At 43.0% G+C, this 234123-nt stretch overlaps 1 protein-coding gene across 2 annotated transcripts; it reads left to right on the top strand.

The window, feature by feature from the left end:
• The first annotated feature begins 33713 nt into the window (after positions 1-33713).
• SYT9 (synaptotagmin 9) lies at positions 33714-221506 on the top strand. Of its 2 annotated transcripts, XM_082844199.1 has the most exons (7): positions 33714-34061; positions 92798-93152; positions 100662-101208; positions 169746-169866; positions 171333-171504; positions 173628-173757; positions 218194-221506. In XM_082844199.1, the coding sequence occupies exons 1-7, from the start codon at positions 33917-33919 to the stop codon at positions 218200-218202; spliced, it is 1479 nt and encodes a 492-aa protein (XP_082700325.1). In that variant the 5' UTR covers positions 33714-33916; the 3' UTR covers positions 218203-221506. The 2 variants fall into 2 exon arrangements, with proteins under 2 accessions (XP_082700325.1, XP_082700326.1); XM_082844200.1 differs by lacking the exon at positions 218194-221506 and having other exon boundaries at positions 173633-173748.
• Positions 221507-234123: the final 12617 nt, after the last annotated feature.

The raw sequence follows: 234123 nt of genomic DNA on the forward strand, positions 1-234123 counted from the left end.
CACCCATTTTCCCCACCGAGTGTTTTCCTGACCCATTTCTAAATGGCCTGGTCACCCTGGCTCTCAACTGCTGGGGGTCGTCGTGAGACTGGCAGTTTCAGCCTCTTTGGGAGATCTGTTGATGACTCACTGTACTTCTTGCTTACAGCTTTCCTGATGGTCTGGGTAGTTTTGCAGTGGCCATCCTTCTCCTTGAATCAAAATCCAAAAGTTAATAAGTCCCTTCATATCTAACAGCTGATATAAGCTATAATTATGATGAAACAGACCTGGAAGTGCAGGTAAATGTTCTTACCACGGAAGGAAGCTTATGTTTACGAGTGGGCGTGTGATAAGGCTTCATTGAAATTAGAAATCACTCCTGGATGTTGACATCTCTCTCTGAGTTTCAGCAGGAGAATAAATTGGATGAGAGTAAAGGGACAGGACATGTAAGAGGAGGAAAAAAAAATTTTAAGATGTCTGACAAGTCACAGGTTGCAGGTTGAATTTTTTTAAACTGCTTTGGGGGCCTGAAGGCAAATTTCCCTGGTAAGAAATGATTGCTGTACAGGATCGGCTGGGGGGCTCTTAGCCAGATACGATCTGAGTGCAACACTCCCCACGGGTCATAAATATGACTATACGCAGGAACTGATCATTAGAAAAATGATTAAGGCTGTTATTAACCCATTACTCAATTACTTTAAAATGTGGCTAGAAATGAGGCAATTATGAGTTCACAGTTTTAATTGGCATTTGAAATCACAGAGGGTGAATTGATGAGCAGCAGCTGCTGTGACATTTTGCCTGGCGATGAGCTACTAAGGAAGCTGCTGTAGAGCAATACTCTATAATCTCTCTTTTCACAGCATGGCCGCACTCAGGGAGGGCGGATGCTTCCCCTGGGAGAATAAAGGAACACTCACACTTCCATTTGACTAGAGAGCCATGAAGTCAGGATCAGGCCAAAGCATGCAGCCCTGGTAGAAAGTAGGAGGAAAGCTGTGTGTTGGTCTTTCCCATAGTGGATACTGGATGTCAAGCTGCCTCCAGGGAACGTGGGATGATAGTGGGTATGACTGAGTTCAAAATGAAACTTCTGGGACAAGTGGGTTCTTAGCCAGGAGGGCACAGGATAAATGCCAGCGATACAGCCTTCAGAGTCCTCTTGCTTGCTTGGAGTGGGTGGGCTCACCACTCAAGACACCCTCTGTTCCTCATTCATGTGTTCAGAGGCATCTTGGTGTCTTTTGATCATGTGTCCGTTAGCCCTGTGATAGGAAGTTAAAGTGCTCAAGGAAGTGGCTCCCGCCAGTGAATTTTGCAGAGTTTTCTTTCTACAAAGAGATGTCTTTTTGATATTAAATATATTCTGATATTGTTATGCATATCTTTCTGTTCTCCTCATGGATGTCTTTCATCGTATTATTTGAAACAGGAGGAACAATTTTCATCATGTCACAGCTATAGAGAGTTAGTTTCCTCACGTTCAGTAACTGAGGCAAAATGATGAGAGTTTTTCCCAAAAAGACTACAGTTATACTTTTCTTTTAGCCAAAAAAGACTGGTTTTTATGGGAACGTATAGAACATGGAAAGAAGCATGGCAGAAAAGAGAAGAGGGCATGGGAGGTAGAGAAGAATGACAGAAGGAATAGAGAAAAGGGTCAAACAAAGAAACAGAGGAGAATAAGAGAAAGATAGTAGAAAGCTTATGAGGTGTACTACCTGAAAATCTCAAGGATTTAGAAGCAGGGACATCTGTCTCCCTGTCCCCATGTGTGGTGGTTAATTTTATGTATCAATTTGACTGAGCCATAGGGTGCCCAGACCTTTGGTCAAACATTATTCTGGGTGCATCTGTGAGGGTGTTTCTGGGTGAGGTTAACATTTGAATTGTCAGACTGAGTAAAGCAAATTACTCTCCTCAACGTGGGTGGGCCTCATCTAATCAGTTGAAAGCCTGAATAGTACAAAATGACTGAGTAAGAAGTAATGCCCCTTGCTTGACTACTTGATCTGGTCTTTAACAGCCTTAGAACCCAGACTGAAACATTAGCTCTTCTTGGGTCTTGAGCCTGCTGGCTTTTGGACTGGAACTTACACCATTGGCTCTCTTGGTTCTCAGACACTCAGACTCAGGGTTAGCTATGGAAACACAACCAATAGGAGACATACATAAAGATATATATATAGAGAGAGAGACATGCTTCTTTCCAATAGGATATATAGAGAATAGAATAGAATATATAATTATGATAATTTTAATAACTAATTATATTATAATATTTAATATAAGAAATTAGAGCACATGATTATGGAGGCTAAGAAGTCCCAACATTGGCAGTCAGCAAGCTGGAGACCCAGGAGAGATGTGCAATTCCAGTCTGACTCTAACTGCATAGAAACAGTCAATGTATAGTAGGAGAAAATGAGCCCCAAACAGAGTAGCAGAACTAAAAAGTGAGAAGGTGGTATAGGAGGAGGAGGAGAAATCTAGTTAAATTATTTAAGATGCTGGGTTCAGCCATGCCTGAAGGAGCCATTAACCCCTGGATTTTCCAGGTATATGAGCCAATGTGCTTCATTTTGGTTTAAGGTAGTTTGACTTGAGGTTCTGTTATTTGTAATGTAAATCATTCTGATTAATACAAAAACTGGTACAGAGGTTGGAGTGTTATGATTGACAGACTTGTAATTGTAGAACTAGCAAAGAGCTTGGGCATTGGATAGTAAGGCCCCTTGCTGAGAAGTTGATGATCTTAGTTGAGTGGTTGTCAAATAGTTAAATTGCTGTCTACTGGGTCTTTAACTCCGATTCTGTGTCTACCATGGAGGGGAAGAGAGGTGTGACATAATCATAAATCTTTTGAAAATGCAAAATCTTAATTACCTGCCTCTGCAATGTCAGGGAAGTGGCAAAAAGTGGGAAATACAAATGGGATCTGAGACATTTAGGTTATCTTGTGGAATTTATGCTTCCTTTCTTAAGATGGGAAGAAAGGTTGCCTTTTCCTAAGGATGGGAAATATCCTTAGGATCTCTTTCCTAAAAGACTGTGCTTTTTCCTAAGAAATTTTATTTAAAGATATGGAAAAACACAAGGGAATAATATGACAAATACCAGTTCTCCACAACCCAGAATTAATGGTGGCTAATTGCTTACAGACACAGGTAATCTATATATAGTTTAAAAATTTTATTTATTGTAGAGTATTTCATAACGATTATAAACATAAGTTTTATTTGTCTGTTTCCTTTATAATAGGCATTTATGTTAGCTTTATAGTGTCATAAACAATGGACTAATCACTTTCATTATATATGTTTTGTGGTACATATATGTGAGAATACTTTCTAGTTTGTACATCTTGAAGTGGACTGCTGGATCAGAAAATTTGCATAGTTTTAATGTTGCTAGCTGCTACCAACTGTTTTCCAAAATTGTTATGCCAATTTACATTCTCACCAGTGAAGTATGAGAATTCCATTGTCCCCCAATTTTTGCAAATAATTGATATTGTCGGACTTTTTAGTGTTCGCATATTTGATGAGAGAAAACGGCATTATGTTGTTCTTTTATTTTGCATTTTTCAGAGTCCAAATAAGGTTGAACATCCTTTTCCTGTTTATTGCCCATCCAGATCTCTTCTATGGTTATGAGCCGTGACGATTTTTCTGTGTTTCTCTTCTTGTGTGCAGTTCTCTATATATTCTGCATAGGAATCCTTTGTTTGGATGGTGGTTGTAGGAAATATAGGCTTTGACCCAATCTGCCTCTGTTTGAATTCTGATTTGTCACTAACCCAGTAAATTACTTATTTACTCTATGCTTCAGTTTTATCATCTGTAAACTAGAGATAATGATAGTTTCTTATTCACTGTGTTATCATGAAGATTTATTGAATTAATAGCTATAAAAGGGATTTAGAATATTGCTTGATAACTTGTCAGAATGCAGAGGAGTAAAAACAAAGAGAAAAATACAAAGAACTCACATTCTTTCCAGTTTTTTTACAGCAGCAGAAACAAGACAACCACTAGTAGGTCAATAAATTATCCTAGTACACACTTTATGGTATTCTTGCTGGGTTCCTTAACTTGTCAGGTACCCCTTCTTTGCCTGTGCCTGTTTTGTGTACCATTCAGGCTTCTATACATCTTCACAAATTTAGCATAAATAGTGTGTATTTAAGAGAATTTATGAGATGATCTCTCCTGTGGTTCCCAATGCTTCTTGAACAAACCTTGAACATAACCCTTAGCTCACAGCATTGTAATATTCTCTACACTCTGTTCAACCTTGTTAGGGACAGAAGGGTAAAGATTGCCTCATTCATCTCAATATCCCTGGTGGCTGGTATCGTTACTGCCACTTAAAAGGGATTCAATAAATGTTGACTGACTGCCTGACAAAAGCTGTTTCCAACTGGAGGAAAAGTATGCTTTAAAATCTTGCCCAGCTAATCAGTAATTAAAAGGGCAGTAGCACTAATGAAGGTTAATTTTGGAATAATTTATTAAATATATTTTCCTAAATTTTAAAGTTTCATTTGGAAATCTAGTACACATAGATTATGTGTATTGAGCGCTGATGCACTAGTGCATCGTTTATACACACACACACACACACACACACACACACACACACACACTATATTGTAGAAATAACTGCAAAATCTTGGGGGAAAATGTAGTTTACTGCAGCTCTTCCTAGAACTCATCTTAGAGCTTATTTAAAAGAAACAATTCATTCCTTTAGGGACCTCAGCACAGAACTCTGCTAAACTGAGTTCCTGGGCTGATAACACAGCAGAGAGAAAGGAAGGTGTCATTTGGCAATTTAGCTGCTGCTGATGACACAGTCATCTTTCAGAAAAAAAAGTTAGCTCCAGGGAAGGGCTGCCTATGAGAGCAAAAGGATAGGAAGTTAAGAGAATTGGTTGCTAAGTTTTCTTTGCAGGAAAGCAAGCCAATTTTTTTTGTTTTTTGGCTGAGTATAAGAAAAATGCCCCCTATTTATTCTGACTGAGATAATACTAGAAAAGGAAAGCCTGAAAGCCAGAAATTCAAATCTTGAGAGGCACAAGGACTGCAGGTCATTGGGGGAAGGAAGCATGCCTACTTTATTCATCCTTTGTATACTGAGGACTTGACACAGTGTCTGCCAGTAGTAGACATTTGGTAAATATTTGTTCAGTGAATATATGAATGAGTGTCTCCTGGATTTTAGGAGTATTGCCTTATCCTTCATCCCAAAATTAAATTGTAAAAATATAATATTGGATGAAGGTAGCCAAAAGGTACAAACTTCCAGTGGTAAGTTAAAGGAATACTAGGGATGCAATGTACAACATGGTAAATGTAGTTGACACTGCTGTGTGTTATATGTGAATGTTGTCAAGGGAGTAAACCCTAAGAGTTCTCTTCACAAGGAAAACATGTTTTTTTCATTTTATTTTGTACCTATATGAGATGATGGATATTCACTAAACTTGTAGTAACCATTTTATTATGATGTATGTAAGTCAAATCATTATGCTGTACACCCTAAACTTATACAGTGCTGTATGTCAATTATATCTAGTAAAACTGGAAGAAAAAATATATAATATTCTCATAAAAATGTAGTATTTTCAAAATTGCAAAAAAAAATAAAGAGAATAAGAGAAATACAGTCATAATCCACCATAAAGAAATAATTGTTTTGAATATTTTCCCATAGTCATTTTTATGTATGCACGTTAGTATTTGCATGTGTGTGTGTGCATGGATATACACAAATTTATGATTATGCTTTGTAAGCAATTTTTCATTCTAATTTGCATTGTAAATATTTTTCAATGTTATTAATTTCTTTGAGAATATGATTTATAATTGCTAAAAATATATTATTATTACCTATCAATATGTAATGACTCTTCCCTATTGTTAGATAAACTGTTTTTATTTCTTTTTATTAATTTTTATTAACTTTGTTTTTATTTATTTTTTATTAATTTTTTATTGGAGTATAGTTGCTTTACAATGTTGTGTTAATTTCTGCTGTACAGCAAAGTGCGTCAGGTATACAGATACAGGTATCCACTCGTTTTTTAGATTTCCTTCCCATTAAGGTCACCACAGAGCAATGAGTAGAGTTCCCTGTGCTATACAGCAGGTTCCCGTTAGTTATCTATTTTATATATGTATATATTTATATATGTCAATCCCAATCTCCCAATTCATCCCACCCCCTTTACCCCCCTAAACTAATTTTAAATAGCTTCTATTTTAAAAACATAAATTCCAATTAATAAGGTTACTTTTTAGTCAAAGGACATTAATATTTAACTATTTTGGTATACTTTTCCAAAATTATTTTCCAAACAGGATCCTTTCCTCCCCCATCTCTCCTCCCCCTTGGCAACCACAAGTCTGTTCTCTCTATGTCTGTGAGTCTGTTTTTGTTTTGTAGATATGTTCATTTGTGTCATATTTTAGATTCCACGTATAAGTGATATCACATGGTATTACTCTTTCTCTTTCTGACTTACTTCGCTTAGTATGATAATCTCTGGGTCCATCCATGTTGCTGCAAATGACATTATTTCATTCTTTTTTAATGGCTGAGTAACATTCCATTGTGTATATATACCACATCTTTATCCATTCATCTGTCAAGAAGACTAAGTCTGTCTGCGAATAATTTCCCAGGCTGTCAAATTTATTTTAATTCTATTTTATGGTAACTTACAAGAAACAAATTTTAGATTTTTAAAGTAATTAAATCAACTGTTTTTTGTTTGCTTTTTGCTTTGTGATTTCTTCTATGTCTTTCATTCTTAGAAAAAGTTTCCTCTTCCTAGCGTTTACAAAATGCTCATTTACAGTTTATTCTAGCTTAGTTTAGTTCACTTTGGTTTAGTTTTATTTTGTCTTAATTTTAAGCACATCACTAAGTCATTTCAATCTAGCTTTATTTTTCCCCAAATACCTCACCAATTGTTCCAGCATCATTTATTGAATACTCTTCCTTTTACGTACTGATATATGATGGAAATTTAACTATATATTAAATTCTTACAAAAGAATGTAATTCTTACATTCTTCATTAATCAAACTGTCAATTCTTGCCATAGATACACAGCATCTTGATCACTGAAGGCTTATTGTAGGCTTTATTATCTTGTAAGACAAGTCTCTCGTCATTGCTCTTTCCATCTCATTTTATTTTATCTTTCTGGAACTTTTGTACTATTCAAAGCTATATACTTTAAAAAATGAACTATATTATCACTTTGTCAAGTAAAACTTAGAAGAACTGGAGAAAAATTGTATTGGAATCACATTAAACCTTTAAATTATTTGAAAAGAATTAAATAATTACCTTTATAATATTTAGTATTCTCATTCAGGAACATGGTATATCTCTCCATTTATTCTCCTATTATATCTCTCCATATATTTTCTAATTCTCTTCCTATAGATAACACGCAGTTCTCTAAATTGTTTTTCACTGATTTCTTATTAGAGTTATTTATAAATTTTCCTTATTATTTTTGATACAGAATAAAATAATTTCACCATTATAATTTGTCTAGATTACTGCTGGTGAAAAGAAGCAACTAGTCATATTTTATGTTTATCTTTGCATCTGGACATTTTCCTAACTTTTCTAATTAGTTTGAATGATTTTTGTTAAAATTTCTTGGGACTTCTAGATCAACAAACCAATAATTTGTAAGATATTTTTCTCCTTACTTTAATAATTGTAGCTTATTTCCATTAGCTTTATTATTGTTTTGCAAATTTACTAAGTAGTGTTAAATAATAATGAAGACATTAGGGTTTCTCTGGTGGCGCAGTGGTTGAGAGTCCGCCTGCCGATGCAGGGGACACGGGTTCATGCCCCGGTCAGGGAAGATCCCACATTCCGCGGAGCGGCTAGGCCCGTGAGTCATGGCCGCTGGGCCTGCGTGTCAGGAGCCTGTGCTCCTCAGCGGGAGAGGCCACAACAGTGAGAGGCCTGCGTACCGCAAAAAAAAAAAAAAAAAAAAAAAAGAAGACATTAAAGGTAATTTTTTTGTTCCTGAATGTAAATATATATATATATATATTTTTTTTTTTTTCTGATTTTGCAGCCTTCAGAATGTTGCCTCTAGTTTTTGTTATTCATTCAAATGTTAAGGAAATTTCCTCCCTTGCTTATTTTCTAAGACTTTTCTGAGGAATAGATATTAAATTTTGTGGGATAATTTTATAGCACCTGCAGGAACAATTATGTTGCTTTTCCCCTCTGACCTATTACTAATGGACAATATTAATAAATTTACTATTAATAAGTGAATCTTACATTCTAAGATTAAAAACTGCACACTATTCTGGGAATATTATTTTTCTAGTATACTACTATATTATTTTCATTGGTTTATTTAAGATTTTTACATTTATCTCTGAAGTGTCATTGTGGAAATGGTAACCGGGACCCACCTTCCCCATACTCTAGGTGCCTCTTATGTAACTAAAATGAAAGTTCTATAGGAGCAGAGGTCCTTGTTTTGTTTTGTTGTGGTTTGGGTTTTTTTTTGTTTTTTCTAATTGAAGTATATTAGATCTACATTGATCTACAATGTTGTGTTAATTTCTGCTGTACAGGAAAGTGATTCAGTTACATATATATATATTTATTCAGTTATATATATAGTATATATATATATATATATACACACATACACAATCTTTTTTAGTTTCTTTTCCATTATGATCTATCACAGGATACTAGATATAGTTCCCTGTGCTACACAGTAAGACCTTTCTGTTTATCCATTCTATATATAACAGTTTGCATCTGCTAACCGCAAACTCCCACTCCATCCGTCTCCCATCCACCCTCCCCCCTCCCCCTTGTCAACTGCAAGTCTGTTCTCTATGTCTTTGAGTCTGTTTCTGTTTTGTAGATAAGTTCATTTGTGTCATATTTTAGATTCCACATACAAGTGATATCACATGGTATTACTCTTTCTCTTTCTGACTTAACTTCACTTAGTATGATAATCTCTAGGTCCATCCATGTTGCTGCAAATGGCATTATTTCATTTTTTTATGGCTGAGTTATATTCCATTGTATATATGTTCAAATCTTCTTGATCCATTCATCTGTTGATGGACAGTTAGGTTGTTTCCATGTCTTGGCTATTGTGAATAGTGCTGTAATGAACATTGGGGTGCATATATTTTTTCAAATTAGAATTTTCTCTGGATACATCCCCAGGAGTGGGATTTCAGGATCATATGGTAGCTCTGTTTTTAATTTTTTGAGGAACCTCCATACTGTTTTCTGTAGTGGCTGCACCAACTTACATTCCCACCTTCTTTCCACACCCTCTCCAGCATTTGTTATTTGTAGACTTTTTAATGATGGCCATTCTGACCAGTGTGAGGTGATTCCTCATTGTAGCTATGTTGAGCATCTTTTCATGTGCCTGTTGGCCATCTGTATGTCTTCTTTGGAGAAATGTCTTCTGCCCATTTTTTGATTGGGTTTAGTTTTTTTGTTACTGAGTTGTATGAGCTATTTATATATTTTGGAAAGTAAGCCCTTGTTGGTCTCATCGTTTGCAAATATTTTCTCCTAGTCCATAGGTTGTCTTTTCATTTTGTTTATAATTTAATTTGCCATACAAAAGCTTATAAGTTTGATTAGGTCCCATTTGTTTATTTTTGCTTTTATTTCTATTGCCTTGGGAGGCTGACCTAAGAAAACATTGATAGTATTTATGTCAGAGAATGCTTTGCCTGTGTTCTCTCCTTGTAGTTTGATGGTGTCATGTCTTATATTTAAGTCTTTAAGCCATTTTGACTTTATTTTTGTGTATGGTGTGTGAGTGTATTCTGATTTCATTGATTTACATGCAGCTGTCCAACTTTCCCAACACCACTTGCTGAAGAGACTGTCTTTTCTCCATTGTATATTCTTGCCTCCTTTGTCAAGGATTAATTGACCGTCGGTGTGTGGGTTTATTTCTGGGTTCTCTATTCTGTTCCATTGATCCATATGTCTGTTTTTGTGCCAATACCAGGATGTTTTGCTTGCTGTAGCTTTGTAGTATTGTCTGAAGTCTGGAAGAGTTATGCCTCCTGCTTTGTTCTTTTTCCTCAGGATTGCTTTGGCAATTCTCGGTCTTTTATTTTAACAGAGGTCTTTGTTTTATTTGCCGATGATGCATTTAAGATCTTAGAAGCGTGCCTAATACGCAATTGGTATTCAATAAATATTTGTTGACTGGATTAATGAATTCTCTGTTTTACTGATATTTACATTCTTCTTCAATCATTTTATACTTGAATTACACTTCTTTGATTCTTTACATTCAGTCTTTACCTGAACAGCTGGAATAAAACATAGAAGTACATACATCACACATAACACATTTTTTTCCATATGAGTATGAGCATGGTATACTTGCTGAGCTTTTGAATATTGGAGGATATCTTTCTGTTACCATCAGGAATAGAAAAATAGCTGAAGACAAAATTTTTCTCTTGTACTTTTTTTTCCATCAAAATTATAATATACATTCCATTATTTTCTGGTACTTAGCATTGCTGTTATTATAAAGCTGACATTTGTTTCTTTGTCTACAACTTTTTTTTTCTTTAATGCCAAGATGCTTTATTCTTAAATTTTAAATACAATGACAAAAATAATACATTTGAATTTTTAAAAACATACATACATATGTACTATATAAAGTAAAAATCCCTCTTACTACTTAGTCCTTCTATTCCCCCTCCCACAGAACTCCTTCAAACTAACATCACTCCTCAGATGTAACTACACTAACAGTTGCTTGTATTTTTCTTCTAGATTTGTTTTATATATTTATATAGATACAGATTTTCTTCTTTCTGAATTGAGTTTGCATTCTTGTAACAGATGCCTGAAAGAGAACTTTACAAATATTTTGGAATAGAAGCTGGCATTTGCTTCTTTGTCTAGTGGGACACAGAAATTCACATTGAAACAAATTTTCTTGACTTACTGCTTGAATAACCCTTCCTGATTGTATAAATTTTAGAGGAGTAGGCACCTGTCATCCTGAGGAAAAGGGACAATAGGTGTTTTTGTGTCTTTGCCAAAGCTGCCTTTTCTCAATGTCCCTAGGTATGTAGACATATCTGGTCTTTGAGTAGAAAGTGGAAAATTTTACATAGGGGCCCATGAAGCCACCATAGAAGATGGATGGAAGCTTCAACCCCTTCTCATTCGAGAGTCAACATTACAAAAATCTCAGAGGTGGATTAAGATGGTCCCACCAAGCACAAGCATCCCAAAGTAAACAAACAAAGAAGAAATTTTGAGTTTCCAGAAGATTAGGAAGAAATAGGGAGATATATGACAAAGCTGGAGAGGGAAATGTACACCAGTAACATGTCAGGAGGTTAAGGTAGTACAGAAATTCCCGGCCAATGAGGAATTCCTAAAGAGGGATAATGACCAATATATTTCTAGGAACAGTGATGTCTTCTGTTAAATTTGAGGGTGTTTTCTTTTTTTTTCTTTAACATCTTTATTGAAGTATAATTGCTTTACAATGCTGTGTTATTTTCTGCTGTATAACAAAGTGAATCAGCTATATGTAGACAGCATATATATGGGTCTTGTTTTTGTATTCATTCAGCCAGTCTATGTCTTTTGGTTGGAGCATTTAATCCATTTACATTTAAGGTAATTATCAATATGTATGTTCCTGTTACCATTTTGTTAATTGTTTGGGGTTTGTTTTTGTAGGTCTTTTCCTCCTCTTGTATTTCCTGCAGACAGAAGTTCCTTTAGCATTTGTTTTAGAGCTGGTTTGGTGGTGCTGAATTCTCTTAGCTTTTGCTTATCTGTAAGGGTTTTAATCTCTCTGTCAAATCTGAACGAGGTCCTTGCTGGGTAGAGTAATCTTGGTTGTATGTTCTTCCCTTTCATCACTTTAAATATGTCCTGCCACTCTCTTCTGGCTTGCAGAGTTTCTGCTGAATGATCAGCTGTTAACCTTATGGAGATTCCCTTGTATGTTATTTGTTGCTTTTCCCTTGTTGCTTTTAATATTTTGTCTTTGTATTTAATTTTTGACAGTTTGATTAATATGTGTCTTGGCATATTTCTCCTTGGATTTATCCTGTATGGAACTCTCTGTGCTTCCTGGACTTGATTGACTATTTCTTTTCCAATGTTAGGAAAGTTTTCAACTATAATCTCTTCAAATATTTTCTCAGACCCTTTCTTTTTCTCTTCTTCTTCTGGGACCCCTATAATTAGAAGGTTTTGCATTTAGTGTTGTCCCAGAGGTCTCTGAGACCATCCTCAGTTCTTTTCATTCTTTTTTCTTTATTCTGTTCTGCAGTAGTTATTTCCACTATTTTATCTTCCAGGCCACTTATCCATTCTTCTGCCTCAGTTATTGTGCTATTGACTCCTTCTTAAGAATTTTTAATTTCATTTATTGTGTTGTTCATCATTGTTTGTTTGCTCTTTAGTTCTTCTGTGTCCTTGTTAAATGTTTCTTGTATTTTCTCTATTCTGTTCCCAAGATTTTGGATCATCTTTACTATCATTACTCTGAATTCTTTTTCTGGTAGACTGCCTATTTCCTCTTCATTTGTTTGGTCTGGTGGGGTTTTACCTTGCTCCTTCATCTGCTGCGTATTTCTCTGTCTTCTCATTTTGTTTAACTTACTTTGTTTGGGGTCTCCTTTTCGCAGGCTGTACGTTTGTAGTTCTCATTGTTTTTGGTGTCTGCCCCTAGTAGGTGAGGTTGGTTCAGTGGGTTGTGGAGGCTTCCTGGTGAAGGGAACTGGTGCCTGTGTTCTGGTGGATGAGGCTGGATCGTGTCTTTCTGGTGGGCAGCACTGCATCTGCTGGTGTGTTTTGGGGAGTCTGTGAACTTAATATGATCTTAGGCAGCCTCTCTTCTAATGGGTGGGGTTGTGTTCCTGTCTTGCTAGTTTTGTGTGGTTTTTTTTACATTTTATTTTATTTTTTTAACATCTTTATTGGAGTATAATTGCTTTACAATTGTGTGTTAGTTTCTGCTTTATAACAAAGTGAATCAGCTATACATATACATATATCCCCATATCTCCTCCCTCTTGCGTCTCCCTCCCACCCTCCCTATCCCACCCCTCTAGGTGGTCACAAAGCACCAAGCTGATCTCCCTGTGCTATGTGGCTGCTTCCCACTAGCTATCGGTTTTACATTTGGTAGTGTATATATGTACATGCCACTCTCTCACTTTGTCCCAGCTTACCCTTCCCCCTCCCCATATCCTCAAATCCATTCTCTAGTAGGTCTGCATCTTTATTCCCATCCTGCCCCTAGGTTCTTCATGACCATTTTTTTAGATTCCATATATATGTGTTAGCATACAGTATTTGTTTTTCTCTTTCTGGCTCACTTGACTCTGTATGACAGACCCTAGGTCCATCCACCTCACTACAAATAACTCAATTTCGTTTCTTTTTATGGCTGAGTAATATTTCATTGTATATATGTACCACATCCTCTTTATCCTGTCTTGCTAGTTGATTGGCATGGGGCATCTAGCACTGGAGCTTGCTGGCCGTTGGATGGAGCAGGGTCTTAGTGTTGAGATGGAGATCTCTGGGAGAGCTCTTGCTGATTGATAATACATGAGGCCGGGAGGTCTCTCGTGGTCCAATGTCCTGAACTCAGCTCTCCCACCTCAGAGGCTCAGGCCTGACACCAGGCCAGAGCACCAAGACCCTTTCAGCCACACGGCTCAGAAGAAAAGGGAGAAAAAAAGAAAGAAAAAAATAATAATTTTTAAAAATTATTAAAATAAAGAAATTTTTAAAATAATAATAATAAAAATTAAAAGAGCAACCATACCAATAAACAAGTCCACCAATTATAACAAGCACTAAAAACTATACTAAGATAAACATAAAAATCAGAAACAAATCAGTCACATACAGCAAACCCCAAGTCTACAGTTGTTCCCAAAGTCCACCACCTCAATTTTGGGATGATTCATTTTCTATTCAGGTATTTCACAGATTCAGGGTACATCAAGTTGATTGTGGGGATTTAATTCACTGCTCCTGAGGCTGCATAGAGAAATTTCCCTTTCTCTTGTTTGTTCACACAGCTCCCAGGGTTCATCTTTGGTTTTGGCCCCACCTCTTGTGTGTAGCTTGTCCTCAGGCATCTGTTCCCACCCAGACAGGACAGAGTTAAAGCAGCGGCTGCTTAGGGGGCTCTGGCTCACTCATGCCAGGGGGAGGGAGAGGTACGGCAGTCATAACTGGAATGCAGGGCGAGCCTGCAGCGGCAGAGGCCAGCATGACATGGCAACAGCCTGAGGCGTACGGTGTGTTCTCCTGGGGAACTTGTCCCTGCATCACGGGACCCTGGCAGTGGTGGGCTGCACAGGCTCTCGGGGTGGGTGTGGATAGTGACCTGTGCTTGCACACAGGATTCTTGGTAGCTGCAGCAGCAGTGTTAGCGTTTCATGCCCATTTCTGGACCCATCTCTAGAAGCTCGTTTAGGTGGTGCTCTGCGTTCTGTGGGCAGACAGGGAAGGAATTCCCTCTCCTCACGCACTCTGAAACAATGGTCTCTTGCCTCTTAGGCAGTTCCAGACTTTTTCCCGGACTCCCTCCTGGCTAACTGTGGCGCACTAGCCCTCTTCAGGCTGTGTTCACACAGCCCACCCCAGTCCTCTCCCTGGGATCTGACCTCCAAAGCCCGAGCCTCAGCTCCCAGCCCTGCCCGCCCTGGCGGGTGAGCAGACGAGCCTCTTGGGCTGGTGAGTGCTGGTCGGCACCGATCCTCTGTGCGGCAGTCTCTCCGCTGTGCCTTCTGCACCCCTGTTGCTGCGCTCTCCTCTGTGGCTCCAAAGCTTCCACCCCCACCCACCCCCGTCTCCACAAATGAAGGGTCTTCCTAGTGTGTGGAAACTTTTCCTCCTTCACAGCTCCCTCCCAGAGGTTCAGGTCCCATCCCTATTCTTTTGTCTCTGTTTTTTCTTTTTTCTTTTGCCCTACCCACGTATGTGGGGATTTTCTTGCCTTTTGGGAAGTCTGAGGTCTTTGGCCAGGATTCAGTAGGTGTTCTGTAGGAGTTGTTCCACATGTAGATGTATTTCTGATGTATTTGTGGGGAGGAAGGTGATCTCCCCATCTTACTTCTCTGCCATCTTGAAGGTCCGGAGGGTGTTTTCTTTTTTGACTATAATTGCCTTCTATTAGCTCTAAAACTTAAGTAGAAATCTGTTATATAACATAACCTAGTGTTCATGGTACTTTGTGGGTTGAGTCCATCGCAGACCCCAAAGTGAAGAAAACCTATCAGGAGCAGGCTATGATGAGGAAGTAGGAGTCAAGATGGACTCATCCAAACATAAGCCCTCCATGGAAATCTAATGGGTTATACCAGTGGCAGAGGTAGACATACAATATTGGGATGGCTGCTTGAACCATCTTATTTTGATACTATGAAAAGGGTAGGACTCAAAAGATGGAGAATTTGGGGAGCACTAGCTTACAAGTGCTTGACTATAAATAATTCTCATGGTTGGAATGACCCTGTCCTAATATGTGTGGTGAACAGACTCTAGGAGGGCCCCAGTGACCCCCCCCTCCTGATAGTCATGCCTTTGTGTAAATCCCTCCCCTTGATGGTAGGCTAGATTTAGTGATTCACTTCTAGCAAGTTAAATGCAGCAGAGGTGATGGAATGTCACATCCAAGATTAGGTTACAAAAGAACTGTGGATTTCATTTTAGCCATTCTGTCTTACTCACCCTGAGGAAAGCAAGCTGTCATGTTGTGAGTTGCCCAATGGAGAGACCCACATGGCAAGGAATTGAGGGTGGTCTCCAGCTAATAGCCAACAAGAAACTAGGGCTCTCAGTTCAACAGCCTTCAAGGAACTGAAGTATGCAAACAACCACATGAGTGAGCTTGGAAGGGAATTCTCCCCCAGTCAAACCTTCAGATGAGAACAAAGCCCTGATTTATGCCTTGACTACAACCAAGAGAAATCTTGAGCCAGAACCCAGCTAAATAACACCTGGATTCCTGACCCACAGAGACTGTGAGAGAGTAAATGTATGTTGTTTTAAGTTGCTGAGTTTTGGAGTAATTTGTTATGCAAAAACAGATAATTAATTCAGTTGGAAAAATAATCAAGTGTGTGTCACAGATAGTTGATAAATTTGGGCAAAGACTGATTTGGGATTCTGCATGGAATCAAATGTTTAATCAAGTCAGAGTATAGGAAATACAATGATATGTTCAAGGATGAACCATCATATCGAGCAACATGCCACAGGATAGTATACCAAACCATCCATTTCCATGATTCCACTGGATTCTTAAGATATAAATGTAAATCTGTTTTAGAAGAGACAAAGGCTTAGGTGGAGCCTAGTGAGACAACCCTGACTTGTCTTTCCTCCTCTTCCAATGACACCTCATGAAAAAGTAAGGTTACATAGGAATATTGGTCAAAAATCCAGTAGATCCCAAGTAAAGCCACTAACCAGAGTATAGAGCAGGACTTAAGTAAGGAGAATGCCTAGTGTGTCCAGGGCTTTCACCTACCAATGGCTGCAGAAGAGCCACTGTCCTTGTACCTCTCCCCACTCCAACCCCACACAACAGTCTCCTCATTAGTAAGTCTTTTTCTGCGTGCTTTTAGGGAATTCAGTTCCCAGGATTCAACATAACTGAGGGCCTATGTAGACAGATGGTGGAACAATGTATCCAGAGATACCAAGTTGATAGTGTAAGGTAGAGACAGAAAGCACTGAAGCCTCCTTTCTCTGATCAGTACATTTTTTATTATAGCCATAGGCTGTTACAAGGTACTCTCAAGGTTTTCCATTCTTATATTTGTCATGTTATAATCCTAAAAATTAATCAATCTTCAAATACATAATTGCAATATTCAATTCTATTTTTAAACTGTGATTTTATATAATATTCACATTACAAGTCTATTTCTAGAACCTGCCTGCAACAGGGGCCTGGTCAGTCAGATGATGTGGTTTTGCAGTTTGTAAAGCAAGCTCTAGGTTCTAGACTGCCTGGGTTCGAATGTCAGCTCTCCTACTTACTGGCTGTGTCAACTTGGGCAAGTGACTTAAATTCTCCAGGCTTCAGCCTCCTTACTTTTAAGATGGAGATAATAATAGTACTTACCTGATAGCATTATTTTGAGGATTCAATGAGCTATTCCTTATAAAGTGCTTAGAATAGCAACAGCTCCACGAATGGGTTTGCTCTATGTTAACCATTAGTTTTGTCATAGAATAGCAAATGCTGGGAAAGAGTAGGGGTATTGGTGGACAAGAAAAGAAACCTTAAACTTCCCCAGTACAGAGAAGTTCCTTTGCCTCAGGAGTCAGCCTGACCCAGAAACAGTGTTAGTGGTGTGACATAAAGCTGTTTTACATTCCCTGAAAATCCCAGATTAATATGAATACTCATGAGGTGGTGGTCTCTGGAGGCCTGGACTTGGACCTGCTTCCACCTTAGTCCTGTTGGGCCTTAATTCACACATATTCACTCAGACAAGTATGGCTTAGGCTGGGGGGAAAAATCAGCTTATTGGTCCTTTGTTTTCTATTTTATGGTTCTGTCTTTTCTTTTGGAAAACAAATGATTTATTCTCTTGCCCCTCTGGGAGCAGAGCAGGTCATAAACTGAAAATAACTGTCTGTGGAAAAAAACTTTCCAGACAACAGTTCTTCTAACAGAACATCATCTATTCGACAGAGAAAACCAAGCTTGCTTGCTTGCTATTTTTTTAATACTCTAAAAACAAACAAACAAACAAACAGACAAAACCCTGAGACTGGTAGCTTTTCCATGATCATCTTTATTCCAAGCTTCACAGTGAATGGAATCCTCCCCCCAAGAATAGGGATGGAGGCCCAAGTCCTGATAAGCAAGAGGCATGAGACCTTCCCCAGCCCCACCCTGGGCTTGTTCTCTGGGATAAACTGCTAACTTGGAGGAAGACCTCTGGTTCGAGGTTGGGCTGGGAATTCTGCAGGACATAAAGACCTCCCTTCCCTTCACTGGACTAATCAACACACATAAGCCCACACTTGTGTGCACATGCTACTACATTTCACATTTACTCTCTTACATTGTGTATTTGTGTGTGCACACACACTCCGCTCTCCTATAAATACTCACATCTTCAAGATATGTTCACACATACATGCACATGGTGGTCATGGTCCAAGGTGATGAGTCAGAGAGAACCATGGAGGGGTGAGGGGCTTCTATCAGTTCAGAAAAGGGAGATTTTTGATAGATTACTGTCAAAGTAAAACTGAGACACAGCCCTTCTCAATCCCTTTGGCAGGATTTGTGAGGGTACAGTGCTAGGCCAGGAATAGTTCCCGGCAGGTATTTAATATTTATCTGTAAATTCAGTTGTTTGAAGTCTTGTCAATTTGAGGCAAGGAATTCTACCTGATTCTGAGATATAAGAATAGGAGAGAAAGATGAATTTCAGTCATCAACCAGTCAACATGCATTTAACTGATGCCTACGGTGGCCTAGGCAATGCCCTGGGCACTGGGAGAGAGAGCTGATTGAGACACAAGTCCTACCCCATCATAGTCTAGTAGGGAAGATGAGACGAACACACAGGAAGCAGACTAATCCAAAATCAATGTTATACTGTCAGTGCCCAAAAGGACCTTGTCTTGTCAGACATGTTTATTTTGGCAGTGGGTCGCTGATATTCACAGGGTCACTTTCTTGTGGCCACATAACCAGATAATAGACAAATGCTTCTTGATAGAATTCTCTCTCCATCCTTTTGCACTGTTTTGTAATTCTATGAAAAACTTTAACATGGCCCTGTGTTTTAACCAGGTACCACCTGTCTGTCCCTAATCCAGGACTGTGAGATCCCACAAGGTAGGAACCTGATCTTATACATTTCCAGAGCTCACAGCGACTGCCACCGTCATCATTATCCAGGAGGTGTGCAATTCATCGGCCTAAAGTGATCTGAAATAGTCTGGGTGAGTTTGCGCTTGGCCCAGGGCTCCATTCATCACACAAGGAAGCAGCACAGGTAGTAAAGAACTAAATGCTGGATACAAACTCAAGGTAAAATATTTCAACCTTGTCATAAAAATTACAGACATGTTTCCAAGCCCTTCTGTTTTCTTATCTATTTTAACCTCAGCTCTTGTATAATTTTACAGACAAAGGTAATGCACTTTCATTTCAGCCAGCAGGAAAAGGTCAGGTTCCTCAGGTGCTTTTGACTCTTCATATTCAGAGACAGAATCATCGCAAGGTTTTGATATGTTTCTCCTAAGGGTTTTTTGAACTTATACCAAGTCACCCAATCATTGAACATTGATTTCAATAAGAATATTGAAAAATAAACCACTCTGTACCAAATGCTGGGCAAATAGCTGGCTACAAACTTGCTGGGCTGAATTGTTGAACACTTAGTTCATGCTCAGAAAAAAAAATAACAGCGGTTGTACTATTTTCCTTGGGCTGCTATGACAAATTGCCACAACCTTGGCAGCTTAAAACAACAGAAATTTATTCTCTCACAATTCTGGAGGCTGGAAGTCCAAAATCAAGTTGTCAGCAGGGTCACACTCTTTCTGGAAGTGCTAGGGAAGGATCCTTCCTGCCTTTTCCTAGCTCTGGTAGCTCCTGGCAATTCCCTGGTATTCCCTGGCTTATAGGTGCAACCCTCGTCTCTGCCTCTGTCTTCTCTATATCTGTCTCTGTGTTCTCTCCTCTTCTTAGAAGGCGCCCACCCTAAATCTGGTATGGCTTCCTTTCTAGCTCTCAACTAATTACATCTGCAAAGACCTTGTTTCCAAATAAGGTCACATTTTTGAGGCTCCAGGTAGACATGAATTGTGGGGGGACACTATTCAACAGCTGTCATTGCACTTTGCTGGTTGGGGTCTGCACTGATAAGACTGACAGTACATGAGATGACGACAGAGGGAAGCTTACCTTTGTTTCCATGAATGAGTTCCTCCGATCTTGCTCCTGGTTTTCACAGTCTTACTCCCTGTCCTGTGTGTATCCAGATCCAGACTGCTCACTTGCATTCTGAGCTCCTGATTCACATGATTCATATGACACTTGTTCTTATGTGTTTGCCAAGCTGCTGACCTATGCTCTCATGAGTAACCTGGCCCATCCGGACCTGAGCGTTGCTCTTTGTTATCTACCTTTTTTCATTCAACAAATATTCACTGGACACTTCCAAGTGTCATGCACTGTCTTGGATGCTGGATTCTCAGCAATGACAGACAAGGTTACTACCCCCATGGGGAATGGGGGATGTGAATAAGCAAAAAACAAGCAAACAGATACTGGGTGCCCAAAACAGTATCTGGCACATACTACATGTTCAATATGTATTTGTGGTTTGAAAGAATGAATGTTTCTGATAGTGATAGGGATATGAAGGAAATAGATTAATGTGAAATAGAACATTTAAATAGGGTCAATATGGAAGGCTTCTCTAAGAAGATGTTGATTAGACTAAAATGTGAAGAAAAGGAAGGGGCCAGCTGAGGAGGTATGTCTAAGGTAGAGGAAAGAGCAAGTGAAACATCACTGAGTTGAGAACAAACTGATTGTTTTGGGGGACAGAAAGAGAACAATGTGACAGAGGCAAACTGAGCAAGGGGGAGACTAATTCGAGATGGTGTCAGAAAGGTAGAGGGAAGCTCAGTTACACACTATAGATCACACAGAGGAGCTGGGTTTAATTTCCAGGGCAACTGGAAGCCATTTGAGGTTTAAACAGTGAATCAATTCGATTTAACTCATGAATTAAAAGATCACTGTAACTAGTCTCAGGAGAAAGGATTGTAGGAGGCAAGATCTGAAGAAGGAAGACCGCTTAGGAAGTGTATCAGTTAGGACGTTTTTGCACATACACAGGTCATAGGTGTAAAAGATATTGATCCCTTCAGTCCTCATTATAACCAGGAGAGGACAGGGCTGGCCAAAGCCACAGGGTTGTTCTGCCTACAAATAGACCCATCCATTAACCTGAATAAACAGCATCATTTTCCATGCGGCACGATGTGAACAAGATTGGAAAGCACTGCTCTAAAAAATATTTCTCATGTTTTCTGTCCGTCCAGATTCTTTTATACAATCTTTGTTTTGAGAGTTTCCCACTGTGGTAACCAGCCTCTGAGATGTCCTCCAATGATCCCCAAATCCTGGTTTTCACACACTTGTGTCATCCCCTCCCACATTGTACCAAGGTTTAGTTTGTGTAAGTAACAGAACATGACAGAAGTCACTTCTAAGATGAGGTTGTCAAAGAATGTGGCTTATGTCTTGGCCTCTGACTCTCTTGGATCATTCACTCTGGGGTAGCCAGCTGCCATGTCTTGAGAATACCCAGGTATCCCTGTGGAGAGGCCCACATGGCAAGGAACTGAGGCTTCCAGCCAATAGCCAACCAGTAAACCTTCTTGAAAGCAGCCCCAGTCAAGCCTTCAAATGATGCAGCCCTGGCCAACAATTGACTGCAATCTCATGAAAGACCTTAAACTACAACCACCCAGCTAAGTTGCCCTCAGGGTCCTGAGCTCAGAAACTGAAATAACAAATGCCTGTTGTTTTAAGTTGCTAAGTTTCGGGCTAATCTGTTGGGCTACTGTTACATTGCAGTAGATAACTAATGCGTCCCCCTTTTGAGCCCTCCACCCCAAGGTGGAAGCCAGAAACTCTCTTTATTTGTTTCCCTTACACTTAGGGTGAATGCAAGTGGCCTGAGATTTGCCAATCTGACCCATCTGACTGAGACTTCAGTTCAGTAACTGATGACATGAAGAAGAACTGATTATGGGAAAGGTGGTGGAGGGAGATTCAGCTCCCAGAGGAGGCAGAAGTAAGTTGCTCGTGGTAAATCTCACGCCCAGCCTCTATCACTGTGGACTGCTCTGCCGGCCCCCAGTGGTGGCGGGAGTGGTAAGGTGTCCATTGGAGCTGTCTGGTGATGTAACCTGGATAGTGTTCCCAGATTCCAAACCTGCTTCACTCCAGGACATTCTTTCACACATTTTGTTTAAACCCTCTAGTGAGCTGTGTTTTTGGCAACTAGGAACTCAGACTGACACAGAAGCCTTTGAAATTAAGAAAACATTGCCTCAGAGTGGCTTAAATAATGTGGAAATGAACTCCCTCCTGTAACAAGAAGGCTGCAGAGGTATGCCATCAAGACTCTGGATCCACTTTACTAGATCTCTAGAGGCTATGCCCTTCTGTCGGTGTGTGTGTTCCATCCTCTCTGGCTGGTTGCAATTTGGCTGTGACAGTTCCAGGCATCAGATGAGACACGACAATGTCCAGAGGTAGAAGGAGGCTCTATTTTCCTTGTATCCTTTTGCAAGAGTGAGGAACCTTACTCAGGAACCCTCCATAAACTTTCCTTCATATCTCATTGGCCATAATTTGATCAGGTGCTCCTTCCTAAAGCAGTCACTGGTAAGGAGAATGGTATTACCACTATTGCCGGGGATTAATTAGGCCCTACCTCTGGGATCTGGGGATGGAGCCAGACTCCCTTGAATCTCCTGGCCAGGAGGAAGAAGGTGGCTACATAAAAAACATTAGGGCTCTCCTAGAGATTCAGAGATTCTGGGTAAACAAGCAACAGTCTGCTATAGGAGGTTATTACAGTGTCCAGGCAGGAGATAACAATGGTTTATATTAGGGTAATGGAGTGGGAACAGAGAGGAGAAAGCAGATTGGGATATATTACATGTCTAAAAGCAAAAAGATTTGCTGGTGGATTGAATTAGGAAGGAGAGCTTTGGGAAGAGATAAAGGGAACGATGCATTAGTTTATACCTGAGCATTTAAATGCATAATTTACCTAAATGAGGAAGGTTGGGAAGAAACAGGTGAGGATGGAGTTACACATTTAAATGGTTACCAAGTAGACAGTTTCACATATGAGTTTGGAGCTAAGAGGGAAATCAGGGGTGGAGATCTGAGCTTGAGAGTCACCAATGTACAGGAAGAATTTAAAACCCTGCAACGAAATGAAATGCCTTTGGGGAAAGTACAGCAAGAAAGTAGAGGCCCAAGAACCAAGCTCAGGCCAGGTAGAACAGCTAGAGGGCAGGTAGAAGAGGAGATGCCAGTAAAGAAGAATGAAACTGAGCAGCCTGGGGGAAAGAAAACCAAGATGGAACTCAGAGTTCAGGAGATGATTCAAGTTGTCCTCCAGCCTCTCCTGTTCTGATTCCTCTCCCCCTCTCCCACTCCATCCCCAGATGTCTGTATTTGAAGGTAACAGCCATCTTCTGCATTTTAACGTGCATGTGTGTTTGAAGTTTCATATAACAAATTTAAGTGAGTTTCACTCCTAATTGAGCCTAAAAATCACTAGAGATTGAAGGAAAATAGGAATATAATTAGGAGGAAAAAATATTTCAGAAAACTTGTCTCCTTTTTCTTTCCTGAATAATATATGCAAGACATTTCCCTCATAAATGGCATGGTAAAGGGCTAAAAAAAATAAACCCACAAAACAAGCATTGAATGTATCTGTTAATACCCCGAACATTTTAAAATTTTAAAAAATGAACAAGACCACCTCTTACTATTTTAATGAGGCAGTATCCTTAAAGCAGTTATTATTTTGCAGTTATTGAATGGGAGGAAAACTTATGTCCAGTAGTGGAAACTCTTTCTGCAGAATCTCAACTCTGGTGAGTTGCAGACAGAGAAGTTGAGGTCTCTGTGTTGGAGGAAGGCAATTCTAATTCCTACACGAATGGCCAAAGTGCAGAAGAGAAGTAGGAAAAGCAAGCAGACCAGATCAGTGGAGAGGGTCCAGACTACAGTGGGAGCTCTGATTTCTTACTCAGGTGGGACTGGGTTAGCAGAATAATAGGAGCACAGAGTGTTTTGCTTGTAGTTTATGATGTAATCACCTGGGCTTTAATCAATTCTTTTTTTAAAATTAAATTTAATTTTTTTATACAGCACATTCTTGTTAGTCATCAATTTTATACACATCAGTGTATACATGTCAATCCCAACTGCCCAGTTCATCACACCACCATCCCCACCCCCCCTGCAGCTATCCCTCCTTGGTGTCCATACGTTTGTTCTCTACATCTGTGTCTCAACTTCTGCCCTGCAAACCAGTTCATCTGTACCATTTTTCTAGGTTCAACATATATGCGTTAATATACGATATTTGTTTTTCTCCTTCTGACTTCACTCTGTATGACAGTTTCTAGATCCATCCACATCTCTACAAATGACCCAATTTTGTTCCTTTTATGGCTGACTAATATTCCATGGTATATATGTACCACATCTTCTTTATCCATTCATCTGTTGATGTGCATTTAGGATGCTCCCATGTCCTGGCTATTGTAAATAGAGCTGCAATGAACATTGGGATGCATGCGTCTCTGAATTATGCTTTTCTCTGGGTATATGCCCAGTAGTGGGATTGCTGGATCATATGGTAATTCTACTTTTAGTTTTTTAAGGAACCTCCATACTGTTCTCCATAGTGGCTGTATCAATTTACATTCCCACCAGCAGTGCAAGAGGGTTCCCTTTTCTCCACACCCTCTCCAGCATTTGTTGTTTGTAGATTTTCTGATGATGCCCATTCTAATTGGTGTGAGGTGACACCTCATTGTAGTTTTGATTTGCATTTCTCTAATAATTAGTGATGTTGAGCAGCTTTTCATGTGCTTCTTGGCCATCTGTATGGCTTCTTTGGAGAAATGTCTATTTAGGTCTTCTGCCCATCTTTGGATTGGGTTGTTTGTTTCTTTAATATTGAGCTGCATGAGCTGTTTATATATTTTGGAGATTAATCCGTTGTCCGTTGATTCGTTTGCAAATATCTTCTCCCATTCTGAGGGTTGTCTTTTCGTCTTGTTTATGGTTTCCTTTGCTGTGCAAAAGCTTTTAAGTTTCATTAGGTTCCATTTGTTTATTTTTGTTTTTATTTCCATTACTCTAGGAAGTGGATCAAAAAAGATCTTGCTGTGATTTATGTCAAAGAGTGTTTTTCCTATGTTTTCCTCTAAGAGTTTTATACTGTCCAGTCTTACATTTACGTCTCGAACCCATTTTGAGTTTATTTTTGTGTGTGGTGTTAGGGAGTGTTCTAATTTCATTCTTTTAAATGTAGCTGTCCAGTTTTCCCAGCACCACTTATTGAAGAGACTGTCTTTTCTCCATTGTATATCCTTGCCTCTTTTGTCATAGATTAGTTGACCATAGGTGCATGGGTTTATCTCTGGGCTTTCTATCTTGTTCCATTGATATGTGTTTCTGTTTTTGTGCCAGTACCATACTGTCTGGATTAATGTAGCTTTGTAGTAGTCTGAAGTCAGGGAGTCTGATTCCTCCAGCTCTGTTTTTTTCCCTCAAGACTGCTTTGGCTATTCGGGGTCTTTTACGTCTCCATACAAATTTTAAGATTTTTTGTTCTAGTTCTGTGAAAAATGCCATTGGTAGTTTGTTAGGGATTGCATTGAATCTGTAGATTGCTTTGGGTAGTATACTCATTTTCACAGTATTGATTCTTCCAATCCAAGAACATAGTATATCTCTCCATCTGTATCATCTTTAATTTCTTTCATCAGTGTCTTATAGTTATCTGCATACAGGTCTTTTGTCTCCCTAGGTAGGTTTATTCCTAGGTATTTTATTCCTTTTGTTGCAGTGGTAAATGGGAGTGTTTCCTTAATTTCTCTTTCAGATTTTTCTTAATTAGTGTATAGGAATGCAAGAGATTTCTGTGCATTAACTTTGTATCCTGCAACTTTACCAAATTCATTGATTAGCTCCAGTAGTTTTCTGGTGGCATCTTTAGGATTCTCTGTGTATAATATCATGTCATCTGCAGACAGTGACAGTTTTACTTCTTCTTTTCCAGTTTGTATTCCTTTTATTTCTTTTTCTTCTCTGATTGCTGTGGCTAGGACTTCCAAAACTATGTTGAATAATAGTGGTGAGAGTGGACACCCTTGTCTTGTTTCTGATCTTAGAGGAAATGCTTTCAGTTTTTCACCATTGAGAATGATGTTTGCTGTGGGTTTGTCGTATATGGCCCTTATTATGTTGAGGTAGGTTCCCTCTATGCCCACTTTCTGGAGAGTTTTTATCATAAATGGGTGTTGAATTTTGTCAGAAGCTTTTTCTGCATCTATTGAGATGATCATATGGTTTTTATTCTTCAATTTGTTAATATGGTGTATCACATTGATTGATTTACTTATATTGAAGAATCCTTGCATCCCTGGGATAAATCCCACTTGATCATGGTGTATGATCCTTTTAATGTGTTGTTGGATTCTGTTTGCTAGTATTTTGTCGAGGATTTTTGCATCTATATTGATCAGTGATATTGGTCTATAATTTTCCTTTTTTTTTAGTATCTTTGTCTGGTTTTGGTATCAGGGTGATGGTGGCCTCATAGAATGAGTTTGGGAGTGTTCCTTCCTCTGCAATTTCTTGGAAGGGTTTGAGAAGGATGGGTGTTAGCTCTTCTCTAAATGTTTGATAGAATTCACCTGTAAAGCCATCTGGTCCTGGACTTTTGTTTGTTGGAAGATTTTTAATCACAGTTTTAATTTCATTACTTCTGATTGGTCTGTTCATATTTTCTATTTCTTCCTGGGTCAGTCTGGAAAGTTATCCCTTTCTATGAATTTGTCCATTTCTTCCAGGTTGTCCATTTTATTGGCATAGAGTTGCTTGTAGTAGTCTCTTAGGATGCTTTGTGTTTCTGCGGTGTCTGTTGTAACTTCTCCTTTTTCACTTCTAATTTTATTGATTTGAGTCCTCTCCCTCTTTTTCTTGATGAGTCTGGCTAATGGTTTATCAATTTTGTTTATCTTCTCAAAGAACCAGCTTTTAGTTTTATTGATCTTTGCTATTGTTTTCTTTGTTTCTATTTCATTTATTTCTGCTCTGATCTTTATGATTTCTTTCCTTCTGCTAACTTTGGGTTTTGTTTGTTCTTCTTTCTCTAGTTCCTTTAGGTGTAAGGTTAGATTCTTTATTTGAGATTTTTCTTGTTTCTTGAGGTAGGTTAGTATAGCTATAAACTTCCCTCTTAGAACTGCTTTTGGGGCGTCCCATAGGTTTTGGGTCATCATGTTTTCATTGTCATTTGTCTCTTGGTATTTTTTGATTTCCTCTTTGATTTCTTCAGTGATCTCTTGGTTATTTAGTAATGTATTGTTTAGCCTCCATGTGTTTTTGTTTTTTAGTTTTTTTTCCCTGTAATTCATTTCTAATCTCCTAGCATTGTGGTCAGAAAAGATGCTGGATATGATTTCAATTTTCTTAAATTTACTGAGGCTTGATTTGTGACCCAAGATGTGATATATCATGGAGAATGTTCTGTTGCAGTTGAGAAGAAATTGTAATCTACTTTTTTTGGATGGAATGTCCTATAAGTATCAATTAAATCTATCTGGTCTATTGTGTCATTTAAAGCTTCTGTTTCCTTATTTATTTTCATTTTGGATGATCTGTCCCTTTTTATAAGTGAGGTGTTAAAGTCCCCCACTATTATTGTGTTACTGTTGATTTCCTCTTTTACAGCTGTTAGCAGTTGCCTTATGTATTGAGGTGCTCCTATGTTGGGTGCATATATATTTATAATTGTTATATCTTCTTCTTGGATTGATCCCTTGATCATTATGTAGTGTCCTTCTTTGTCTCTTGTAACATTCTTTATTTTAAAGTCTATTTTATCTGATATGAGTATTGCTACTCCAGCTTTCTTTTGATTTCCATTTGCATGGAATATCTTTTTCCATCCCCTCACTTGTGGACAGCATATATATGGGTCTTGTTTTTGTATCCATTCAGCAAGCCTGTGTTTTTTGGTTGGAGCATTTAATCCATTCACGTTTAAGGTAATTATCGATGTGTATGTTCCTATGACCATTTTCTTAATTGTTTTGGGTTTGTTTTTGTAGGTCCTTTTCTTCTCTTGTGTTTCCCACTTAGAGAAGTTCCTTTAGCATTTGTTGTAGAGCTGGTTTGGTGGTGCTGAATTCTCTTAGCTTTTGCTTGTCTGTAAAGCTTTTGATTTCTCCATCGAATCTGAATGAGATCCTTGCCGGGTAGAGTAATCTTGGTTGTAGATTCTTCCCTTTCATCACTTTAAGTATATCATGCCACTCCCTTCTGGCCTGTAGAGTTTCTGCTGAGAAATCAGCTGTTAACCTTATGGGAGTTCCCTTGTATGTTATTTGTCGTTTTTCCCTTGCTGCTTTCAATACTTTTTCTTTGTCTTTAATTTTTGCCAGTTTGATTACTATGTGTCTTGGCGTGTTTCTCCTTGGGTTTATCCTGTATGGGACTCTCTGTGCCTCCTGGACTTGGGTGGCTATTTCCTTTCCCATGTTAGGGAAGTTTTCGACTATAATCTCTTCAAATTTAGTAAACTTATATAATTCATTTTAGAGTGTGGATTTGGTTTTCCTGCAGCCATCCAGGGGGATCATAAGCGGCTCTAAGAATGTATGTAAAACTTGAAAAATCCTGCCATGCAATTCTGATATGAAATTCATGGGGAGGCATATTGTGTGATAGTGAAATTTCAGTTTCTGGAGTCTCCATAATGTGGATCTGAATCTTGATTCCATCATTTGCTAGCTCTGTGACCTTGGTCAGGTGACTTAGGCCTCAGAGTTTGTGTTCCCATCTAAAAGTCAGGATGATAATAACAATATCTATTTCAAATGGTTGATTCAGTTAAAAGCAACATATAAAGCACAGCAGACACTATGTAGTGCAGAGCACGTACTCAAGAAATGTTGGCTATAAATGGCCAGTCTGGAAAGACCACATGGAATGTAATATAGATTGATCAGACCTACCCATCCTCATATGCAGGAAACAAAATCAAGGTGTAGATCTGATTGCAGCCACCAGAGTTGGTGAAAGCACAGTGCCAGTGCTGGTCTTTCAGCGACTTGGGCCATTCAGCTTCTGCACATGGACTCTGTGCTCTCACCTGGACCCACTGAAACCACCTGCAGAGGAGGGCAATGTTGTGGGCAGGGCTCAGGAGTGACATGGCCCATCACTACCACTGATTACCTGTGTGACCTTAGGAAGACCACTTTATTTTTGTGCTTATGCTACCTCAGTTGAAAAGCGGCGGTAGTTAATAACAGTACTCTCCTCATAGGGTTGTTATGTAGATTATATGAGCTAATCTGTTTAGAGCATTTTTGTTTTGTTTTGTTTGGTTTTTTTTTTACATCTTTATTGGAGTATAATTGCTTTACAATGGCATGTTAGTTTCTGCTTTATAACAAAGTGAATCAGTTATACATATGTTCCCATATCTCTTCCCTCTTTCGTCTCCCTCCCTCCCACCCTCCCTATCCCACCCCTCCACGCGGTCACAAAGCACCGAGCAGATCTCGCTGTGCTATGCGGCTGCTTCCCACTAGCTATCTACCTTATGTTTGGTAGTGTATATATGTCCATGCCTCTCTCTCACTTTGTCACAGCTTACCCTTCCCCCTCCCCATATCCTCAAGTCCATTCTCTGTTTAGAGCATTTTTAAGAGTGTTTGACACATAGCATGAACTCAAAAAACTATAGTAAAAATAATAGGAATATGATAATTATCATGATAACTTTCAAACAGACCTGTAGAATTCCAAAGTCTACTTTTCCTGATAAAAGCTTTGCAGAGTGGATTTATGGAAAGAAAATGAGAAGAAGAAAATTAGGAGCAGATAGGTTAGAGGTGGGAGAGAAAAGTCAAGAAAATTTGCAATGGGGATAACTCAAAGTATAAGCAGTACTAAAAGGGTGAAGTTTTGAATAACGAATGCAAGATAGAAGAAGAAAGCTTCAATATGGAAATATAATATTCAACCCAGAAGTTGTATCAAAAAAACTCTTGCATTAAGTGATCCCTCAATAGACATTTGAAAAAAAAAAAGGACATTTGATGAATTGACTGGTTAATTAAATGTGATTTAGTACTAAACACTTTAGCCAATAACCTGAAGCCTGGCTCTTTGGACAGAGTGAGGGCTGAGAATAACATGCGGTCTTCTTATGATCTTCTGAATAAGGCTAGAGGCAATACAATGGATGCTTCTCTGTCTCTGTGTTTCTGTGTGTGTGTATACACAGAGATTATTGTCAAAGCTATTTGTTGCTAAGCAAAGATAATGAAAGGGATTGTTGAAACTCTAAGTGCTTAATAGCTTAATATGGTTACCCATAAACATTCACGTCCACCTCTTCTCTTAATAAACAGGCACCTGAGTGCAGGTCAACCTGCTCTTCATCCATTTTCAGCACTGAGGAGGGAGGGAAGCTTGCTGTGGAAGATAAGGAAAGATGTGGGTTATTTGGAATCTTTTCTTCTGGCACTTCTTTAGCTAGTTGGACATTCCATGACCCCTGTGACACAGTCTAGCCAATTTTGGACTCCATCATCTTCTCTCTTTCCAGCATCCAGAGAGACTCCAGCTGTTTCCCAGACCTGTCCAGGGTGAACAACATCATCCACTTTGAAAGGCAGCTCCAGGGATGCAAAATGTATTTTTTAAAAAGTTATTTGGTGAGGGAAGGTCCTGAGGTCCAAGTTTCTCTCAGTCAGCGCAAATCTGACCTCTGCTCTGTCCTCTGGCCTCGTTCTGAAAAGATGAACAAATGGAGAACCGTGAGTATCTACTAAGAAGCAGAGGAGTGCCAGGTCCTCTGACCCGGATCATCACCTTCTGTTCCATTCAGTATATCCTTTTATGGTGTATCTGTTAAACAGTAAAGCTAATAAATCTCTACTTTCTTTAAAGTCAAAGAAATTGGAATTAGAACTTTGTAATTGGGAACCATAAAACTGGGAAGGAACCCACACAGCCTCAGAAGGGAGAATAAAGAGAAAGCAGAACCACCCGCTTCTTGGTGCAATGATAGCAGACACGTGGACAACGTGGAGTTACACAATCCAAATTTGCTTTCATTTCATCTCTCAGGAAAAGCTTACTACAAACAGGGAAGGACCAAGCTCACAGGAGACAGATGCCCAAGATGAGAGAGCGGTTGTTATGGAACATGAACCCAGTTTGTCTCTTGGTCCAAGTGAATTATACTTCAGGCTCTGGAGCAAGTGTGAGGATGAATCCCTGTCTGGGATAATTAAGCAGGAGGTTTGTGAGTATTTCACGGGAGTAATTGCTGGGAGAGAGCATGGGCTTACTAAGAATAAGTCATGCCAGTTGAATCTTATTTTCTTTTGCTAAAGGCGACTACCTGGCAAGGAACTGAATCAAACAAAGTGCCATTCTACTCTGTTTCTATGAAGATCGTAGAAACATAGAAAATCAAGAAGGATTTTCTTCTTTTTAAGGTTGAATAATATGCCATTGTGTATGAGTGTGTGTGTCTGTGTGTGTGTGTGTGTGTATATATATATATATATATATATATATATAAATAAATATTTTCTCTATCCATTCATCCATTCATGGACACCTAGTTTGTTTCCATGTCTTGGCTATTTTGAATATGCTGCAATGGACATGGGGGTGAAGATATTTCTTCAAGTTAGTGATTTCATTTCCTTCAGATAAATACCCAGAAGTGGGATAGCTGGATCATACGGCACTTCTATTTCTAATTTTTTGAGGAACAGCCATAGTTCCATAGTTGCTGCCTCAATTTACATTCCTACCAACAGTGCGCCAGGATTCCTTTTCCTACGTCCCTGCCAATCACCATTCTGATACTGGAATATCACTTCCACACATTTTGTTGGTTAAAATAAAACTCTCCTAAATAAAATAAAACTGTCCTAAAACTCTGGGCTTGCAATTCTAAGTGTCATCAGGGGCTCACCACGTATAACCCAGGTCAGTTTTTGGAACTTCTATGGCTTTCATTCTTTCTCATTCCATTAGCTGCAGTCTTGTCAATTCACACCTGAAATGGTTTTCAAATTTGCTCCTCCTCACCATTATTCCACCAGCCCTATAGCATCCACACTCTCTCCCCCACTTCTCTAAGAGTTCCCTCCTTTCAAAGACCAGCTTCTCAGCTGCATGGCACAGAGCAGCTCAGCTCGGTGCTTTGTGACCACCTAGAGCAGTGGGATAGGGAGGGTGGGAGGGAGACTCAAGAGGGAGGGGAGACATGGGGATATATGTATACACAGAGCTGATTCACTTTGTTATACGGCAGAAACTAACACAACATTGTAAAGCAATTATACTCCAATAAAGATGTTTTAAAAAAAAAAACCGGCTTCTGCTCTACCTCCTCTGAAGGCTCTCTCTCTCTCTCAGTGAATTTATTTTCCCTCCTAGTTTACCTAGGGCAGAGAGCCTACTTGCCTTTTCACAACTCTCTGAAGTTAGCTTTACCTTTACAATTCTGCATTTTCTCTGCTATTCTAATGTAAGGTCCTTGAGGCCCCAGCGCCGTGTACAGCAGTATTCTAAAGCTTGTCTGTTGGGTGAACACTCTTTGGCATTCTGAACTACCTTTCTGTACAATATGATTTGCTATGAGATATCCCTAGCAACAGCACAGCCTTACGGCTAAAAGTGTCAGTTGTACAGATTCTACTCTGTTTTAGAGCAGGACAATAGTGTTAAGTAAAGGCAAAAAAAAAAAAAAAAGTCAAGGTTCCCTGCCTCCCCACCTATGAACTTGGACAGGTGCTACTTTCCTGAGTCTCAGGTTTGTCATTGGTAAAATAAGCATAATAGTTATACAGACCTTGCTGGGCTATCGAGGGAATTAAATGAGATTATATAGCTAAAAGATCTGTGGCACAGTGCGCGCGCGCGCACACACACACACACACACACACACACACACACACACACACACACACGAGTTCAGTATTTCCTGGTTATCTCTACGCTTATTGCCTGAAAGGCTGAAGAGGTGGTTGTATGAGAGGTGCCCTATGTTCCCTTCCAAACATTCCAGATTCTGTGCTACTCTTCCTTGGTGGATGCTGGAGAATCAACTGGCCATCCTCAGGTTTCCAATCAGTTGCTTAGAAGACCAGCCAGGGTCTACGAAGCTCCAGGTAAGTCCCAGCGTCTTTCTCAGGAGCCATTTATTTGACCTTAGTTCTGATCTGAGAGTCTCCACCTTTTCCAAATCACCAAGGTGGTCGAAAAGGCCCTGCGGTTGAGAAATTTTTCCTTTGTTGGAGAATCTCGGCCCCAGACCCCGCATTTGGGCGTGTAGCATCTTTAGGCCCATGGCTTATGCCCCGACTGCGCTTTTCAAGTTCAAAGCCGGGACTCGGTTCTCCAGATCTGGCGGGTGTGGTTCAGACTGCACGTTTCGCTCAACGCACCCAAGAACATGTTTTGGACTTCCGCGGCGAGGGGCGGTGGGAGAGGGTATGGGTTTGCATGGGGACAGGGCGCGCACCCGCACACACTCTCCAAACCTGGGCGTGGTCGCCCTGAGCACGAGGTCCCGAGCCGAGTCCCGCGCTCCTCTAGGAGCCCGCGAGCGCCCCCCTTCCCCCGCCGGCGCTCAGGCAGGGGCCGCCGGGATCCTACCCCTTGGCGCGCACCCCTGACCCGCCCCGCCCCGCGGCGGCCACGAGGGGCGGGCGGAGCGCTAGGAGAGAGGCGCGTTGGGCTGTGCGGCGCCGCCTCTCCTCCTTGCCGGGGGAGGGACGGAGGGGCAGGGCGGGAGAGAAAGAAAGCCCGACTGACCGGCTGGCCAAGAGCTGCATGCAACCGGTGGGAGGCCGGGCCGGCTGGGGCTGGGGCTTGGGCTCGGACCGTTTCTCGGCGGGTCCCTGGCGGCGAGCGCGGACGGCCCGGAGGCGGCGGCTCTGAGCTGGCAGGCGGAGGGTTGTCTCCCGCGCCCGCCTGCCGGGCTCGGTCCGAGGATGCGGGGGGGCGATGCCCGGGGCCAGGGACGCGCTCTGTCACCAGGCGCTGCAGCTGCTGGCCGAGCTCTGTGCCCGCGGGGCCCTGGAGCACGACAGCTGCCAGGATTTCATCTACCACCTGCGGGACCGCGCCAGACCCCGGCTCCGAGACCCAGGTGAGTATCGCCGCCGCTGCCGGGCGCGACCGGAGGGCCCCGGGCTGGGAGTTGGGGCCGCACCGGGCCCTGAGGCAGGAGAACGACACGGACTGGAGGGAGGAGGGCGGGTGACCACCGAGCTAGGGGAGGGCACCAGGAACTAGCGCACGGTGGCCTGATGCTGAACCCGGGCAGGGACCCCGGCGGAGGCTGCTGCATGGAGGCCGGGACCGGGTGGGCTGGCGCGGGGTTGGAGGCACCACGCCCGTCACCTGCGCTTCTGTCACCGGGGCTCCTGGGGGCGGCTCCCGAGCTCCGAGCTCCGCTTCCCGGGCTCTGCGCTCCTGGCTAGGAGAGGCCGCGGCGCTCTCGCGAGCCATGGGAAGGGGGACGAGGCCAGAGGAAACTCTGGGAAGTTGGGAGTTGGGGACGGCCCCGGGCTGCGGTTGAATCCCACCGGGCGCTCCCCATCCTCTTCCCGGATTGCCCATTTCCTGTCCTTGGTCTGGGGTGAGAAGGGCGGGGCGGGAGCCGACGTTGGGCCGGGGACTGAGAGCTCCGGGTCCTGGACAGCCGGGCCTGAACCCGTTCCCTCCGGGTCTCTCGGCGTGGAGGCGGCCTGGGCCTGGGCTCCCGGCTCAACCAGATTCCGCCACCGGGCACACGAAGGTCAATGGGCTCACGGGTCATGGCTTGTGCACCTACAGTTATTCCTAGTGAAAGTTTCGAAGCTCCTAACTTTGGAAAGTTCATTTATTTTGGCCTTTGACCAGTTAAGGTAGGAAGAGGGAGTTTTAGTGGAGCCGTTTGCCTTCCCCAAGGGTCCTGGGTCTCCCACATCTTCTCATCCACTGCTGGTTACTGAAAGACACATTCCTTCCAAATGTTTACTTGAGATTCTTCTCACCATGAGGAATCATTTTCTCGAATAGTCTCTCAACCTGAGTACTAAAAAAAAAGCATATTGTGGTTGGATTGTTAAAGATGGGGTAAGAAAAGGGCCTTTCCCCTGATATTCCTGTGTATAAATATTGGAAATGAGCTGTTGGTGTGCAAAGTATCCAGTATGAATTTACCTCATTTTAAGCCAATCCATTATATAAAAATTCATTTACCCAAGGATAAATTAGAGAATTATTTGATTCATAAAGAGGTATACACTGAGCCTGACTTCAATAGCATTTCCTTGATAGTATATCCAAAATGGGTGTGTGGGGTGAAGAGAGGTCATCTAATAAAAGTTTATATCAGATTTTCCCTACTCAAAGGCGTTTTTTTGTAAAAGAAAGATTATTGCTCCGCATTGCCTGTGGTTACATTAATTAAGTTTATGGGATGATCACTAATGTGTTACTTCAAAGTGGAGAATTAAGTCAAGAAATATTGTTGATTTCAAATGATTTCCCCGGAGGTTTAATGCCCAGCCTTTGTGCGCCTCCTTGCTGGACTGATGTGCTGCACAGACTGCAGACAGGAATAAGAGCACTTCATTCATGAACTGGGGGCCCAGGATGGTGTCCTCACTGGGGAAAGTTCTGTCCTTAAGCAGCAGGAACAAGAAATAATCTAGCTTGCTTCACCCAAAGGAAGTGTTAGTGTTGAAACGTGCCGCTTCTTTGCCTGTTGACTGTGCCGGGAGTTGCCACTGTTACCGCACACGAGCGGTCCTCTTTGACTTTACAAGAGAAGATGGATGAGGCCTCTCGCCGAGTTGCATGTTTAACACTCCACATCTTTTTGGCTGATTTTGTGCCTCTGCTCCTCTTAATCTTCGAGCTAGATCCCATGTTCTAAAGTTTTCCTCAGCCCCTGCACTGGGAAGCCCCTGAGGAAGAATCACAGAGAAGACTCCGTACAAAAGACACATCTGATTCCTTGGCTGAGAAATAGCCCCAGATAAAGAGTATGCCGTGCTGCTCTCTGAGTTCCTGAAAGCACTGCTCTGCTTTCTTAAACTAGGGCACAGTGGCTTTGAGGTAGCCCCATGACCCTCGTGATCTTTGATTTGGGTCAGGAAGTAGCCTGTTCATGAGGCAGGCGTGGGGAGGGGGACCGTGAGTGCAAGGTCAGAGGAACTGGGGCTGAAGCCCACATCCAAAGTGTACCCTCTCTTCCAGGGCAGTGCAACTCAGGCCAGCATCTCTCTTCATCTCCCTCCTTCCTCTCCTTGCCCACATTAACTCTTACATCAGATGCATTTGTCTGCATCCCTGTAAAGCTGTTTGGTTGCCCAAGCCAACAGTGCTTTTAACTTGCGAGCCCTAAAAGCTGAGTGGTTGGAGTAGCTGCACCGCCCAAAGCTGTGAATGACGCTGTTGCTGCAGTGTAGTGGGACCCGGCACAACCATGCCTAGCAGCAGCCCTAGCATGTGGGTCCCTAGAGAGAGTCGTCTCTGTAAACGCGTGACTTCCTTTTCTGTAAAGGAACCCACATGAATGCCATGTTTCAGCTTTTTCTGCCCATTGTTCATCCCTGGCTACCCAGTGGTAGCTAGGTTTTCTCAAGCTCAACTGAGGAACTTTGGTTTTGAAAGGAGAAACCAGATATAATTCCCTGTGGACAGCAGAGTGATACCACATCTAGGATGTTTGTTCATTTTTTCAGTGGTGGGATAAGCCTGGGTCACAAATCAGTGGGCCATCAGAAAGGTTATTCTTTGCCCAGGTAGTTGCAGTGCTCTGATGTAGGAGTACAGTCCTTCGTCTTCCCTAACTTGGTATTGAGAGAGAATTTGATGAGGCTAAGTCATAAATTGGAACTGGAATACCTCACCCAGTCCTTCATCTGTACCAACTATGGAAAGTAAAATGTGGATCTTTAAGCTGAGGGTGAGCACTTTTCCATAGAGAGCAATTAGAATCCTTCTGTTAGGTGTCATTATGTTGGTTGGTATATTGGCAATGTCCGGCATAAACTCGTGAATCTCAGCAAATAGCCTTCACAGCAGAGGGAAGAGCAAGTGCAAAGGTCAGGAGATAGGAGCGTCCTTGATGTGATGCAAGGAATAGTTGAGTTCCAGGGTGACTGGTGCAGGGTGAATAAGAGAGAGAATGACAAGAAATACGGTTAACGGTTGGAGGGGGAAGATCATGTATGGCCTTCTAAACCATTATAAGGACTTTGGTTTTTACTCTGAACGAGAAGGGTTTTAACAGAGAAGCGGCAACTCTCTGGCTGCTGTGTTGAGAAAATGCTGTTGAAGTTCAAGAGTAAAGACAGGGAATCTTGTTAGCAGGTTTACTCTAGTAACCCAGACAAAGGGGATAGTGGACATCAGTTTGAAGATACAGCACTAGGATTTGTTGATGGAATGGAGGTGAGTGGTGAGAGAAGAGGAGTTAAGGGTGACCCCAAGGCTTTTTTTTTTTTTTTTTTTTTTATCGTACGCGGGCCTCTCACTGTTGTGGGCTCAGCGGCCACGGCTCACGGGCCCAGCCGCTCCGCGGCATGTGGGATCTTCCCGGACCAGGGCACGAACCCATGTCCCCTGCATAGGCAGGCGGACTCTCAACCACTGCGCCACCAGGGAAGCCCCCCAAGGCTTTTTGACCTAAGCAACTCCATTTACTGCATAGGGTAAGACTTGAGGAGCAGAGTTGGAGTGGGGAGGAAAATAAGGAAGTTTTTGTTTTATTAAAAATTTTTTTGTTTTATTAAAGATTTTGTTTTGTGTGTACATATTAGATGTGCGATGTCTCTAAGTTCAACAGGGACCTGAAGTATGGGAGTCTTCTTTAATGTTATCAGCTGGTCAATGCTCATACTTCGTAACTGGGGACTTCACTCTCTCTCCTCAAGAGGGCCAGTTGATTGTAGGACAGCAGTTATTAAAAGGTCTTTCCATGCGTGGAATGAAAAGCTCAATTTAACTTCTACTTGTTGATCTCGATTATACTTATTGCAGTCAAAAAAGAATTCGTCTCTTCTCCATTTGGCTATTAGGGGGTAGCGATTGTAACTTTTCTCATCCTTTTGTTTCCGCATCTGGAAAAGAAAAGAAGATTGGATCGAATGATTTCTAGGTTTTAACCATGTTTTATTATTTTCCTTGTAAGTCTTTTCTTCTGAAGGGTGCCAACTACATCTGTGCCAAGCACTTTATGTAGGTTGTTTCCTTTAATCCTCTTAACATCTTCTAAGACCTTGCTGCTCAAAGTGTTCGACTGTGTGCCAGACCTACCAATGTGAATCTGTGTCTTAACAGGATCCTCAGGTGATTCATAGGCATATTAACATTTGAGAAGCATTGCCAAAAGAGATTGGTATATCTGAATAAACTGAAGTGCAGAGAGCTAAACTAGCCCAAGGCCATGGGTTCCATTTAAGAGAAAGAGTTGAGCCTAAGTCAAAGTAGCTTCTAGGTAAACATATCACATATACTAAGAATCTAGGAGTTGTTGTCAATGAAAATTTCCTAGATTTTTTTTTCATTTAGATGTCCTTTCTCTGTTGTGTTTTTGTATAATGGATTTAATCTCTAAGTGTAGGTTAACTTCTATGCAGTTATACAGATTTTGCTCAATATTTTTATTTTTACTTTTTAAAATTAAAGTATCGTTGATTTACAATGTTGTGTTAGTTTTAGGTGTACAGCAAAGTGATTTAGTTTTATACACACACACACACACCAATATAGTCTTTTTCAAATTATTTTCCATTCTAGGTTATTACAAGATACTGAATATAGTTCCCTGTGCTATACAGTAGGTCCCTGTGTTTGTCTATCTTTATATATAATAGTGTATATCTGTTAATCCCAAACTCCTAATTTATTCCTCCCTCTTTGGTTACCATAAGTTTGTTTTCTGTGTCTGTGTCTGTGAGTCTATTTCTGTTTCATAAATAAATTCATTTGTATCTTTTTAAAAAATCCCACATAGAAGTGATATTATATGATACTTGTCTTTCTCTTTCTGACTTACTTCAGTTAGTATAATATTCTCTAGGTCCATCCATGTTGCTGCAAAAGGCATTATTTCATTCTTTTTTATGAATGAGTGATATTCCACTATATATATATATATATATATATATATATATATATATATAAAATATATCACTTCTTTATCCTTTCATCTGTCGATGGACATTGCTCAGTATCTTGGTCAAGAATTCTTTTATTCAGGATACTGGTTTTCCATTGACATTCCAGCTTTGTATTTCTAGGGATTTTTTTCTTCATTTTCTGGTGAACTAGAGGATGTTCACTTGGTCAGGGTGTCAAATAGAGCTTTACGACACATCACTGATGACCCCTCTTTACGACACATCACTGATGACCCCTCCTTACGACACATCACTGATGATGACCCCTCTTTCTAAGTAGATGTTAACCCTAGTCAGGAGAAGCTTTCTCTAGACTGGTTTTCAACCTTGGTTGCATATTAGAAACATTTAGGGAGCTCTGAAAAACAAACAAACAAAAATAAAACAAACAGGAAACTACCAATGGCTGAGCTCTATCCTGACCAATTAAATTGGAATCGCTGGGGGTGGGGCCTGCTATCGGTATATTTTTATATAAGTTCCTCTCTTGGTTGTAATGTGCACCAGGTGGAAGACAACTGTTGAGGCCAATAAGTGAAGGATGAACCCACCTAACTCTTCTCAGCTCAGCTCACATTTCTTTTTTGCAAAATTAGGAAAGATGGTATCAAGTCGGGGGCCTTGACTGTTACCTTGTATGGTCATCACCCAAATCAACTAAGTGATTCTTAGCTTTCTTTTGACAATATTACCCCCACTTTTTATTTGAAGGACTCTATAAAAATATCATGAGAATCTATTATATCCACTCAATTTGGCGAAAAAAAAGAACAAATTGAGAAAATCATGTCCAAAGTATTTCATTGAAAGGCCAGAATGTGGAACCGTCACTAGTGTCACCTTATATTGATTTAGAATGAAATAACTTATAAAAAGGTGTACATGTAAAATAATAATTAAATGCAGTTCCTAAGGAAAAATCTCCAAAATAATCATTGAGATTAAACTTTAACCTTAATTCAGATTTTCAAAGATAGTCAAGTGAAAAATCATCCTTAAAACACTGGATTTTTATGAATAGACATTGGTGTGATTATGCACAATGGGATTAATTTTTAAAAATTAATGTTAATTGCAATCAGGAACTAGAGAGTCTTCTAAGGAATGAGTGGCATATTGGATGCACAATATGTGAAGATTTAATTTGCATTACTTCAGTGACATTTTAGGGCTTCTTCATAAATATTTTATTTAAACAAGTGTGTTTTCATCTCCACGGGATTCCTCTACATGGACCAGTGAGTGGTTTAGTCATGAGGTAATTATCAAGAGGGAAAAACAAAAGCAAATTGTGGTAAAGGCATCACAGGCAGCCCTGTGGCCAGCTGCCTCTTTCAGAATAAACAATCAAAAGCAAACTTCTTGATGTGGGCTAAACTCTCAAGGAAAACTTAAGCTGACACTTAAGGGAAATCATCCTAAAATTCCCTGTTATGTATAGAGCACAGGCATTGCTTTCATTGTAAGAGCATACTGGCACTTTTGTGTTTGTGTGTGCTCCTGGGCTTTCTCATGTGGTTGGCTTAAAAAAAAAAATCATAATCCCTTCCTGAGTGACTTACTTGAGGGAACTAACAAGTTCATGTGCTCAGGTGTGTAGAGAAAGGGAGGAGCTTAGTGGGGGACATCAGTGGGAGAGCAGTCTCCCTTTCCAAAAGATAAGTATGGAGTATGTATTATTACTTTCTAAACGAAATCACAATTTGAGCCATAAATGTTCACCACGACTTTTTCTTTTCAAGTTTTGCACTGGGTTGGCTTGAAGTATGGCTTTAAACCAAGGCAAACCCCAGCAACTTGGCTTTGCAGATCTCCTTGAAATATTCATGTGTCCTCGTGCATGTATTTTATCACACCAAAACTTTTATACCAACACTGATAGAACTGCATTCGAAAGAAAAAAAAAAAATCTCACCCAGGAAATCAAGATGACAAAGTGGAATAAGCAAGAGCTTTGGAGTCAGAATCTGATCCTGCCCTTACTAGCTTTATTGACCTTGAGCAAAATATTTAACTCTTCACTTTATGCATCTGTAAAATGGGACGGGGGGAGGCTGTTGCAGCACAGTGTGCAGAGTAAGTGCTCCAGTAACTGCTCAGTAAATGGATTTGGTGGTAGTAGTGTCACCTGTCCACGCTTCCCCTCATCTGTGATCCATGGGCACGTGCATGTTTCACCTATTTATGCAGGCATACCTTGGAGACGTTGCAGGTTTGATTCCAGACCGCCACAGTAAAGTGAGACACATGAAGTTTTTGCTTTCCCAGTGTATATAAAAGTTATGTTTACACCAGACTGTGGTCTCTTCAGTGTACAACAGCATTATGTCTTAAAAAAAAGTATGTAATTTAAAAATACTTTATTGCTAAAAAACACTAACCATCATCTGAGACTTCAGTGAGTCATAATTTATTTGCAGTAGTAACCTCAAAGATTACTGATCACCATAACAAATATAATAATCATGAAAAAGTTTGAAATATTGGGAGAATTCCCAAAATATGACAGAGACATGAAGTGAGCAACTGCTGTTGGAAAAATGGCCTGATAGACTTGCTCGATGCAGGGTTGCCACAGACCTTCAATTTGTAAAAAAAAAAATGCCATATCTGTGAAGCACAATAAAGCAAGGTATGCCTGAAGTTATTCATAAACAAAATTTACTATTCTACTTTTTTGTAAACTTAGATTTTTATCACCACTTATTAGCTGTATGACCCTGGAAAGTTATTCAATCCCTGTGTCTTAGTTTTCTCATGAATAAAATGGAGTGCTATTACCCAAATAAAATACAGGATGCCCAGTTCAATTTGAATTTCAGATAAACAACAGATATCTATTGTTTATCTGAAATTCAAATTGAATTGGGCATCTTATATTTTTATTTGTTAAATCTAGCAACCCTACATTAGTACTGATCTCATAACACATGTGAAATACTTACCGTAGTACTGCGCACGTAGAAAATGCTCAATAAATACTAGCCATTATTACTATTATTATTAAAATTTTCCATGATGAACAGTCATTATTGTGCAATTGTTGTGATGACTATATATTCCAGAAGGTAGATAAATCTTTTTTTACTTAACCTTTCTTTGGGGTAGTTCTAGCATCTGATTTTTTATTACTACAAATAATATTTTACATCTATAGTACCCTACTCCCTTTTGGGAAAATTTCTTAATAGTTAATTATCACCAGTGGGTTCCAGTTGCTTTCCAGTATATCTATGCCAGTTAGCCCTGCTACGTATCAACAGTCAATCTACTACCATCAGGTGGTATAATGTGAACAAAAGGTTGCTAATGTAACAGGGTTTAAGTAGCTACCTGGTTGTTGTTTCAACTTGCATTTTTTGTTTGTAGTGTTGAATGTTTTTAATATTTTAAAGCAACTTATATTTCCTGTTATGTGAATTTTGTGTGTTTATTCTCTAACACGTACAAATTTATTTTTTGAGAATCTTAATGTATTTCTTACCAGTTTGCATTAGTTGGACCATAAATATTCTGTCAGGTTAACTTAGCGAAGGAGCATTGTATAGTCAATGGACTCGGGTTGTCTGCCTATAATCAATCCATTACACTAGACTGCCTTTTATAATGTTAGGAGTGCGTCAAGAAATTGGGATTCATTGTAACATTCTTTCCAAGGCAAAATGCTGCCTTTATGTATGTGAAATATGAAAAAAAAATTGCTGTTATATAACTTGAATCTTTTTCCTTTTTTTCCCCCTCTTTCCAACTCCCCTCCCTTCCTAGCACTTTACTACTATAGCCACACTGATGTGATCACTCTTCTAATTATAATTAAGTTGAATTCAAAAAACATCCATTGAGTGCCTCTTAAGTGCCAGGTACTAGGTTAGGCATCACTGATTCAAAGATACATTAGAGGGCTTCCCTGGTGGCGCAGTGGTTGGGAGTCCGCCTGCCGATGCAGGGGACACGGGTTCATGCCCCGGTCCGGGAAAATCCCACATGCCGCGGAGCGGCTGGGCCCGTGAGCCATGGCCACTGGGCCTGCGCGTCCGGAGCCTGTGCTCCGCAACGGGAGAGGCCACAACAGTGAGAGGCCCGCATACCGCAAAAAAAAAAAACACACACACACACAAAAAAAAGATACATTAGACATGGTTACTGCCCCTGTGGAACTGAGATAAAACAATAATTGCAATTAATAAAATAAAGATTGGAAGGGAGATATTACTGAATACAGTTCAGAAAAAGAGGAGAGAAGTAATTAGCTGACTTGAGTGGATCTGTAGAGAATTCCTGAAGAAGGTGATTCTTGGGCAGAGCACTTTGCCTGGAATGTGTGGGTGGGAAGGACATTCTCGGAATTTACAAACGTTCTAGGACAGGAGAGAATGGATCTTTGGCAGTAGTAAGTGGAGGAGGGTGTGTTGGTAATGTTGAGAGATGAGTCTGCTCTTGTGAACCCTGGTCATCAGATCATGGAAGTCCTTGTTTGCCATTGTCAAAGTCCCACGGAGGACTTGGGTTAGAGTACTCTGATGCAGAAACCTTGAAGGAAGTACAGTTTACTGCGATGAGCCCAAAGGATCGATCCATTCTCAGCAAAGTAGACCAGGAGATTCCAGGATGGGGGAAGTCCTGTGAGTTCGCTTCTCAAGTCTTCCTGGTTCTCATGGGAAAAAAGCTGAAGTTGGTGATAATGTTCTTCCTGACTGAGTGAAGGGCCTGACAGATTGGAATCACCGCATAGGAGATTACCTATTCAGATCCCCAGCCATGTCACCTTGAAACGCAAGTGTCGTTACCTCATAGAGTTGTAAAAACTGCCTTTAGCAAGTGTAGTCGTCTGGTTCAAACATCTGGGTTCCAGATATAATTTCAGACCATGCCAACAGTGACATCTTGCTTCCTTGCCTGTTTATTTGATAATGAAAAAGCAGTGTGTTCAGTTGCATGGCAGTCCCTCAGTTTGAGGATATGCACAGTCTGTTTTCTCTGATGTTATAGGGCCCAGGAGGGCGTAAGCATGGCAAGCCTGCGTAGTGCCTACCAAGCCACACTGTGGAGATGGTGGTTTATGCTACTGGGTTGGCCAAAAGGTTCATTTGGGTTTTTCCGTAACATCGTACCAAAAACCCGAACGAACTTTTTGGCCAACCCAATATATACAGGGGCTGCTAAGAGGCTGGTACAGTTCTTTAAAATAATTGAATTGAATGCCCTTAGGCAGGTCTTACATTTTCCACTTTTCATATCCGCCCCACCTGCCCGCCCCACACACGTAAACTTTTCTTATGACATTTAGGGGATTTGCCTGGCTGCCGAAGACATTTCAGTTTGCATCAGCTATAGCACTGCAGACCCACTGAAGGGTTTTAAGCTGAAAACTGAGGTGAGCAGGTTTGTCTTCTAATTAGATGACTCTGGAGGCAGAGGTTATGATTAGAAATGCCATTCACTAACTCATCAAACATTATTGAACCTCTCCCATGTACAAGGCTCTGTTCTAGGTATTGTACACACCTAGGGACCCTGATACAGTATTGTATCTACACTAGGGAACCAAACAGAACATAAAAAGCTTGCCCTTATAGAACTTACATGTTGGCGTGAGGAAAATAATACATAAATAAATTAATTAATTACATCATATGTTAGACAGTGATAAGCACTAAGGAGAAAAATAAAGCATGGAAAGAGAAGAGGTGTGGAAATTAAAATGGCATCACTGAGAAATGGATGTATGAGTAAAAGTCAGAGATGTGGGAGCAAGATGTGCACATATCAGGAGGAGGAGCATTCCAGGCAGTGGGACAGCAGGTGTAAAGGTCCTGAGGCAGGCACATGCTTGGTATATCTAGGTATTAGCCAGGGGCAGTGGCACTGTGGTGGGGTTGGCAAGGAGGAGGGAAGTAGTAGGTGAGGTCAGAGAGGTGATGGCAGGCTGATTGTAAGGCCCTAGAAGCCGTTGTCAGTTTTACTCAGAGAAAGATGGGAAGCCTTAAGAAAGATTTAAGCAGAGAAGTAATATGTCTAACTTAGGAATAGAGAGGATCCCTCTGACCGGCATATAGAAAACAGACGGTAGAAGGGAAGGGTAGAATCGGGGAGAGTAGTGAGGTGGCTGCTGTGAGAGATGATGGTGGCTTGGACCAGCGTGATGGCAGTGGAGGTGGTGAGACGTGGTCAGATTCTGGGTAGCTGGAAGGTAGAGCTGATGGGACTTGCTGATGGATGGATGTAGGGTGTGAAAGACAGAGGAATCAAGAATGACTCCAAGATTTTGGCCTGAGCAAGAGAATAGAGGAGAAGTTTGAGGGGAATAATTAGGAGCTAAGTTTTGGATGTATTAAGTTGGAAATGCTTATTAGTGAGTCATGTGGGGAACAGACGAGGAAGCTGGACGTATGAGCCTGGCGTTTGGGAAAGATGGCTGGACTGGAGATACAGATGTGAGAGTTGTAGGCTTAGAGGGGATATTTAAAAGGAATCATCTAGGAAGGTGGTGTTGACTAGAGGAGATAAGAGTACCAGGACTGAGTTCTGGAACTCTCCATCACTAAGAGGATGGAGAGAAAATGAGAAATCAGCAAAAGAAGTCTAATAAAGAGAGCAGAAGATCCAAGCAAGAGTATTGACCTGAAAACCAAGAAGAAGAAGGTGTGTGAAAGAGGGGAAATAAACAGCTGTGTAAAATGCTACCATTGGGTCAAGTAGAATGAGCACTGATGACTGACCACAGCAGTTACATGACGCAGGGGTCATTGGACGTGATGTTGACAAGCCGTTTGGTAGAGAGATGAGAACAGGAGCCTGACTGGAGGGGCCTTAAGAGAAATTGATGGGAGAGGAATCAGGGGCAGTGAGTATAGACTACTCTTTCAAGTTGTTCTGTAGACAAGAGCAGAGAGAAATGAGTTAGTAGTCACTGGTGAGGGAAGTGAGATCAAGGGTTTTTGTTTTTATTTAAAGTTATAAGAGGACTTCCCTGGCCCTGGTGGCGCCGTGGTTCAGAATCCGCCTGCCAGTGCAGCGGACACGGGTTCGATCCCTGGTCGGAGAAGATCCCACGTGCCTCCGAGCAACTAAGTCCGTGCGCCACAACTACTGAGCCTGCGCTCTAGAGCCCGCGAGCCACAACTACTGAAGCCCAGGTGCTCTAGGGTCCGTGTGCCGCAATTACTGAGCCCATGTGCTCTAGGGCTGCATGCCACAACTACTGAGCCCGCGTGCTGCAGCTACCGAAGCCCACGCACCTAGAGCCCGTGCTCTGCAACAAGAGAAGCCACCGCAATGAGAAGCCTGTGCACTGCAACAAAGAGTAGCCCCCGTTCACCGCAACTAGAGAAAGCCTGCGCACAGCAATGAAGACCCAACGCAGCCCCCCAAAAAAAGAAAACTCACATTAAAATAAATAAAGTTTATAAAAAATAATAAGTTATAAGAAATTAAGAGATAACAGTGCTTAGGTGATGGGAATGATCTGGTAGAGAACAATAATTAATGATGTAGGATAATGAGGGGAGGCTTGCTGGAGGGATATCCTTGAGTGGGCATTTGGATATGCTCCTAGAGTTCAAGGACCAAGTCTAGTCTCCACATATGCATTTAGGAGCCATCAGCATAAAGATGATATTTATAAGCCAAGAAACTAGATGAGCCTACCAAGCAGTGACTTAAGATAAAAGAAGTCAAACAACTAGTTAGAGGTGAGGGAGATGAGAAGGAACGAACAAAGGAGACTGAAAAGGATTAGTTAAGTAGAGTGGGAGGAAAATCAGCAGTGTGATGTCCTGGAAGTGCAGAAAGTATTCCTGGGAGGAAACCGTGAGCCCTTGTGTGAAATGCAGCTGATGGGTCAAGTACGATGAGAACCAAGGACTGCCCATTGCATTTAGCAACGTGGTAGTTCATTGGTGACCTTGAACTGAGTGGTTTTGGAGTGGGGGTGGGTGAATGGAGTAGGTGAAAGTCTGATTACAGTCTCTTCAAGAGACAAAGAGAGAAGAGATGTTGAAAAAAGAGAATATACACTACTTTTTTGTTTTGTTGTGAAGGAAAAGGGAGGAGAAATTGATTCAAAAGATGGTTTCTAAAGAAAGGAGAAAATAACTGCACGTTTGTATGCTGGAGAGTTATAAACGGTTATAAACGGTGAGAGTTATAAACGGTGCAGAGTATTGAACTGCCTGAGTGATGTGCTTGAGTCGGTGGGTTTTTCAACAGTTCAATTGTTGTCAAGGAACCAGCGCAGAGTATATGGGCCCAGGTGAGTAGATATGGTTTGGGGATCTTATAGAATTGTCCTCTGATTACTCTTCCATTATCAGTGAAAAGGGAAGCAGCAAGGTTACCAGCTGAGAGTGAGGATGGGGTAGAAGATGCTGAAGGTTTGAAAACAGGAAAGATAGAAAGTGATAGTCCAGGAGGTAGGAGATTGAATGGATTAGGGAAGTGGAGTGTGCCTGCCAGACAACATTAAGGGCCTGCTTGAAGTTGGTGCTTGTGAATTTAAAGTGATATCCACAGCATAGGTGTGAGGTTTTTTCTCCCATCACATGCAGCTGTGTTTGTGCAGGCATGGAGAGACAGGAGTTTGTGTTTGAGCAGGGGCGTGCTTATGTATGACAATCAAAGAGTGGCAAAAGAGTTGAGGGTGTACAGACAACCTACTGAACGGGAGAAAATATTTGCAAATGATGTGACCAATAAGGGGTTAATATCCAAAATATATAAACAGCTCATACAACTCAACATCAAAAAAACAACCTGGTTAAAAAATGGGCAGAAGACCTGAATAGACATTTTTCCAAAGAGGACATGCACATGGCCAACAGGCACATGAAAAGGTGCTCAACATCACTAATCATCAGAGAATTGCAAATCAAAACCACAGTGAGGTATCACCTCACACCTGTCAGAATGGATATCATCAAAAAGGACACACATGACAAATGCTGGCGAGGATGTGGAGAAAAGGGAACCCTCGTACACTGCTGGTGGGAATGTAAATTGGTGCAGCTGCTGTGGAAAACAGTATGGAGGTTTCTCAAAAAACTAAATAAAGAACTACCATATGACCCAGCAATTCCACTCCTGGGTATATATCTGAAAAAAACAAAAACACTAATGCGAAAAAAGATGCACCATAATGTTTACAGCAGCGTTATTTACAGTAGCCAAGATATGGAAGCAACCAAAGTGTCCATCGACAGATGAATGAATAAAGAATATGGGGTGTGTGTGTGTGTGTGTGTGTGTGTGTGTGTGTGTGTACACACACACACACACACAATAGGATACTAAGCCATAAAAAAGAATGAAATTTTGTCATTTGCCACAATATGGATGGACCTAGAGTGTGTTATGCTTCGTGAAATTAGTCAAACAGATAAAGACAAATAGTTATCGCTTATATGTGGAATCTAAAAAAAACAACCAACTAGTGAAGATGACAAAAAAGAAGCAGACTCACAGATATAGAGAACAGACTAGTGGTTACCAGGGGGAGAGGGTGGGTGGAGGGGCAATAGAGTGGTAAGGGATTTAGAGATACAAACTATTAAGTGTAAAATAAGCCATAAGGGTATATTGTACGACACAGGGAACATAGTCAATATTTTATTACTATAAATGGAGTATAACCTTTAAAACTTGTGAATCACTGTATTGTACATCTGTAATTTATGTAATATTGTACATCAACGGTACTTCAATTAAAAAAACACATAAAGAGTTGATGGTGTATAAAGTGGAGCGATGAGAATGATTGAGTCTGAAATTTCATCTGAGTAAGGAGAGTAAAGTGGACTCATGGGGTGTTAAGGATAGTGAAGAGGTGGTGGGGTTAGTGGACTGTAGGTGCTCTGGGGTAGGATGATAGCTGGGAAAGCAGTGAGGAGGAGGGGGCCAAACAGAGATAATGAGGGGCTACAGTTGCTGGATGACTGTGTCGAGAGTGTGATCATGGGAGTGAGGCCCTAAGGTAGAGTGTGGGACAAGTGACTGAAGGAGACAAGGAAAAGAACAGATAGACCAGAGCTGGGGAAGTATTGAACTCACCAAAAATTAAGACAGAAGTAGTGTTGACAGCAGGCCAGGAATGGAGGGAAGTGACCTGCATGAGGAATGTGTGTGATGAAGATGGGTAGTGATGGTGTAGTGGTGCAGTCGGGCACCTGCAGAGTCAAAGCTGGGGGATTTTAAAGAAAATACCAGAAGTAGTAGACCCTTAGTATTTATCTAGGCAGAAGTGTTGAAGGGATGTTTTGCAGCAATGGAATTGGAGAACTGATGATAAATATAGAAAATATTAAAGGTAAAAGAGTTGGTACGCTGATGTGAAGTAGAGAGATCCTAATTTCCAAATTTCTGGTATAGGTGCCTGGGAGGATGGTCATGTGATTTATTAGGTTTACTGTAGGATGTCCAGCATGTTTAATTTTAAATTCATTAAGTTCAAGAATATATGTGAGATCTGATGCACATGTCCAGGGCAGTTGACTGGTAGGTCATTGGGAAGAAGTTACTGGAAATCAAAGAAGGTGAGAAAAAGTTCTAAGGCCCCCTAAAAACTTGAAGGGTTTTGGAAGGGTTTTGGAAAGGGACTCTCAATTCCAGCTATGCATCAGAATCAATCGGGCAACCTTTGAAGACACAACTGCCCTGTCCCCAAACTGACTAAGTCAGAATCTTCTGTGGTGCCATCTAAAATATCTCTACACATTAGTCTGGTGTGCAGCCAAGGTTGCAAATGACGTTCATTTATAGCCTTTATGGACTGAAATTACTTTTTACAGCCCCATTGTCAAAATGGTGCTCCGACCATCTGTATAAAACCATTATAAAATATTAGGGAAGGAAATCTAAGCATGAAAATGCATTTACTATTATCATTGATTCTTTTTTTTTCTTACCGCAGTGGGACTTATCACCAGTTATTAGTAAGTACAGCTGCTGTTGGTGCAACTAATAATAAATTCTGTAGGAAATGTAACTGTAGGATGTAACTGTAGCATCCTGGTGCTAACTGAAAGCATGGTCTTCTTTATTGCTAGGCATGTAATATGATTATCGCTTATTTTTAATTTAGGATAAGCATACTGTAAATAAAGTCTGTAAAAACTCTAACGAGGTGCTCAGCTTAGAGAACGTGTTTGCTTGATTCTTGTTGGCTGTCAGTCCTTCTTGCCAGTCTGTTCACTTCCCATCAGAAAAACCTGGGAAACAAAGAAATAGGCATGAATGAGGGGACACGTTAGAACTACTTGTAACACTTTACTCAGAAAGTCTCAGGTTAAACATATTTTCAGTTCTGATGTTTTCGAATAATATGGATGTCAAATGACGGCATAGCTGAGCTAGCTCTAAAGACTTCGCAAATTGTTTCAGAGGGAATGAGAAAACTGTTGTTTGCTCTTCTCTAATCTGTTCCACTGTGACTGATACTTTAGATTTAATGTCACCATAATATCCCAAATTTATAGGTCATCCTTCTTCTGGGACTTTGGAAGTGCTTTGTGTGGATTACTTTAATTTTGATGGAGCTAAGGTTCAGCATGTTATGGAATCTATTTCGGAGAGAGTCTGCAAAGAGAACTAGAAAATCCCCCAAAGTGTTTCGTTTTTACTTCCAAACGAAGCATCCATTGATCCTAGTCCACGCTGCTTTAGGGGCCATTTATGTGTGGATTACTGAGGGCTTCTCTGGGGGGAAACTAATCCCCATAGGTTCAGTTTGAGAGGATCCACTCTGCACCCGATAAAGATTAAAACTGCAGCTCTTTTCCATTACATTGTTTTTTTGATCTTTTAATTTTCTATTGTCTTATGCTTCGGTGACTCAATCCTAGCTGTCTTCCCAGTGCCTCAGTACGTGGGAACTGGGAAGTTAGATTGAACAGATTCACCAAACAAAAGCCCTGTAGCACGTGCTTTTACAGTAAAACGTGATGTTTCAGGGCTATGGACAGTCATCAGTTTTGATCCAGGGAAGCACATGGAGAGGAGTGGGTTTTACATAGTGCCCTTAATAGTGCAGCTGAGAACATGGGGAAATGTCAGAGGAGGATCAGAATTGGCTGTTATACTACTAGATTCTTTTCTTTAAAATTTTTTTATTTTTATTTTTTTATTAATGTATACTGTAGTTGATTAACAATGGTGTCTTAGTTTCTGGTGTACAGCACAGGGATTCAGTTATATATATTCTTTTTCATATTCTTTTCCATTATGGTTTATTACGGGATATTGAATATAGTTCCCTGTGCTATACAGTAGGACCTTGTTGTTTATTATATTATATATAGGAGTTTGTATCCGCTAATCCCAAACTCCTAATTTATCCCTCCCCCATCCCCTCTCCTTTGTTTTCTATGTCTGTGAGGCTGTTTCTGTTTTGTAAATAAGTTCATTTGTATCATATTTTAGATTCCACACGTAAGTTAAATTATATGATATTTGTCTTTCTCTTTCTGACTTACTTCACTTAGTGTGATAATCGCTAGGTCCATCCACGTTGCTGCAAATGGCATTATTCCATTCTTTTTTATGGCTGAGTCCCTAGCATTCCATTGTATATATGTAGCACATCTTCTTTATCAATTCGTCTGTCGGTGGACATTTAGGTTGTTTCCATGTCTTGGCTATTGTAAATAGCCAATTCTATGTTAAATAATAGTAAAATAAATACAACTTTGTATTAAAAGAATGATATACTGCAACCCAGCAGGGTTTATTTCAAGAATACAAGAATGGTAAAGCTATTATTGCACTAGTAGATTTGTTATTTTTGTTGTTGTTTATACTTTTTTTAAGTTTCGGCCACGTTTACACAAAATAAGTCACACAAGCTTCACAACTTTTCCTCAATTTATCTCCAGTCATTCCCTCATTTAAAAAAACAAAAAAACTTGATTGAGGTATATTTTACATGCCCTATAATTCACCCACTTTAAGTGGTTATTATTTAGTAAATTTATGAAGCTGTGTAAGCATCACTATAAATCAGTTTAAGAACAGTCCCATCACCCCAGTAAGGTCCCTCAGGTCCATTCATGTTAATCCCAGTTCCAGGAGGCTACTAATCTACTTTGTCTCTATAAAGTTTCCTTTCCTGGACATTTCATATAAATGGAATCATATACTAAGCCATCTCTTTTGTAACTGGATCCTTTCACTTAGCACACTGTTTTTGAGGTCCAGCCATATTGTAGCGTGTGTTATTAGTTCTTTCCTTTTTATTACTGATCAGTATTCCATTATATGGATATACCACATTTTATCTATCTGTTCATCAGTTTATGGACATTTAGACTGTTTTCAGTTTGGAGCTACTATGAATAATGCTGCTAAGAACATTTGGGTGCAAGTTTTTACACAGGTGTATGTTTTCGTTTCTCTTGGTTGTATACCTACAAGTGGAATTGCTGGGTCATATGGTAACTAACATTTTGAAGAACCACCAGACTGTTTTCCAAGATGGCTTCACTATTTTACATTCCTATCAGTAGTGTATGAGGGTTCCCATTTCTTCCTCACCAACATTCGTCATTATCTGTCATTGTTATTATAGCCTTTCTAGTGGGTGGGAAATTGTGTCTCATTCACAATACGTTTTTGGAGGAACAAACAAACATAATCCTTCAAGTGATGCCAAAAAAGCATTGGATAGAATTCAACATTATTCTTGATAATACCTTAGGAAACTAAAAACAGCCACTATCTTAATATGTTAAGAATGATGATGACAGTGACAGGAACAGTTACATTATAACTAGTATTATTATTAATAAATAATGATAATACATAATAGAATTTAATGCCAAATGTTGTTCTAAGCTTTTTGTATAATAACTCACTTAACACAGCAACCTTGAGGTAGGTTCTAGTGTCATCTCCATTTTACAGAGGAGGATTCCAAAGCATAGACAGATTAAGTGATTGAATGACTGCACACAGCTGGTAAGTCATGGTGCTGGAATTTGAACCAGGCATTCTGGTTGCAAAGTCCACCCTGTTAATCCTTATGCTGTAATCTGGAGTGTCTAATCTCAGCTGGGCCCTCAGTGCCGGTTCTTCGCTGGCATTTGACCTCTTCTTTGTCCTTCTTCCATTCATGTAAAGCTCTACTTCTACTCTCAGCTTTCTACAGTTAACTGTACTTCTCAGAGGAAATAAAGGCTATACAAAAAAATTAACAAAATGGAACTAAACGAAGTAGCATGGCTGTGTAGTATCTAATAAAGGTGGCATTTCAAATGAGCAGGCGAGAAAATGGATTATTCAGTAAATGGTGTTGGAATAATTGGTTAACTCTTAGGGAAAAACACTATATTCCTGCTCCACTTCCAAACATTTTCCTGAGGTTTAATTTTTACAAAAAATAAAACCATTAAAATTCTAGGGGAAAGTATAGGATAGGCATTTTGTTTTTGTTTTTGTTTTTTTTGCAGTACGCGGGCCTCTCACTGTTGTGGCCTCTCCTGTTGCGGAGCACAGGCTCCGGACGCGCAGGCTCAGCGGCCATGGCTCACGGGCCCAGCTGCTCCGCAGCATGTGGGATCTTCCTGGACCGGGGCACGAACCCGTGTCCCCTGCATCGGCAGGCGGACTCTCAACCACTGTGCCACCAGGGAAGCCCAGGATAGGCATTTTTAATCAGGATACTCTACATATGACAGAAAATAATAACAGGGGCTTAAACATAGATGGCAAATTTTAAAATTCTCTTTTGCAAAGAGATCTAGAGACAGGCTGTCCAGGTCTGGGAGGCTCCAGGTCGTCATAAGACCCAGGTTCCTTCTGTCTTTCTATTTTGCCTTCTTTAGTGCATGGCTTCTAACTCAAAGTCACTTCATGGGCTAATAGGGCTGCTGGAATTCCAGCACTCACATTTGTGTTCCTGGGAATGACAAAAGACCCTACCTCCAACCCGAGTCTGCCCTTTTTAAGTAACCTTTCTGGAAGTGCCACTCGACACTTTTGCTCTCATATCATTGACCAGAATTTAGTCAACATGGCCTAGCTACGAAGTAAGTTGGGAAATGTCTCTTGACTTGATGTATTGTAACTTCAATACAATAGGAGTTCTGTTGTTTGTTTTTTTTTTGGAAGAAGGAAAAAATAGATACTGGATGGCAACTACCAGCTTCTGTCATATTTTAGTAGATGAAGCCTTCCTTAGCATGACCCCAAGGTCAACAACTGTAAAAGACAAGGTTGACGGATGTTGACAAACACAACAGCAACAGTTCTGTTTTTCCTCTTGCAAAAGGTATTATAAACAAAGTGAAAACAAATCACAAAGTAGGACAAAATAGTTGCAAAGGATGACATATAATTAATATTCTTAAAGTGTAAAGAAATATGCTATTGGTAAGTAACTTGATTGCCTGTGCCTTTTGGAGAGAAGTTATCAATTCTTTGGGTTTTTTTTATATGTAGAGTAATGCATTATAGATAGTGTTTAATCTTATGTATACTTCGAAAAAAATCCACATTGACCTTTTAGCAAGAGGGAGCATTTTTGTTTTGTTTTGTGTGTCTTCATTTTAATTCTTTGCTCCTCAAAGGCACATTCTAGGCTCAGCTGTTAGCTGCTACCTTGTATTAATACATTTACAGTGATGGGATATTTGATTTAGGACAGTTTCAGCTAGATTACCTGAATGCTCAAGTAACTGCCATGGTGAAAATCATCTGCTTTCAGATTGATAAGATCAAATGAGTAGCCATTCTCAGTTTAGTGCTTCATCAGGAAATGAATTAAAGTGAAACCATTAGTGGTCGTTTTTCCAAATACTAATCACAGAATTTCAAATTCTAGGGACAGCTTTGCATGTTTTTATAGACTGGAATGTTTTTATCTGAGTTCAGGACTTGGGGACGTTGGGAGGGGGCATTGTTTCTGGACAGATTACTTAGACAACCATAATTCTTCACAGCTTTCTGTTAATATCTCTTGATTAACAAGCACGTTGGAGCCAAGTGATTTTGGCTATCTGGTATCCTTGGTAACCACTGTTAGATGATGAGTCGAATCAGTTAAAATTAATTTCTTGTAAAAATCTGCTTCCATGAGAAAGTATTGACTTTGATGTTTAGATGCACAAGAAATATATTTATATTAGTTGTCATCAGATGTGGAGAATATTTGTAGATAAAAATCTACAAAGCCTAGTAACTTATTCAAAAAGTAGGGAAGATAAGGGAAGGCTGCAAGGGCTCTGCCCTTAAGGACTCTGCTTCTACCTGGAAAGGGAAAACTTACATAAAAATGAAGGAACCTGAGGCAAAATAGCCATTGTGTGAGCTTTTGTTCAGTAGAAGAATAGCCTTCTTTCCCTTGCATCTGGGAATGCTGTCATGACAAAGCTATTTTATTGTTACAGAAGTTTAGAAAAAGACAGAGAACACTTTTTTCCTAATATAAAATAACACAATATATATTTTAGCTCCAAGCCCATTTTTTAGTGTCAATTTAGGAAACATCTCCCTTTGGTCCTGGTGGGTGCCTTATCTGAGGTTTCTATCTGCTACAAACCACTCATTTCCAGAAGTTAACATTTTAGGGGTATTACTAGAGCGTGGAAAAGCCAGTGCTGGACTGTGTAGCGTGGGCCGGGACTGCTGGTTGGTGGGGTAACAGCATTCCCATCCCCACATCTGGAGCCTGTAGCAAAGGGTGGGCTAGAACAACCATTGTACAGAATGTGCCCTGGGTCCCTGCAGGCCACACATTTCCCTAGGGGGGCCTGGGGAGGAATGGATAGTCCCGAGATTTCAGTTCCACATCGGATTTTGGCTGCTACTAACTTCAGGTATTCTGCTTGCTCTCAGAGGAGCTATAAGATAGAAATTTAAAGGAAAAAAAGCAGGTGCTGAGCTATAACAAGGTAAATCACAGCTTCATTTATAAGATTAGGTGCTTAGAGCCTTCTTTACCATCAAATCTACCTGTTCTACAGTTAAATGATTCCTACATGAACGTTTCCAGGTAAAAGCATATATCCTGGGCAGTCCATGTAAGCTGAGTTCAATGTCTGCTTCCCCACTTACCAGCTGTATCATGTAGGGATGGACACCTAACTTCTTGGTGTCTCAGTTTTCTTATCTGCAAAATGAGGTATTGATGTTTATAGGGGAACTTTAAGGTGTAAATGATATGATGGATTTGTGACAGGGCCTGGCACTTGGAGCTCAGTCAATGCCGGTTCTCTTATTACTTCTCTGGGGAAAGACTTCTCTGAGTTTCAAAAACTCTGCTCATCCTTTATTTTTGCTTTCTTTTACTTCTTCCGTTAATCTCTCTTCTTGTATTCCACCCATCTTCTGGTGCCCTACTCCATTACTGTTTTCTCTCCTCTTTCTTCATCTTATCCCCTTTTGATGCGTTTTATCCTCGAAACTTGTTATTGGCTCTTTTCTGCTGCTGTTTATAAGTGAGAACATAAGGTAATCTAGCTATTACATGATGAGACAGTCATGTGCCGAATGCCATGCTTGGTGCTGAAGTTATAATGAAGGAGAAGGACGTGGTCCTTGTGCTCGAGGAGATTACCTTCTAGTAGAGGATATGGACAAGTACAGTGGGCCCTCAGTATCTGCGGGTTCTGCATCTGCAGATTCAACCAACTGAGGATGGAAAATATATATTTTTTAATTCCAGAAATTTCCAAAAAGCAAAACTTGAATTTGCTATGCTCCAGTAGCTATTTACATAGCATTTACATTGTGTTAGGTATTATAAATAATCTAGAGATGATTTAAAGTATATGGGAGAATGTGCATAGTTTATATGCAAATACTACACCATTTTATACAAGGGACTTGGGCATCCGTGGATTTTGGTGTCCATAGCGGGGTCATAGAACCAATCCCTCTTGGATACCCAGGGACGACTGTGAACATATAATTACAATTCAGGGGGGCTTCCCTGGTGACGCAGTGGTTGAGAGTCCGCCTGCCGATGCAGGGGAGACGGGTTCGTGCCCCGGTCCAGGAAGATCCCGCATGCCGCGGAGCGGCTGGGCCCGTGAGCCACGGCCGCTGAGCCTACGCGTCTGGAGCCTGTGCTCCGCAACTGGAGAGGCCACAACGGTGAGAGGCTCGCGTACTGCAAAGAAAAAAAAAACAACGATTCAGGGAACGTGTGATGAGTTACGGAAGCACACAACAAGGGGTACCTCACTCAAACTTGGTAGGAATGGTGTCTAAAACTGCTTCCCCAGAGAAGAAATAAACAAGCTCTGACAGGTTATGGAAGTGAGAGTTTAAGCACAGCATTCAGAGGAAGAGATTTTAATAAAGTATATGCAGAGACTCGAATCCTTGAAGTGGCGCATGACCTTAGGGAGCCTGAATGAGTTTAGGGTTGGTGGTGTTGAATTTGGGAGTTACAGTGGGGGATGTTTATGCGATGAGAGAGAAAGTTAGAAAGGTAAGTAGGGGGTCTCGTTAAGATTCTGAATTTTATACTAATGGTAATAATGATCTATTTTATGATGGAATCCATAGGGCATGGAGAACAATAGGGGGGAGGTATAAAGGAAGTCTGAGGTTTCTGATTTAGGCAGCTAGGTCTTACAGAATGCAGAAGGAGCAGTTTGAGGGAATGAGAGAGACCAAGCTGGGTTTTAGAAATGCATGTTTGAGGTATGTAGTAGTTGTAAATATGGGTCTGAAACAAACAAGCAATTTCAAATCTTACTTTGAAATTATGATAGTGATTGCTTTTGTTATCCCCAACTGTTTTCTTTTGTTTTCTGGCATGATTCTGATGCTTCTGCCTGTCCTTACATTTTGGTGTGCAGAGTTGGGTAATCATAGCTCAATTATGTGTATCTAAGAGGGATCAAAGCATAAGAAGAACATAGTTGAGGTGGAGGAGAGAACCCAGTATGCATTTCCTGTGAAGGCAATTAGAATAAAATAGTGAGTGTTCATCCTCTGGTATCATAGGAATTGTTTACAGGAACTTGGAGGTTGGCTGCTTTCCAAGAAGCAGAAGTGCCGTTCTAAGAGAGCTCCGTGGCCAGAAACATGGGCTGATTGACGGTGATCCCAAGGGGAGCGTATGAATGAGGGTTTAGAGGTGAATGCTGAAGTAAGGTCTTGTCCTGCCTAAACGTAATCTCCAAGATGAGATATGTCTCTAAATCAACTAATTTCATGTACGAGACAGTTGTGGTTTTGTTACTGCTGAATTTATCTAAAAATGTTTGGAGTCTATTTTTATTTCTGTCTTGTACGCCCTTTGAGATAAAGTCCTATGATAAGTTTATTCCCTGCTGGGCTACGTAGAGCTGCCTTTCATTAGTCAAAGCTTGGTTTCTCTTTTGCCTCCAGTGGAGCCCTCTCATTCTGATATTTCAGGATTTGTTGACCAAATCTGTGTTCCTGTAGTTTACACCAGTCATGGTTGTATAATCTTTGCTCATATCTCTCCTAAATTCATATTTTCATGATGCTTGTTTGTCTGGTTAGTTTCTTCCCACACAGCTGGGCTCTCGTCTTCATCACTTACTTGTGTTTTCCCTTTCTTCACCTTTCACGTCCCACCTGATGCACAGAACCGGACCTGACTTTGAATTTCTGGGGCCGATGTCCTGTGGTATAAATGGAAGAATGAGGAGTTTTCTCTGACAGGATGCAGCAGTCACACATAAGGCCACCTTCTCAGGTAACCTAGAAGAGGCTTCCTGACCCCTTCTTTATGGCCAGGCCCCTCAACTGATGAACATTGTTTGTTTGTTTTGCTTACAGCGTCTCATGTTACACCTGGTCCCTCACAGAGATTTGGGAGAGCCTCCTGAAGGTTCTTGCAGCCCACTGGAGCGAGGAATTCCTGGTAATCTAACAGCTCCATCCTGGCCTTGTAAAGTCCAGGTAACAGGCTGGAATTAGTTCCAGGCAGGGTCGCACAAAGCCACCTGGCAGAGGGTGCTATTCCTCTGCTCCAGTTCAGTGCACGCCCCTTGCCTGCCAGCTCTGCTCCAGCTGACGTCCCCTGACGTGCTAGCTTCTGGACTTTGCCAGTGTAGATGTTCTCTCTGCTGCCCATCACCTCTCCTAACGACCTCTCTCTCTTCACAGCCACACTTCTCCTAAGAGGTCTTATACTTGCTGGGTTTCCTTCCCACCTTCTTCAAACCACTCCCCTCCAGTTCCCGCACATACCATTCCTCTGAGGCTGCTCTAACTACAGTCATCAGTGACCTGCTAATTGCTGATACCAGCAGGCCACATTTCAGCTGTTGGAATGCTGCCGTTTTTGAAAATGGTGATCACTGCTTCTTCCTCTCTTGAATTCTGCAACACTGAATCTCATTCTTCTTTCTCCCCTTCGTGGGTTTCTATTCTTCTTCTTGCCCCTTAAATGTCGGTGTGTTTTTATTAGTTAGCTTGACCACTGCTTTTCTAACTTTTTGCACTTCTACCCAGTTGTCCCTTCCACTCTCAAGATTCGCCAGCCTCCAATATGCTGATGGTTCCAAACCCACATTCTAGCTCAGCTTCTGCTGAGCTTCAGACCTGTATATTTAACCGCCTCCTGAATATCTCCATCTGGATAGACAAAAGTCATCTCAAATTCAACACGTCCAAAACTGGAGTCGTCCTTCTGGCCTTTACTCTTGATGTTTTTTGCCTGAAATATTCTTCACAAGGTCCCACAAGGCTTGCCACTCTCTTTGTCGATGAGTCTCTCTGCTCGATCAGCACCTTTTTTCAGAAAGCTCCCATAAGTACCAAGTTTTCCCCTGGCTTTATTTTTCTTTGGAGGACACGTACCTGGATTTATATGACAGGTTTTTTGCTTGTTTAATGTTCGCCTCCCTCCTTAAGAATGTAAGCTCTATTTACCTGTCTGGGTCACTATTATGTTTATAGCACCTGGACCAATTTCTGGAACATCGTAGGTGCCCAAATATTAAGTGAATGAATAAATATCCCCCAACCCCTGACCGATTTCTGTACTTTTTTATCTTGATGGGTGACACCACCCCCATCTCCAGTCACTCACATCAGAAACTTGGGTGTTATTCCAGAAACGTCTGCCACTGTCACCACATCCCTGCCTCCCTTTGTCCAACAGTCACCAGTTCCAGCCAGTGTTCTCTCATAACTGTTTCTCAGATCTGTCTCTCCACTCCATTTCTGTGCTTCCCACCTTATTTCAGGCCCTCAAACCTCTGTCTGGGAAAAGGAAATCACTGCGCACTGTCGGTGGGAATGTTAATTGGTGTAGCCACTGTGGAAAACAGTATGGAGGTTCCTCAAAGAACCAAAAATAGAACTACCATATGATTCAGCCATTCCACTCCTGGGCATATATCTGAAGAAAACGAAAACACTAATTCGAAAAGTTACATGCACCCCATGTTCATAGCAGCATTATTTACAAAAGCCAAGATGTGGAAGCAACCCAAATGTCCATCAACAGATGAATGGACAAAGAAGATACGGTATACAATGGAATATTACTCGGCCATAGAAAAGAATGAAATTTTGCCATTTGCAGCAACATGGATAGACCTAGAGGGTATTATGCTTAGTGAAATTAGTCAGACAAAGACAAATGCTCTATGTTATCACTTATATGTGGAATCTAAAAAGCAAACAAATGAATGTATATAAAAAAACAGACTCACAGATATAGAGAACAAACTATCAATGGGGAGAGGGAAGTGGGGAGGGGCAAAGCAGGGGTAAGGAATTAAAAGGTACAAACTACTATGTATAAAATAGATAAGCAACAAGGGTACATAGCACAGCACAGGGAATTATAGCCATTATTTTGTAATAACTTTAAATGGAGTATAATCTATAAAAATATTGAATCGTTATATTGTATACCCGAAACTAATATAATATTGTATATTAACTAAACTTCAATTTAAAAAAAAAAGCTCTCTGTGATATCATTGGAGTGTCTAATGTGCTTCCTGTGTCTGTTCTTTTTCTTTTTTAAAGAAGATACCTGTTTTTTATTTTATATACACACACACACACACACACACACACACACACACACACACACACACATATCACCTGTCTGTCTATCTGTCTTTCTCTGTATCCCTCCATCCATCCATCTAAATTTTCTGTCAGGATATTATTTGTATTACTGACCCCCCATTAGAGTTTCATTTGGGGAACCCTAATTTGGATCTGACAGAGGTACTCCTAGAGTCACAAAATTCTCTCTGCCAGTTACTAGTTACTGCCTCTGTTCTTAACCACCCAAACTGAGCCTCCACAGAAGCCAAAGTGGTCTTTCTAGAAAGCAGACCTGACCCTGCTGCCTTCCTTTGTAAAGTTCTTCAGCATCCCAGACAGCCAGAGGATCGTATCCAAGCTCCTTAGTGACCTATGAAAGGTGAATCCAGCCCCACACTGAGCCATCCCTTGCTTTACACGAACAGTAGGCTGTGCCGTGCAGTTGCTTGCCTCCATACTTAAACTGTCCTCCAGCCTACCGTGACTCTTCTCCTGACCCCTCTCTTCCTGGGGATTCTAACTCATCATTCTTTTAACACTTTCCTCGGGGTCTCTTTCACCTGGTTTCTCCGTGCTCTTCTCTCTGTCACTGTTCCAGCACTTAAAACATTTTCTGTCCCTGCATCTGCCTCCTTCATTTGATGGTGAATGCTTTGTTGGAAGGGCTGTGTTCTATTCGTCTTTCTATTCCCCTCATCTAACCAGTGACTGAAGCATAAAAAGTACTTGATAAATGTTTGAGTAGATGAAAGAATGAATGAATGTCTAGTTACATGTCTAGTTACATGTTTCTGGCTGAATTCTGGTCACTGTCATCAAGTTATGGCACAGAATTGCATTTCCAAAACCTAGAAGATATTAGTGTAGTCTTCAGAATGGGAGTTCCTTGCGTGCTCTGTGCGACAGGACATCCTCCTTACACTTGTCAGAAAGTGCCCATGTCTAGCCTTCCCTGTTGTCCTTTTAAAACCAAAAATCAGCTTAATAATAACTGAAAATAAAAAATGACCATTGGAAGATGACATCCATTTGTTTCCGGGTCTCATGAATCTGAAGGGTTTTCTCAAGAATGGAAGGACATTTTTTTGCAATAGTGAAGTCATTTTATTGGTATTGTAATCTGTATTGCGTCAATCACATGGGCAGTATGGCTTAGTGGATAATACCTTAAGGATTTAGAGTATGCTTGTTGAAAGTTACTGTTCCTTCCCCCAGAGTACATACTGGATTAGGGTTTTCAATGTGAAAACAAATATTTCTGTTGCAGAACTTCATCATCAACTTGTTGGAATTCATGCCCAGAATATTTTGAGTTGAAGAGTTCTGATTCAGTGGCATGGAAAGATTCACTAAGAAGGACACTGTGCCAGTGATGCTATAAACTTGTTAAAAGCTAGGAATGCTGTACTTTATTTTAATGGCAGAGAAAAGCCAGTCCCAAACCGAGCTAAGTTCTCGAATCCGCACAGTGGTTTAACTCTGTTTTACTGAGTTCTGAGAATCCGCAGCAGCTTCCTGGCTACACGTGGACCTAAGGGTTGAAACTGAAGCTGCGCCTTACTCCACGTGGAACCAGAGCAACAATACTGGTATCATGTCAGAGGGTGGTTCTTTATCTTATAATTTCACTTGATATTATATTTGACTTGAACTGTAGTCAGATTCCAGATAGCTCAAGAGGAATGAAAAACATAAAGGATCTTTTAGATTCTCACATTCTGACTCTTAAAAGTGGAGAAGAGGAGGAAGACCCCACCAGCATGGAAATTAGTGCCAATGAGCACAAATTTAAAGGGTTATGGGCACACAAATGAGGGGACCGGGCAAATACACATCTAGGAACTTTCAAGGGGCATATGCCATGAAGTTATTTTCAGGAATGCTGATGAGAATTAGTTCTTCGGAAACATGCAAAGAATGATCAGAAATGTATTAATTTATGTTCAAACCAAGAAGGAAGACATCTCCATGCCTGGGGAGAGGGAGTGATAACAGATGCCAGGAGACATCCAATGGAGGCAGGAACAATGCCAAAAGATAGAGTTGGGCAGGTGGCCCAGTTCTCACAGTGGAGGATATGTGGAATCTAGAAATTCAAGGCTTGCGAGCTTGGTGTCCATCCCTGGCAAAGTCCTAAGCCAATTCAGCAGATGGTTTGTGAGCACCTAGAAAAGAAAAGGTGCCCCAGAGTTGGCTTATTAAAACCAAGTCATGGTAAACTTCCTAGCCTTCCATTATTGGTAGTCACCCTGGACTTCAACAAGATTTTTCATGAGGCTGCTTTTGATAACCAACGGAAGTCCTTTTTTTTCACCGGGAACAAAGAAACCAAGTTGGTGAAAGGGTTGGGGTGAGGTTCATGTCAGTTGAAGAGAAAAGCCAGGGAGGAAGGAAGATACCTCCTGGTGGCCAGCATGGTGGGGCAGTTTAGAGTCTGCTTAAGAAAGGAGTGGGGAACTTAGATAAGCTACTGTGTTCGTGTTTGAAGTGTCTCATAATACTGCATTTCTCGAATTGAATCCCGAGCCACTTGCCTTCAGAGACGCCTGGGGGTGTTTATTTAAAATGTAAATTCCTGAGCCTCACCCAGAATCAGGATCTCCGGAGGCACAGCCTAGGAATCTATACTTTTAACAAGCTTCCCTGGCAATTATCAAGCGCACAGAAATTTCAGAACTATTGCTTTAAAGATAAGATCATCTGCTGTGAAGAGCGTTACCCTGTTAGAGGAGTATAGGAATTATTTAGTTTTATATGCAGTTTAATTTTTTATATGATTGTGGCCCAGAAGTTTCTGATCTTCCTCTATATCTCATTGCTCAGGGTCAAGCCCAACTCTGTTGCCATCTGGTGACAGCCACTCATGCTGTAAAAGCAGGACTCATGAGGCAACTCTTTTGTGCACAAAATGGTAACTTTGCATCAGGTCCAGATCTTATATAAAGAGCAGTGAGACATATTGGAAGAAACTTAATTCAGTACAGTTTCTTGAGAAAGTTAGTCTCCGTGCCCTTGAATTGAGGGCAGCAGTGTACTGCTACCTGTATGACAACCAGTTCTCCAGAGTTAAAAATGTATGCATAAATATACACACACAAGTTTATTATAAATTTCACTGATATAAAGGATGTGTACCATACACTTCATAATTAAATGTACACTGCAGTTTACTGATTACATTACAATTGATTCTTATAGAATGTTTGTCTTGATTTCCGTCAGACTTCTGTATCCGTAGCAAACTTTGGCTGCAATTGACAAATTAGCATAGCTCCAGCATACATGGTGGTTGATAGTTTCATTTATGTGAACAAGTAAGGTAAAAGTAAAGCAACAGCAACACCTCATAACGGCACCCGTTCATCAGTAATGTGAGCAGCTTCTTTGTTGAGTTATCGTTTTTAGAATACTGGAAGAATTTATCTTCTATCTTTTGTGCTATTCACAATGTAATGGCTACAGACATGACACACTTTTAATCTGTGTTATTGACAGTTTCTCCACCACTTTCTTAAGACGAGTTCAACAAAATAATAAGGCCTGATTTGTGGTGTTTGAAATATCTGTGATGTAAATTTTCCCACCATAGCCCCTTTCAGTCTACCAACGTGATGTCACTGAATGCAGAGCTGGGAAGAGATGTGCAGAACCACATCACTATATAATAGTTATTTGCACCATACAGATACAATATACATAAATCACCTTGAGAGCACAGATAATTGTAAAATGTAGCCAAATGAGTAGGAAATGGTGACTTTTGAATGTTTATTACCTTTGTTTTCAATATCATTTATATAATTGTAAGTTTATATAATTTAATTTTTAAGTAATGGCTATGTTTAATACCAAGCTCTCAGAATTCCTGAAGATTTAACAATTGGCTCTTCCGAGCTGCTGTGAGCTGGCTCTAGCCCTCTACTGAATAGGGGCAAGTTTTCTGAGCTTGTAGACATGTGACTGGATGCATCCCTGCTTTTACACAGGAGCACAGATAGAATATTCAGGCACATTTTCATATTAGCATAAAATGCAGCTCTTCTAAACTAGAGCATAGCGGGAACATGCCTGACAAATGTGTCCTGCCCCTGGGCATCAGAGTGAAGAGGAATTCCTAAACAGATAAGGTCAGATCCAACAGAACAGGTTTCCCCTGTCATGTCTGGGAAACTATTTATGACTCATGTTCTTTGCCAGCTCTGTGTTTTGCATCAGTAGACATTCTGACATGTAAAGTTACCTCTCTTGTGTTGCATCCTACTGATTTCAGCAAAACTGTTTTTGATACTTTGACACTCTCCATTCAAGAAGTCCTTTCAAATACAATTATGATATTATTGTTTCTTACTTTTCCATTTTTGTCTACACCAGCTTGTAATTAAAATCTGATAGCAGCCTGGCTGTGGCCACTAGACTAGATTTTTTTATTCATTTGCCTAAAGCCAGATATAGAATTTATTTGCAGTTTGTAAGTTCTTGGAACTGGAAGTTTGAGGCTATCTGCCACATTTGAAGATACTAGGATTTGAGCCACACTTCTGTAAATTCTTATTAAAGCCGACAGTGCTGTGGAAAGTTGTATTTTTGACAGAATTTTTGGATAGTCAGGTTGTAAATAATATGCCTCCAATGCACAATCGTATTCTCTCTTCCTATTTTCTGGCTGTTATGCTTACAAGCAAATTGTGCATTTCATTCTGTGCTCCAAGAGCATTTCCTGAGGTGTGTTTGAATTTCCCACTGTAGGGACCTGGGCTCTATCAATATTTTCTGTACTGACCCTTGTAATTATAGCACAGGGACCTTCTTAAACAGAACTTTGCTTACCTAACGAATATAAACACAAAATTGCTTTAGGCTGTTAATTGTTCTTTCCTGCTGTGGATATTGGTTGTGTAATCCAGCAACTCAACTGCTGTTTCGGCCATGAGAGATCTTCTACAGTCTCGCAAATACCTCCTCAAGTTAAAATTTTTATGGTGTCCACTGACTCTTACTTTGAGCAAGAAAGTGTCTTTCCTAATACTGTAGTAAAAATACACATTTATAAAGTGAAAAAGCAACTTTTTGCATAATATAAAAAGAGTAAAGTGAAACCAAGCAATCTCTTGGCTGGAGGGAGACCCCAAACCTGTTTCACAGCATTGATGCCATCTTTCTATTTTTTCTTTTCAAGCCGAGCCGCCATATAGAGAAGCTCTCTTAGTGTATGTGCAGCTGATTCCATGGTTCAGGTTCAGAGCAAAAAAAATGGAGCCATGATGGAGGGCTTGTATAAAATACCCTTTGGCCAGGTGGGTATTGGAGTGTGAGTTCACAGAGGGAGGCAGGTAGGCAGATGGCAGGCTAGGCACCCTGAGCGAGCTTCACGTGCCGGTTGACAGGCAGTGCCTAATTAACACTTGCTACCGTGCGCACCTCCCGGGGCACTGTGCACAGGCACAGACCCGGGGGCTCCTGGGCAACCATCTGGGTCCTCCACCCCAGGGTAGCTCATAGGCAGTGCTGTGGGAAGTTTTGGAATGCAGAAGCCCTCCCAGTGCTTTTGGTGTTTTCTGGCGTCTGTTTCAGTTGAGACAGAGCCCCTTCTGGGCCCTAATGATCCTCATTAGTCAGAGTTGGGGATGTTTCAGCTTCCTAATTTAAAGTATGTTTTCTTTGTTTATATTTCATTTAACATCTCCACATTTTATTTTTAATTTTAAGTATCCAAGTAATATATACACAATGTTTAAAAAAATCACACAATACTGAAAAAAAAGAGAAAGAAAAGTTTTCTTACCTGTGGGTCCACTCTCAGAGGCAACCATTTTCACTTAATCTTTTTCAGTTTTAGGTTTCTGGTAATTATCTCCATACTATAATAACACTTGTACTTCAGGTTTTTTTACTTACGAACTTCAGAATATTTGTAAATAAGATGAGGAATTTTCTTATCTCCAATCTTTATTCATTATGTTATTTTAAGTTCTTTTGTTGGTTACATTTTAGACTCTAAAAATATTTTTTAAATTTCTATTGCCTTTTGTATCAGCCTTGGACGTTATCTCTGGATCTTCTACTTTGTAAAATGAGGATACTGGCTGGCTTTTATGCTGTTATAACATTCTGTATTATACCTATAAAGTCATCCATGTTTTGTCTATATATTAATTCCAAACGTTACATGTCCACAAATGGTGTTTTATGGTACAGTTGAAACTTTCTTAACCAACTTCCAGTTATCTAACTAGCTGTAATTATCAGAGCTCTCAGTTTCTTCTAGAAAACATTGCAGTAAATATTGTTACAGGCTGAGTGCTCACAGATAGCCGGCTATTCACTGCTATTCCCTTTTATTCCTGCTCCCATAAATTAAGCTGAATGCTTACAAAGAAGCAGTTATTTTTGTTCCACAACTTGTTTATTCTGGTTGTACTTATTATTGCGATTATATAATTTAATTAAATATTATGTAAACTGATGAAATATAAATACTAAAAGAGACTTGTTTCTGTGAAAACAGAATCGAATGCTTCTAAGACTCAGTAAAGGCCTTCTTCTTTTAAATGGTGCTGAATGAGGAGTGGAGGAGCATTTATGAAAGGTTGAAAACAATGATAAAAATCTGGGGCTTCCTTGGTGGCGCAGTGGTTAAGAGTCCGCCTGCCGATGCAGGGGACACGGGTTCGTGCCCCGGTCTGGGAAGATCCCGCATCCCGCGGAGCCGCTGGGCCCGTGAGCCATGGCCACTGAGCCTGTGCGTCCGGAGCCTGTGCTCCGCAACGGGAGAGGCCACAACGGTGAGAGGCCCACGTACTGGAAAAAAAAAAAAAAAAAATCTAAAAGGATTCTCAGATTGCTTCACAGATATCTTTAACTTTTTATTCTACTTTAAACAAACTCAAGTTGAGCACAAACTGCATTATGGGTGTTTTTTTTTTGTTTTTTTTTTTGTTTGTTTTTTTTTTGTGGTACGCGGGCCTCTCACTGCTGTGGCCTCTCCCGTTGCGGAGCACAGACTCCGGACGCGCAGGCTCAGCGGCCATGGCTCACGGGCCCAGCCGCTCCGCGGCACGTGGGATCTTCCCGGACCGGGGCACAAACCCGTGTCCCCTGCATTGGCAGGCGGACTCCCAACCACTGCGCCACCAGGGAAGCCCTATGGGTGTTTTTGATGTAAGAAAGACAACACAAAACTATAATCAAAGAACTCACATGCAAAGAAAAGAACTTCACCCTATACCAAAGGATTGGTAACTTAATATTTTAGGTTAGAATAAAATGTTTACGTTAAAATAAGATATTTCAGGTATAAGGGGGGGTGGTTTTTTCTGTTAAGTGACTTTTTCAATTAACTGGTACCAGCATATTAGCTAAGAGTATTATTAGCTTCTACTGTTAGAGTACGGTGATTAAGAATAGCCTTCAGCAACTTGCTTTACCTTTGTGTTCCTAGGTTTCCTCATCTGTTAAATTGTGATAATCATAGGGTTTTATGAATTAGCACATAAGTGATGCTTATCACAGCATTGGTACTTGTTAGGCACTCAAAGGTGGAGCTATTGTTATTGCTATTACAATATTGTGATTTTGTAAAAGTTAGAAACTACTGAGCCATGAAGTGTGATTGGACCCTCGGAAAAGGAGGCACAGTTTTATATTGTTAATCTTGTGCCTCCTGAAGCATTCAGTTTCTGTATCCAGAGTCTTCAGCTGTAGGCTGTCAGTTGTTCAAAATCTGGTCATATTTTAATTGGTTTGATATTTGACTGTTACTTTCTTTTCTGGCATTTTGTGTTCCTTAGACTATTTTATAATATTTTCTATTATAAAATACTTAGGATATTTTATAAACAAAGAGAAGCATATTTCTAAATTATTAAATATACCCAGTCTCTCAATCATACCTTTGATATTGGGAACCCACTTTCTTCTTGATGGCATTCTTCCTAGGAGTTCTGCTTCCATCTAAAAATATTCTCTAACCGACACAGAGCTGATGTCCTGGGACCCCATACTACTGGCACTTAAAAGTTAGGTACACTTTTATTCATTTCCCTACTTTCTCTTTCTTCAATTCCGTTTTTTTTTTTTCATTTAGCTGGAGTACATCGTCAAGTAAACTTTTCAGAAGACGGGCATGGGATATAAATAACCAGTCCTTGCGTTTCTAAAAACGCTCTTATTTTGCCCTCATTTTTATGGATGATTTGGCTGAGCATACATTCTATAATGAAAATCATTTTCTGTTGGAATTTTCAAGGTACTGTTTTATGGTCCTCTTGCATTATAGAATTGCTTAAAAGAAGTCCGAAGGCAGCCTGCATCTAGATGTCTCTATGGTGCTCTCTCCAGCCTTCGGACTTTGAAATTTCACCGCACTGTGTCTGGGTGTATGCCCTTTTTCATTCACCTTGCCCAGCATTTCCTGAGACATTTACTGTAATCAAAAACCTTATGTCCTTTCACTTTGGGAAATGTTATTTTATCTTTATGAGAATTTCCTACCCTCTGTTTTATCAGTTTTATATTTTGGGTGGCCTTCTAGATTAATCCTCTGTGTTTCCTAGCTTCTCTACTGCTTTTTGTCTCTGCTCTACATTCAACTTTGTCTTAGAAGGCAGACATCTACCGTAGAATACTTTAGTATGGGTAAATCTTTTGTCCTGTCCTCCCACTTCTCATACTTTTTTCCCTTTGCCATCATTTCCACACCCTCCCCCTCATCTGACTGTGGAGTTTGAACATTAAGAAACAAGAAGACACCACAGTATGAGTTTACTCAAGCCGTTGGATTATGTTACTACCTCCTCAAGGGACCTAGTTGTCTTAGTCCGTTTGGGCTGCTGTAAACAAATTACCATAGATTGGGTGGCTCGCAAACAACAGAAATTTATTCCTCACAGTTCTGGAGGCTTGGAGTTCAAGATCAAGGTGCAGGCAGATTCGGTGTGTGGGGATGGCCCACTTCCTCATAGAAGGTGCCTTCTCTCTGTGTTCTCACGTGAGTGAAGGGATGAGGGAATTCTCCTGGGTCTCTTTAATAAGGGAACTAACCCCTTTTGTGAGGACTCCACCTCCTAATACCATCACATTGGGTGTTGTTAGGATTTAACATACGAATTTTGGTGGGGACGCAGACACTCAAGTCTATAAGCACAAGCTATCCCTAGACCCTATTTTAGGGGAATTTTGAGGCAAAAGATCAGGTGGGTTTCTCTCTCCTTTCAATGCCCAGATTAATTTAATGTTTCTTTTTATATGTTCATAAGTGGAAGCTTCAGAACTCTGTGACGAACACTAGTCAGAAGAGGTTTTCAGCAGAGTTCACTTACTTCTCAAGATAACATTCAGTAGTAACTGGATGTAATTATCCACATTGACTCCTCAGTTCACTGATGTTGTGAATCCTTGGGATGTGAATCCTTAAGGATGTCTCAATCCTTAACTGTTCAAAGATGTGAGAAGTAATTGAGTGACTCCCTGTCTTAGAAATGGGTCAGACTCCTCACTCATAACATTCTTCACCTTGAGATAATCTGCACCCTTATTTTATACCTAACTTGATTAATAGCGATGACACCTAATTGTAACTTCTTCTTTCTCATTTTGGGGCAGTGAGAAAGGGGCTCCCTTCTAGTTTCTAACAAATTATAAAGCAGAAAACATGCAGAAGTTCCCAAGGTAGTATGTAAGTTATGAAGATGATCAAACACCTTATGCTTTCATCCCATTTCCTTGTACATTTTTTATAAGTTATTTATGAAAGTGGAGTTGTTTAAGCTCTGATGTGCCGTGCCTTCCAAGTGACATGTACCAGTCCCTATGTTAACAGTAGAAGAAAACCTCATGATAGCATGGCAAACGGCAGAGATGCTCCCTAGACTGAATTCTGCAGGGTTGTCCAAGGGTCTTTTGACACAGACTCCCAGAGTCACAACAGTGGGAATCAGTATGTGACTGTTAGGGCCCTGGGAAAACCCAGGAGGAACCCCAGGCTCTGTGGGGTACTTCATCCGAAGCACTTTGGCAGAAGGGTGGAGAGGGACTATGTACCTGTCTAGTATTGGTATTTAGTGAAGCTATGGAGGTATGTGCATTTGTTAAAAACCTAACTCCATCAGTCTTCCCCTTGCTCAGTAATTCTCTTCAAATTTTATAATAGTAATGTCTCATCTTCTCCGATAGTTTCAAGGCTTCTTATTTCTGTTTCATTTATTATTAACCCAAATATCTCCTTGAATATCACCAACCTGTGGGCCTAGGTGGATGTACTTTAGCATATTTTATATGTAGGCTTGCTGTATCAGCAGCCTTTACCTGCCAAGGGATAGGAAGGGCCCCTGTCATTCTACTTCTTGTATTTTCCGGTGAGTCTCCCGTGAAGGATATGGAGGAGAATAATACCCCACATAAAATGAGACACTTCCTTCGGCTTTGCTGTCTTTCAGCTGAGCCTGCTGCTTTTGTCATCCCTCTAGTCCATACTTGCTGCTTTTGCCGTTTCTCTCCTCGGACGCTGTCCCTGTTCTCCTTGCCTTGGCTTCCTGCTAAGCTCTGCTCTGTCTCTAGGCTCCTGCCTGATCTACCACTAGTGATCCAGCCTCAATTTCTTCTACCCCTTTCAGTGTGAGAACCTTGCCTTCTCTACTGTTGCTCTTTGGACTCTTCTCTACTCCTGTATCCAGTGCTCACATTTTTGGTCTTTAGGGAAAAACTTTTCCTATCTCAAGCCCAGGTTGTACAGGGGGCGTCCCAGGGCAATGCCACCTGGACCCCTGGTGGTACACGATGCTGATGAGTCCCACAAAGGTGGGAATAGTTCTGTGCATCCTCAGGAGACTACATTTGCATCCAGGATCAGGGGACCAGGAGATGGTTAGTGGAACACCTGTTTGTGGCCCCTTTCCCTGCTTCAGTCTCAAAGCATCATTTGGGATGTGCCCCAGACTCCCCTCTTTTCTCAGTGTTCATCTAGCAGCCTGCCTGTGCTTTCTGGCTGTGATCATCTCCAGTTCTGCTCTATGTACCTTTGGGCCTATCTTGTAACCCACTTTCATTATGGTGAGGCAAACTACTTGATTTATCATGGAGCTAGAAAGCAGAAGAGTGGTTACCAGGAGCCGGGGGTTGGGGAGGAAGAGGATGGGAGGTTATTGTTTGATAGGTATAGAATTTCAGTATGGGATGATGACAGAGTTCTACAGAGGGATAGTGATGATGACTGCATAACAATGTGATTGTACTTACGGCACTGAACTGTACGCCTAAAAATGGTGAAAATGATAGACATTATGTAGCTTTTACCACAATAAAAAAAGCGATAAAAGAAACCTGCCTGGTTTATAGAGAAGTGAGGGCTGCAGAAATGTCTTAGGAAAAACCACCAGTGCTTGCTCATAGCTGTGGCTTTGTCCACGGCCATCAGGCAGAACTTCTGTGACTCATGGAGAGGGCAGTCCTAAAGAGAATGCTTCTGAGAAGAGTTGGCATCTTCCAGTTAAAATTAAGAGTAATTTGTATTGAAATCAAAGGGTTCTATCTTTTTTTGTCAATGCTCTTTAGAACAATTACTACATTTCTTGGTCATATAGCAGTATTATTCATCATTCTGATGAGGAATAAATGCCAGTTTCTCTCCAGGACTACTGATGAAAATTAGCGTTTTAAAAGAAACCATCTTCATTTCAGCAGCATGAAATATTTACTAAAAGGAAATTGGCTTAAAAAACACAATTTTTAGAAAATAGCCGGTTAAATACAGAGACAAAAGAGCCCATTCCTTTAATCAAGTGCTGATAGTCTAAGCTTGATCATGCTTTTAGCACAGGCAGATTCATGACCTGGGGGTACATTAGGATTTCAAGCATAGAAGTCCAAGCTAGTAAGAGGTTATATGTTATAAGAGAGTATGTGTCTTTAGTCATGGACCAAGGTTCAAGGCAGACAGAAGAGAAGAAAAAAAAAATAAGGAAGACTTTGAACCAGGAGTCCACTTTTTGTTCTGACTTTAAGTAGCCTTGTGGCTTGGAACTGTTTCTCAGGAGAGATATTTTTAGGGTTAATGTTGGCCATAACCATATGTCTCACGTGTGTTTAAAAACAAGTCTACACCCAGACTCCACGTCATTTCCTCATATATCCTGTCTCTTACCGAACGATTGTGCTATGAGAAAAATATTGCCCATGTAATTCCCCTCATGCTAATGGAAGCCTGGCTGTCCTCCGGCCTTACCTGTATAGACACAGAGAGCATGTGCCCAGGACTGCTCTAAGCCAGGCCATAAGTGTAAGGGTCAAGGCCTTGTCCTGCAGGTGTCCAGCTATGCCTGAGGAAGAGTCTGAGGAGATCGAGTCTGTGTAATTCTGGGGTCCAGAGCAGTAACAGACTTACCAGGAAATGCACCATACCCTGTGCAGGCAGACAGATATCAAGTAGAAGGGAGAGGTAGGGCCACCCTGAGCTGTCTGGTTGAGTAACTCACTTCTCCTCTGAATGGAGCAGGAAGACGTGGGAGAAGTGACCAGGAGCATTTAGGGAGAAGTCACTCTTCAGGGGAGCCAGGAATGGGAAGAAGCATTCCCACCCTAACATTACACATTGCTTTGAGAGATTTTTTTTCTAAATGTTGGTTCACAAAGGTGGTTGTCAGAAACCTTTTGATCCTGTTCCACAGAGTAGATGATAGGTTTAAAGACTAATTGGATCAAAGCAAGACCAGATCTAACCTGGGAAACTCTAACAGAGTTTGGAAAGGGGTCCTGTGGGAGGTGTGAATTCTTAGGCCAATGCAGCAGTGCTCGGCTTAAAAAGAATTCTAAGCAACACTACTTGAAAGCACGCGTACGGATTCAAGTGCACCTGATTTTCAAAAGAGCCAGGTGGGGAGGAATTTCTCCCCCCATTTTAGAGGTGAGAAATGGCTTCTAAAGAGAAGAGGTTGCAGGCAGCCCAGAGTCTTATAGAAAGTAATAGAGCTGGACACCAGGCCTCCGGGGTACCCGCTCCCATCTCCCTCCACTGCTGGCTGGACCTGGGCTCCCATTTCCCACAGACACACCAAGGAAGGTTGCTGACCTCTTGGGCCTGTGTCTGGTCCCCACATGTTCTTAAGATTTGTTTCATGGTGTTCTTTTCAGGTAAAAAAGTCCCCATTGTCTAAAACCCTGCACATCAGATTTTCTGTTATTTCTCAAGAATACTAGCACATCTGAGTGTTTTCATTTACTTTGCACAGGCCAGAATCCCATGATACAGAAAACACTAGATTTTGCAAGCACTTCTAATGAAGCTACAGTGGCTGGTAAAATATTTTCTTACATGGATTTTTTTTTTCCAATTAAATAATTTCTGTAGAGAATGAAAAGAGAATGGAAACCCAGTTGCAAACCTGAGGATAGTTCCTGAGCCTTCCTGTTACGCAGACAGCAGGGGCCCAGGTGCAACAGGATTGGGAGGTCAGGGATTATGGACACAAGAATCAAAACCCAGTTCTTAGTGTTTGCAGCTCCAATCTCTGCATAGCCTGAGCAGCCCCTGCTCCATCTCCTTAAGGCAGAGGCGTGATGGCAGTGTGAAGAGGCGCTGGTCACACTGCAGAGGCTGCACTTTACAAATGGAAGGTGCAACAGAAAGTGTTCTCTCAATGCTAATTTTAGGCCAGCTGCTTCCTTAACATAGGCAGAATCGCCTGGGCAGCCTTCTGAGGAAAGGATCTGAGGGCCTGTATGGTGGGACCATTCAGGATGACTGTTTTCTATACATCCCCGGCTTGACCAGTGCCTGCTTCACCTACACCCTACTCAGAGGACTGACCTTCCTACATACTTGGCCCGGGTGCTAGCTAATGCTCATCCACAATAGCTTATCACAGGGGCGGTGAGAGGCACGCCCCTCTGCTGGTTTCCCTGGTAACTGATGAGCCAGCCTGATGTCAATTCTCCCTATAAGTGGTAATCCCCCACCACCACTCTGGCCCTGCCCTCAGCCACAAACGGTGGGGAGTCACTCCAGGACCTCGCTTCAGACATGTAAGCTCCCCCTATCCGTTAAACCATTGATGTCCATCCATTAGAACATTGATGTCTCTGTTGCTGACTCTGGGTTCTTTCTTCAGTCTTGAAGCTGGGCAGGGACAGGCCTTGTAGGCCTGCGGGGTGCAGCCCAACAGGGCAAGAGACACAGTCCTATTAAATATGCTCCTCCTTTTATGTCAATTGCAAGGAAAATGCAGTTACGCCATTTGCCAATTACCATGCCTTAATTCATTTTACCAGTCCATGGGCTTCTTGGAGTTAAGGTCGTAGAGTGCTCTGTTTACTTGGCTCAGTACCTTAATAATGGTATGGCTCCTGCAGGCCCAAGTTAATGCTCCTTAATCCTTGCAATCTGCACTAGGAGCCAGTATTTTTCCATGAGCTTAGAGAACCTCATGTCTGCTGCAAGAATGAAAATCAAGAATGGCCCTAAAACATAGCTTCCAGTTGGAGAGCACCCATTGGCTTGTGGTCACTAGTAGGAGTTATTACAATGGCTTTAGCTCTAGACAGACATTGCTGTGAATTCAAGGTCATTTGGCAGGTTCATGGGAACCACAGAATGTGAGAGCCATTCCCAGGCCCTTTAGAATAGATGAGGAAGACCATACAGGGGCAGTGACTTACCCAAGGTCACAAAATATACATGGTGGCAAAGCTGGTCCATGAGCCCTTGGAACATGCCAGGTCTTTACTGGGGCCTCCATGTACAGTTGAGCAAGTTGTGCCCTCTGCAACATGGGGGCCATATGCAGTAGCCATGGCCTTCCCTTCTGGTGAAGGCTTTTGACCACCAAGTGACCAATGCCCAAGTGACCTGGGTTTTACCTTTGTGCAAGAGAAGTGGTTATAAGAGGACCTGGCTCACTCCTATTTTATGGGACACCTTCTCTGAACCCCACATTGGGTTACCTATCCCTCACTTCTTGGTTTCAGTAGCACTTTGAATTGTAAATAGCATTACTAAAAGGACTAGTGGCTCCTTGCGGGCAGGGCCTAGTCTTATTTATTTTGTACCCCTGGTTTGGTCCTTAGCAAATATCAGGTGTTCCGTAGAACTTCTCTTGTTCTCAGTAATTCAGCTCAATAAGCACCATTTGGGGCCTAACGTTTGCTTGTTACCAGCCCATTTCATAAGGCTGTGGGAAGCCTCGCTATTCACTAACCATGGTGACCACTTCTTGGCAGTAAGAATAAGTCTAGATATGGAGTGGCTGAGTCCTGAGACACCTCATGAAAAAAACCAAAAAAACAGTAACTTAAATTTATTGACTGCCAGTACCTTTCTAAGCACTCAGTATAACTCCAAGAGGTAAATATTATTAATATCCCAACATTACTATGAGAAAACAAGATGCTGAGAGATTTATCTCATGTTGCACAACTGATGTTGGGCTGCAAGACCTTGACTGTGTGTTTCTAGAACTTGTGTTTCTAACTACTGTGCTTTGGTGCCTACAGTATAATTAGAGCAAGGTCTCTGCAAGATCGCATCTCCCAAACAACTTAGTTCAATCATTTAAACACCAAAGCATCTAATTGTAGCCTAACATCTATTACGTACTTCCTATCCAAGATAAGTGTCATCCTCTGGGCTACTGAGGTGTGTGTGGGGCTAAGTTCCCCTTCACTGGATAACTCCAGAGTTCTGTGATTTTTTAGTGCAAAAATTTTATTATTGTTATTATTACCTTTTAAAATTGCAAAGTAATACATGTTCATTGTATTAAGTTTAAAAAAATACAGAAAATAATGTATTCAGTGAAGGTCTCGTGGTCACATGGAAGGGATTGTTGATGAAGGAATTCTGACATAGATAGTTCTGGATGATCTTTAAGGTTTCTTCTAATACAGTGGTTCCACATTGATTCAGTTTCCTGAAACACCTGACATCTCATCATCAGAGCTGTCTGGTCTTGGCTGTTTCCTCTATCTAATTATATTACCACTTTCCCTACAAGGTACCATGTGATATCTTCAAGTTCTCCATAACCTGATTGTCTAAGTAAATTTCCCAGTGTTGTCTTTTTTAGGCCCCCAAGACACAATTGTTTTAGGATCAGGAGAGCATCTTGTGTTCTGAACTCATATATATAATGTTTACTTGCTCTTGTTCAGTCAGTGTTCTGTATAGACCATCGGCATCAGATAAGTCTGAGATCTGAGATGCTTGTTAAAAATGGAGATTAAGGGCCTCTCACCCAAGACATATTAAATAAGAATGTCTTAAGACTGAAGTCAGAAATCAGCATTTTTCCCCAACCAAAGCATGTTTTGTTTCGTGTTAAGAAATTGTCAAACATATTCAGAAGTAGAGAGAATAATATAATAAGCCCCATGTACTCATTATTCAGCTTCAACAAGTATTAACCCATGGTCAATCTTGTTTCATCTATAATTTGAAGCAAATTCCAGGCATGATATCATTTGAATGTTTCCATATCTATACAACATAACCACAATACAATTATCATATCTAAAAGTAAATAATCATCTCTAACAGCATTACATTTCTGGTCCAGATTTTCCTTGTCTCATAAATTTTCTTAATTGTGTAGTGTTTTAGATGCCGAATCATGTCATTGGTTATATTTCTTTCTTTTCTAGGATAAGGGGGTTGTTGGGAGCCAGTTCTGTAGCCGCCTCCGGCAACTTTACAAAGCCTCATGTTTGCATTTTGGCTATTTACCTTCCCCCTGACTTCACCTTCATTTTAACTTTATTTTTCTTTGTCCCTGATTTCCTTGGAAAGTTTCTCCTACTTTGCTGCATTGTATTTTAAAGCTGCCTCAAATCCTTTTGCAAAAAGATAAGTCATATGTTAGCGAACATACCAGTGAGCTTGAGCCACTGGCCTTACTTCATTTTGCACCATTCTTTTAAACCAGCTCCTATCATCCCAGCTTCTGACAATGAGTTTCCTCTCCCTTTTCCTGTCCCATCCACCTCACTCTCAATGCTCAGCACCACTTTTCCAGCTCTGATCTTTTTTGCTTCCCTCCTCAATTGTGATTCCAGGTTTACCTTGGCTGCCCTGGAAACACCTTGATTCATTCGAGCATCCACACTGCTCCTGTCTGCTGTCACCATAAGTTTCCTGTGGGCGTGAAAGGACTAGACACAGACACCAAATCTTTAGGTTCCAACATAATCCCTTTGAGAATTCCAGTCTTCTGGGACATCACAGGGTTGGAAGAGCAGTTGAAGGGGGAGAGCTCAGGACAGGAAGGCTGGGGTGGAAATCAAAAATGTCTTCTATTTTCCTGTTTTGCCCTGAGCTATATTGTTGCTGTAAGAAGTAGAAGCGGGGCAGGACTGACATCCAGGGGACTAGGACAGTGCTTCCCAGTTTTTGCTTCCTTATTTATCCAGGACAAAGTTCTCACAACTCTGAAGCAATTGACAAAATAAGGACAGTATGATGGTTTTATTCATAAAGCTCAATATAGTATTTTAAGGGAATGTCATTTAGTGTTAAAACAACCTTTCTTATATGAAGTGAGCGCGGTAGTAAAGACTTATTTGTTTTAAAGTTGGTGTTAGCAAAGTAAAAAGTTGATAGCCTGTGTCAGTCTGTTGATATTTTGTTCATAAATCTAAAAGTCTGAACAAAGATGAGCAGACAAGAGTAGATGTCTTTTATGGGTTTGATTTGGAAGGAAAGCTGTGCTGGGGAACTGAGATTATCATTATTATAATGACTATCATGATTTTTATTCTTTTTGTTCCTCACAAACAAGGAGCAGCATTAAATAAGGACTGTTTTCAGCAGTGTTTGGGGATTACAGACCCAAGTTCACCTGAATGTGCTAAACCACATACACTTCATGTACTACAGCAGCTTCAAAAATGTTTTTCATTTTTTTCTCAGAAATACTAGCTCATTGTAAAAAGTTAACACAGAAGTGGAAGTCCCTTCTATTTTCATCCCAACAGAAATGGTTTGCCCTATCTCCACATGGCTTTTAATGTAAAAATAATTTTAGCATAAAACAGCAATATATAGAGTACAATCTACAAAAATATTGAATAACTATGCTGTACATCTGAAACTAATATATTTTAAATCATATTTCAATTTTATAAACGCATCTATATATATATTGATATTATCTATCAACTATAGACAATCTCTCTTGTTCCCTCATTTTGGAAGGCAACCTGTAACCTTTTCTTCGGCTTCTTTCCTCTTTCTACCTCTTAATTTTTGACATCACTTTTATTCATTTTAAACTGTCAAAGTTGGAAACATTTCCACTCTGTTCTACAACTATACTTAAGTCCTCCATGCTTCATCTATTGCTTGATTCTAAGAGTTGAGAATCAATAAATGGTGTCTGTGTTATTATGAACATAAAATTTTATTTAGTGCAGAATCAAGAGGTATACTTTGTCGAGGTATATGTGAAAAATAATACTATGATTATTTTTCCTTTAAAAATTTCCTCCTGGAATTCCTAATTTCTCTCTTTTTTTAATGCTATTTTAAGACAATTGATGATGTTATTAAAAACTAAACCCTCCATCTTGTCGTTTTTATCTTTTCAAATCCTTCTTATCTGAGGAGGACTCCTTTCTAGAACGCAGTCTTCCTGTTCTAGGCTGCACTGGCTCCTCTCCAGGCCTGCCGCTCAGCTTTCTTGCAGGGACTTCCTTCACTGGTCTTCTGAGAGGAGTGCAATTTTCCCTGTACACTATGTCTTTTATCTCATTTTATTTTTAATTTTTGAATTTTATTTTATTTATTTTTTATACAGCAGTTTCTTATCAGTCATCAATTGTATACACATGAGTGGATACATGTCAATCCCAATCTCCCAATTCATCACACCACCCCCCCACCCCCCCGCAGCTTTCCCCCCTTGGTGTCCATACGTTTATTCTCTACATCTGTGTCTCCATTTCTGCCGTGCACACCGGTTCATCTGTACCATTTTTCTAGATTCCACATATATGCGTTAATATACGATATTTGTTTTTCTCCTTCGGACTTACTTCACTCTGTATGACAGTCTCTAGATCCATCCACGTCTCTACAAAAGCTCAATTGCGTTCCTTTTGACGGCTGAGTAATATTCCATTGTATATATGTACCTCATCTTCTTTATCTGTTCGTCTGACGATGTGCATTTAGGTTGCTTCCATGACCTGGCTGTTGTAAATAGTGCTGCAGTGAACATTGGGGTGCATGTGTCTTTTTGAATTATGGTTTTCTCTGGGTATATGCCCAGTAGTGGGATTGCTGGATCATATGGTAATTCTATTTTTACTTTTTTAAGGAACCTCCGTACTGTTCTCCATAGTGGCTGTATCAATTTACATTCCCACCAACAGTGAAAGAGGGTTTCCTTTTCTCCACACCCTCTCCAGCATCTTTTGTTTGTAGATTTTCTGATGATGGCCATTTTAACCAGTGTGAGGTGACACCTCATTGTAGTTTTGATTTGCATTTCTCTAATAATTAGTGATGTTGAGCAGCTTTTCATGTGCCTCTTGCCATCTGTATGTCTTCTTTGGAGAGATGTTTATTTAGGTCTTCTGCCCATTTTCTGATTGGGTTGTTTCTGTTTTTGATATTGAGCTGCATGAGCTGTTTATATATTTTGGAGTTTTTTTTTTCTTTTTTTACATCTTTATTGGAGTATAATTGCTTTACAATGGTGTGTTAGTTTCTGCTTTGTAACAAAGTGAATCAGTTATACATACGTTCCCATATCTCTTCCCTCTTGCGTCTCCCTCCCTCCCTATATTTTGGAGTTTAATCCTTTGTCCGTTGCTTCGTTTGCAAATATTTTTTCCCATTCTGAGGGTTGTGTTTTCTTCTTGTTTGTAGTTCCCTTTGCTGTGGAAAAGCTTTTAAGTTTCATTAGGTCCCATTTGTTTATTTCTGTTTTTATTTCCGTTACTGTAGAAGGTGGATCAAAAAAGATCTTGCTGTGATTTATGTCAAAGAGAGTTCTTCCTTTGTTTTTCTCTAAGAGTTTTATAGTGTCTGGTCTTACATTTAGGTCTTTAATCCGTTTTGAGTTTATTTTTGTGTATCGTGTTAGGGAGGGTTCTAATTTCATTCTTTTACATGTCCAGTTTTCCCAGCATCACTTATTGAGGAGACTGTCTTTTCTCCATTGTATATCCTTGCCTCCTTTGTCATAGATTAGTTGACCATATGTGCGTGGGTTTATATCTGGGCTTTCTATCCTGTTCCATTGATTTATATTTCTGTTTTTGTGCCAGTACCATATTGTCTTGATTAATGTAGCTTTGTAGTATAGTCTGAAGTCAGGGAGTCTGATTCCTCCAGCTCCATTTTTTTCCCTCAAGACTGCTTTGGCTATTTGGGGTCTTTTGTGTCTCCATACAAACTTTAAGATTTTTTGTTCTAGTTCTGTGAAAAATGCCACTGGTAGTTTGTTAGGGATTGCATTGAATCTGTAGATTGCTTTGGGTAGTAGAGTCATTTTCAGAATGTTGATTCTTCCAATCCAAGATCATGGTATATCTCTCCATCTGTTTGTGTCATCTTTGGTTTCTTTCATCAGTGTCCGACTACAGGTCTTTTACCTCCTTAGGTAAGTTTATACCTATGTATTTTATTCTTTTTGTTGCAATGGTGAATGGGATTGTTTCCTTAATTTCTCTTTCTGATCTTTTGTTGTTAGTGTGTAGGAATGCAAGAGTTTCTGTGCATTAATTTTGTATCCTGCAACTTTACCAGATTCATTGATTAGCTCCAGTAGTTTTCTGGTGGCATGTTCAGGATTCTTTTTGTATAGTGTCATGTCATTTGCAAACAGTGACAGTTTTACTTCTTCTTTTCCAATTTGTATTCCTTTTATTTCTTTTTCTTCTCTGATTGCTGTGGCCAGGTCTTCCAAAGCTATGTTGAATAATAGTGGTGAGAGTGGACATCCTTGTCTTGTTCCTGATCTTAGAGGAAATGCTTTCAGTTTTTCACCACTGAGCATGATGTTTGCTGTGGGTTTGTCATATATGGCCTTTATTATGTTGAGGTCGGTTCCCTCTATGCCCACTTTCTGGAGAGTTTTTATCCTAAATCGGTGTTGAATTTTGTCAGAAGCTTTTTCTGCATCTATTGAGATGATCATGTGGTTTTTATTCTTCAATTTGTTAATATGGTGTATCACATTGATTTGCATATATTGAAGAATCCTTGTATCCCTGGGATAAACCCCACTTGATCATGGTGTATGATCCTTTTAATGTGTTGTTGGATTCTGATTGCTAGTATTTTGTTGAGGATATTTGCATCTGTATTCATCAGTGTTATTGGTTTGTAATTTTCTTGTTTTGTAGTATCTCTGTATGGTTTTGGTATCAGGGTAATAGTGGCCTCGTAGAATGAGTTTGGGAGTGTTCCTTCCTCTGCAATTTTTTGGAAGAGTTTGAGAAGGATGGGTGCTAGCTCTTCTCTAAATGTTTGATGGCATTCACCTGTGAAGCCATCTGGTCCTGGACTTTTGTTTGTTGGAAGATTTTTAATCATCACAGTTTCAATTTCATTACTTGTGATTGGTCTGTTCATATTTTCTATTTCTTCCTAGTTCAGAAGGTTATACCTTTCTAAGATTTTGTCCATTTCTTCCAGGTTGTCCATTTTATTGGCATAGAGTTGCTTGTAGTAATATCTTAGGATGTTTTGTATTTCTGCGTTGTCTGTTGTAACTTCTCCTCTTTCATTTCTAAGTTTATTCATTTGAGTCCTCTCCCTTTTTCTTGATGAGTCTGGCTAAAGGTTTATCAATTTTTTTTTCTTTCATTTGCGGTACGCGGGCCTCTCACTGTTGTGGCCTCTCCGATTGCGGAGCACAGGCTCTGGACGCGCAGGCTCAGCGGCTGTGGCTCATGGGCCCAGCCGCTGCACGGCATGTGGGGTCTTCCCGGACCGGGGCACGAACCTGTGTCCCCTGCATCGGCAGGCGGACTCTCAACCACTGCGCCACCAGGGAAGCCCAGGTTTATCAATTTTATCTTCTCAAAGAACCAGCTTTTAGTTTTATTGATCTTTGCTATTGTTTTCTTTGTTGCTATTTCATTTATTTCTGCTCTGATCTTTATGATTTCTTTCCTTCTACTAACTTTGGGTTTTGTTTGTTCTTCTTTCTCTAGTTCCCTTAGGTGTAAGGCTTTTCTTGTTTCTTGAGGTAGGATTGTATTGTTATAAACTTATAACTGCCTTTGCTGCATCCCATAGATTTTGGCTCGCTGTGTTTTCGTTGTCATTTGTCTCTAGGTATTTCTTGATTTGCTCTTTGATTTCTTCAGTGATCTCTTGGTTATTAAGTAACGTATTGTTTAGCCTCCATGTGTTCGTATTTTTTATGTTTTTTTCCCTATAATTGATTTCTAATCTCATAGTGTTGTGGTCGGAAAAGATGCTTGATATGATTTCAGTTTTCTTAAATTTACCAAAGCCTGAGTTGTGACCCAAGATGTGATCTGTCCTGGAGAATGTTCCGTGTGTAGTTGAGAAGAAAGTGTAATCTACTGTTTTTGGATGGAATGTCCTATAAATATCAATTAAATCTATCTGGTCTATTGTGTCATTTAAAGCTTGTGTTTCCTTATTAATTTTCTGTCTGGATGATCTGTCCATTGGTGTAAGTGAGGTGTTAAAGTCCCCCACTATTATTGTGTTACTGTCGATTTCCTCTTTTATAGCTGTTAGCAGTTGCCTTATGTATTGACGTGGTCCTATGTTGGGTGCATATATTTATAATTGTATATGTTCTTCTTGGAGTGATCCCTTGATCATTATGCAGTGTCCTTCCTTGTCTCTTGTAACATTTTTTATTTTAAATTCTATTTTATCTGATATGAGTACTGCTACTCCAGCTTTATTTTGATTTCCATTTGCATGGAATCTTTTTCCATCCCCTCACTTTCAGTCTGTATGTGTCCCTAGGTCTGAAGTGGGTCTCTTGTAGACAGCATATATACAGGTCTTGTTTTTGTACCTATTCAGTGAGCCTGTGTCTTTTGGTTGGAGCATTTAATCCATTCACATTTAAGGTAATTATCGATATGTATGTTCCTATTACCATTTTCTTAATTCTTATGGATTTGTTCTTGTAGGTCTTTTTCTTCTATTGTGTTTCCCACTTAGGGAAGTTCCTTTAGCATTTGTTGTAAAGCTGGTTTGGTGGAGCTCAATTCTTTTAGCCTTTGCTTGTCTGTAAAGCTTTTGATTTCTCCATCGAATCTGAATGAGATCCTTGCTGGGTAGAGTAATCTTGGTGGTAGGTTCTTCCCTTTCATCACTTTAAATATATCGTGCCGCTCCCCTCTGGCTTGTAGAGTTTCTGCTGTTAACCTTATGGGAGTTCCCTTGTATGTTATTTGTCATTTTTCCCTTGTTGCTTTCAATAATTTTTCTTTGTCTTTAATTTTTGTCAATTTGATTACTATGTGTCTCGGTGTGTTTCTCCTTGGGTTTATCCTGCCTGGGACTCTCTGCGCTTCCTGGACTTGCATGGCTATTTCCTTTCCCATGTTAGGGACATTTCCAACTATAATCTCTTCAAATATTTTCTCAGGTCCTTTTTCTCTCTCTTCTCCTTCTGGGACCCCTATAATGCAAATGTTGTTGGGTTTAATGTTCTCCCAGAGGTCTCTTAGGCTGTCTTCATTTGTTTTCATTCTTTTTTCTTTATTCTGTTCCATGGCAATGAATTCCACCATTCTGTCTTCCAGGTCACTTATCCATTCTTCTGCCTCAGTTATTCTGCTATTGATTCCTTCTAGTGTATTTTTCATTTCAGTTATTGTATTGTTCATCTCTGTTTGTTTGTTCTTTAATTCTTCTAGGTCTTTGTTAAACATTTCTTGCATCTTCTCGATCTTTGCCTCCATTCTTTTTCCGAGGTCCTGGATCATCTTCACTATCATTATTTTGAATTCGTTTTCTGGAAGGTTGCCTATCTCCACTTCGTTTAGTTTTTTTTCTGGGGTTTTATCTTGTTCCTTCATCTGGTACATAGTCCTCTGCTTTTTCATTTTGTCTGTCTTTCTGCAAATGTGGTTTTCATTCCACAGGCTGCAGAATTGTAGTTCTTCTTGCTTCTGCTGTCTACCCTGTGGTGGATGAGGCTATCTAAGAGGCTTTTGCAAGCTTCCTGATGGGAGGTACTGGTGTTGGGTAGAGCTGGGTGTTGCTGTGGTGGGCAGAGCTCAGTAAAACTTTAATCTGCTTGTCTGCTAATGGGTGAGGCTGGGTTCCCTCCCTGTTGGTTGTTTGGCCTAAGGTGACCCAACACTGGAGCTTTCCTATGTTGGCTGTTTGGTGGGGCTAATAGCAGACTCTGGGAGGGCTCACACCAAGAGTACTTCCCAGAACTTCTACTTCCATTGTCCTTGTCCCCACGGTGAGCCACAGCCACCCCCCCCCACCTCTGCAGGAGACCCTCCAACACTAGCAGGTAGGTCTGGTTCAGTCTCTTATGGGGTCACTGCTCCTTTCCCTGGGTCCCAGTGCGCACACTACTTTGTGTGTGCCCTCCAAGAGTGGAGTCTCTGTTTCTCCCAGTCCTGTCGAAGTCCTGCAGTCAAATCCCACTAGCCTTCAAAGTCTGATTCTCTAGGAATTCCTCCTCCCGTTGCCGGACCCCCAGGTTGGGAAGCCTGACGTGGGGCTCAGAACCTTCACTCCAGTGGGTGGACTTCTGTGGTATAAGCGTTCTCCAGTCTGTGAGTCACCCACCCAGCAGTTATGGGATTTGATTTTACTGTGAATGCACCCCTCCTGCCGTCTATTGTGGCTTCTCCTTTGTCTTTGGATGTGGGGTCTCTTTTTTGGTGAGTTCCCGTGTCTTCCTGTCGATGCTTGTTCAGCAGTTATTTGTGATTCCAATGCTCTCGCAAGAGGGAGTGTTCTATCTCATTTTAATGTCACACATTCATCCTCAAATAACTTCCTATGATAGGTGCCTGGAGAGTAATCTTTCTGACTTCTTGTAAGTCTGAAAGTGACTTTTTTGGCCCTCACACTTCATTGTTAGTGTGTTTGGGTATAGAATTCTAACTTGATCGTAATTTTTCCTCAGAAGTTTGCAGGCATTATTCCATTATCTATTTTTTAAGTCCAATGCCGGTATGGTTCCAATGTCTTTGAGTTCATATTATTTTTGGTCTCTTAAGCTTTTGTGATTTTTCTCTGATTTTTATGTTTGGAAATTTCACAATTTCCAAGGGGCCTAAGGTAGGGTTAGTTTACTATAGGTGCTCGGTGGACCCCTAGCAATTGGTCCTTCAATTCTAGGGAATTTTTTTTTGATGATTTTTACCTTCACCTTCTGTGTCCTAACCTTCTGGAAAACTTAGTTATTAGACTTCCTGGGTACATATTGTATAGCACATATTTGTTTTGCCTAAGTTTCCTGAATCTTTGGTTCCTATTCAGGTACATGTTCCCTGACTTTACCCTCTTTTGAATTTTCTATTTGTTTTAGCAGTCATGCGATTTTGTCCCTACGAAACTTGTCTTATTTTATTCTCCATTCCATTTACTAGTCATCCACCCTTATTTTATGGAAATACATTGTGGAAACTTCCTGTGAATGAAATGTTTTAAGAGTTCCTGTTTCCTTCCTGAGTTCTCTCTGTTTCCTCTGGGAACATTTTTTTTGCTTCTATATGTTAATGTTGCTGTAAGATTTCTCTGTACGGCTGGTGATTCTTTGCAATTTAGTCATATTTAATAATGAGGCGGTAGGAAAGCTGACCATGAGGCTGTGTATCTATGAGGGAGTGTTTACTTAAAGGGGATTATAAGGGAATTCCATTTTTTTTCAAGAATATGGAGGATTCTACTCCTGGGCACTGGTTCTCATACGAGTTGCCTTGGTTTCTCCCTAGCCAGACTGGACAGTATTTGGTGAAGATTTTCAGTCACTGCCCTCGTTTTCAGCTCAACATCTTAGTCTTCGCTGCTACGACATTGGAAATGTCTGTGTCCTGAGCCTGTATGAGTTTAGTGGGCCGGGTTGCCTGCCCCTCAGGTGTATCTCCCTCTGCATTTTGCGGGGGGCGGGGGGAGGCCTGTGGCATCCTCTACCACAGCTCCATCCACATACTGTCTTTCAGAAAAAACAATTTAAAACCTTGTTTGCTGATCATCCCATGCTATTTTCTTTGTGATTGTTTATACTTTTTATTTGTTTCGTATTATTTAATGGGGGCAGGGTGTCAGGAAAGAGAGGATATATATGGATAAATATATATGCATATGCACCATTATGAATCACAGTCTCCCTTAAATATTTTATATACATATTTGCACCTGTATTTCCTTATCAACATCGAGTTGAAGTATCTGTCATCTCTCCCTGCTCACAATGTAGGCCATTTAATTTGTTTTTACTTCCTTCCTTTTTCCATCTCCCACGTCTTGTTGAAATTGTTGGAATTTATGTGTATAGTTACCATTCCTTTGCTCTTTTAAGTGTTGCTTTCCTTAACGGTTTCATTAAACGTCATAACCTCAAAACCAGCAATTATTCAGATTTAATACACTTTTTACTATCTTCTTTGCTTATCACTAATACTTGTGATACATAGTATGTAAGTACGTATCTTATCTAGAAAGCCCTTCCCTTCTTGCGTTCTCTGTTCCGACATGAATTTTTATTTATTTGGAGAATTTCCGTAGCTTGTATTGCTGGAAAGGGTAGGTGAATGGTATATTTTCTGAGTCACTGATGGCTGAAAATACCGTTCCTTTCTTCTTGTGATAATGTGGCTGGCTGTGGAATTCTAGGGCTACAGTCTCCTTTTCTTAGTTAGACCAGATGAGACGTCAGGCATGTCGGATTCTGGGTACTGCTGCAGCCACGCTTCTCCCTCTTAGCCACTATTTCAAACGTCCCACTGAGTATAGGCGTTAATTTGCCTCTCGCATTAATTTATGTCACGTGCCATTTATTCTGATGACTCAGCTTGATTGGTCAGCCTCTTTCAGGTTGCTGATTTGGCCCGTTTGTCCTATGATTTTGCCGTCACCAGTTTATAAACTCCTCCTGTTGCTTCGCAGCTCAGCGGGGCAACTGCTGTTCCTCTGTCCATATGCAGTGTAGGCGCTCAAGCTTTGGGCTCCTTGGGCAGTAATATTGGTCATTCCAGAGCAAGTCTTCAGGCTTGCAGGGATCCCTTGGAATCATAGGTGTCCAGCTGGGTGTCTGCTGGGTCTAGGGGTGTCATGGTGTCTTGTGTCTGGTGTCCAGGGATAGTGCTGCAGTACCTCATGTCCTGTGGTGAGGGCTAGTAGCCAGCAGAAAAGGGTTCTGACGATCAGGCACCCCACTCCGCATCTTCCCTGGAGGGATGTTCTCCATGGCAGCTCTGGGTACGGTTTCACGCACTGTCACCCCCGAACAGCAACCCCTCTGGGAATCTGGATCACAGCTGGGTTACCACTTGCCTCCTTTCATCCCCGAATCACCAGCTGGTTATTCTCTTGCCTCTTTGACAGAAGGACCAATTACACTTTTCTATTCTTCAGAAAAAAGTTAGAATAATAACTTTTTGATGTCGCTATGTGCTGGGCTTTTTTCCATTTTTATTATAAAATATACATAAATGCCAAAGAATATACACACACATATATATATGTATAGCATACATGTAGTTTAAAGATCAATGATAAAACAATTGGCCGTGTACCTACCGCCTAACTTAAGCAAGAACTCCTTTTCTAAATAAAGCTATTTTGTGATTCTCAGTGGATTCTCCCACTCCCTTTCCTGAGGCTGTGGGTCTGAGGTGGGTGGTATGTGTGGCCTTAGTGACTCTGAAGCCACTTTCTAGTAATTCTTTCCGAAAAAAGAGAAAAGTACAAATAGAGTGTGTAGAGGGCACCCTGAGCTGTTTGCAAGCAGAAGTTCCGACTGTTACGCTTAGTGGTTGGTGTGGCTGTGTGGGTCGCTGTTGGTTTCTCCTGGCAGGTGCTCCCTGGCCCCCTGCTCACCTACACGGCCCCTTTGTGTGAATGAGGAAAAGGCCTTCTTGCTATTTGCCAGACATTTTCTGTAGTAACTCTATGTACAAACATTTATCATGACTATGAATGTGACTAGCGGCTCCTGGAGTTTACAGGCCACAGCCTTAACTCACAGTAAACACAGAAGCGGTCACAGGGCCCTCTGGTGGGCTGCATCAGATGTGCACTGAATGCCTGCTCAGACCAGCCCCCTGCTCTCATGGATCCCCCATGACTGGACTTGGGAGCAAGGCGTTTTTTGGGTGTGTGAGCTGGGAGTCAGCTGACAAGCTGGAATCGTTCTTGAGCTGGGTCAGGGCCCTACGGTTACTAGCAGAAGTGGGCCCAGGATTTACCTTATTTTTAGCATGTTGCCAACACCAAGTAAACCCTGAGAGGCCATGTTATACCAAGCTGATGAGTCCACAGCTCAGGTGGGATTCTAAATGCAGGGTGCCCGTAGTCCTGGACAGTCCTGGGTGAAGTCTCTTGTTGATGTGATTGTTGATACCGCCTCTTTTCCCTCTTAAAAGTATCTTAGTCTTGGACAATAAATTTTATGGTCATGTTTATTAGTCAGCTTTTTGCCATGGTGACAACCGCCTTTGAGACCCTAGTGACTTAACTAAAACATCAACTATTTACGTTTTGCTCATGGATCTGTGGATCAGTTTCTGCCCTGCCCCAGTCCGTGTTCAGGTTTAAGTGTGCTCCTCATTCTGGACTTTGGGCCTATGCCACAAGTCTTCCTTTATGGCACCCAGGCTGAAATATCAGCCCTATTTAAGACCTCTTCTTCTCACAGCAGAAGGTGGGAGCCCAAGAGTCCTCTGGTCCAAGGTGGCGTGGGCCACATCTACTCATATTTCATTGACCAGAGCAAGTCACGTGGCCAAGACTAACGTCAGGGGGTTTGGATTTACGCTCGTTCCTTGGAGGGGGCACCGTGGTGTGGAAGAGTGAATATTTGTAATTATCGCGTCCCACCCCTGAACCTTACTGCCTTCTGCTGTGTGCCTCCTCCAGCCTACGCTATTCTCCTGGTGGTGTCTGTGTCAGGACAGTGCTGAAGTGATTAACAGGATGTGGGGAGGGGGTTTCGCCTCTGTTTGGATTACGGAACGTATTAAGGGGTTTCGCTGTGTTGTGGCGCTCTCGTTGGGGGAGGTGGGGGCCAATGTTTGCTGTGCCAGCCTGATTAACTGGGAGGGGCCTCCTGCTTCCCTGTGCCCCCAGTACTACCACCTGTCATGGAAGTTTTCACCGACAAATTTTCCATCCTGCTCTGTGAGCTCTCAGAACCACGTGGAGCCTGTGGCCAAACCATGCTCTCCTCCCCCTCAAGTTGGGGCTCCATGAGGTGTGATTTCTGGGGCCCTGTACTTTGCCCCCACTGACTCTGTTCCTTGTCCCCCATCCCTGCCCTTTTTGCTCTGCACTTGAGATTGTTAATTTTTATTTTTCCCTCGGTGTCCCTTCATTTGCTTGTGTTAAGTGTTCAGCCCTGATCGGCTTTTCCTTTAAAACAATCCCAGAAATTCCTCCGCATTACTCGTTCACCGATGGATGGAAGGTACCTGGACTTGCTTTCCATAGTCACATAGCTTGCATATCCCATTTCAGTGATATTTAAGGAGAGAAATGAGATAAGCAGAGATTTTGAGCTCAGTTACCCATGCTGAAGCTGGAACCCCCATGTTTCCAAACAGAAACATAATATCGTTTCGCCACAAGGGCAAAGATTGATTGGGAGGCGTAGAGGAGATACGGTGGATACATCACCAGCCCTGGCAGCTGGCTTTCTGTCAAGAACAATTTCTCATGAAGAAATTGTTTTATCATGTCATAAGAATGGTCAAGTCCCTTCAGAGTCATGTTGAAAAGCACACGGACAGTAGGGGGTCAGCTTGACTCCGTAGGTAAGGGACTTGCGGGACGGGTTCGCGTGCATATGCCTCAGCAGAGACGCAACCTGCCTCATGTCACGGATTGTCGTGTGCTGTGGATCGTTGAAATTGTGGCTATTAAGTACCTGAGTCCTAATTTTCTCCTTCACTAGAATATGAGTCTGTGAAGGTAGGAGTGTGTCTATCACGTTCTCCATCGTGTCTCCAAAGCCTGGCACAGTCCCTGGCATGGAATGGACAGCCAGAAAACTGGCTGAAGCAATACAAGTATTAATGATGGACAGTAAAGGCAGAACCTGGGAAGAATCCTTGGGGCTCCAGGATGTAATGGAGCCCAGCAAGGGCAGTTAGGGGTGTCCTTTAAAGGGAGGAGTTTGTAGCACCACAGTGCCAGGAATGAGTTCAGGTCGATGCCTCAGCTTCCCTGGCTCTACTGTAGGGTGGTGGAAGCCTCAAGAGGGTTGGGCTTTGTTCTGAGAGTTGGGTGCACAGCCACCGGACACTGCACTGCCTTGGACCCTAGCTGAGGCCACGGCGCCGCGGTCCACGTAGCAGATGTTGTTGCCCCCACCAAAACCCCACTCCGTTAACACTTGAGCACGTGCCTGCTGACCTCCAAGGCCAGCCCTGCATTTATTTGAAATGTGGGAATTTTCTGGCCACAGAAACTTACTTTGCCACCCATGCTGCAGGTTAGAAATGCCCCTTGAGAGCTGCCCTCAAATCAATGACTGAACGGGTTGATGTTGTAAATAACCCAGTCCCCTGGTCTGTAGCGTGTGGAACCTCACAGCCTCCCACTGTGGTAACTGGCTTGATACAGCCCCCCTTACTGGCTGCTTTCTTACCCCCCCTGGATCACTTCCCTACTCTCCTACCTGGATCACTTCCCTACTTCCCTACATGTGTTTTCTTCACCTTCTAAATAAACCTCTTGCCCTTGAATACTTGTCTCAGTTCTGCTACTGGGGAAACCCAAACTATGACCATCGTCCCCGGGTCCTGGGCACCTGACCACCAGGTGGTGGGTATTCTTGAGGGTTTGGGAGGACTTGAGCTTCATTTTGCTTAGACCGTTGAAAGTTCCTATCAAAAAGAGGGGGGAGAAAGCACTCTGATTTCTCTTGTTTTAAAAAGATGTTACTTGGGCTTCCCTGGTGGCGCATTGGTTGGGAGTCCGCCTGCCGATGCGGGGGACGTGGGTTCGTGCCCTGGTCCGGGAGGATCCCACATGCCGCGGAGCGGCTGGGCCCGTGAGCCATGGCCGCTGAGCCTGCGCGTCCGGAGCCTGTGCTCCGCAACGGGAGAGGCCACAACAGTGAGAGGCCCACGTACCGCAAAAAAAAAAAAAATATATATATATATATGTTACTTAAACAATCCCCAAATTTATATTATACTGCTCTCTGAGATGACAGAGGAATTTTTAAGCACAGTCAAAGCTCTCCTGCTCCTGGAATATCAATGATTTGCATTGCCGAGGGCCAGGGTCTCAGTTGACTTACAGGGCATTCCTGGTCCCCTGAACGCACCCTGTCTCTTGCTATTGCAGGCTGTTTGTTTCTAAGCATGCCTGCGTGTTCCATCCTCTGAGCTCGTCCCCGAGTCCTCATTGCCCCTGCGTCCTCATTGCCCCTGCGTCCTCACTGCCCCTGCCTCAGAGTCGGGAGGCCCAGCAGCACGCCCAGCCTGGCCTTCTGCCATCACTCCTGACGGATGCGTGGATGAGAGGGTCTTTATGCCCGCACCGTGCAGTGGGTGGGCGCGGGAGGAGCAATCCCACTGACCTTTGATCTTTGCTTCTTTGCAGATATCTCAGTGAGCCTGCTGACCCTTGTGGTCACCGCCTGTGGCCTCGCCCTCTTTGGCGTGTCTCTCTTCGTGTCTTGGAAACTCTGCTGGGTTCCGTGGCGAGAACGAGGCCTGTTCTCTGGTAGCAAAGACAACAACCAGGAGCCTCTTAACTACATGGACACAGAGACCAACGAGCAGGAGAACAGCGAGGGCTTCCTAGACCCTCCCACCCCTTGTCCAGACTCCTCCATGAAGATCAGCCACACCTCCCCTGACATTCCCCTCTCGACCCAGACAGGGGACCGGGAGAACTGTGCCCATGGCGTCCGCATACAGCGCCAAGTCACAGAGCCAACAACCTCATCAGCTCGGTCAGTAATGCCCCCTTCCTTTCTGGATGCAGGGCGAGCACCACCCTGTTCCCTTCTCTTGGCAGCAGTAGCATTGACTAGCCGAGGAGCCTGTAACCTGTCACGTGTCCATTAGAGACACGTATCAGAGACATGAATATGGGAAAGCTTGATGCTTCCTATATTCCTGTGAGGTTCCTGAGCACTGCTTAGTCTGTACTTAGTTCATAACAGCAATAGTTAGCATCGCTAAGGCTTACCATGTCAAGGACTGTCTAAGCGCTTCATGTGTATTATTTTATTATCCCTCACAACTTTGTGTGAGAGGGATCTTATTATCGTTTTCATCTCACAGAAGAAGAAACTTAAGTCAGGGAGATTAAGAAACAAAGTCATATATTGGTAAGCACCCAGGTCAGGGTTTGAACCCCGGTTCAAACAACACCAGAGCCCAAGTTTCTACCCACTCTTCCGTGCTGCTCTCATAGTGCTATGGAGTTGATTCTCCGTGCCTCTGACCTAGCCTAGCGGTCACACACAGGCTCTCTGTAGAGTCCACACAGCGGCTGGGGGTCTTCGTCCACCTCCAGGCTTTGCAAGGTCTCCAGAGTACCCAGGCCCATTGTCACTCTCTTTCCATGGCTGGATGCTCTGTGCTCTCGCGCAGTAGAGAAATAATATAGTGCAGTGATTAAAAAGCAAGGGCTCTGGGGTCCAATGAACTAGCTTTACCTACAAGTATGATATTGGACACGTTATTTAGCCTTCGTCTGTTTCTGTTTCGTCTTGTGAGAGGGGAGCGGTGATAGGTGGTTTTGAGAATGAGGTGGTAACATGTGCATCACATGTGCTTTGCCCAGGCCTGCATCTAGCACCTGCTCCACACCCTGAGCTGCCATTTTGTTTTCAGTGCTGCTATCATCATCATCATCATCATCGAGACCTGCCTCTCCCAAGACTCAGATGCATACAGGTGGCTTTGAGGCGAAGCAGCCAGTTCTGAATCACTGTAGATAAAACTTCACTCTCAATAAGAGACCTCAGGAAAAGAGACCCAGAAAGCAGCTTTCTTTAAAATGAAAATATTTGCTTGAGTGATAGCTGGGGGAACAGCATATGCTGTTATTTGGAAAGTACAAGCACAGTTTGGGGTTTTGTTTTTTTTTTTAACATCTTTTTTATTTGTTCTCTAGAAACAGAAATAAGATTTTACCCTTTTTTATGTTAATCAAGTTTATCCTAGAGGCTCTGCTCATTCACATTAAGTAGGATGGAATATGACAGTTTATAATTTAATTTTTTCAGAAAGCTATTTTAGCATCATTTCCAATTCTGAATTAGAGAGCTTTACCTAAAATATTCCTCCGGGAGGAAATGGATGGTTGTTTGCCATTTGATTTAGAAGAAATCCTCAGATTTTATCATCAGGATTTCTCTTCAGATTTAAGACTTAAATATAACTGGAGCTCTGTCTGATGCTGCCGTGGAGTTTGTGCAGTGGTGCAAACTCACGATAAAATCCTTTCAGTACTTCAGTAAGTAGGGCCTTCAGATGGGGTCTCCATTGAAATTGTCTCCTATCTGGTTTGACTCTGCATGTTCATTTTTCTGATCTGGGTTCCATCAATACAGAGTGATAGTACTGTGTTCTTATTAGATTATAGGTCTGAGGACTCTGCCATAATTCTAATGAATTGATGGCAATCATATCACTATAATTATTACAATGTTTATCCTAGGAAAATGTATAAGTAACCTGCATATCAAAAAATAGATTTCATGTAAAGCTAAAAACTGTAGATAGCTTCACCACTGATTTGTAGAAACTGGGTAGAAGGAAAAAGAAAACTAAAATGAGAGAGGGAAGGAATTATCCCTGTAAAATGCATTTTACATTTAGACTTATTCTAGTTTTGGAGTCGTGCAATTAAATTTTCTCTTCTGATGGCCAAAACCAAGTTTGGTGATATTTGACTACCATAAGAAAACTAAACTCTCTCCAGCTGCATTTGACCTGATACTGATAATTTGCATCATTTCCCATTTCAGACATTCTTATCTAAATTACTGCTGACCTAGTTTTATGGGTTATGTCTGGAAATGCACGTCTTTGACTCATGGTCTTTCCATAATAAGAAGGGTGTGGTCTTCTAATTCTTTAGGGTTGTGCTATAAACACACACACACACACACACACACACACACACACACACACACACACACACACACACACACACACACACACACACACAAAGCCTTTTTACTGACAGAGTGGGTAAAATGAATGAAATTTCCTTGATGCTCCAGAACATTTTTAACATTCTTTTTTAAGTAGCATTTTTCATACCATATTTGGGGAAAGGGAGGGTACTCTTTGCTGAGATGGCTCTAAACAGTCTGCTCTGCTAGTTATTATTTCTATTCCCTTCTTTCTCATTATGATCTTTACTTTCTCACTGCTGTCACTTTCTTTCTTACTGCTTCCCTCCTGCAGCTGTTATCACTTGTCCCAAAGTTCCCTGGGCACCTGCTCAGCCCAGAGCATACAAAGCTTAGACTCCCTGTTAAGGCCTCCCCACTGTCATGGCGATTGGCACCGCTTCAGCCGTGGCGTTTGCTTCGGAAGTCCCACTGTCATCTGGCCTCTTCAGCTTGGATATGTGTGGCTCCCACCACTGCCTTTTGGAATGTCCTAAAGATGAGCTTTGCTCCATCTTCTAAGAATGTTTCTGGTCAGGATGACTTTCTTTTGTTCTTCCAAGATCAAGCATGTTTGCATTCTGTTTCTGGTTAGCTCAGTTACTATTAGAACCCTCCAAAATTCCTGTTAATTCCTTTCAATTTGGATGAAATCCCTTTTGTATAATGACCTAATATCCTGGGAATGTGGATTTTTTTTTTTTTTTAGAACTTTTCAATACCAGAACATTTTAGAGGTCTCCAAATATATGAGAGGACTCCAAATATATGAAAATCCCTGGATCCTCAAAATAGAAGGAACCTTGAAAGGCCATCTAATCCGTTTCCTGATTCATGTCCCCAAATGAAAGTTCAATCTGTTTTTTTTTTTTTTTTAAGTCTTCTCACATTTCCTTTAAAATACTTTAGCTTTATAAAAATTTCAATTTCCACACCACAAACTCCTTATCGGGTCTGTTAAGGCCTGTGTAATACTGCCACAGTCTGCTCCACAGTCTGCTTCTGTCAGCTATCGGCCTCACCTCCCAGCCAGGCCACCATGTGGCACAAACCCAGACGACCCTGTTAACATGGACTCAGTTAAGAGGCCTTATCCGGAAAAGCTCATCACATTCCATCTGCACTAGCTTCTCTCTTGGTTCCTTCAGTATCCCTGACTTTTCCTGCCTTGGTACCTTCACACAATCCATTCCCTCAGCCTGAAATGCTTTTCCTTTTCCTTTGCCATGCCAGGCTCCTTTGCAGCCTTAATGTCCCTGCTAAAGTGTCACCTCCTCAGAAAGGTCTCCCTCACCACCCTATCTGAAGTATGTGTTCTTTCCTCCACTCCCTCCCACTCTTTATTTTCCCACAAGTTGCCTTACTTTCACTTCTTCACAGGATTAAAGTCTATTTCTAACTCTACGATTGTTTATTGCCTATACCCCGCTCTAGACTATGAGTTCTGTGAGTTCAAAGACCGTATCTGCTCTGCTTCTCCCTGTATATCTAACCCCTAGTGCAGCCTCTGGCACATAGTGGAATTTTTCATGAATGACTGAAGAGTACATTCGTCAATATCAGGCCACTTTCCTCATGTTCTGCTGACAAAAATGGCAAAGCGCAAAAGTATAAACTGAGTAGAGCGTGTAATGGTGTGAAGCCAATGGAAGGTCACTTGTCCCAGCTCTCACATTCATCAGAGCCTTACATTTAGACTTTTGAGCTTGTCTCTGAATTAAACAATCCTTAGAGTCGCAGAAGTACTCTGAGAGAATTGAAAGAAGAAGACAATTTGAGTCTTCTAAATTTGAGTCCCATTACTGGCCGCAACTCCAGTAAGTGGCCCACTAGGATTAAGTGCTGCAATTACTCTAAGAGAAGCACAGTTTTATTAAGCTATATATTTTTATGTGTTGAGAGCATTGGTTAGATGTAAACATTTAAAACATAATTTTTTGAATTACTCTTTTAGTTATTTCTTCAGATTTTAATGAACTGACAGCTTCAAAAATGGAAGTTGCCTAGATCTCTCTCAGCTTCCATGAGACCCTGAAACCAGGTGTAAATGTGTATTTTCTCTACTGAGATTTAATGATCAGAAACTATTATGTCCGTGGCATTTATATATTTACTGTAGACACACGTATTAAACATTTGCTGTGTGCAAAGTTCTGTGTTATGTGCTGGTAGTAAAGAGGGAGAAAGGATATAGCCCTGGCCTTGAAAGGGGAAATACACAAAAGAGCACCAGTTACACATATTAAAGTGCTGATTGTTCTTTAGAAGATTAATCTGGCAAGAGTGTATAAGATGCGTGGGATGGGGTGAAGACTGGATATAGGGATCCAGTTCAGACCTGTGATGGTGAGGGCCTGAACTCAATTGGAAGCAGTGGGAACGCAAAGAGGCATGAGATGTGAGCTACTTTAGAGAAAGTGTTGGTGGACATAGGCTCATTTTAGTAACGGGATAAAATATTTGACGATGACACCAAGGTTTCATGCCCTTTTTACCTTGGGGGAGGGTGGGAGCAGGACATGCTTCAGTGTATCCAGCTGCACTTAACCCCACACCTCCACCGTCCAAGGCGTGATGTCTGCATCTCCATTATCTCACTCACTCTAAAGGTCTCCGAATCCCAGAACCAAGAAAGCCTCAGATTCCCATTTCCTCCTGCCCTTGTAGTCAGTTAACTGTGTCTATCTGCTACTCCCACTTCTTCTGTCTGTTGGTGGTTCAGAACAACCCAGCCCTCTCCTCTCCATCACAAGGGAAGATTCCAAGAAGGCCTGTTTCTCCTGTTTCCAGATTTCCCTGTCGTGACTCAAACTTTGTAAAGAAACCCGTCATGGCTCTGAAGTCACAATGTCCTTCTGTCTTTCCTGTCTTTGGACCCCCTGAAGCCTTGTAAACACTGGTGCCCCAAACCAGGGAAGGGACAGGCCAAGTTTCCCCTCTGAGATGGGGTCCCTGAGATGAGAGAGGGTAGAAGAGTGTACACTTGGCCATGGTTGCAGGGGAAATCCAGCGATGGGAGGGATGCTGGAGGTTCTGAGCTCTGGTTCTTAATAGCACCTGGAATGGAAGATATGGGCATGTATGAGGTGAAAGCTGCTGGGACAGAAGAGCTGAAGGTCCCAGCCTGCTGGAGAGCTGGGAGCCAAGAGGAAAACTTAGTTAATTTCCCTGTTGAGGTCTAGAGCATCAGCTGGGAGGCTGAGGCCAGGTTAAGTAGGTAGGCTTGGCTCAAGTGCTATCTCATCCGTGACAGTTTCCCTAGCCTTCCCTAGGCCTTCCTCTCTCCCTCTCCCTAACCTCCGGTCAGTTCTTATCCCCCTCTGCCCTGATTTATAGTCAGTGTATGACTGTCTACTCCTGGCAAGGCGCTTCCTTGAAAGCAGTGACTAGGCTTTGCCCCTCTGTCTCTTCCACCCTACCTGACCCCTTGCTTCACACATTCAAATTTGTTGAATTGCAGTAATGTCCTCTTTCTTAAGATCCAGTGGAGGTAGTTGGCTTCCAGACACCTAGTTGGTCTTGAAGGTGTACTTTTAGTATTTAAATTGCACCACTGACTAACTAGATAGCACTCAGAATGGCCCATCGTAGGTGGGAACTGACTCCAGGCTCAAGTAGGGCCCTTGTTTGAATCCAGCCTGGAGAGAAAAATCAACGGCAGGGGAAGCTGGAGCTGGTACCAGCCACTTATGGCCTCTGCATATGGCCGGATACTTGCTGCTCCCTGCCAGAGCTTTCTGCCCAGAGATCCCAATAGAGCAGGATTAAAGCTCTATTCTAGCACTACAGAGGCTCAACATCTAGGCAGGGGACGGACCTGGCTGTACTAGTACAGAGAACCAGCTGTAGGTGCCTAACAGCCTTCCCCTGAGTCTCTTCCTCCCCCCTGAAAAATCAGAAGATCCAGAGAAAAGTTAAGATGGTGGGTTTCTCTGTAAGAAATTTAAATCCCACGAGAGAAACATTCACACCACACAGTTTTCGCACATGTGGGAATGTGTGTGTCTGGGTGTGGACTGTGTTGGCTGTGACAGGTTCAAGTGACAGCCCTGTGCTTGTGCTCTTGTTGTACCGTGTGGGTGATTAGTAGTCAGGAGGGTATTTTAGGATGAAGAGGAATGTTTGGCATCACAGCATCTGTATGACAAGGGAGAATAATTTCAAACACGTTTCGGGGCCTATTAATCCCATTTTTATGTCTTTATTTCATAAAGTAGTCTTAAGAAAGGAAAAGAAGACAAACTCTGATCTTTACTCTGCCTCTTCAGCTATTTACCAACCCCTCAGAGACAGCTTGACTGTTCCCTTTCACCTTCTGGTGGAGAGAGGCTATTTTAATTAAGGTTATTGAGAGGCTGCACAAAATACAATATAATGGCTCTGAACTCTGAGCTAAAAACAAACAAAAATAACCTTAAAGACAACTTTGTATGTAATGACTACTTCTCCCAGTTTGTGAGGACCCACACAAGGTAAGGCAAAGAGAATTTCAGGGAAACTTTTAACCCAAACCAGTAAGTTTATAGGGTGAAGAGTAGATTTGGATAGCAAATATTTAATTTGCAAATATCAGTCTCAAGCCTTCTCTAACTGAATCCCTATATACATTTATAGGAGCTTACCTTTAACTTTTATACCCTCAGTGTTTGTTAAAGAAATACAACCCTTCCTTCTCATCACTCATCACCCACGTGGTTCAGCAGTAGCACAGCCGCGGAGCTGGCACTCGCACCTGTCAGAGTCAACAGAGTCCCCTACAAGCAGACACATCCTGTGACGTACGTTTCCAGAAGAGCAAAGACTGTGTTCTCATAATGAAATGATTTGATTTGACCCAGTAAGAATATGCAGCCTTAGTAGGCTAAAAGCCAGTGACAGGAAATTCTGTGTAATTTAGAGGAAGATCCATTCTTTTTCAGATAACACCTAGCTATTTCAGCTTCAGGATGATACTGTATATCAAGGGGAATCATTTTATTTTTTTAAACCAGTTTGTACAAATCTTTACCTCCCACCAGCTGAATAAGCTTCTTTAATGGCATATTAGACAGTTTAGAAAGTGCATTAAACCTTTAAAGCTCCGAGGTCACGTGTAAGTAAGTTCATCTCCTGATGCCAGGCCTCAGTTTTGAGCTTCAAGCCTTGGGAAGCAGCTTACTTGCATTGATGAGCATTTTGAATATAGGCCAAAAAAAAAAAAAAAAAAAAAAGCCCACAGGTCTCAGCTTTTAACAGTGTGTTCATCAGTCTACCTACATCCCAGGCACAAGTTTCTGAAAGACCTGGAGCTAATGAGGTTATAACTTTGTTCTCTCTTGCTCTTCACTCAAGGCATAATTCAATCCGAAGACAACTCAACCTGTCGAACCCAGACTTCAATATCCAACAGCTTCAAAAGCAGGAACAGTTGACTGGAATTGGTCGAATTAAACCGGAGTTATATAAGCAGAGGTCCTTGGATAATGAGGATGGGAAAAGGAGTAACAGCAAAGCCTGTGGGAAGCTGAACTTCATTTTAAAATATGACTGTGACTTAGAGCAACTCGTAGTGAAGATTCACAAAGCTGTCAATTTGCCCGCCAAGGACTTTTCTGGGACGTCAGATCCTTATGTCAAGATCTATTTGCTTCCCGATCGGAAAACAAAACACCAGACTAAAGTTCACAGAAAGACCCTGAACCCTGTGTTTGATGAAGTGTTTTTGTTTCCGGTTCCCTACAATGACCTTGTAGCTCGGAAGCTTCACTTCTCTGTCTATGACTTTGACAGGTTCTCTCGCCATGACTTAATCGGCCAAGTGGTGGTGGATCACTTCTTAGACTTGGCTGATTTCCCCAGGGAGTGCATCCTTTGGAAGGACATCGAATATGTCACCAATGTAAGTCTAACATTTCTTCATTTTGGTCGGGGGAAGGGCGCTTCTCGGTCAGCATGCAAACAGATTACTTATACCTTATTTTATTTTATTTTGGGGGTGGCAGAGTATAAAATTTATCTCAATGTACTTAGAGCTGTCGCTTCAAACCTCCTTGTACCTTTCCAGAAACAAGTCTTTCACAATATTCATTTTGCAGTTTCCGAGAATTACTCATGGAAGCAACATTAATAACATTCTCCCTTTTCTACTTTCTAATTCTAAGCAGTTCCCTAATAGGCATTAGATATTATCTGTCCTCCTTACCTCATTTTCTTTAGAGCTTTCTTAGGTTGTTTGTGCTAAATGGATCCTGGCATCCTACTAACTGTTATCTGCAGCTGAGAGACCGTTGCCTTACTCGCTGAGAGCATTAAGCTCTTGCCATGTTCTCAGGTCAGCTCAGCAGCATTTCCCACGATCAGATCTTCAGCTTTCATCCCAGACGTGAGAATGATTGGGAAGAGTTGGCACCATATTTTTAAACACAGAATCAAAGTTACAAGGAGGTCCGTCTGAAAAGATCTACAGATATTGGCAAAGCTAATCTATACAAGGTCAAATCCTATTTAGAGCTCAGGAGAGAGGGCAGAAGTGTTGCCATATACCCATGTTTACATTTAAACATGATATTGCAGCAGTGATGTTTTTACTCCATTTGCATCCTTTTCACTGTCTGCAGAGGTGTATTGATGCTCCTGAAATAGAAAGGAAAATTGGACTATCTTCGGGGACTCTGATATTTTAAGGCCACTTGTTTCGTTTCCCTGTCCAGATTGGCTCAGGCAGCTTTGTGAGCTCATCTTCTGCGGGCGATATCGTTCTCTTTCTCTGTCCTGGCATCCAAGCCAGCAAGCACCATCACCCTTACTCTGCTCGGATGATGATCTAGCTTGAGTTTGGAGCCCATTTAGTGAAAGGCTCTCACTCTGCTCAGGAGGAAAACACACAAAATCTCTTCCCAGTGACCAGATACCCACACTGATACTCTCTCATCTCAGCCGCTTTTGTGAACTGGGGACTCACATTCCAAGGGACACCTTCCCTTCACATCCTATGAGATTACCAGTGCCAGCTTTGTCCTGCTACTCAAATAAGCAAAGTGGAACGTGGAGTTTTGCTGGCCTTTATCATAATGATGAGGAAAGAAAAGAAGGAGCTGGAAAAGGTGCAGAGAACATCAGATGGTGAAACTAAGGTGATACGGGAGATTGGGGAAGGAACAGATCTCTTCAAACTTAAAAGGTGGTGATATCTGTAAACCCAAAAATGGATGCTGTGGGTGGCAAGGATTGTATCCCAAATCCCAATCGCCAGAATCAGAAGGCAGCTTTAGAAGCTTTAAAGAAACAGAATGGGCAGGCTGCTGATATTAAGGGATGAATGGCTCAAGAATGAACTGTCTCACTGGAGTTCTTACCAAGTCCCCTGAGATACTGCTGGCCAACAGTGATGAGTGTCGGTAGAGAGAGGTTGGTCACATCATCTAGTGTGTGACATCATTTTATATTTTTTGACTAATGGATTGCGTAAAATAATAGCTGGAGTGGTCATTAGAAATCTCAGCGGGGATCCTGCTGTGAGTTGCCTTCTAAAAACTTTGTGGAAAGAGTAACACTGAGTGCACAGTGGCTGATAAAAATCTGGGTAAGGCTGATCCCTGCTGGGCAGGTCTCTTAGAGCTGTTTCCTGTGGGATGAGAATATAGAATGACAGCCTGCAGAGACCTTTTGGCCCTGAGATCACTGCCATTGTGGCACTCTCCTGTGACTATGAGTTTTCCATCCAGTGACGGAGAATCCTGGATTTCCACAGAGTTGAGGAGAATGTGAAATTATTTTCCAAGGAGGAAAACCAATAAGGCTAAAAGCCTCGAAATTCTCAGTTGTTTCCTCAGGCAAACAATAAATATTCTGAGCATTGATCTAAGCCTTTGGATGGCTAGCAGGAGAAAGGAGGTCCTGGGAATGGAATTACATGTTGTTTCGTAATCTGCCATTAAAAAAAAATTCCATTTAAAAATTGCTATTTGGGGCTGTTTGTGCTTTTTTGCATGTGACTTTGTACAGAGACTGAGAATGAAGGTCTGAGATTTACCAAGGTTTCACTTTTATAATATAGCATATATGTCACACAGCGTATATGCTACACACGTACAGACTAATGAGAGAAATTAAAAGAGTAGTCACGACCCATCCCTCAGCTGAAGAGCAGACTACCACCAAGTACTTTGCTGATGACCCCTGGGTTGTCCTCCCCTGTCACATTCTCTCAGCCCATTCCTGCCAAGAGGAAACCACTATCCTGAATTTTATTTGTAAGTGTTGTTCAGTTTTGTCTGTTTCTGCTTTTCATAGCTCTTCTTTGACTTTTTTTTTTCAGTCCACGTTGATTTTGACATTTAGCAATAGAGATGAGTGGAGCTCTGGTTCATGTATTTTCATTACTGTATAAAATTCCATTGTGTTATATACACAAATTAGCTCTCTTGTACTGATGATATTGGGTTGTGATTAGTTTTTTATGATTCTGAATAATACTGCAGAGAACATTTTTATGCACAACTCCTGGTTCACAGATGCATTAATTTCTCTAGGGTGTAGCCCTGATAGAGGAAAAGTACACGTGTTCAAATTTTCTAGGCAATGCCGAGTTCGTTTTTCCACCGTGGCTGTACAAGATGACCCTCCCACTGTGAGGTATGACAGTTACTAATGCTCCACAGTCTCACCAACTCTTGCAGTTGCCGCATTGTTTAATATGTGTGCATGTGCATGCACGTAAAATGGAATATGATTTGTATATTCTTGGCCACCAAGGTTAACCATCTTTTGATATGTTCATTGGTCATTCACATTTCCTTTCTTGCTAAATGTTTGTTCAGCACTTTTTCTTTTTTTTTCCTATAGTTTTCTTTTTCCTGTTGACTGATACATGTTCTTTATATAGTCTAGATGTAATCCTTTGTTGGTTATGTGTATTGCAAACATAGTCTCTTCATGTATAGCTGTCTTTATGCTCATTTGATGGTATTTTTGATCAATAGAGGTTCTTATGTTTAATGTAGTAAAATGGATCAATATTTTCTATTGTAACTTAGCACTTTTCTGTCTTATTCAAGAAATCCTTTCTTACCCTGTGTCATAAAGATATTTTTCCTGTATTTTCTATTAGAAGGTTAAAAGTTCTGGGGCTTCCCTGGTGGCGCAGTGGTTGAGAGTCCACCTGCCGATGCAGGGGGCATGGGTTCGTGCCCCAGTCTGGGAAGATCCCACGTGCCGCAGAGCGGCTAGGCCCATGAGCCACGGCCGCTGAGCCTGCGCGTCCGGAGCCTGTGCTCCGCAACGGGAGAGGCCACAACAGTGAGAGGCCCGCGTACCGCAAAAAACCAAACCAAAACAAAAAAAAGTTCCGCCTTTCCTAATTATAATTTTAGTCCACCCAGAATCCAATTGCATTGTGCAATGTAATATAAGCCTCCTGTATTAGCTTGGGCTGCCATAACCAAGTATATAGACTAGGTAGTTAAAACACCAGGAATTTATTTCTCACAGTTCTGGAGGCTGAGAAGTCCAAGATCAAGGTGCTAGCGGATTCAGTTCCTAGTAAGAGCCTTCTTCCTGGCTTGCAGATAGCTGCCTTCTTGATGTGTCCTCACATGGTGGAGAGACAGAGCTCTGGTCTCTCTTCTTCTTCTTCTTGTAAGGACAATAATCTCATCACGGGGGCCTCACCCTCCTGATGTCATTTAAACCTAATTACCTCCCAGAGGACCCAAATACCATCACACTGCGGGTTAGGGCTTCAACTTACGAATTTTGGAGGGGCACAAACATTCAGTCCATACGACACCCCTATTTCTTTTTCTATGTGGATAACCAGTTTTCTGGCATATTTTCCCAATAATCTGCAGTGTATGCTCTGTCCTGTATAGGTCTTTATATATGAAGAGTCTGTTTCTGGATTCTCTTTTCTATCGATTTTTCTATTTGAGTATCTCTACCAATAGCACTTGTAAATTAGTATCATTCTATGATAAGCTTTAACCTCTGGAAGAGAAAATTATCCAGCCTGCTTTTTCTTCAGTTCAGTCTTGGCTTTTACTTGACTTTTCTCATAAATGTTAGAATCAGATTGTCAAATTAAAATTTCTTTCTGGTGTTTGGACTTCTATGAAGTCTATAGATAAATTCAGGGAAGTTTTACATCTTCTGTGATATTGAGTCTTTCTATTCATGGTCGTAGTGCACGTCTCCATTTATTTAGTTCTCCTTTAAAGTCTTTCATTCAAGGCTTATAATTTTCTACATGAGGATGTCTTTCATGTATTTTGTTAGTTTTATTGCTAGGTATGTTATTTTTTGTTATTTTCAACAGTATCTTTTCTAAAATTGCATTTTCTATTGTTGCTATATAGTTATGCAGTTTAAATTTTATATATTTATCTTCTATTTGGCAATCTTTTAAAACTTATTACTTATAATTTATAGATGCTTCTGAATTTTCTTTGTAGATAAGCAGTCATGTGAGTTACAGTAGTTTTGTCTGTCTTTTTATAATCCGTATATCTTTTATTTTTAATTTAGTGCACAGACTAGGATTTCGCTTACAATGCTCAATAATAATTGTGGTAGTAGTCATCCTTGACTTATTCCTTTTAAATGGAATGTCTTTAACATTTCCATTGAATATGATTTTGCTACAGATGTATCATGGTTGTCTTATCATATTAAGAATGTATCCCTCTATTCCTAGTTGACTAAGCCTTTTATTAAATTGTAGTGTAGTTGATTAACAGTATTGTGTTAGTTTCAGGTGTACAGCATAGTGGTTCAGTTATTTTTTCTAATTATATTCCATTATAGGTGATTACAAGATATTGAATATAATTCCCTGTGCTATACAGTAAATTCTTGTTGCTTATCTGTTTCATGTATAATATTTGTATCTGTTAATTCCATACTCCTAATTTGCCCCCGCTTTGGTAACCATAAGTTTGTTCTCTATGTCTGTGAGTCTGTTTCCATTTTTTATATAGATTCAGTTGTATTATTTTTTAGATTCCACATATGAGTAATACCATATAGTATTTATCTTTCCCTGTATGACTTCACTAAGTATAATATTTTCTAGGTCCATCCATGTTGCTGCAAATGGAAATATTGCATTATTTTTTAAGGCTGAGTAATAGTCCATTGTATGTTTACCACATCTTCTTAAGCCAGTCATCTGTTGATGGACACTTGGGTGTTTCCATCTCTTGGCTATTGTAAATAGTGCTGCTATGAGCATAGGGGTGCATGTATCTTTTCGAATTATGGTTTTCATATTTTCTGGGTATATGCCCAGGAGTGGGGTTGCTGGATCATATAGTAGCTGTACTTTTAGTTTTTTAAGGAACCTCCATACTGTCTTCTATAGTGGCAGCACCAATTTACATTCCTACCAACAGTGTACAAGGGTTCCCTTTAACTCAGCCTTTTTATCACAAACATTCACTTTATCAAATGCTATGCTTGTGAGTTTTTGTTTTTTTTTCATTTTAACCTACTATTTTGGTCAATTAGGTTGATCATTTTTCTAATTTTGAGTCAATCTTATATTCTTAGTATGATCCAGACTTGCCTTGATATATTGCCTGTTTTATACGTTGCTGAGTTTGGTTTGCTATTTTGTTTAGCATTTTTTGCATCTGTGCTCATGAGTGATATGTGTAATTTACTTTCTTGTATGGCTCTTATCTGGCTTGGAATCAAGGTAATTCTTGATTTATAAAACTATCTGGGAGAATTATTTTGGATACCTCTCATTTGTTCCTGCTCAGGGCCCCTGGAGGCTTTGGGGGTTTTTGTTTATTTTTCTTCAAACTGAAAAGGGCTCCCTTAGTCTCTGGCTTCTGATTAGTTCAGAAAATAAGGAAGGGGAGAGAGTGAGGTTGGGCTGTTTATTCCCCTAGATGCCTTCATTGGAATATCCATAGGCTGGCCGCAACCTTCAACTGAAAGCCATAGTCCTGAATATGTCTTTATTTTGCTGTTGTTCTTAGATTGTTTTTCTGGGTATAAAAATTGGGGTGTGGGGCATAAAACTCTCAGCTACTCTGATTGTAAAGCGATCATTCCATAGTTTCCTGACCTTCAATTGCTTCAGAGAAATCAACGTTTAGTCTAATATTTATTCTTTTGTATGTAATGTTTCTTTTCTTTCTTACTGCTTTCAAGATCTTGCTTTCCTGTTTAGCGTTTTATAGTTTAACTATAACATTGATAAGTGGGCATTTGTTTTTATTTACCCTGACTGAGATTTATTGAGTTTCCTGAATCTGAGATTGTATCCTTTTATCAGTTCTGGAAAAGTCTCAGTCATTTACTTCTTTCCATTGGTAGAAGTGTTATTTGCTGCATTTTCACGTTTGCCTAATATATATTTGATAGCCTCTCTTTTTTTAACATACTTTCAATTCTTTTTTTAAATTTCTTTTACCATTTCATACATAGGCATTTTTATATTCTGCTGCTTATAATGCCAGTAGCTATAATCTTTGCATCTCTGATTCTTTTGTTTGAAATTTCCATCAACTCTTACTCATCACGCATTGTTGATTCTTGGACTTAGTTATTTGTGATTGTGAGCTCATCTAGCTTAGAACTTTATCAGTAGACATTTTCAAGCTTTGCGTTTAAAGTGCATTCCTTCAGAGATGACTGGTGATTTCTTCTACCAGGTGCCTAGGCAAACTACCGACATGGAATAACTTTAAATTTTGAGCTTGAGGGTTTTTGGACAATGAAGTAGGCTGGATATAAACTCCAACTGTGTAAGTACAGGCTTTTATTAATGGTTAGAACCTGGAAGGGGTTATTTTTTCTTGCTTTACCTAGATTAAGTCCAAGACAGGATGTAGTTCCAATGTCTACTTATTTAGGCAGAAGTTCTGTTTTGTTTGTCCTTTAAGGATGTGACCCTCAGTCTTGAGGACTCCAACCTTTACGTAGGATTCTCCCTCAGTCCGCTAAAACTCAGGCACTAAGCCACCAGAGATTCACATTTACCTCCATTCAAACTCCAGCTCCACAACTTACTTACCTCTGTAGAATCATGCTTTCTCATTGTTTCCGGCACTGAAAAATTCCGTTTTTGTTCTATCAGCCCTGCTATGCGTTAAAAAGGATTTTGTAATCTAGTATTTTTGCTTGGAACATCCACCCTATGTTTGAAATACTGTGTTCTATGTTGCTCAAAGCCTGTTCAAAAGAGCAGTTTTTACTTGTACTAACTAAATAATAATCTATGTATGTATGTATCTATTATTTATTAACATAACTAATAATATATGTTAAATGCCTTGCAATCGAATACCAGAAAGAGCCTGAAGAGGTCCTGTAATCTAAAATCCTCATTTAGCACATAAAACTGAAGTGGAGGGCCATTAAGAGAGTCAGCCAGGGTCACACAGCTGAATCATGGCCAAACAGGACTTAGGAGTGTTTTTCAACAGCCATTTCAGTCTGTTCATGAAAAGGTGTCTCAAAATTATCCTATATGCTGGTTTACTTTTCTTTCCCCTTTTTTTCCTTGTTAACTTGTACTAAGCTTTTAGATCCCAGCTTAAATGCTCCTTCCTTGGACGACTCTTACATGAGCCCTGGACTAGAATAGGTTTTTCTCATATATGCATCCATGATATTCTGTAATTCTATTATTATTCGTAATGCCTTTTAAAATGCAAGTTTATTTATTCTTGTTATTATATGAATGATGTAAATGTTTTATTTATTTAAAAAATGTTTAGTTGAATTATGATTGACAAATAACATTACATTAGTTTCAGGTGTACAACATAATGATTTCTATTTGTATATATTGTGAAATGATCAGCATAATAAGTCTAGTTAACATCTGTCACCATACATAGTTACAAATTTTTTTCTTGTGTCATTATACTTTCTAATATGTATTTGTTCAATTTTCTTTCTTCCCTATTAGACAGTTCTGTGAGTGCAGAGACCTTACCAGCTTGTTCATTACTCTGGGCTTAGCCTCTAGAATTGTGTCTGGAAGTGATACTAATTAATAAATACTTGCTAAATAAAATTAAGTTCCTCATGAGGGGCTAATTTGGTGAGGCTCTAGGGACTGGTTTGGTTGGGGGGGGTGTTATGCGGAGCTGAATCTATTAACTAATTTTTTAAATTTTGTTCGTTATTTCTCTAAGGAGATTATGAGTTTTATAAATGTTAGCAGTCAAATAAAAATTAATCCTCACACCTTCCTGTGAAGGAACAAAAAGGCAATTATTGAGTGTAAGACCGATAGTTTAATTAAACCTCTCAACTATTGAAGCCAGATCCATCAATAATAATATATAATGCATTTCTGTGGGATGTATATCAGTCAACAAGAGAGGAGATAGTATCTGGGGGAAGGTCCCAGTTGTGAGGGCATGAGTTTAGCGGTCTGGGTGAATGTTGGCTGTTGTGCCTTTGCTCTTGGCAGTTTTAGTCCCCTCCGCTCATCACTGGCTCCCTGGCAAACAGGCCCTGAGCACTTCAGGAATTTCTCTCCATGGCCCACTTAGAAACTGGTTCTGAGACTTTCTCTAGGACCTATGATCATCTCAGCTAGACTCTGCTTTGGAAGAGATGCCAGAGTTCTCACACGGTAACAGTAGAAATCGCAAGGTTCCCTCTATGCCAGTATTGATCCCAGTTCATAAAAGGGAAGGGTACAATTTGCAGCAGCATAGACTTTCTTTTAATATTATGAATTTTAAAACCTTGCATTTCCATGAAAATTAGACTTTGTGAGCGGTTTGTAATATTTTGCAGTGGTTGATTTAGGAATTTCCCTGTTCTGTCTTCCAGGGCCCTGGGGCCATTTCTAGACCTGATAAAGGTGGATACCTGGAACCACTCAGGGGAAGATAAAAGTATTCAGGGAAGCCCAGGATGCTTGCTTTTCGCAGTTGAATGAATGTGGGACAGGCGGTCTCCTGACTGAAGAATTTTATTCATTTAATCCTGTTTCGTTCCCTTATACCTTGAGTCCTGAGTTGTTATCGTATGATTTTATGGCTTTGTCACATTCAGTGGTGTTCTGGTAGATGTGTTAACAACCGGCTGGGGGTGGGGGATAGGAGGGGGACCTGATTCGTAGCATTTGCTTGTTTCCATGGTGTAAATACTCGCAGAAGGGCTGATTTCAACCTACCGATATAATATCACTGAAGGTGGAGTTGGCCAAAGGTTCTCACATTGGCTCTGGCAAGTGCCCCTGATAAGAGCCTGCTCCAGTAGCGCTGCATGTAGTGCTGAAAACACTAAGGCTGACTGGTCCTAAGGAACCAACAATTTGAAAAACCCCATGGAAAGCCCTGGTTTCCAGCTGACAACAGAGAAGCCAAGTTCCTTCTATAATGTGGATGTAGGTGGACTTCAGCAATCACTGGGGTCTAATGAGCTGTCTTCATGAGAGCCCACTGAATCCCACCCTACTGTTTTTCCCATTCATGATCCCTCAGACATGTTATCCCCTGGACGTTTAGATTATTCAGAGGGAGTGAAAAGGGGCAGAACTGCAGAACAGAACATCTGAAGGAAGGGATCAATAAAACTACAGGTCTCTGAAAAATTGACTTTGATAGCTTTTATTGTAGTGTAAGTGCCGGGACAATGCATTTGCTTTTTTTTTTTTTTTTTTTTTGCGGTACGCAGGCCTCTCACTGTTGTGGTTTCTCCCATCGCGGAGCACAGGCTCCGGACGCGCAGGCTCAGCGGCCATGGCTCACGGGCCTAGCCGCTCCGTGGCATGTGGGATCTTCCCGGACCGGGGCACGAACCCGCGTCCCCTGCATCGGCAGGCGGACTCTCAACCACTGCGCCACCAGGGAAGCCCTGCATTTGCTTTTTTACTTATTTATTTTGGGCTGCACTGGGTCTTCGTTGCTGCGCTCGGGCTTTCTCTAGTTGTGGTACACGGGGGCTACTCTTAGTTGTGGTGCGCGGGCTTCTTATTGCGGTGGCTTCTCTTGTTACGGAGCACGGGCTCTACGTGCGTGGAATTCAGTAGTTGTGGCATGCAGGCTCAGTAGTTGTGGCCTGTGGTCTCTAGAGCGCAGTCTTAGTAGTTGTGGCGCATGGGCTTAGTTGCTCCACGGAATGTGGGATCTTCCTAGACCAGGGCTCGAACCTGGGTCCCCTGCATTGGCAGGTGGATTCTTAACCCCTATGCCACCAGGGAAGTCCCGCATTTGCTTTTTAAAGTGAAATGTATGACATATACAAGAGTATATGTAATGCATATGTGTTACAGAACCAAACTTAGGTCCACTCGCCCCATGTGCAGTAAAGCCAATCTACTGACACCAGTTGGTGGTGAAGGAAAGTACAACGTTTATTGCAAAGCACCCAGTGTGAGGCCAAGCAAGGAGAACTGGCAGCTCATGCTCAAAAAGCCAGAACTCCCCGATGGCTTTTAGGGAAGTGTATTTAAAGGCAACATTAGGGGTGAGGGTTGCAGGGTGCCTGATCAGCTTGTGGACGTTCTTCTGATTGATTGGTGGTGGGGTAACAGGGTGGTATTTTGGGAGTTAACGTCATCAACCTTCTGGTTCCAACCTGTCTGGAATCTCCATGCTTGTGGTCAGCATGCAGATCACTTCTTCTACCTGGTAGGGGTTTTATTATCTGCAAAACAACTCAAGGATATGGTAAAATATTGTCTATAGCCCTTAGAGAGGAACTAAAGGTCCTTCACTTTGTTTTATGGCTAAACTATTATTCTGCCTTGTTTGACTTTTTCTTTGTTTCTGCATTTTCTTACTTCTCTGATTAAATTTGCTATTTGGATTCGGGGAAGGCCTAGGAGGCTAAAGGTTGTGTACAGACAAGAGGAGGAGGACATGGGGTGGGGGGAGGTCTGTCCCCGGGGAGGCCCCACAGGGTCCTGCTTGGTTCATATGTATGATTGAAAAACAATAACAAAACGTGTATCTGTCAGTCCAGAGCTTAGCTGAAGAAAGATAACATTATCAGTCTCTTTGAAGCTCCCTGTGTACCCCTCCTCTGTCCCCAAACTCTGCCGCCCAGGTAATCAGTATATTGAATTTCATATCTATAATTCTGTTGTTTCCAAGTCATTTTACCACACAAGAATAGTTTGTTCAGTTTTGCCTATTTTTGAAGTGTATGTGAAAAAATTATATTTTATGTATTCTTCTGCAAACTATTACATTCAATATTATGTGTATTGAATCACTTACTTTCACCTACATACTGTAGTTCTTTTTTTTTTTTGGCAGGGTGTTTTAGCATTTCATTGCGTAGTGTACGATAATTATTTATCTGGTCTCTAGTCAGTGGTTATTTGAATTAATTTTTTTTCTAGTTTAGAAAATGCGGCTATATGTGTATGTTCTGTACATTTCTCCTGGTAAATATGTGCAAGAATTTCTCTAAGGTATGTACCTGGGAATGGAGTTGCTAGATCAAAAAAACGATATTTCTTTTTTAATGCAGTTTTTAAAGGTTACACTCCATTTACAGTTACTAAGAAACATTGGCCATATTCCCCACGCTGCACAATATATCCCAGCAGCAGTACATGAGCCCATCTTAGTCTCCATTCTCTCCAACATTTGGTATTGCTACATACTCTAATATGGCGACCACAGATTCTTTTGAGTTTTGTACATTGACAGTTATGCCATGCATGAATAAGTAGTTTTGTTTTTCTCTATTTTCCTTTCAGATTCTTTTGGCTTCTCCCCTCATCCTGCTTTTTGCTGGCTTTATTACATTTATCAGGACTTCTAATACAAAGGCCACTATAATAATTCTTGGCTTGTTCTGATCTTAAAAGGAATGCTTTGAATTTTCACCACTAAGTAGGACATTGCCTATAGACTTTGAAAACCTGAATGGATATTGAATCTTATCATAAGATTTTTCTGAGTTTATTGAAATGATCATATGTTTTGCTTCTTTTATCATTTAATGTGATGAATTACATTGCTTAATTTTCTGATTTTGGTGAGAACTTGTGTTCCTGGGATAAATCCTACTTGTTCATGATGTAGTTTTCTCATCTACATGAATATACATGAATGTGTGTGTGTATATTCACCTGTTTGGTTTATTAATATTTTGTTAAAGATTTTACAACTAAATTCATAAGTGAGATCAGCCTCTGATTTTATTTTATTGTTCTCTCTTCATCTGGTTTCATCATCTGAATGAGTGATGGAGCATTCTCTCTCTTCCTAGTCTCTTGAAATAATCTTTTCCTTCAATGTTTAGTAGAATTGACCCACACAACTTTCTGGGTCAGGTGTTTACTTTGGGGGAAAATGATTCCATTCCTTTGATGGCTATAGCAGGATACAAGTTTTCTCTTTCTTTATGCATTGATTTTGGTGATACAGATTATTTTAGAAATTTGCTTATTTCATCTGTGGCTTAAATATATGGACTTGAAATTCTTCATAATCTTTTCTAATCTTTTTACTTTCTGCCTCATCTGTAGTTATGTCCTTTTCGCATTTCTAATACTAATGCATGATCTTTTCCTATTTGTTCCTGTTCTCTTTTTCTTTGATCAGTGCCATTGGAGGTTTGTCAATTTTATTAGTCTTTTCAAAGAACCACTTTTAGTTTTGTTGAGTCTATTTAAATTTTGTTTTTTACTTCTTTTTTTTGACTGTATGATTGTTTTTCTCTTTTTATTTTTTGGTTTATTCAGTTATTTCTAATTTCTTATATCTTTAGGTTAGTAATTTTAAGTCTCTTTAAACTTTTTCTAAACCACCTTATTGAGTTATGATTGACATGTAAGAAGCTGTACATATTTAATGTATATAACTTGGTAAGTTTGGGGATAAGTATACCCTCATGAAACTATCACCACCATCACAGCCATTGACATATCTATTACCTCCAAAGTTTCCTCCTGCTCCCTTTGTTATTATTATTAATATTACTATTATCATTATTTTGGTGTGGTAAGAACATTGACATAAGATCTACCCTCTTGGCAAGTTTTAAGTATACAAAATAATGTTATTAGCTGTAGGCACAATGCTGTATAGTAGATCTTCAGAAATTATTAATCTTGCATAACTGAAGCTTTAAATTTGCATGTGAGGCTATAACTTGCCCTTGAAGTACTGCTTTAGCTGTATGTCAACAAATTTTGATATTTATTACTTTCATATCATTCTGATCTAAGTGTTTTGTAATATCACATACAATCTTTTTCTTTGATCTGTATGTTACTGAAAGGTGTATCTTAAAATTTTCACGTTATATAGTTTTTAAAAAATGTTAGTGCTCTAACTTAATTGGAATGTGATCAGATAATATAGACTATATTTTACAGATTATTTGATATATGTTGAGATTTGCATTATGTTATCTTCCACTTCAGTTTTTATAAATGTGTTGTATGTGCTTGAAAAGATCATGCATTACTGACAACCATATCTTGATTGACATTTTTTGTCAGGCTAATGTATCAGTTAAGGAGTGTTCTCATTTCATTCTTTTACATGTAGCTCTCCAGTTTTCCCAGCATCACTTACTGAAGAGACTGTCTTTTCTCCATTGTATATTTTTGCCTCTTTGTCATAGATTAGGTGACCATAGGTGCATGGGTTTATCTCTGGACTTTCTATCCTGTTCCATTGATCTATATTTCCAGTTTTGTGCCAGTACCATACTGTTTTGATTACTCTAGCTTTGTAGTACAGTCTGGAGTCCTCTAGCTCTGTTTTTTCCCACTATTATGTTTATTGTTGTTGAAATTTTCACGTAATTTGTCTTTATTTATTTATTTATTTATCATCTTTATTGGAGTATAATTGCTTTACAATGGTGTGTTAGTTTCTGCTGTATAACAAAGTGAATCAGGTATACATATACATATATCCCCATATCTCCTACCTCTTGCGTCTCCCTCCCACCCTCCCTACCCCACCCCTCTAGGTGGTCACAGAGCACCGAGCTGATCTCCCTGTGCTATGCGGCTGCTTCCCACTAGCTATCTATTTTACATTTGGTAGTGTATATATGTCCATGCCACTCTCTCACTTCATCCCAGGTTACCATTCCCCCTCCCCGTGTCTTCAGGTCCATTCTCTACATCTGCATCTTTCTTCCTGTCCTGCCCCTAGGTTTTTCAGAACCTTTGTTTTTTTTTTTTTTTTTTTTTTTTTTTAGATTCCATATGTATGCATTAGCATACAGTGTTTGTTTTTCTCTTTCTGACTTATTTCACTCTGTATGACAGTCTCCCGGTCCGTCCACCTCACTACAAATAACTCAGTTTCGTTTGTTTTTATGGCTGAGTAATATTCCATTGTATATATGTGCCACATCTTCTTTATCCATTCATCTGTTGATGGACACTTAGGTTGCTTCCATGTCCTGGCTATTGTAAATAGTCCAGCTCCGTTTTTCTTTCTCAAGATTGCTTTGGGTATTCAGGGTCTTTTGTGTTTACATACAGATTGTAAAATTTTTTGTTCTAATTCTGTGAAAAATGCCATTGGTAATTTGATAGGGATTGTATTGAATCTGTAGATTGCTTTGGAGAGTATAGTCATTTTGATAATATTGATTCTTCCAATCCAAGAACATGGTATATCTCTCCATCTCTTTGCATCATCTTTGACTCCTTTCATCAATATCTTATAGTTTTCTGACTACAGGTCTTTTGCGTGCTTAGCTAGGTTTATTCCTAGGTATTTTATTCTTTTTGTTGCTGTGGTAAATGGGATTGTTTCCTTAATTTCTCTTTCTGATCTTCGTTGTTAGTGTATAGGAATGCAAGAGCTTTCTGTGTATTATTTTTGTATCCTGCAACTTTACCAGATTCACTGATGAGCTCTACTAGTGTTGTGGTAGCAACTTTAGGATATTCTATGTATAGTGTCATGTCATCTGCAAACAATGACAGTTTTACTTCTTCTGTTCCAATTTGGATTCCTTTTATTCCTTTTTCTTCTCTGATGCCGTGGCTAGGACTTCCAAACCTATGTTGAATAAAAATGGCAAGAGTGGACATCCTTTTCCTGTTCCTGATCTTAGAGGAAATGCTTTCAGTTTTTCACCATTGAGAATGATGTTTGCTTTGGGTTTGTCATATACGGCCCTTATTATTGGATTGGCCAAGAAGTTCGTTCGGGATTTTCCTGTAATATGAAAAACCCAAATTAACTTTTTGGCCAACCCAATATGTTGTGGTAGGTTCCCTCTGTGCCCATTTTCTGGAGAGTTTTTATCACAAGTGGGTATTGAAATTCGTCAGAATCTTTTTCTGCATCTATTGAGATGTTTATATGGTTTTTATTCTTCAGTTTGTTAATGTGATATATCACATTGATTGATCTGCGGATATTGAAAAATCCTTGTATCCCTGTTCAACTAAGTGTTATTCAACCTAGAAGTCCTACTACGCTTAGCCCTCACCACATTAAGCAAGCCCTTCCTAGATCTACCCAGAACAGATTAGGTGTCCCTTGTGTGCTCTTAAAGTTTCCTCTTTGTTCCTCTTCATAGCAGTTATGACATTAGATTGTGAGTGTGTGTTTATCCCACTAGACCAGATACTCCTTCAGGGCAGTCTGTGACTGAACCCTCAGTCCTTAACCTAAGAGTTGGCTGTTAAATGCGTTTTGAGTGGAAGAATGAATGAATGAAGATAGCTCTAATATAGTGTGTGTCTTTAATAGGATTCTCTAGAAGCAGAGGCTGAGAGGATTCTTCTGCAGTGATTTGTTGGGGGGCTGCTCTCAAGTGAAATCTGTAAGGAAGGAAAGGGGAGCAGGATAGGAAAAGAGGGGAGTTTGGTTAAAGCCTGCCCTGAGCGTAATCCCGTAACTGTGGAACATGAAAGGTACCATGGAGGTATCCCACCCTGAGACAAGGGGGCTGCCTTTTCACCCTGTACTAGTTTGTCATTGGCTGTCAGGCCACCCCTAGGTAGAGGGTGTCAGGCCACCCCTAGGTAGAGGGTGTAACTTACCAGTCATTTAAGATGGCTCCCATCAGCTGGGGAGAATTCCTTCAAGAAGGATGCAACCATGAGCTGTGGGCAGCCAACACTCACAGCAGCTGAGGATTGGGTGCACCGGCCTGGTAAAGGGGATCTAGGCAGGACTGCAGTGTGATACAACAGAACAATGGGAAAAGGGCTTATGGAGACACAGGAGAGATGCTGACTCGCGTGACCTCTGAGATGTAAGGAAATGAAGGAGGAGAGAAAGGACTCTCTTCCTCCCCCACCACCCCAACCCTATACACTCCTTTCCCAGCCAGGAGTCTGCTTGCTGCCTCTGTGTGGGTACCAAAGGCAGGTGTCTGCATAGCCAGACAGGTGCTCCTGAGAGGGAGGCTAGAGTGGGCTCCACTTGGTCCCCGTTTACATAGATATCTCCACAGTGAATACACTTGGACAGCACAGTTCAATGAAAAAAATCTGCAAGCCTGAACATCTGAAGGAGAACTTAATAATTGAGTTGTCAAGGACAGCAGTTTCATCTCTGAAGAAAGGTGAGGCTAGTCAGGTAGAACGTCCCCTGGGACCATTTTTAATAATCTTCTACCTGTGGAAGCATTACTGTCCAAAATAGTGACCCAGTTTCCTGACGGAAAGCCTTGTCCCGTGAATTGGCATTTGCTTGCTTAGAAAATGAGTTTTGAGCCTTTGGAGAATCCAAGTAGTCTGTGGTATTTACAATACAGCCTTACTGTCCAGTAGTTAAGTGTAGTCTAATTCTGACAGATGGCTTCAAGGGAAATTTTCTTTCAGATTGGATTATGCTTCCATGTCTAAATGCTCTAATTAAGGGGAGTGTATAAACATAGTGGGGAGGGAAAGGGAGGGAAGGTTAACTGTTCCTTAGGAAGCTGTTTTGGAAAATGGCCACGTTTGCAATCTTTATCCTCCTAGCCCCACACGCGCAGCTACGCTGAGAATCTAGGCCACTGCTTTGCTAAAAGCATGGTAGTGCTGGATCAATGGTCCGCTTTCAGCAAGGAGCCCTCACTTAATTTCCTACGAGGTCCTGCCCCTCTAGCCTCATTTCCACCTGGTTTCGTCTTTTGTTAACTGTCATGTTAACTAACTTTGTAACTATCTTGGGGTGTAATTTCCAGAATAATTTTATCATTAACAGGACTAAATTTTTTATTTTTATTATTTTTTTTGCGGTACGCGGACCCCTCACTGTTGTGGCCTCTCCCGTTGCGGAGCACAGGCTCCGGACGCGCAGGCTCAGCGGCCATGGCTCACGGGCCCAGCTGCTCCGCGGCACGTGGGATCTTCCCGGACCGGGGCACGAACCCGTGTCCCCTGCATCGGCAGGCGGACTCTCAACCACTGCGCCACCAGGGAAGCCCAGAACTAAATTTTTAAAACCCCAATTGATCTATCAATTCAGTTGTGTTAAACATTGCTAACCATTCTTTTATAAATCTAATACTTCGGTTTTAATATATTTAATACGTAAGATTCTACTCTATTACCTTTCTCTTTTTTCCTTTTTTTTCTTTTTTAAGTTTTTCTTTTTTCCTCTTTTTTTTTGTTTTTATTTCTATTATCTTTCTTAATTCTTACCAATTTGAGACCTAAGTAGCTATAGGAAAAGTCCACTTGGCTGTCAGGTACAGAAGGATGGATATTGCATGAGTGGGTTGAGAAAAATCTAATCTGGAAGTCAGGGAGTGAGTTCTGGGTTAGGAAGTGAGTTCCAGTTCTGTCTCTATCATTTATCCAACAAATGTTTTTGAATACCTACTGTGTGCCAGGCAATGTGCTAGGGATCGAGTACGTATGGTCCCTACTCTCGTAGGTCCTGAGAGATGGGAATGTGGGAAGAAGGGACAGATAGTAAACAGAAATTTTCCCAGATAATTATCTACATGTGTGGTTGGTACTGTGCAGGAGACATAGGTGAGCACTACTTTTAAGACCTAACCTAGCCTGGTGCATCAAAGAAGGATGCTTGGAAGAGGTAACGTTGAAGTTGAGGCTAAAGGAAGGATAGGAGTTGACCTGGAGGAGAGCAAAGTTCTAGGCAAAAGGAAGTGGCATGTGCAGAGGTCCTGAGACAGAAACAATTTTGGCAAGTTCCAGGAGCAGAAAGCACAGAGTGGTTAAAATTGGGGGAACAAGATGGAAAATAGACCAGAACTCAGGAAGGAGCAAGATTAAGTAGGGTCTTATAGGCAAGAATAAGTCTTTGGGTCCTGATTTTATGAGTCATTTTTGAAAGATTTTGAAGAGTGACACAAATAGATTTATGTTCTTAAAAGATCGCTCTGGCTGCAGTGCAGAGAATGGACAAGAGGGGACAGTGAGGGAAGGGTCAGGCTATGGTAGAGGGCCAGGAGGGAAATGATGATGCTCTCACCAGGATGGTGGTAATAGACAAGGAGAAAAGTAGCAGATGCCAGAATCTTTTAAAAAGTTTTTTTGAGGAATAATTGGTATACAATCAATTGCATATGTTTAAGGTGTACAGTTTGACAGTATTTGACATATGTATACATTTGTGAAAACATCACTACAATCAAAATATCGAATATATTTATCACCCCTGAAACTCGTCTTATGCCCCTTTGTATCCTCTCCCTGCCATCCATCCTCCAGTCCCCAGGCAACTGTTGATCTAGATTTTGTCAGTATAGATTGGTTGGGATTTTTCTAGAATTTTATATACATAAAAACCTTACAATATGTTCTTTATTTTGTTTAGCTTTTTTCAATCAAAATAATCATTTTGAGGGCTTCCCTGGTGGCGCAGTGGTTGAGAGTCCGCCTGCCGATGCAGGGTACACGGGTTCGTGCCCCGCTCCGGGAAGATCCCACGTGCCTCGGAGCGGCTGGGCCCGTGAGCCACGGCCGCTGAGCCTGAGCGTCCGGAGCCTGTGCTCCGCAACGGGAGAGGCCACAACAGTGAGAGGCCCTCGTACCGCAAAAAAAATACGTAAATAAATTCTCATTTTGAGATTCATCCATGTTGTGTGTATTAATAATTTAATCCTTTTGTTGCAAATTACTGCTCCATTGTATGTATACACCACTATTTGTTTATGCATTGCTCATTTGGATTATTTTTATTGGATTATTTGGGTTATTTTCAGTTTGGGACTATTACAGATAAAGCTCCTATCAACATTCATGTGCTTTGTGTGGGCATGTGCTTTCATTTTTCTTGCATGATTACCTAGGAGTAGAATGGCTGGATCCTGTGGTAGGTGTGTGTTTACCTTTTTAGGAAACTGCCTAACTTTACCAAAATGCTTGTACCATTTTACCTCCACACCAGTGGTGAAGAAGGTTCTTGTTGCCCTACATTCCCACCAGCACTTGGCAAGGTCAGTCTTTAAGTTTAGACATTCTAAGGGGTGTAAAATGGAATCTCATTGTGGTTTAACTTGCATTTCCCTGATGACTTATGTTGAGCATCTTTTCATGTGCTTATCTAGCATCTGCTTATGTTCTTTGCTGAAGTGTCTGTTCAAATCTTCTGTCCGTTTTTATTTTTTAAAATTAATTATTTATTTTTGGCTACATTGGGTGTTCATTACTGCGCGCGGGCTTTCTCTAGTTGTGGTGAGTGGGGGCTACTCTTAGTTGCGGTGCGCGGGCTTCTCATTGCAGTGGCTTCTCTTGTTGCGGAACATGGGCTCTAGGAGCGCAGCCTTCAGTAATTGTGGCACGTGGACTCAGTAGCTTTGGCTCGCAGGCTCTAGAGCGCAGGCTCAGTAGTTGTGGCGCACGGGCTTAGTGGCTCCACGGCATGTGGGATCTTCCCGGACCAGGGCTCGAACCCGTGTCCCCCACATTGGCAGATGTATTTGTAACCACTGTGCCACCAGGGAAGTCCCCTTTTGTCCATTTTGAAATTGGGTTGTTTGCTTTCTTACTATTGAGTTGTGAGTGTTCTTTCTATATTTTGGATGCCAGTTCTTTATCCAAATATATGATGTGCAAATATTTTCCATTGCTCTATTTGTCTATCTTTACTCCAATACCACAGTGTCTTGATTATTGTAGATTTATTATAAGTCCTAAAATCAGGTAATGTGAGTGTTCCAACTTTGTCCTACTTTTTCAAAGTGGTTTTGGTTTTTCTAGGTCCTTCAAATCTCCATATGCATTTTATGATTAGCTTATCTATTTACACACACACACACACACACACACACACACACACCCTATTGGAATATTGATTAGGGTTGCATAAGATTGATTTGGAAAGAACACACATCTTAAAAATATTGAATCTTCCCAGTCACAGTGTATATCTCTCCATTTAATACATCTTCTTTAATTTATTTCAGCAACGTTTTGTAGTACAGATCTCTGTAGCTCTCTCGGTGTTTATCTTTCTGCTCTCTGGTACTCTGCTCTGTAAACTCTAGCTGGCATGGACTTTCCAGAACCCCAAGTCCATTTCCTCAACTCAGGCTCCCACTGGGCTCTGCCTAGGTTCCCACCTCTGTGCTGTGTCTTAAAAACTCTTTCCAGATTGTGAGCTGGGGCGATCATAAGACCACCTTGTTTGTTTCCTGTCATTCAGATATCTCTTGCCTTCATTGCCTGATGTCCAATGTCTTGTAAACCATTGTATCATATACTTCGTACAGATTTTTAGTTGTTTAAAATGTGAGGGTAAATTCACTTCCTGTTTTTCCATCATTTTCAGAAGTGATTAATTTTCTGTGAGACTTGAAGATTGGAAATAGTCAAAGATGATTTTTTCGTTTCCAGCTTAGGCAACCTCAAGGAAGGTGTTGGTATTTACTGAGATAGGAAGCATTAGATGAAGAAAAGGTGGTTTATTTTTTTGGTGTAGGTAAGATCATGGGTTCCATTTTTAACATACTGAGTTTGCACTTCTGGTGAAATATTCAAGTACAAAAGATACAAAAGCAGTTGGATAGACTGGGCTCGAGCTCAGAAGCAGGCTCTGAGTTAGAAATACGAATTTATGAATTGTCAACATGTACTGCTTATGGTATTTGAATCATAGAGTTTGATGAAGGTACTTAATAGAGAATCTATAGTGAAGAAGGCAAAGAACATGGGACCAGTTCCTGAAACCTTAAAGTAACCTGAAGTGGGAGAGCCAAAGAGGTAAAAGGAAAACTGATGTTGTATCATGGAATTCCCTAGAAGCACGTTTCAGGGAACTGTGAGTGGTGGGTCAACAGCTGCACTGATGTCAATAAAGAAAGGCCTGAAAGAATCCATTGGATTGTGCAACATGAAAGTCTTTGGTGACTCCTGTAAGGGGGGTCAGCAGCAAGGACAGAAGCCAGAGTGGAGTAGACTGAACAGCAGACAAGAGGGAAGGGGGTGGGGGAGGGAGCAGTGTATTTAAAGAGCTCTGTGACACATTTGGCTGCAAAGGGGAGGAGAGGGATTGGAATTAGAGAGGGTTTTGTCAAGATGGGAGGGGTCAGGCATTTTAAATGCTGACAGGTAATAGCCAGTCAGGTGGGGGAACTTAAAGGAAAAAGAGGATGCGAAGTAGAGGGCGTCCCGTGGCCAGGAGTCCATGAGAAGATGAAAGTGAATGGGATCCAGAACAGAATTGGTGGACCAGCTTTGGATAGGATACTTCCTCCTCCATTACAAGTAGGAAGGAGAGGCCCCACACAAGCAGGAAGTGACGTTAAGCCCCATCTGGTGACTCTGTCTTGTCCATGAAGCGAGACACAGAGCTGTGTGCTGAGAGTGAGTGTGAAGTGGCCCCTTCCCTCAGGGAGTTAGTGGTCCTTTGGGATGTACTGGTCTGATGATTGCTTTTACAGGAACTACAAAATATAACTTGTTGAACTCAGCCTCACTTTACCTTTGTTATATTTTAAACTTTAATAGTTATTTTACATTTCAAAAATAATTTGTTAGCTTTTCCCTTTATTATCGAGAAAACGTGAGTAAAAACAGAAGGGTGGATAATCCTGAGTACAGAGTCACTTGTAATCCCTCTGCCCATAGACAGGCTCTGTTAATGTTTGGATATGTCTTTCCTGTATAGTCTCTGTCGGGGGCTCTTCATGTGCAGTTTTTATATGGTTCTGACATGATTTGGCCTGCTTCTTTGCTTTCCCTTTTTTAAGGGAAGAAGCAGAAAGCACAGCTAGGTCTGTCAGAGCACCCTCCCTGCGGGTGGTGGGGCCCCTGTCCCTTGACAGCTGGACAGGGCTTGGTTCCCTTTGCCCATGTTTCCTGAGTTCGGGGATTCTCTGGCAGCCAGGCAGCCCTGGGCAAACACACATCCAGTGTGCAACCTTCAGAAGAAGCTTGTCTGGTTGCTTCTTTCTTTGGAGGCCAAAGGGCCACAGTCAATATGTCCAAGAGAGAAGCTGGCACTGAGCAGTTAGCCAATACTACTTTCAGACAGTCTTATGAAAACGTTCAGATCAAAGCAGGGTAACTCTTGGAGGGCCAGTGCTGGGGGAGTCTCATACGCAGCTTCAAGGGTCTTAGGGCCAGCGTCTCCGCAACAGAGGATGCTGCTGGCCCTGGGAAGCAAGGAAGTTTGCAGATATGTGATGCTTCCACTTAGGCCTGGAGGAAAGGGTGTCACTAGTCATTCATAGCAGGATGTAGACAGCAGCCTGTTGAGGGGATGGGAAGCTGAACAGAGGAAATGTTGGAGTTTTGCCATGTTGAGACAGAGATCAACAGCTCAACAAGAGCAGGGCATACAGGGATGGTCCAGGCCCAGTGAGGCATTGATCTTTCAACAGACATTGCAAGTCAGGCTCAACGCTAGGCACTGGAATGCCCATAGAAATAGAAGGAAGAAACCATAAGCTGGCGGAGGCTTATGTCTGTGGTATCAGAGTAGGAAGCCAGTTCTAAGAAGAAGCAACTCGTCTCTAGCTCTGTTTATCCCCTTCTCACACTGGAAGAGTGAGAGGGGAAGGAGAGAAAATTTACTGATGAGGGACTTTCTTTAATACCTGGGTTTCATATTCTAGATACTTTCAGAATGAAAAGGAACACTTTCAGCGTAGAAGGAGTCCCCTGTCAGGTCACACAATGTTTAATGACTATAGTTTGACCACACTCTTACAGAAGAAAATAGGAGATCCTCCCCTTCAAAGACGTACATGGGTTCCAGGAAGCCACCTGAGAGTCTTGTGTTGGCCTCTGAACCAGCCCCATCACTCTCCCCAGTCCCTATAAATCTGTTCCCAAAAAGAAATGTCACCAGATGGCCCTGCAAATGTCACCTGGCCGTCAGCATGGCTTCACCCAAAACAGGGAGGCATTAGAGAATCTAATCCATAGTTCATTTCCTTCATTCCAGTTAGTTTTGGCCCCTTTACTGGGCATTTAATGCTTTCTTAACACACTGGGCTGGACAGTAATGTCCTAAATTGAACTGTTGTTGAAGAATCTTGCTTTTACGTTTAATGGGAGAGGGTCCAGTGACTCACAGATCCGAATATCTTGTAAGAGCTCCTCTCTTCTTAGCATTTAATGCCAGATTTTACTGCCCTCTGCTTCATGAGCTGCGCACTCCCTCGGCATTCTCAATACCTCGAGCTATTTTTAGCATTTAATGCCTTCCAGATAGAAGAGCCATCAGACCTCCTCTTCTTTTTTTTTTTTTCCATGCAGCAGAGAATCCTTCTACATCTTCAGATTGTGGATGGGTGGTTTTTAGGAATTGAGCTGGTCCTTTTGAAAAATGGCCTTTTCTTTTGCTGTCTCTTAGATTTCACACCCAGGTGTGGGCATCAGGTCTGGTCCTGCCTCTGGTCTGTGTATTTCTCAATAGTAATAGTTGTAGAAAAGCAGCAGAGGTCGGTTTGGCTGATCCTGGAGAAAGAAAGGGAAGCTGAACTCCACAAGCTGAGGAGATTACATGACCCACGGCAGTGGTGGGATGGGGAGCGATAGTGCTGGGCGCTAAGGCAGAGGGACCACACACCCTGACGTGGTTTGAGCTCCCCACAGCTTTGGGGGAGTGTTCTCCAAAGAAGTCACAAAATTCAAAAGTGAGTTTGGAATAGGAAATTTCAGGTGGGTCACCGCCTGCTGTCACCGCCCCTGATTCTCTTCACAGGGGGGTTAAAAACTTCTAGCAGGTTTGCTGGGGGCTGGGAAAGGGGGACATGGGGCGTTACTGGTATATGGATAGTGGCTGGGATGACGCAGAAGTGCTGGGAATGGATAGTGGTGATGGCTACATGATATTGTGAATGTACTTAATGCCATTGAATTGTACACTCACAAATGGTTAAAATGGCAAATTTTATGTAACGTATATTTTACCACAATTTGAAAAATGTTCAGAAAAACAAAAACCCTCTACCGGGATGCGGAAAAGACTGGGCACCGGCAGAGGAGAACCCAGACCCTGAGCACCCAGAGCTGTCGCCTGCCGGGCATGGGGACAATATCGCTGAGGATGGCTCCTCTTTGTTTCAGAAGAGGCCCAGGAAGTGAGGGCTGGGCTTCCCTCAGCTCCCAGAGACCTGGGCCATCACCCCACCAACACCTGTCCTAACACAATGGGCCCATTTTATATCACTGTCTTCCCCTATTTCTCACTTCCCTCACCATCCCTATGCAAGGTTCTCTCCTGGATACTGAGTGCGCCCATTGCAAATACAAAACCGGACAAGAATCTTAATTAAAAAAGAATTTTTTCTTTCTTGTAAATCATCAGTGTAGTCAAGGAACAGCTGCACTGTGGTTTGAACCCGTCAGACTCTGGGTGCCTACCTGGGGCTGGAGTCCCAACCAGTTTCCGTGGGAGGAAGAAGGGGGCTCAAGAGTAATGCACACTTCCTAGGTGCCAGACCCTGGGTTCAATGCTTTTATATGATTCCCAATTAATTTTCACAAAAATGAAATAGCTGTTATGCCCATTTTACAGAAGAGGAAATTGAGGTAGAAAGGGATTCATTAATTGCCTAAGATCACACAATAAGGAGTGAAACAGAGTTTGAACGTAAGCCTATTTAAAGCCCGTGTTCTGAAACCTATGCTTTTTTCATTATGCCACACTTGAGAATATCGGTCCTAGTACAAAAGTATGCTTTGAACCATGCCTTCCTCAACTCTGGAATAAAAATGAGTTTGTATCATGATTTGTGTCCAGCACACTTAACGAGAGCCGCTAGTATTTCTGATGTTTTCATCACAGGTCCCCTCCGCCCTGTGAATCTCTCATGCCACTGGTACCTGCCCACCACGCCCTGTCCCTCCGGTGTACTTTCCCATGACTACACGATACATCAGAACCTGAATAAGGGACAGGCTGGCCAGACAGTTGTCCAGAGAACTAATCAATAAAGGATGCCAGAACACTGAGGGGGAGGAAGCTATTAATCAACAGTTGTCTCCAAGAGAACATCACATGTAGTTGGAAATAATACTTTAGTAAGCCCCTGAGGGAGAGCGGTGACGTTCCCGCATAACTCAGTTGCAGTGACCGCTCCCTAACCTGTGCCCTGAAGATGCAGGTCCAGGTAAGTGCAGGCTTCAGGCTTGACCGCTCGGATGATAGAGGGAAGACCAGCACTGCCTCCAACAACCTTCTTTCTCTCCCCATCGGAACAGTCAGCTTCTCTTCCGACAGACACCGGCCAGGTATTTAAGGAGTACCAGATTGGAGGGCAACCAAAGTTGGCTCCCGGCTGAGCTGCCCACCTGCATGGTCTGTCCTGCAGGCCACAAGCCTGCCTCCCTGTCTCAGCCCACTCCCGACTCCTAGACACACACCCCTAGACACAGCCTGTGGCCCCGGCTGACTTCCCTTCATCTTCCTTATTCTCAAGGCTTATTGCTAAGGCCTCTCTCTGTCCTCTTCGTTCCGGTCCTCTCTCCTCTCAGCACCCACCCCCCAGCTCCTCGTTTCATGACTGGCTCTGCTGTTGCCGCCACTACCAACTTTCAGCCCGAGAGCGTGGTTTTTCCAGGAGATAAGCGAGTGGGGCGATAGGGAGGAAATCAGTACTGCGTGCACTTTGACACTGCCCAGAAACAAGCAGATGAACCTGCAACTTCTACAACCTTTTCTAGACAGCGTATAAAATAACTGCTTTTATACATTTTTTAAAATATTGTTTTCCATCATGGTTTATCCCAGTATATTGAATACAGTTCCCTGTGCTGTACAGTAGGACCTTGTTGTTTATCCATTCCATATATAATAGTTTACATCTACTAATCCGAAACTCCCACTCCATCCCTCCCCCACCCCCTCCTCCTTGGCAACCACAAGTCTGTTTTCTGTGTCTGAGTCTGTTTCTGTTCTGTAGATAGGTTCATTTGTGTCATATTTTAGATTCCACATATAGGTGATATCATATGGTATTTGTCTGTCTCTTTCTGACTTCACTTAGTATGATAATCTCTAGGTCCATCCATGTTGTTGCAAATGATATTATTTTACTCTTTTTTATGGCTGAGTAATATTCCATTGTATATATGTACCACATCTTCTTTATCCATCATCTGTCAGTGGGCATTCAGGTTGTTTCCTTGTCTTGGCTATTGTGAATAGTGCTGCTATGAACATAGGGGTGCCTGTATCATTTTTTTTTCTTATACAAATTTTAATGAACTCTTTGTGTGGCGTAGCTATCCTATGTGTATTGCAGTTGGTGCAAACCACCTGTCATCAAGCATCTTCTCATTTTGTTGCATTTTTTATTTTATTTTTTTATTTTTTTTTTAACATCTTTATTGGAGTATAATTGCTTTACAATGGTGTGTTAGTTTCTGCTTTATAACAAAGTGAATCAGCTATACGTATACATATATCCCCATATCCCCTCCCTCTTGCGTCTCCCTCCCTATCCCACCCCCCCTCCCTATCCCACCCCTCTAGGTGGTCACAAAGCACAGAGCTGATCTCCCTGTGCTATGTGGCTTCTCCCCACTAGCTATCTATTTTACGTTTGGTAGTGTATATATCATTTTGAATTATAGTTTTGTCTGGAAATAGGCACAGGAGTGAGATTGCTGGATTATATAGCAACTCTCCTTTTAGTAAAATAACTGTTTTTAGCAGATACCCAACCCTGACCCCATTGCTAACCTTCATCCTGTTTGTGAGTGATGGTCACTTACGGAATGAGATCAGGGATAGGGTAAGTGTCAGCTTGGTAATAAAACCAGTGATTTTTATGATATGATGTTCTTGTCTTACAAACATCCAGATCAAAGGGGCCACCTTAAAAAGTGCTGCTTCCATATGAACAGCCACGGTTTAAAAAATAATTTTTAATGATTTTTTTTTTTGCACTTTGAAACAAAGTGGTGTGTATTGCCTATTTCTTATCAGTTGACTCTCATGAACTTTGGTGGGGAAAGGAGCTAACAGCTCTGTAATTCCTAAGATCTTTCTTACAAGTGAAGTATTAACTGTGTGTCATTTGGGGCAGTGGTTACATTTTCAAGAGTCTGCCATCTGCGCTAATTGGCCAAGGATGTGGCTAGCCAGGGTCAAGCTCCCACAGTCGGTGCATGAGGGCCCTGAGGCTTTGAGCAGCCTGTTTGATGGCAGTCACCAAATGCACAATGCAGTGGTGATGCTGCCCTACTTTTGGGAGCAGTTCCTGAGGTACGGGCCCCCCATGTGGGAGCTGTGGGTGGACTGCAGCTCCAGACTGCCTGTTCCCTGTCCGGAGCCTTAGCCTGTCATGGTTGATTTTATGGGGAAAGAAAGCATTTCCTTTCATAAACAGCACACCAGTGTCTTCAATAAGATGATATAATGGGATTAATGATGCACTTTCCAGAATCCTCATTGATTCTGAAGATGGAAGTAGAAACTTGAGATGAGGCTAAGCTCTGTTTTGTCAACATTTGGTCACTCTATTAGCAAAATATCCTCAGACAAACAGTGGGCTTACTTGAAAGATATGCTGGTATTTGAATACTTGGGGCTGGGAAGAGTCTTATGTTATAAACATCACCAGGAGTGTACCTGTCAGGCCTGAGAGTAAGGAAGAGAAAGGAATTAAAAAATAATGAGCGACCAAACACGCTCTGCCAGAGCCTGCTGGATGGGTGAGCTGGTGGTGACTGGCTTGTGAATGTGTTTTCCAGGAAATAAACCTTGAGGTGTAAGAATCAAATATTAGAATTTCTATTTCTATCTCTGTTATTCTCTTTTTTTTTGCATATGTTTATTATATATAATTAGAATTTTCTACTTCTATATAAGTTATAAGTAAGTAAATATACATATTTTGGGGCTATATGCCCCAATCTTTTTTATACTACATGTGCCAATTATAAATATGTTTCCCTCTCAGCTCCAAATGTAGTCTTCATTGCCTGCTCTGGAAAACGAAGAGTTGGGACCTTTCGTTTTCCTTTCCATCTGGCATGTTAAGCTCTGTCAGTAGAGGGCGCTGGAGAGACAGTGCAAGAGGAAGGGCTTTTTCTTCCTCCGTCTGGTGTCCTGTCCTCAGGTTCCTGCGGCACCTGCAGCCTCCCTAGAGCCCCCCTCCTGCAGTATGGGCAGCTGCTCCACAGCACAGGTGCCCTCTCCAGCACTTGGCCTCTGCAGTGCACAGCAATCGGCAGCATTCAGTGGCTAGCAGCTTCCCCCGGCACCCCTCGGGGGGCTTTGTAGCAGAGTGCCTCTGGTGAGACACCTCCTGAACAGCTCTTTCTGGCACCTAGGTGGCAGATTTCTGGCACGTTCCAGAGGGTAGATTTCCAGTAAGTTCTGCTAGTGCAGTACCATGCAACTTTTCTGTCATTCAGTGAGTGACAGCTGTGTCCTCTCCAACAGGGTCTGGAACTCCACCTCAGAAGCAGGGAGGATCTTGTCCTTGGGTGCTCTGTCTCAGCCCAAGGGGAAATGGCTGCTCTTCATATCCACTATTCCTCTATTCCTTAGAGTTCTGTTTACTTCTTGCTGGCCAATACCTCATTACTCAGCCCTCTGTTACAATGAATGATTCTTCATATTAAGTTTGCCCTGTCTGAATTACTTGATGGTTTCTCTTTTTTGTTTGGACCCAGACAGATACAGTGTACTTCTATTAGTAACAAGAAAAAAGGTGGGTGTGCATTACCAACATATTTACATTTTCTTATTTATCAATTATATTTATGTACTGTTTTACTAATTTTAATGAATATGTTAAAACATCCATGAAAAGTTTAATTAGACAAAGATGAAATGTTGTATACTTGAAATATTATATTTTAGCTATCTTGTTATAATGGCTTTATACTGTCATTAGCAAATATTTCAAATAACAATATAGACCAAATATGGTTAATCACTAATAATAGTAAATATCTAAATTTCAAATATTTTTGATTGGGATTGAGTGAGGCTGCCTGTGTCCATCCTTATATTGAATATGAATTGATTTTCTTTTTAAAATAACAAAGATAAAGAGAAGTTATTTTATTGCCTTACCCTACTTGAGGGTAGGGTACCCTGTTGCACATCACTGGGGTATATGAACCTTCTTTAGATACCCTTGATCTAAGGGGTACTGACTTTTCCCTCAGCTTTCTGGGAGGCCAGGTGGGCTCCTCTCACCTCCAGCCTTACCTCTTCACCTAGCTGGTGCACTGCAGATAGGGAATTCTAGGTTTGCCACAATATAAAATATTAAGGAAGTGCTGTGTTAGAATTACCTTTTACTCTTCCTCTCCTGTCTCTTCTGTCGATCTTCCTGGCCTCCACTCAGATCCCACCTTTCCCTTAACTGCTTCCCTGCCTTCCTTCCCTTCGCCAGAAGGAATAGAAGCATCCATCTGACATAGATTACCCCAGTTTCTTCCATATGCTTCTGCAGTTTTTGTCCAATCCATCTATTAGGCAATCGAACGGATACTCAGCTACTGCTTTGGGACGACTCTTACATGCCATTACTGGGTTAAAGAATGGGAAGGAGGCAGTGTGATTGATGGGATTGACCTTAGAGGATCATCTGATCAAATGGTAAACAGACAGAGTAAAGGAGCCCTATCAGGTTTAAATGGAACTTATCCAGGACCACTTGGACCTTGAACTGGAGTTTCAGAATTCTCATAACTAGTCCACAATTGTGTTGTTTGCATTTCTCTTGCTGTGTCTTCTCTCCCCAATTATCCCAGGAGTTCCTTGGGAGCCCATTCCTTTCCTTAGTGACCTGTGTCTGCCATGGTGAGCCTGGCCCAAGGCCCTGTACGAATAGGAGCTCATGAAACGTTCCTTATTTGAACCTGTTCCGTCACACGCAAGCCTCATCCTTGAATTTCGTTTGGGAACCAAACCTCAGTCATTCCAATGGGTGATAGTTTCTCTTATGCTCATTGACTGTCTCAGATCTAGGCTGAGATAACTGATGATGTGCTGGAGCCTGTCTAGGAACTGAGATTCGTCATTGAGGTTCAAGTCAACAAGTGGTAATGAGCCTGTCGACGGATGGAAGAAGCGATTCCTAGAGGCTAATTGTCTGACTTCCACTTGCAGTTCTAGCACAGAGAGAAAAACTGAAATGTTTAAGGAGTCTGCCGCCTGCATCTTCAACCTTGAGTCATCTTTCCAGTTGTTGAAATTCAATTTTAATACTTTCTTTGAACTTCTGACATTCAGCATCCAGGTCCTCCCTTGCGAGAAATGGCTACTTTTGTATCTCAGTGTTGTAAATATGAGCAGTTAGCATCAAGGCCGTGCCTGAGCAGCCCCGGCCTGGTTTGGGGTCTTTGCCTCTTCTGCGCTTTCTCCCCTCTCCCTCCCAGCCTGACACTGACTCCTTGTAATGCAGCCCCCCAGGGAGGGAAGAAGAAGCAGAGGCTGCCCTGTTGCACATTATCCCTCTATACTCCGCTAATGCTTCTTTCTTTCCCCTTGTGATTCAATCACTTAAACCTCTGCCTTGAGAGCATTTGAGATAGTAAGGAAAACCACTTTGGGAACCTTATAAAATGAGTCCTTTGCAGACAACTGTCACCTTTTACAGCAGATCCAATTAAAAGTAATTGTGATCATCGGTAATTGACGGTCCACATGCAGATTCTGTTATTTGGAGAACAATTATTTTTACTTCACTTTTTTTTCTGATATATGTTAAAACATGCTCATTCATGCATTCTACAGTTCCATGTTAAGTAGTTACTACATGCCAGGCCCTGTGCTGCTGTGTCCTAGGGTCTCTGCCTTCATGGTGTTTCAACTACGAAGGGAGGAGAACATTCAACAAATAATTACACCGACTGCTATTTAATTAAAACTGTGAGAACTGGTACAAGAAGAAATACCAGGTACCCCCAATAACCTGTAGCGATAGAGCAAAACCTAGTCTGAGGGGTCAGGGAAAATTTTCTCAAAGAAGTAGTATTTATGCTGAGGCTGAAGTGTGGCTAAAAGGTAATAGAAGTTCTGGAAAGAGCATTTCACTATGGAAAAACAAGCCATGTGAAATTTTTGGGATTTTCCCCCCTAAACAACAGTGGAAACCCACTGAAGGATTTTTAGGAAGAGAGTGACATGAAATTATTTGCAGTTAAAAATAACCCTCAGGGCTTCCCTGGTGTCGCAGTGGTTGAGAGTCCGCCTGCCGATGCAGGGGACACGGGTTCGTGCCCCGGTCCGGGAAGATCCCACATGCTGCGGAGCAGCTGGGCCCAAGAGCCATGGCCGCTGGGCTTGCGCGTCCGGAGCCCGTGCTCCTCAACGGGAGAGGCCACAACAGTGAGAGGCCCGCGTACCGCAAAAAAAAAAAAAAAAAAAAAAAAAGTAAAAATAACCCTCAGGCTGTTATGCAGAGGAGATTGTAAGGTGTCTAGGGAAATCGTCAAGGGCTATATTGGTATTGTCTTACATTTAGAGATTAAGAAAAGGGAGCCAATGTCTGGTTGTTTGGAGATACAGATAGCAGCATAAGACAAAAATAATATTAAGTTTACACTGGTCTTCAACACTTGATAAGAAAATATGTTTTAAATTATTGGCATTACTAAACTTTGTCTCCCTAAACAAGATAATGCACATGAAACAATCATAATTGGACTCCAGCTTCTCTGAGAGGGTCCTAAAGAGAGTAAGGCAAACAAAAAATAAACCCTGATATAATAATTTTCAAATAAGTGGATAACCAGAGACCCCAAATCTACTCCTCTTACTTTTCCTAATAGGCATCTTGGTAGGAACCTCACACAATCAGGGCATAATCCAGGAAGAGCCATTGTTTACCTTTCACCAGCCATATCCACCTACGAAAAATATGCACTATTTTAAAGCTATTCTGCCCTGGGAGCAGAGATTGAGTGAATGGTCAGAAGACTAGGGTGAGGAGAGATGAATGGCTAGGGCCATCAATTCCTTCCACTTTCTTTTCATGTGTCTTTTATTCTCAGTGTTTTAACACATAGAAAAATGCAGAAAATATAATAACAGGTACTCATGTAACATTTTATCATATTTGATTCTAAATGTTTTTATAGATATAAAACAGTACAGACATAGCCAAAGCCCTCCCAACCCCCTGAAATAACCACTGAGGTTGGTGTATATCCTTTCCATGCAGATTTTTATTTTAGTACCTATGATTATATCCATAAGCAAAATATTGCTTCATGTATGCTGAAATTTTTCATGAGTAGCATGACAATTTACGTGTCCTTTTGTAACTTGCTTTTTTTCTTTTAATATTATTTTCTCAAGGTCTATCCACACTGATACTTGTACATATAGATAATTTACTTTACTTGTTATTTAGAATTCCGTTCTGTAAATAAATTAGTTTGCTTAACCATTCCTCATGACTGATGGATAGTTAGGTCAATTCTACTTTCTGCTAAAAAAAAAACCCAGAAAAACAATCTGGGATGAACATCCTTATACATGTCTCTTTAGGGCATTACTAGGAATAAAATTACTAAGGCTTGGAGTACACACATAATTCAATTTTATTAGATATTTTAAAATTGCTTTCCCAAGTATTTATGCCAATTTATACTCCCAAAGAAATATATGGGCCTAAGTATCCTATACCTATTTCTCAAAACTTGGTTAACTGGTTAATTTTGACAATCTGACAGGTATTAAATTGTATCTCATTAATTTCTATATATGCCATTAGGATTTCTTATGGTTTGCCTCATCATATAACTTCGGTCATTTTTCTCTTAGGTTTACTTTTTTGTTCATTAATTGTTGGGATTTCTTTGCTTTCTGTTTATAAATCATTTTTCAATTCTACAGGTTATCTCCCTCAGTCTAAAGCTTAACTTTTAACTTTGTATATCTTTTGTCATCCAGAAGCTTTTAATTTTAAGATGTTCAAATTTTTCTCTTCATTCCTAATGGTCTGCAGTTTTAGACTCTGCTTTAAGAAGTCTTTTCTTACCTCGTCATCATAAAAGAGCCTCCTACATTATCTTCTAAAACGTTTTAAGCTTTGCATTTTACAATTAACTCTTTGGTCTATCAGGATTTTGTTTTTATGTGTACAGTGTGTGCGTTAGGGACCTAAGCCTGCCTTTTTCCATAAGCATGTCTATATCCGTTATCTATTGCCACGGTAATATTGAATAACTAATATCCACAAAACCTCAGTGACATATTTATTTTGCTTGCGAGCTAAGCTGTTCTGCTGAGTTGGGCCTAATGGGCCTCACTCATGGGTCTCTTGTCTACTGACCTTGGCTGGGCACTTCACATGTCTGAGACTTCTGTTGGGACAACTGCACTTAGCTGTGCTCCACACAGTTCTCCGGACGTGTTCTCATGGTAAAGGCTCAGGAGTAGGAGAGAAAGTGGAAGCCTGGGGCATTTTGAAGCCTAGGTTTGGAACTGACACACAGTCACTTCAGCAGCATTTTATTGGCCGAATCAATCTGTAAGGCTGCTCAGATTCAAGGTTTGGGGAAATAGACCACCTCTTTATGGGAGGAGCTACAACCTCATGTTGCAAAGGGCACATACAGGGGAGGGTGGAGAATTGGAGCCATTTTTGCAATCAATCTACCAGAATTGTCCCAACACCATTTACGAATAGTCGATTCTTTCTCCATGAATTTGTAAGTCTACTTTTGACATATGACAAGTTCTCGTATATACATTGGTCTTTCTCTGGGCACTCTTTTCTGTTCCACAGTTTATATTTCATCAGTTTCCATATTATTTTAGTAATTGTTGAATCCAATAGTATGAGTCTCCTCCCATTCAAATCTGTTCTCAACTTTCCTCTTCTCTTTCTTACATGGATTGGCTATTTTTAGCCCTTCACTATTCCTTAAGAATTTTAGGCCTAGCTTTTATCCAGTTTCATGAAAAACAATGTAGACATTTTTATTTAAATTTCATTGAATTTACGTATTAATTTGACTAAAATTAACATCTATATTATTAATTTTTTTTCTACCCATAGACAGTTTATTTCTCCATTGAGCTAGATGTTCATTAATTCATTGAAAAAGTATTTATTGAGCCTTAGTCTGTGCCAGGCACTATTCTAGAGAGTATTATACAGCAGAGAATAAAAGCAGAAAAAGTAATGGCTTTGAGGACTTTATATTCTAGTAGAGGAAAACAGACAATAAAAAATGCAAATGTTAGGAGGTGCTAAGTACTATGAAGAAGAAAAAAATGGTGTGCAAAGAGATTAAAAAATGGTAATTAGGTTAGTACTATAGTTTTATATAGGGTGCTCTTTTTTTCTGTCATTCAATAATAATGTTCTCCTTAAATTTTTTTATAACCTTTTTACATTTATGTCAGTACAATATAGTTTTTGATGACATTGTGAAAGTTCTCTTCTTTTAAAATTATAAGCTTTTTGGCTGGTGAATAAAAATGCTGTTGATTTTTGAATACCGATCTTATACCCAGTATAAGTTTTGTATTTGGTTATAGTTAAATTAGTTTTCAGATTCTCTTTAAGATTGTCTTTTTAACAGTATACAATTTTGATTCTCTTTACTCTTCCTGCCCGTTGCCATTTTTCTTATCGAGAACATTATTAGGCCCTTCCAGTACAATATTGTTTAAAAACGATGAGAGCTGGGAGGCTGTCTTCTTCTTAAGGGGAAGGCTTCTAGCATTTCACCGTTAAGTATGACGTTCTCAGTGAGTGTTTGGTAAACACCTTTTATGAGATTAAATATTTGCTAAACAAGATGAATTTTCATGAAACAGTGTTAAATTTTAGTAAGTTTTTTTCCTGAGACTATTATGATGATAATACAGTTTTCGATTTCCATCATGCTATGTGGTAGGTTATAATTTACATTGTCTAATGTTAAATCATCTTTGAATGCTGATGATAAACGCTACTTTGTTATGATATATTATTTTTTCATATGTTGCTTTATTTTGCTTTCTTATAATTTCTTTAGTATTTTTGCAGCTGTGTTCCTAAAGCCAGTTGGCTTTTCCTCTCATGTACTCTGTATGTCTAGTTATCATATCAAGGTTATACTAGCTTCATAACACAAATTGGAGAAAGTTCCTTTGAAAAAGGAAAAATTTTTCTCTAGAAAAATTTGTATAAAATAGAGAATATTGGTTCTTTGAAGATTTGGTAGAATTTACCTGTCAAATTATCTGTTTTAGAGGGCTTTTGAGGTGGGTTTTAAATAATTGATTTGGACTTCCCTGGTGGCGCAGTGGTTAAGAATCCACCTGCCAGTGCAGGGGACACGGGTTTGAGCCCTGGTCCGGGAAGATCCCACATGCCGCGGAGCAACTAAGCCCATGCGCCACAACTGCTGAGGCTGCGCTCCAGAGCCCGTGAGCCACAGCTACTGAGCCCGAGTGCCACAACTCCTGAAGCCCACACACCTAGAGCCCGTGCTCTGCAACAAGAGAAGCCACCCAATGAGAAGCCCGTGAACCACAGCGAAGAGTAGCCCCCGTTTGCCACAACTAGAGAAAAGCCCACACGCAGCAACAAAGACCCATGGTAGCCAAAAATAAAAATAAATTAATTAATTTAAAAAAATTATTTGTTAAATAATTGATCTGATTGACATAATGGTTATAATTTTCAAGGTATGCATTCTTGATATGAGCATTGGTAATTATATTTTTCTAGATAATGTTCTATTTCATTCAAATTTCTTGGTATTGGTCATTGGTATTCTCTAACATTTCTAGAAGTTTTTAATATAGGAATAGTTGTGGCTTCTTTGTTGTTTATAACATTGTTTATTTGTTCTTTATCTCCTTTTTCTTGATCAGCTTTGTCAAGGATTTAATTAATTTGTCAGAGCCTTTCAGAGAATCAGCTTTTGTATTGTTAATTCTTTTGTCTTTATTTCTGATGTTTCCCCCTTTTCCTCTTCTTTTTTTGTGTGTGTGTGTTTCTTTTTGGTGTGATTAGCCTGTTAACGTTTTTTCTAACTTTTTGATGTAGTTTTTTGTTGCATCCTATGAGTCATTCAGTTCTAAGTAGCTTCTGGTTCCCATTATTATCCCTGTTTTGACTGGTGAATTATTTAGAAGTATGCTTTTTAATTTCCAAATTTGTGAGCTTGTTTGGCTTTTTATCATTGATTTATAATCTTGTTGCATTTTGCTCAGAGAACATGATCTGAAGAATATCATTGTTTTGGATTTACTGAGACTTCCTTTGCAACCTTAAATGTGGCCAGCTTTAATAACTGTTCCATGGTTCCTTAGTAAGAACGTGTTTTCAACTTCTGGTTTCTGGTTCTTCATGTGAGGGGCTTGGAACCTGCCACTCCATCCTAACAACAAGTAAAAAGCTGAACAGGCTGAAAAATCACCAACTCTTTTAGAATCTGAAAGAGACGTGAGGATGCAGGGCAAACCCCCAAGAGTGGAGAGACCTACAGGTGAATACAGAGAATAACAGCTCCCTGGAGTAGAGACTCATGGGTGAAAGCCATCACTAGAACCAGTGCCAGGGTAGGAAAGCCTGATGAATTGGTGGAGGCTCAGTGTAGACAGCTCTGAGCATTAAAAACTCTAGGGAGGGCTTCCCTGGTGGCACAGTGGTTCAGAGTCCGCCTGCTGATGCAGGGGACACGGGTTTGTGCCCCGGTCCGGGAAGATCCCACATGCCGTGGAGCGGCTGGGCCTGTGAGCCATGGCCGCTGAGCCTGCGCATCTGGAGCCTGTGCTCCGCAACGGGAGAGGCCACAACAGTGAGAGGCCCAAGTACCACCAAAAAAAAAAAAAAAAAAAAACTCTAAGCAAACCCAATCACAGTGGAGCCCCACAATTTTGTGAGATTTACCTGAGGAGTTCAGTCAGGTTTCCGCAGTAAATATCAGAGAAAAATCCTTTTCTCCTTCTGGCAGGCAGAGGGGAAAAAGAACCATTTTGAAGTGCACCAGGGACTTCCCTGGTGACACAGTGGTTAAGAATCCGCCTGCCAATGCAGGGGACACAGGTTCGAGCCCTGGTCCAGGAAGATCCCACATGCCGCGGAGCAGCTAAGCCTGTGCACCACAACTGCTGAGCCTGCGCTCTAGAGCCTGTGAGCCACAACTATTGAGCCCACAAGTCAGAACTATTGAAGCCCACGTGCCTAGAGCCCATGCTCCACAGCAATAGAAGCCACCGCAGTGAGAAGCCCACACACCGCAACAAAGAGTAGCCCCTGCTCGCCACAACTAGAGAAAGCCCACGCGCAACAACGAAGACCCAATTCAGCCAAAAATAAATAAATTTAAACAACAAAAAAAGAAATGCACCAGAGTACTCTGTTCTTCTTAACAAGGACTGCTGATGGGAGAAACTATTTAACCAGAGCCTAACCTGCTGGGGTATTATCAGAGCCTAACTATTGCAACTCCAATTAGTTTTGGCTATCTTCTCCCACCTAAAGAGGGGAGAAAAAACTTAAAAACATTTGTGAAGTTCACAGTCCAGAGGCACAGGCTCCCTACAAGACTGAGACACTTTCCCTCCCCCCACAGCTCAGCACCACATTACTAAAAGTCTATTTACAGCAGTTCCTTTTACCCAGTACATCATGTCCAGCTATCAAGAAAAATAATTAGGCATACCAAAGGCAAAAAAAAAACAAAACACAATTTGAGGAGACAGAGCAAGCCTCAGACCCAGACATGGCAGGGATGTTGGAATTATCAGATCAGAAATTTAAAACAACTATGATTAATATGCTAAAGGCTCTACTGGATAAAGTAGTATGCAAGAACAGATGGGCAATATTAGCAGAAAGATGGAAATCCTAAGAAAGAACCAAAAAGAAATTCCAGAGATAAAACACACTTAAAGGTGGGGCTAGCCCAAGCATATTGGAGCCATGGGAAAGGATCACCTTAGATGATCTAGAGTGAAAAGAAAGCAATGCCTAGTACCAAACCATGGAAACATTTTACATTTAAAGGTCCAGTGGAGTAGAAGCTTTCCTGAAGGAAACTGAAAAGCTAGTAAAAAATAGGAAGAAAAGCGTGAAAATCTAACGTTGTGGAATCCAGGGGAAGCGAGTGATTTCACAAGGAGGGAGTGGTCATTTATGACAAGCACCTCTGAGAGGTCGAGATGGAGACATGTCCACTGTCTTTAGTAACATGAAGGGCACCTCCTGAGAGCAGTTTGGGTGGAGCCCTGGTGTGTAAGCCCAGAAGAAGCAGGTTGAGGAGCGAATGGGACATAAGGAATTGGAGCCATGTTGCCTGAACAACCTTCAGGAAAATTTGGCCAGAAAAGAAAGTAGTTGGGAAAAGACCATGTTTTCAAGGGAGATGTTTATTTAAAAATTCAGAGAAAATGTTTAAACACTGATAAGTAGAATCCATTGGAGAGGATAATCCATTACATTTCTTTTTTTTTTTTTTTTAATTTATTTTTGGCTGCGTTGGGTCTTTATTGCTGTGCGCGGGCTTTCTCTAGTTGCAGCAAGCAGGGTCTACTCTTCCTTGCCGTGCGCAGGCTTCTCATTGCAGTGGCTTCTCTTGTTGCAGAGCATGGGCTCTAGGCACGTGGGCTTCAGTAGTTGTGGCACACCGGCTCAGTAGTTGTGGCTCGTGGGCTCTAGAGCGCAGGCTCAGTAGTTGTGGCTCATGGGCTTAGTTGCTCCGTGGCATGTGGGATCTTCCTGGACCAGGGCTCAAACCCATGTCCCCTGCATTGGCAGGCAGATTGTTAACCACTGCGCCACCAGGGAAGTCCCTCCATTACGTTTCTGAGAGGCCTTAATGGGGTGGAGTATCCATCCCACTTGCTCGGATGAGAAGCACAGGGAGGGAGAAGGACAAAGATACAGGAGTCTTTGTAAGGATGTCCAGCTAGCAAGTTGTAGGAGCTCCTGTTTTCTCCATGAAGTAAGAAGCAAAGTTATTTGCTGATACTGAGGTGAAGATAAAGGTCAGAGGTTTGAGAAAGAATAGGTAGCCTGAATGCTTAGTATATAATAGCTACATTTTGTTGAATTTCTAGTGTCAGGGACATATATTATTTCTAATAGTCACAAAAACCTAGTAAATCCTGTTATCCTCAGTCTATAGAGTAGAAACAAATGTTATACAGTTTGCCCACATTCATACAGCTAGTGAATGGCAGAGTTGGGACTGAACCACAGATCTGTTTGGGTTTACACTGACATTTTAATTTGAAATGCTAGAAGAGTGTGGTAAAGACAAAAATTATCTCCTCCAGTTTTTCACTGGCTTGCCTACAGTTCATCGGAGAGTTAAGATCCTCTGTGACCCAGTTGAAAACTCTAACCTGCGTGAGCAGGGTGAGTCGTCTTCAGTGGTTAACGTTTATTTCTGTTAAATGTAAGGCATCACTAAGACTAAAATAGAATTTGGGGTCAGATTCCTTCATGGCTGTGGAGCTCTGCAGCGGTGACAGATGGATGAGGGAGCAAATGCTAGAGGGAGAAAGGAAAGAAAAATGAATATGTCCTAAATGAACCTTCTGTCCAGTGAAGACTCCTGGGGTGTCCGAGTGAGTATGCTTTTCAGGCTCCCTCCTCTCAGGACTCTCGCACCCTTACCCTTCAGTAACCTTTCAGTTTCCAAGGAAATGGAAAGCTATGATAATGGAGTGTAAGTGCTTTTGTATTTATAATTGTGAAGAGGAAAAAACCTAAAGAAATACCTTAGAAACCCTCAAGATGAGATGGGAGAATGGGAACAGATGACTTGTCAGGAAAATAGACACTCCAGCCTAAAAAGTGCATCTTTTATTCTCCTCCTAATTTATTGAGAAAAGCACGTTTCATATATTTTTCTCAGCCAAGAATGAAAAAAATTTTTTTTACATTTCTCTTTTTCCATGTTTACAAGCCTAAAAATATGTTTTAAGACTTTCTAGTATGCTGTGTTCTGGTAATGTTTGCATGATGTTTAACTGTAGGTTGTATTTTATTCGCACTTCTGAGCAAAGTGGATCGGAACTCTTTAGGGTTGGGGGCTCTCGCTCACCTCTGCTATCCCCACACTCTAGCACCCTGTACCATGCCTACCATCTTGTAGGTAACAACTTTTTTAAAAAAGATGAATGAATGAGCTCATTGAACTTTCTTCGCAGAGTATTCTCACCAGTATTCATTGCTTTTGGTTCTGATTGCTTTCTCTTTACTGACATTTTCAGGGGCTCTCTTAATTAAAAATCCTGTTTCAATTTTTGCTTTTTGTAGTTGTTGTAGTTACTGTTTTAGTTAATGTAGATATCACAGATTTTTTCTGTTATCTTGATTTTATCATTCTCTAATCTAATAGGCAAATTATGGCATAATGATTTGTGTTTCTTATGATACTGGTGAAGATAAACATCTTTTTGTACATGTATTGACCAGTTGTTTTTCTTCTTTTGTGACTTGGCTGTTTCTCTGTTTACTGGTTTTTATATGGAAGTTTACTTCTGTTTTTTCTTAGTAATGTTTAAGATCTGTTTGAGATTAAAAGTGTCAGCCTTTGTTTGCTTTTCGACCTCATTAAATGTTTGTGTCTTCACATAAGTAATGTTTTTCCATCGGAGGGTCTGCCTTTGGAGTTATGCTTGGAAAGTCCCTCCCACCTCCACCCTCACTCCTGAGATTACGAAAATCTCCTATATTAACAACAGCAACGTCAGAGACTAACATTTACTGAGTACTTAACCATTTGCCAGACCCTGTTCCAAGAACTTTGTATATGCTATCCTAATCCACCACAAAAACCCTGTGAGGCATTTGATGTTGTAACTCATTTTACAAATGAAGAAACTGAGACACAAGCAGGTGTTCAAAGTCACGTGGTGAGTAGCAGAGACTGGAATCCAATCCGGATAATCTGACCTCAGAGACCACAATCTAAACTGTAATCTCTACTTTAAAACTTGAATCCATTTGGAATGAATTTGGTGCACATATATGACAGTGATCTTAACCAATTTTCCCCCAATACTCAGTTTTCTCAACCCCATCTGAATAAACCAGCACTTCCTAAACTACCAATATCGTCATATAACAAATGCCTTTTTTTTTTAACTTTTATGTTGTCTGCACATTTGAGCCTTATACACTGACATCACTAAACCACCTTTTACAACCCAAATTTGACATTTGATGCATCAGCTGATAAAACTTGAAAACTATTTTTTTTTTTAGTTTTTAAAAAAAGTATTTATTTTATTTATTTATTTTTGACTGCGTTGGGTCTTCGTTGCTGTGTGTGGCCTTTCTCTAGTTCCGGCGAGCGGGGCCTACTCTTCATTGCGGTACCCGGGCTTCTCACTGCAGTGGCTTCTTTTGTTGTGGAGCATGGGCTCTAGGTGTGCAGGCTTCAGTAGCTGTGGCTCACAGGCTCTAGAGCGCAGGCTCAGTAGTTGTGGTGCACGGGCTTAGTTACTCCACGGCATGTGAGATCTTCCTGGACCAGGGCTCGAACCCATGTCACTTGCGTTGGCAGACGGGTTCTTAACCACTGCACGACCAGGGGAGCCCCTTGAAAACTATTTTTTAAGTGTCATTGCTGAAACAGGCCAGTTTCAGCAGTATTTTCACCTTTGTTTGATTAGTGGTATTTATATAGTCGTTTAGAAATTGTATCTCATCTTGCCCTTATTCTGAAGCCAGACACAAGAGCACGTATTGTATGATTCTATTAATATGTCCAGAATGTCCAGAAAAGGCAAATCTACAGAGATTCAAAGTAGATGAGTGCTTCTTTAGGACTGGAGGTGCGAATGGTGAGCGATTGTAAATAGGCATGAGGTTTCTTTTTAGGGTGATGGAGATGACCTAAAATTAGATTTGGTGATGGTCACAAGATCCTGCAAATGTACTAAAATTCATTGAATTTCACACTTAAAACAGGTGAATTTTATGGGATGTGAATTATGTCTCAACAAGGCAATTTTTTTAAAAAAGCAAAAACCTATACCCTGCTCAAACATACACACACACACACACACACACACACACACACACACACAAGATGGGAAATTCAAAAGTGCTGATATTAATCAAAGTATAAGCCTCAAAAATGTAATAAAGTTGAGGTGAATATGGAAATAATTAGAACTTGAAAGCAGTTCACTGTTATCCTCAAACAGATGCTCTCATACACTTAGCCTGTTGATTCTGGATCTACTGTGAATGAAAGATAATGTTGGGAACATATTGTTTAAAATTGTGCTACTAAAGTAATGTGTGATTGGGGTTTTAATAGAATTTTTAGTTCTTAGAAATGAGAAACACTTTATAATATCTAAGTATGTTTTTCAGTTTTGTGCGTTTGTATTCTGTATGTTTTTATGAGATAATTATGTACCAAAGTAGGGAAGTGCCTGTTTTCGTAGGGTTTTTTTTCATACATCTTCTTCACTTTTCTGGTAGCAGTATTCTGGTACTATAACTACAGCCTCTCAATAATGCATTTTACGGGCTTCCCTGGTGGTGCAGTGGTTAAGAACCTGCCTGCCAATGCAGGCGACACGGGTTCGAGCCCTGGTCCGGGAGGATCCCACATGCAGCGGAGCAGCTAAGCCCGTGCACCACAACTACTGAGCCTGCGCTCTAGATCTCGCGAGCCACAACTCCTGAGCCCACGTGACACAACTACTGAAGACTGCGCACCTAGAGCCCGTTCTCCGCAGCAAGAGAAGCCACCTCAACAAGATGTCCACGCACTGCAACCAAGAGTAGCCCCTGCTTGCTGCAACTAGAGAAAGCCCACGTGCAGCAACGAAGACCCAATGCAACCAAAAATAAATAAATAAAATAAAATTTATTTTAAAAATAAAGAAAAATAATAATACATTTTACTATCTAGTAAGGTAAACCTCCCATCTCATTCTTATAAATGACAAAAAGATTGGGTTTTTTGTTCATTTTTTTTTCAAATTAATTAATTTATTTATTTTTGGCTGCATCGGGTCTTGCTGCACGTGGGCTTTCTCTAGTTGCAGTGAGTGGCGGCTACTCTTCGTTGCGGTGCGTGGGCTTCTTACTGCGGTGGCTTCTCTTTGTTGCAGAGCATGGGCTCTAGGTGCATGGGCTTCAGTAGTTGTGGCCCACGGGCTCAGTAGTTGTGGCTTGTGGGTTCTAGAGCGCAGGCTCAGTAGTTGTGGTGCACAGGCTTAGTTGCTCCGCGGCATGTGGGATCTTCCTGGACCAGGACTCAAACCCATGTCCCCTGCATTGACAGGTGGATTCTTAACCACTGCGCCACCAGGGAAGTACCTGTTTCGTTCATTTTAATCTTTCAAGTAAACCTTGATATCATTTAGGGATGATGTTAAAAGTGAATTATGATGTTGCTCTGGGATTTACTTATATTTATATACAATTTTGGTATGAATGAACACCTTTACAGTATTAAATATTCCCATCTGGGAACTTAGAATAACTCCATTTACTCCAGCCTTTTTAAAAAAAAGTCATTTAATAAAATTTTGTAAAATTTCTTTATCTTCATTCATTATATTTCTAAGATTTTTCCTGTGTACTTATATGTTTGCTGCCATTGAGAATGGGATTTTTTTTTTATTTTTAAAATCTGTTTTATTCACTGGTATATATAGAAAAGCCTTTTAAAACTGAAATGTAATTTACATTTGATAAAATGCATAGATCTTAAGTGCTCAATTTGACGAGTTTTGAAATTTGTGTTCACCCATGTAATCACCATCCAAAACAAGGTATAGAACATTTCCATCATCGCAGAAAGTTTCATCATGCCCTATTCCAGTCAATCCCTCCACCCCGCTAACAGCAGCCAATTTCTGACTTCTATCGCCATGATTTCCTGTTCTTGTAGTTCATACTCTGTGTGTGGTGTTTGAGCGGCGGGGGGCGGGGTGGTTCTTTTGCTCAGCATAATGTTTTTGATATTCAGCAATGTTGTGGAGTATATAAGTAGATGAGTAATATTACACTGTATTTGTATACCAGAATTTATCCATTTTCCTGCTTTTGGACATTTGGGTTGTTTCTAGTTTTGGAGGGAAGTGTTTCTTTGTTTGCTTTTGGTTTTGGCAAATATGAATATAGCTGTTATGAAGATTCTTATACAAGCTTATGTGTGGACATACATTTTTATTTCTTTTGGGTAAAATACCTAGGTGTAAAATTCTTGGTCATAGGGTAGATATGTGTTTATAAGAAATGCAAATAGTTTTTCAAAGTGGTTGTACTATTTTTTACTTCCCACTAGCACTGCCTGTGAGTTCCAGTTGCTTTGTATCCAGTGCCAGTGTTTAGTCTTGTCATCTTTTAATTTTAGCTGTTCTAAGGATGGCATTTCATTGTGATTTTCCTTTTTGACTAGAGATGCCAAGCACCTTTTCTTATATCTTCTTCTATAAAATTTGTTTCAGCTTTTTGCCCATTTTTAATTGGAATATCTCCTGATTTGTGATTTGTAGGAGTTCTTTATTTGTACATTCTTATTAGACACCTGTTTCATTAGTTTCAGTAGTTATTCACTTGGTTATCTTTGATTTCCAACTAAGCAATTATATCTTCTATGGAGAATCATACTTTTGCTCCTTTTTTGTAATAACTTTGCCTTTTAGGTATCTCCTTATTTTATGGCATTGGCTAGAACTTCCCAAACTGTTGACTAATAGGAGTGATAGCAAGAATTCTTGTCCTGGTCTTGAATTTAATGATACTGCTCTTAGTGTTACATTATTGTTTTATTAGGAATGGATGTTGGATTTTATCTGATATCTTTTATGTTGAGATGTTTGCATGATTTTTCTTCCTTAATCCACTAATGTGATTTACTAATTTTGAAACATCCATGCATCTCGGAATAAACCCTACTTGGTAAAGGTGTATTATTAATACTGATAGATTTTACTTGTGAATATATCATACAGGAAACTTCCAACTATATTCTTACAAGAACTGGCCTGTAGTGTCGCTTGTTTGGTATTGTTTTGGTGGAAGTGCTTCCTTCTTTTGCCCTTCTTTTGCGCATCTTTGCCAGATCCTGGTTTCAGGGTTATACTAAACTCAGCATAAGAGTTAACATTATTTTCTCCTCTGGAGTATATTTTTCAGTAAGTCAGTTTACATATGTCACCTTTTCATTCCCATTCCCCTATCCATTTTACCCTCGAGTAATTTCCTTCATCTCATACCTCCCCTTCCCTTATTGTCATAGGCCAGGGCTGAGCCCCAGAGGATCCCGAGCCCCCTGCTTACCTGCTCTCAGCGCCACTGCTGCAGATACAGGCTTTGTTGGCATCCTTGGCTGCCCTGAGTTTTGAGGTTTGCATTTTATTTTGGAATGAGTTCTCATGTACTAAATCGGAGGGCATTTAATGAGAGCATCGAGGGCAGCCGCAAGCTCAGCCCACACTGACCCTGTGCCATGAAATCACTGGTAGTGCCCCATTTTTGACCTACAGAAGGGGAAGTTTCACATAATTCCGCCTTATACTTGGCCTCTCTCGCAGAGGTCTGGAAGCAGCCTCCACTTTTTCTCTTTTGGAGACTCTGGAGGGAGATACTTATGTCAGGTGTGATTGGGGCCCGTGGCCTCAGGGAACAACTACCTGATGAACATTTTTAACGTTCTATTTACATTTTTCTAGATTGTCCTAGAGGCTTTTGCTTTGATATCCCAGAGTTCCTGGGGAGAATATTCAGTGAGGCCCCTATTGCAAACCGCCCTAAACAAAAGGAACATCCTACACATGTTGTAGGATCTGAGTAGAGGAATAGCAAAAGCAGGTCTACAGTGGAAGCAGTGGCTAATGCAATAACCAATTGAAATACTTCTTTTTTTTAATTTCTATATTTAATTTTATTTATTTTTTATACAGCAGGTTCTTATTAGTCATCAGTTTTATACACATCAGTGTATACATGGCAATCCCAATTGCCCGAAATACTTCTTAATGATTAAGGAGGCCTTATAAAATCCAAGACAATCTTAAGAAATTAACTGAAAACAAGGAAGCTTGAATGGCGTAGGTTGCAAGTTTATTGCAATGGTTTCCTCTTGGTTATCCTGATCCCGCTTTGCCCTCAGCAAGTTCTCTACACAAAAGCTAGACTAATCCCTTTGACTTTTAGATTGATTCTTATTATTTTTGCCCCAAATCCTCTGATAACACCCCGTGTCATCACAATAAAAGTCAGAGTCCTCCAGGATTTGGACCCCTTCCCTGCATTATCTCTGACCTCATCTCCCACTACTGTCCCAAACATTTCCTCCATTCCGGCTACACCGGAGCCTCCTTTCTGATGTTCAGACACACTCCCGCCTCAGCACTGTTTTCTCTCCCAGAGCCTCTTCCCCTAGCTACCCATATGCCTGCTGCCTCACTTCCTTTAGGTCTTCTTTTAAATGTTGTCGTCTCTGACGTCTTCCCTGACCATCCTATTTAAAATTGCATTTCCTTCCACAACCTCCTATCTCCCTGTAATTTTTTGGCAGCACTTTTTACTGTTTAACATCCAAATAGTTTACTTGTTTAATTTGTTTATTGTCTGAGTTCTAGAATGTTAACTACAATGGAAACTCTGTTACCGCAAGGGTTCTTACCCTTTTTGCCTCCTTATATGCCCAGCACCTAGTGTAGTGCCTGTTACATGGTAGATGTTCAACAAATACTTACTGAATAAGTGAATGAATAAATTTAAAGGGAAGACTTCTTTTAAACATTCCCGGGTTCTCCCCGACTTTGCTCTCATCCTAGGTGAATGAGAACTGTGCCTTTTGAGAGAAGAGAGAATTCCTACACAACATAGAGTAAGTCATGACGCTAGGGAGTCAGGGAATTCTTCACATGATCAGGGCAGCCTTGGTGCCCAGGTTTGTCACCTAAATCATCCCAACACGTGGAATGGCTTTGGGCCATTGCCAGGAAGTAGACTCTCTGTAGCAGTTGACTTAGCCTTCCCAGAAATTCCTATGAGTCTCAGAAGGAGCATTGGGACGAGAAAGCTGCAGACCCTCTGATGAATCCTGGGAGTTGGAGTGGGAGGTTTGTTCTGACATTCTAATAGGATTGTTTGACACATTCTAAAAACCGCCACCTTTGAATGAAGACTTCGGGCCAGAGAAAGCACATAGAGGTGGAAAGACCCATTCTTGACACTGGTGAACTTTGTGACCATGGACAAGTTGTTCAACCTCTCTGCTGGTGTCTGATCACTTTCTGTAGCAACAAGGGCTATACCTTTTCAAAAAGACATCTTATTTGCCTTTTTTTCTGTGTAATTCTTTACATAGCCTAGGAAATTCCTTTTTTATTAAATTTAATTTTTTATCTTACATTGGAGTATAGTTGATTTATAATGTTGTGTTAGTTTCAGGTGTACAGCAAAGTGATTCAGTTATATATATCCATTCTTTTTTCAGATTCTTTTCCCATATAGCTTATTATAGAATATTGAGTAGAGTTTCCTGTGCTGTACAGTATGTCCTTGTTGATTATCTATTTTATATATCGTAATGTGTATATGTTAATCCCAAACTCCTAATTTACACCTCCCCTCCACATTTCCCCTTTGGTAACCATAAGTTTGTTTTTGAAGTCTGTGAGTCTGCTTCTGTTTTGTAAATAAGTTCATTTGTATCAATTTTTTTAGATTCCACATGTAAGTGATATCATACGACATTTGTCTTTCTCTGTCTGACTTACTTCACTTAGTATGATAATCTCTAGGTCCATCCGTGTTGCTGCAAATGGCATTATTTCATTCTTTTTAATGGCTGAGTAATATTCCGTTGTATATGTGTAGGAAATTCTTTTCTATCTGTGTGTCTCCTGTATCCATCCGGCTTGTAGGTCAGGATGTGAGAGCGTCTTCAAATGTGGGTCGAGATAATGGAGAGGAGTCCTTGCTCTGTGTTCTCCCTGATCAGTCTATCTTTCCCTTCCTGTAGAGACTACTGCTATTCATTCATTGATGCATTGCATTTAATATTTATAGACCTACCCCGTGCCAGGCACTGCTCTAAGAAGTGTGGGAGCAACACGGATAAGGAGTTAACACATATATTTCGGACACTGTGCTAAATGCTTTCCATGTATTTTTTTTAATTAATTTATTTATTTTTGGCTGCGTTGGGTCTTTGTTGCTGCATGCGGGCTTTCTCTAGTTGCGGCAAGCGGGGGCTATTCTTTGTTGTGGTGCGCGGGCTTCTCACTGCGGTGGCTTCTCTTGTTGCGGAGCACAGGCTCTAGGCGTGCGAGCTTCAGTAGCAGTGGCACGTGGGCTCAGTAGTTGTGGCTCATGGGCTCTAGAGCGCAGGCTCGGTAGTTGTGGCATACGAGCTTAGTTGCTCCGCGGCATGTGGGATCTTCCCGGACCAGGGCTCGAACCCATGTCCCCTGCATTGGCAGGCAGATTCTTAACCACTGTGCCACCAGGGAAGCCCTCCATGTATTTTTATTTATTTATTTTTACTCTTTTTTTTATGAAGTATAGTTGATTTACAATGTGCTAATTTCTGCTGTATAGCGAAGTGACTCAGTTATACACATATATACATTCTTTTTTTATATTATTTTCCATTATGGTTTATCCCAGGAGATTGGATATAGTTCCCTTTGGTATACAGTAGGACCTTGTTGTTTATCCATCCTAAGTGTAATAGTTTGCATCTAATAACCCCAAACTCCCAGTCCATCCCTCTCCCTGCCCCGCCCTCCTCCTTGGCAACCACAGGTCTGTTCTCTATCTTTACACGTATTTTTAGTTCGTTTAATATTTAGAGAAAGAGAGGGAGGGAGACTATTACTATTGTTTTTATTGGAAGTGCATCTGAGATGCCCCCTGATTACACCTACACTACCCTTTATTGTAACAAAATCTCTTATTTCCCTAAACAGTATTAGAAAATTTTAGTGGACGTGGAGGGAAACGGTCTAATGCTTATGTGTGAAAGAAAGGCAGACCCTCTTTTGCTAAAGCTCCATTTGACCTAGTTCTTAAATAGGATCCAGTCAAGGTAGCTTCTCTCTCTCTTTTTTTCTCTTTTCCCCTCTAGGTGCAAAGGCAAAAGCAAGTTCCTGCTGATGAAAGGTGTGAGAAGGTCAGCCCTGAGGGTGGAAATGTGTGACCAAGGGAAGGATCTGGAGGCTTGTAGTTCCCAGCTCAGCAGCTCCAAGCTTCCTCAAGTCTCCACCACACACAAAAAAGAGAATTTGGCCACCATCCCCTTCCCCATCCCCTAAGATTCTCCTGAGCTATGCAAGGGCTCCCCACTTGGGAGTGCTGTAGGCTCTGCAGTCAAGCTTCCTGCTTGGGGTGTGGCTTCAGCACTAGCTAGCTGTGTGACCTTGGGAAAGTTACTTAACCTCTCTGACCCAGGGTTCTCTTCTGTGAAATGGCCAGGGCCCCAGAAAAAAGTGCCAAAAGGAAGAAAGTATAGCTCCTGCCTTCAGCATCTAATCGTCTAAAACAAGTATCTCTAATTTCATGTAGTAATAGAAATGTGGACAAAGGGCTACCAAAGCAGAGAGCACAGGGTTGGAGAGACATGAAGGCTGCACAGAAGGGATAACTTGTAAGCTGGGTCTTCAGAGACTCAAAAAAACCATTTTGCCAGCAGAGAAGCGAGCAGAGTTGCTCAGGAAGAAGAAACAGCACACAAAGGAATGAAAGGGTAAGGTATGTGTAGGGAGTAAAGACTAGTTCAGACTGATTGGAGAATTGGACATGTTAGGTAGGAGAAATAACAGGACGACGGCTGGAGAAGTTGTCTTTCATAGGATATGCTAAGAGGTTCACCTTTGAACCTAAAAGCATCTGGGATCTATTAAAGGATTTAAGCAAGGAAACAAAATGGTCAGATCTTTGTTTATGTGAAGGATGGATTGGAAGAGATAGAATTACCCCCGACTAATCTTTCAGAGACCAAGGCAGGTAGGAAGAGTTGTAATCAAGACACATTTTGGAGGTCAAATGAAATGGCTTGGTGACCCATGCACTAAGCTCTAAGAGTGGTAATAGGGATGGAGGAACAGTTCATGTGGACAGAAGAGAAGTGGGATCGTAGTACTTGTCTCCAATAAAAGGTTAAAAACGCCCCGTGTCCTGGGATTATCTGTGGAACAGGTCTCCATCCATGGTAGAATAAAATTAATGTGTTTTTCTTTACGATTGTTCATTGCACTGAGCTTGTTGGTTTAATTCACTGACTGTTACACTTCTCTTTAGACGGCATCTTTCCTAGAAAATCTCATCCTCCTGTCTCCCCTAAACTATTCTTAGTTTTGATGGAGATGTTCAGGATGACAAAGATGCTTAGAATGCCCGGTGAATTCATCATTTTTTCCAACACATCTTAATGGGTTTTTTTTCTTCGAAAGCCAGTGAAACACATTGTAGCAGCCGGAGCGACAACGCAGCGCCCAAGTTTCTGAGGGTGCTCTCACGTTCCCAAATTTCATCTCCAGTTCCTTTTTTTTTTTTCTATTAAGGACTGATGGATCTATAAAATGTCTTTTCAGAGTAGATTATTTTACCTTCAAATTAAATACTAAAGCCTTTTCTGTAGCCCTTTAACTTTTGAAATTTGCTGTCTTTGTTTTCACCAAGGACAGTCTTTGACAAGACATGCTCCCTGGGAAAATAGGAGTTTGAAAAAAGTCATGTGTGAATCTAGAAGAATTTATTAGGGCAGCGTGTTGAGAAAGAAGAAGAAGTCTCAGCAAGACTCTGATACGCAAAATTCTTGTGCTTGTTGCACCAACATTTGGAATTCACCTCCTGTTTTCCATGTCTCCTTTTAAAGTATACATCTTCCTAAGGTGCTGAATTAAGCATTTTTAGTCAACAGCCCTCACCATTTCTGACCTCCTAGTCTCTCCACATCTTCCCCTCAAACACAATTGCACACGCCACCAAATCCTAGCTCCTTCATCACACTTCTGACACAGTTTCCTTCCTCCAGAACTTGATTGCCTCCTCTTGCCTACCGGCTGATGTCTGAGATCAGGGAACTGCAGCATATCAGGGCTGGGAAAGGCTTTACGTTTTCCAACCACTCCATTCCTCCCTAAAGCAGAGACACCAGCTGAACAGACAGGGAATTTGCCTCCTTCAGAGACAAACAGACTGTGGACTGTGATAGAGGAGAATATTCTAAGTCTTCCTATGCCTTCCCCTTGTTGGCCCTGGTTCTAAACCTTGGAACCATTAAGAACAAGTTTAGTCCCTCTTCTATGTGACCCCACTTCAAATATGTGCTGACAAGAATCTCATCTTTCTTGAATCTTTTCCTGAAAGCTTAACAGTTCCTCATCGTTCCTCATGTAATCCTGACCCCCTCCCACGGTGGTCGCTCTTCTCACCATCTTCCAGGTGATTACGTATCTCTAAAATGGAGATGCCCAGAACAGAATTCAGGTTTCGGATGTGTTGTGGCTGGTGTATAACCTCCCTCCCTAGACTGTATCTCTATTGATGCAGCCTAAAGCAAAATTAGTTTCTGGTAGCTACATCACATTTTGATTCAAAACAAGATTAAACCATAAAGCCTTTTGCTTTCACATGTGTTAGGTTGCATCTGCTTCAGAGGTTGCACTGTTGACTTTTTAGGCACTGAGATAATTGATCTTGATAGATACATGTCGTTAGGCTGTAGCCATCTCACCTACCTGTCAGGATTTTTGTGGATCTTGGTTCTGGAGTCCAGTGCACTCATTATGCCTACGTGTCATGCTCAAATTCCGTCATCTTCTAAGTTATTGATAAAGTCACAGAACCGGATAATACCCAAGTTGTGGAATCACAGTCAGCACCTTTACGTATGGTTGTCCAACTGGATATGAATTTGCCATGGTTTACTGTCATCTAGCCTAAATTTATCCAGATCATCTATGAGGAGATCAGGAGGGAGCTTACCAGATGCAGGGCCGAGGTCCACATTTACTGCACCTACAAGAGTGCCATGATACGTGAGTCAAATAACCCAAATCAAAAAAGGAAGTGATGTTAGTCTGTTATCACCTGCTTTTAATGAACCCATGAAGACTCAATGATGTTTTTAGGGCCTTCGGAACAATACTTTTAAAATAATTAATCCCGATACCGTTTCTGAGATGAGCAGCAAACTTACTTTCCCAGGAAGAGGGCACAGCCCTCTACTCTTGGGTCTGTGGTCTTCCTCTTTGCCTGGTAAGGCCCTGACCACAGCCTGTGGTGAAGCGCTGCCTGTCGTCCTAGGCGGTCAGTTCCTATGGGGCACAAGCCAGTCGCCAAGCTTTCCCTTTACCGTCTAGTGCTAAGAAAAGCTGAGCACCGAGAAAGCCCTCGGTGAGACATGGTCGGCTGAGTGTGTCACAGAAGAGCGTGTCTGCCAAGGGCACCACTTCTTGCCTGGCTGTGTTGGGTAGTGTTTTGAAATATGAAATGCTCAAATCTCCAGCCGTCCTGTCATTCAAGACCAGCCAAAGCCACTTCTTTTTTACAGGAAGCCAAAGAAGTTGCTCAGATTGAGCCGTTATCATTCTTATTACCATTAAGTTCTTCTTTGTAGCTTTTGTTGTTGTTGTTTGTTTGTTTTTGCTGCACTGCACGGTTTGTGGGATCTTAGTTCCCCGACCAGGGATTGAACCCCGGGCCCTCAGCAGTGAGAGCACAGGGCCCTAACCATTGGACCGCCAGGAAATTCCCTCTTCTTTGTGTTATTATTATCATCAATGCTATCTGCCTTTGCCATTCTAGGATACAGCCGCCGGCTTCTTGTGTAGTAGAGTTGTGTGGGAGCTCTCCAGCCCCTAGGTCATACTCTTAGAAGCCTCTGAGGGGAAGCCCCAATCATGTGGGGCGGTCAGGAACTGTGCACGATGTCCCCTCCACAGGTGGAACCAGTCCTCTGAGTCCTCACCAGTGCACCTGTCCAGACTGGGAATCCCAGACTCAGTCATGTTGCAGGGCATGAAGCATGAAGATATGTAAGCAAGCAGGGAGGCTTCCTTCCAGCTTGAGCAGCTGTGAGCCATATAGCATCATATGATATGAGCATATCATAGCAGCCATCCTGACTCATGGACTCACTTCTCCTTTTGTCTTCATGGTTCTGCAGGAGTTACATGAGAGGGGTGATGGTATTTTGGAATAGGGTAGCAGCATAGAGATGGAGAAAATTGGACAGACTCTAGATATTTTTGAAGGGGAAAATAACATGACTTGCAGATGTGGGAGGGTAAGAGAAGAGGAGGAATGTAAATTTGATGACTACCAGATTTGGGGAGCTTCTGGGAAGATGTGTTTACCAAACTGAGATGAAAAAGACAGGTAGGAAGTCTGGGGGTAGGAGAAGGAAATCAGCTCCATTTTTGAAATACTAAGATTGAGATGCCTATTAGACAATCAACTAGACATCTAAAGAAAGCACTTGGGTATATGAGTTTATAATGCAGGGAAGAGGCTGGGATGAAGATATAAATGTTGGAGTTGTCCATACAAGAGTGGCATTTTAAGCCAGGGAATTGGGTAAGATCAGATAGGATAGTGATGTGAATGTTTTTGTTGAGCCGTAAAGTGCTTTACATGTATGGGATGTCATTCTCCTGCCCATTCCTAGCTGAGCATATCATTAGTCAGAGTAATACTTTCTAACGTAGGGCCAGTCCTATGGAATTAGATCTAGAATCATCTGAGGGAGTGATTCAGAAAAGGAAAAGGAGTGAGCTGATGGCAGTCCTCTCGCAGTTCCCTGTGAGGCCTGAGGGGTTTACTCGTGCCCCAGCACCCGCTGAGAGCGTCATCCTCCAGGAACACTTCCAGTGCAATTAATCATGTTAATATCTATAAATAAAGTGCAATCAACAGTTACTTTAACAGTGCATGCTAATTATTGGTAGGATCTGTCACTGAAAAGAGGTGTTTTTGCCAATTTTGTCATGTCTGGGGCAAGCATCAGGAATACAGTTGGAGTTTCTGGGAAAACTGAATGACCAAATCGTTACCAGCTCCCATGTTACAGGTGGGCCAGATTTGGGCCATCAGTGTAACTGTTACAGTGAGAATTAATGACACTTAAGGGAAATGCTGCAGCTGGGATTTCCTCTCCACTTGATAAATAATGATTTCTTACTGCTTTATCTTGCAAGGGTTTTTGTTTTTATAAGAGACTCTGTGAGAACAGGATTTGTCAGTGAGTCAGTAGTGCTGGGGAATATCAGGGTGGCTGGTGACCAAATGTCCCATAGCTTGGTGGCTTCCTGGAAATTTGACCCAAAGTCTCGAGGAAGCTAGGCTACTGGGGCTGCAGCAGATGTCCAAGAACCTTGCATCTCCTCTTCATTTGTGCATCAATTCAAGAAGTACTGACTAAGCTACTCCAAGTGTCAGCCACTAGGGGAGAGAGGGAGAGAGGGAGAGAGAGAGAGAGAGAGAGAGAGAGAGAGAGAGAGAGAGAGAGAGAGAGAGGGAAAGAGAGAGAGAGAGAGAGAGAGAGAGAGAGAGAGAGAGAGAGAGAGAGAGAGAGAGAGGGAAAGAGAGAGAGAGAGAGAGAGAGAGAGAGAGAGAGAGAGGGAAAGAGAGAGAGAGAGAGAGAGAGAGAGAGAGAGAGAGAGAGAGAAAGAGAGAGAGAGAGAGAGAGAGCGAGATGGATAAATGGGACTTCCCCTGGAAGAGTACAGAGGCCAGTGAGAGTGAGAAACATGTCATCAATTGTAGTAATAATAGCCGCCTCGTATTTACTGCAGATGCAGGTTTTCTCAGTTCATCTTTTTAACAGCCCTGGGCTTTAGATATTAATTCTAGTTTCCAAATGAGGAAACTGAGAGCAGAGAACTGAGAAACTGAGAAATTATGTAGCTTATCTAAGGTTGCATGAATACTAGGGAGGCACTAAGACTTGAACTCAGCTTCGTTCTGTTGTGCTATATGTCCAGGTTTCAGGGCCTTAAATAACAAGTCCTCTTTGTGTTTTATACCCCCAGCCTCAATTCCCACTCTTCCAAGCACATACTTTCAACTGTTTATTTCAAAGTATACCTCTGTATTTTTTCAATGATCTATTTTATTTAGTTTTAGATTTCTATTTAATTTTATTGTGGAAGTTGAAGATTTAGCTCATAAATGCACTGCACAAACACACACACTCTATCCTCCTCCATCTTCTCAAAATAGTAATATCATAAATTTGTAGAGATAGTTATTCATATCTGTATCATTATTGCATAAACTTAGTTTATAGCTGAGCCGTGTAGTGTGATTACATTCTTTGTTCCCCCAGGAGTTGGTCATTTGTATCTCTAGCCTGCCTCTTCCCCCTGATCTCCATACTCATATCTAATTGGCTACCTGACATCCCCATTTGGATTGTACATATAACGTATGCAGAACTGAGTTCTTGGTCTCTCCCATAGCCCAGTGCCTTCTCCCTCACCATTTAGAAATGAGGGTTAATGGCAGTTCCACCTTTTCGTTAACTCAGGCCAAATATACTGGAATCATCCTCTTTCTATCATTTAATCTATTAGAAAATCCTGTTGTTTCATCTTCAAAATTTGACGACCTCTCACCACTGCTTTCTCTGGACCAAGCCACATCACCTCTCACAAGGTTCGTTGCAGTAATCTCCTGATGGCCCTGCTGCTGCCCTTGTCCCCTCAGTCTATTCTCAACACAGGAGTGATCCTGTTAGTCACATTGTGCTACTTTACTGCTTCAGTCCTTTTAATGACTTCCATTCCCACTCAGAGCATAAGCCAGAATTCTTTTGGTAACCTGAATGATCTGGTCCCTCACAACCTCTATGACCTGACCATTGTTACTCTCTGCCTGTCTCACTATCTCCTTTCCCTTCCGCAGACATAGCAGGTACACTCCCACCTCAGGGCATCTGCATTTGCTCCTTGGGCTGCGTGGAATCTCTCCAGTTAGCCGCATACTGGCTTTCTCACCTTGTTTCTCCAGGTCCTCACTCAAAAAGGCACTCTCTTGTGAAGCCTTCCCCACTTAACATTTCATTTAACTCCTCAACACTACTTAATCCCTCTTCTCGACTTTTTTCTTCTCTGTATTTTATTATACATGTGTTATTATATGTGTATTTATGTGTATGTGTGTATGTGTATGTATACGTGTGTGTGTCTGTATATAATTTATTTTGCTCATTATCAAGCTTCACACATAAGAAATACGCCTCACGATGGCAAATGACTTTTGCCTGTGGTTTTCTGATGGCTTCCCAGCACCCTGAAGAGTACCTGGCAGATAATTGCATTCCATCAATGTTTGTTGAATGAAGAACCTACAAATGAATTATCTTGGTTTTATTTGCTGTGTGCATGTTCATGTGCCTATCAGTAACTTGTCCCAAACTCTGTCAGATGGTTTAAGTCTCTTCATAAATACATCAGATTTTATTTCTTTCTGTAGAGGACAGCCTTTAAGGGCATAGAGCAGGGAGTGGGTGGAGAGGCAAATGAAGAGAATCGGTACATAAGACAAGTGTCCATACGTGCATGAGTCAGTTTCTGAGCTCTCTATACAACTCCATGGGTTTATTTGCCCTGCACAAATACTACACTAGTCCAGGAGCATTCTAGTTAAGTTTTCCTATCCAGTAGAGTAAGATCTCCCAATTTGTTCTTCTTCAAGAGAATCTTGACTGCTCTAGGCACTTTGCGTGTCCAAATTAAATTTAAAATCAGTTTGTCAAATTGTAATCTGATTGGAATTACATTTAGCCTGTAGATCAGTTTGGAGAATATCTGTATAATATTGAGTTCTTCCAATCTGTGAACATGGTATATCTCTTCATTTATTTAGACCTTCCTTAACTTTACTCAATAATGCTTTATCTTTTTGCTATAAAGAAATAGTGGACATTTTGGGGTAAATTTATTCCAAGGTTTTGATGTTTTCTGGTGCTATTTTAAGTGAGGGTTTTTTTCTAACCTGTTTTTTCTGGTATATAAACATGAAATCTATTTTTTTTACTTATGTCATATCTATCAATCTACCAATCATCAAGAAACATGCTTATTAATTCTAATAATTTATCTGTAGGTCTTTAAATTTTCTTTCCTTTTCTTTTTCTTTCTTTTTTTTTTTTTGCCACGCCACACGGCTTGTGGGATCTTAGTTCCCCGGCCAGGGATCGAACCCAGGCCCTTGGCAGTGAAAGTGCAGAGTCCTAACCATTGGACCTCCAGGGAATTCCCCAGGTTTTAAAAAATTTCTTTACACAGAGCATCATCTAACAATAAATGACAGAATGAATTCTTCATGTCAAAACTTTATACCTTTTATTCTTTTTCATACCTTACTTCCCTAGCTAGGACCTCAAGTACAGTGTAGAATAGAAGTAGAAATGTGTCTTATTTCTTATGTTAACTGGGAAGCTTTTCACATTTCACCAGTACGTACACCAGTGCCGCAGCCGTGTTTTTAGAGGCCCTCCATCAGATAAGCAAATTCCTCTTCCATATCTGGTTTGTTAAAAATTCTTATCGTAAATAGATGCTTGATTTTTATCATATTTTTCTACGTTCACTTAGATAATTGTATGACTTTTCCTCTTTATTATGTTACTATGGGCAGTTATATTTTTAAAACTTCATATGTTAAATTGACCTTATGAACTTGAGATAAAACATATACGAGTAATATATTATCATTTTCATGTTTTTCTGCATTCAGTTTTCTAACATTTTGTTCAGTTTTTTAAAAATCTCACTTCATGAGTGAAATTGGTCTGTAATTTTGCCTTTCTTGTAATGGCTACCTCCAGTTTTGGTACCCAAAATATGATATCTTCAAAAAATAAATTGGGGTGTATTCCCTCTTTTTCTCTTCTCTAAAAGTGTTTGCATAATATTGGCTATATTTGCTCCATAAAACTTTAATAGAATTCACCAGTGAACCCAGCTGAGCCAGAAATTTTCTTTATGGTGAGGTGTTTAATTACAGATTCAATTTTTTTAATGAGCCATAGAAATTTGGAGTCTTTAATTCTTCTTATATAGATTTTATGTTTTGTGTTTTGAAAAACGTGTACATTGTGTCTAATTTTTAACATTTGTGGGCATAAAGTTGCTTATAAAATCTTTTTATTCTCTTTTTAATGCTTTTAGTAAAGATCCATAGATGTGTTGCATTTCAACAATGACATGGTGATTTTTGCCTTTTCTCTCTTGCCCCCTCTTTTTTATCTGTTTTAACAAAGGTTCGCAGTTTTTATTTAGCCTTTCCAAAGCTAACTTTTGGCTTCATTGATTTTCTTTAATATATTTGTTTTCTATTTCATTAATTTCTGCTCTTAAATTTATTATTTCCTTCCTTCTACTTACTTTGGGTTTAATTTGTTGTTCTTTTTCCAAATTCTTTAGATAGACGCTTTGATCACTGTTAATCAGCCTTATTTTGTTCCATGTTATGTGTTTAAAGCTAAAAGGTTTTTCCCTTAATCTGATTTTTAAGGATTTGTGTGGGTCCTGTGTGTTTCTCTTTTACTCTCATACTGCTACCGCACTCACAGCACTTCTGAAACCAAACATGCTGGGGTTATTCCTATACCAAGCAATTCTGCGAGACCAGCTGGGTGTCCTGCAGTTCTGACACTATCGACCTTATTAAGGACTCAGTCCCATGACACTGCCCCTGGTTTCAGATGCCAGTCACAAGTAGCAGGTCCCCAGGTTACCCACAATTTCTGTCCAACTTGGCTACAGATCAGAGTTTCCCATGACTTCCTCCTTGGACTCGATTATTTGCCAGAACAGCTCACAGAGCTCAGGGAAACGTTTACTGGCTTTACCGTCTATTAAAAGATGTGATAAAGGGTACAGATGATACGTAGGGTGAGGTCTGGGAGGGTCCTGAGCACAGGAGCTTCTGTCTCCATGGAGTTGCGGGTATGTCACCCTCCTGGTATATGGATGTGTTCACCAACCTGGAAGCTCTTTGGAACCAATACTTTTGATATTTTATGGGGACTTTCTCATGGCCAATTATTAACTTCATTTCCAGCCCTCTCCCATCTCTGGAGAGTGGGGGCTGGTGCTGAAAATGTCAAGCTTCTAATCATGGCTTGGTCTTTTTGGTGACCAGTTCCCATCCAGAAGCCATCACGGAGCACCCCGACAGTTGCCTCACTGGAACAAAAGACGCTCCTAGTACTCTTATCACTTAGGAATTTACAAGGGTGTCAGGAACCCTGTGTCAGGAAAAAGGAAGAAAACCAAATATATATATTTCTTGTTATAAATCACAGTATCACAGCATTCCACATATTTTGAAACGTATAATTTTTATTATCATCCAGTTCAATATATTTCTAATTTTCATTGTGATTTTTATTTGGAACGATGGTTTATTTGGAAGTGTATTTTTTAGTTTCCAAACATATAGAAACCCTCTAGTTATCTTTTTATTACAGAGTTCTAGCTTAGTTACATTATGGTCAGCTCTCATCGTATCTAACATCTCTGCCACGCCCTGCAGTTAACTAACCTCCTTCCGGATGTCTTCTATGACATCAGCTGTTGACCTCTGTGTGAGAATGTGTGATGGTTAGGTACACAAGTGTATGGACCACAACCACTTCTCCCCTTTTCAGTACAGGAAAATGTGTGTGAAAAGGCAAGCTGAAATAAGGGCATGGTGTTTGTATAGTAAAGGATTGACTCAGTAAGCTTGGGGTGCCTAAACCCTACCCTGCACATTCCAAAGAAAGGACTAGTCCTTGACTGAAAGATAACCTCTAAGCCCTTAGAATATCCTGACTGATAGGAGTTCTTTGTATAATAGACCTTGGACCACACCAAATATTTTTTGCTAATGGTGTGATTTATGATGGACACTTGTTTTTGTTCACCTAGGGCTCTGGCCTATGCTGATCCCCCTCTGATGAAGGGAGTAAAGACTGACCAGCTAAGGTTAGTCATGTGGGTACTCCGTACCACGCACAGTAAGAACCTTGGGCATCAAGGTTTAGGTGAGCTTCCCTGGTTGGTGATACTTTGTATATGTTGTCACACATCACTGCTGGGAGAACTAAGTGCTATCTGTGTGACTCCACTGGAAAAGGGCAATTGGAAACTCATGCCTGGTTTCTCCTGGACTCCACCCTATGTAATTTGTTTTTCTTTGCTGATTTAAATCTGTGTCCTTTTATTGTAATAAACCGTAACTATGAGTAGAACAGCTTTTTTGGGTCCTGTGCGTCCTTCTCATGAATCATCAGACCTGAGGGTGGTCTTGAGGACCCCCCAGTACAGTGGTACTTAGAAAATATTGAGGAGACTGGAGTGTCAAAAGTCTGTTGATAATGATTCTCTTTGCCTAACTTTTGTAACCTACTATAAAACCGAAGTTCAGGGCTTCCCTGGTGGCGCAGTGGTTGGGAGTTCACCTGCCAATGCAGGGGACACGGGTTCGTGCCCCGGTCCAGGAGGATCCCACGTGCTGCGGAGCGGCTGGGCCCGTGAGCCATGGCCGTTGAGCCTGCGCGTCCGGAGCCTGTGCTCCGCAGTGGGAGAGGCCACAACAGTGAGAGGCCCGTGTACCGCAAAACAAACAAACCAACCAACGTTCAATAATTTTGGCGATGTTAGTATCATGCAAGTAGTGTTAAAGAATAATTCTTCAGAATGTTCAGTTATATGTATCAGATGAAAATATGAGATTGCCTCCACTGCCTCATGAGGCTCCTCACAAAATGATGAGCTGTAAAAGACTTTTGCTTTGACCCTTCAGTTATAAATAAAGACAATTAGGGATGTCCTAGAAAACCAACATCATGAAAGAGAAGGTCCAAAGTAAACAAACAGATCAACTGTTCACTGGAGAAAAAGAGATTAAAGCAAGAGAAAAAAAATTCCAATTAACATCAATCGCTGAGGACCAAGCAAAACCAGTGAAAACAAGATATCAGTACCTTCTGGGGAAATTTCAGAAGGTACAAGTACAAAGTAAAAGTACAAAAAGACAATCTTAAAACCTCCTTGAGGGAAAAAAATGTGCAAAAGAATGGCATCAAACACCCTAGCTGGAACATGAAGTACTAGAATATATTGTGACAAAATAAAAGGTTCTAAGGTCAAATAATTTTAACCTAAATTCTGTGCCCAGCTAACTTTCTTTTAAGAATTAGAGCACAGGGACTTCCCTGGTGGCAAGAATCTGCCTGCCAATACAGGGGACATGAGTTCGAGCCCTGGTCCAGGAAGATCCCACATGCCACGGAGCAACTAAGCCCGTGCACCACAACTACTGAGTCTGCACTCTAGAGCCCGTGAGCCACAACTACTGAGCCCACGTGCCACAACTACTGAAGCCCACATGCCTAGAGCCTGTGCTCTGCAACAAGAGAAGCCACCGCAATGAAAAGCCCACGCACCGCAACGAAGAGTAGCCCCTGCTTGCCACAACTAGAGGAACCCTGCACGCAGCAACAAAGACCCAACGCAGCCAAAAATAAATTTATTTAAAAAAAAATAAAAGGATAAGAGCATAATAAAGATTACTTTAACTACCTGTGAACCCTCCCTGGAAAAACAGTACTCAAGGACATACACGAGGAAAATGAAAAATGTGTCTAAGAGTGGGGGATGACATGGGTTTTATGAAACTGCAGTGAGCAGAGAAATAAATATTTTAACCATAGTTTATATGTTTGCTAATAATTTGGCTGTGAAACAGTAGAATGGGAAGAAACCATATTTTAAAGGACAAAATCATAATAAATTCCAAGAGGAAGAAGATTTGGATACAAAATTAACAAGCTTGATTTAATAGACGTATAGAAATATGTCCCCTACAAGTAGAGCCTAGGCATTATTTTCAGACATATTTGAGCACAAATGAATGGGATAGTATAGGATAATTTTTTCAGCGGTTAAAACCATCAAGACATATTCTGTGAATTCAGGACAGTAAAACTAGAAGACAAAACTACAGTCCTCTGTAAAATGTCTTTTCAGAATTTTTTAATCCCCATTAATTTACATACAGTAAAATTAACAAATTTTAAGTGTACAAGTTTTGTCGCATGTATATAGTCATGTAACCACTACCATTTGGTTCAAAATAATCTTTAAGGGCTTCCCTGGTGGCGCAGTGGTTGAGAGTCCGCCTGCCGATGCAGGGGACACGGATTTGTGCCCCAGTCCGGGAGGATCCCACATGCCGCGGAGCGGCTGGGCCCGTGAGCCACGGCCGCTGAGCCTGCACGTCCGGAGCCTGTGCTCCGCAACGGGAGAGGCCGCAGCAGTGAGAGGCCCGCGTACTGCCAAAAAAAAAAGAAAAAAATCTTTAATATCCCTTATGATTTTTTTCTTTGATCTATAGGTGATTTAGAAGAGTATTGTTTAATTTTATGATTTCATTCATTTTGGATTTAATGAGAATTTTTTAATGACCCAGAATATGATTTATCTTGCTGAATGTTTAGTGTATATTTGAAAAGAATGTGCATTTTGCTGTTGTTTGATGGAGTATTAATAGGTAGAGTAAATACCAGTTAGGTCAGGTTGGTCAATAATACTCTTAAAGTCTTTTATATCCTTACTTCTTTTCTGCTTCCTTGTTCAATGAATTACTGATAGACAGTGTTGGAATCTCTTAACTCCACTTGTGGGTTTGCCTGTTTCTTCTCTTAATTCCATCAGATTTGTTTAATATATTTTGAAGTTCTGTTATTAGAAACATATGCATTTAAGATTATGTCCTCTTGATGATTTTAGCCTTTGTCAATGAAATATTCCCTTCCTCCCTGGTAATATTCCTTGCTCTGAAATCTTCTTGATATTAATATATCCACTCCAGCTTCGTTTACATGGCCTAAATTTTTCCTCCTTTAAACCTATCTTTGTCGTGATATATTTTTTAGTTAATTTATTTATTTGGCTGCACCGGGTCTTAGTTGCAGCAGGCAGGCTCCTTAGTCGCGGCTCACCAGCTCCTTAGTTGGGCATGTGGGCTCCTTAGTTGCGGCCAACGGGCTCCTTAGTTGCAGCTCCCGGGCTCCTTAGTTGTGGCGTGCGAACTCTTAGTTGCGGCATGAATGTGGCCTCTAGTTCCTGGACCAAGGATTGAACCTGGGCCCCCTGCACTGGGAGCGTGGAGTCTTAACCACTGCACCACCAGGGAAGTCCCCTGTCATGATATTTTAAGTGGATTCCCTGTTGACAGCATAGGTAGTTGGGTCTTGCTTTATGATCCTATCAGAAAATTTATGTCCTTTCAATTGAAGTTATCAGGTATATACATTTAAAGTAATTATCAATATGGTAGTGTTTAAATCTGTCTTTTCTATTTGTTCCACCTGTACTTTCTTTCTTTTTTTCTTCTTTATTTCCTGCCTTTTTTTGAATTGAGTATTTTTATGGTTACAGTTTATCTCCAGTAATGGCTTATTACATGTACTTATTGGTTCTTTAGGTGGCTACTCTATGGTTTAAAATATACATCTTTACATTATTCTATCTAATATTTATTATTTCCTTTCTTTTGCTTATTTTGTTTTAATTTGTTTTTATTTGCTGGTTTCTTGAAGTGGAAGCGGTGGCCAGTGAATTGACACTTTTCTCCTTGTGTAATATAAGCATTTTAGTGGTATAAATTTCCCTCTGAGTACTGCTTTAGCTGTATCCACAAATTTTTGTTGTTTTTTCATTTCAGTTTAGTTCGAAATACTTTGTAATTTCTCTTTTGATTTCCCTTTTGATCCATAGGTTATTTAGAAGTTACTTAGTTCCCAAATATTTAGAGATTTTGCAGATATCTTTTTGTTATTGATTTCTAATTCATTTCCATTGCAACCAGAAAATATACTTTGAATCTTCTCATATTTAATTGAGACTTGTTTTGTGGCCCGTAATACGGTCTATCTTGTTCCGTGTTCTGGGTACTCTTGAAAAGAATGTGTATTCTATTGCTGTTTGGTAGGGTGTTTCTTTAATGCCCCTAATTAGGCCAAGTTAGTTGATAGTATTGTTCAAGTATTCAAATCTCTGACTACAACTTGTTTATCCTCACAATTCTATCCGTTTTTGCTTTATGTATTCTGACAGTATGCTATAAAGTACATAAATATTTAGAATTGTTATGTGCTTTTGATGAATTGACCCCTTTATCATAGTGAAATGACCCTTTTTGTCCCTGGTAATATTCATTGCTCTTACCTATACTTTGTGTGATATTAATTTAACCACTGCAGATTTCTTTTTATTAGTGTTAGTCTAGCGTATCTTTTTTTATTCTTTTACTTTTAATATACTTATATCTTTGTATTTAAATGTCTTGTAGAGAGCATCATATTGGGTCTTGCTATTTTATTGAATTAATCTTTGCTTTTATTTTGATGCTTAGATCTTTTATATTTAATGTAATTATTGGAATAGTTGAGTTTAAATTTACCAGCTTACTATTTGTTTTCTAATTCTATCATATTTGTCTCTTCTGGTCTTATTCCCTTTTCAGTTTTTTCTGCCTTCTTTTGGATCAACTTAATATTTTTAAAGCATGTATCTTATCTCTTTTGTTGGCTTATTAACTATAAATCCTTGTATTATTTTAGTCATTTCTTTTGCGTTTATAGTATATGTCTTTAATATACACAGCCTAACTTAAAGTGATATTATTACTACTTATAGTATATACAGTACAAGAACCTTACAACAATTCTAATTTCATATCTTTCCAGTGAATAACCCCAATAAAATTAAAATTTCTCTTTCTCAATATTGATTTTTTCAGTCCCAGGGAAGACTAAATCTCCCTGCTTGGGTTACATACTCACCCCTGAACAGACAATAGTGGACAGGGGCATGAATATTTTGGTCAGTCTGAATTCCTGCAGCAGCCCTTCTAGAACTTCATGGAACTAGGAAGGACTTCACCAGAAGAACCCAAGAACAGGAAAGCAAAAGTGTGCTAGTTAGACAAAAACTAGAGCTATCGTAGACCACTACAGGCAAACATACCACAGAAAGAGTTTACAGATTGGCAGGTAGAGAATTCACACACACACACTTGCTATAAATTCTCTCTCTATATATCTTGCCAACAATACGGAACTTGGCCACACAAAGCAGGAGCAAATGAAGTATTTCTCTGTGTGACATTTTCCTTCCCCTTGTACCCCCCAGGGCACCTCTGCATATCTGATTTCTGTCAAGCTGGAAAAGAAGCCAAACACTCCACGACTCTTTCGTATTTGACTTTTATCAGCATTCTGGAAAAATGTTTACTAACAATATAAGCACCTCTGTATAAGACAGAGCTTCTCAACCTTGGCACTATTGACATTTTGGACCAGATAATTCATTGTAGCGAGGGGCTTCCCTGTGCATTGTAAGATGTTTAGCAGCATCCCTGGACTCTACCTACGAGACGTCAGTAACACAACTGCCTCCCCAGTTGTGACAATTATAAATAATGCCAAATGTGCCCTAGGGGAGCAAAATTGCTCCTGGTTGAGAACCGCTGAATTAAGGAATGTTTATAAACATCCATATCTACAGATTCTTAACCCCAAATCAGCATCGGCTGAGGGGGAGAAAGCAGGGTTAGCATTAGGTGCCATCAGCTTCTGTTCCGTATCCCAGCACGTCCATCACTTCTCAGGGGACCACATCTGTTGTTCACCACGGCAAAAACAGCTCTCAGCACCTGGACGAGAGCAGTGTTCAGCAACCACAACCACAGCAAATGTTAGAAGAATAAGTGAATAAATGAATGGACGGATGGATGATGGATGAAAAGGAAAATGTGTATGATTATCCACAGTGTACTCTGGGGAAAGGCGTGACTTAGGTGGTATGTACATAAGAAAAGGACATATTTTACGATTATACTTAAAAACTTTTGTATTTGAATTTTATCATTTTTACCTTCATAATTTAGATAATTTTAAATGATTTATTTTTAAAACACTTGGAAATCAAACCAAACATTTTCCCCTTAATAAATCTTTCTTTAATTTGCTCAGGGTTTTTTAAGTACGAAAGTGGACTTTTGCCCTAGTTCATATTCTGAATATATGACCAAATCTGAAGCGCAATTTTTTTTCCTTTTAACTCGTGAGCAAACAGCAGTATCATGTAAATATTTATGAATGAAGTTTACGTTGGGGAAAAATGTACTTAGGGCAAAAGTAGCTTGACACGTTACATTCAGTTATGTGCCTTGGTCTTGAGGGCAGGGACTGCATCATCACATCTTGAGCCCTACAGAGCCTGTGCGGTGTGGGCCCTCAGAAAGTGTATGCCGCAAAAATGATGATGAAGCTTCTTAGGCATGGTTTTGGTTGCTCCTGTTTTACTGTGTAAAACCAAGATTATTAGGGCAGGATGAGAGGAGAGGGGGCTTGAGCCAGGTGCAGTGAAAAGTCCTCTGAGAAGAACACGTGTCTGGGCCTTTCTGCTTAAGGCACACAGGAAAGGTCCAAGGGCAAAGGAATAGGCCAGGGAGTATAGAGGGGGAAAGATAATTTATGGGGACAGCTGTCCCTGCTCTTTCTCCTCCGCCACCAGCAGGAAGCTGGGTCAGATCCTTCAGTAACAGCAGGCCCTACTCCTGCAGTTGGGAACCCGGGAGCACAAAGCAGTCCAGCACCTGCCCCGTGTGACACCTCCACCCCAGGGGGAAAGGCCCAGCTACCTGGGTCTCTTGATATTAGGGCTCCAGGAACCAGAAGAGCCTGGCATGCTTGCGAGGAGAGGTCATTTATTTACATGAAGCAGGGAGAGCTCGAGGACACAGAGCGATCCATCTGCCTTAGCGACTAAACAGACTCCCTTCGCCTCATCCTCCTGCAGAAGCGGTCAAGGAGGGAGGTTGGGCGAGGTGACCTTACAGAGCTCAATCTGTGCTTCTAAAAATAGTAGCATCCTTGGAGAATCAAGGAGGGGAGGGGAGGCTGTGGATGTTGTGGGCAAAAACCGGACTCCCCAGAGCATTGTCAGTATGAAACTGTATTAATTAGACACAGACACCCAGCTTGATAACCTCAGGTATCACAGAAATTGAAACTAAATGAACTGGCTTTTTTTTTTTCCTTTCTGGTTATACTTTCCCTGGGCTAAAAAGGAGAAAGAGAATTGTGTCTTCTGACCTATTTGAATGACTGCACACTACCCCAGGAGATGTTTTCCCCTGCAGAGGGAAATGGGGCTTCTTAGAGACACATCGAGAGAAGGCAAGCGCTGCAGCAAAGTGGGAGCCAGGGGGGTCAGGCGTTGGGGGCCTGCGGGGTCTGGGTCCCCACCTCTCTCTTCCTGCCTGGAGACTGCGCAGGGGCTGGGCAGGTGTCCAGGTGTGTCCAGGGCTGTCACGGGCTGCCACTCTCAGGCTGCGGCAGGGTCTTCGTCGAGAGCCCTGTAGGGACTAGGTGTTTGCAGGGTCCAGTGGAGCCACGTGCTGGTCTGCACAAGCTGCATGTGACCAGGTTGCGTGCGGTGCTCTGGTGGGTGGAGGGGTGTGTGTGTGCGTGCGCGTGCACATGCTGGGATGGGGAGTGTTTGCAGGAGTGTACGGAGGTATTGCAGCAAACTTGGGGTGGGGGGGTCTCTGTAGGGAGGTGTGTGGAGCTATAGGGGAAGAATGCACATGGACGGTGACTGGAGGACTTCGCGGGCTATGTGAGACCTGTGGGTAAAACTGTGGGGGAAAAGCTCTGTAGGAAATGGGGGTTAGGAGTCTCCAAGGGGCTGTACGGAGACCTGTCTGAGGGAGTGCACGAGGCTGTGGGTGGGCTGTGTGCAGAGCCTGTCTGGGCTGCCAGTGGGGCAGCCCAGCACTGTGGGGCAGCTCTTGTTTAGCTTTGTCCTGCGGGCTCTGAGTGGATGTGATGGGGATATGAGCGGGGCCACACAGGGGGCTCCGTAGGGATAGTTAGGGCTTTGGGGGCTTCTGCTCTGGGGGCTGCTGTGGGCCGCGGGACCTGTGTGATGCTGTGCAGGGCTGCAGGTAGCTGGATAGAGGGGCAGAACCCTGGATGGTGTCCACAGCTCTGCCGTTTAAAGATGAGTGTGCTTCCTTAGGGAGGGTGCTCCCAAAGTGCAGGCGTTTAGTGTCCTTCATCTGATTGATTACGTGAAGGGAAGGAGCAGTGCGGCCCCTTGCAATGCTGCCCTGGCCCTGCTTCTGTGTGCGCCAGGCTGAGGACACTTTCTAATGCTTCAGTTTGTGTTCTCTCAACAGGACAACGTGGATCTTGGAGAGCTGATGTTTTCCCTCTGCTATCTTCCCACGGCTGGCAGGCTGACCATTACCATTATAAAAGCAAGGAATTTAAAGGCAATGGACATAACGGGAGCATCAGGTGGGACAAGCTCAAATGCAGATTTCTTCCTACGTTCTTACGGAGCACCTTATGAAGCTTCCAGTAGAGTAATAAAGTGCACGGACTTTGGAACCAAACTGCCTAAGTTTAATCCTAGTCCTAGACCTAATAGCTGTGTGACCTTGAACAAGTCACTTAATCTCTCTGGGCTTTAGATTCCCCCTCTGTAAAAATGAGGACAATAATAGTATCTGGCTCTTTCGGTCGTTACAGGATTAAGTGAGTTAACACATATGACCCCTAAGAACGGTGCCTGGCACACACTAAATGCTCCTCAGCGTTAGCTCTCATTATTATTACCATTGTTCTCTCTTAGGTCTTCTCCTTCACATAATTGTGGACTGGACCTACAGTTTGCACGTGCTGATATAGCTTATCTAATTGGGTCCTTCCTCACATACAAGCAATCACCATCACCTCAGGCTTTTAGAAGATTGATATCCAATATCCTTATATAAAAGGTCCATCAGTGAACTATGCAGTTTGGTTTTTCCAGTGAATCAAGCATGTAGCCTTAAATTCTAAACCCTAACAGAAAATACCCTGATATGCAGTTCCTTTTATACAAGTTCACAAGCCACCTCTTCGGGGGCTCCCAAAATGTGGTCGCAAAACCCCCAGTTCACTGGCTTTTGGTCACTGAAATCAACAGATGCAATATATTTTGCTTCCTGGATGCCAGTGTTTTATTCAAGCAGAAAAGAAGATATGGCCTCTTCTGGCCCTCTAAGTCGCCCCGGACAGTGTATGGGTGTCAGAGCAGCACATGGTTAGGCAGGCGAAGCAAGAAGGACTCCCCACTGAGCAGAATAGTGAGGTGAAACCAAGGAAGTTCCACCTGAAGCAGAGTCCAGCCTTGCCACCTGTCACCCCATCCCAGCATGGCCCCACAAGCAAGCCTGTGTCCTTTCTCTCCCCGCTGAACTGCTTCTCCCTTTGCACCCCGACTGCAGGCAGCTCTAGGGCTTGAGGCCCCTGCACTGAAGGAAACCCACCCCCACCCCAAGGTTTCCCAGTCCTCTAGGAATTTAGCTTGTCCCTTTCCTAAAGACCTAGTTTTTAGAAAAAGATTCCCCGAGGTGGCTGCAAGTCAGGTCCTGCAGCCTGTTTCCCCATGCTTTGGAAATGGCTTTGCATTTCCCTTCCTGTGACAGCCAAGCAGGTCCTGGATCCTAATCTAATTCGGTAACATGTTTTCACACTATTTTTAAATTCCACTCATTTTGAGGGGAGAGAGTCCTGTGCTTTTTCCTGAATGAATGACTCAGTTATCCCAACTCCAGTCCCTGCCCAGACATCGTGTTAATTAAAATCCTCAAACTCCAGTCCACAGGCAGGTAAAGGGGTTCTGCGTACCATGGTCCTTGAAAGTCTGCCGTGACGAAACTGCTGGCCTAGATATGCATGTATCCTCACAGTACCTCTGCTTCTCATGGTCTGTACAGATCCCTACGTGAAAGTCTCATTGATGTCTGATGGCAGACGATTGAAGAAGAGGAAAACGTCCACCAAGAGGAACACTCTGAACCCTGTTTACAACGAAGCCATAGTCTTTGACGTCCCTCCCGAGAATATTGACCAAATCTACTTGTCCATAGCGGTCATGGACTACGACCGGTGAGAGGCCTAGAGCTGTTTCTCATTGCAAGTCCACTATGCCCAGGGTTGGGGCACGGGGGGTGCCAGCTGTGGACTCTTAGCTGGTGTCTTAGTGCAGCCACAGGAGGAGAGTCAGGTGAGACTCTGAGAGCTGATTGACAAGGAGTCACCATTTTACAAACGATGGGGTAGAGTCAGATTACCAAAGTGCCTCTAAGCTCTCCCATTTCTTCTTTCTTTCTCCTCCTCCATTCTCCTTCCTCCTCTACTTCTTCCCCTCTCCATCCCTGTACACCCCTCAGAATCTCACCTTAGAGAACTGTGACCCCACAGATCATAATCTTCTCTCTGGCAATCCTACCTGGCCTTCAGCAGAAAGATTCCACTCAAAACAGCAGAATGATTACTTTAGCCAGACCATCAACATTTCTAAATACATAATTTTGTTCTTTTTTTTTTTCTTCTCCCTATGTGTTTAATAAAGATCGTTTCTATCCACGTAAGTCTGAAAGCAAACACAGAAATGTTCTCTTGAAAATGCTAGAGTCAGTATGGATGACAGGGTACATTAAAATGTATAAGATGCTCGACTTTCTAATTAATACAGCACAGAAGAGATATTTATAGCCTGCATTGTAGCCAATTGTGTATTTAAAGGACAGATTTGAAAAACAGTCATTTTAATATGCAAAGGAAGTACCAACAGGGAATTATACATGTTAAACTAGTCATTAGACTGAAATGCAAAGTCTGTTTTTAATTGGAAACCTCCCACATGGTCTGGGCACAATTATAAAAAAAACAAAAAAAGTCTGACTTCTAATATCTTACAGTATTATTTGCAGCTGAAAATTTTCCCACAGACCCCTGAAATGTCAGTAAGGCAGCCTCAATGCCCTGAACACTCTTTCCAGAGATGCCTGGGTGAAGCATAATCGTCTTGCAACCCAGGGGGCACGTGGGTTGGCTCAGCTGCCCATGGGTGTGATAGCCCACGCTGGGCAGTAGACCTCATCTTGTCTCCTCTGGACGACACACAACACAAATAGTGTCGGGCCACAGGAGGGGACATTGCCCACCAGCCGTGGAAGGCTGGGCCAGTATTTTTCAAGCTATTGCCAAGTTTCCCGCATCGACAAATCTGATTATGTGAGCTCTGCTTCAATTTAATTCTCAGTAAACTCATGAATCTGGCCTGGAAAAATCCATGGCAGAATTCATGGGGCTTCTGCATGCAACTGATTTTAATGAGCATAGAATCCAATATCCTTCACACTGCTTCCCCACCCTTGTCTCCCCCTTGCTCCCTATACACAAATAGGAGAAAAATCCCTCATCCTTGTAGGAAGGAAAAAGAAAGAGAAGAAGTCTGTGAATTTGGATCCCAGAGAGTTAAAGGATGGGCCATGTCATTCTGGATATATGCAAAGGACTTCTAACCAAAAACCGTTAAGGAAAAAAGAAATGGTCCAAGGCAGAGATCTACCCAGGGATGTTTCAGAAATACTAGCTAAGTATTAAAGGAGCTGAGTATTTCTGCAGTAGGGAACTCAAGTTGGGTCAAAGAAGCAAAGCTGGGCTTGCAAGGAAGGAGGGAAGAGCACAAAAAGACAACATGTTCTCTAAAGAGAGGGGTTGCAAGATGATCCAGGAGCCTCCTCCACTCTGCCCCCTTTGTGAGCTCAAGGCTACAGCTGACAGACTCAGAGCTTCTCCCTTACCCATACTTGGTTCCCTCTTGCAGGAATGAAGCAGCCATTAGTGCAAGAAACTCTTTTCAGATAGCCCCCTTTTCATTACATGGATTTGGGGGCCTGAGGTCAATCTTGTTCCAGAACCAGAGGTGACAGCCTTTGCATGCAGCAGGGAGTTCTTCCAACACAGGTTCTTGGGAACAAGCTAAGCCACGCCAGTGTTCCAACAGCTGAGCCGTGTGAGGGCCAGATTCTGGTCTTCCTTTCTGTGCCCCGAGTGAAATATTGTAACCCGAGTCTTAGTGGCTATTAAGCTTGGCCTGTAGTTTTAAATTAGGGAATGAAAAGGACCACCCCTTCCCTAATTCCTCTGTCAGTTTAACTGAGTAGTTGCTGCTCTTACATACCAAAATTTCAGGAAAAAACTATTGTGCACCGTTTTCACAGTGTAGGTCACAATGAGATCATCGGCGTGTGTCAAGTAGGCAACGAAGCTGAGAGGCTGGGCAGAGACCACTGGAGTGAAATGCTGTCATATCCGCGCAAGCCCATTGCACACTGGCATTCCCTGGTGGAGGTAAGACCCTACTCCCACGTGCTCCTCTTTGCAGAAGAATAAATGCTTTGCTGTTGAAATGCAGGAGCCACCAAAAATGTGAGTGTACCAGGGTCTATGGTCATCGATGTGTTTCCCTGGTTGCATTTCCTGGGACCGCTTGTTGGGTATTGCATTCAATCTGAGATTGAGTCTGTGCTCCCTGCCAGTCTGGTAGGTTTTGAACATTGATCAGGGATCATCTGTTACTTTGATTGTTTTCAAAAAAGATCAAGATTCTCTTATTTCATGTTATGGCTTTGGGTTGACCTTTGGAGGACATCTGCAGGATCTGAGTGAGTGTGGAGGTCCAGGCCATCATAGAGTGACTTACAGCTAGCATCAGAAAAAACTTGAGACCGGGAGAGAGGAAGCATGGATTCTGAGACTGGCCGTAGCCTGAACCTGTGATTCTGGGCAAACTGGTTAGTATCAACTGTATATGATAAAAAACCCCAAGTCAACAAACCACAAAGTAACAAGTGAAATGGAAATTTATTTCTCTCTTACATAAAAAAGGTCCAGAGGAAGGTTGTCTAGGAAGGTTGTCTAGGCTGTTAAAGTGGCTCTGTGGCTGACAGAGATCTAGACTTCTGTCTTTCTGCTTCCCTGTCCCAGTGTGAGGTGTTTTTTTTTGTTTGGTTGGTTTTTTTGAGGTCACCTCATTGAGCAACATGGCTGCTAAGCTCCAACCATCACATATCTCCCAGGCCATAGAAAGATGAAGACAAGAGCCCAAAGCATACACATTCTTTTTTAAAGGGTTTTCCTTGATGTCTTATGCAACACTGCTACTTCCATTTAAATTAGTCACAGAACTTAGTCATACAGACATGTATGGTTGCAAGGGAGGGTAGGAAGTGTATTCTTTTTGTCAGTGGCAATGTGCCCAACTGAAAAAGCAGGATTCTCGTTGCAAGGTAGAAGAAGAGAGTGGGTACTTGGAGGCAGTGGACCGTGGTTCTGCCTCCCATCCTCGTTCATTCACTCACTCCCCCATCCTTTCCTTCTCATTTATTCTTCCCCCATTCATCCTTACTCAGTGACTCACCCTCTTTTTTATTTACTAACTCATTCTCTCAGAAATAAATTGCATTCTCTAAGTGACATTTCTGTGGGGCAAATGCCATATTAGATAGAGAAAATATAGATGTAAGAAACCTTTCCTTTCCTTGAAGAGCTTATAGACCATAAGAGAGAGGATGGCATGGAAACTGATCACTGAGGTGCACAGTCATAAGCGTTATCATCTACATCAAGTGCTACGGGGGCACCAGGGAAGCAAGTGTCATGCTTGGATGAGCTTGTCCATGAAGGATTAGTCCCTCCTGCTCTTGGGAAACGAAGAGAACCTGAGCCCCTGGGAACAGGGACACCAGAGAGCGTGCGTTCCAGGCAGAGAGCTTCCTCTCACTCTCCCAGAGCAGGCAGCTCTGTTCCCTGCAAAGCCATCCTGAGAGGCCAAGACCAGAGCCTCACCCAGTGTGGATTCTGCTGCCCTGGCCAGTCAGGAGAGTCTAAGTAAACATGCAGGGCAGCCATAGAGAGGCAGGAGGGCCCCAGAGGATGAAGGGACAGTCTCTCTTTGTTGGAGACCCTGCCGGAGGGGAGGAACAGGACAGGGTCTCTCAAGGAGAGCCTAGGGCCCTCCTAATTTGCAGGTCCTTGAGGACACCTCTGTCCTTGGGCCGTAGAAGTGAAGACTGTTTCCTGGGCTCAAAATTAATCCGTCCGGGAGACCATAGAACCTGTGAACCACTTCACAGTGCGGGGGACTGGTGCTAGCTACAGTGCACATCGCTTCTTCAGTTCCTGGTGGAATTCTCAGAGGAGTCTATCTGTGGACTGCCAGAGCCCGTCACCAGCAGGGGCAGTTAGAGCACTTGGATAGGCTTTTTACGCCCTTACAGAGTCACTGCCGACTTTCATTCTTATTTGTAACCTGAAGTGTCAAAGGCTGTCAGGGCTCTGTGCCTCTCGGGACACAGGAAATGGGAAAGGAGTGAGGATCAGGGGTGTGGCGTGGGGCTGAGACAGGAGCCCTGATTGTGTGCACGAGCACTTCTGTCTCAGTGACCTTGCCAGGGAGTGACTGTGGATGGGGCTGTGAACACAGGGCCCCGAGCACGGCGCGTGCACCTTACAGGAGGGAACGTGTGGAAAGCGGGCCTGGGAGGCTGCCCTCATTGCCCAGGAGGAAGCACCCTATGACTGGCTGCCCGGGAGCCATGCCTTAAACCCTGAGCACTTGGCTTACTGCAAATCGGTGTTGGACAGTTTTGTGAGAGATACGTGTTTTTAGAGTTAAACCGCTGAAACTTGGGGGTCATTTGTTACAGCAGCTAGAATTACTTCGGCGAATTCAGTGGTCTTTTCTCAATGGTTGCAGCAGAACTAAGGAAATGAAATGTCCCTTATATGAAAGGCAAACCAAGGAAGGCTTTTCCTGCCCTGTTGCTTCATGTGTCTTTGAAGTACATGCCTGGGACTTCGGATCCATCCTGAGAGGAGAAGCCATACTTTCCCTTTTAAGAATAAACATGTTATGAGCGGAATTGGGGCAGTGGTACCGGATGAGATGAAAAGCCGTGTCAGAGGGTTGACCGTGCTTTGCTGACAGCTGTCAGGATGGAGGAGGCCGTGGGCAGAGCGGTTTTGACGTGGATGGACCTAGATTCAAATCCCTGTGCTGCCACTCAGTTGCTTGTTTTTCCCTTGCTGAATCTCAGTTTTTCTCCTCTGTAAAGTGGCTGTAATAGTGCCTGTCCCACAAGGGTGATTGTGAGGATTAAAGAATCTAATGTGTGTGAAGCACCATGGCTGGCACCCAGTAAATGCTCAGTAAAATTCCCAGTTATGACCATTACTGTGTACGTCCCACATTCTGAGGGATTGCTGTGTGTCCTCATGGGACTGTCGCACAAAGAAACATGATAATGTTGGTCACGGAGGGAAAAAGGAAGGTTGGGCGTACCCCACACCCCACATGCTGGTGAGCCATGACCTCCCGCTGGGAGAAGGGGTCATTTGTGACTTGACTGGATATAGACACACGTATCTCAGTTCTGTTCTTTCTCCTGTCTTCCTTGGCCTTAAAGGTAAGTTGCTGATACACTAAGAACCGTTAACTTTTCTGCTGTAAAACAAAAACAGCAATTAAGTTGCACTTCTCTGGATGTGTGTGTGTGTGTGTGTGTGTGTGTGTGTGTGTGTATACATAAGCATTTGTGTAAGAATGAATGAGAGAGAAAGAGAAGAGAGAAGATCTGGGGTAGTTAGGATTTAGTACGAAGGGAGGCTGGCCTGGCAGAAGCTCTTCGCTGCCGGGGGCTGAGGGACCAGGTCAGAACTGAACCCTGAGCCCTGCAGAGATCTGGCAGCCTGCTTGGGGCTGCATCCAACACCCCCTGACCTTGCCAGAGCAGGTGGCAGATGGAGTCTTCAAAGCCAATGAGTTCAGAAATCCATTTCTCTCTCAGAGAATCTGGATGGCTTCACTGCACACTCAAAGGTCAGCCAGTGCCGTTCCCTTTTCTCTCCATGATGTCAGAGGCTTGGGAAGCTGTGTAAACTCCCTCGGTGGGCTGCCTGGGCCCTGGGGACAGGAGCATCCCCTCCACGGAGCCTCAGGGGATGACAGAGCTCTGACAGAGCTCCCACAGCCCTCTCCTCCATATATCCAAGAGAAGATGGTGCTGGCCTGGCCGCATCCCGGCACCTTTCCCACCCCTGCACGTGGAGCTGGCCCACACCATGCAGCTCCGGGGACAATAATAGAAATAGTTCCAGGCTTTCATCACTTCCGTGTGAAGTGCTGCCTGACCTCTGGATGAACAAGTAGTAAACTTGGTTTGGTGGGAAGAGCAGACCACAGACACCATTGGGTTAAGTCAGTTTTTACTTTTCTATAAGGGATAGACTCCAATCAGAATACACAGTGAAGGTCTGCAGCATTCCCCTGATTGACAGATGTAAGATTCTAAACCCCAAAGTCCTGCTCAAGGGTGCTCAGGTGTGAACAAATCTTCCTATCGCCAAGCTCAGCATTTTCTCTGTGCACCTGGTTAGTCTGACAGTCTGCAGGGCCACCTCAAAGAGCTGGAAGCCCCCTGCAACTCAGGGTTATGCAGTTCCCAGCATAACTAGGGGCAGGTGTGGCACAGTACACCCTGGCAGAAACTTCCAGCCTCTGCTGCCTTAAGGGTGTAGATTTAGAGCTGTATAGCTAAGGCAAATGTCATCACCCAGACTCGACTGGGAGTTACTCTAGCAGGCCCTTTAAACAAGCTCTAGATATTATCCATCAGGGCCTACCCGGAGTCTTAAAAGTCCACGCATTCCCAAGATTACCCAGGTTGGGTTAAGTGTCCACCCCGGTCCAGTTTGCCAGAGGTCAGGGGTCATGGAAATGTGACCTGGTCCCACTCCAGCAGGAGTGTTGAGAGGAGACTTGCTGAGAAGTGTCCCCCTGGCAGGACAGGGAAATGGACACAAGTGGCCCCAATCTTCTGCTTCCCAGAAGATTTTGAAGTGAGGGCGTCAAAAGCTTTATTACTCTGGGCCAACTGCTATTCACAGCAGATTTAGGAAAGAGGAGTGATTCCCCAGAAAGAGGAGGGGTTGACTGGAACTGAACCTGGATCAGGTTCCCATCAGGGAGTTTGAGTGTGTGTAGGCCTGGGGTCCTGGTGAGGGCTAGACCAGCAGAGAAGGAAACTGAAACCAGAAAGAAAAAAGCAGGCACTAGGCACAGGGTGGGAAAGCCCAAGGGAGTTGCAACCTGCCTCCTGTCTCCTTCCTCCTTCCCAAGCTGGCGCCTAGGCGAGAGAAGCACAAAGGCCCTGGTGACAAGGGGAGATCTGTGTGCTTGCATCTGACCAGGCGTGTTGTCCAGCTTGTCTTTGGCCATCAGATGACGTCGTCACGACGTGTGCTGCCGGGACCCCCTCGAGGCTGACCAGGCCACACTGCGCCTCTTGACTGCCCTGCAGATCTCTGAGGCCTTGGCACACCTCTCGCCTGAGAGGTTTTCTTTGCAGCCCTTGGTACAGGTCACTTTCCCACTTACTGGACACCCCCCCCCAAAAAAAACCCTTGTCGGCCAATATTGTCACCTCCTTTCCACATCTTCCAAGCATTCAGGGACACACAGGAGCTGCAGGAGACTCAGCGCCATTACAGGCACCCTCTTCATGCCCATAAAGTTACGTGGCCATTTCTACCTGTTCCTCTAGCCCCATGTTGGCACAGGGGCCATTTCTGCCTTCACCTTCCTCCTCGACCCACCTGAAACTCCAGACTTCAAGCCTGAGCGGTGAAGCCAGGACCTCACATCAAGCCCCGCCCCCCATCTCCCTACCAAAGGCTCTCTACATCCTCTTTCCGGCTGGTGGAACCTTCCTTTGTATCAGAGCGTGATTTCCTTTATACTATGACTTAGGTTCAGATCTCCAAGGTTTCCTCTCAATGTGTAGAGGGAACATTTGGGATTTCGATGTGTCTCTTTTCTCTTGACAGGCCTGGCTTTGGAGACTTTTGTTTCTGTAGGGACTATCTGGTCATTGACCTATCTGATCATCACGTTATTTGCCCTCCGTTTGTAGGAACATATAACACTGATTCCTTTGCATGGGACAGCATGATTTACGGAGAATGGAAATACTGTCCCTGTTACACAGGTATTAAATTAGTATTTGAGGAATGAATGAAAGAATGAATGAAGGAGACATATAAGGAAAGCAGTTGGGTTCCTCTAGTTCTAAAGTCCCACAGTTTCCCACTCAAAGGAGTCCAAAGGAGAAGTCAGTTCGCAGCAAGATGTAAAAGTTATCAAGACTAAAAAAAAAAAAAAAAAAGGTATCAAGACTAAGTTTACAGTAGGCTCTTCAAATGGAGATGGTCCTTATTAAGCTCCAAGCTTTGATCACCTTTTCTCCATTTAGGAGAAGGACGTGAGAAGAGACCATTTCGCCCCTTGGTTCCCATGAACTGCCCTCTGATGGTAGTGGCTTTGCATTTCGAGTGCACTTGAGAAACATTCAGAACAATAACTTAGGCACCTTAGTAAATCATGAAGGTCCCCCTCATGCTGATGATATGCGTGTCCAGGTTCTAGAGTGCTTCAGTATCTTCTTTCATAAGAGACGGAGGAAGCAGAAACCACAGACATCCCTGCGGTGAATGGCAGACTGCTGTACCCTGAATGAGAACTGATCAGGAGGGATGACAAGGATATTAGCCCACAGGTTGGCTCTCTTTCCCAGGTTCTCACCAGGGAAACATTTTAGCAGCAATTTTATGTCAGGTAATGATTCACTCCCCCTACCTGTGAAGATAAAAAAGAGAAAAATAGAGGGAATGCATCTTTTGGACAAAATAAAGGACTTAGCATTGAGATTATATTTTTTCAAAAAATAAACTATTTTCATTGGGGGATTTAGTATGCCAATATCCATAAACACCAGCAGGGCCACTGAAGCACAACTGAATGCAAAGAACAAAGAAACGTGCTACATGTTGGGGATCTGAAAAACATGTAACAAACCTCTTAGAATCTGTGCCAGTTGATGTAAGTGAACAGAATACAGTTGGGACCAGTAGGCATGGTCAGTGTTAATGGGGTGTTGTGTTTCCAGCTGGTGGAGGGAATGGTCGGCAAACAAAGCCAAGAGCATTCAGTATTTCCCAAACAAGTCCTCCTTCTTGTGTAGAATTATCTGGTTTAGGGAAGAAAAAAAAAGGATGCTAAGCGTTTTCTCATCTTCAACTGGGGTACAAAACCGGTAACTCTTCCAGGTGTCTGTAGAAATAGCAGTCATACAAACTGCGGAAGCATTAAGGTAAACACTAGAGGTATAAAAGATAATACCATTGTGTTGGAAAATAGCATTGCTGCTCAAACAGAAAGTCAACTGCATCTTGACTCTCCTCTCTCACAAATGACCCTGTCCCAGCAGTCACTGCCCTGGAGCGTTCCTGCGGCGCACTTGAATGGTAATTAAATAAGAAAGTGGCTAACAATGGGCTTGGGCCTTCAGCAGTCTCATCTCCAAGAACGGCATTCCGGTGTGACTGCTAATACTGTGGGCTGATGGGCCAGTTCTTCCCCCCCCCCCCCCCGTAGATGAAATGAACTAGAATGGCTTATGCCAACCTCTGAAAGAGCCACACTCCCTCGTGATTATCTGTGGGGAGGAGAGGACTTCCTGGGTTAGGGGGCCAAGGCAAGGGTGGAGCATCCTGGTGTCAACTGGAAAAAAATGGACAACCTAGAAGTTGAGAGTTATGTTTTATTCGGCTCACAAAACTGAGAACTTAAGCCCGGGACGCAGCCTCTCTGACAGCTCTGAGGGACTGCTCCAAAGAGGAAGGGGAGGAACCAGGATGTATATGAGTTTTTGCAACAAAGACCAGGTAGTCGGAACATCAAGATTACTGTTAATTAAACAAGACCCGATATCTCAAGGCAAGGAAGTTAGCGCTTTTCTGTGTGAGGGAAGATGCAAGAGTCTGGGCTCACTGAAATCGTTCCTTTGACCTGCACCTCAGCTCTCTGGGGCCAGCATCCTGTGCTTTCTCATCCTGAGTCTCCTCAGGGTGCACTGTCGGGGATGGTTTGCTGGGGGGCATCCTGCGTCGGGGAGGCTGTAATGGGAAGGCTTGATGGCTGCAACATCCTTTGTGGTCTTTTTGCTGGCGGGGGGGGGGGGGGGGCGGGGGGAAGGTTGGTTTTGGTTTTATGGCCACGCCACGTGGCTTGCAGAATCTCAGTTCCCCGACCGGGGATTGAACCCAGACCACTGCAATGAAAGGGAGACCTAACCACTGGACCGCCAGGGAATTCCCCAACATCCTTTGTTCACTGATGTGACAGGCAACATTTTTCCATCGTTAATGGCAAAGGACAGAATGTCTAGAAGGCCGCTGCTCCTGGAAATGCGTCTTTCAGAGGATGTGCCTGTTGAACGCTGTCTGCCAAATGTCAGCAGAACAACCTATTGAAAAGACAAAGCTGAGTTTACTGCTTACCTGGTAATTGAAGGGGAAGGGCAGGGTCTGATCGATACTTTCAAGTATGGTTTAAGGTGGACCTTTCAGTGTGGCATGGGGGATGATTCAGGGGATGGGGAAGCTTGGTTAGGGTTGGGTAAAGATCATGATGTAATAGTTTAGGTGGACACAGCAAGGTGAGGATTTTGAGACCAGGATTCAAAGAGTTTTGGGGTATAAACCGTCTGTTGATACTTTCTAAGGAAGAGTTGATGGTTTTCTGGAAAGTCCCAGTAATGAGCAATAATGTTGTCTGCAACTTTCATCTGTCTTGGCCAGAGTCTCTGGGAATAGTAAAGTTAATGTTAATGAAGCCAATAGAATAGTAAAGGCAAGTTAACGTGGAGTGCATCCTATAGACAGATGGCTGTGTTGGGGTAGATGGCTTTAGTTCGCACACCCCAAGAACAAAAAACAGAACGAGGGCTGACAAGGAGCCTGCCTAGTGCTGTGGGTACCCACACAGACAGCAGGATGTCCTTCTGATGGCCATGACTTCTCCTTGGGGATTCTAAGGAGCCTGGCTCCATCCTTGGCTCCAGTAATGGAACTAAGACCTAGTCCGGGGCTAACCCAGTCAAGCCAACCATGGGGATTAGTACTATCTAAGCTGATTCAGTCAGATAGTATTAGAGAGCATTTGGTGTGAATGCTTGGACAAAGCCGCTGTCTCTTTCTTGTTGGATGTAAGTAAAGAAGCATACACGACAGGAACAGCTGTAGCCCTCTGGACCTCTAGAGGAAGCAGGGTTAGGGTGAGGCCAACCCCACAGGTGGCAGAATAGGGAGAGAAAAAGAGTTCAGACCCTCGATCATATGGTTGAGTTGCTGGATCAAGCCTGTCCTGAACATAGTGTTACCTCTGGCCCTTATGAATACGTAAGCACATACATTTCCTTTGTTACGTAAGCACTACGAGGTAGGATTTCTGTTACTTTAAACAGAAAATATCCGGGACATAGGCGAACACCCACCCCTGTCCCAACTGGTGTTCCCTTGCAGTGAAGAGAACCATCCCCAAAGATGTCATGATATCATCTCATCCGTCTTGCTCACTGTGGTATGTCCAATGTCTACCAAAGTAAGTGGCACAGGACAGACATTCAGTAAAATTTTCCTAATGAAACAAATTGTCACTGTTTGGTGAATTAGCTTGTGTGTTGAAACAGTTGTGGCCAAAAGAGAGACTCTCTGCTCTTAATGACACAAATACTGTATAAAGTGAGGGGGAAAGCTGCTTTCCTTTTGCATTTATGTCTTATTTTTCCAAAGGAAAAATCAAATGCTGTGTGGATCTGAAGGACCCACGGATAGCTCGCCATGTTATGATGGCTCCCATGGGTTGTAAAAGGCACGGTTTCCTGAAGAGTGAGGATCCGTCACATGATTTTCTCCTACCATGTACTGCATTTCATTTGTTTAGAATGAAAAGGAGCAGGAAAACAAAGATGCGATTTTTTTTTTTCCTACGTAGCTCAGGATCTGAGTGGAGCTCCTTAAATAGTGTACACACTGACAGTCAGCGTCCAGGTTGAAAAAGTTTACTAGAGAAAGGTCATACGAACAATCAAGACAGCAGATGCCATCCAAAGGGATTAAGGTTGATGAAAATTAAGTAATGTCAACATTCCGGGTCTTCCTGTTACGGATGCTTAACGAAGTCTCTGACGGGGACGTGGAGGTGTGGATACAAACAGAATGCTTTTTCTTGGGCTCATCTGCATCTCCCTCCTTGTTGACTGGACACGGGCCCACACCGGGGAGCAGAGCTGAACGGGAACAGGCAGCACCTATTCATGAGGGGGAGATGGGCATGGAGGAATTGGCCTGGCTGCAGAGGGGTCTACACAGTCCGTCGTCAAGATACTGAGGCTGAGCATCTGGTGCTTGCGTCCTAGTTCTGGAAGCTTCCATTCAAAGATAGTGAGTGGGGCCCCCCAGTGACAGTGACTGTGGCCGCAGTGAACCAGGAGCCAGCCAGGGCTCAGGGTGGGCTTCTGTGTTCCAGCGCGTGATGGCAGAGCTCCTCACAGCGAGCGTTCAGGGTTGAGGTAGGATCCAAGCAGGATCTCAGGTTGGCTGGCTGGGGGTCAGCCTGGTGGAAAGGTGAGGGTGTGAGAATCGGACTGACTTTGGCACAGGAGGTCCAGGAATGCGTTGAGAGCCCAGGCCCCTTGGCTGTGGAAGGTTGTTATCACAGGACCTGAAGGCTGGCAGGGCAGCCACATGCCTGCAGTTCCGCCTCTCCAGCCTGCAGGGGCTAGTCAACATGGTCTTCAGAGGTGAGTAGCTGGGGGTGAGACAATCTGATCTTGCATTAAAATTTTTACATTCTTTAAAGTTGCAGAGCGTCCATTCCCTGTATGAGTGCTAATGGCTCCTATCCTACTGCTTAAAAATAATGTGACCCCCCCCAAAAAAATAATAATAATGTGACCCTTCCATTGCTCTTCAAGTATGAAACCAGAGTACCACGTGAATGTGGGCTCACCTAGAACTAAATCTTATATGAGGAATAGGAATCCAGGGGTCCTTGCCGAGAAAGAAGTAGTAAGAGAAATGGTACGCTCTCAGGGTAACAAGGGGAAGTCAGGGATAGCGCCTTGGGTCGCACTGATGCGTCCGGCAGTCTAAGCCGTCACACGCGGTGTTCCGTCCTCTCCCACCTCTTGTCCTGCTTCTGTCGCACGTCAGTCGGCACCAAAGAGTTAATAACAAAGGCCTTGAGAAATCTGCACTTTGTCAAGGGGAATAGCTTTTAGATCCAGCTGCTGCCGCCAGATGAGATGCTTGAAAGCAAGAACGGAAATAATAGGAAAGAAAAGGACTTTTGAAGCACGTGACAGTCTGTGAGGACTCCTCAGCCCAGCAGATGTTCCTCTTACCATTTCAAGCCAATAATTCTCTAAAGCCCCCCAGCCCAGCGTAGCTTCCTTCACTGTCTTTACAGGTTGTGTTTGAGTTCATGGGAGCCCAGGGGGCCCGCTCTGCTGGGTTTGGACTTCCTTGGTAGTAGGAACTAGGGACAGAGTTAATGATAGCAGTAGCCCTGAGCCCTGCATTGTAGTTGACGTGGATGGTTCTGAACTTCAGGAGCGTCCTTGAGCAACTGCAGATCCGTGGGTCAGCTGTCAAGACCAGAAGCGGACTCCATGAGCCAGGGCATGATGGGGAACCAGAGCTATGAAAGAAGAAACCTATCTGGGCCAGACTCAGAGCTTCACCCATTCCCATCCAGAGAGGAGGGCTTAGAAGTTAAGCCTGGGCCCCCTCCACCATCACCGCCTCTCCGTGCTCAGAGACCATTAGGTGACCTGTGTTTCTATAAGGCTCTGTTTTTCTGAGTGAGATGTGCTTGCTGCGTGGGATGGGGTGGGAGGTTGTATAAGGGGCCCTCCATGTGGTTGAAGAAGCTGAAGGAAGGGTAGATTTGGGGGAGAGAGAGAGGTGGTGGAGGGCAGCCAGCCATAGGGAAAGGAGTTTGGTGTTGGGGGAGAAGAGGAGTGAGGACAGCAGGGAAATAGAAGGCGTTTAAATAGACTTAGAGTCCATTTTGCCGGCAGGAGACAAGTTCACCTTCACAGCTCCAGGCAATCTTCAGTAGGATTGACGTGGATTTGCATTTGGATTGTAATATGAGAACTTGCTGAGTCTGACTCCCAGGCTAGAGGGTCCATGAAGGTCCTACAGGGTTCAAGATTATTTGTAATCTGCTGTTCACATGCATCTACAGATGTACAAATTTAAGGTGGTTCTTAGCAAATTGAAGCATACCTAAAGCCTTAAATTAATTGCTTAACACAGCTCTGTGCAGGTTTTGGAGTCTGGGTGTTTTTTTTCCTGAATTCTTTCCTGAAGCGAAATCTAATTTGGAAACTGAAGGTGTAAAACAGATAAATGCAAGAGCTACTGTGTCCGAAGCAGACAAAAACTGAGGAGCACAAATTCATTTAATCAAAGAGGAAGGTGTGACCCAGTTAAACGTCCTGGTGGACCAGCCCGGTTGTGCCGCATTGATGTCTAAAGGGAGGGGAACCGACAGCCGGCTCTGGCTCCTAGAGCTGCTGTGCTTGAGCAAATTACCTAATCTCTCTGAGGATCAGTTTCCTCCTCCATAAAATGGGGCTGCTAGTATCTGCTTTTAAATACCTGATGCGGTGATTAAATGATATAACATGTATGAAAGCTCCTAGCATAGTATCTGGGAATGAAGGATGCTCCCTGACTGTTCATTGAATAAGTGGGAAAATATATAACTCCACCCAACTTTTCAGTCACTCATTTTTGATGATGCTATTTCCATGCTCAAATAAGGATAACTTTGGGGAGGTATTCCAGGTTTGTCATTTCTCTGGCTTTGGGGATTTCCGGTGCTTCACAGAGACTTAGAACGTAGGGTGTAGCGCAATATTTCATTAAGTCCTTGATTGTACGTGGAATCGAGCAGTGTGCCCCGAATGCTCTTGGCTGTGATTTACAGTAAGAAGGACATTCTACGAATCACAACACACGTATAAAACTGCAACAAAAGTTTCATGAAATAATACACATCCATGGGATGCATTTTGGAGGAAAAAAACCTTTTCATTAAGAAAAAAGAATACCGGTCACAACCATGAAATTGATTTCACAAACCTATGACGGGTCACGATCCACACTCTGCAAAAATGAAATAAAGGACATGTACTTTTAGAAGGGCCAGTGGAATTTTGATGCCATATGGGAGTATTAAGAGGGAAATATGGAATCATAACCAGCATGCATTTTTAGGGCCATCCAGAATGCGTTTTCTCCAAAAGACCAGAATTCTAGATTTTTCATCACATCTCTTTGTCAGGAAACAACACCATCCCTTGGTTTGAGCTTCTCTGTGTAGGTAGCTGCATGTGCCACATTTGCGTGAGCACAAATAGATTATTTTTATCACAAATATATATGTATATTTTGCTTTTTTTTTTAATTTATTTTTCGCTGTGTTGGGTCTTCGTTGCCTTGCATGGGCTTTTTCTAGTTGCGGTGAGCGGGGGCTACTCTTTGTTGCGGTGCACGGGCTTCTCACTGCAGTGGCTTCTCTTATTGCGGAGCACAGGCTCTAGGCACGTGGGCTTCAGCAGTTGTGGCACGTGGGCTCAGTAGTTGTGGCTTGCGGGCTCTAGAGCGCAGGCTCAGTAGTTGTGGCGCACGGGCTTAGTGGCTCCGCAGCATCTGGGATCTTCCCGGACCAGGGCTCGAACCCATGTCCCCTGCATTGGCAGGCGGATTCTTAACCACTGCGCCACCAGGGAAGCCCTATCGCAAATATTTTAACCTTCTGGTTTGGAGTTGTGCTTTGCCTACAATGTTTAAACAGCACAGAGACACCAACTGTGTGTTTATAATTGAAGAAAAATGTTGGGTAAAGCCACAAAAGGAAGGAGTGGTGACTCTTGTTGGATGTGTGTGTTGCTGCTGTGAAAGAGTTCCCCGAGGTACCTGGCTCCACATTGACTCCCCCCTCCTGCCGGGTCCCAGGTACTGTCCGAAGTCCTGAGGACGCAGGGCCCGCCTCCAGGGAGACAGTGGGGGATTTGTACGGGAGCACAGGCAAGAAAGTTCCCAACCACTCGTTGGGGAAGGGTGGTGACCAGAGAGACACGATGACCCACTAAGGCAGGCTCTAGAAAATGAGTAGGAATCCTCCCATTCAGCAAAGAGGAAAAGGAACCTCAAGGAGAAAGGTGAACACTTCAAAGCCATGGTGGAAAAGAAGGGCTGGTGCCTGGGACACCAAGGAGTTCAGGATGACCAAAACACAGGGTACGCAGGGGACGGAAACAAGGCCAGAGAGGGAAGGAAACGATAAGGAATTTGAACTTTCTGCTGGGGCAGTAAAGGAGCTTTGGGGTAATTTTTGAGAAGAGCTGAGCATGCTCAAATGTGTGTTTTAAGAGAATCACACTGACCGTCTGGAGAAGCACGGGCTGGAGTAGTCAAGATGAGCCATGTTCAGGCCTGAAGAGGGAAGAAGTAGGGGGGACGGGTGGGAAAGGATGCAAAGGGTTCTGAGCGGTCAGGGGAGAGAGGAGCTCAGGACGATGAGCAGGCCTCTCTGTTGGCCAGATGGAGGGTCCTGGCGTCCACTGAGCTGCAGAACAGCGGAGAAGGGACAGGGTGTTTGGGGTAAGGGTCAGGGAAGAAGGAGCTGACAGGAGAGCGGGGAGATTAAGGAGGTTCACTGTGTGCCCAAAGCAGTAGAATTTGACAGATCTTACTGTTCCCGTGTTACTTTCCAAAAGATGCTCTCCTGGAAGGTATATTGTGACTTTAACCCCAGACGTGCACACACGCCTGCACGCGCCGCTTCTAGCTCCTACCCTTCTCTGAGCTGGCAGCCAGTCCGCTTCTGTTCTGGGCCCATGGCCACACGAAGGAGGCAGATTGGTTCACCTGGTCTTTAAATGAAAATGCTGATGCCCATAATCTGCTGACAAAAGGCTAATTAGCCTGAATTTTAAGTCCCAGATCCCTCGGGGAAGAGCACGTCAGGAAGCGCGCCAAGCTTTCCAGAGCGAAGCTGTCCCTGAATTAAGGGAGGTTGCAGGTTTTGTCTGCTGGCCCGCGTCTCAGACTCCACTGTGATCCCACTGAGGGGAGAGGGGACCTGGATTCAGACGGGCGGGCTTTTCCTATTGCAGCCCTCTCCCTGCTGACGCCGAGAGTGAGGACCGAAAAAAGAAGATTCTGGAGCAGCAGTCATGAAGGGCACTCAGACAGATGGGTGCCCTCTGAACAAGGAAGAAGTAGGGGGAACGAGGACCGGAGAGAGACACGGGAGACAGGGTCACGTGGAGGCGGTCCACGTCAGGTCACCAAGCAGCCTGGGACAAAATCTGTTCAAATCAACTGCACATTAAACGGTGTGATATCCTGAAATCATTCCTCGTCACTAGGCACCACTCCTCTGCCCCCTTCAGATTCTTCAGCTATCTAGAGAAGGATAGAACACCGCAGCCCTCCTGTGCGCACAGGGCGCGGCTGGCCCCCCTGAGCGTTGGTCTGTGTGTGTGTCCTTCCCCTGAGCAGGGCATCCTCAGCAGAGCTGGGGTGTCGCCAGGTGGGCGCGGGGCGTCCAGACTGGAGACAGACAAGGCCCAAGGAACTAGAGTTAATGAATACGGACAACTCCTTCCAGTGTCCTGGCTGAAAGGCGAAGGTAGGTCAGGCCAGTTGCTAGAAAACGGTGAAGGATTTTGAGAGCAGGATTTTCTTTTTCGGAAGCAAGAAATGTGAGCGTTTTTATAGGCTGTGGTAGAGGTCGAGAGGGAAGGCAAGACGGAAGAGAGAGGAGAGAGGGGATGACTGATGTGTGGGCTTTAACCTGGAGCCACATGGCCCTGGTCTACTCCCAGCTTTTCTCGCCGAGCACACAGGATGTTCCTCCCCGTTTCAGGCACAGCCCTTCCCCTGAGCAGGGCATCCTCAGCAGAGCTGGGGTGTCGCCAGGTGGGCGCGGGGCGTCCAGACTGGAGACAGACAAGGCCCAAGGAACTAGAGTTAATGAATACGGACAACTCCTTCCAGCGTCCTGGCTGAAAGGCGAAGGTAGGTCAGGCCAGTTGCTAGAAAACGGTGAAGGATTTTGAGAGCAGGATTTTCTTTTTCGGAAGCAAGAAATGTGAGCGTTTTTATAGGCTGTGGTAGAGGTCGAGAGGGAAGGCAAGACGGAAGAGAGAGGAGAGAGGGGATGACTGATGTGTGGGCTTTAACCTGGAGCCACATGGCCCTGGTCTACTCCCAGCTTTTCTCGCCGAGCACACAGGATGTTCCTCCCCGTTTCAGGCACAGCCTGGCTCCATCTCACCTCTGTAGCCTGTGGAAGCAGATGTTACTCCCCAGGTGGGGTTAAGAGTAGCCTGAGGCTGCTCTCCATACGAGGCAGGACACCCGGCATCTATGCAGCGCCCCTTACCACCTCCCACAGCGGCCAGAACGAGGCCCAGATGATCTCCTGCCTCCTCAGTTCCTGCATCTCCAAGTCCCCAGTTTTCCTCTGCAGACGTACCGCACTCTCCGGTGTCCTGGAAGCAGCTCAGCCCTCTTCCAGCCTTGCTCAGTCTTGAAAGGGCCTCTTTCTCCACCTGGATCCTGCTGGGCTTTTTGCAGCAGCCAGAGGCTGCTCTTATTCTGTTATCAACTTTGATCAGGTTGTCCGCAGCAACCCCCCTCCTCCCAATACTCTGCAGTTTGCCACCGCACCCCTCAGATCAGAGCCGCACTCCTTGTCATCCCGTGCACCTCCACGCCCCACCCCTGACGCCTGAATGACACGCCACACCTCTGCTTGGACCTCACCTCTGATTTCGGCGTCAGCCCTTGATGCGGAAGCTTCTTCCTGTTAAATCGTCTCCTCCCTGCTCTCATTCATAGCCCCCACCTCCATTCACTTCCAGCACGTCCAGCTGTGGACAGTCTTTGAGCATTTATTCTAAAGTCCTAAAGGGCCCAACATTGATGCAAGAGGCCACCCCTCACCCCTCAGGATGCAAACACTCACTGTTCCCTTTTGGCTTCAATCAGACAAACTCCAGGACATTTGGAGGGATGAAGCAGCCGAAAAACCCAGCTTAATAGAGAGGACAAAGCTCTGGGAGAGAATGGAAGAAATTATACAGGCCAGTGGAGGCCTGGACATTCACACAACACAGAAGAGAAGGAAAGGTCACTCTGTCACTGCGGTTTCATGATGGTGTGAGACCTCCACCTAGAATGGGAACCTAAACCTTCTGGGAAGCTTTCTCTGTTCTAGGAAAAAAGGAGATGACGGGGGGGTCCATGATGGAACCAAAGGCAGGCTGATAGAAAGAGGAGCCTATCTGATCTCCAGTAGCCTCGAGAATGCTGGGTTCTACCTGCCAAGACTGCTGTGGAAGCATCTGACCCCCATTCACAGTGCTGCCCCATCTCAGCCCCCCTACACACAGCTCCACTCGCATGTCTGTAGAAGAGGCCGTCCTGACCGCCGTGGTTTGTACAGTGTAACCCTGGCCACAGGTGATATAAGAGCCACAGGGGCACGTGCTCCCGGCAGCCAGTCTGTGGGCTGTCCAGTGACACATGACATGGCCTGATACCCCACGGTGGGTTGGGTCAATTAGATGCTACCCCTGCGCTTGGTAGATGTGAAGAAAATGAGGCCTTAGTGGAACCATGAGATGAAGGGAGTCTTCAGAGGTCTTGGTAAGCCATGAAAAAAACCACATTATAAGTACGCTGAAATTGTAGTGAATGGAAATATACACTCAGTAGAGGATTAAGAAGCCAGTTGGTAAGAAGAGGAGAGGACAGAGAAGTCTCATTATTAGCAGACCAGAGGGCTTCCCTGATGGCGCAGTGGTTGAGAGTCCGCCTGTCGATGCAGGGGACGCGGGTTCGTGCCCTGGTCCGGGAGGATCCCACATGCCGCGGAGCGACTGGGCCCGTGAGCCATGGCCGCTGAGCCTGCGTGTCCGGAGCCTGTGCTCCGCAACGGGAGAGACCACAACAGTGAGAGGCCCGCGTACCGCCAAAAAAAAAATTAAACAATAGCAGACCAGAGACAACATCTAGAAGTTCTGATGCTCATGTTCCAGGGGTTACCTTGGACCCAGAGCAAAACTCCTGCTCGTTTCTTCATAGGGCCTCTCACCATGGTTCCTGCTCTTGAACTTCTATGAGAATGCATTTCCGTTATTGCCCCATGAGTGCTTTTGCAATAAATCACCACCACCACTCCAGCTAACCTTGTATTGAGCTACCTTGAGTGCGTCTCTGTTTTTTGCAACCCAAAGACTGACCAGGACGCGTGTGGACTTGTCCTGCCCAGAAGTATATTTGGTGGGTGTTGGATTTGGGCCACTCTATTTGTTTGCACTTAGTTTGTCACAGTCTAGCTGTGCTTAAGATGAAACCTTAAAATGGTGGGAATGTCTCTGAATAGAAAAGAAGCTAGAGTCAGTAGAACAACACAAGTAGAAATGAGGTTTATCCCACAGAGAGGAGTCCAGAGTTTCTGGAAGAGAAACATAGATGAAGAAGAAGCCCTAAGAATATGGGTGTGAAGAATGCTGCTTGGAGGGAAGCTTAGAAGACCCTGGTTGGTGACTCCCTGTTGGGGGGCATAGAGCAGCTGTGCAGGGGCCCCAAAGATCTGACGGCAAGATGCCTTCCTGATGGTGAATAAGGTGTAACAAAGAGTTAGCCGAAATTGGGCGAACTGACTGCTTCTCCTGGCCAGAGACAACCCACTAGGAGCAAACAGTTGCATCTTCAGACACGATGATTTTGGGGTGGAAAATGAAGGACTTGAGAACACAGGCGCTATTTTCATCACTTCTTCCCATCACCCTTTGGGACTCTGGAAGACCTAGGAATATCTCAAAGAAGATCAACAGTTACCTAAAAAGATCAGGTTGATATTTAGCTGAGGCTACGAACCCTGGCTTAACATTCTAGAAGACACCATTCTTAGCCAAGAGTGCAGAAGATCTTCTATAGACGGGGGACTGGTGATTGATGAGTTAGTCTCATCAGGAGGATTTAAAAATGAATAGCAGGAGGAAAAGGGAAACAACACAACAAAACAGATAACCCATTAGACCAGTTGCTATGAACGATATTAAATGGGATGTGGAAAAAAGAGTTTCAGGACAGGCAGTGCCCAGGAAGGAAGACCGAAAGCCTAGCTGTAAGTGGCCTTAGGTATCCCAGTGCATCCCTCACAGAGAACAAACACTAACCCAGAGCAAGGTCTGCAGGCACCCAAGCATGTCAACAGACCACTTAGAAATGGGCAGACTAATGCGCTGTGCCTGCCTGGAAAGCTGTGCATCTGAGGCAGAAGAATCATTGAGAAACAGATTCGGGGGTCTTAGCAGAAATGACCGCACTGTGGGAGTATCACAGGTAGAGGTGATGCTCTCCTGAAACAAATCCTAGCACCAGTGCAGAGATTAAATCTCATCTTGAGGGAGAAGCTCACTGAAAAGACATTTCCTGGAAGTCTTTGTTGGTTGAAAACAGAGGATCTGACAAGTTCATGAGTTGCTTTGCTGTCAGGATAAATCAGTTAGAATACTTTTGATGTAAAAAAACAGAGGGAAGGGGGGAGGGGCAAATTAGGGGTATGGGATTCAGAAATACAAACTACTGTGTATAAAATAGGTAAACAACAAGGATATATCGTATAGCACAGGGAATTGCAGCTGTTATAATAACTTTTAATGGAGTATAATCTGTAAAAATGCTGAATTACTATGCTGTACACCTGAAACTAATGTAATATTGTAAATCAACTATTCTTCATTTTTTTTTTAAAAGAACAGAAATCCCGACACAAACGATTAAACAATGAGAAATGTATCATCTGGCTAAGGAATTAGAGGTAAGATAGGGATCCGGGATGGTAGATTCAGGAGCTAATCATGGGGTCAGGAACACTGGATCTTTCCAGGCTGCCGTCTTCAGGTTGGCAGCAAGATGAATGCACTTCCAGGCATTGTGTCCAGACGTGAAAATAACCAGAGGAAAATGCCCTTCCTGAAGCTATGGAGCAAGGAATAAATTTCTCAAGTCCCCAACTTTCCCCTTGTATGTCATGGTCAAAAGTATGCCAAGTTTAAATCAGTCACTGGCAAAAGGAATGGGATTATGTGGGCCAAACAGGTCCAGCCCTGGAGATGGATCCCCTTCTCATGAGGTGCCTAGGTAGGTGCATGGCAAGAGGTGGGACCCTGGATGAATGCAGGGTTCACTTAGGAAGAAGGAAATAGGGGGAATGGGTGCTGGGTAGGTCATTAACAGTGTACTTCACCAGGCATCTTCTGATAAATGTAGACAGTAAGGAAAAGTGTATATTAAAATGTGAAGGAGAAGGAGAAAGAAAATTTGCAGCAAAATGAGAACTCTTTGGCAAAGTAGAAGTGATGAGACCCTTAGGAGAACTACTCTATCATCAGAGAGACTGAGGCAGTGAAGCGCTGTTTGGATATGGTTAGATTCTCCCATCAGCTTTAGAATCAAGATTTTCCAAACCTCAGAAGAAAAAATAAAGGCGTCTGTTGCTGGAAGCCTTGACAGAGAGACTTGAAATATTTGAAAAGCTCTTCAGAATGCTATTCTGACTGTGCAATCAGAAGTGACAGTGAGGGCGGTGCTCACAGAAACACACAATTTTCTTTTAACATCTTTATTGGAGTATGATCGCTTTACATTGTTGTGTTAGTTTCTGCTGTATGACAAAGTGAATCAGCTATACGTATACATATATCCCCATATCTCCTACCTTTTGCGTCTCCCTCCCACCCTCCCTATCCCACCCCTCTAGGTGGTCACAGAGCACCGAGCTGATCTCCCTGTGCTATGCGGCTGCTTCCCACTAGCTATCTATTTTACATTTGGGAGTGTATATATGTCCATGCCACTCTCTCAGGTTGTCCCAGCTTCCCCTCCCCCCTCCCCTTGTCCTCAAGTCCATTCTTTACGTCTGCGTCTTTACTCCTGTCCTGCCCCTAGGTTCATCAGAACCATTTATTTTTAGGTTCCATAAATATGAGGAACGCACAATTACTGATGCGTTACATGGACATGTACAGAAGATGAAAAAAACAGTAAGGAAAAGGCACTCTTGCCTTTTTCTTACTAATTGGTCTCTCTCAGCACCGCTTCTGCCCCTCTGCAGCACTTCCACTGTCTAGAAATTTGCCGGTTTATCCACTTCCCTAAATTTAGGGCCCCACTCCTGAACCTAGACATCGGCTCATCTCTCTGTACTAGGAAGCTGAGCTTCTTCAAAGAACCAGCGTACTCGACACAAGGCCACAGGTTTTTCACAGCTAGGTCACTATGAACTTCGTGCAGGAAACTGCTTTGGTTAGAAACACTGGACAGGATGTGCTTCTTCATATTCTCCTGGGCTAAGGACTCCCAAAGCTACTGATACTCATAGCATCCCAAAGGGATGTGTGTCCTACCATCCGGGTTAGCTGGCCCCACGTCCCATCCACCAAGCCCCAAAGGCCTTCCCCTGATTCGGAGGACGTTGTTTTCCAGCCTGGACAGAGCCCCTTCTTCAGACTGACCATCCCCTTGTCTGTCTAACCTTCCAGCTGTGACTCCCCAGCACTCCCCCATTGTCCGCAACTCTGGACTCCGTCATCTGCCCTCCTGGAAAGAAAGCATTTTCTAGCCAGTTCCAAAAGGCTCAAGCCAACATAGGCAGGGCAGCAAGTCAAGCCTGGACCAGAGTTTACCAGACCAGTAGCCCCGGCTGAGAACCTCTCCAGGTGAGGGCTGATCCTGGCCGGCAGGAGACTGGCCTGCTCTCCACCTGCCTCCTGTCACACCTCTGCACACGCCGTCAGCACTCTGCGCTACAGGGGAACTCCACTGAGAGGAAGAGCTCTTCTTCTAAAGCCCCAGGGCTCTGCCAGTTCCCGCACCTGGCGGCAGGAGGGGGGGCCTTGAGAGCATCCTTCACAAAACCAGCCCTCGTCTGGTCCTGGCCCTCCCTCCCACTGTTCCTGAGCCCAGACCAGGATGGAACACGGTATCAGGTCTGACTTTCAGGACATTTGTCACCTTAAGGACCAGAGTCAACACCGGGGGTAAGTTTGAGGCTCCCGAGGATGCTCCGCACGGGCTTGTGCTGCCAACACTGGCTCTGCACCACGTACTTCTTCACCTGTGATCCTGGCCTCAGCTCATCTCCACACAAACCCCAGCCCTGGCCACCAGCCTCTGTAGCTCCCCACTCAAACTGACCTCCCTCCTTTATGATTCTGGACTTTACTGGACTTCTGTCAGCAGTTTTCTCCAGTCAGTGCTCTCGCCTAATAGTCACATGGGTGACAGGACCTAAGTGATCTCCTAAGAGCAAATAACCCGGTCCTGGGGCCTCTGCCATCAGCTCTGCTACCCTTTGCTGCCCTCCCCTGGCCATCCGTGTCACTGCAGGTGGCCCTTCAGTGCTTTGATGGCTTCATTGGTGTGCTGCTCATTCTTTTTTTTTTTTTTTTTAATCTATTTATTTATTTTTGGCCGAGTTGGGTCTTTTGTTGCTGCACGCGGGCTTTCTCTAGTTGCAGCCAGTGGGGGCTACTCTTCATTGCGGTGCGCGGGCTTCTCATTGCGGTGGCTTCTCTTGTTGCGGAGCAGGGGCTCTAGGTGCACGGGCTTCAGCAGTTGTGGCACGTGGGCTCAGTAGCTGTGGCTCGCAGGCTCTAGAGCGCAGGCTCAGTATTTGTGGCGCACGGGCTTAGTTTCTCCACGGCATGTGGGATCTTCCCAGAGCAGGGCTCGAACCCGTGTCCCCTGCATTGGCAGGTGGATTCTTAACCACTGCGCCACCAGGGAAGCCCTGGTGTGCTCATTCTGAAGCGTTTATTTAGGGCCTCTCTGTAGTATCCAATGTGTAGACAAAGGATTTGGCAATAAAAGTATGTGGAGCTTGCCTTGCACAAGCACACAGTCTACTGAGGAAGAGTGAACAGAGGTGGGGGGGAATGAATGAATATGAATGAATGGGAGTAGAATGAATGAATTCCAGGGTACCCCTGTGAAGCCTAGATTTACTCATCATTCCACAAACTTCCCTGCCTTGCACCTTCGCCTGACAAAGTCCTTGGAGTTGAGCACCGCTTCCCCTGTAGGGGTGGAAATGGGGATCTTTGACACCCGCCCTGCTCCAAGTAGTGGAATGTGTTGGTCACATCTGTCTTCTTCCTCCCTAGCATTTGACGGTTTGTTTTCATTCATAAACCAAATATTTCTGAGCAGGTGGTGAGCATTCTGCCAGGCACTGGAGGTACAGAGGGAAAATGCTAATCCCATCCCCCATGGAATTTACAGTCCAGCTGAGGATGTCTGCATAAGTAGATCATGAGACAGGATTGTTTGATAACAGCTTCGATAAGTGTTACCTGGTGCTGTTCTGTCCTGTTCACACCCAGTAAGAGCCCTGCAAGAAAAGGGTATGGGGTCCATGGTTTGGGATAGAAGAGATGAACCACAGAAGAGCACAGCCTGTGCACGCAGTAGGCGTCTCAGAAAGTGCTGAATGCATGAAAGCGGCTAGAGGGAACCGAGCCCATTGTTTCCCATGAGCTCTGCTGAAATCAGCAGCTCCTGTGTTCACCCCTTGCCTGCAGCATGCCCACCCCAGCCTCTTCTATCCACCTACCTCCTCTCCAGATGCAGATCCAGATGTATGAACCTGCTGGCCAGGACCTTTGTTAGGTTCCTGGTCAAGTAGAGGACAGTTCAAGAGCCACAGTCTAGTATTGCAGGGGCTGCGTCTGCTGTGTTCACCAAGGCGTCCCCAGTCCTCCGCACAGCACCCGGCACATAGGTTGTACCTGGTAGTTCTGTGGTGGTTGTTGAATGAACACGTGAGTTCTGCATAATTATCCAGACAGGAGGTTAGCTTCTGCAAGGAACCTAATCGTGATTGGGCTCATCTGATCAATAGAGACAGCTCTCCTGGTTCGCTGTAGCCAGAAGTGGATTTATAACCTAATGTGGTGTATTGGCCGCAAAAAGGGTGTAGACCCTGAGTTGTAGTGACCCCAGGGGTCAACCTCCAGGGCAAGGAGAGCTCCGCCATCATCCCCGAGCTGAGATTTAAGGGCACCCCTTTGTTCAGCCTGCTCTCAGCCCACAGGGGTAGGTCTGTGGGAGCCGGCTGGTCTGAGGGATCTTCCCAGTCAAGAAGGGGCAGGAGGAAGGATCACCCGCAGCAGGCGAGAGAGAGCAGTGAGGGCCAGGGGCACAGAGCAGCCGTGAGAACAAGCTCCCAAGGTTTGGGAGAGGAGCCTTTGCCAGGGCGGCGCTTCACTGAGAGGACCTAGTGAGCCCTGGGCTGGGAGTGACCAACTTTTACTCAAAGATCCAGCAGGGGGCTGCCCTGGCGGCGCAGTGGTTGAGAGTCCGCCTGCCGATGCAGGGGACGCGGGTTCGTGCCCCGGTCGGCTGGGCCCGTGAGCCATGGCCGCAGAGCCTGTGCTCCAGCAGGGGCTACAGCACATTTTGCTTAAAAACTACAGCTGGTTTGTAATTTCAGCCTCAGACAGTAATTACAGCTGCTGGGGCTCCTTGGAGAGAGAATTACGGAAAGGATTCAGCACATTCATTTTATCTACACACTTAACCATCAATTAAATCATTACCGTCTAATCCTATTCCAGAGTCTAGAAATGGTCTGTGAATGTATAATTTTGAAGGCACTGAAGTTTGTTTGCAGATGGTTTTAAGTGAAAACTTGCCCCATTTCCAGAGCCCACGTGTATGCTTTCCCACGGAGGCAGAGCCAGGGGAAGGTCCGGGTCTCCTGGTGGCCGTGTCCCCGGGCCCTGCCGCCGGGGGGCGAGAGGGACGCAGGCTTTCACCTTTCATCTCCCTGTGATTTTGCAGAGCAGGATTAACACTGGGACCTAGAGGAACCTGGGGGCAGAAGGGAGGGGGTTTGGTTTGGTTGCCAAGAGGCCTCCAGGAGGGTCCCCCCCGCTGGACTTTTGCAGGGGCCCTGGGCCAGCACCCACTAGCTCACAGGCAGGGACGAGGTCTTTTCCCTCTGGGAACCGGAAGCTTGTGGTGTTTAGAAGCAGGGGCTCTGGAGTCAGAGCCCTGGGCTCACGTTTCTGCTCCCCCACTTCCCAGCTGTGCGTCCTTGAGCCGGTCTTTGAACCTCTCCAAGCCTCAGATTATTCAACACTGTGATGGTACAGTAATAGGCCCTGCCTCGTAGAGCTGTTGGGAGACTTAAACATGAGAAAATAATGTAACGTGTTCAGCACAGTGTCTGGCACTTAATGGGCGCTCGGGAAGTTGGAATCATCACTTTTAGTCAGCATACAGTGGGTACCGGGGAAGGAGAGAAGCAGAGGGAGAACCGGAGTGCCCAGAAATGTGCCGCCGCGAGGCCCAGCGGCTTCTGAGAGCCTGTGGCGCCAGCCTTGGGCTTCACAGCTGCTGCCCCTCCGCCCTGACCTCCCTCGGTGGTGACCCACTCAGAAGCCCCTTGCTCTGCGACCCTATCCTTTCTGAGCCTGCCCTCCCTCAGCTGCTGCCCCCGTGCTTCTCCAGGAACCTGACCTCACTGCTCTGGCAGCTCCCCGAACAAGCCTTCTTCCCTCCCAAACCTCTGACGGCCCTTTTCTGTCTCTCTCAGGTGCTTTCGTGGACTCACAGTTGGATACAGTTATGCCCCAAGTTTCTGTCTTAAGCTGCTTTCTGTTGTTCTACATCAGTTGGCGGCCAGGGGGCTGCTGACCCACAGGATTCAGTTGCTTCCCTGCCTCGTGATGCCAGAGAGACGACTTCTCTAATAGGCAGGGCTCTTGGGCCAGATCAGCTCTTCTGACTCTGTGCCTAGATCTGGGATCCCAGAGACACTGTCTACACCGGAGGGTGCTGGGGGAAGTCCCCTGTTTGGGAGCCGACTCTTCCAGACTGCTGCAGCAGCCCCCTGGCCAGTGTCTGGGCTTAGGCCATCCTGTCCTCCTGTCCGTAGCATGGGGCTCTTTCCGCTGAGCTTGCTAAAAAGCCCAACTCTTGCAGCCAGCATGGAACTGGCCCCCGGGGCTGGCTCCTGCCCCTGCGCGAGCCCCAGACTGGGAACCAGCCCCCAGCACAGCACCACCCAGGTGCCAGACTGGCCTGGAGGGCACCCAGCTCATCTTACAGCTATGCCCGGCCCTGAGGCAGGGCTGCAGAGCAAATGAGAGGATGAGAGGCTCCCAGCCAGTGATGCGACAGAGCCAGATGTTCATGGATGGTCACTGTTATTGTTGGAAGGATTGTAAAGTGGAGTTTGTTTTTCAACTGCCTTCTAGAGTTGTACGAATTAAGTGAATTAGTAAATGTAAAGCAATTAAAAGAGTGCCTAGTACCTAGTGTAAGCTTAAGAGATATTAACTATTATTACTGTCATTATTATTGAAGTAGGAACCAGGCCCACAGGGCTGTTGGATTGCTGGCCAGACACACTAGGCAGACCCTGATTCTCCTGCTTTGGGACCTCCCAGAAGGGCCTTCTTTCTGTGGGGCTTGTCCTCCCATCCAGTGTCTCCAGGCCCAGTGACATCATGGCAGCTTCCTGACTCCTAAACTCAGCATTTGGTACCACAGGGTGGTCCCTTAAGAACCTGGACTCCAGCATTCCCAGAGCAAGGGAAGGAAAAGCCCTCCCTGGCATTCCCGCTCGACACCTACCAGCGACATGGCCCTTGTGTCAACTTCCTCAAGGAGAAGTGGCGGGTGGATACCCCGAGCTCCCTGTGGGAGGCGCAAGGCTTCTCCTCCCTTCTTCCTGGATCCTGTGGGCAGGTGGTCACCGCCTGCCTTTCTGTCTGTGAGCCACCTTGGTCCTGGTCAGCCCCCTGGGCCTCTTGCAATGACTCCAGAGTGACAGAATGACGCCCATCCAGGGAGCAGTAAAGGCTCAGTCCTTGAGAGGAGCTAGGGAAGGACGCACAGGGCACACCCATACCAGCACCACCTGCGGTGTCCACCCTGGGTCCCAGCAGAACCTGGCCGTGACCGCGACATTACCTGTACTCCTGGGGCCCAAGGGCTCACACATCCTGCTGTCCTTTAGCTTTGGCCTGCGGGGATTGGTGACTTGGAAGTATGTGTGTCTGCGGGGCTGGCGAGAGCACTGGCTGACAGATGCTAAGGCTTTCCACTGCGGTACCACGGTATATTTGGGGGTCTGACCAGTCTCGACTTAGTGTCAGAGCCCCTCTGAGCAGGAGACATGCAGCCGGCTCCCCTGTGCCCTGGTGAGTGCATCTGGGAATTGCCTGCTAGCTTCATGTCGCTTCAGGGCGGCCACCCCAGCCCAATTCTGTCTTTCCCTCTCACTCTCCCTGGCTTCCTTTCACAGGGTAGAACCCAGGTTCCTCAGAGTGCACACAGAGCCCTTCACAGCTGGGCTTCTCTCTCTCTCTCTCTCTCTCTCTCTCTCTCCCCCGCTCGACATATTATGCCCCAGCCACACCACACCAGCTAATTCTAGGATGCAGAGACGCTGCGCTGTGGTGTCGCTCTGCTTTTGCATGTGCCGTTCCATCTGCCCGGGACACCTCCCCAGAACGGCGGTGCAGACTTCCTTAGGATACAACCCAAGCATAGCCTCCTCTCTGTGTAAATACCTACGTGATAGCTCGCGTAAGGCTGCGTTGTAACTTTGTGTGTGTTTTCCTGATTAGACGATGAGTTCCCTGGGAGCAGGGATGGAATTTCATGTGTCTCTGAGTCCCTGCACAGCCTTGGGTAAGACCCCGCCTCATGAGGAGGTGCTCGGAACTGGCTGAAGGAGAGAAAGACAGATGAAGGGAAGGAGGGAGGCAAGAGGGCAGGGCCGAGCTTCCCACGTGCTCAGCATGAGTTGCACAAGCCCCTTTCCTGACTCCCGGACCGGGGGTCCTTCACTGACACTCAGTGCACGATTCTGGAAGTTGACGTGTTTCAACTTCTACCCACTGAAAGGTGAATGGAAACACTCACAGACAGCATCCCGTGCTTGGACCGACAGTATGGGATCTCCTGCTCTGGAAGGGCTTTTAGGAAAAGTCTGAACAGTCCACGAAGAGAGAAATACAGCTGGGCTTCAGGCTCCTGCAGACTTTGGGCTATTTCGCATTCCGAGACGATTTTGTAACTTTGCTTGTCAACCTGAGAAGGCACGAGATGGCAAGGCAGCAGGGAGGGAGGACAGTGGGCAGAGGAGGCCACGGCCTCCGACAGGACTTCAGAACCACCTGCTTCTGTCTCAGATCTCTTCTGCAAACAGCCTTTGCCGTGCGAGGAAGCCGTGCTCAGGTGTGGAGGTCTAGCCTGAGGCTCGCGGGAAACATCATTGCCTTTGAAGGCTCCTGTGAGACGAGCGGTGTGTACACAGACCCCTCACGGGGTCTTATCTTCTCCACTCAGAGCTCTAGTCCCGGCCGCACTGGCCACACAGTGGAGACCAGGGTAGCGGCACACATCTCCTGCTCCAGAGAAGAAAGCATCCCATGCATGTGCTTGTGTCTGCTTCAGCGAAACGACTGTGCTTTACTTACTGCAGTTGCACGCTGTGATTATCCCACTTCAGTCTATGCTGAAAATACCAACTGTACCCACCATCTCCAACGTTATGTAGCGCATGGATTTCGTTTTCCAGACTTCACTGAAATCGTTTGATAAAGTGGCAAAATCCCCTCTGCTTCAGAGCACAAAGAATTCTCTCAAAATAACTCACCTTTTGTATAAATAACTCACCTCCGAGATAATTCTGCAGTGGGCACACTGAGTCAGAGGCTGCATCTCTAAAGCTTTTCCAGAGATCTGCATTACTCTCCTCACCCGCCACTGCCACCGTATGCCCAGCTCTGGTGTCACAGTGGGATGTGTTGGCACCCAAGTGGGACACCTCCCTGGCCTGGTTATTAGTGTGGGACTGGGGGTTCGAAGGGAAAACCGGAGCAGCACAGATGAAGGAGGTGGCCAAGAGGCCATCTACCCTCGACCTCTCCTCCTGGTGGTAGCAGGAGGAGAGGTCGAGGGTAGACGGGCGGTATTACAAGAAGGTGTAGGAACAAAGGCATCAAGGAGCAAAAGAGACGATGCCACCACCCCACCCTGAGGTATGGGGAGTTCAAGGGATCGACGGAGAGGGTGGCAGAGTCGTGACATCAGAGAGAAGCAGGATTGACTTAAGGGGAGGAGACGGATGGAGTCTTTGATAAAGGTCAAGGATGGACAGCAGATGGAAAGCCCCAGAGGAGGACTGGGGATGGTTCAAGGGGGGATTCATTCGTGGCAGGGGAAGTACAGGACAGGATGTGGGGGGCGGTAGGGAGAGGAGAGGCTACTGGACAGTGTGGGTGGAAGGTGAGGGAGTGAGGCCTGGCAGGCTTGGTCTCAGGGGCCAAGTATGCCTTACCTGGAGGAAGCAGGGCGACGAGGCTGCCCCGGGGGTGGGAAGATAAAGGCATAAGCTCCCCCAACCCAGCTGCTCTCCCAGAGTTGTTTGAGAGGGGACGCGAGCCATCTCTCACCCGTGCGTCCATGCGTCCATCACCCCACGTTCATGAGCCTTGGGTCTAGTGCCCCTGGCCTTCCCACCACCTTCAACTCCGACGTGCCTGCCTGACCGCCCTCCTCTTCTGCTACCCTGGTCTGTGCCCATGTAACCTGCCAATCCTGCATCCCACCTCCTCCCCAGTGCCGGTCACTGGGCTCCTGACAAGCAGGCACACCTTACCTGTAATCTGATGCCTCAGATTAATAATAAGACAACATTAGCTTTCCTCCATGTGACATCTCCTCCATCCAGGGCACTGTGCTAAGTGCTGTACATGCATCATCTAATTTAACCCTCACCCTGTGAGGTAAACAGTATTATCTCCCCAGATGAAAAACGTTGAGGCTGAACTAACTTATCAAACATCGAGAGGCCATTAAGTGGTAGAGCTAGCATAATGAAGTCGATGGCATTGTCTGCCCGTTGTCATATGCCCTCTCCACACTCTCTGAGGGCCTTGTACTCCAATGACTTGGACTTGGCCCTGTGACTTGCTTTATCCAGTAGACTATGGGTGCGGTGACAGTTCCAAGTGAGGGCTTTAATAAGCATCACATATTTTTATTTGACCCCTTGAGCTTTTGGCCTCTGTCATAGGAATTGCCTGGGTCCTGGAACAAACAATAAGACTCAGAAGCAGACCTCTACCTGTCTGGAGCCAGGTCCAGCTGAGCCCAGCAGAGCTGTAGCCAACCCACAAATTTATTGCTGAAAGCAACTGAGATTTGGGGGTTGTTTGTTACTGCAGCAAAAGCTGACTAATCCAGATTTAAACTAAGATGTTTCTGATTCCATACAGAGCTTTTAACATCACAGTGTTCTTCTGTGCCATTGCTTCTTGGGCATAGAAACCAAGGCTATTTGGGCTAGATCCAGATGGGGACCTCTCTCCGCCCCCTTAGGAAAGGCTGTCTCTTCACCACTTCATCATCAAGTTGAAGTGGGCAACCTATAGCTGTTCCAGGTGCACTCTTCTTTTTCTTCCCCTGCCCTCTCCCTAGAAAAAAAATTGCAGGAACCTACACATCCCAGCAAATCTTCAGCTTGGAAGAAGACGCAGCTTTATCAGTCAGACACAACCAGGTTGTCACATGCTTGGTCAGCTCTGCTGGTTCTAAAAGATTTTTCCCCTCTGTGCTGTTATTATTCAGCTCAATGAAGACTACAAAACTAAAGCAATGCCTAAGAACTTTGCGGAAATTTCTTTTGTTTTCATCCTGCTGGCACTAATTCAGTGTTCCTTAACTTCACATTCCCAAATGATTTGTCGTGTAAGTTTTTTGCTAATTTACTTTCAGTTGTTCTGTTTCTGCTGTTTCTTCCCCCCACCTAAATCATCTGCTTCAATATAACCATAATTTTCAAAACCAGTAGGATGTGCAGTGAACAGTATACAGTAAAACTGATTAACTGAAAGCCCCATTAAAAAAAAAAAAATCCGGGCTTCCCTGGTGGCGCAGTGGTTGAGAGTCTGCCTGCGGATGCAGGGGACACAGGTTCGTGCCCCGGTCCGGGAAGATCCCACATGCTGCGGAGCGGCTGGGCCTGTGAGCCATGGCCGCTGAGCCTGCGCGTCCGGAGCCTGTGCTCCGCAACGGGAGAGGCCACAACAGTGAGAGGCCCGCGTACCACCAAAAAAAAAAAAAAAAAAAAAAATCCTAAAAGCTAATGGAATACTCTTTTTCATTTTAGAAGTCATGTTATATTCTGTGGAGTTTTTTCCCACAAATGTGTTTTTCAATGTTGTATTCCGATAAGGCTAAACTTTGTAGCTGCAAAGATTTGATTCCTTCAGATTGGAACATGATTTTCCCTGGTCATCTTAACGGGAAAAGCTCTGAAGTGGACCCTTGGGGTTTTTCATACGCAGTGTTCCTTCTCTCCTCTTCTGGTAAAACAACCCCATTTTCCTTGAGGATCCGCTGGCTTCCCTCTGTGTCCATGTGGTTTAGGTAGACCTGGCCACACCCTTGGCTCCAGTGCTCTGTGTGCCCTGAGGCTGTGTCCAACTGGCACAATCAGGAGTTGGTTCGGGGCAGGCACATCCCGGCATCACTACCCAGTCAGGTGAGACTGGCCCCAGCAGGTGCCTGAGAAGGAGGTCGCCCGGTGCCTGTCACCTCTCCCTCAGGTGCTCTGTGGAAGCGATTTCAGCAGCCCCTCAGTCGTTTCCTTCTCATTCTAAGCCATTCATCTTAGGAAGGAGAACCCAGGTTTGACCAAGTCTTTCTCCTTCAAAAGTTTACATGGAAGCTTTTAGTAAATAGTCATACCTATTTATGTTTTCTAAATTAATTTTCTATTTTGTACCTTTTCTCCTGATGCTTCCTTGCCCTAGAATACTGTTCCTCTACACTCTCACCGTATAAATCCTACCTAATCCTCAGGGGTCAATCTAAGTGCCGCCTCTTCTGTGAACTGCACCCCACTTAGCACGAAGTGTTCCCTTAATACTTTGATGGTGACTCCCATCGACCACTTACCGCCTCTAGCTTTATAGTTTGTTAAATACATCGGTCTTCTCCCTTGACTGTGAACCCCTTGAGGTCTGAATCAGTTAAATTCACTGTATTTAACTGATTTGGGCTTATTGTTGACCTTTGCTACAGTGGTGATTGAGGCTTTCCTCTGTGGTCCACGGATAAGTCTCCAGTATGTGGTGATCAGAAGACAGGAGGGGACTGGTCAGTGTGAGCGTGCCTGGGAGAGGACTGAGACAGATGAAGCCTGCACACAGCTACTTACAGTGGGTGGAAGCATCCCGAGGAGAAATGCAAGGTACCCACACCTGCAGCAGGCTGGGTGCACCTCCCTCCAACGTCAGGCGAATGAGAGCTTGAGGACATTGGGATCTTGTTCTTTAGCCAGAAAATGCCCACCATCCATGAAGGTAATATCCCGAAGTCAAGTTCACAGGTGAACAGGTCTAGCATCCATTTACTGTGCGCTAATGTGATCTAGCGTCCATTTACTGTGCGCTAATGTTTAGGGGCAGTTGGGGGTAGATATATGGCTCTTCGTTCATGATCTCTTTGGCATTTGTGGCTCTTTGTTCTTTTTCAGAGCTCCATTTGTCCCTTTTCAGGAAACGCTGAACTTAAAGACTCTAGTCCTGTTTGGGGGCCAGCTCCTAATAGAGCTCTCAGGAGCCGAAACCCACCATCTCCTTCCCATCTTCACTGCCAGGGTGACGGGGACTACGAAGGCACGAGGGGTGCTTCAGCTGCTCCCACATGCTCACTTGCTCTGGTCTCCCTGCTCTCTTGTGTGCTCTCCAATCCAATCTCCACACTGCTTCTGGGGTCCAAGTCCTAAAACACAAATCTGACCGTGTTCCTCCTGTACTTGAAATCCTTCAGTAACTGCCCTTTGTCCAGAACAAGATCCAGTTCTTTATTTTGGCATTCAGAATCCTCTGTGACTCCTCCCTCATCTCCCCCTTGCATTATGTTAAGGCCATGCCCAATCATTGGTGGTCCACACCATGCTTTTTATTCACCCCATGGCCCCGACTCCTGCTTTCACTTCTTTTTGTGTGTGTGCTGTCCTTTCCACCCCTCTTGGCCTGGCTAGATCCAGCTCATCTTTTAAGCATTCCTGAAGTCATCTTCTTCAGGAAGCATTCTGAAGATCGTCCCGCTGTGAGTTAAATGTCCCTTGTCTGAGTTCTCTTCTCCTAGTACCCTGTGCCCACCCCTAACTTAACATTTGGTGTCACTTGGTATTATCTGTGTATGAGTCACCTGCAGCACATCCAACTGCTCCTTGAGGACAGAGACTGTTATTCATCATTGTATAACCAGTACCTGGCAAAATGCCTGGCACAAAGTCAGTGTCGAATAATTTCTTGTTGGATAGAATTCCAATTTCTTCTATCTTACAACTCGGAACATGATTGCTGATTTGTTAGGAAGACTCTGCATGTCATATTTTCAAACATACAGGCATATGGTTCTATTAATATATAAAAGTAACCCAGGGCTAGCTCTGAAAGCCAAAGAAGCTCCCTTTTCTTGAGGACTAAATGAGCTCTACCTTCCTTCCAGCACTCAGTTCTCCAACTGCAAGATGACGCCCATGAGAGTTAAATCAATGCAGTCAAATTCCCAGTCATTATCACAGGTGATATTTGTGGCAACACAAAAATGCAGACAGTTCCATAAATGTCTCTGCAAAAGAATCACCTTAGTTTAAAAGCACATTGGGAGATCCATGACTGTTTCCTACAGGAAGCTCAGAATTCCTTCGTGGTTGTAATCACCATGCTGGTTGCTTATCTCAGCAATCTTTCAAGATTCCTCTTTGCATTCCTGCATAATTTGTTGTATTGTGCCATTCTGTCCAAGTAATGATCAGTCCAGTAAATATTGATTGAGTACCACACTACTCTGGGTATACATCTGTGAGAAAAAAATAGACAAAAACTTTTGCCCTCATAAAGCTTATATTCTAGTGAAAGAAACAGAAAATAGACATGGTAAATGAACATAGTATATAATATTGAAGGTGATAAGTACTACAAAAAATACAAGAAAGTAAGGAGAATCAGAAATGTGGTAATGGCTTTTTTTTTGTTGGTTGGTTGTGTTTTTTAAAGGGAGGTTAATTTTAATAGAGGTAATGGTAGGTCTCAAGAAGAATTCTTACATTTGAGCAAACACCTGAAGGAGATGAGTGAGCAAGCCATGTGGAAATGCAGGCTGAGGGAACAGCCAGCGCTGAGGCCTTAAGGAAGTTCGTACAAGGAACAGTGAGGAGAGCAGTGTGGGAGTTGCAGAGGGAGTGAGAGGGAGAGTAATAGGAGTGAGATCAGGACGGTACACAGGGTGGGCAGGGCCCAATTACAAAGAACCTAGTAGATCTTCATAAGGACTTTGGTTCACACTCTGAGATGAACAGGAAAGTCATTGCAACATTTTGAAGAGAGATATGACATGGCCTGGGCTTACAATTGTTCCCTCTGGTTCTGTGCTGGGAATAGACTATATCAGGGCAAGGGTGAAAGTGGGGAGACCTTTAGGAGTCTGCCACTGTTACCTAGCTGGAAACAGTAGAGGTGAGAAGTGGTTACATTCTGGATATATTTTGGTTACATTCTGGACCTATTAGGATTTCCTGATGTAGGGTGTGACAGACAAGCGAAGGGATGATTCCAATGTTTGGGGCCTGAGCAACTGGAAAGATGGAGTTGCCATGAAGTGAGCTGAGGAAGACTGCAAGTGGAGCCCCTGTGCAGGGCAGTCAGGAATTGGACCTACTACATTTGAAGCATCTATTGGATGCATCTACAGGGAGACATCAGTGGCAGTTAGATACAGAAATCTAGATTTCCAGAGGTAGGTCAAACTGTAGTTGTAAAGTTGTGGTTGAGATGTAAATGGAGAAGAGAAGAGGCCCAAGGACTAAAAATTGGGACATTCCAACACTTAAAAGTAGGGGAAAGAAGAGAAACCAACAGAGAATAGGAAAGAGAAAGTCATTGTAGTAGTAAGAAACTTGTACTATCCAAAGACAAGAGAAAAGCAATTGTTTCCAGGAGAAAGGGATGATCAGATCTGTCAGATGTTGCCAATAGGCCAAGTAAAATGAGGACTGAGAACTGACATTGGGTTTATCAATGTGCTGAATATGGTGACATAGGATACTGGGTTAAATAGTGTTCCTCCCCAAATTCCTATCTACCTAGAACCTCAGAATGTGACCTTATTTGGAAATAGTTTTTGTAGATATATGTAGTTAAGTTAAAATGGAGTTGTACTGGGCCCCAAATGATGGGACCGAAATCCAATGACTAGTGTCCTTATAAGAAGACGATGTGAAGACATACAGGGACACACAGGGAGAATGCAGCATGATAATAAAGACAGGAATCGGAGTGATGCAGCTGTAAGCCAAAGAGCCAAGGGTTGCCGGTAACCACCAGCAGCTAGGAAGAAGCAAGGGGAAATTCTTACCTACAGCCGTCAGAGGGAGCATGGCCCCACTCACATGTTGATTGCAGGCTTCTGGCTTCCAGAACTGTGAGAGAATACATCTCTGTTGACTTAAGCCACCCAGTTTGTGGTATTTTGTTATGGCAGCCCTAGGAAACTAATATACTTGGTGTCTTAGCTCAGACTGCCATAACAAAATACCACAGACTGGGGGCCTAAAACGACAGAAGTTAATTTTCTCGCAGTTCTGGAGGCTGGAAGTCAGAGGTCAGGGTGCCAGCATGATTGGGTTCTGGTGAAAGCTGTCTTCCTGGATTGCAGGTGGCAACTTTCTCACTGTGTCCTCACATGGTAGGTAGAGAGAAAGAAAGAGAAGAAGAGAGAGCTCTCTGGTGTCTCATCTTATAAGGACACTAATCACATCATGAAGGCCCCACCCTCATGATGTCATCTAACCCTGATTACCTGCTCTGACCCCATCTGCAAAGATGAATTTTGGAGGGTACACAATTCAGACTGTAGCACTTGGTAAAGCAGTCATTTAACATCTCTGTACCTCCATTTCCTCATCTATAAAGTGGGGATAATAATAGAACCCACCTCAAAGAATCGTGGTGAGGAGTAAATAGATGAATATATGTAATATGCTTAAAACAGTACGTACTAGATCCTACATAGTGTTAACTGTTATAATGATTATAAATCTAATCATTTTGTTTTGAAATTAAAATGCTCATTTTTACTTGTTCTTTGCTTTATTCTCAATTAGCTCATTAATTTGACAGATTAAATTTCCCTAGAGTTCTAAAGCCAGTTTCACACTTAATCACATTCTCTTAAATATTTCAAATTAATGGGGAAAAAACCTTATAAATCTAGCAAAAAATTCTTCTAATATTTAAACACTGTTTAAGCAATTGATTTGACTATTTTCCCTTAAACATTTCAAACTAAGGTCACAAATTTAAAATGTGATTATATGAAACACTTCAGATATCTAACACAGTAGGTGTTAAACAGAATTGTTCTCAAGGACTGTTAACTCCTATAATGGTAATAAATAAAATCTTATACATTTAGATTAAATTGCCTTGAGCATTTCAACATCTTAAAAATCAAATTCATAAATTTAGTATATAGGATTTTCCTAAGCATTTGAATATTGACTATAAATTTAACAAGTTAAGTTCTCCTAAATATATGCACTAAAAATCGTAAGTCTGATAAATTTCTACTATATCATTTCATTAAGCATTTACTTTAAAAACATGAACAAAACATAAACGAAGCAGAATTGTGTTATTACACTTAAATAAATATGACTTAACACAAAAGCATCATTACTTCCTCATTTGTTATTCTTGTATGTTATACCTTTCTGGCATTACAAAGTTACTTTTCCAAATAACAGGAATACAATTATCTGTTCAAGTCCTCTATAGTGACTGAGATTAGCAGAGATCTGAGTCCCAACTTACAAAGGTAGGATACCTGTGCACAGACCTGGGACCGGGCATGGGCTGCCTCCCAGGGAGATTTCACCAAAGCTATGCATTAACAAAAGAAGTCTCTTCTTATGGTTGGCTTCTGCTAGCTGCATTGTCAGTGGGAGACATCCTCAGGCTTTTAAAATGGGATTTTTTTCCTCAATCCAGTGCATCACATATATCCTAGGAACCTTTCAACTTTCACCCTTACCCAATTTTTTTATCATAACTTTTTTCTTCCTTCCCTGATTTGAGTAGATGGAGCTATGTGCGCGTGCGTGCACACACACACACACACGCGCACACACACGCATGCATATGCACATGCTGCTTAACAGTTACAGTCAAGCTTCCTGATAAGACCTCATTTACTCTTTCTTCTTGCTCATCATCCTCGGTTCTCTAGTCATCTATTGACAACAGCTCTTCAAGAGCAGGGTGTGCGTTGGTTATCTTCTTGTTTCTAGTGGTCAGCACATTTGCCTGGTGCTCAATAAATGCTTGTTGAACCAATTAATTAATAAATGTACTGAATGTAAACCTGGAGTAACCAACCCAAAAATCCTCTGCTTGACTTCATCAGGTAGAATAAGTTTTTCCTTGCGGCAGTTCCCTAACTTGCCCCTTCATCTGAAAAACCATGACAACACTCATCTTATGAATGGTGCCTCACTTATAGCCCTGCTTCTTGCTTGTTGCTGATGAACCCCTCTCAGTAACAGCCTGCACGTCACACATGTCACCATTCAGCACCTTCCCCTCAAGGTTGATCTGACAATGGATCTTAACATGCTTTCCTATGAAGTCTGGACTGTTCCGAGTTCTTTTCTGAGCTGAGAATCCTTAGAAAGGCGCTGTAGTGGAATTGGCATTCAAGGTGCCATAATTTGCCATCCTGGGCAGAGTACCTAAGAGCACACGTTTGGATCCATAAACGCGTGATGGCAGATCCTGGCTCTGCCATTTACAACCTTTGTTGTTTGGCCTTTCTCAGACTCAGTTACCTCTGTAAAAAAAGTAACTGTAACATCTGTCCCAGAGGGTCGAGACAAGTATTGAATGAGAGGTTTGCAAAGCTCTTAGGACAAGCAGGGTGCTTGAGTGCTCAATAGATAGTAGTTATTACCCAGATGGACGCTTCCATTTTCTGTCTTTTGCCCCAATCTCCTGGCTGGAAATGCAGTTACATTCACACTGCTTTCTTTCTTTAACATATTGATTCTTCAAGATGCGAGGGGGAGTGAAGACTAGAGAATGCCCTCCTTGGGGAAATTGGGAAGGGAAGAATCAGATTCTAAGCGGGCCAGGCATTATGTTTCTTCATATATTTGTTTTTTTTGTTTTGTTTTGTTTTGTTTTGTTTGCAGTACGCGGGCCTCTCACTGCTGTGGCCTCTCCCGCTGCGGAGCACAGGCTCCGGACGCGCAGGCTCAGCGGCCATGGCTCACGGGCCCAGCCGCTCCGCGGCATGTGGGATCTTCCCGGACCGGGGCACGAACCCGTATCCCCTGCATCAGCAGGCGGACTCTCAACCACTGCACCACCAGAGAAGCCCTCTTCATATATTTGAAGAGCTGTGTTAAGTAATAAATAGTCAATGAAATCCCAAGATTTTTATGTTTATTTAAAAAATAAAATTTTAAAATACAAGTTTAACAGTATTAAGTATAATAAGATTGAATCATGTAATGAGTCACTTCAATTTTTGACAAGCTTCTTATTTCAAAGCCCTTAGATACTTCCTGTAATCAAAACCCATTTTCCAATTCACAGGCAGATATTATCTAATGATCTACTTAATCTTTTCATGTTCTTAATTTGGGGTCAGTCTCAATGGCCTGTCTCACATCAGCTGTCATTTTTGTGATAGAAATGTCACTTCACATTACAGTTTTCATTGGGACAGTTCTCATCTTTAGTTTCAATTCAATTTAATTCAAATCAAATCCATATGTCTCAGAACAATTGAATTTGCTTAAAACCCCCTCTGTTCAGATAAGATTGTAACCAGTACATCTTGTTGATGCCACTGAAGTTCCTGATACCTTCTAAACCCCTGGCGCTTCCCGATAGCAAGGACGCTGCTGCTTCTGCCCCCTGAAATGGGCCCGGTGCCAGCACTGGAAGCGGCGAGGCAGCCTTACAGCCACCAGTCCTTGAACCACCACTGCTGTCTCCGACCCTGATGCCACAGTCCCCACCACCCCATCCCACCACCATTCCTACCACCACCCCATCCCACCACCATTCCTACTGGGTCATTGCTCTTCTGAACTACAGAAAAATCTTTCCTTATACCTCATTTAACAGAAATCTTGGCTGAGAAACAGCTCATTAGGTTACAAGAATTTAGAAAGAGATTGTAATTTGCTTATTTTGGGGGGGTTGGTTGAGTTTTTCAAGTCTTCCTCCCACAAGAGAGGCAAAAAGGACTGAGCCCCAGCACAATACACCCGTGGCATACTCAAAATTGTCCTTCTCCTGGAAAAACTCAACTACTTTTTCTTATGCCTGACTTGTCTACCTGACTTTGCCTGGGAGAAATTTGTTTACAAAAGCTTTTTTTGTGAGATTCCTGGTAGAAGTGACCTTACCACTCTGCCAGAGGTGTTGAAACTTCTTTAATCCCTTCATCCTGTGGGCTGGCAGACCAAAAGTGTTCTGGGGCCTTAGTGGCACTGTCCAGAGTAGGAAAACAAGGATGCTGGGACCAGGCAGGATCAGGGCCCAGAAAAGTCACCCAGGTGAAGAAGGGGTAGACCAGTAGGCTGCTCCACAGTATTCCCAGGGGCTGAGCTTGATTCCAGCTAAGAGCACATAAGGAGACTTCACCAAGTGAGCAAAGCACAGTTATAGAGGTCAGTTTGGAGCTGTACTGTGATTTGACCACTGGCAGCATGGCCTCTGCTGATGGTATTCCTGGGTATGGGGACTGTTAAAAGATGGGCTGAGGTCATAGCCCAGCCCTCTAAGCAGGCCTTAAGTAAGGCCATAACAAACCAGGTACAGAGGTAGTCCCTAAGGCTAGGCATTTTGGGAGAGCTCTACCCAAAGCAGTCTGGAGGGACTATGCAAATGAAGAGGTGAAACTAAGGTCATAACAGGGAAGAATGGGGTATAGAGATGAGGGGGCAAGTGAGATACACATGCAGGCCACTGGCCAGGGGAATCCAGAGAGATGGAATAAGAAGGTAGGAAGCTGAAGTGGGATATGCAGCACCTGCGGCATGCTGCTAGCTTGCATTAGGGTTTCTTAGTTACCTCATCTGGCTAGATTTAGAGTAGCTAGAAAACCAAGGCAGAAGCTCAGATATATAGACTGAACTTACACAGTGCGTTTAGGAATGATATAATTGCTAAACCTTAAACTTTTTATTTCATTTTATTTTTTAAATTTTCTTAAATTTACGTATAGTTGATTTACAGTGTTGTGCTAGTTTCTGGTATACAACAAAGTGATTCAGTTATACATATATATATATATTATTTTTCATATTCTTTTCCATTATGGTTTATTGCAGGATATTGAATATACTATAGTTCCCTGTGCTATATAGTAGGACTTTATTGTTATCTTTTTTTTTTTTTTTGCGTACACGGGCCTCTCACTGTTGTGGCCTCTCCCGTTGCGGGGCGCAGGCTCCGGACGCACAGGCTCAGCGGCCATGGCTCATGGGCCCAGCCGCTCCGCGGCACGTGGGATCTTCCCGGACCGGGGCACGAACCCATATCCCCTGCATCGGCAGGCGGACTCCCAACCACTGCGCCACCAGGGAAGCCCCTATTGTTACCTATTTTATATGTAGTGGTTTGTATCTGCTAATCTCAAACTCCTAGTTTATCCCTCCCCCACCCCCTTTCCTTTGTTTTCTATGTCTGTGAGTCCATTTCTGTTTCGTAGAAAAGTTCGTTTGTGTCATATTTTAGATTCCACATATAAGTGATACTATGTGGTATTTGTCTTTCTCTTTCTGACTTAATTCACTTCATATGATAATCTCTAGGCCCATCCATGGTGCTGAAAATGGCATTATTTCATTCTTTTTTAAGGCTGAGTAGTATTCCAGTGTGTGTGTGTGTGTGTGTGTGTGTGTGTGTGTGTGTGTATCACACCTTCTTTATCTATTCATCTGTCGATGGACATTTAGGTTGCTTCTATGTCTTGGCTATTGTAAATACTGTGAAGCTTAAACTTTGTAGTTAGAAATCTTGGGTTCAAATTCCAACTCTGACACTTAGCATGGCTTTGGGCAAACTAATCTCTCTACATCTCTGTATCCTTCAGTAAAGAACTTCAGAGGGTTCTTCTAAGGATTTGTAAAGTTCGTATCACTATAGATAATCAAAAACTGAAGGCGTGTGGCATATGGCCTCACTGGCTAATAGCAGCACAGCTAATTCCAGACCACGTGGCATTCATTGGTGGGGCTGAGCCTGTTGACGGTTTGCCTTCCTGATAAGAAAGGATTCAGGGACTGGCAAGCTGGCCTGCAGTATGAGTCTCACAGCTGGCAGAAGGGGCTCTGGGAACCAGTACCTGATGTGGGTGGTGGGTTGGGAAGCAGAGCCAGCTGGAGGGTGCTCCAGAGCATCTGGGACAGTTGTATTTGAATCACAATATAAGGGAAATATCCATTCACATTTTCCTCCTAGATCCAGAAAAGAATATTCTTCTCCCAGGGGTATGGGTGTACCCACACCCATGCACACACTTCAGAGATCAGGGTCACCGTCAGACTTGGCTTTACCTTCACCAGTTATGCTCTGGTTTGTATTACTTTCTCTAATAGCCTCACACATGAACATTTGACCTTTGAAATGCAGTCCACACATTCCAGTTTGGGAACGTTTGCAGCTCTCCCATGGTTTACATGTTTGCTTTTTGTTATTGCTATGTCCATAGAAGTGACTCCAGTTTTCTTTCTCTCTGTGACTGCAGCATTAATACTCTTAGTCTGTATTGGAAGATGCCCTGAGTTTAAATTAACTTGAATGCTGGGCTGAGTGTGAATCACAAGATATCCTGCTACTCTAAGTCTGGGGCTCCAGTGAAAAAGCCCACCCCTTACAGCTTGAGAGCACAGAAGGGGTGTCACACCACGCAGAACCACTCTCCCCTCCCCAGGCTTACTTCCTCCTGCTCCACTTCTCACACCAAATTCTGACAGTCCCTCCAACTTCCTCGGCCCACGGTGGCCTTCCCTCCTTCTCTCCTGACGGCCTCCCCTTCAGCCTAAATGGCCCAGCTCAAGACATCTTCAGAATCCTCCCTGTAGACCTCAATCCCCTTGAAGTTTGTCCTTCCCTGCTCTTTGCTCCTACGCATTTTACACACATCTCTGTTGTTTAGCTTCTCACGTTGTAATCTCTCCCTCTGTGAGCTCTTTGAAAGCAGGATTTGTGTCTTCCTCATGGTATCTGTATCCCCAGCATCTATCACAGTGCCTGGCATTTGTCTGATACCCATTAAAAATATATAGATGACAGACATAGAAAATAAACTTATGGTTACCAAAGGAGAAGGGCAGGGGGATAAACTGGGAATTTGGGATTAACAGATATACACTATTGTATATAAAATAAACATTAAGGACCTACTGTTAGCACAGGGAACTATATTCAACTATATTCAATTGTAATAACCTATAATGGAAAAAAATCTGAAAAAGAACATATATGTGTGTGTGTGTGTGTGTGTGTGTATATATATATATATATATATATATATATATATATATATATATATATATAACTGAGTCACTTTGCTATATACTTGAAACATTGTAAATCAACTATACTTCAGTGCTAAAAAAAAAAGGAAATATTTTTGTGTATGGTGAGAGGGTGTGTTCTAACTTCATTGATTTACATGCAGCTGTCCAACTTTCCCACCACCACTTGCTGAAGAGACTTTCTTTTTCCCACTGTATATTCTTGCTTCCTTTGTCAGTGATTAATTGACCATAGGTGTGTGTGTTTATTTCTGGGCTCTCTATTCTGTTCCATTGATCCATTATGTCTGTGCCAATACCGTGATGTTTTGATTACTGTAGCTTTGTAGTATTGTCTGAACTCAAAATGGCCTGAAGACTTAAACATAAGACATGACACCATAAAACTCCTAGAAGAGATCATACACAAAACATTCTCTGACATAAATCATACCAGTGTTTTCTTAGGTCAGTCTCCCAAGGCAGTAGAAATAAAAACAAAAGTAAACAAATGGGATCTAATCAAACTTACAAGCTTTTGCATAGCAAAGGAAACCGTCAACAAAACAAAAAGACAACCTATGGGCTGGGAGAAGATATTTGCAAATGATGCAACCAACAAGGGCTTAATTTCCCAAATATACAAACAGCTTATACAACTCAACAACAACAAAAACAACCCAATCGAAAAATGGGCCGAAGACCTAAATACATATTTCTCCAAAGAAGAAATACAGATGGCCAATATGTATATGAAAAGATGCTCAACGTTGCTAATTATTAGAGAAATGCAAATCAAAACTACAATGAAGTACCACCTCACACCCGTCAGAATGGCCATCATTAAAAAGTCTACAAATGGGACTTCCCTGGTGGCGCAGTCATTAAGAATCCACCAGCAGGGTGGATTCGGGTTCACCCGTGTCCCCAGTGCAGGGGACACGGGTTTGAGCCCTGGTCTGGGAAGATCCCACATGCCACAGAACAGCTAAGCCCGTGTGCCACAACTACTGAGCCTGCGCTCTAGAGCCTGTGAGCCACAACTATTGAGCCCACATGCCACAACTACTGAAGCCCACATGCCTAGAGCCCGTGCTCCGCAATAAGAGAAGCCACCGCCATGAGAAGGCCACGCACCGCAATGAAGAATAGCCCCTGCTCTCCGCAACTAGAGAAAGCCCACACGCAGCAACGAAGACCCAACACAGCCAAAAATTAACAATATAAATAAATAAATAAATTTATATATTTTTTTAAGTTAAAAAAAAAAAAGTCTACAAATGACAGATGCTGGAGAGGGTGTGAAGAGAAGGGAACCCTCCTGCACTGTTGGTGGGAGTGTAAGTTGGTACAGCCACTGTGGAAAACAGTACGGAAGTTCCTCAGAGAACTAAAAATAGAATTACTGTATGATCCAGCAATCCCACTTCTGGGCACATATCCAGACAAAACTGTAATTTAAAAAGATACATGCCACCTATGTTCATAGTAGTGCTATTCACTACTATGTAGCCTCTACATGGAAGCAACCTAAATGTCCAGCAACAAATGAATGGATAAAGAAGATGTGGTACATATATACAACGGAATACTACTCAGCCATAAAAAAGAACAAAATAATGCCATTTGCAGCAACATGGATGCAACCAGAGATTATCATACTAAGTGAAGTAAGTCAGAAAGAGAAAGACAAATACCATATGATATCACTTATATGTGGAATCTAAAATATGACACAAATGAACCCATCTATGAAACAGAAACAGAATCACAGACATAGAGAACAGACTGGTGGTTGCCAAGGGGGAGGCGGATGGGAGAAGGATGGAGCGGGAGGTTGGGGTTAGCAGATGTAAGCTTTTACGTATAGAATGGATAAACAACGAAGTACTACTGTACAGCACAGAGAACTATATTCAATATCCTATGATAAACCATAATGGAAAAGAATACTTAAAAACAAATGTGTGTATATATATGTATATATATATATACGCACACATACATACATATATATGTATAACTGAATCACTTTGCTGTATAGCAAAATTAACAACATTGTAAGTCAACTGTACTTCAATTAAAAAAAGAAAATAACGGAAAAAATATATATATATGGATGAAAACCAAAGCATTCTTTTTGTTTCTTCTTCCTACAGAAACGATGACTGTGGGTAAGAGGACCACTTATGCCAAGAACACAGTAGGACAACCATCTTACAAAGATCTTCAGTAACTTTTCCCATCCAACAACATCTAGACGACGCCAGTGACCAAATATTCAGCTGTAACCACAGCAGTAACTGGCCCTCTTTCCAGATTGGGTTTGCTGAACGTGAACAGTCCAGCTGTCTTCAGGTGGCCTAAGGTGGTATGCTGTAGGGGAAGCACATCTCTTCTGGCCAAGAATTGAGATTGGACTATGGAAGAAACCACCTGATACATTGAGAGTACTCAGAGTACCTAAAGGACTCTTAATGATTAACATAAGGCCCTTGGTGATGGGGTCTTAGCAGCTGCCCTGGCAATGTCACTCTGACATGACGTTATTTGCTCGAAGGCCCTGGAAGGACAGAATATTTTCAGATCTATCCAGGTGCTAAATAGGAAGCAGTTCTAATTCACACTGGACGACCACTGAGCTAATAGTTGTCTCCAGAAAATAATTTCACCCAAGAAGTACTCCAGCTTTGCAAGGAATAGCCCCAGGAGAGTAATAGGATAAACAAGCTGTTACCCTGGAGAAAATCGAGTACAAAGAGGTCTAGTTCACAGCAAATTCTCTGCCTGCTCCCATGTACATGGCAGTGAGTACCAGTTGATCATGACCCTCTCTTCTGCTAAACCCAGATGTGAGGAGTCAGAATCCCCAACACTGTTTTCAAGATGGCCAGTAGCCACTTCCTTTCAACTGGTGTTGGCAATGAGAATGAAAGTTCATTGTCATCCCTGTTAGAGAGGCATACATCTCAGTGGCATAGGCATTCTGGAATACCTTTCCCAGGTACATTTGTCCACTGAGGGAACAGCCTCAGAAACAGAAGTACCATTGAGTGAGCTGAGTTCTTGGAGAGATGATACGGCTGGCCCCTGATTCAAGGCACAACTTTTGGGCCTTCTTGGCCTGAGTGCCTTTTGGGGTATTTCCATGTGCAACAGCCCAGAGGCATAGCCTTGGGCAGCCACCGACAGGTTTCCTTTCACTTCTGGACACATGCATCACTTTCACAGCACTTGGGGAATGGAAATACCTGCAGGAGTGAAGGTCAAGGGCTCTCCCCGGGTATCACATTCATTACTCAGCTTCCTTTGTGACCACATCAGCCAACCCACTGCCAGCTGTGTTCTTCATCCTCATTGCTTCTGCCTCCATACAAATGAAACTAAAGGCCTCAGCATGCCCTGGGGGTGGTATTGTTACCTCTCTCTCCCATTATAGGTGTAAGGTGCCCCGTCCGTACATTTGCACCATTTCTCCAAGACAGCATTTCCCTTTCATACAATCGCTTTGCAGCAGAATCCAGAGTTGGACTGTAGTTTACCGTCCTGGGAAGCTCATTTATCTTCATTTGAATTAACGCTTCCATGTGGGACTAACTGGGTGGAAGCACAATCATTGCAGGTCTTCAGAAAGTTCTTATTGCCACAGCTACCCAGTACAAGAAACTACCCCAATGTCAGACCTTAAAGGGATGGAGACCTTTGGTTGTATGAGGCAGTGTTACAATATTCCAGCTTCATGTGTTGCCCAGCCTGCCTAATCCATTTCCATCCCTGACTGGCTTTCAACCTCCAGGATCCAAAGGGAACCCAAGGTTCTGCCTATGTCTGTTGACATGAGAAGAATTCAGCCTTCTTTGCCCAAGGTTCCCTCTGCCTATTCCTCTGCATTCAGACATCTTCCATCATACCAGTGTTTAGAACCAAAGCATGAAGGACTAGTGCCAGCAGGATAAATATTATCTCTTGATCCAGGCAGATGAGCCCAGAAGGATGGTCCCAGAGAAACCAGACTGGCCCCAGTAGATATCAGGCAGCCATCCCAATAAACTTTGACTTGTCCTTGGCACTGGGAGCCTGGGTAGGAGATCCTGGGGCAGCTGTGCCTATTGTTCCCCAGGCTAAGATCTTCCTGCCTAGAGAACTAGCAGCCCTGGGGTACTTACGAGTATGCTACTGGCTTGTTGTTATGAAACAGAAGGTGGCTTTGTAGGGGCCAGCAGGCAAAGTGAGGCAGGCAGGTGGCTTGTGCTGGAGAGCTTTTAACAGTCCAGCTGTGGCCAGAGGCTGGTTATAAATTTGAACTCCTTGAGCCCATCTGCAACTCTGCCTCTGTTCTCTTGCCTTCTGTTTGGTTTCCCTTTAGTTTCCTAGTAAATATTCCTTTTGAAAAATTCCAACCTTGTTTCATTGAACTTGGGGGGAAGGTAATTCTCCATTGTCTTTTCCAGGATAGAGAAGGAAATTAAAGTACCTTGAAAAAATGGAAATGGCAGTGGAAAGGGATATAACCTGGTTAGATCTTTGGGAGAGACCTTGGGGAAAACTGGTTCCAAGAGATGGGGAGAAACCAACTGTCTCGCTCAATCACCTGGCACTGACTCTCAGCCCATTCCTCTTGCTGCCTTTGTCTTCAAGGAGATCTTCCCTGGTTGCGTGTTGCTGCAAAAGCATCTTCCCAGCCAGTGAACTGGGCACATTTTGCAGGCGATGTGATACCTAGGAAGTACACTGGTGCATGACCAGAGGAGGAATAGAGGAGGGGAGGGAAAGGAATGGTGTCTACAGTGTGGATGTTTTCAAAATGCCCAAACAAGCATGACTATAAATGGAATGATTTTGTCCTTATGGCCATCAGTAGAACTACATTTCATATGAAGAGAAGAAAGGCATACTCTCAAGCCAACAAGACTGACAAAAGGTAGATATGGACAATGTCTTGCTATCTTCATGGCCATCCTGTCCTGGTGGGTGTTCCAATTATCTATTGCTGCATAACAAAGCACTACAAAACTTAGTGGTTTAAATGGCAAGTTATCTCTCACGATTCTGTGGGTTGGTGGCGTTTAGGCGATTGCTCTCTCTTGGAGTCTTACGGTTGCTATCAGATGGCAGCTTGAGGCTGGTATCATCTGAATACAGAACTGGGCAGGATATCCATGATGGACTCTTTGCATATACATCTGGCTCCTCTATTCGGATGACCAGAACAGCGGGAGGCTGATTGGGCGTCTCTCTACACATAGTCTCTCCACATGGTTAGCTTGTGCTTCCTCACAACATGGAGGTCTCAAGGCAGTCAGACTGCTTTCCTAGTGGCTGGCTTCCCCCAGAGCTAACGTTGCAAGAGGTCCCAGTAGATGCTGCAAGGCTCTTCTAAATAACCTCAGAAGTAACAGAGTCATTCCCACCACAGACTGTTGGTCAAATGCAAGTCACAGGGCCAGCCTAGATTCAAGGGGAAGGGATTACACAAGAATGGAATACCAGAAAGTGTGGCTCATCTCATTGGGGCCACTTTGGAGATAGTGGGGATGGGAGTGGAGGGGGAGGTGTCACTGACTCAGAAGGCTTCCTGGATAGCTGTCACTTTAAAATCACATGCAATACTTAACATGCATGAGGGTGGAGTGAGGGGGGAATAATAAGGGGCAGAGGAGAAGGGCAAGGGTTATTCATGAACACTTAAATAGAGCATAAGCTGAAGAAAAGTGAATAGTTATGATCAAAACAGAACTTACAGTGTCACAAGAAACCCTGGAGGAAAATTGTCATTCTAGTGACTGCTCAAAAGCTTGAGTTGAGTGCTTTTTACCCCCCTTGTCTTTACTGCCAAAGTAAAAGTGCAAACAAGACATTCCCATGCTTGGGGACATACTTAGAAATGAAAATTCAAAGTAAGTAAGCAGAGGTTGTTTGTCCCTTTTCTGAAGACTTCGCTTCAGAAAGAATTACTATAGTTAATTAAAAGAGAGAGATTTTATCAAATCTAGTTTAAGCATAGCTCTGCCAGTTGTCCCCTGGCATGAGGTCCTGGCATGGCTAGTGTTGCCATGGTGCTTCCTCCAGTCTGCCCCTCCCTCTCTTGCAGCAGTCCTGCCATATGGAATAGTCAGGGTCGGTCCACTGCCCTTCCCTCCGCCCTGGCCTCCTCCAGATGCAGCCACCTTGCTAGAACTTTCGAAGCAAAGTTATAGAAAGTGATTTAATGAACTGAGAAAAGGACATAACCATGGATGCGCACATGGCCAAAAACAGTGTCTGCAGCCTGTATGTGGATCCTGAGAATTCTGCAGGCCATGTGGCTGCCCATGGCCACCCATTTCACTGATGGCCACTGAGGGGTATTGAGAGTGTCCAGCCTGGGGGCGCCTTGGAATGGCCAGAGAGGGTGGCCTCGCCTGTTTCTTTACCGTCCTGTTCTAGATCCCTGTGAAGAATCTCTCTCACACGTAGGATTCCTGAGCTGCTTGCTGACATGGAGCACAACCAGAGGCTGAGAGTGGCCAGTGAGACCTCTCTGAGGCTTGGGTTTTCTCACCGATGGGGTCTTCTGACTCTTCTCCCTCCCATCCTCTCTCAGGGCCAAAAAGAGGCCATAACCCTTCAATGTCCTTTAACAACCACCTGTGGGCACTTTCCGAACCACAGACCCAGTGACACCTGCCACAAAGGCGCTGCCTGGCACCTTACCTTCTCAGCCAGAGAGAAGTCATAGGCAGTGTTCAGAGAAGCCTAGTGTGTCTCTGAGATGCCCGTTCCGTATGAGTGGAGCCCTTCCATTGTAGCACAAGCTATTCTACCTTCTCTCCAACTTCATATCACATAGGCTGACCTTCATGGAAGAAGTGAAATAGTAAAGCTCAGGAAAAGATAATAATCAGAAAAGTTGTCCCAGCAGTTAAGGAAATCCCGGAGAAGACCTGTAGGAGAACTCTGAGAAAAATAGGAAAAAGGAGGGTTGGCTGTTATTCTGGGAGCTGCGGAAGACGAGCCCTGGTCCTCACCGCTAAGCCCAGATGTGAGGTAAAGGAAGCTCTGGTCGGTGCTACGGACCTGCCTCCAGTGTTGATGATGTCAGATATAAAGCTCCCTTTGCTCGGTCTCCCAGGAGAACAGATCGAGGCTCTCCAGTGACTATGGCGGAACCCCCTTCTTCCTTCTTCCCCTCAAGAGGCTTACATGTCGCTTGCTACCTGGGCTTCCTGGGCATATGGGCTGCAAAGTTAAACCAGTAGTATATGATCACTTCTGTCCCCTCGCTCCCTGGTGTCTTCTCACTGTGTCCAGGAGCTCCGGGCATGGGAAGGACTAAGAATCAAGATTGAAGATGCCCCCCAAGGCCTCAGAGGATCGAGAGCCAGCCCTGAAGTCCCGTAACTTTGGCTAAGTCTCAGTGGCATCAGGGTCCCCCATCTCATCCACAGGCCAGCTGATGATTCTCATGTACCTCCTCCTGGTAGGGAAGAGGAGAACAGGCCAAAGGGACCCGGGCCACAGAGGCTGTCCCCTTAACTCATTGCTACTGCCTCTCCAAACTCCATCATAAGGTAGATTTCCCTGGGAAATGGATAAGCATTGCCAGACAGTTTTTTTTTTTAAGTATATTTATCAATATGAAGATTATTGATGATAACACCACATCTTATAGTTTACTATGCATGGTATCATTTTTTTAATCCATTTTCTTTATTTTTTGAAAATTCAACTTGTAATTCCAAGTGGTAAAGGTAGTTTAAAAGAAAAAACAAGTTAATATCTTCTTGGCTCGATACTAAATTTATTGTAGTTATTATTCCAATAACTATCCATTGCATTAAAGCTATTTCCAAACCAGCATTTGACATAGTAATACTGATGGTTTTTCCTATCAAGTAAACGTCATCTTCAAGACACTGACTTTTTCACAATTTAGATAAAATTCTTTCTGCATGGCAGCAGTATCCAGATTTGACTCTTCAAGTTAAGACAATTTCTCTAATTCACCAAACTCAAAGCTTCCAGGTAATAATAAAATCATTTCTTCAAATACCTAAAGATATTTGTATCCACGGCCTCAGAGATGAACTTATGGACTATAGAAACTGGTGAATAAGTCTTCCAGAAACAAGTTTTACCTTCATCTCAAAAAAGTAATGATTCTTTAAATATATATTTTTCCTCAAGAAATTTTGTAACTAATTAAATTTTTTTAAGTCTAAAATAGAGTTTTCCAACGATCCTTACCTTAAAAGTGCACTAGAAAGTACAAGATAAGGACTCAATAAAGAAAAGCATCGCCATAAACTGTACCTTTCTTAAAGGCAAACAAATGTGCTGTCCCTGCCTGTGTGTCTACAAACTCAGATGGCAACCCTGCTGAGGGCTCATTGGGCCTGTTGGATCCAGAAAGGCTTACAGACTTTCTTACACAAGCAGCATTGTGTCCCAACATGATGGTCAGTATTTTAAAATTGTGTTTTCGGCATAGAAAGAGTGAATATATGAATGTTTTATTGAGAATAAGACCCAGGCAGACCTGAGCTAAGTAAGCCCCCTGGAGAGAATAAGGTATCTTGGCTTACCATATAAAATGAAAGAGGAACACTGAATACTCTTTTCCAAATCAGAACTCCTGGGGGTTGAAAATACTTCAACCAAAGTAAATATTTTTCTCATATAGATAGATAGATTTTATTTTGTTGTCTGCACAGTTGTGTCACACTATCTTGAACAGCACTAACAGATTTTGCAATAATTGGATTTGTTTGAGGAAAATTAACAAGAGGGCATTTAAACTTTGCCTCCAGGGTGTTTTCCACACTTGAAATCCACAGGAAGCTGCTTGCCTGATCCCGGCCCTGACCAGCACCGTTAACCCGTGCTGGCCCTTTCACAGCTACTCCCTGGCCTGCTGACACTGCCCGGAGCACCCACTTAGCAGGGGCTTCTGGGTCAACAGAATGCCACTTGGTTTTGATCCGCCCCACTCTGAAAGGTGGTTCTTTTTTTCCCAAAAAATTCAGAGCAAAGGAGAATGAATCCATGTCACCGAACAGAATAAGAACAAGGACAACCAATGTGTGTGCTTGCAGGGGAGTGGGGGGGAAACTCTAGAGCCAGCCCAAATGCCGTATTCTTCATTTTTTTCCCTACGTTTTAAAGTTTATTGATCTTGAACTTTTAGGGGACATAAAGATGGAATTTCAAAAAACATAAACAGTGATCTCAAAGGAAATCCAAGGGGTTATATCCGTGACTTGAAAGAGTCCCATAAACCCAGAAAAGTTTAGTAAATTATTCAAACACTTATTCTGTCTGGTAGACCAAATATTGACATTTGGTTGAATGGCTCCATTATGTCAATGTTCCCAGCCCATGTAAAAGTAGCTGTTGGCAGGTGCCTTCTTAAAGGACTGTTCTATGTGTGAAGCCTCAGTGGGACCTACTACCCCTCAGAGCGGCCCTTTCTGGCTTGGAAGAGCAGACTCAGGAAACCCCAGTGCAGTCTTCAGGTCTTCTGATGCTTCCATATGGAGGGGAAGTCCTTGTGGAGAAAGGCATTTATGTAAATGAAGGAAGGGGACTTCCCTGGTGGTCCAGTGGTTAAGTATCCGCCTTCCAATGCAGGGGACGTGGGTTCGATCCCTGGTCAGGGAACTAAGATCCCACACGCTGCGGGGCAACTAAGCCTGCGTGCTCTGGAGCCCGTGCACCACAACTAGAGAGCCCATGTGCTGCAACTACTGAGCCCATCCGCCACAGAGAGAAGCCCCGTGCGCCGCAACAGTAGATCCTGCATGCCACAATGAAGATCCCGTGTGCCGCAACTAAGACCCGATGCAGCCAAATAAATAAATAAATATTTTTTTAAAGCTAAAAACTTTTTAAACTTTTCTTCATGAGGGAAGAACTCATGACCTTTGACTCCAGCGGACAAGGTAAAATCACTAGTTTGGAAAAGGCAGATTTCAGGCTTGAGGCTGTAATTATGCAGGGGTTAAGGACTGGGAAGGAAGATTAACTAAAATTTACCCACGACTTGAAACTATTCTAGTGCATGATCGCACTGCTTTGGGTTCTAATCATAAAACATCTGCCTCGTTCTGGTAGACAGAAGCAGTGAGAGAGACCAGCTGGCCCTAGAAGATGCAGAAGGAACTCAAACCAGTCCAAGTGCTGGTTGGAGACAGCCCTGCCCGCGGAGGGGCTGAGCATCTGCTCTTGCCACTGACCAACCCTGGAACCTCCAGCCCTCATCTTCCTGCTGTTCTCCCAGCCCTCAGGGGCCCTGCCCAGACCTTGTCAGTCGCTGGTACAAACAGATCGCACACATACCCGAGGGAGAACAGCGGTGCACCTGTGGTTGTACTCGGCTCCCACTCTTCTGGGCTTCAGAGGACTTCCTGGAAGAAGCAATCCCCAAAGGGCTCAAGCTCACAACAGAAACATGGCCACAAAGAAGCCTCGAATTTCCTGCCCTGCCCCAGCCTCTCACTGATCTTTACTTCATGGTGCTTGGTGTCCCCAGGCCACTGTACAGAGGCACACACAAGCACAAATGCAATTACTGCACAGGCGCAGCTCAGAAGAGGCTGGTGTGGGACTTCATGTCCCTCCTAGGCAGGAGGAAATGACTGAGGAGAGCAGGGCCCGTGCAGAGCTGGGAGACCTGAGTTTGTGCATTTCTTTGCAGCAAGGAGCTCTCTGGGTCTTCCTGTGACCCTCAGTCATGGCAGCTCTCCCCTCTCATTTTATGCAAGATTCTACATCCATAAGGCAAGATTCTGCCTTTCCCTGCAGCCAGGAAAGGTGTCACTAGGGGTGACACCCACCCCTCCAGGGCCATGATATGTAGGTTCAAGAAAGGATCAAGTTAGAGACGACAGCATCACGTGCAGGGTTTGTCAGGGCTGCCATTTCTGCCACTCACATGTCGGGTTTTTAACTGGATGGCCAGCCTGAAGAAGGCTGAGCAAAGAAGACGCAGCAGGACGCAGCGGAGAGTCACAGGCTGGGCTGGGGCCCAAGACCCTGCTCCTGCCTCTGAAGCGGCTCCTAGCTGCTTCTCACACGAAGAGTGTTGGCCGTGCGTTCTGTGCTCCTGCCACCTCTGGGGTCTGCCTGTCCCTGGTCTAAGGAACTGATGTGCCTGTCACTGGGAAAGCGATGTAGCCAGGGTGGGGCCCATGCAGTCCCAGACCCCTATTGCCCAGAAACGCAAGTGCAGACTAAGTCTGGAGGACTTTTTTTATGATTTCCAGAGGACATTGTCTCTCTCTCCACCCTTTTCATTTTTTCTGAGTTCCTTTTTCTATGGATTTTCATTTTTAACAAACGATCTGAAAGGAATTTGATTTTGAGAGTTTCCTGAAAAATCTTTTAATGATCAGTGATGTCTCCTGTACATCATAAAACCAGACCTGGCACCCTCGCAGTAGAGGAAATTCCGTTTTGAATTAAATACCAGTACAGATCCTCTCAGTTCACCCCCGTGAGCTCATCGTAGCCCTGCTGCTTAGCTGGAGGGAGGGAAGAGGGCAGCAGCAAAGAGAGCTCCCTGCAAGAAGGGCTTCTGGATGCAGTAGGTGTGAGATGAAGAAAAGGGGAAAAGACAGTCTGTGCTCCATGCATAGTCAGGGGCAGGAAAGGGGGAGGGTGTTGAGAGGCTCCTTCCTGGGCTTACCTCCTCAAGTAACAGCCTATAATCCCTTGCCTCAGGCTGTGATAGAAATCTTGATCCTGGGAAGTTTATGGATTTGTCCACAGCTCCAGTGGCTCAGCCCTGTGCTCCTGATAACATCAAGTCAGAGGTGTCTGGGGGCACGTATCTTCCTTCTCCAAACTGCATTACCCACCAGGCCCATGTGTGCACTGGCTTGGGATGTGGATTTCTAGTGCCTGATGCTCTGCTGACTGCAAGAACGTTTTTGAAAACAAAACCACTGTCCATTCTATCCGTTTAGTCAATCTGGTTGAGAATATCAATTTATTGTGAGGAGGGAGAAAAGCCAGAGGTTTGTGGACACTTTTTGTACGTGCCCACTCAAATATTTTTTGTAGATTCCCATTCAACTCTAAAAAGGAAAAGGGCTGTGACCCTCCCACAGTTGGAAAAGCCTCTGCCCTCTAGTGGCAAGAGGCTTAAACAAATATTTGCGTTGAATATTTGATTCAATGTTTGTGCCTGGAACACTGAACTGGTACCACCCAAGCAGGTGCTCTCTGGGGACAGCAGGTAACCCCTTGGTTTTACTTCCTGGGGCTCTGTTCCCAGAGGGTTAAATGTTCGTAGGTCCCAGAGGCCTCACTTACTTTCGAACCTGCTCAGCAGAGAGACCAAGAGTAGGGTCACTGGGGAAGACACAGAACCTAGGTGAGACCCAGCTTTCCCACGTATGCTGACAGCCCCTGGCCCTGGGGTCCACTCAGGAGGGAGCCTGTGCAGGTGACGTCATCTCCCGGCCAGCATGTCTTCTCCAGCTGCAGCCACTTCTCTTACACCACCTGAAATCACTCATCCCATCCCATCTGTGGTGCCCATTAATCAGTCCCCTCCCCCCAGCTCTCCACCCTCCACTCCCAAACCTCCCCAAGGTGAGCGAACATCAGCAAGACTTTAGAAACTTCTGGCAGAAATGAAGTTACCAGGGGCTTCCCTGTTGGCTCAGTGGTTAAGAATCCGCCTGCCAATGCAGGGGGACACAGGTTCGAGCCCCAGTCCGGGAAGATCCCACATGCCGCGGAGCAACTAAGCCCATGTGCCACAACTACTGAGCCTGCGCTGTAGAGCCCATGAGCCACAGCTACTGAGCCTGCGCGCCTAGAGCCCGTGCTCCGCAACAAGAGAAGCCACCGCAAGGAGAAGCCCGCACACCGCAGTGAGGAGTAGCCCCCGCTCGCCGCAACTAGAGAAAGCCCGCGCACAGCAACGAAGACCCAACGCAGCCAAAACTAAAAATAAATAAATTTATATACAAAAAAAAAGAAATGAAGTTACCAGGTGCTGCAGGAACAGAGACTCCGAATAGGCCACCTGAGCCCAACCAGCCACACCTGCCATGTCCAGCGTTTGACTGGTGCCAGTTAGGACCGGACACTGGCCTCCAGGGAGAATCAGTTCATAGGAAACTGCCCTGTGGGTTTCAAGAGCCAAACCAAAGTGATCACAATGAGAGGTTTTGAGAGTTCCTGGGACTCTGGTGCACATAGTTTTTATGTCAAAGAGCAGAGAGAGGCTGTGACTGTCCACCACGGGATGCCAGGTAGGTAGCTGTCCACCCTGGGGCCAGGCTTCCGGTGACAGGCAGGGAACAGCGGCACTGCCAGCGACTGGAGAGGAATCTGGCTGGAAGGCATTTCTAGTAAAGCACGGGGGGGTGGGGGGAGGATGCCCAGAACTGAGAAGCCTGTGCTCTGAGTGGACTCAGACCAGGAGTGAGTGGGGGAGGTAGGAAGAGGTGAATGGGGTCAAGGGAGCATCTTGGGAAATTCTCACTCCTGTCAAACTGTGAAGTTACTGATAAAAGGAGAGGCTGGTGACGCAGCAGAGGGTGTGTGGGCTAGAGGCTAACTAAAGGTGTAGCTGACAATGGTTGGATATATCACAAGCATTTACAGATGACTGTCATTTTTTGTTACCTTTACGGGGCCTTCTTGGGGGTTCTCTCCCGACTTCCCATATTCTCACACAAATCTCTACAGAGTTTGAAGTGATCCCCCAAATATCTCATTATCCACTAGAAAAATACCAACTTTCTTCAATAACCTCTTACCCCAAAAGTCTCAGAACACTCTTCCTAATGTCTAATTTAAACCTCTTCAGCAAGATGTCTGTTCCTTTTTATTACATCCTGAAATGACCCTGTGGCCACTCCCTATGGCTTCACTTCCACCCCGTTCCTTTCCATATAATCCAAAAATTTGAAAGGATGAGAGTAGCAAATTAACAAAATTAATATATGGAGGGGAAAATGACAGAACTTAAGAAAGGAAGAAGCTGTTTCAAGTCACCTAAACACCTCACGTTTATATACAAACAACCCCCATCCTCACAACTGGATTCTCTTATACTGCTCTCTAATTGTGTGTGTGTCTGTGTGACTTGTAAATTATAAGCTCCTTGAGGGCAGGAACATGTCCTCTTACTTTCACAGCACATTGGCTTCAATAAACACATGTAGCCATCACTTGGCACTCTTATTATAAACTATTCTTACCATTCTTTTTTGGCACTAAAACCAGTCTCCTATGGATTCTAGCTCTGGTTTTCTTACATACTGAAAGGTACTAACCCTGACTTTTTTAACAATTAATTTGGTATTTCAGGCGCCTCTTCTTCATTCAGTGCCCCTCCCCTACCCCAAGTGGTCTGAATTTGACCATCGTGGTTTGACCATCGTGGCAATGTCCTCCTGGGACAGCCACCATGGAGGCTGAAATGTTCAGATTTATCTTTTGCTGTCTCTCTGGGGTGGAACAGAGGTGGAAAGGAAGATGTTTTCCTCCTTGAAATGTAGAAGACCCTCTGGGATTTTATGCTCACTATTCAGGGAGTTCTTTACAGCCTAAGCGGAAACAAGACAAGCTTCAGACCCTGAAAAGTCCTACCTGATCTCTGCCTGTCAAAACTGGCAGAGTATCCTCGGGGCAACTTTGTGACAGAGACTGGAGGGGGGTGCAGATGATATTGGGGCTGCATTCAGAGATGGAGAGAACAGAGTGAGATTTCCAAGATTAGCCTATCTGAGCAGGTCCCAAAGGACTTTACTGAGGTCACAGGGTGGGGTTCCCCTTACCCATTGCTAAGTCCCATGAACCTGGAGGACAGATTTCAGCAGCCAAGGTCTGGAAGGGTGCTGAAGATTGAGGTCAGAATAATGAGCCCCAATCCAGTTCTAGATGCTGTTACGGAGCAGAAGCAGGATGAGTTATTGAAACGGATCATGAGCCCACGAGATAGGGAGACACAAAGCAGCTGAGGAGTATGATTAGGAGGCAGCCTGAAATGATTTCTGGAGCCTGAGTTTAAATAATCCCAGACTGTTTCACATGCTTTGAGGGTACCGGCATGAGAATGAGCCCATTTTTAAAAAAAAAAATGATTGGAGGACTTCCCTGGTGGCGCAGTGGTTAAGAATCCGCCTGCCAATGCAGGGGACACGGGTTCGAGCCCTGGTCCGGGAAGATCCCACATGCCATGGAGCAACTAAGCCCGTGCGCCACAACTACTGAAGCCTGCGCTCCTGGAGCCCGTGCTCCGCAACAAGAGAAGCCACTGCAATGAGAAGCCCACGCACCACAACGAAGAGTAGCCCCTGCTCGCTGCAACTAGAGAAAGCCTGCGTGTGGCAACGAAGACCCAATGCAACCAAAAATAAAATAAATAAATTTTAAAATATTAAAAAAGGATTGGGCAGAGACAGAGAGGGGAAGGGAAAGAGAGAAAATATAAAAAGCAGATCCAGGAACTAAAAATCCCTAGTTTTCCTTCCCTACTAAGTACTAAGGCAAATACCTCAACATGCCTTAATAATCTCTGAGAGATCCATTACAGTTAATCTTCATAATGTCATCTGATGTCATTAAGAAAATAATAAATGGCTGCAAATAGATTTGAAAGGTAGTTGGGAAGATTTCCAGGAAAATAAGGTTAAAAAATGTTTTGAAATTTTCTGGGTGAAAAGAAAATTTGTGCTTTCTGAAAATTGGTTTATGAAGAATGTCTCATTCTCCAGCAAGGATAGAGAAGTGAGGGATCATGTCCTCAGCACTGCATGGCTTGTAAAACTGATGTATCCAAGCACTCAGTCTTCATAGGCACGTGGGCTATGGTGACCCACAGTGAAATTATCTCACATTTGTCCAGCTTTCTAGGAGATGGAAGGCACTGAGCGCTTCAAAATAATATAAGATTTGTGGTCAATGCTTAAACCCATTAAGTGGGCCTCTATAATGGAGCTGAGGTCTGCACATCATACATGTGAATTTCCAAGTGTCTTTCCGAGAGCCGGTTAGGTGGTATGTCCTGGCTGCCAGGTGGGAGTGAGCATGATTTAGACAAGGGACCAGTTCCTGAGTCAGTTGTGAGCCCAGCCCAAGAGGAAAGCCCAGCCTTTCTTTCAAGAGTTAGTCTAAGCAAGGATGTGTGTCTAAACTCTAAGAGCTGAGTGGGAGACATACGGCAAACATCAACAGAGTAGCAGAAACTGGGTCCTGAAGAGGACCTTGCTGGCCACCAGGAGGGTACCTCACTCACCCCTATGCCTTGGCCTACCTTTCACTCCAACTGTAGATCTTCATTCAGATTTAACTTCCTTGCAAAGCCTTCCCTGAGCCTGAGGAATTTATTGGGGAGGAACTGGCAGACAGTCAAGGCTTCGAAACAGGGGAATTACGTAATGAGCTTTGCCAACTGGCTCCATCCCCCTGGCTGCAGTCTGAATGTTAAAACTAGAAGGGGGTCAGAATGGAGGCTGTTGAAAACAATAGAATCTGGCCGTGAACCCGACTCCCCCCTCTCTCTACCTCTCATTTGGTCAGTAAACGAGTTCCATCAATTGTACATTCTAAATATTTCTCAAAGACGTCTGCAGTGCTGATCACCAATGACAATGTATGTTTTTTTTCCCCACACCACCATTCTCCTTTACCAGCTGGGTGTCCTACAATTTAACTCAGTGCTGACACTGTCTACCTGGAGGTAGTACCAGGTAGCCCACAGGTTCGGGGCTCAGTCCCACAGGACTGCCTCCACTTCGGATGCCAGTCCCCAGTCCACGTTGTCATGTCACCTGTGCTTCTGACCATCTGGCTATAAGTCCGTGGTTCCCACCGTCCCCTTCTTGAGTTTGATTAACTTGCTGGAGCAGCTCACAGAAGCACTTTACTTACTAGATTACTGGTATATTATAAGAGGATCTAACTCAGGAGCAGTCAGATGGAAGAGATGCATAGGGCAAGGTGTAGGGAAAGGGCGTGGAGCTTCCATACTCTCTGGGAGCACCCTCTCCTGAATCTCTATCTGTTTATCAACCAGGAAGCTCTCCGAACTCTTTCTCCTTGTGGGTTTTTCTGGAGGCTTCATTACAGAGGCATGATTGATTAAATCATTGGCCACTGGTGACTAACCTCAACTTCCAGCCCCTCTTCCCTCCCCCAGGTCAGGGGGTGGAAAGGAAAGCTTCAACCCTTTCATCACAAGGTTGGCTCCACTGGCAACCAGCCCCCATCCTTAGGTGATTTCCAAAGGCACCTCATTAACAAAACAAAAGACACTTTAATGGCTCTCATCAAAGAAAACTCCAGGAACAGTGGTGGAAGACCAAATATATGTTTCTTATTATCAATCACAATACCATGACATCCATTTATCTCTCTCTCTGCTGACACTACTTTTGTTCTGGCCCTCATGATCTCTCCAGGAATCACCATAACAGCATCCTCATCTCCCACCTTGAATTTAGTCTTGTTGCCTTTACCTGGCTTCCAGAGACATCTCTCTGAAACACAGACCTATTTCTGTAACTCATTTACTTGAAACTCTAATTGTCTCTCATTCTTCCTACCATAACATCTAAAATATTTGGTGTGTTCTACAAACTTGGCAAAGTCTGGCCTCTGCTTATCCTACTGAAGTGGGTGCTGCGGCACGTTGGCCAAATCTACCCTTCAGGATAAGGAGACTCATTCCCTCAGTCGTGTGGGTGTTGCTGCTAACAGCTCAGAGCTGAGTCCTTCTCCAGGCCGTGTCCTCAGCCAGAGGAAGCTGCCCTACTCAAGGTTATACACGCTCCCTTCCCAGGAACAGCCCCCACCAAGGAGTGCTTGATGCAGGGCTGCCAAGGCATCGTCCCTTTGCCTCCATTCTGGACACGTCTGAAGGTCCCGCCTAGTTCCAGAGCTCCTTGTGGGATTGGTTGATGCCTCTGTTGCAACTGCATTGCAGGTGAACTTCTCTCTTTGCTCACTCATGCTCCATTCATCCCCCCACAGGTATTGTTCCAGAGAGTATACCCCCAGAAATGTCTTGCTTTTGTAGGGGAGCAAAATTTCCCACCCCAAAATCTCTTTGGCATTTGGATTATTTCGAGCTGAAAACAATCAAGGCC

Source organism: Leucopleurus acutus (genome assembly GCF_964270905.1).
Source record: "Leucopleurus acutus genome assembly, chromosome: 8".
In the NCBI taxonomy this organism is placed as follows: Eukaryota; Metazoa; Chordata; class Mammalia; order Artiodactyla; family Delphinidae; genus Leucopleurus; species Leucopleurus acutus.

Excerpts from the sequence above, each read along its gene's own strand:
- SYT9 (XM_082844199.1), top strand. The coding sequence starts at position 33,917 with ATGCCCGGGGCCAGGGACGCGCTCTGTCACCAGGCGCTGCAGCTGCTG. Across the intron at positions 34,062-92,797 it reads ACCCCGGCTCCGAGACCCAG|ATATCTCAGTGAGCCTGCTG; the intron begins GTGAGTATCGCC and ends GCTTCTTTGCAG. Across the intron at positions 169,867-171,332 it reads GGACATAACGGGAGCATCAG|ATCCCTACGTGAAAGTCTCA; the intron begins GTGGGACAAGCT and ends TGGTCTGTACAG.